At 40.0% G+C, this 288,358-nt stretch overlaps 1 protein-coding gene and 3 pseudogenes across 2 annotated transcripts; 3 read left to right on the forward strand and 1 right to left on the reverse strand.

The window, feature by feature from the left end:
- Nucleotides 1-13,629: 13,629 nt before the first annotated feature.
- Nucleotides 13,630-238,333, forward strand: EFHC2 (EF-hand domain containing 2). The gene is made up of 15 exons (XM_081567282.1): nucleotides 13,630-13,773; nucleotides 40,781-40,969; nucleotides 104,748-104,898; nucleotides 115,227-115,450; nucleotides 118,388-118,639; nucleotides 121,067-121,180; nucleotides 121,567-121,705; nucleotides 128,293-128,458; nucleotides 139,051-139,193; nucleotides 141,685-141,881; nucleotides 144,847-144,977; nucleotides 200,680-200,877; nucleotides 202,804-202,896; nucleotides 215,754-215,859; nucleotides 238,014-238,333. The coding sequence occupies exons 1-15, from the start codon at nucleotides 13,732-13,734 to the stop codon at nucleotides 238,113-238,115; spliced, it is 2,247 nt and encodes a 748-aa protein (XP_081423408.1). The 5' UTR covers nucleotides 13,630-13,731; the 3' UTR covers nucleotides 238,116-238,333.
- On the forward strand, nucleotides 70,982-72,563 carry LOC145536952 (acyl-CoA-binding domain-containing protein 5 pseudogene; annotated as a pseudogene).
- On the reverse strand, nucleotides 85,743-91,491 carry LOC145536951 (3'-5' RNA nuclease TATDN2 pseudogene; annotated as a pseudogene). The gene has a single exon (XR_014076097.1). The product of XR_014076097.1 is annotated as a 3'-5' RNA nuclease TATDN2 pseudogene (transcript).
- LOC145536490 (adenylate cyclase type 5-like) lies at nucleotides 145,844-155,345 on the forward strand (annotated as a pseudogene).
- Nucleotides 238,334-288,358: the final 50,025 nt, after the last annotated feature.

Here is a 288,358-nt window from a genome sequence, read left to right on the forward strand (position 1 = left end):
GATAGATATTGCTTTTTGATTTATTCTAAATGGTCTCTTTAAAAGTTAGCTTTCTAGCTCTTTGTTGTTGGTAGATAGAAGTGCAATTGATTTTTTTTTAAATGAAACTGCATATTTAACATCTGGAAACAGAAAAGCAACACATTTATTGTTTATGAATACTTACAGCTGTAATGAAATTTTATAAATTTGGTTGGAAAGATGGACACAACCTTCAGGAGGTGTTTTTTGGAGAGGCAGAGGGAATGAGATTGAGGAGAGGCAGAAAGAGGACATTAATGGTATCTATAACATTTTATTTCTTTATGAAGCAAATAGAACTAAATATTAAGATTTGTTAAGGCTGCATAACAGGTGCATGAGTGATTGTTTTATTATTCTTTATGCTTTCTGAAATAGGTCATAATTTTTAAAAATGAGATACACAGTATTAATTATATGTTCAAAATAAATCACTTTCATGATGGATGACCTCAGAATCCATTAATTCTATTGATTATTCTAAATTGGACCTTGTAGAGTGGGGGCTGTGAGCTGAACCCAAGCTCCATATGTGATTGTTTTTTGTGCCTTATAATTAAACAAATCAACCAACAATGAAATGCCAAAGATTTTACATAAGGATCTGGATTTCTGAATTCTCTCAGAAAGTTAGAAAATCTGACAACACTATATTTTCATGCAGTAAATAGTTAATTAGGTGTGAATAAGTAGTGGCTGCCTGGTTACTGACTGTTTATTATGAAAGATTTCAAATATTTTCAAGATAGAAAGAAGAGCATAAGAGCTCCCTGATATCCATCATCAAAATTCAACAATTATTGACTCATGGCCAATTTTGTTATATCTATTTTTGCTGATCTCCTGATCCATGGGTTATTTTGAAGCAAATCCCAGACACTGTATCATTTCATCCGTAAGTACTTTAGTTGTTATTGTTGTTTAGTCCCCCAGTCATGTCTGACTCTTTTGTGATCCCACAGATTGTGATTTTCCAGGCAAGAATACTGGAGTGGGTTGCCATTTTCATTCTCCAGGGAATCTTCCTAACCTAGGGATTGAACCTGAGTCTCCTGCATTGCAGGTGGATTTTTAGTATTTATCTCTAAAAGATAAGAACTTTCAGAAAATGTAACCATGATTTTATTGTCATACCTAAAAAATTTAGCAGTAATTCTTTAATATAATCAAATACCCAATCAATATTCAAAATTTCTCCATTTTCTCAGCTTTATTTTACTGTTTGCCCAAATAAGAATTCTAAAATCCTTACACTGCATGTGCTTGATATATTTCTGAAACCTCTGGGATCTTGTAGTGAAGCTTAGATCAACACTGTCCAATAAAATTATCTGTGATAATAAAAAATGTTCTATATCTGTGTACCCAATGTGGTAGCTACTAGCCATATATGGCCATTGAGCACTTGAAGTGTGACTAGTGCAACTGAGGAAATGAGTTTTTAATTTTGTTTAAGTGTAATTAATTAAAGATGTTTGCTTATAGTTTATTGAAAGAAAATTCACATACCACAAACTTCACCTTTTGAATTGTACAATTCAGTGACTTTTAATATAGTCACAAGTTGTACATCGATCACCACTAATTCTAGAACATTTATGTCATCTCTAAAAGAAACCCATTCACAATCACTACCCATTTCCCCTGCCCCCAACCCCCAGAAACCGTTAATCTCCAGTCTTTCTCTATGGATTTGCCTATTTGGATATTTCATATGAGGAACTTATACAATATATAGCCTTTTGTATCTTGCATTTTTTACTTCACATAATGTTTTCAAGGTTGATCAACTGATGCATTAATGCATATCAGTTAATTTATGTAATTTTATGGCCATATAATGCTCTGTTGTATGCATGTACCATAGTTTGCTTATCCTTTCACCAGCTGATGGACATTTGAGTTAGTTCCATTTTTTAACTCTTATGAGTAATGTTATGATGAACATTCATTACAAGTTTCTGTGTGGACATATGTTTTCAATTCTCCTGAGCATAATACCTAAAGATGGAATTTCTGGGTCATATGGTAACTCTGTGTTTGACTTTTATAGAAACTGCCAAATAGTTTTCCCCTTTCCACATCTGCATCAACACTTGTTATTGTCCATCTTTTAGAGTGTAACCAATCTAGTGTGTGGTTTTGATGTCCATTTCCCAAACAACTAAAGATATTGAACATTTTTTCATGTGTTTATGGCCATTTGTTTATCTTTTTTGGAGAAATGTCTATTCAAATCCTTTGTCCATTTTTAAACTGAGTCACATTTTTTGTTGAATTGTAAAAGTTCTTTATATATTCTATATATAAGTCCCTTCACATATATATTATTTTCAGATATTTTCTCCCTTGCTCTGAGGTGTCTTTTCATTTTCTTGATGATGTCTCCTGAAGCATGAAAGTTTTAAAATTTGATGAAAGCAACTTATCTGTTTTTCTTTTGTTGCTCGTGCTTTAGGTGTCATACCAAGAAAACCATTGCCTAAACCAAGTCCAAGGTTTACTCCTATATTTTCTTTCAAGAGTTTTATAGTTTTAATTCTTACATATAGTATTTGGTCCATTTCAACTTAATTTTTGTTTATGGTGTGATGACCATGTGTTGGTGTGTAACAGGGGTACAAAGTCACTCTTAGGATATGGAGACGCAGTTTTTGCAGCACTATTCATTGAAAAGATTATTCTTTCCCACATTGAATTGTCTTGGCACCCTTGTCAAAAATCAATTGGCCGTAAATGTAAGAGTTTATTTCTGGACACCCAATTTTATTTTACTGATCTGTGTATGACCTTAATACCAGTAACACACTGCCTTGATTATTATAATTCTGTAGTACGTTTTGAAATTGGAAAGTGTGAATCTTCCAATTTTGTTCTTCTTTTTCAAGATGGTTTTGACTGTCCTTTGTGTTTCCATGTGAATTTTCAGATCAGATTTTCTGCAAAAAAGCATTTTAAATTATGTTAGTGATTGCATTGAATTTTATATCAATTTGAAGAGCATTGTGATCTTCCAAATCTTAAGTCTTCCAATCCATGAAATTCATATCTTTTCATTTACTCAGGTCTCTTTTAGTTTCTTTCACTGATGTTTTGTAGTTTATATGTCCAAGTCTTGTACTTCTTTGGTTAAATTGATTTCTCAGTATTTTATTCTTTTTGATGCTATTTTAAATGTTAATTTGGCTTTCAAATAGTTCATTGTTAATGTATAGAAATACAATTGATTCCTGTGTATTGATCATGTATCCCTGAGAGCAACGTTGAATGAAGTGGCAAGAACAAACATTCTTGTTTTGTTTCTGATCTTAGGGAGTGAGCATCTTATATTGCACTGTCAGATGTGATGTAGCTCTGTGTGTGTGTGTGTGTGTGTGTGTGTGTGTGTTTGTGTGTGTGTGTGTGTGTGTGAGGCTTTTATTAGATTGAGGAAATTCCTTCCTATTCCTAGTTTTTCAAGTGTTTTTGTCAAAAAAAGGCTGTTGGATTTTGTCAAATGCTTTTTCTGTATCTATTGAGATGCTCATGAGGTTTTTGTTCTTCATTCTATTAAAATAATATGTTATATCAAATTTCAGATGCTAAACCAACTTTGCATTCTTGGAATAATCCCCACCTGGTCATGGTGTATAATCCTTTTTATACATTTACTGGATTTGGTTTGTTAGCATTTTGCTGAGGATTTCTGTATCTCTATTCTTAAGGGATATTTGTAAATTTTCTTGTGATACCTTTATCTGGTTTTGGTGTCACGGTAATACTGGCCTAATAGAATGAATTAGGAGTGTTCCCTTCTCTTCTATGTTTTGGAAGAGTTTGTGAAGGATCAGTGCTAATTCTTCCTTTAAATGCTCAGGATGAGGACATGAAATATGGATACAACCCAAGGGAGCACAAAATAGTGAAGAGCATCAAGTTTTAGGATCTCAGAGCAATGGGGCAGTGCTATTTATGAGGACATCAGGACAAGGGAGACTTGAGAGGCAAGGCTTCAGTGGAGGAGAAAAGTAAGTTCCTGCAGAAATACTGTCAAAGGTACTCCCTCCTGCTGCCAAGGGCTCTTGTATCTTGTAGAAAGGCTCTAGATTGCACAAATGACCTCACTCCTCAAAAGAAAATTTCCAACCAGGTATATCTTTCCTTTTTCATAGGCTAGTTTGGGCTTGCTCAGAAGTGTTAGCTCTGCCGGCCTCCCCTGTGCTTTCTTCATCCACGGGTGTGTGTAACACAGATTCTTTGAACATCAATAACAGTGCTTCCCCAGCACTGGTCCTGACATGCCCCAAAGTGTCTTCAGTTACTTTGGGGGGTGTCTTGCAATTCTCAGAACTAGTTTACTTTCAATTTATTTATCTGTTTAAAAAAGATGCATGTAATTTCAGATGTTTCTTTGTGGTAGATGTGTCAGAGGAGGAAGAATTGGAAGATAGGTGTCATGGAAAGAAAACAAAACTAGAAGAAAAGTTCCAAGTTACAGAAGACTGAGAATCTTTGATCTGGGGTATTTAGAAGTATTCATTCTGTCCTAATCACTGATTTATCCCAATGTTTGGAAGAAGTCCTGACATATCAGAGTGGATGCTCAGTAAATATTTGCTAAATGGAAAACTGGTCTTCCCAGGTGGCGCTAGTGGTCAAGAGCCCAACTGCTAATGCAGGAGCCCTAAGAGATGTGGGTTCGATCCCCGGGTGAGGAAGGTCCCCTAGAGAAGGGAATGGCTACCCACTCCAGTATTCTTGCTGGAGAATCCCATGGACGAAGGAGCCTGGAGGGCTACAGCCCATAGCGTTGCAAAGAGTCAGGCACAGCTGATGCAACTTAGCATGTATGCACACAAATGGAAAACCTTTGAATTAATGAACCTAAGACTATATGTGTTTATAGGAGACAGTATGTGGGAAGTATTTACAGAAGTAGAAAAGTGGAAGAATCAAAATGCTCAGAGGAGATAGCACATGTGAACAACCAGGGCAATAGATGGATGGGTGTGTCAGACTCAGGCCCTAGATTTTTTGGACAGATTTGATTTAAGATATTTTGTTCTGTTACTTCCTTAAGAGAGTCATTCTTATTAGACTTGCTTTTATGTTTGGAAAATATCCTCCCTTAGAAGGCAGAGGCCATCTGCCTGTGGACTGTGTGAGATGTGGTGTATTGAAGAGGACACTGGACTTGGAATCAGAAGGTGAGAGTTCCAGCTCTACTACTTGCCCCATAGAAACATTTATAAACACACAATGGAGCAATCATCCATGAAGAAGAGTCAGCCAACACAGGAAAAAGGGAAAATGAACATCAAAGGTATAATTGTTGGTTAAGGACCCTAAACTAAGTATTTTAAAAATAATTAAAGAGAAAATAAGTGAGAGAAATTATAAGAGATGGATCCCACTTTTAAGAACATATAGACTTAAAGAGAAGAAGGGAAACTTCTAGAAATAAAAGTATATTTATTGAAATGAAAATTTCAGTGTATTGGTTATAATCACTTTTAAAACATTTAATATTATTTGGTAAAACTGGAGATACTCAATTGTCTTAAAGAAGTTATAAGTACAAAATTAAGCACTAGAAAAAAAATCACAAGCCTTCCTGAACACTAAGAGAATTTATAAATTACAATAGCAAAGAAAACACACAGTGAAGAAAAAAAAAAACAGTTACATGGATATACCTAGAGAGTGTCATACAGAGTGATGTAAGTCAGAAAGAGAAAAATGAATACCATATTTTAATGCATATATGTGGGACCTAGAAAAATGGTATGTGCTGTGCTAAGTTGCCTTAGTTGTGTCTGACTATTTGTGAACCTGTGGACCATAGCCTGCCAAGCTCCTCTGGCCATGGGATTCTCCAGGCAAGAATACTGGAGGGGGTTGCCATGCCCTCCTCCAGGGGATCTTCTGGATGCAGGGATTGAACCCGCAGCTCCTGTGGCTCCTGCATTGCAGACAGATTCTTTACCTCTGAGCCATGGGGGAAACCCAGAAAAATGGTATAGATAATCCTATTTGCAAAGCAGAAATAGAGATACAGATGTAGAGAACAAATGTATAGATACCAAGGGGGAAAGGGGAAGGATTGGAGGAACTCGGAGATTGGGATTGACATGTATACACCATTGATACTATGTATGAAATAGACTAATGAGAACATACTGTACAGCGCAGGGAACTCTACTCAGTGCTCTGTGATGACCTGAGTGGGAAGGAAGTCCAAAAGGGAGGGGTTATATGTATATGTCTGGCTGATTCATTTTGCTGCACAGTAGAAACTAACAACTTTGTAAAGCAACTATACTCCGATGAAAACTAATTGACAAAAAGAAAAACAGTAAATATACATGGTACACATGGTGATTACAATATAAACTAGTACATCAGAGTTGAGATAAAAAAAATATGTCTTATCAATGTGTGAGTGCTTCCCTGGTGGCTCAGCTGGTAAAGAATCTGCCTGCAATGTGGAGACCTGGGTTCAATCCCTGGGTTGGGAAGATCCCCTGGAGAAGGAAAGGTGACCCACTCCAGTATCCTGGCCTAGAGAATTCCATGGACTGTATAGTCTATGGGGTTGCAAAGAGTTGGACGCGACTGAATGACTTTCATTTTCACTTCATCAATGTGTGAATAGGCTTAGACAGTACATTTGCTTAAAAAAAGGTGTGAATGGGCTTAACTCACCTACTAAAAGAAAAATATTTTCTTTAAGAAAAAATAATTGTAGTTATTTATTTTTGGTTGTGCTGAGTCTTTGTTGCTACACGGGCTTTCTCTAGTTGCAGAGAGGGCTACTCTTGGTTGCAGTGTGCAAACTTCTTATTGTGATGGCTTCTGTCATCATGGAGCATGGCCTCTAGGGTGCACGCACTTCAGTAGTTGCAGCATGTGAGCTCAGTAATTGCAGCACCCAGGCTCTGGAGCACAGGCTCAATAGTTGTGGCACACGTGCTTAGTTGCTCCGTGGCATGTGGGATCTTCCAGGACAAGGGATTGAACTGATGTCTTCTGCATTGGCATGGAGCCATCAGGGAAACCTGGAAAATATTTGCAATATGGCCTAAAAGCAAGACTCAAATGTATGGTGTATGGAGGATACATCCAAGTTGAGTCATACAGGCTAAAAATAAAGACATGGGCAAATGGAAATAAAAAATAAGTGGGGATTTTGATCCTTGATATCAAATAAAGTAGAATTCAGGCCAAAAATAATTAAATGTGACAAAACAGATAACTTATAATGCAAAAATTCAATTTCATAATGTTAAGTATAACATTTATAAATCTTTAAAAATCTTTTAAAAGCAGAAACTATACATGCAAAATGATACAGATAGAAATAGATTGCTAGTAGGAAACTTCAACAGGTCATTTCTAGTGCAGAACAGATCAAATGGCAGAAACATAAGGATACAGAAAAAGTAAACAACATAATCAATAAAATAGATCTCATTGATCTATAAGGAACTTTAGGACCTAATAATAGAGAGTATGCATGCCTTCCTTCTCAACTGCACATAGAACAGTTACAAAAAACCATCAAATATTAGGTCACAAAGAAAGCTACAGTAGGTTCTATATAATGGAAATATTACAAACAACACTTTATTATCACAGTGAAATAAAACTAGAATAAAAAAGTATGAAAACACTACATATCAGAAACTATTGGATACATTTAGAGATCAGAAGAAAGATTCATACACTTAAACACTTACATCAATAAAATAAAAGTGAATGAATCATATCAACTTAAAAAGTGAGAGAAAGAACAACAAATGCACTGAAAGAAAGCACAAGGAAGAAAAAAATAAAGGTAAGAACAGAAAATTAATGAAGATTAGGATTAGAAACCAATAGATCAGAGTAATAAATCAAAATTCTGGTTCTTTGAAAAAAGTAACAAAATATATAAACCACTGGCTACATTAATCAAATGCAAATGGGAGAAACACAACTACAAAATAAGAAAGACAAAGAAGAAATAGACAAGGATGGAGCAAAAAACTTGAGTGTGGGCTACAAATGGGAACAGAACAAAGCAGTTCAGTTCAGTTCAGCTGCTCAGTTGTGTCCAACTCTTTGCGACCCCATGGACTGCAGCATGCCAAACTTCCTTGTCCTTCACCATCTCCTGGAGTTTGCTCAAACTCATGTCCATTGAGTCGGTGATACCATCCAATCATCTCATCCTCTGTCATCTCCTTCTCCTCCTGCTTTCAATCTTTCCAGCTTCAGGATCTTTTCTAATTTGTTAGTTCTTTGCATCAGGTGGCCAAAGTACTGGAGCTTCAGCTTGAGCATTAGTCCTTCCAATGAATATTCAGGATTGATGTCCTTTACAACTGACTGGTTTGATCTCCTTGCAGTCCAAGGAACTCTCAAGAGTCTTCTCCAACACCACAGTTCAAAAGCATCAATTCTTCAGTGCTCAGCTTTCTTTATAGTTCAACTCTCACATCTGTACACGACTACTGGAAAAACCATAGCTTTGACTGGATGGGCTTTTGCTGGCAAAGGAATGTCTCTGCTTTTTAATATGCTGTCTATGTTGGTCATAGCTTTTCTTCCAAGGAGAAAGTGTCTTTTAATTTCATGGGTGCTGTCACCATCTGCAGTGATTTTGGAGTCCAAGGAAATAAAGTCTGTCTCTGTTTCCATTGTTTCCCAGTCTATTTTCCATGAAGTGATGGGACCAGACGCCATGATCTCTGTTTTTTGAATGCTGAGTTTTAAGCGAGCTTTTTCACTCTCTTCTTTCACTTTCATCAAGAGGCTCTTTTGTCCCTCTTCACTTTCTGCCATAAGGGTGGTGTCACCTGCATACTTGAGGTTATTGGCATTTGTCTTGGCAATCTTGATTCCAGCTTGTGCTTCATCCAGCCTGGCATTTCGCATGATGTACTCTGCATATAAGTTAAATAAGCAGGGTGACAATGTACAGCCTTGATGTACTCCTTTCCCAATTTGGAACCAGTCTGTTGTTCCATGTCGGGTTCTGTTGCTTCTTGACCTGCATACAGGTTTCTCAGGAGGCAGGTAAGGTGGTCTGGTATTCCTATCTCTATAAGAATTTTCCACAGTTTGTTGTGATCCACCCAGCCAAAGGCTTTGGCTAGTCAAAATGAATGAAGCTGACTGTTTTTCAAATGAGTAACAGAAGTAACATAATCACTCTAAACAGGGAGGGGAGAACTAAAGTGGGGAAACACACCCAAGTTATTTTGGTACACAGTATTTTGACTAAATACATTGACTAAAGGAAAGAAAAAACTGAACGCCTATATTGAACTTCAGTTAGTAGGCTTGTTTTCACAATGATATGAGTTAGCTATTCTGAAGCCGTTTTGGGGAGTCTTTTAGCATTGAGCAAATAAGTAACTATTTTGAAGGTAATTGGAATCAGACTTCTTACAGTTTGAGAAGGGCATTATAGATGTGGAAAGGGGGAACTCGAACATGTACTCTATTGTGTTGACTGAAACTGGACATATCAGTATAAACTGAGGGGTTTTAATATCTATCTATCTATCTATCTATCCAAAGACAGAAATTAAAAGAGATAAAGCTATCTGTGCCTATCTATAGCTCACCAGGCTCCTCTGTCCATGGGGATTCTCCAGGCATGAATACTGGAGTGGGTTGCCATGCCCTCCTCTAGGGGATCTTCCCAACCCATGGATTGAACCTAGGTCTCCTGCATTGCTGATGGATTCTCTACCATCTGAGCCACCAGGGAAGCATATCTACCTATGTCTACAGATATCTCGAATATCTTGTCGTGGCAGAGTACAAGGAAGTGCTTGAAAAATGGACAAAAGGACAGAAGAGTCAGCTTAGAGGGAGTTTCACTGACTAAATGTAGGACAATTTTTACATCAAAATAAATAATAGTAACAGATTATAATACACTGAATAAAACAAGAGTCTATAGAACATTCTGATATAAATGAATGAATAAATAAATAATTAGGACGAAAGTTATTGCTTGTATTAGAATGCCAACTAAAATATGTAGAAGGAATGGTGGAGTTACATCCTTTGGCCATCACAATAGTAATAAATGATGTGGGCAAAATAATCAATTGACACTAGTAATTTATTGAGGAACTTGGTATTTACATGGTTCCAAATGATCTCCTGACAGAATTCTTACTAATTAAAAAAGGCAAAAAAAAAAAAGACGCTACAGTGGAGAAACTTGGTATGCACTATCCTAACCAAGTGACTGAAGTTAACTTCACCATTGATGGTTAAAATACACATTACGCACCTGCTCCTTTGATGACTGAGAAGGACACAGCCTTTCTCTTGTGGTGTTCCTGCTAAAATGCCATAAACAAAAAGCTAGTAATTTGTGATATTAGACGAGATCTGGACCAGATTTTTTAAACTATTTTTTTAAACTTTTTGCTAAAAAGAACATTTTGGGGACAATTGACAAAATTTACATTAAATATTTATAGTGAGAAATAATATTTTATTAATACCAATTTTATTATTTTGATTATTATACTTATAAGAGCATGTCTTTGTTATTAGGAAATATAAACTGTAGTATTTAGGGGTAAAAGGGTATGATATCTGGTATTTACTCCAATATGAAAAACTTGTGTATACAGAGGGAATGATAAAATACATGGTAAAATATAAAACAATTGGGGAAATTTGGGTGAAGGGTAAACAGGAGTTCTTTGTACTATTCTTCCAAATTTTCTACTAGTTTTGAATTATTTCAAATTAAAAAAGTAAGAAAAAGAAACATTTAAAAATATTTTTAAGAAGATGTAGGAGAATAATTTTGTTCTATAGGAATTTTTGAATTCATGTACAAAGCAGAAACCATAATGGTAAAGAATGATCTATTTGAGTAGAGTAAAATGACATATTCATGTACAATAAAGAAATCTATAAATAGAGAAACCAAACTGCAAATGATGAGAAAATATTTGCTATGCCTAAGATTAGTATCCAGAAGATATTTTTAAAATTACAAATGATCAAATAGGAAAATCAGCAAAGGATATGAATGGACGAGTCACAGAAGAAGGTAACAAGCCTGTGAAAAGATGACTAACTGCACTAGGAATTAGGGAGAAACAAATTAAAATAACAGTGGCATACCATTTCATATTTATTCAAATGATTGTTCAAAATTACACAATTTGGTAATAACTTTTGTTGAAAGGATGTAGGTGAAAGGGGACTTTGTTAACTGGTTTAAAGATTCTGGAGATCTAGTATAGTTGAATGTGTGAACAATTCCACCTTTAGGTATGTAGCCTAGATAATCTCCAAAGAAACAGATTATAATACACTGAATAAAACAAGAGTCTATAGAACATTCTGATATAAATGAATGAATAAATAAATAATTAGGACGAAAGTTATTGCTTGTATTAGAATGCCAACTAAAATATGTAGAAGGAATGGTGGAGTTACATCCTTTGGCCATCACAATAGTAATAAATGATGTGGGCAAAATAATCAATTGACACTAGTAATTTATTGAGGAACTTGGTATTTACATGGTTCCAAATGATCTCCTGACAGAATTCTTACTAATTAAAAAAGGCAAAAAAAAAAGACGCTACAGTGGAGAAACTTGGTATGCACTATCCTAACCAAGTGACTGAAGTTAACTTCACCATTGATGGTTAAAATACACATTACGCACCTGCTCCTTTGATGACTGAGAAGGACACAGCCTTTCTCTTGTGGTGTTCCTGCTAAAATGCCATAAACAAAAAGCTAGTAATTTGTGATATTAGACGAGATCTGGACCAGATTTTTTAAACTATTTTTTTAAACTTAGGAGAGGGTTGCTCTCTCCAGCATTGATAACTAGTGAAAAATTGGAAAACAACCTCATAGTCATCAACAGATGACATCAACAGATGGATCAGTGATTTGTGGTATCATACAATTCGTTTAAAATGAATGAAACAGAGCTACATGTGTTAACATGTAGAAATCTCAAAAACAAAATCTTAGGTGAAAATAGCAGGTAGCAGAAATTCATAGGGTGAAATTTATAAAGACAGAAAATCCATAATGTATATTTTTAAGGAATAAGAAAAGAGAGAGTTCCTGCCCTGGGAGAATTGGTGGGCATTTGAAGAGGGTCAAGTAAAGGCATGATTACAATGCAGTACAACAAAAGCCACCTTTAGAACGGACAGCGAGCGGAGAAGGTGGAGGAACGCTTCCCGGAAATGGCAAAGCCTCCCACACCTCTCTCCCGCCCTGAACCAAGCCCTGAAAGACAAGAAGGGGTTACCCAGGTCAGAGATGGCAAGGAAGGGTGTTTCCAGCAGATAGTGAAATTTGCAAAATCCCAAAGGGCAGAAACTGTAGAGCTTGGTTTAGAAACTGTCAGTGATTCCTTGGAGCTGGAGTAGAGGAACGGGGCAAAGAAAGGGATGGAGGGCGTTCGTGGGCACCTACTGACATAGGGTCTGACCAGGCTAAGGAATTGGCCTGCCTCGTGACAGCTAGAAGAACAGGTAACAGGTGCACCATGAATTATATAAGACGATGGCTCTGGAGGCAAGATAAGTTGTTTTGTTTGTTTCTGTTTTAAAAGAAAGTGAAAGTGAAGTCGCTCAGTCGTGTCCGACTCTTTGCGACCCCGTGGACTGTAGCCCACCAGGCTCCTCTGTCCATGGGATTTTCCAGGCAAGAATACTGGAGTGGGCTGCCATTTCCTTCTCCAGGGGATCTTCCCAACCCAGGGATCAAACCCAGGTCTCCCGCATTGCAGGCAGACGCTTTAACCTCTGAGCCACCAGGGAAGCCAGACAAGAAATAATAGGCTCTCGACTGAGACAGAGGATGTGGTGGCTGAGAGTTACCTGGAGTGTTCAACCAGTAGAGTAGGACTCAGGGAGGGAGTAGCTGTAGGTGTGGGGAGAGGAGCCGCTGGCTTGGGTATCTTGGGTGCCTGATGGAGTGACAGAGGCCACTTTTTGTGCCACCTGACCCCGCCCCTGGCCACCATGACTGCACCAGGAACGAGCATCTTACAAAATATTTCGTTCAAATGGAAAAAAGTACAGAGGAAGGACTGAGGATGGTGGTTACCGCTGAACGGATTTTCTCGTGGTAGTGGTGGGAGAGGGGTGGGAGACGCTTGGGATTTGTGTGGCTTGGGATTCATTTGGAACGTTTTAACTACAAAGTAAAAGCTGGTGTAAATGCAACGTGCACTGGTGTTACATTTCTGTGAGCACACGGGTGTCATTTTATTTTCTGCACTCTTCTGTATGAACTAAATTTAATAACCAAATGGCAAGAAACAGAGAAATGTGCCAGAAACAGAGGAGCTTCAGTGCAGGAAGGGCTTTGAGCCCTATTAAAGGGTTAAAACAGCAAGCGGCGGGGGCGGGGAATGTTGCCATTAACAGCCTTTGTGTGCGCACAATGCGTGCGGAGAGAAAAGCCTCGGGGGAGACACGTACCCGGCTGAGTGGGTGGGGTGGGTGGGGTGGGTGGGGTGGGTGGGGGGAGGGGCGCGCGCGTATTTTCCGCCTAGCCCCGCGCCGGTCCCGCCCCGAGCCCCAAGCCCGCGGAAGCCCCTCCTCCTTCCGTGACACCGCCTCCGTCTCTAGGTAACGTGGAGTTGCGGGGTGGTCAAACAAAGCGGCCAAAAGGTGACTGCTGCCTGCTGGCCCCTTTTCTCGGACCCGTGACCCTCGGACGCTCGAAGCCATGGCCCTGCCGCTGCTGCCCGGCAACAGCTTCAACCGTAATGTGAGTAGAGAGGGCACCCGAGGTCAGAGGCCCCGGCCAAAGTTTGGGGTCCAGGTGTGGCCATTTCCCTGGCCTCCTAACGCTGCTTCGCCTTCTGTGGATTGGGTGCAGCTTGGGTCAAACTTTGAAGGCTCTTGGACTACCTCCCCTTCCCCCTCTGTCCAGCTGCATCTAGATGCTTTCCTTACATTAGATACAGAAGTAGAGTCCTTATAGATGCTAAGACCCTCGAAGGTAGCCCGTGGTAGGGTTGATGATAGTCATCGATGAGCGTTGAAAGGTGTGCCGGGGGCTGTGTTTTAATCACATTACACGGCATTAGGTGCTCCCAACAGCCCTTTGTATCAGCTATTTTTAATTCCTATTTTACAGTTGAAGAAACTGAGGCACAGAGCGATGAGTCAGTCACTCACTGGCCAGAGCTACACAGTCTCAGTGGTGAAGCTAGGTTTCCTCCAGGCAACCAGTCTCCACAGCCCAGGAACCTAATCACTCTCCTTAATACCCTTTGTGAAAGTGTTATTAAAGTGAAAAAACCTGACACTCTCAAGGCTGGTAGGGGGCGGATAAGGGTTCCACTAGAGAGCAGGATCCAAACTTGCAGTTCTTTCTTCATTTAGGATTGGGAATGGTTCATTTCAAAAACAAAATGAAAGTACCAAACAACACAACATTAAAAACCCTGAGCACGCAAGAACTTTTGCCAGTAAATAGCATCTTCTTTAATCCACAACAGAAAAATGATTCAGGTTTTTGTTTGCACTGGTCCCTATTCTTTACTGGGGTTTTCTAGATGTATCTGTAAGAAGGGAAATTGATGGGACCACTCAAGGTATTTGTGTAAACCTCTGGTAAGTTTAGAAAACAGGCTGCAGATTGAAGCATTCGACTTTATGGATGCTGAACAGTGTCTGTATCCAAGTTGTTGGCCCTAAGGTACCAGTTTTCTTGTAGCTTCAGACCAGTGCATTCTGACCCCTGCAGGTTGGCTGGTCAGTTCAGCTTATTTCTTGACCACTGGTTTGTGCTTTCTTGGCTGATGGGTAGAGGCTGGCCTTCTTTCCTAACATTGCCCTTCGGTAAGATTATTGTTGTTTAGTCATGTCCAACTCTTTGTGACCCCATGGACTGTAGCCCGCCAGGCTCCTCTGTCCCTAGGATTTCCCAGGGAAGAATACTGGAGTGGGTTGCCGTTTCCTACTTCAGGGGATCTTTCTGACCCAGGGGTCGAACCCACATCTCTTGTGTCTCCTGCATTGGCAGGTGGATTCTTTACCACTGAGCCACCTGGGAAGCCCTTGGTAAGATTAAGCCAGTCACAGATTAAGTAAAGCCCCTGAAAGGCAGGGCATGAAAAAGGATTCCAGAAATAAAGAAGCATGCTGTGTAAAAGTAATTCTAATCAAAATTGAATGTAGAGCCCACAGCTTTGGGCCTAGCAACACCTCAGATCCTCAGCTCTCACATACAGTGATTAAGAGTGGGATGAACAGTGGTTGGATGAGATATTTTAAAATCTGCAAGGCTGTACTGAGTGTACTTTGCTTTTTTTAAAGTTTTTTTTTTTTTATCGTGAAGTATAACACATATACAGAAAAATGCACAATGAATGCTTATAGAATAGATATCAAGAAGGAAACTATTACCAGGACTCCCAAAGCATCAACCTTGCCTAGGGTTGCCAGATTTAGCAAGTAAAAATACATGTCCCAAATAGTGCATGGGATCTACTTATATTAAAAGATTCTCTGTTGTTTATCTGAAACTCATATTTAACTGAGCAGCTTGTATTTTACATGGCAACCCTACCTATGACCCTTTCTGGTCATTACACCTTCTTTATTCTCTGAAGACAACTACTCTCCTGGCTGCTATCACTGTAGTTCGGTTTGGCTTGCTTTTGAAATTTGTGTCAATGGAAATGTCCGGTTTTTATTCTTTTGTGGCTGGCTTTTTTTTTTTAAGCTCAGCATTATGTTTGTGAGATTTGTTCATGTGTCTGTCTGTAGAGATAGTTTGTATGTTTTCACTGCTCTAGAGTATTCTACTGTATGGGTGTTGAAAGTAAAAGTGTTAGTCCCTCAGTCGTGTCCAACTCTTTGCAACCCCAAGGACTGTAGCCGGCCAGGCTCCTCTGTCCATGGGATTTCCCAGGCAAGAATACTGGAGTGGGTAGCTATTCCTTTCTCCAGGGGATCTTCCTAACCCAAGAATTGGACTCAGGTCCCCTGCATTGCTGCAAGATTCTTAACCATCTGAGCCACCAGGGAAGCCCTGTATATATATAGGAAAATACTGTATGGGTATGACATCATTTGTTTTTTTTAATTTAATTTTATTTATTTATTTTTTAACTTTACAATATTGTATTTGTTTTGCCATACATTTACATGAATCCACCATGGGTATACATGTGTTCCCCTTCCAGAACCCCCCCTCCCACCTCCTTCCCCATCCTATCCCTCCGGGTCATCCTGGTGCACCAGCCCCGAGCACTCTGTATCATTCATCGAACCTGGACTGGCTATTCGTTTCACAATGACATCATTTATATACACAATTTAGTCTTGACAGAGATTAGGTTTGTTTGGGGTTATTAAAAAATAGTTTGCTGTGACTGTTGTTCATGTCTCTGAGTACAATTGCCAGATCAAATGGTATTCTTTTTTTTTAAAAGTCAAGTTCTTTTTTTTAATATAATTTTAAAATTTCTCACATGGCATTCTTAGGTTCAGCTTTGATAGATGCTGTCATAGTGCTTTAGTTCAGTTCAGTCACACAGTCGTGTCCAACTGTTTGCGACCCCATGGACTGCAGCACGCCAGGCCTCCCTGTCCATCACCAACTCCCAGAGTTTACTCAAACTCATGTCCATTGAGTCGGTGATGCCATCCAACCATCTCATCCTCTGTCATCCCCTTCTCCTCCTGCCTTCAATCTTTCCCAGCTTCAGGGTCTTTTCAAATGAGTCAGCTCTTCACATCAGGTGGCCAAAGTATTGGAGTTTCAGCTTCAGCATCAGTCCTTCCAGTGAATATTCAGGACTGATTTCCTTTAGGATGGACTGGTCATAGTGCTTATATCAATTTAAATTCCCACCAACATTTTATTTTCCTGTTGGATCACAACAAAGTGTGGAAAATTCTTTAAGAGATGGAAATACCAGACCACCTTACCTGTCTCCTGAGAAACCTGTATGCAGGTCAAGAAGCAACAATTAGAACCGGACATGGAACAACAAACTGATTCCAAATTGGGAAAGGAGTACATCAAGTCTGTGTATTGTCACCCTGCTTATTTAACTTATATGCAGAATACATCATGTGAAATGCTGGGCTGGACGAAGCACAAGCTGGAATCAAGATTGCTGGGAGAAATATCAATAACCTCAGATACGCAGATGACACCACCTTTATGGCAGAAAGCAAAGAAGAATGAAAAAGTCTCTTGATGAAAGTGAAAGAAGAGAGTGAAAAGGCTGGCTTAAAACTTAACATTCAAAACGCAAAGATCATGGCATCCAGTCCCCTCACTTCATGGCAAATAGACGGGGAAACAATGGAAACAGTGACAAATTTATTTTCTTGGGCTCCATAATCACTGCAGATGGTGAGTGCAGCCATGAAATTAAAAGACGCTTGCTCCTTGGAAGAAAAGCTATGACCAACCTAGACAGCATATTAGAAAGCAGAGGCATTCCTTTGCCAACAAAGGTCCATCTAGTCAAAACTATGGTTTTTCCAGTAGTCATGTTTGGATGTGAGAGTTGAACCATAAAGAAAGCTGAGCCCTGAAGAATTGGTGCTTTTGAACTGTGGTGTTGGAGAAGACTCTTAAGAATCCCTTGGACTGCAAAGAGATCAAACCAGTCCATCCTAAAGGAAATCAATCCTGAATATTCATTGGAAGGACTGATGCTGAAGGCAAAGCTCCAGTACTTCGGCTACCTGATGCAAAAAGCCGACACGTTGGAAAAGACCCTGATGCTGGGAAGGATTGAAGGCAGGAGGAGAAAGGGACTACCGACAGAGGATGAGATGGTTGGATAGCATCACTGACTCGGTGGACATGAGTTTGAGCAAGCTCTGGGAGTTGGTGATGGACAGGGAAGCCTGGTGTGCTGTAGCCCATGGGGTCGCAAAGAATTGGACACAGCTGAGCTACTGGATAGAACCATATTCTTTTTTTTTATTTTAAATTAGTTTATTTATATATTTTTTAACTTTGCAATATTGTATTTGTTTTGCCATACATTGACATGAATCCATCATGGGTGTACATGTTTTCCCCTTCCAGAACCCCCCTCCCGCCTCCCTCCCCATCCCATCCCTCCAGGTCATACTGGTGCACCAGCCCCAAGCACACTGTATCATGCATCAAACGATGCCCATCAGCAGACGAATGGATAAGGAAGCTGTGGTACATATACACAATGGAATATTATGCAGCCATTAAAAAGAATACGTTCGAATCAGTTCTAATGGATAGAACCATATTCTAACACTCGATTCTGTTAGTTTTTTGAATTTTATTATTACTTATTTGTTTTTAAGGTAATTTTATTTATTCATTGGCTGTGCTGGGTCTTCATTTTTTTGTTGTTGTTGCACATGGGCTTTTCTGTAGTTGTAGTGAGTGGGGGCTATTCTTCAGTTGTATTGCACAGGCTTCTCATTGTGTGGCTTCTCTTGTTGCAGAGCATGGGCTCTAGCATGCGTGGGCTTCAGTAGTTGCGGGTCCCAGGCTCTGGAGCATGGGCTTAGTTGCCAGGCGGTATGTGGGATCTTCCTGGACCAGAGGTGGAATCGCTGGATGGGTAAGGTGGATTCTTACCCATCAGGGAAGCCCTAAATTTTAGTTATTTTGACCAGTGGGTGTAGTGCAGCTCTGTAATTTTAATCTGTGGTTTTCCAAATCCTAGTGAAATTGAGCACAGTTCACACATTTTTTGGTCATTTGGATAGTTTCTTTTGTGTGGTACCTATTTGTCTTTTGTCTAATTTCTATTGGGCTGCCTGTCTTTTTCTTAGTGATCTGCAGGAGTTCTGTATAGATTTTGGATATGACTCCTTTGTCAGATGTATGTGTTGTAAATATCTTTCAGTCTGTGGTTGGCCTTTTTACTTTCTTAATGGTGTTTTTGATGAAGAATTTGTCCTTAATTAAATTAGTACTTTTTGTTTCCTATTTAAGAAATAGCTTCTTACGTCAAGTTCATGATGATATTTGCCTGTGTTATCTTCTGGAAATTTGATTGTTTTTACCTTTCACATTTAGATCTATAATCTAACTGGAATACATTTGTAGGTGTGTGTGTGAAAAGAGGTAGGGATCAGGTTGTATTTTTCCCCATGTAGCTCTTCAGTTAACCCAGAACCGTTTGTTAAAGAACAAAATTCTGAGTAAAATTTAAAGAGCTTATTGGCTTTATTTAGTGATTCATGAATCAGGCAGATGGAAAGGAGCTCTGAAGAGCTATACAAGGCAAGAGATTTGGGGAAGTTTTACTAGGCAAAAAATCAGATTGGTTATTGTAAGGTTACTTTCCTTATAGGGAATGGCAGGGGTTTATCAGGCAGATTACCTAACTAATGCTGATCAGGAGATTCATGGTTGACTGGTTTAAGATTCTATTTTTGGGAGAGCTGAAACTGTAACAACATTAAATTTCAGTTTGGTGACATAGGGCTTAGCGTAAGCAACTCCATTTGGGTCCTGTTGTCTTTAACACATTTTTGGAAATGGCCAACTTTTTTCCAGTAGAGCTACATTTGTCATAAATCAAGTATCCAAAATATGTGTGGGTCTGCTTTTAGACTTGTGAATGTATTTTTAAAAAGTATTTATTTACTTTATGCTTTAGACCATTAGGAGTGTCTGTGTGTGTGTGTATGTATGTGTGTGTGTGTGTGTGTGTGTGTGTGTGTGTGTGAACTAGAAAATGATAGTATACTTACTGGATATCTTAGGCTGTCCTTCCACAAATCAGTATTTATATATTGAGTATCCTAGTATGTGCCCAAAGCAGGTGGCTACATTAAAAAATTGTTACACTAGCCTTAGGACTAAATGTGCTATGTGTTGCCAAAAAATTAATATTTTAAAAAACTTGCACTTAGTTAGAAGGTTGGATGCTGTCTGGCACAGATTGGTCACAGAGTCCTAAAGCCAAATCTGGCCTTTTTATCCCGGCCTCCTTCCTGCCTGTTACAGAGCTCTGCTTGCTGAATTAAATTGTTGAGAGAAAAACCTTGGCCTCCTGGAGATAGCATAATTATTGGCTGTTTGGGTTTAAAATTATAACACAAGCTCACTAACTTTTACTGCTTTTTCTTAGAAATTAAAAAAGGAACTTACTCCCCATCTTAATTAGTTGCTGGTAGTCGATCATGAGCAATAGGTTGATTTCTGTCTACAGCCAGGTGATGTGAAGTATTGTGCTTTCTAAGATATAGGCATTTGTATCATTATTTTAATGTGAATTAATTGCAAACCTAAGGGGAAGATCACAATTTCAGACACAAAATATCCTTTTTTTCCCCCATGCTGGATTTGTATTAAGCTAAGAGAATCTCAGGCATGTTGTCAAAAATGATAGGCTATTAAAGTTAAAAGGGACAGTTTCAGCCAGAGCTGAAAATCCCTTCTTCTGCATTTTAGACAGATGGTTGTGTAGCTGATCCTAAATGCCTCTAATGAATAACAAGGAGCACACTTTCTGTTTTTCATGAAGATACCTCGCCACCATCTTAGGAGAGTTTGTTGTAAATAGTCCATCCTCTATAAGTGTTGTAAACAGTTCATCCTCTAATTTATAATGAAGCAACTGTTTCCTTAATAAGAAAAAGGAATTATTTAAATTTACAACAGTAAAATAAAACAAGTTTATGCGTCGAACCTGGACTGGCGATTTGTTTCACATATGATAATATACATGCTTCCATGCCATTCTCCCATATCATCCTGCCCTCACCCTCTCCCGTAGAGTCCATAATACTGTTCTATTTATCTGTGTCTCTTTTGATGTCTCGCATACAGGGTCATCTTTACTGATTAACTAAATACCATATATATGTGTTAGTATACTGTATTGGTGTTTTTCTTTCTGGCTTACTTCACTCTGTATAATAGGCTCCAGTTTCATCCACCTCATTAGAACTGATTCGAATGTGATGGGGAGGGAGGTGGGAGGGGTGTTCTGGAAGGGGAAAACATGTACACCCATGGTGGATTCATGTCAGTGTATGGCAAAACAAATACAATATTGTAAAGTTAAAAAATAGAAAATAAACTAATTTAAAAAAAATCAGTTTATTATGCTTGGAAAGAGTAATTATTTCATGAACCTTTGTGTCACATGTGTATAACGGCACTAGCTTGCACTAAAATCTATTTGTTATTGTGGCTGTAGTCAGCATTTGAAAACCACTCTTATTAGAGCCATCTTCACCAATTTCTTGCCTCTGACTTAAATTCTCATGTTCAACATCCTTCAAGGCCAAATCTAGTCTCTCACCGTCCAGGAAGTCTCAACTGATCCTAGTCAGTCTTTCTTAGTGTTTTTCTTTTGTTTGTTTTTGATTAAGGTGAAACTCACATAATATAAAATGAGCCATTAACCATTTCAAAATGTACAATTCAGTGGCATTTAGTACATCCACAGTGTTTTGCAACTGTCATCTCTACCTAACTAGTTCCAAGACATTTTCATCCCCTCACAATCTTTTACCCCAGGGGAACCTTTGAAATGATTTTCAGGTCTTGGGGGAACTCCTGCGTAAAAATGATTTCTATAGCCCATGGTATGTTAGCAAGATCCATGAGTTGTAGATATAGTGATCCAATAATAATTGTCTCTTTTGAGTAAAGAATAATGGTTTTCTGTGGATTTGTTGATTTTGGCCAAGTAATTCACCTACTCTGTGATTTTCTTTTCTCACAAAGGATGTCAACTCTAATGAGAGTGCCCTAGGGGAAGCATCAGGGCTTTTTTTTTCTTACTGTAAAATTTCCTACTTGATTTTCTCCCCTTTTTTCCTTACCCAAGTAGACCTAAAAATCCTCTCACAGTTTCTACTATAGAGGGTTGCTGGTAGGGTATGAAATGTGGTATGAGCAAGAATAGTTTTCTCCCTCATTTAAAACTAAAAAAAGGACTTTTAGCCAGATTTTCTTGAGAAACAAACAGGTAGTTAAGCTTAGCTTACCTTTCTTTTCTTTTCATACTTTTAAAAAATTCATAAGGCATCATGATACATTTCTGGTAAATACTATTTTAATCAAAGGTGAGATTTACTTTTTCCAAAAAGTAGGCTTAGTTGGTTTAATTTAAATAAAGGTTGTACGTTCACTTTACTTAATGCTGTTTATAACATGAAAATATAGACGGTGTTAAATAAGCAAAACTCCTAAAATCATACTGTCAAAGCAATATGAATAAAAATACAGCCTGAGACATAATTTTATGTGAGACCTAAAAATTGTGTTTTCTTAATGGCTGATACGATCAGGCTCAAATATAAACAGTTATACAATCATTATAATCTTGATCTCCTTGTAGACCTATATATACATAAGAAAATAGTTTTTTAAAAAACCAAAAGAATGAAAATTAGATCTTCAGGGTGAAACCTAGGCTTGTATTTTGTCATATAGACATGCAATTCTGAGTCAAATTTGAGATAAGTACATACACATTTCGTTTTCAACTGAGATGAGGTTTCTCACCTTTCTCTTGATACTTGTTAAGCAAGGAAAGCTTTGCTTATATTTGTGAGAAGTTAAAAACTGCAGCAAAATGTTCCACTACTTTTGTATGAATTGCAGGATACTTGATTTTCACGTAAATTTGGAACTGGTCATATGTGTGTGTTTAATTTTATAAGAAATTGCTGAACTATCTTCCAAAGTGGCTGTACCATTTTGGATTCCCACCAGCAATGAATGAGAGTTCCTGTTATTCCAAATTCTTGAGAGCATTTGGCATTGGCAGTGTTTTGGATTCTAGCCAATCTCATAGGTGTGTAGTTCTTGATTTAAACTTTTATTTCGTCAGTGGCTTAAGAATGATGTTGAACGTCTTTTCGTGTCCTTACTTGCCATCCGTATATCCTCTTTGGTGAAATGTCTGTTCATGTCTTTTGCCCATCTTTAATTGGGTTGTTTCCTTATTGTTGAGTTTTGAGAGTTCTTTATATATTCCAAATACAAGTCCATTGTTGGATATGGGGTTTACAAATATTTTCTTCCAGTCTGTGGCTTGAATTTTCATTCTCTTAAAACAAGGCTAGAAAATATGTATACATTTTTAAAGATAAAATACCACATGAATCCACACTGATATTTGAAATGTTAATTAAGGATTACAGAAATTTTAATTTCTTTGATTCTTATATTGAAAATCTTGATTCATAAAGACATTAGCATAATTACTTGCTTTTGTGCATGCATGTGTGTCTGCTTGGTTGTTTCTGACTCTTTGCGACCCCATGGACTGTAGCCCACCAGGCTCCTCTGTCCATGGAGTATTCCAGGCAAGAATACTGGAGTGGGTTGCCATTCTACTTCAGGGGATCTTCCTGACCCAGGGATCGAACCCACATCTCCTACATCTCCTGCATTGCAGGCAGATTCTTTACCACTGAGCTACCTGGGAAGCCCAGTTATTTGCTTTATCCTACCATAAATAAGAGGCTTCCCTGGTGGCTCAGACAGTAAGGAATCTGCCCATGATTCAGGAGACCCAGCATCATTAGTCATTAGAGAAGTGTAAATTAAAACCATAATGAGATATTGCTTCATACCCACGAGGATAGCTATAACAAAAAAAAGATAATACCAAGTATTGATGAGGATATATAGTAATTGAAACCCTCTTATACAGAAAAGTCTGCAGTTGCACAGAAGTTTATACATGGAGTTACTATATGACACAGCACTCCTAGGTATATACCCAAGAGAAAAGAATTTGTTCACAAAAAAATGTGTACATGAATGTTCGTAATAGAATTATTCATAGTAGACAAAAAATATAAACAACCCCAATGTCTGTCAACTGGTAAATGGGTAAACAAAATGTGGTATATTAATACAATAGAATATTATTTAGCCATAAAAAGGAATGAAATACTGATACATGCCACAACATAGATGGACCTCAAAAGTATTATACCACATGTGCTATGTAAAAGACTACATATTATATGATTCCATTTATGTGAAATATACAGAATAGGCAAATCTATAGTGACAGAAAGATGAGTAGTTGCCTAGATGTATGTGTGGATGAAGGGAAGAAGTGGAGAGTGACTGCTAATGGGTTTTTTTTTTTGATGATGAAATTACTCTGAGATTATGATAAAGATTGCACAATTTTGTAATTATAGTGAACTCCATTGAATTGTATATTTTAAATGGGTGAACTTTATAATAGACACTTATTTTGCTTCCATAGCTTAGCTATTGTAAATAATTCTGCTATGAACATTGAAAAACTGAAAAGTGAAAATGTTAGTTACTCAGTTGTGTCTGACTCTTTGTGACCCCATGGACTGCAGCAGCCTGGCTCCTCTGTCCATGGAATTTTCCAGGCAAGAATACTGGAGTGAGTAGCTATTCCCTTTTCCAGGGGATTTTCCTGACGTGGGGATTGAACCTGGGTCTCCTGTACTGCAGCAGATTCTTTGCCATCTAAGCCACTGAACATTAGGGTGCAGGTAATATCTTTGAATTAATGTTTACATCTTCTTTGGATATATACCCAGATAAGGCATTAATGTCCAAAATATATAAAGAGCTCATATAACTCAATGTATGAAAAAAAAAAAAACAACAAATAGCCTGATTTAAAAATGGGCAGAAGCACCTCAGTAGACATTTTTCCAAAGAAGACATACAGATGGCCAATAGGCACATGAAAAACATACTCAACATTGCTAATCATCAGGGAAATGCACATCAAAACCACAATGAGATATCACCTCACATCTGCCGGAATGGCTATCATCAAAAAGACCACAAACAACAAATGTTGGCAATGATGTAGAGAAAAGGAAACCCTTGTACACTGCTGGTGGGAATGTAAATTGGTTCAGCCACTATGGAAAACAGTATATGGAGATTTCTCAAAAATGCTAAAAATAGAACTACTATATGACATATAAATTATACCTCAATGAAACTGTTAAAAAAACAGCCAAAGAAAGGAGTTGGTGGGGGTATATTGCTAGACAGTCAAACGATAGGTGTTTGCTGTGCCAGATCACAGGATTGTTTTGATTTAGTTTTCAGTTACTCATTCCTGTTAACTTTTGAAATGTCCTTGAAATCACATGATTTCAGACTGAGCCACTTCGTTTGAGACCATTTTTTTTTTTTTTTTTTTTGGCCATGCTGTATGGGTTGTGGGATCTCTGTTCCCTGACCAGGGATTGAACCTGGGGCATGGCAGTGAAAGCACCTAATCCTAACCACTGGATCACTAGGGAGCTCCAGATTGGGCTACTTCTTGCGACTGCTGTTCATACTTTGGAAATGATGTAAAACTGTTATTGCTATTCCTAAATGTTAATTTGCATTTCAGAAAGCAAAGTCTCTTTGCCTACTCAGGTATCAAACATGTGATTTTGGTTATTTTTGTATTCTGTCCTGAACTTTATAGTGACTTAATCTAAATTATCTCATATGGTAAGAACTCTAGAGATGTGGCAGTTTTAGGTTTAGACAGTGGATGATGAATGTCATAAAGGGCTCAGATTCTTTTTATCTCTCCATTTTGCCATCTTCAGAATGTTGGGTTTTCTTAGGCTTGTAACTTCATGGTTGCAATATGGTTGCCTCAGTTCCTCAGTTGCCTCAGACATCACAACTTCCTATAACCATGTTCAAGACAAACGGGAAGGAGGGATGGGGTAAGGCTCTTATATCAGAAAACAATGTGTTTCCAGGCTGCCAGTAGGTTTCTACCTTACATCTTATTGTCTAAACTTCAGTCACTTGGCTATCCTTTGCTACAAGGAACATTGGGAGCTTGATTTTTCACCGTCTATATTTGGAGCTGGGAAAGAGAAAAAGGAACAAACAATGGCTGTTGGGAGCTAGCAAATTTTGTTTGCCACACCAGCCATAGACTCAGTACCTGTGAGTCTAAATGCTCTTCTCAGCCTTAGAATCCCTTTCTTTAAACTTTTTTGTTTTTAAATTATACAGGTATTTCTCTGATAATGAGTGATGTTGAGCATCTTTTCATGTGTTTGTTAGCCATCTGTATGTCTTCTTTGGAGAAGTGTCTGTTTAGTTCTTTGGCCCACTTTTTGATTGGGTCGTTTATTTTTCTGGAATTGAGCTGCAGGTGTTGCTTGTATATTTTTGAGATTAATTGTTTGTCCGTTGCTTCGTTTGCTATTATTTTCTCCCATTCCGAAGGCTGTCTTTTCACCTTGCTTATAGTTTCCTTTGTTGTGCAAAAGCTTTTAATTTTAATTAGGTCCCATTTGTTTATTTTTGCTTTTATTTCCAATATTCTAGGAGGTGGGACATTGAGGATCCTGCTGTGGTTTATGTCGGAGAGTGTTTTGCCTATGTTTTCCTCTAGGAGTTTTATAGTTTCTGGTCTTACATTTAGATCTTTAATCCATTTTGAGTTTAGGGCTGGTGCACCGGGATGACCCGGAGGGATGGGATGGGGAGGGAGGTGGGAGGGGGGTTCTGGAAGGGGAAAACATGTACACCCATGGTGGATTCATGTCAATGTATGGCAAAACAAATACAATATGGTAGTGTTAAAAAATAGATAAATAAACTAATTTATTAAAAAAAATAAAAGAAAAAAATAAATCATACAGGTAACACGAGTATATTGGGGCTTCCCAGGTGGCTCAGTGGTAAAGAATCCACCTGCCAATGCAGGACACCCGGCCAGGTTTGATCCCTGGGTTGGGAAGATCCCCTGGAGCAGGAAATGGCAACCCACTCCAGTATTCTTGCCTGGGAAATCCCATGGACAGAGGAGCCTAGTGGGCTACAGTCCCAGGGGGTCAAGAAAGAGTCATACATGACTTAGTAACTAAACAACAGCATGAGTATATTATTAATATCATTGTAAAAATTCAAACAATACCATCTTTTCTTAACAATGTTCTTTTTCATAATGGAAAACAAACCTAACACTCCAGTTAAACCAGTGAGCTTACTATCTATCCTTTGAATATATTTTGGACTTTTCCACTCAACTGTTGGTTTACTTGCCCCCTTCCCCAACAGCATTTTTGTACGTTTCCTCCTTCCCATCCAGATGCTAGCCTTGCCTCGAAACTCGGCTCTTTTCCCCCCTCATTAAAACCTTCCCTGATCATCTCAGCAAAAGCCGTCTCTCTGGCTCCATAACTGTGAACACTCATATTGTCCCGACTACTCATTTGCCGCCTTACTGGCTGTGTTGTGCTTTGCATTCTTGATGTGTGATTGTAACATCCCTCAGCCAACTGAGAAACCCATGATTGAGGCCCTTTGGGTTGGTCTTCCTTACCCAGGGCAGGCCCTCAATAGGTGCCAGTCAATTGCCCCTGTCTACCTGTAGCAGCCATGCCTAAAAGGTAGCAGAGATAGACGCAGTTTTGGGAGAATCATCTCTGAAATGCTTCCCGCCAGTGTCTTCCACTGATGCCATGTGACAAATGCTTCTTATTTTAGCAAGAGTGAATATAAAGGAGGAAGAAGGTCATTTGCTTTTGTGACATAAATGAGCAATAAGCCTCTCAGGATGCATGGCTTATACAAAGCAGCCAGGACATCACGTATATGTCACTATGCAGGTTGTGACCCAAAGCCTCTCTACCATGCAGTGGGATGCTCCTTTTTCCTTGTTGGCACCCAGTTTGGTTTTTTTCTGGAGGCAGCAGATTTTTTCTCTGAACATTCATCAGGCAGTGCCCTGTAGGAGACCAGTCTCCCAAGAACAGGATTCCAGGTACGCAGGAGTGCAAATGTAAAGGGATTTCTTGGTTCATTTCCTGAGAAGGTTTTCCTGTTCCTACCGTTGTAGGAAGGGCAGAGTCAACTTTGTAGGGGGGATTACCCAAAGCAAAAAAGAAAGAAGAGGCAGACATTTTCACTCTCTCATTAACCAAAGCCCCCAAATGCCCAAATTTGACCTGGGAACTCCACTATGACAAAGTGACAAGTTTGGCCAGTTGAAGACCAAACAAATTCTTTGCTTTCCTGATTACATGTTTGGCATCCCAAAGAAGGGAATGGTAACGAACTGCTGGAGTTTTGGGGGCTATCAGGTCAGTTCGCACGGCTGAATGGTTAATTTAGACCACCTTCTCTTCTTCACTTGCCTTTGGTATTTGAAACAGAGATGTTTGTTTTGTCATTTATAGGGCCGTGTTTCATCTCATTTCTGTGAGATGTCAGTCATTCATTGCTCATCTCTATTCATGTTCACACTTAATACCTTATAAAAGGCACCTGAATAGAAACTCGCCTTGTTACTGAGGAAAGTAAACCCTCTCTTGCCTTTTATTGTTAATGGAAATTTTTATGGAGATGATTGTAGATTTACATGCAGCTATCAGAAACAATACAGAGAGATCCTGTGTATACTTTACCCACTTTCCCATTGGTAATTTATTGCAAAACTACTATAGTAGCACAACCAGGATATTAACATTAATATAATCTGTCGATCTTATTCAGATTTTCCCAGTTTTATTAATACTTGTACTCATTTGCATGTGTGCATTTTATCGCTACAGTTCATCACATGTGTCGGTTACTGTGGCCATCTTGACAGTGAAGGTGCAGAACAGTTTCATTATCACAAGGATCTCTCCTATTGCTCTTTTATAACGATACTTCCTTCCTTCGCATCAGCCTCCCCCACCCCTTACCTCCACTCCTGGTCCTGCTGTTCCCCACAGCTTCCCTAACCCCTGTTCTCCATTTCTGAAATTTTATTACTTTGAAATATTACATAAATGAAATCATAAAGTATGTACCCCTTGGGATTATTTTTTTCTCACTCGACATAATTCTCTGGAGCTTTATCCAGGTAGTTGCATGTATCAGTTCTTCATTTCCATTGCTGAGTAGTACTCTGTGTGTGTACCAGTTTATTTAACAGTTTACCTGTTGAAGAAGTTCTTGCCTATTTCCAGCTTTTGGTTGTTATGAATAAAGCTGTTACAAATATTCATATGCAGGTTTTTGTATGGACATGTGTTTTCATTTTTGGGGATAGATGCCTGAGAGTGCAATTGCTGGATCTTATGATAATTGCCTGTTTAGTTTTATTAAAAAAAAAAAAACCTACCAAGCTGTTTTTGAGAGCAAATGTACCATTTTACAGTCCAGCAACAGGGATCTCGTTTCTCTGCATCCTAGTTAGCATTTAGTGTTGTCACCGTTTTTCATTTCAGTTATCTTGATAGGTGTGTACAGATATCTCATTCTAGGTTGAGTTGTCATTTCTCTGATGGCTAATGAGTTGAATATCTTTTCATGTGCTTATTTACCATCTGTATATCTACGTTGGTGAAATGTCTTTTTAGGTCTTTTGCCTGTTTCTAATCGGACTGTTTTGTATAACTGTTGAGTTTTGAGAATTCTTTATACATTCTAGATACTAGCCCTTTCTCTAAGATGCGGATTGCACATTTGTTTCTCCCCATCTATAGCTTGTCTTTTTGTCCTATTAATTGTCTTTCGCAGAGCAAAAAAAAATTTCCAAATTTTAATGAATTCTAATTTATCAGATTTTTTCCCTTTATGGACCATGCTTCAATAGTAAGCCTAAGAGCTCTCTGCTTAGCCCTAGATTCTGAAGATTTTTCCTATACTTTTCCCTAAAAGTTTTGTAGTTTAACACTTTCGTGCAAGTCTGTGACCTGTTTTGGACTAATTTTTGTACAAAGTATGAAATTTAGGTCGAGATTCATTTGTTGAAAAGGCTAGCCTTCCACCATTTAATTGCTTTTACAACTTTGTGAAAAAAAAATCATTTGAGCATATTTGTGTGGGTTTCATTCTGTTCTCTATTCTGTTCCTTTGATCTATGTCTATGCTTCTGCCAATGTCACACTGTTTTTATTCCTGTAGTAATATGTGTGTGTGTGTGTGTGTGTGTGTGTGTGTGTTAGTCCCTCATTTGTGTCCAACTCTGCGACCTCATGGACTATAGCCTGCCAGTCTCCTCTGTCCATGGGATTCTCCAGGCAGGAATACTGGAGTGGGTTGCCATTTCCTCCTCCAGGGGATCTTCCTGACCCAGGGATCCAACCCACATCTCCTGCGTCTCCTGCATTGGCAGGCGGATTCTTTACTACTGAGCCATCTGGGAAACCCATATGCTTTACATAAGATCAATTAATAATCTTATTCTGTTTAAAAAGGGCATTAAAGCAAGCTTTTAAAGACTAAATGCATTAATTTGTAATACTTTATATTGCAAGTAATGGAATACCTGAACAATAGAGGCTTAAACAAGCAGGGGTTTATTTTTTTCACCAAGCAGGGAGTCTGGAGGTAGGTGGCTGCTGGCACACATTTAAAGGCTCTACTTTGAGCCAGGATCTCTGCAGTCCTACCCACCTTCCTGCCATGATCCCAAGATGGCTGCTGCAGCTCCAGACAGTATGTATACATCTCAAGGCAAGAAAAAGTGAGCTAGAGGCAGCATCACCTGCGTTTGTTCCTTGGCTTAAGAGGATGAAAGCCTTTTCCAGAATCCCAGAACAGAACTCTGAAAAGGAGGCTGAGGAAGCAAGTAGAGTGTTTAGCTTTATCTAGCTTTTAAATGGAGTCCAGCAAGGGAGAAGGAATTTGGGAATGGATATACTAATCTGCTAGGGACTTCCCAGGTAGCACTAGTAAAGAACCTGCCTGCCAATGCAGGAGACTTAAAAGATGTGGGTTTGATCCCTGGGTTGGGAAGATCCCCTTGAGCACAGCAGGACAACCAACTCCAGCATTCTTGCCTGGAGAATCCCATGGACAGAGGAGCCTGATGGGCTATAGTCCATAGGGTAGCAAAGAGTTGGACACGACTGAAGCAACTTAGCATGCACACATGTACTAATCAGCTACAATGAGCCAGTGATGTTAACTGAGTTTGGTGGAAGTCTTTAGAATTCTTTTTATTGATTGGTGCTCTGAGTTTAATTATTTAGAGGGAAATAAACAGTGTTTTCTGAGGAAGGGCTGCACAACTTTCTAGATCTTAGTGATTTAAGTTTATTTTTTACTTTACTGATTTAAATACATTATTAAATATATAATACCAACCTTATTGTTACATTGAGTTGATGGCTGAGAATCATGAGCACAACATTTTTCCAAGTTAGGTTTGGAAAGAGAAGAAAATCAGTTTAAAAATGTTTGAAGTTTTCTTTGACATGGCTTTTTAAAATTTTCACATTTGGGGTTTCTTTTTGAGTGATTTAGCTTTATTAATAAGTAATGATAGCTTTCATGCTCCTCTGGTCCTGAGCTCTACCCAAGGCAATTTTGTTATTATTTTCTCTGGGAAGTTCATAGGATTGCTCAATTACTTCTTTTTCTCTATAAAAGTACAGAAAAGAAGAAAAGAGAAAATGAATTTCTAAAATAAATATGCTCTGAAGAGAGAGGTAAAAAAAAATCTATTCATGGAACAGAAACAAACTAGTCCCAAATCTAGTCAGGCAGGACTACCTATGAATGATGTGTGTGTGTGTGTGTGTGTGTGTGTATGTGTGTTACCCCGTGGACTGTGTACCCTGCCAGACTCCTCTGTCCTTGGGACTTTTCAGGCAAGAATACTGGAGTGGGTTGCCATTTCCTCCTCCAGGGGATCTTCCTGACCCAGAGATTGAACCCACTTCTCTTGCATCTCCTGCATTGATGGGTGTATTCTTCATCACTGAGCCACCTGGGAAGTCCACTTAAGAATGATAGTTTCACATATACATTACCATATGTAAAATAGATAAGCAGTGTGTTTGATGTATAATGCAGGGCACCCAAAGCCAGTGCTCTGTGACAACCCGGAGGGATAGGGTGAGGAGAGAGGTGGGAGGAGGGTTCAGGATGGAGGGGGACACATGTATCCTATGGCCAATTCATGTTGATGTATGGCAAAAGCCATCCTAATATTGTAAAGTAATTATCCTCCAATTAAAATAAATAAATAAATGTAAAAAAGAATGATAGTTTTAGGTAATTCAGTATCAGATTTTCCACCAACCTCAAAAAGTAGTTAGAAAAGTACGTTTTGTTGACATATATTAAAATATTAAATATTAACTGGCTCTCTTCAGGCCCTGAATTTTTAGTAGCTCTGGTGGCTGTAAAAGGGTATCTGCAGTACTCTCCAATACCTATTCTGCTTTTAAGAGATTGAGTCTAGGTCCAATTACCTGATCTATTCCCTCCCTCCCACGTCATGGTGGTCATTTTTGTTATTACATTTGTCAAAAGCGAAAGTGGTAATTCAACCCTGATGACTTAAGCAAGGGGAGATCTATTCCTTTTCTCTAAGAGGGCACACACAATGCAAAGCCTAATGTTTGTGGGCTCAGGTATTGAGTTTTCATCCTGGATTCACTTTTTATATTAGTTGACTGGCATTGGGCAAATTACTTAAACTCTGTTCCTGAGTATCCCCATTTATAAAATGGGGATAATGATAAAGCATACTCAGAGATTTTTTCTGATAATTAAAATAATCTATCACTTCTAAAGTGGGCTTCCCTTGTGGCTCAGCTGGTATGGTTTTTATGGTGGTCTTGGCAACTTATAATTATTTACTAATCAATTCAATCATGTGATAAACTGCTCTTCCAATCTCTAGCTACAGAGACGGGATGGTGGTACCAGCTATTAATGTGATGTGAAACATCAAGGAGAGTCTGGCTTTGGCTGCTACCTTTCTGGTGGTGGTGCTGTGTGATGGGACCCAAGGAGTTGAGGTATCAAGGAACACTGGATCTGTGAATAGTATGTTCCTGATGTTATCATTTGCTGAGACATTTGCCTAATCTGTTTATACTGAGATTGAGCACCATTTCACAGCCACCATGGCATAGGGCAGGTTGACATCTGATCCTAAGAGATTGTAATGGCAAATCTCAAGCTTGTGTGTATGTATGTGTATGTTGGGAGGGGCAAACATTTGAAACAGGTTCCTATGTACTTTTACATCATACCAAACAAATAATCCAAGCAATTAGTTTCTGAGCTATAGAATTTTGAATTGAAATTTCAAGTTAATATTCTGATAGTGCAGAAATGGAATTTTTGCATGCTGTGCTGATGAAAATAATGATGTCAATAGAAATTGACATCATTGAACTTAAGGAGGCATAGGTATATTGTTGTTGATTGGGGTTTGGATGTGTGAATTCACAACTCACAAATCAAGAGTTTTGGAAAGGATATAGTAATAGTTCCTTTCATGTTAAAAGTATTCAAGAATCTGGTCTGGCTGATTTGATTTTGCTTAGCAAAAGAGTTAAAAATATTTGACAATATCTAGCTAATAGTCTGCATAGAGAAATTGCTCATGAATTTAGCAGGAACTTGATGAACTACGTTCTGAACTTTATGCATTGTGGTTTCTCTTCAGTTTTCATAGTACTGGTAGTTTACAGAAAAGGCCCCCTTATATGGTATACTTAGTCATTGTCACTAGCTGGACAGAAATGTACTGACAAGAGTTCATAGCACTTGTGTAGGTGTATGGTGGGGGAAGCCCTTTGCTTCTTCCAGTCTCTTCTCTTTCCCTTGCTGCTGTGATGGTGACCAGGAAAGGGAAGGCTAGCCTTGCTGAGGGTTCCTCAGGCTCAATCCAGTGGGTTAGTTTCCTTCAGAAATTTCAGGAATGAGAAACTCAGCCAATGCTGTTACATCCATATTTGGGAGCTGCAGCAATATATAGGCCAAGAAGCCAGGTGATAAAAATACTTTGTTCTCCTTATTGCTTTTTCTGCTCTCCCTCCTACCCCTTCCCAAATGGAAGTGAGGCTGGCATGAAACTTGCAAGTCACCTCCCATCACTCTTTCTTTCTTAACACACCCAATCACGCATGTTGGTTTCTTTACCCGATGTCTACTGTAGCAGTGCTTCTCCAAGTGTGGTGTGTATCTGTGACACTGAGAGTCTTTAGAAACTTCTGTAGCAAGTTGACCTTGCCATAATATCAGAGGGTGTGATCAGTGAGCTTGTAAGTTTTTATGTATTTGTTTTTATTTCAAATTTTTATAATTAATTTTATTGTATTCTATAAAAGTATCAGTCTGAACTGATTTGGGAAAAGAAGCAATCAAACTTGCCCTTCCTCAATGATAGTTTGAAGGTCCTGTCCCATTTCCTTCCCATTCCCATTGTCTTTACCCTCTTCAGGCCTTATCTCTCTCACCTTGTACCTGCTCAGCTGCACTAGCAGCTAACCGCACCTGCCTACTTCTCAATTCTCATGCGAATCCATCCTTTCTTCTTAATGTCAGGTGGAAAGAGGTGAATTAATTATATTCCTTCATTTATGATACAAAGCCATCATTGATTTGTGCAAGGTCTCTCTCTTGTTTTATGTATTTTTATTCCTTTTCATTCCCAGTCCCTAATCTCTTTCCCTTTCGACTTTATATAGGCTTCCATACAGATGTCTTTGATGCACATTTTTTTAAAAATTTAATGTTATTTTTGACTGTGCTGGGTCCTTGTTGCTATGTGCTGGCTTTGTCTAGTTGTGGCAGTCGGAGGCTACTCTTCATTGTGGTGCACAGGCTTCTCATTGCTGTGGCTTCTCTTGTTGCAAAGCATAGGCTCTAGGCGCCCAGTCTTCAGTAATTGCAGCTCGAGTGCAGGCTCTAGGGTATGTGGCCTTCAGTAGTTGTGGCACACAGGCTTAGTAGTTGTGGCTTGTGGGCTCTAGAGCACAGGCTCAGTGGTTGTGGCATACAGGCTTAGTTGCTTCGTGGCATGTGGGATCTTCCCGGATCAGGGATTGAACCTGTGTCCCCTGCAATGGCAGGTGGATTCTTATCCACTGACCACCAGGGAAGTCCTGATGCACATTCTTTAATCTCTGTGTGTTTTTGCAAAATATGTAGCATTGTTTTTAAAAAATGTGTAAATGATATGGTATGCTACAGATACCAGTTTTCACCCAACAGTATGTTTTAAGAATCTATGTTGCTATATGTACATCCAGTGCTGTGCTGCTGCTAAGTCACTTGAGTCGTGTCCAACTCTGTGCGACCCCACAGACAGCAGCCCACCAGGCTCCTCTGTCCACAGGATTCTCCAGGCAAGAACACTGGAGTGGGTTGCCATTTCCTTCTCCGTCCAGTGCTATGTGTCCTTCCCAAATCCATATGTTGAACCCTAACCCCTCAGTGTGATGGTGTTTAGAGATGAGGTCATTAGGTTTAGATGAGATCATGAGGATGGGGCCCCCATAATGAAATTCGTACCCTTATGAGAAGAGACACCAGAGAGCTTGCTGTCTCTCTCACTGCCCTGTGAAGACACAGGGAGACACTGACAGTCTTCAAGGCAAGAATAGAACCCTCACTTGGCAACTGAATTGGCCAGCACTTTTGTCTTAGACTTCCCAGGCTCCAGAACTGTGAGAAACTAGTTTCTGTTGTTTCAGCCACATCTATGGTCATTTATTACGACAGCCTACATACATCTGGTTTATTGCTTCAAAGAAGTGAAATGAAATGAAGATCCACCATAGTGTACTTATCCATGAAGCCATATTTTCTTATCCATTTCATCAACATATTTATTGAGGTTGTCTCCAACTTTCCCCAACTACAGTATGTCCCATACATACAAACCTTCAAGTTGTGGACTTTCAAAGATGAGAATGTGTGTTCTATCAACATGAGTGAAAATATAGCTTAGACGTACAAACTTACTTTGTTGGACTTACAAATTGGACTTATGAATGTGCTCTTTGAATGGAACTTGTTTGTATGTAGATGACCTACTGTACCATTACACATTCTCATATATCTCCATTTATTGGCTACTGTGAGAATTTCTCTGAGATACATATCCAGGAGTAAGATTTTTGAATCATAGGGAATACACATCCCTAGTTTTGCCAAGTAGTACCACATTGCTTTCCAGAATGATAGTTAACTGTCCCATCAGCAGAGCATTAAGGTTCCTGTTTCCCTCTTCTTCTGTCCAATTCATCCCATTTCTCCAGGCTCAAGACAGAATCCAACTACCTGAAGGACCACAACACTATTACTCCAGCCCATCAGTTTATGGCTCAGGGTAGATAGACTTACCAGAGATTAGGGCCAATGAGCTTAGATTCAGATGCAGGCTCCACTATTTACCATATAACCATGGGTGTGCTAGTCAACTTGTCTCTGCCTCTGTAAAATGGCTGTAATAATGCCAATCACATAGTTTTCTGATGGCAAAATTAGGTAATGCATATAAAGATTCCCAGGTGGCACAGTGGTAAAGAATCCTCCTGCCAATGCAGGAGACCCAAGAGATGTGGGTTGGATCCCTGGGTCAGGAATATCCCCTGGAGGAGGAAATGGCAACCCACTCCAGTATTCTTGCCTGGAAAATCCCATGGACAGAGGAGCCTGGCAGGCTATAGTCCACGGGGTCGCAAAGAGTTAGAGATGACTGAGCATGTATGCAAATGGTCTAGCTCATGGTAAGTGGTCAAAAATGGAAGTCTACTGCTTCCTAGTTGTTTTAGTTATCTAAATCTTGACTCCTCAGCCAGATGGTGGGTTTCCTCTTCAAGGCATGGCTGAGTTTTGTGCTTATTTTAAATAGTATATCTGGCACAAGGCTTCCCAGGTGGCACTAGTGGTAAAGAACCTGCCTGCCAATGCAGGAGCCACAGGAAACTGGGTTTCATCCCTAGGTCAGGAAGATTCCCTGGAAGAGGGCACAGCAACCCACTCCAGTATTCTTGCCTGGAGAATCCCATGCACAGAGGAGCCTGGTGGGCTACAGTCCATGGGGTTGCAAAGAGTTGGACATGACTAAGTGACTTTGCATGCATGCGTGCATATCTGGCACAAAGTTAGGAATATAGTAAATGTTTAACAAACATTTGTTGGTTTGACCTGAGATGAGTTTGTGATTACCCAAAACACTTGCTTTGAAAGAGGGAACATTATTATAAAATTCAATGTTATTCCACCATTCATTTTAACCAACCCAGCTTTTGCTTTGCTATGGTGATTTGGGACTGACTTATGGTAAACTGAGTGTTGTGTATGAGTGTGTGTCAGAAGGGAGTAGGGTGGTGGTGGAGGTTGTGGCAATGGATTCTCTATGGGACAGAGCCAGGCTGCCGGTCACCATCCTAACCACTGCCTCTAGCTTTCCTCCAGCAGCCTTCTACCTGGGTTGTTCATCTTCCTGGGGCATCTGTGTGGCCCCGACTCTACTGAGCAAGGCTATTCAGGCCCCTCCCTGTTCTTCCAGGCTGCCTTCACTGTAAGAAAAAACGAGGTCTCGTATTTTCCTTTTAATTTTTGGGTATTTAATTTTTATTGATATTAATTGATTTGTTGTTGTTGTTCAGTGGCTAAGTCATGTCCGATTCTTTGTGACCCCATGGACTGCAGCACACCAGACCTCCTTGTCCTTCACTATCTCCCAGAGTTTGCTCAAACTTATTTCCATTGAGTTGATGATGCCATCCAACCATTTCATCCTCTGCCACCCCCTTCTCTTCCTGCTCTCAGTCTTTCCCAGCATTAGTGTCTTTTCCAATGAGTCGGCTCTTTGCATCAGGTGGCCAAAGTATTGGAGCTTCAGTATCAATCCTTCTAATGAGTATTCAGGGTTGATTTCCTTTAGGATTGACTGGTTTGATCTCCTTGCTGTCCAAGAGACTCTCAAGAGTCTTCTCCAGTACCACAGTTCGAAAGCATCAATTCTTTGGTGCTCAGCCTTCTTTGTATAACATTATATTAGTTGCAGGTATAAAATGTAATGATTCCGTCTTTGTATATATTGCAAAATGATCACAATAAGTCTGGTTAGCATCTACTGTCACACAATAGTTACAAGTTTTTTGTTTTCTGGTGATGAGAATTTTCCAGATTTACTCTATTTGACACTCTCAAATATATACCAATAGTACAGTATTAACTATAGTCACCATGCTGTGTATTACATCCCCATGACTTATTTATTTTATAATTGAACGTTTGTACATTTTGATCACCTTCACCCATTTTGCCCACCCCCACCCTCCACCTCTGGCAACCACTAGTCGGTTCTCTGTATCTATGAGCTTGTTTATTTTTTATTCTTTTTAAAATTCCACATATAGGTGCGATCATATGATACTTGTTTTTCTCTGTCTGACATTTCACTTAGCATTATGCCCTTAGGGTTCATCCATGTTGCTGCAAGTGACAGGTTTTCATTCTTTTTTATGGCTGAATAATATAATAATATTAATTCATTTGTCAGTGGCCACTTAGATTGTTTCTGTTTTGGCTATTGTAAATAATGTTGCAGATGGACATGGTGTGTACATATCTTTTCAAGTTAGTATTTTTATTTTCTTTGAATAAATACCCAGAAGTAGAATTGCTGAGTCATGTGGTAGTTCAATTTTTAATTTTTAAAGGAACTTCCATACTATTTTCCATAGTGGCTACACCAACATATGTTCTCACCACCAATGCACAAGGGTTCCCTTCTCTCCACATCTTGCCAACACTTGTTATTTCTTACCTTTTTGACAAAATAGCCATCCTAACAGGTGTGAGGTGGTATCTCATTATGGATTTGATTTGCATTTCCTTGATGATTAGTGATGTTGCACATCTTCTTATTTACCTGTTGGCCAGTTGAATATCTTCTTTGGAAAAATATGTGTTCACATCCTCTGTCCATTTTTTAATCAGATTTTTTGTTATTGAGTTGTATGAGTTCTTTATCTATCTTGGATATTAATTCCTTTTCATGTATATTATTTGCAAATATTTTATCCCATTTCATAGGTCGCCTTGAAACAAAGTATTTTTGAACTTCCTTTCAGATTTCCTGCCAATACATCATGCTTTGCAAGAGGCTGTTGCCCTGGATCTACATAATCCTGGCAAAGTAAAGTTCAAGCAGCAAATTCAGGATACTTGTTACCTCTGGAGAGGGAAACAAGGAGCATGAACTCTGAGAGAGGGCTTATATTTATTTTTTAAATATTTTATTTTTGTTGGAGCATAATTGATTTACAAGATTGTGTTACTTTCAGGTATACAGCAAGATGATTCAGTTTTACATATGTGGTGGGCTTCCTAGGTGGCTCAGTGGTAAAGAATCTGCCTGCCAGTGTAGGAGATGCAAGAGATGCGGGTTTGATCTCTGGATTGGACAGATCCCCTGAAGGAGAAAATGACAATCCACTCCAGTATTCTTGCCTGGAAAATTCCATGGACAAAGGAGCCTGGCGGGCTACAATCCATTGGGTCACAAAGAGTTGGATATGACTGAGCAGACACACACACACACACATATAGCAAATGATTCAGTTATACATATATGATACATATGTTCATTCTTTTTTAGGTTCTTTTCTCCTATAGGTTACTGCAGAATATCGAGTAGAGTTCCCAGTGTTATACAGTAGGTCCTTGTTGGTTATCTGTCATATATATATAGTAGTGTGTTCATCCACAAATGATTGTATGATAGCACTCATCTGTGGAATCTAATTTTTAAAAAAACATACAAATGAACTCATTTACAAAACAGAAGCAGACTTACAGATATTGAAATCAGGAACTTGGGATGAGAGAGAGCTTTAATTGTATCTGAAATGTTTTATTTTTTCTACAGGGCTGTGGTGTACATGGATGTTCATAATATGATACAACAAATATATTAATATATCACATATAACTATCATGTGATATTTATTATATCATATATCATCTGTTATCATGGATATTATATTAACTTGAATTTGCTGCTTATCATTTGTATGCTTACATTATCCATAAATAACCCCGTGTTTTTGAATATTTTCAGACTTTATATAAGGTGAAGTGATCAAATTTTGTGTCCTACTACCTTTCCTTTGCTTGACATTTTTTGAAATTTGTCCATATTGATGTGTATAATTTTAGACCTGTATTTATATTCCATTTTATAAAGAAAATACAATTGAGGTGTCTTTTCTGCTACTGATAGACATTTAGATTATTTCCTGTTTTTCACTCTTACTAACGCTGCTGTAACAAATAATCTGATTTATAGCTCCCCATGCAAGGGGCAGAAGATATTTAGATGTGGACATGCTAGGCAAGCATCTGGGCAAGCATACACCTTTCACTTTGCTAGGTATTGTCATATCTTTCCTCAGATGGGTTTTTCTGCTTTACTTTTCTACTAGCAGTGCATGCACATTGGTATTGGCCCACATCTTTGCCAATCCTTGGAAGCATTATCTGGGCTTTGCCCTCTCTGCTCAGATCCTCAGAAAAGATGGGAGGGGAAGTGGGGAGGAGGGAGGGCAAGGCTCTACAATTAGGAGGAGAATGTCAGCTCTGACAAATTTGCTGTGACGCTTACTTTAATGAGCAAAAGATTTTATTCTCCATTTTGATGAAGATAATATTTAGATTTCTGTGGGAAAATGTTACATTTTTCACTCTGAAGTAGAGAAGTTTCTTTTTTTCCCCCTGTTTGCATTCTTGGCAAATAAGTGGAATAGACCAATTAGCAAGTTAATGTCCTAAATGTTCACTTGCAGTAATAGTTATTTTGAAATGTTTTAAATAGCATGGAGCATTGGGTTTGTTCTTATTGCTTTTCAAGGTTTTGAATTTGTTAAAATGAATTGAATTTAAAATAAAGCACAAGTTTATGGTGAAGATTGATCATAATTATTTGCCACTCTAATTTGCATTTTGTAATGGGAAAAATAAATGATGGGAAATGTGTTTACCTTTTAAAACAAATATGAAAAGGCAGAAAGAATAACTGGCCATTTTGGGTTGTCTCTTGTGTTCACAGGTGGGAAAAGAGAAATTCCACAAATCTCAACATTGGGGCTTTTGCAACAATGTTAGGATGCTGGTGAGTGAAGATAAACCAGGAATAGGTGGAGAACTGCTTCTTGGACAGAAGATAAAGCCAGAACATAGTGTATTTCCTAAAGGAATGGGAATTGGCGCGCCATCTTGGGTGGCTTTAGATAAACAGGTAAGTCACGTGACATTGGGAGACATGCAGTCTTAACATGTTACATGTACCTAAATATTAAGTAGATTTGAGAAAATGAGTCCTCAATGTAAATGTGCATCTGAAATGACATAAAAGTACTCTAAACAAAGAAAAGTTATCCCTGATTCTGTTTCTAACCAGGCACGTTGGTCACAGGATGCCTAATGTTCATCACCTTTCACGGTGAATGCTTATCAACCATTCGCTCATCTCCCGTCCTGGACAGGATAGTGTCCTTCTATAGACAGTAAGGGTCTAGTCAGACTGCCACTTTTGCTTAGCGATTGCCATTAACTAAAGAATTTTGTGTGATTCTGAATGTGCCATTGAATGCAACAGGAAAATGCCTTCTTGTGTTTTCTCCATACTAATTATGGTTCCCCATCCTTGAGGACCAAGGGTGACAGGGCCAGAATTGTAGAAGTGAAGGAAAGAGCTGCCATTATTAGATAACAGTCTGAAATTTTTGTGATGTATGTTTGTGTACATAACACATGCACATATACTGGCATATTTACAGTTGAAGTAGGCAGTCCATTTGAATATCTAAAAAGAGACTAAGAGCAAAGGGAGAAAACCCAAAGTGGCCAGTTGTTTCCCACAAGGCAGCTGTGTGGATATGCTCTGCTTTATCACACAGCCCTGTGTCACCATGGCCCCACGGTCTGTTTTCCGAGAATTTTTTGTTCAATTATTTAGGTCCTATAATTAAAGACTAACTCAGGACTAAAGAATTCAAACATTAGTATGCTAAACTTACCAGGTAGTTTTTAGCAGCCTTAACATGGGGATTGGTTGGCAATGCTTTGATTCCAATTAAAATGTCTTCAGATTTGGCAGAAGTGACATATCCCATGTCATCCAAGTTAGGGTTAATCAGAGCACACACTTCTTTTGAAGAATTCCAGTTCTGACACTTATGGAGATCTAACAGACCATGGGAAAGCTTCTTTCTTAGGCAACCTTCTCACTTTGAATGTGAACCAATATTTCGCCCTCTGTCTTTTTAAAATATATTTATTTGGCTATGTGGGATCTTCATTGCATCACGTGGGATCTTGCACGGACTTTCTAGAGGTGGTGCGTGAGCTCAGAAGTTGTTGCACGTGGGTTTAGTTGCTCTGTAGCATATGGGATCTTAGTTCCCCGACCAGGGATTGAACCCTTGTCTCTGGCAGTGGCAGACAGATTCTTAACCTCTGGACCCGACCACCAGTGAAGTCCTCAATATTTCTCTTTTTTGGATTATTTTTAGTATATACCTGGCTTAATGCTGGACCTAGGGTTCAGAAACACTTTCTGGGCTGACTTACTTGAGTGGCTCATGCATGGTTTCCTGTTAATATCAATCTTATAGGTGTTTGCACATCATCATTCTAGAATATTTAATTTGCAAGCATCAAAGAAAAGATTCTATTTTTACTTCTTATGTCAAAAAGAGTGTGTTGAGAATAGTTTAATTCACCAACTAATAAATAATGTAGGCCACAATATATTAAACTATTCTTTTGCATTTAAAGTTGAAAAATTCATTTTATTTCATGTTTTTCTCAATATTTGATATGTGCTTTTGAGCCTATTTTACAGTCTTTTAATTACTTATAAAATTGTGTAGAATATTTCATGAAGTTGGAATAATTTTAGCTTCAAACTACTTGAGAAAATGAAGACCATGCTCATTTCAGGCCTAACTAAATGCAACATAATTCAGTTATTTTGTTGGTCAACTTCAATTAAATATTCATTGAGCTTTAAATGAGACACTAAGTCTTTGAAATATTTACGTGCTCTGATGAGATTGTGAACTACAGATTGGATCCTGGTTAATACCCAGAGCAAATTATAAAGCACTTTTGGCATTTGTGGCTTAACAAAACAAGTCAACACCTGTTAATCATTTTTCTTGAAAATGAGACACTTTCAACACGAATCAGTTTTTCCAGCAGTTTTTAATCATAGCAATATATCTAGGGCTACATTCTCAAACAATACAAAGTAGAAATAAAGGCAGGTTTTGGAAAATGCATCAAAATTAATATCTGTAGTAAGTGCTCTTGATCCTCCCCACCCTCAACGGGCACCCCACCCCCACAGCTAGTGCAGCAAGTGCTTTGGCTAACAACTCATTCCTGTAACCCTCCATGGAGTGTTGCTCTTGGCTAGTGGACATTGCATCACCCAGAGAGTTCACCTGGGAGGTTACCCTGGCCACTTACTTCAGCATAGGATGGGGTAGCAAATGGCTGACTGATTTGTCAATGGTGAAAGATTGAGCTTCTTTAACATGGGACAGTTCTGTGTCATGCTTGATTTAGGCTCATGACCCCTTGTGCATTAAAAGAGTAAAGTGTTAGTTGCTCAGCTTTGTTCAGCTCTTTGCAATCCCATAGACTGTAGCCCACCAGGCCCGTCTGTATATGAAATTCTCCAGACAAGAATACTGGAGTGGGTTGCCATGCCCTCCTGCAGGGGATCTTCCCGACCCAGGGATCGAACCCAGCTTTCCTGCATTGCAGACAGATTCTTTACTGTCTGAGCCATGAGGGAAGCCCTCTTTGTCCATTAAGCTTCGGCAGAATTTCATATGAGAATGCATCTTCCCTTGGATCATTTCTCTTCCCTTGACTGTTCCTCTCACTCCCTTACAAGTTTCTCCCAAGAGTATGCCCTTAATAATGAATCAAACACACCTAAAACCCTGTTTCAGACTCTGCTTCTGTGGAGTCCAACCTGAGATAATATTCCAGTTTCTGTCCATAATCCTAAAAGTGACCATGAAAACATTCTGCTCAGGCAGACCATCAGAGTATAAGCAGAGAAGATGCAATTTGCAGTCACTCAAAACAGCCAGCATTTGTGATCCTGCCTGGCCCTCATGGCAGACATTTCTAGCTCTTTTATCTTTTCTTCAATCTCCCCTTTATTCTTATGGAGAGAAGGCCAGTTTTATTCAGGCTGGAGATGTGCCCACTTACACGTGTTTGTGTTCCCGGGCTCCCTATAGCTAAGGCTGGCTACTTGGCTCACTTCTAGCTAATGATATGCGAGTTAAAGCTTATTAGGGTGGTCGTGGTTGTTCAGTCACTCAGTCCTGTCTGACTCTTTGCAACCCCATGGACTGCAGCATGTCAGGCTTCACTGTCCGTCACCAACTCCTGGAGCTTGCTCAAACGCATGTCTGTGATGCCATCCAACCATCTCATCCTCTGTCATCCCCTCTTCCTTCTGCCTTCAGTCTTTCCCAGCATCAGAGTCTTTTCCAATGAGTCAGCTCTTTGCATCAGGTGGCCAAAGGGTGGGGCTCTTGGGAAAGTGATTTTTCTAATTAAAGGTGTCAGGCTCAGCTGATATGTTTTTCTTGCCTTGTTTTCCTGTCTGGAAGTAGGACGTAATTCCTCGGGGCACAGCAGCCATCTTGTGAATACAGCAGAGATAAAGGGAATCTAGGGCCCTGATGGCATCAAGTGACTACCATTTCAGGCCTGGGGTGTGTCTCTCTGGACATCTTATTGAATGAGAAAAATCAACTCCTATTTTAGAGGTTCTCAACCTAGGGAGACCTTTGGAAATGTCTGGAGGTGTTTTGAGTTGTCCCAGTGACTGGGAAGAGAACTGGACTATGATAAAGCAAGTGAGGCACCGGTCTTGAGTACAGAATTTAAGGGGTGCCCCTAAACTCAGTAATCAGCCAGATAATATTTTAATGACATAATTTTAAATTTTTTTGCTTATTTTTTTAACTTATGGAAATATGACAACACATTTACAAGAAACTTGGGAAAATACAGAACAAGTTTACATATACTTCCACTATATATTACAATTATTTTTTAAAGTAGATGAATTAAGATTTTTAGTTGGAGTTTCAATATCAAACTCTCAAAAGCCAATAGAATGAATATACAGAGAAGTAGAAGGATATAGTAGACCTGAAAAGCACTATGAACCAATTCAACATAATTAAGATTTATACATTTCACACAACAGTAGGATACAAATTCTATTCAAGTTTCCATGAAGTATCTTTAAAATTAATGCAAAAATTCAGGATGAACAAAATAGCATGTTAAATAAAGACAGGATCAGTAACTGTGTCATGCTGAGCCACATTGGAGCCTGAGGCAAAAGGGAAAATCAGTAGTGCTGATTCTGTCTTTATTTAACATGGTGATATTTTGTTCATCCCGGATTTTTGGCATTAATTTTGATGTTTTCAATTGCCTCGCCCTAGGGCCAGACCTGGCACAGAAGTGCTGCTGCTATTTGAGTAGCTAGGACCCAGCCTTGTATTTTACATCCTGCAACTTGGGGAGGGCAACCCCCCAACTGGGGAGAATATTCTACCTAAAATGCAAATACCGTGCCCATTGAGAAACACAGCCCTAACGTATTTTTAAGCTTCCCTTGTAGCTCAGTTGGTAAAGAACCTGCCTGGAATGCAGAAGACCCAGGTTTGATTCCTGGGTCGGGAAGATCCCCCAGAGAAGGAAACGGCAACACTCTCCAGTATTCTTTTCTGGAGTGTCCCATGTCCATGGGGTTGTAAGAGTAGGACACGACCTAGCGACTAAACCACCACCAACATGCTTTTAAAACCCTTGCCAGTGAGAGGATTTATGCAAGTAGCCAAACACAGTTTTGCCTGATACTGCATCCACTGCCCAAAGACTAGTTATTTTGTTGAATTCGTTTAAATGTAAGCAAGTGCATATTCACTCAACAAGTTAGTTCCAGTCAACACCCTAGGAAGAAGCAAACATGGATGACTGTTCTCATTCTTTAAATGAGGAATCATTTGCAATAAGTGGGGCAGAGATAGTGTTATGAGGCTGCATGTTGGAGGCACTGTAACTAACTAATATCTTTGTGATTGTGGCTTTGTCACCTTCCCTCTCTGAGCCTCAGTTTCCTTGATTGTGAGGCGGGACTTGGCTAACTGGTTGCTTAATACCCCCTTACCTTTAGCAGTCTGTGCCTAAGACTTGAGTCTTAGTCTGTGGCATGTAGTCTGTGACTAAAGGCAAATTGATCCTAAAACTGAGCCCAGACCCTGGATCTCCTGGCCTGGGGCTCTTTCTAATTACATCAGGTACCTACTGCTTTATTGTTGATTGAAGTTTGGCATTTAGTAGTTTATAATATGCTGCCATTGCTATTGTTAGCTGCTTTTTTAAAAAGTCAGACCAGTTAGAAATACTCAAATGACTGTTTTTTAATGACTTTTATCTAGATGTTAAGCATCTTTTACATAGACTACAATTATGCTTTCATTTCTCTTCATTTGTCAATAGCTCCTAGTTAGCCTAATTTGTTTGCTGCTTTGCAAATGACTCTATTATAGTAAGTAGCAGGATAAAGGTTGATCCTATGGGATATGCAGTATTTAAAATATTATTTCATTTTTTCCATCTACTGTAAACATAATAATTACAATCAAAACTACTGACCATAGAATTGGAATTTTAATAACTTTGAATTTGTTGATAAGGGGTTTATGGTGAGCTGATTGTTTATGTAGTACTGTGTGGCTCTTTATGCTTTGAATAATATAAAAATAACAGTTTAAAATATAACCTGATCTCTTGGGTCACCTTGATGTGTTTTTTTCATTGAACAAATTGGTTTGTTACTCATTGCAGTGAGGAAAAACATACACTCTGAGTAACTGTGGGATGTCTAAGTAAGAGAAGATCAATTGTTTCTACTAATGACTCTATACATATGCCTTCTTCCTAGAGCGTTAAAGGGCCCTCATACCCTGAAGTAGAAGAAAAAACTAATTAACATTTCTCTAGGTTATGAAATCCTTCCTTTGTGCATGGGACCAACAGAATTCCGACAAACTTGGGCTTTCGCCCTGCCTCCCAAAAAAGACTTTCAGACTTTGCTTAAATTGTAAACCATGGTTACACTACAAAAACCTTAGGGAAAGAATTCATTACCATGACAAAGGACTTCTTGAGTGACTTAACAGAAAAATCTCCCCACCTCGCCTTCAGATCAATAAACAGATTGGGCCTAAACTATGAGACACCTGGAAACCTGTTGCGAGCACCTAAAAACTTGAAACTTGGAATGGACATTTTACAAGGACATGCTGATAAGACTTTACTTTCTGTAACCTGTATTAATTGCTAACTATATACTTGTTAAAAAATGATTCCCTTTTGATTGTGATTGAGATTCTACTCAATATTGTGTTACTCCTATTCAATCTAATTATAGTACCTACAACTGGGTACAAGTCAAAATTCATTTATGAAACATACATAATAATGCCTTGCTGTATGTACAAAAAAAAACCTCCTTGTTACTTTTTTTTTTTTTTTAAATATCTGCCTTCTTCCACTTATCTAGAGACTTTAGCTGAGCAACTAGCAGTTTAATTATCTGGGTTAAACCCATGAGGTTGATTTCAAAATATTATTCACAGCATCGGGTCTGAAACTGTAACTTTGGAGTTTGTCTTGGTGACTTTATTTGTTGTTTACTGTTGCCTTTCTATAAGATTGGTTTATATGGAGGAGCCTGGTAGGCTGCAGTCCATGGGGTCACTAGAAGTCGGACACGACTGAGCGACTTTACTTTCACTTTTCACTCTCATGCATTGGAGAAGGAAATGGCAACCCACTCCAGTATTCTTGCCTGGAGAATCCCAGGGACAAGGGAGCCTGGTGGGCTTCCATCTATGGGGTCGCACAGAGTCGGACACCACTGAAGCGACTTAGCAGCAGCAGCAAACAAACTCATATGGTCAGGACCTTTTTTACAAATATAGTAAAACAGGGGGAGTTGTCAGGATACATTTAACAGGAGGCTTCCTGTGTGCTGTTTTCAGTCTTGCATGAATTCTATGTCCCTTAACAGCACCTGAATACAGGTGCCAGAGAGCTGGCAAGCCAGCTTTCAGGGATAATAGAAATTCATGTATCTCATTCCTATGAAAATTCCATAGGTGAACAGCAGACATTTACAACTCTCCTCCTTTCTGATATGTAAAGTAACTTTTACAACCCCCTCTATTGAGAATGATTCTAGCCTCTGGCTTTCTAGATGACTTGTTAGATTTTTGATCCCTGTCTCTGCTAAAAAGGGCTATCTTTGTAAGAGAGTATATATATGCCCACAATATGTTGAATAAACTCCTTTGTTCCATCAGAGCACTGGTCCCCGTGTCTTCTCTCTCTCTCTCTCTCTCTCTCTCTCTCTGTCCCCTTCATGCGGCTCAGCCTCTTTTCTTCCTTCTTTCACTTTCTTATCAGTTGACTCTGTACCCCCAAGTTCCGGTCTATTAAAGGACCACAACAGTAAGCAAGTGTTAGAAAAGACTTACTATAAGATTTGGGCTCATGTTAGGTAATTTTAGAGAGGATTTAAAGAAGTGAGGCCTTACTCTAGATTGGGTGCTGTCAGGAAGTGGGGTTACTGCTATGATTGTGTATCTTTTAAATTGAAGTATAGTTGTTGTACAGTATATAGGTTACAGGTGTACAATATAGTGATTCACAATTTTAAAGGTTATACTCCATTTATAGTTATTATAAAATATTGGATATATTCCCTGTGTTGTACAATATATCCTTATAGCTTATTTTATTGTCCATCCCCCTTTCCTCCCTTCACTGGTAACCACTGGTTTGTTCTCTGCATCTGAGTCTGCTTCTTTTTGTTATATTCACTAATTTATTGTATTTTTTAGATTTTCACATATAAGTGATATCATACACTATTTGTCTGATTTATATCATTCATCATAGTACCCTACAAGGATATTCATGTTGCTGCAAATGACAAAATTTCATTCTTTTTTATAGCTCAGTAGTAGTCGTGTGTGTGTATGTATACACACATTTTCCTGCAGGGAGATCAAGGAGCGATCAAGTAGGTTAGTACACACACACACACACACACACACCACTTCTTTATTCAGTCATCTGTTGATGGACACTTGGGTTGTTTTCACAGCTTGGCAATTGTAAATAATGCCACTGTGAACATTGAGGTGCATGCATCTTTTCGAATTAGTGTTTTTCATTTGTCTTTCAGATGTATATCCAGGAGTAGAGTGAAGTCCCTCAGTTGTGTCTGACTCTTTACGACCCCATGGACTGTAGCCTACCAGGCTCCTCCATCCATGGGATTTTCCAGGCAAGAATACTGGAGTGGGTTGCCATTTCCTTCTCCAGAGGATCTTCCCGACCCAGGGATTGAACCTGGGTCTCCTGCATTGTAGGCAGAGGCTTTATGGCCTGAGCCACCAGGAGTCCTATGGTAGTTCTGTTTATAGTTTTTTGAAAACCCTCCATACTGTTTTCCACAGTGGCTGTACTAGTTTACATTCCCACTAACAGCATACGAGGGTTCACTTTTCTCCACATCTTCACCAACACTTGTTATTTGTTGTCTTTGTGATCATAGTCATTCTAATAGGTATGAGTTGATATCTTATTGTGGTTTTCCATTTCCCTGATGATTAAGTGATGTTGAGCGTCTTTTCATGTGCCTGTTGGCCCTCTGTATTTTCTCTTTGGAAAAGTGTCTATTCAGTTCTTTTGCCCATTTTTTAAAAATGATTTTATATCTTAAGTAATCTCACTTATGAAGACAGGAGACCAGAAGTGAGGCTACATCTGTAACTGGGAGAGAAGCAGTCCTCAATCCTAGGACAGGGAGATATTTGGCGTTTTGTGGCTTGGACAACATTCATGTTCTATCTGTGTTCAGATGTAGCTATGGACTGATCTGTCTGTCTTTTTCATCTTGATCCATTGTGGTCACAGAGTGGCCTTGTCTGAGAATGGTATTCTCTGGAAGTTTTCATGTTTAGCAGACCAGCTTGTAGCAGCACCAAAGCCAGCTGATAGTGTCAGGTTGGTTCCTGGATGTCAGGGGCTATGTTTCTGTTTCTTATCCAATACCAAAATGTTTAATTTTCCTGCAGGGTGATGAAGGAGCCATCAAGTAGGTTAGAATTTCATATGATTGGCAAAGAACAATAAACTACTATAGACGCTCAAAGTTTTGCCTAAAGCCAAATCAGGAATCTTACTAAATATAATGAGTATATATAAATTAAATTCAATTAAAATATTATATGTATCAGATATTATACCTTTAAACCATGCCCAATATGTCAAATGAAAAATTTTCCATAGGTTTATGTAATTTTTAGGTTATCTGAAACCTATGGGAATCATTTCATAAAAGACACCCATATATATAATTATAACATAATGTAATCACAATAATTGCCATTTAAATCCATGTTTTAAGTCACAATTACATAGTCTTCAGCTATTTAGTTTTAAAGAAGAAATCAAAAAGCTTGCCTGAAATCAAGCACTTCATATCCCAAATTCCCAACTATATGTTCTGTATTTATCATTAAAACACAAAATTACCTTCATTAAGTTTGTTAAACTGATAAAATTTCCAGTTTCATCATACATTATGGCTTTCTCTAATCTTTTGAAATTCAAAAGGCACTTTATAAAAAATATCTGCAAATTTGAAATAAACGGTTTTGGAATAAAAAGAATGAGGTTCATAAATGAGTATTTTATTGAAGAAGAGTTTTTCCTCCCCTCTTTGCTAAAAACTAGAGTTTAGTTACTGGAAAAAATTTTAAGACCCTCCCCTCAAGGTTAAACTTTTTAGCAGTAGTAGGCCTGTGGCTTATTCTTATTAGCTCAAAGTTAAAATTGTCTTTTTGAGCTTTAACCTGAGTAGATACTATTACACACCCGTTAGAATGGCTATAACTTAAAAAGACTGACATACCAAGTGTTGGCAAGGCTGTTAAGAAGCTGAAACTTTTATATATTCCTGAAAGGAATGTAAAATTGTATTGCCATTTTGGAAGGCCAGTTGGCAGTTTCTTAAATAGTTAAATATGTGCTTAACACATGACTCAGTTAATTCTACTCCTACATATATTTCTAAGAGAAATTGAAACCTATGTAGCCCAAAACAGGGAACAACCCAAATGTCCATCAGCTGATGAATAGATAAACAAAATGTGGTACAGTGGAAACCATTCATCAAGAGGAAGAAACTACTGATGTGTAGTATTAATACAATGTGGAGAAGCCTCAAAAACTTACTAAGAAAGCAGACACAGAAGACTTCATATTGTATGATTCCATCTATCTGAAATCCTAAAAAAGGCAACTACATCAGAGAAAGCAGATCAATAGTTGCCTGGGGCTGGCAGTAGGAGAGGGAATTTTGGGGGGTGATGGAAATGTTCTAAACTAGGTTGTGGTGGTGATTACCCAACTCTATAGATTTATGAAAAGTCATGGAAGTGTATACTTACAAGAGGTAAATTTTATGAAGTATAAATTATAGTTTAATATATTAATCTTCTGGACTGCCATAGCAACATACCGTAGACTGAGTGCCTTAAGCCACAGAAATTAAATTTCTCACAGTTCTGGAGGTTAGAAGTTCAAGATTACTGTGCTATCAGGGTTGATTTCTCTTAAGGCCTCGCTCCTTGGCTTGCAGACCCTCCCTCTTGCTGCCTCTTCACATGGTTGTTCTCTGTACATACTGATTTTTTTTTGAACACAAAAACCTTTGTCATGTGTAACATTGTAGCTCACAAATTCAGAACTAATAGTTACTATTTGATTTGTTGACTTATATTTTAAAGCTCATGTATATTTTGTTCTGAATTTTTCATCTATAGAGTAGTGTTTATTTATGTACTTTCCCCCTCTGAATTCAGACCAGCTGCAGGTTTTTGGAAACATTTAAACAATTATTTACCTTCCTGAATTTTGTCCTTGCAGGATTCTGCCCTATAGTAAGCTCACCCTTTTGTAACTCTGATGGTGGGTAATGGTACAAATATGAACTATATAATCCATGTTCTTTTTAAAAAATATTTTTGAAATTATTTTTAACTTATAAAAAATCACAAAAATGGCACAAGACTCTTTTCCCAGCTTTCCCCAATCTTATCTTAGACAAATGCAGTACATTATCAAAAGCAGGATATTGACATTGGTATAGTACTAAACTTTCAGACCTTAATTGAAGGTCACCAGTTTTTACATGCACTCATATTTTCCCGTTAGTTTATAGTTCTGTGAAATTTTATCACAGACAGAGATTCATGTAACCACCACCACAATCAGGACACAGAAAACTCTACTCCTTTAGGGTTTTATTGTTTGAGTCTTTATTTTAATCAACTTTACTGAGATACAATTTATTTAGGATAAAATGTACCCACTTTCAGCATACAGTCCCATGAGTTCTACCAGTACATATAGGTAGTCACCATTCTGGACAGCATTTACAACATCTCTCCCACCACAGAAAGTTCCCTTATGCCGCCTTGCATTCAGCCCTCCATTGCTCTGACTTCCATCACTATACATTAGTTTTGCCTGTTCTTCACCTTCATATTAGTGGAATCTTACAGTGTGTCTTCTCTGGAGTCTGTTTGGGATTTAAGATTTGAGGCCAGCTTTGATACTGTGTATGTATATAAACAAAGTGCAGTCAATTCACATGTGATAATTCACCATGGCAGATTTCTGGGTATTTGTGTAATCGCTTTTTTCATTTTCTGGATTGATATCCCTTTATTTTTAAACATACTGTTTTTCTTTTTTTCAAAAAAGTTACTCTCCTAACTCCCTTCAGAGGTTTTAAAAACATTTAGCATTGCCAATTTTTAAATTTAAACATGTAGAATCGTTCCTATCCTTCTGCTTATTTTAATTATGCTCCTCTATTTAAATACCTATTCTGACTATGAAATTCATTGTGCTGTTTAGTGTGGTAATAGTTCTTTTAATAAGGAAGTTCCTTCAGGGACACATGTCATTATCATAAACCTTTTATCAGAGGTATAAATAATTGAGAGCACATGGCTGTTCATTCTAGGGCATCAGAAATGGGGAGGTGGCAGGGAGGACATGAATTCCATATTATTGAAGGTGGGGCAGAAATGCTTATCTTCATTGTTTTTTTCAATTTTGTCCCATTTCCTTCTGTTATATCCCATCTCTCAACCTCCTTAATCCTTCCCCTTCCATTCTTTTGACTTCTTTCTCTATTTTTCTCTTTTACTGGACTTTGTCTATCTCTTCAATCCCTCTTCTCTTTACTTTCATGTGTTTTTATTCATCTTCCATCATGTGTGCCCTATTTAACTTCCTTCCCTTTCTCTACTTTCTCTTTCCCTGTCCCCAGGTCTTGTAATTGCTGACTTCTCTTTTTAGGTAGAATTATGATCATCATCATTATCATGATTATTGCCAGGGTCTTTTCCTTTACCTCTAGGATTGGACCCAGGGTACATTGGACCCAAATTGCGTGTTGTTGGAAATGAACTCTGTACATTAGTTGGGGTATCCCTAAGGAACATGTCCTCCTGCATTGCCCCGTAATGGGAGGAGGTGTAGTAGAGACTGCAATGGTTTCAGTCAGACAGTTGGATCAAAACTTGGATTTACCATTTATTATCTATTTCATCTGGACTATGTTTTTTTTTTTTTTGCCATATTGTGTGGAATGTGGAACTTCTCTGACCAGGAATCAAACCCTTCCTCCAAATGGAAGCATGGAGTCTTAAACACTGGACCACCAGGGAAGTCCTGGACTGTGCTTTTAACCTCTCTTGGTCTTAATTCCTTCATCTGTCAAGTAAGAATAACAAACCTGTCTTAGAGTTACTGTGAGCATCAGATGGACAATGCACATCAAGTGCCTGGCTCATCCTACCTAGTCCTGAAGAATTAACACTCCTCCTTTGCTTAAGACTTGGCTTATTTTCTTATAAGTGTTAAGGAGGGCAGTGTTCCCAGGGGAAGTGAAGCTGGGAGTATCCCAGTTATCTCCTGTGCTGCAGGATTCTTGCATTTTTCTTTGGCACAAATTCTGCCATATTTCAGAGGAACCAGTCTGGAGATGCTGACATTGAGACCCACGAGTTCTAAAAATGTAGCCATTAAGCTATTAATGCATCGCTCTTTCCATTTGTTCCCCAGTGTTCCGTTATGCTGTGGGTATTAAGGTGGTTTAAATTTTTTTCTGTTGTTTAAATAAGAGAGTTTGTCTTGTCTTCTATTTGAGCAAATTCACTTAATGGTCTTTTAGGAGAAAGGTTTGATAACTACATTTATTATTGTTTTATTTTTCACTATTCTGAACTAACAGCAGGCAGTAATAGACTACTACAGTTGTATTTACATTCTGATTATTCTAAACTCAAAAGATTTTACATCATTATCATCTAGGTTCTAGAAACTTCATGTAGTCCTTTTAAGTTTAATCAAAATTTTAACTTCCTTTGTAGTCCACCCTGTTGTTTCTCTCCTTTTTAGCCTAAAATATGAAATCTGTCTTTGAGTGTATTTTATTCTGTCTTTGGTTCTACTTGTTGATTTTTTCATCTAGTGTTTCAGGGTACTTTTTTTTAATTTTTAAACTTTTTATTGAAATGTAGTTGATTTACAATATTATATTAATTTCAGGTATATAACAGTGATTTAATGCTTTTATAAATTATATGCCATTTCAGTTTATTAGAAAATAAATAATGGCTATATTTTCCTGTGCTGTATAATATATCCTTGTTGCTTGTTTATTTTATATGTAAGTGTTTGTATCTCTTAATTCCCTATCACTATCTTGCCCCCCCCTCCCCACTGGTGACCAATGCTTCTATCTTTGAGTCTGTCTGTGATATTCATTTATTTTTTAGATTCCACATAGAAGCAATAACATGTAATATTTGTCTTCCTCTGACTTATTTCACTAAGCCTAATTACCCTCTAGTTCTATCCACATTGTTGCAAATGGCCAAATTACATTCTTTTGTATGGCTGAGTAGTATTCCATTGTGTGTGTGTGTATATCACATCTTCTTTATCCATTCATTCATCTGTTGATAAACACTTAGATTGCTTCTATATTTTGGATATTTTAAATGATGATACTGTGAACATTGGAGTGTATATATCTTTTCAAATTAGTGTTTTCATTTTTTCAGATATATACTCAGGAGTGGAGTTTCTGGATCATGTGATAGTTCTATTTTTAGTTTTTTGGTGAACCTCCATACTGTTTTCTGTAGTAGCCGCACCAATTTACATTCCCACCAGCAGTGCACAAAGATTCTACTTTTTCTACATCCTTGCCACATTTATTATTTGTAGACTTTTTGATGATAGCCATTCTGACAGGTATTGAGATGATGTCTCATTGGTTTTGGTTTGTGTTTTTCTGATAATTATCTACCTGCATTTGTTTTTACATTTGTGTTTGAATTTCAAAAATGAAACTATTTTCAGTTCTGGTCTAGTTGGCTGTTATAGTCAGCTTTATTAATTGAAGCTTTGATTCTTACTGGTATGTAATGGAGATAATATTATTAACATGTATTCCCAGCTTTCTCCTTATCCCCACGCCCTGCCTGCTGAACAAAAATTTGTCTTTGCTCATTCCACTTTTCCCCCTCCTCCATCCTTTAAGGATTCTTCAAATTTTTCAGTCAGATTCTCAGGCTCTGGGGGATGTAGAAAGGGAGAAAGGCTGGAGAAAGTTGGGATGAGGAGGGAGAGAGGATGTCTTAGAGGCTGATGATGAGGAAATGTGAGACTGATAAGACTCAAAAAAGAGGAAAGGCATTTTTTTTGAGAAGAGGCGATATGGAGCATAAATTAGATCACCTTCAGAGGGCCTCACATACTATATACTGCCATGCTCTTATAACTCTGTACCTGCTGTTCCCTCCACAGAAAATGCCCTTACCCACTTGCCCATGAATGCAGTTCTTTCATCTCTCAGCCTTGAAGATGAGTTTCACATATCACCTCCACCGTGAGGCTTTCTTCTTTATGCTCTCAGGTGGTTCAGCACTTCCCCTTCCTACTGGAGCATTTTCAAACCCGTGTTAGAATAATCCTGTTACTCTTCTCTGTGTCCTTCACTGAGCTGAAATATGGTGGGAATCTTGTGACAGTTCAGGAGATAATGCTTAATCTGTGGCTCCTGAAGCTAGGCAGTGTGAGTTCTAATCCTAGTTGTCCTATTATTCTTTTACCTTGAGAGAGACCTTGGGTAAATTGTTTAACTTCTTCAACCTTGGCTTCTGTAAAACAAGGATAACAATGCTACCTATTTTGTAACTGTGTTGTGAGGAGTAAATGAGATAGAGTATAAAAGCACTTAACACATTGCCTGACCCAGTGTAATAATAACTCATCAGTGTTGGCTATTTCCATTTATCTTTCAATTCTCAGAGCCTAGTACAGTGCCTGACACATCAGTGCTCGGTAATCTATGCTGAATGGCTTTGTAAGAATATTATTAATATTTTGTTTTTCCTAATGGCTTTTCACTTTATCTCTGGTGCCTTATAATTGTTTGGAGGTACCATTCCCTGTTTTGCAATTATATGCATACAGTGTAATCTTTTTAGCTGGAGAGATTGTTTTACTGAATGTTGTGCCCTCCACATAGAGCTTTGAACTTAGCAGGTGCTCTGTAACTGGGTTGGTCTGGTTTGCTTTTGATACAGGAACCTTTCCATAACAAATATCCATTTTGTGATCTCACCTGTTGATGAACTTGTGGGAAGTGAATAACATACTTTGAAACCAATAGGATAATCCAGTGTACAGAGGAGTCCAGTTTATTGAGTAATTATTAGAATTATACAATAGAGTCTTTCAATTAGAGAACATAAAAGATAGTTTATCTAAGCATCTTTCTTCTAACTCATTTGGGTGGAATCCAGCAATATCTCAATGATGGCATGAAAGAGTGTTTTTGCCTCAGTTCTCATTATTATTACCTCTGAAAATATATATTATATAGTATTTGGTAAATTATGTATTTTTACAAATATTTTTCCTTTGTCTTTATATCGTGGGTACTGTTTTGTATCTTTACTACTAAATATATGAATATTCATTTATCTCTATTCATTTTATGAAACCCAATGATTGGCAATGTGATTTCTGTTGCATAGGGTGACCTGCTTAATCTCAACCTAATTATTTTTTCTTGACTTCCTACTTTTGCATTCCAGTCCCCTGTAATGAAAAGGACATCTTTTTTGGGTGTTAGTTCTAGAAGGTCTTGTAGGTCTTCATAGAACCATTCAACTTCAGCTTCTTCGGCGTTACTGGTCGGGGCATAGACTTGGATTACTGTGATATTGAATGGTTTGACTTGGAAACGAACAGAGATCATTCTATCGTTTTTGAGATTGCATCCAAGTACTGCCTTTCGGACTCTTTTGTTGACCATGATGGCTGCTCCATTTCTTCTAAGGGATTCTTGCCCACAGTAGTAGATATAATGGTCATCTGAGTTAAATTCACCCATTCCAGTCCATCTTAGTTTGCTGATTCCTAGAATGTCAACGTTCACTCTTGCCATCTCCTGTTTGACCACGTCCAATTTGCCTTGATTCATGGACCTAACATTCCAGGTTCCTATGCAATGTTGCTCTTTACAGCATTGGACGTTGCGTCTATCACCAGTCACTGCCACAGCTGGGTATCGTTTTTGCTTTGGCTCCATCCCATCCTTCTTTCTGGAGTTATTTCTCCACTGATCTCCAGTAGCATATTGGGCACCTACTGACCTGGGGAGTTCATCTTTCAGTTTCCTATCTTTTTGCCTTTTCATACTGTTCATGGGGTTCTCAAGGCAAGAATACTGAAGTGGCTTGCCATGCCCTTCTCCAGTGGACCACATTCTGTCAGACCTCTCCACCATGACCCATCCGTCTTGGGTGGCCCCACATGGCATGGCTTAGTTTCATTGAGATAGACAAGGCTGTGGTCCGTGCGATCAGATTAGCTAGTTTTCTGTAATTTTAGTTTCAGTGTGTCTGCCCTCTGACGCCCTCTTGCAACACTTACCGTCTTACTTGGGTTTCTCTTACCATGGACAAGGGGTATTTCTTCACGGCTGCTCCAGCAAAGTGCAGCTGTTGCTCCTTACCTTGGACAAGGGGTATCTACTCACGACGGCCCCTCCTGACCTTCAATGTGGAGTAACTCCTCTCAGCCCTCCTGTGCCCACGCAGCCCCTGCTCCTTGGGCCTTGGGTAACTCCTCTCGCTGCGGCCCCTGGCCCCCGACCTGGCCTAACCCCTGTCGGCCGCCGCCCCTGGCCCCCAGCCCGGCCTAGCCCTTCTTGGCCGCTGCCCCCGGCCCCTGGCCCCGCCTAGTTCCTGTCGGCCACTGCCCCCGACCCCCGGCCTGGCCTACATCCTCTCGGCCACGCTTCAGAGCCGTCGCAGCCGCCTTGGAGTACAGAATGCAGCTGGGCAAAGGCTAATAGAGTTTTGCCAAGAGAATGCACTGGTAATAGCAAACACCCTATACCAACAACACAAGAGAAGACTCTACACGTGGACATCACCAGATGGTCAACACCAAAATCAGATTGATTATATTCTTTGCAGCCAAAGATGGAGAAGCTCTATACAGTCAGCAAAAACAAGACTGGGAGCAGACTGTGGCTCAGATCATGAACTGTTTATTGCCAAATTCAGACTTAAATTGAAGAAAGTAGGGAAAACCACTAGACCATTTAGGTATGACCTAGATCAAATCCCTTATGAGTATACAGTAGAAGTGACAAATAGATTTAAGGGACTAGATCTGATAGACAGAGTGCCTGATGAACTATGGACAGAGGTTCGTGACATTGTACAGGAGACAGGGATCAAGACAATCCCCATGGAAAAGAAATGCAAAAAAGCAAAATGGCTGTCTGAGGAGGCCTTACAGATAGCTGGGGAGAGAAGAGAAGCGAAAAGCAAAGGAGAAAAGGAAAGATATTCCCATCTGAATGCAGAGTTTCAAAGAATCGCAAGGAGAGATAAGAAAGCCTTCCTCAGCGATCAGTGCAAACAAATAGAGGAAAACAACAGATTGGGAAAGACTAGAGATCTCTTCAAGAAAATTAGAGATACCAAAGGAAGATTTCATGCAAAGATAGGCTCGATAAAGGACAGAAATGGTATGGACCTAACAGAAGCAGAAGATATTAAGAAGAGGTGGCAAGAATACACAGAAGAACTGTACAAAAAAGATCTTCACAACCCAGATAATCACGATGGTGTGATCACTCACCTAGAGCCAGACATCCTGGAATGTGAAGTCAAGTGGGCCTTAGAAAGCATCACTACGACCAAAGCTAGTGGAGGTGATGGAATTCCAGTTGAGCTATTTCAAATCCTCAAAGGTGATGCTGTGAAAGTGCTGCACTCGATATGCCAGCAAATTTGGAAAACTCAGCAGTGGCCACAGGACTGGAAAAGGTCAGTTTTCGTTCCAATCCCAAAGAAAGGCAATGCAAAAGAATGCTCAAACTACAGCACAATTGCACTCATCTCACATGCTAGTAAAGTAATGCTCAAAATTCTCCAAGAGAGGCTTCAGCAATACGTGAACCATGAACTTCCAGATGTTCAAGCTGGATTTAGAAAAGGCAGAGGAACCAGAGATCAAATTGCCAATATCCAGTGGATCATCGAAAAAGCAAGAGAGTTCCAGAAAAACATCTATTTCTGCTTTATTGAGTATGCCAAAGCCTTTGACTGTGTGGATCACAATAAACTGTGGAAAATTCTTCAAGAGATGGGAATACCAGAGCATCTGACCTGTCTCTTGAGAAACCTGTATGCAGATCAGGAAGCAACAGTTAGAACTGGACAGGGAACAACAGACTGGTTCCAAATAGGAAAAGGAGTACGTCAAGGCTGTATATTGTCACCCTGCTTATTTAGCTTATATGCAGAGTACATCATGAGAAACGCTGGGCTGGAAGAAACACAAGCTGGAATCAAGATTGCTGGGAGAAATATCAATAACCTCTGATATGCAGATGACACCACCCTTATGGCAGAAAGTGAAGAAGAACTAAAGAGCCTCTTGATGAAATTGAAAGAGGAGAGTGAAAAAGTTGGCTTAAAGCTCAACGTTCAGAAAACTAAGATCATGGCATCTGGTCCCATCACTTCATGGGAAATAGATGGGGAAACAGCGGAAACAGTGTCAGACTTTATTTTTTTGGGCTCCAAAATCACTGCTGATGGTGATTGCAGCCATGAAATTAAAAGGCGCTTACTCCTTGGAAGGAAGGTTATGGCCAACCTAGATAGCATATTGAAAAGCAGAGACATTACTTTGCCAACAAAGGTCCGTCTAGTCAAGGCTCTGGTTTTTCCAGTGGTCATGTATGGATGTGAGAGTTGGACGCTGAAGAAAGCTGAGCGCCGAAGAATTGATGCTTTTGAACTGTGGTGTTGGAGAAGACTCTTGAGAGTCCCTTGGACTGCAAGGAGAGCCAATCAATCCATCCTAAAAGAGATCAATCCTGGGTGTTCATTGGAAGGACTGATGTTGAAGCTGAAACTCCAATACTTTGGCGGCCTCATGTGAAGAGTTGACTCATTGGAAAAGACCCTAATGCTGGGTAGGATTGGGGGCAGGAGGAGAAGGGGACATCAGAGGATGAGATGGTTGGATGGCATCACCAACTCGATGGACATGGGTTTGGGTAGACTCTGGGAGTTGGTGATGGACAGAGAGGCCTGGCGTGCTGCAATTCATGGGGTTGCAAAGAGTTGGACATGACTGAGCGACTGAACTGAACTGAATTCAGGAAGACTGATTTTTAAGCCGTGGGTCTGAACCCCTTCTCTTAGTAATATCAAGTGTTTTTTAAAATTAATTAATGTATTTTAATTGGAGGCTGATTCCTTTGTAATATTGTAGTGGGTTTTGCCATACATTGACATGAATCAGTCATGGGTGTACACGTGTTCCCCATCCTGAACCTCCCTCCCACCTTCCTCCCCATTCCATCACTCAGGGTCATCCCAAGCACCAGCCTTGAGCACCCTGTCTCATGAATCAAACCAGGACTGGTGATCTATTTCATATATGATAATAGACATGTTTCAGTGCTATTCTCTCAAATCATCCCACCCTCACTTTCTACCACAGAGTCCAAAAGTGTTCTTTACATCTGTGTCTCTTTTGCTGTCTCGCATATAGGGTCATCGTTGCCATCATTCTAAATTCCATATATAGGCATTAATATACTGGTGTTTATTAATTGGTGTTTTATGTATTAGTGTTTTTCTTTCTGACTTACTTCGCTCTGTATAATGGGCTCCAGTTTCATTCACCTCATTAGAACTTATTCAAATGCATTCTTTTTAATAGCTGAGTAATATTCCATTGTGTATATGTACCACAGCTTTCTTATCCATTCATCTGCCAATGGACATCTAGGTTGCTTCCATGTCCTACCTATTGTAAACAGTGCTGCAATGAACATTGGGGTACATGTGTCTCTTTCAATTCTGGTTTCCTCGGTGTGTATGCAGCAGTAGGATTACTGGGTCGTATGGCAGTTCTATTTCCAGTTTTTTAAGGGATCTCCACACTGTTCTCCATAGTGGCTATACTAGTTTGCATTCCCACCAGCAGTGTAAGAGGGTTCCCTTTTCTCCACACCCTCTCCAGCATTTATTGTTTGTAGACTTTCTGATAGTAGCCATTCTGCCTGGCGTCAAATGGTACCTCCTTGTGGTTTTGATTTGTATTTCTCTGATAATGAGTGATGTTGAGCATCTTTTCATGTGTTTGTTAGCCATCTGTATGTCTTCTTTGGAGAAATGTCTGTTTTAGTTCTTTGGCCCATTTTTTGATTGGGTCATTTATTTTTCTGGAATTCAGCTGCATGAGCTGCTTATATATTTTTGAGATAAATTCTTTGTCAGTTGCTTCATTTGCTATTAGTTTCTCCCATTCTGAAGGCTGTCTTTTCACCTTGCTTATAGTTTCCTTTGTTGTGCAAAAGCTTTTAAGTTTAATTATGTCCCATTTGTTTATTTTTGCTTTTATTTCCATTACTCTGGGAGGTGGGTCATAGAGGATCCTGCTGTGATTTATGTCAGAGGGTGTTTTGCCTATGTTTTCCTCTAGGAGTTTTATAGTTTCTGGTCTTACATTTAGATCTTTAATCCATTTTGAGTTTATTTTTGTGTATGGTGTTAGAAAGTGTTCTAGTTTCATTTTTTTACAAGTGGTTGACCTGTTTTCTCAGCACCTCTCGTTAAAGAGATTGTCTTTTTTCCGTTGTATATTCTTGCCTCCTTTGTCAAAGATAAGGTGTCCATAGGTGCGGGGATTTATCTCTGGGCTTTCTCTTTTGTTCCACTGATCTATATTTCTGTCTTTGTGCCAGTACCATACTGTCTTGATGACTGTAGCTTTGTAGTATAGCCTGAATTCAGGCAGGTGGATTCCTTCAGTTTCATTTTTCTTTCTCAAGATTGCTTTGGCTGTTTGAGGGTTTTTTTTTTTTTTTGTATTTCCATACAAATTGTGAAATTATTTGTTCTAGTTCTGTGAAGAATACCGTTGGTAGCTTGATAGGGATTGCATCGAATCTATAGGCTGCTTTGGGTAGTATACTCATTTTCACTATATTGATTCTTCTGACCCATGAACATGGTATATTTCTCCATCTATTTGTGTCATCTTTGATTTCTTTCAGCAGTGTTTTATAGTTTTCTATATATAGGTCTTTTGTTTCTTTAAGTAGATATTTTCCTAAGTATTTTATTCTTTTCATTGCAATGGTGAATAGAATTGTTTCCTTAATTTCTCTTTCTGTTTTCTCATTGTCATCTGCAAACAGGGAGACTTTTACTTCTTCTTTTCCTATCTGGATTCCTTTTACGTCTTTTTCTTCCCTGATTGCTGTGGCTAAAACTTCCAAAACTATGTTGAATAGTAGTAGTGAGAGTGGGCACCCTCGACTCGTTCCTGACTTTAGGGGAAATGCTTTCAATATTTCACCATTGAAGATAATGTTTGCTGTGGGTTTATCATATATGGCTTTTATTATGTTGAGATATGTTCCTTCTATGCCTGCTTTCTGGAGAGTTTTAATCATAAATGGACTTTGAATTTTGTCAAAGTCTTTCTCTGCATCTATTGAGATAATCATATGGCTGTTATCTTTCAATTTCTTAATGTGGTGTATTATGTTGATTAATTTGCAGATATTGAAGAATCCTTGCCTCCCTGGGATAAAGCCCACTTGGTCATGATGTATGATCTTTTTAATATATTGTTGGATTCTGTTTGCTAGAATTTTGTTAAGGATTTTTGCATGTGACATCCTTTCAAAGAGAATGGGCTGCCTTTCTGGGTGCCTGGTGTCCTCTGCCAGCGTTCAGAAGCTGTTTTGTGGAATTTGCTCAGTGTTCAATTGATCTTTAGATGAATTTGTGGAGGAGAAAGTGATCTCCCCATCCTATTCCTTTGCCATCTTAGGACCACTCCCCAGTAATATCAAGTGTTTTTAAATTGCCTTGCTCAATAGATTCCATAAGGATGTGAAAAGACAATTTTAGATGTGGTTTTGACAGTATTTTTAAGCTTATAGCTTTGCATCCTACACTGATTTATATATTATTCAGTATTTTTATACATTCATTTTCTCTCCAAGGCACTGTTATATATACATAATTTTCTTAATCCTTTAAATAGTACTGCACTGTCCTGTGGTGAGCAAGTGTTGATTTTCTAATTTTTGCTCAAAGTTTAACCAGCAAACAAAGAATTTGAGTTGTTTGCATCAGTTATTTGGTTAATTAGTAATAAAGCTACAAGAACAATATTCTAGCATTTTAGTCACATCTTCCTCGCCACTTTTTTTGAAATTTTTTAAAAAATTAATTTATTTTTTATTGAAGGATAATTGCTTTACAGAATTTTGCTGTTTTCTGTCAAACCTCAACATGAGTCAGCCATAGGTATACATATATCCCCTCCCTTTTGAGACTCCCTCCCGTCTCCCTCCACATCCCTCTAGGTTGATACAGAGCCCGTTTGAGTTTCCCAAGCCACAGAGCAAATTCTGGTCCACCACTTATTCCACACATGGCAACATAAGTCTCCATGTTCCTCCCTCCACACATCCCACCCCTCCCCTACTCTCTCCATGTCCATAAGTCTGTTCTCTATGTCTGTTTCTCCATTGTTGCCCTGTAAATAAATTCTTCAGTACCATTTTTCTAGATTCTGTGTATACGTTTTAGAATATGGTATTTATCTTTCTCTTTCTGACTCACTTCACTCTATAATAGGTTCCAGGTTCATCCACCTCATTAGAACTGACTCAAATGCATTCCTTTTTATGACTGAGTAATATTGCATTGTGAATATATACCAGAACTTCCTTATCCATTCATCTGTTGATGGACATCTAGGTTGCTTCCATGTTCTAGCTATTGTAAATAGTGCTGCAATGAACAATGGGATACATGTGTCTCTTTCAATTTTGGTTTCCTCAGGGTATATGCCTAAGAGTGGGATTGCTGGGTCATATGGCAGTTTCATTCATAGTTTTTTAAGGAATCTCCATACCATCCTCCATAGTGGCTGAATCAATTTACATTCCCACCAACAGTGCAAGAGTGTTCCCTTTTCTGCACACCCTCTCCAGCATTTATTGTTTCTAGACTTTCCATAGATACTGAGCGTATAGCTCAAAGTCCACAGTCCGGCCCAAGATGGAGTCCTGCTTTCAAGATAGAGCCTGTTCTGTTTCTTCCTTCACTACCTCCAGTCACACCTCAAATAGGTCCCTGCACTGGAAGAATCACCTGACATGACATTCTGTGCCTTAGTTAACCTGACCACCCTGGCTGAAAGTGAATGAAAGTTGTTCAGTCGTGTCCGACTCTGCCACCCCATGAATATACAGTCCATGGAATTCTTCAGGCCAGAATACTGGAGTGGGAAGCTGTTCCCTTCTCCAAAGGATCTTCCCAACCCAGGGATAGAACCCAGGTCTCCCACACTGCAGATAGATTCTTTACCAGCTGAGACACAGGGAAGCCATGACCAGTGTGATGTGATATGACATCTCATTGTAGTTTTGATTTCATTTCTCTAATAATGAGCGATGTTGAGCATCTTTTCATGTGTTTGTTAGTCATCTGTAATTCTTCTTTGGAGAAATGTCTGTTTAGGGCTTTTACCACTTTTTGATTGGGTAGTTTGTTTTTCTGGAACTGATTTGTATGAGCTGCTTGTATATTTGGAAAATTAATCCTTTGTCAGTTGTTTCATTTGCTATTATTTTCTCCCATTCTGAGGGTTGTCTTTTCACCTTGCTTATAGTTTCCTTTGCTGTGCAAACGCTTTTAAGTTTAATCAGGTCCCACTTGTTTACTTTTGTTTTTATTTCTATTACTCTCGGAGGTGGGTCATAGAGGATCTTGCTTTGATTTATGTCATCGAGTGTTCTATGTTTTCCTCTAAGAGTTTTATAGTTTCTGGTCTTATATTTAGCTCTTTAATCCATTTTGAGTTGTCTTTGTGTATGGTGTTAGGAAGCGTTCTAATTTCATTCTTTTACAAGTAGCTGTCCAGTTTTCCCACCACCATTTATTGAAGAGATTGTCTTTGCCCCATTGTATATTCTCACCTCTTGAATTGTATATTCTTGTGAAAAATAAGGTACCTATAGGTTCATGGGTTTATTTGTGGGCTTTCTATCTTGTTCCACTGGTCTATATTTCAGTTTTTGTGCCAGTACCATACTGTCTTGATGACTGTGGCTTTGTAGTATAATCTGAAGTCAGGAAGGTTGATTCCTCCAGCTCCATTCACCTTTCTCAAGGCTGCTTTGGCTATTCAGGGTCTTTTGTGTTGCCATATGAATTGTGAAATTTTTTGTTCTTGTTCTGTGAAAAATGGCATTGGTAATTTGATAGGGATTGCATTGACTCTCTAGATTGTGTTTAGTAGGATAGTCATTTTTACAATATTGATTCTTCCTACCCAGGAAGATGAAATATCTCTCCATCTGTTTATGTCATCTTTGATTTCTTTCATTAATGTCTTATAATTTTCTGTGTACAGTTCTTTTGTCTCCTTGGGTAGGTTTATTCCTAGATATTTAATTATTTTTGTTACAATGGTGAATGGGATTGATTCCTTAATTTCTCTTTCTGATTTTTCATTGTTAGTATATAGACATGCAAGTGGTTTCTATGTATTGATTTTGTATCCTGCAACTTTACTAAATTCACTGATTAGCTCTGGTAATTTTCTGACACTATCTTTAGGGTTTTCTATGTACAATATCATGTCATCTCCAAACGGTGAGAGCTTTACTTCTTCTTTTCCAATTTGGATTCATTTTATTTCTTTATCTTCTCTGATTGCTGAAGCTAGGACTTCCAGAAATATGTTGAATAATAGTGGCGAAAGTGGACACCCTTGTCTTGTTCCTGATCTTAGGGGGAATGCTTTCAGTTTTTCACTATTGAGAATAATGTTTGCTGTAGGCTTATCATATATGGCCTTTACTATGTTGAGGTAGGTTCCTTCTTTGCCCATTTTTTTTGAAGAGTTTTAATCATAAATGGGTGCTTAATTTTGTCAAATGATTTTTCTGCATCTATTGAGATGATCATATGGTTTTTACCTTTCAATTTGCTATGGTGTATCACATTGACTGATTTCCATATATTGAAGAATCCTTGCATCCTGGAATAAACCCAACTTGATCATGGTATGTGAGCTTTTCGGTGTGTTGCTGAATTGTTTGCTAAAATTTTGTTGAGGATTTTTGCATCTATGTTCATCAGTGATATTGGCCTGTAGTTTTCTTTTTTTGTGATGTCTTTGTCTGGTTTTGGTATTAGGGTCATGGTGTCCTCGTAGCATGAATTTGGAAGTGTTCCTTCCTCTGCAATTTTTTGAAAGAGTTTTAGAAAGATAGGCATTAGCTCTTCTCTAAATGTTGGATAGCTCCTGTGAATCCATCTGGTCCTGGGCTTTTGTTTTTTGGGAGATTTTTGATTATAGCTTCAATTTCAGTGCTTGTAATTGGGTTGTTCATAATTTCTGTTTCTTCCTGTTTCAGTCTTGGAAGATTGAACTTTTCTAAGAATCTGTCCATTTCTTCCAGGTTACCCATTTTATTGCCACAGAGTTGTTCATAATAGTTTCTTATAATCCTTTGTATTTCTGCATTGTCTGCTGTAACCTCTCCTTTTTCATTTCTAATTTTGTTGATTTGATTAGTCTCTCTTTGTTCTTGATGAGTCTGACTAAAGGCTTGTCAGTTTTGTTTATTTTCTCAAAGAACCAGCTTTTAGTTTTATTAATCTTTACTATTGTTTCTTTCATTTCTTTTTCACTTATTTCTGCTTGGATCTTTATGATTTCTTTCCCTCTACTAATTTTGGGGGATTTTTGTTCTTCTTTTTCCAGTTGTTTTAGGTGTAAAGTTAGGTTGTCTGTTCGATGTTTTTCTTGTCTCTTGAGGTAGGATTGTATTGCTATAAACTTCCCTTTTAGACCTGCTTTTGCTGCATCCCATAGGTTATGAGTTGTTGCGTTTTCATTGTCATTTGTTTCTAGAATTTTTTTATTTCCCTTTTGATTTCTTCAGTAACCTGTTGGTTATTTAGAAACGTGTTGTTTAGTCTTCATGTGTTTGTGTTTCTTACACTTTTTTTTCTTGTAATTGATAGCTAGTCTCATAGCATTGTGGTTGGAGAAGATGCTTGATACAATTTCAATTTTCATAAATTTGCTGAGGTTTGATTTGTGACCCAAGATGTGGTCTATCCTAGAGAATGTTCCGTATGCACTTGAGAAGATATATTCCATCTGCATTTGGATGGAATGTCCTGAAGGTATCAATGAGATCCATCTCATCTAATGTATCATTTAAGACTTGTGTTTCCTTATTAATTTTCTGTTTTGATGATCTGTCAATTGGTGTTAATGGAGTGTTAAAATCTCCTACTATTATTGTGTTACTGTCAATTTCTCCTTTTATGTCTGTGAGTGTTTGTCTTATGTATTGAGGTGCTCCTATGTTGGGTACATAGATATTTATGATTGTTATGTCTTCCTCTTGGAATGATGCCTTGATTATTATGTAGTGTCCTTCCTTATCTCTTGTAATCTTTATTTTAAGGTCTGTTTTGTCTGATATGAGGATTGCTACTCCATCTTTCTTTTGCTTCCCATTTGCATGGAATATATTTTTCCATCCTCTCCCTTTCAGTCTATGTGTGTCTTGAGGTCTGAAGTGGGTTTCTTGTAGACAGCATATATATGGGTCTTGTTTTTATATCCATTGAGCCAGTCTGTGTCTTTTGGTTGGAGCATTTAATCTATTTACATTTAAAGTAATTATTCATATATATGTTACTGTTGCCATTTTGTAATTGTTTGGGGTTGATTTTGTAGGTCTTTTTTCTTCTGTTGTATTTCTTGACTATATAAGTCCCTTTAACATTTGTTGTAAAGCTGGTTTGGTGGTACTGAATTCTCTTAACTTTTGCTTGTCTGAAAAGCTTTTTATTTCTCCATCAATTTTGAATGAGATCCTTGCTGGGTACAGTAATCTTGATTGTAGATTTTTCCCTTTCAGTACTTTAAATATATCCTGCCATTCCCTTCTGGCCTGCAGAGTTTCTGCTGAAAGATCAGCTGTTAAGCATATGGGGTGTCCTTTGTATGTTACCTGTTGCTTCTCCCTTGCTGCTTTTAATATTCTTTCCTTGTGTTTAGTCTTTGTTAGTTTGATTAGTATGTGTCTTGGTGTGTTTCTCCTTGGATTCATCCTGTATGGGACTCTTTGTGCCTCTTGGACTTGATTGACAATTTTCTTTTCCATGTTGGGGAAATTTTCAACTATAATCTCTTCAAAAATTTTCTCATACACTTTCTTTTTCTCTTCTTCTTCTGGGACCCCTATAATTCGAATGTTGGTGCATTTGATATGGTCCCAGAGGTCTCTGAGACTGTCCTCAGCTCTTTTGATTCTTTTTACTTTATTCTGCTCTTCAGAAGTTATTTCCACCATTTTATCTTCCAGCTCACTAATTCGTTCTTCTGCTTCAGATATTCTGCTATTGATTCCTTCTAGAGTACTTTTACTTTCAGTAATTGTGTTGTTTGTCTCTGTGTGTTCATTCTTTAATTCTTCTAGGTCTTTGTTAATTGATTCTTGCATTTTCTCCATTTTGTTTTCAAGGTTTTTGATCATCTTTACTATCATTATTCTGAATTCTTTTTCAGGTAAGTTGCCTACTTCCTCTTCATTTATTTGGACTTCTGTGCTTCTAGTTTGTTCCTGCATTTGTGTAGTATTTCTATGCCTTTTCATTATTTCTTTAGTTATTGTGTTTGAGGTCTCCTTTTCCCAGGCTTCAAGGAAATTTGAACTCTTTCCTTGAAGAATGTTGAATTCTTTCTTCCTTTTGGTTTCTGCCCTCCTCTGGTTGGTCCAGTGGTTTGTGTGAGCTTTGTATAGGGTGAGATTTGTGCTGAGTTTTTGTTTGTATGTGTGTTTTCCTCTGATGGGCAAGGCTGAGGAGGTGGTAATCCTGTCTGCTGATGATTGGGTTTGTATTTTTGTTTTGTTTGTTGTTTAGATGAGGTGTCCTGCACAGGGTGCTACTGGTGGTTGGGTGATGCTGGGTCTTGTATTCAACTGGTTTCCTTTGTGTGAGTTCTCACTATTTGATACTCCCTAGTGTTAGTTCTCTGGTAGTCTAGGGTCTTGGAGTCAGTACTCCCACTCCAAAGGCTCAGGGCTTGATCTCTGGTCAGGAATGAAGATTCCACAAGCGGTTTGTTATGGCATTAAGTGAGATTAAAACAAATATCCAAAAATGAGAAACCAAAGATTGACCCCAGACAAATGGCAGTTACAAAATCAGTCAAATAAGAATTAAAATAATGGAATATGCACATATACACCCCTGAGCAATGTGAAAACAGTCCAACAAAAGCACAGTAGATTGACCCAGTGAACAAAGGAAATAAAAAATTATATTTACCAGTTAAAAACAAAACTAACTTAAGCACAAACTTGAAAAGAAAACTAAAGCAAGGTACCACGTGGAGAATAAAGCAATGAAAACAAAACTAATAAATATGTTGAGAGGAAAGGAAAGAAGGAAAAGAAAGAATATATTTGCAAAGTTAAATAGAGATAGGTGAAGAAGAGTTATACATTAAAGATTAACTCTAAGGGGAAAAGAACAGTAGGAAAGGTAAACAAAGGAATAAGTGTAGAAAAAAATATAATAGGTTTAAAAAAATTAAAAGTATAAAAACGGGGGAAAAAAAGAAAAAACGGAAGAAGAAAGAAAAAAGGAAAAAAAAGAAAATTCCACAGAACTGCAGAAGCCCAATGTAGAGGCAGAGATTTATAACAATAATACTAAGTGTGACTGAATATACACATATACATATACACCCATAGGCAAAATCAAAACAGTCCAACAAATATAAAATACAATAGATTGACCCAGCAAGCAAAGGAAAGCAAAAATTATATCTACCAGAACAAAAATAATTAAAGCACAAACTGGTAAACAAAACTAAAGCAAGGTGCCAATTGGGGAATAAATAATGAAAATAAAACTAACAAATATGTTGAGAGGAAAGGAGAGAAAAGAAAGAACAGATATGCAAGTTAATTAGAGGCAGATAAAGTAGATTTATATACATTAAAGATTAACTGCAAGGGGAAAAGAACAGTAGGAAAAGCAAACAAAGGAATAAATGTAGAAAAAGTAGGTTTAAACATTAAAAACTATAATTAAAAATGAGAAAAGAAAAAGTGAGGAAAACTCCACAGAACTGCAAAAGCCTGTAGAGGCAGAGGTTTATGACAATAAAAAATGTGACTTAGAAAAAAAAAAAAAGCTCAGAGTGTAGGTCACACCCCAGAGAGGAGGAGGGAGCTGGGCCATCTTGGACGGTGAGGCCTGGAGAGGGCAGGGCCACGGGGAGCTGACCAGCTGCGCTCTGGGGTCCTCCTCCCATCGGGAATGTTGATTTGTGGCTGCACTCCATGTTCCAGTTTCATGAAGGCTCCTGGGAATGTTGGTGCTGCTGCTGCCTGATTCCAGGCGACAGACCTTGGGACCCGGGCCGGTGCTGGCAGCTGGAGATGGCGGACATGAGATCCGTGCACTAAACCTGGTTTGAGGCGGTGGTGAAGGTGATCCAGAGTTTGCCAAAAAATGGTTCATTCCAGCCAACAAATGAAATGATGCTCAAGTTCTATAGCTTCTATAAGCAGGCAACTGAAGGACCTTGTAAACTGTCAAAGCCTGGCTTCTGGGATCCTGTTGGAAGATATAAATGGGATGCGTGGAGTTCTTTGGGTGATATGACCAAAGAGGAAGCCATGATTGCTTATGTTGAACAAATGAAAAAGATTCTCAAAACTATGCAGATGACTGAAAAAGTTGAAGAATTGCTACATGTCATTGGTCCATTTTATGAAATTGTAGAAGACAAAAAAAAGTGGCAGAAGTTCTGATTTAACCTCAGTCCGTCTGGAGAAAATCTCCAAATGCTTAGAAGATCTTGGTAATGTTCTAGCTTCTACTCCAAATGCCAAAACTGTTAATGGTAAAGCTGAAAGCAGTGATAGTGGAGCTGAATCTGAGGAAGAAGAGGCCCAAGAAGACACAAAAGGACCAGAACAATGTGATAGCGATAAGAAAATGATGAAGAAATCTGCAGACCATAAGAATTTGGAAATCATTGTCACTAATGGCTATGATAAAGACAGCTTTGTGCAAGGGCATACAGAACAGCATTCATGCCAGTCCTTCCCTGAATGGCCGATACACTGAGGAAGTAAAATCTGTAGATGAAAACTTGGAGCAAACTGGAAAAACTGTTGTCTGCGTTCACCAAGATGTAAACGATGATCATGTTGAAGATATTTCAGGAATTCGGCATTTGACAAGTGATTCAGACAGTGAAGTTTACTGTGATTCCATGGAGCAATTTGGGCAAGAAGAGTCTTCAGAAGGCTTTATATCAAACAGTGGACCATTTTCCTAGTACTGGGGTGGTGATCCCCGTCAGCCGTTGGAAAGCTCTGGTTTTCCTGAGGATGTTCCCGTGCTTGCTGGGAGCGGCAGCACTGGGGATGTGCAGGCAGCGGCAGCTGAAGGCAAAGGTGAAGTAAATCGTTGGGGAGAGGATGGCGGGAGCAACAGTGGAGCCCCGCACCACGAGAAACGGGCTGGAGGAAGTGAGGAGTTCTCTAACATTAGGAGAGGGAGAGGGCACAGGATGCAGCATTTGAGCGAAGGAAGCAAGAGTCGGCAAGTGGGAAGTGGAGGTGATGGGGAACGCTGGGGTTCGCACAGAAGCTCAGGGGGCATCCTGAACGAGCAGATCGCGCTTGTGCTCATGTGCCTGCAGGAGGACATGCAGAACGTCCTCCAGAGACTCCACAAACTGGAGATGCTGGTGGCATCACAGGCAAAATCATCAGCATTACAGACCAGTAATCCCACTTCACCGAGACTATCTTGGTGGCCCTTTGAGATGTCTCCTGGTGCATTAACCTTCGCTATCATATAGCCTTTTATTGCCCAGTGATTGGTGCATTTATATTAACAAAGAAGAAGAAAACTGAACTAAAGAAAATGACATTTTGTTGAAGAAGTCTACTGGCCCTGGATAACCTTGGGATGAAACTGATTGTGGAGCTCACAGGAAAATCCTAGTTTGTGATGATTACATTTTTGTTGTCCAGTAGTTTGGTTTGTGTATATATATATATATATATATATATATATATATATATACATATATATATTTTGCACTACACAAATGGTAAACATTTTAAGGACTAATATTGCTGATACTTGAATAATCAATCTCAACTAGGTGATAAGTAGCATAGATTTCCCCTACCCTTGACTTAGAAGGACATTAAATTATTAATTACTGTTTGGTAACATGTTTATCTGATTATCTCCCATAGAGAATCGTAAGCTGCTTTTCCCAGGTATAGTTGTGATGATGAGAACAGATTTATAACTGGGTATTTTTAACTTTCTAAATTAAATATGAGAAAGTATGCAAACCAGGAGTGAATTTCATCTGATAAGAAATCAACCGTCTTTCTAAGTCACTGAACTGCCATGCAATTTAGTAGAAAAAGACTGGAAGAATCTTCCCCACATCCACTCTGTGGGCTGCTCATGATACCACTTGGGCATGCACAGCTCTGACTTCAGTGTTCAGGCATCATCATGACGGCTTTGTTGTTTTTTTTTTTTAATTTTTAATAAATTTATTTATTTTAGTTGGGGGCCAATCACTTTACAATATTGTAGTGGTTCCCGCCACGCACTGACACGAACCAGCCATGGGTCGACATGCGCCCCCCATCCTGAACCCCCCTCCCACCCACCCCCATCCCTCCGGGCCATCCCACCGCCCCAGCCCTGAGCGTCCGTCCCACGCATCGAACCTGGAACGGTGCTCTGCCCCACACACGACAATACACATATTTCAATGCTATTCTCTTAGAACGTCCCACCCTCACCTTCTCCCTCAGAGTTCGTAAGACTGTTCTATGCATCTGTGTCTCTTATTCTGTCTCGCATATAGGGTTATCGTTACCATCTTTCAAATTACATATATATGCATTAGTATACTGTATTGGTGTTTTTCTTTTCTGGCTTACTTCACTCTGTATAATGGGCTCCAGTTTCATCCATCTCAATAGAACTGATTCACATGTATTCTTTTTAATGGCTGAGTAATATTCCATTGTGTATATGTACCACAGCTTCCTTATCCATTCGTCTGCTGATGGACATCTAGGTTGCTTCCATGTCCTGGCTATTGTAAACAGTGCTGCGATGAACACTGGGGTACGTGTGTCTCTTTCAGTTCTGGTTTCCTCGGTGTGTATGCCCAGCAGTGGGATTGCTGGGTCATATGGCAGTTCTATTCCCAGTTTTTTAAGGAATCTCCACACTGTTCTCCATAGTGGCTGTACTAGTTTGCATTCCCACCAACAGTGTAAGAGGGTTCCCTTTTCTCCACACCCTCTCCAGCATTTATTGCTTGTAGACTTTTGGATAGCAGCCATTCTGACTGGCGTGAAATGGTACCTCATTGTGGTTTTGATTTGCATTTCTCTAATAATGAGTGATGTTGAGCATCTTTTCATGTGTTTGTTAGCCATCTGTATGTCTTCTTTGGAGAAATGTCTGTTTAGTTCTTGGCCCATTTTTTGATTGGGTCGTTTATTTTTCTGGACTTCAGCTGCAGGAGTTGCTTGTATATTTTTGAGATTAATTGTTTGTCTGTTGCTTCATTTGCTATTATTTTCTCCCATTCTGAAGGCTGTCTTTTCACCTTGCTTATAGTTTCCTTTGTTGTGCAAAAGCTTTTAAGTTTAATTAGGTCCCATTTGTTTATTTTTGCTTTTATTTCCAATATTCTTGGAGGTGGGTCATGGAGGATCCTGCTGTGATTTATGTCAGAGAGTGTTTTGCCTATGTTTTCCTCTAGGAGTTTTATAGTTTCTGGTCTTAGGTTTAGATCTTTAATCCATTTTGAGTTTATTTTTGTGTATGCTGTTAGAAAGTGTTCTAGTTTCATTCTTTTACAAGTGGTTGACCAGTTTTCTCAGCACCACTTGTTAAAGAGATTGTCTTTTCTCCATTGTATATTCTTGCCTCCTTTGTCAAAGATAAGGTGTCCATAGGTGCGTGGATTTATCTCTGGGCTTTCTATTTTGTTCCATTGATCTATATTTCTATCTTTGTGCCAGTACCATACTGTCTTGATGACTGTGGCTTTGTAGTAGAGCCTGAAGTCAGGCAGGTTGATTCCTCCAGTTCCATTCTTCTTTCTCAAGATTGCTTTGGCTATTCGAGGTTTCTTACATTTCAATACAAATTGTGAAATGATTTGTTCTAGTTCTGTGAAAAATACCGTTGGTAGCTTGATAGGGATTGCATTGAATCTATAGATTGCTTTGGGTAGTATACTCATTTTCACTATATTAATTCTTCTAATCCATGAACACGGTATATTTCTCCATCTGTTTGTGTCCTCTTTGATTTCTTTCATCAGTGTTTATAGTTTTCTATATATAAGTCTTTTGTTTCTTTAGGTAGATATATTCCTAAGTATTTTATTCTTTTTGTTGCAATGGTGAATGGTATTGTTTCCTTAATTTCTCTTTCTGTTTTCTCATTATTGGTGTATAGGAATGCAAGGGATTTCTGTGTGTTAATTTTATATCCTGCAACTTTACTATATTCATTGATTAGCTCTAGTAATTTTCTGGTAGAATCTTTAGGGTTTTCTATGTAGAGGATCATATCATCTGCAAACAGTGAGAGTTTTACTTCTTCTTTTCCTGTCTGTATTCCTTTTATTTCTTTTTCAGCTCTGATTGCTGTGGCCAGAACTTCCAAAACTATGTTGAATAGTAGTGGTGAAAGTGGGCACCCTTGCCTTGTTCCTGACTTTAGGGGAAATGCTTTCAAGTTTTCACCATTGAGGATAATGTTTGCTGTGTGTTTGTCATATATAGCTTTTATTATGTTAAGGTATGTTCCTTCTATTCCTGCTTTCTGGAGGGTTTTTATCATAAATGGATGTTGAATTTTGTCAAAGGCTTTTTCTGCATCTATTGAGATAATCATATGGTTTTTATCTTTCAATTTGTTAATGTGGTGTATTACATCGATTGATTTGTGGATGTTAAAGAAACCTTGCATTCCTGGGATAAAGCCCACTTGGTCATGATGTATGATCTTTTTAATATGATGTTGGATTCTGTTTGCTAGAATTTTATTAAGGATTTTTGCATCTATGTTCATCAGTGATATTAGCCTGTAGTTTTCTTATTTTGTGGCATCTTTGTCTGGTTTTGGAATAAGGGTGATGGTGGCCTCATAGAATGAGTTTGGAAGTTTGCCATCTTCTGCAATTTTCTGGAAGAGTTTGAGTAAGATAGATGTTAGCTCTTCTCTAAATTTTTGGTAGAATTCAGCTGTGAAGCCATCTGGTCTTGGGCTTTTGTTTGCTGGAAGATTTCTGATTACAGTTTTGATTTCCGTGCTTGTGATGGGTCTGTTAAGATCTTCTATTTCTTCCTGGTTCAGTTTTGGAAAGTTATACTTTTCTAAGAATTTGTCCATTCTTCCAAGTTGTCCATTTTATTGGCATATAGCTGTTGGTAGTAGTCTCTTATGATCCTTTGTATTTCTGTGTAGTCTGTTGTGATCTCTCCATTTTCATTTCTAATTTTGTTGATCTGATTCTTCTCCCTTTGTTTCTTGATGAGTCTGGCTAATGGCTTGTCAATTTTGTTTATCTTCTCAAAAAACCAGCTTTTAGTTTTGTTGATTTTTGCTATGGTCTCTTTTGTTTCTTTTGCATTTATTTCTGCCCTAATTTTTAAGATTTCTTTCCTTCTGCTAACCCTGGGGTTCTTCATTTCTTCCTTCTCTAGTTGCTTTAGGTGTAGAGTTAGGTTATTTATTTGATTTTTTTCTTGTTTCTTGAGGTACGCCTGTATTGCTCTGAACCTTCCCCTTAGCATTGCTTTTACAGTGTCCCATAGGTTTTGGGTTGTTGTGTTTCCATTTTCATTCGTTTCTGTGCATATTTTGATTTCTTTTTTGATTTCTTCTGTGATTTGTTGGTTATTCAGAAGTGTGTTGTTTAGCCTCCATATGTTGGAATTTTTAATAGTTTTTTTCCTGTAATTGAGGCTTAATCTTACTGCATTGTGGTCAGAGAAGATGACTGGGAAGATTTCAATTTTTTTGAATTTACCAAGGCTAGATTTATGGCCCAGGATGTGATCTATGCTGGAGAAAGTTCCGTGTGCACTTGAGAAAAAGGTGAAATTGATTGTTTGGGGGTGGAAAGTCCTGTAAATATCAATTAAATCTAACTTGTCTATTGTATCATTTAAAGTTTGTGTTTCCTTGTTAATTTTCTGTTTAGTTGATCTATCCATATGTGTGAGTGGAGTATTAAAGTCTCCCACTATTACTATGTTATTGTTAATTTCCCCTTTAATACTTGTTAGTATTTGCCTTACATATTGTGGTGCTCCTATGTTGGGTGCATATATATTTATAATTGTTATATCTTCTTCTTGGATTGATCCTTTGATCATTATGTAGTGTCCTTCTTTGTTTCTTTTCACAGCCTTTATTTTAAAGTCTATTTTATCTGAAATGAGTATTGCGACTCTTGCTTTCTTTTGGTCTCCGTTTGCATGAAATATGTTTTTCCATCCCTTTGCTTTCAGTCTGTATGTGTCCCTTGTTTTGAGGTGGGTCTCTTGTAGACAGCATATATAGGGGTCTTGTTTTTGTATCCATTCAGCCAGTCTTTGTCTTTTGGTTGGGGCATTCAACCCATTTACATTTAAGGTAATTATTGATAAGTATGGTCCCATTGCCATTTAATTTATTGTTTTGAGTTCGTGTTTAAACATCCTTTTTGTGTCTCCTGTTTAGAGAAGATCCTTTAGGATTTGTTGGAGAGCTGGTTTGTTGGTGCTGAATTCCCTCAGCTTTTGCTTGTCTGTAAAGCTTTTGAATTCTCCTTCATATCTGAATGAGATCCTTGCTGGGTACAGTAATCTGGGTTGTAGATTATTCTCCTTCATTACTTTAAGTATGTCCTGCCATTCCCTTCTAGTCTGAAGAGTTTCTATTGAAAGATCAGCTGTTATCCTTACGGGGACCCCCTTGTGTGTTAATTGTTGTTTTTCCCTTGCTGCTTTTAATATTTGTTCTTTGTGTTTGATCTTTGTTGATTTGATTAATATGTGTCTTCGGGTGTTTCGCCTTGGGTTTATCTTGTTTGGATCTCTCTGGGTTTCATGGACTTCTGTGACTATTTCCTTCCCCACTTTAGGGAAATTTTCAGCTATTATCTCCTCGAGTATTTTTTCATGGCCTTTCCTTTTATCTTCTTCTTCTGGGACTCCTATGATTCGAATGTTGGGGCGTTTCATATCGTCCCAGAGGTCCCTGAGGTTTTCCTCATTTCTTTGGATTCTTTTTTCTTTTTTCCTCTCTGCTTCATTTATTTCCACCATTCTATCTTCTACCTCACTTATCGTATCTTCTGCCTCCGTTATTCTACTGTTGGTTCCCTCCAGAGTGTCTTTTATCTCCTTTATTTCATTATTCATTATATATTGACTCCTTTTTATTTCTTCTAGGTCCTTGATAAACATTTCTTTCATCATCTCAATCCTTGTCTCCAGGCTATTTATCTGTAACTCCATTTTGTTTTCAACATTTTGGATCATTTTTATTATCATTATTCTAAATTCTTTTTCAGATAGATTCCCTGTCTCCTCCTCTTTTGTTTGGTTTGGTGGGCATTTATCATTTTCCTTTACTTGCTGAGTATTTCTCTGCCTTTTCATCTTGTTTAGATTGCTGTGTTTGGGTGGCCTTTCTGTATTCTGGTAGTTTGAATTTCCTCTTTATTGTGGAGGTTCCTCACTGTGGGTGGGGTTGGACAGGTGGCTTGTCAAAGTTTCCTGGTTGGGGGAGCTTGTGTTGGTGTTCTGGTGGGTGGAGCTTGAGTTCTTCTCTCTAGAGTGCAATGGAGTGTCCAGTATTGAGTTTTGAGATGTCTATGGATTTGGTGTGCCTCTGGGCAGCCTGTATATTGATGCTCAGGGCTACTATGTTCCTGCATTCCTGGAGGATTTGCGTGGTATGTCTTGCTCTGGAACTTATTGGCTCTTGGGTGGAGCTTTGTTTCAGTGTATATGTGGAGGCTTTTGGATGATCTCTTATTAATTAATGTTTCCTCTGGTTTTCAGTCTTATTCTTGCAGTAGCCTCAACACTTCTCCATCCATACAGCATCGATAATAAAACTTTTAGGTTAATGGTGAAAAGATTCTCCACAGTGAAGGATATCCAGAGAGGTTCACTGAGTTACATGGAGAGGTGAAGGGGTGGGGGTTGAGGTAACCAGGAGGAGAAGAGGGGGACTCAAATGTGGAGAGAGCAGTCTAGCCAATAAGCACTTCCCTTTGTGCTCTCACAGTCTGGAACCCTCAGAGAGGTTCACGGAGATACATAGAGAAGGGGGAGGAAGGTAATAGAGGTGAGCATGAGTAGAAAGGGAGGAATCAAGAGGGGAGAGAGATATCTGGGCAGTATTCTCTTCCCGAAGTGTTCTCTGGTACCCAGAACACCCTCAGAGATTCACAGAATTGGGTTGAGAAGAGAAGGAGTAGGAGGGGAGATAGAGGTTCCCTGGGGGAGAAGAAAGAGTGTCAATAGGGGGAGAGAGTAATCAAGCCAGTAATCACACACTCCTGAGTAAAAATGGGTACTAAAGATTGGGTTCTTAAATGTACAAAATTGATATCAAATATGTAAAACAAAGATTAAAAATCTAGAGTAGAGGTTAGACTGTTAAAAAAATCCAATATAAAAAAAGAAAAAAGAAAACAAAATCACAAAAAGTATAAGATATATGTATGCAGTTTGCTTTAAAAATAGGGTGTGTTTTTTTTTTTTTGCAAGGTAATAGTGGGTTGTAAAAATGAAAATTAAAGGTGTAATAGAGGACTTAAAGAAAAAAGAAAAAAATTAAAAAATAATGATAATAGTAAAAATATATCCAGGACTTTCTCTGGAGCTGTTGTGAGCAGTGTGGGGTCTGTTCAGTCTCAGATAGATCCTTGTTCCTGCTTATACTTTTCAAGATCTATAGGCCCCTTTCGATGTAGTCGGTGTTAACTACAGGGATTTTAATCTGTTGGCCTGTCACTTCCAAAGCGCTTCCCTCTGTTTATTTGGCTTCTGTTTGCAGGTCTCTTCAGTGTCTAATTTCCGCCCTGCCTCAAAGGGGCGGAGGTGGTCTCTTTAGGTTCGCTTGTTCAGTCGTGCTGTGGGGAGGGAGGAACACTGCAAACCAGTATCACTGGCATGTGTGTGGAGAGCTCGCAGTGTCTCGGCCGCACTGGGTTTGCCCCCGCTCACGGCGTGTGTACTTTCCCAGTCCGCCCTGCTCAGGCTTCAGGTTCCCCTGCCGGGGAGTGGGCCCTGAGATGCATGCACTTCCCAAGTCTAAGCTGCTCAGGTTCCTGAGTACTCCACAAAGGCGCAGACTCAGTTGGGTCCACGGTTTGTGCCGATCCCTGGTTGGAGCAGCTCAGGCAGCCACGAGTTTGGCGAGTGCACTCTCCCCCATTGGGGCGGTGCGGCTTATCACCTCCCTGGTCCCCGCCTCAGTTTACGGGCGCACCCGGCTCCAGTGTGCTTTGTGTCAGTTCTGGGGAGCTGGTCTCTGGCTGCAACCCTCCTGGCGGCTGTCGACCCTCCGGGGTCTCAGGGAGTCTTTGCTTAGAAACTAGAAGCCTGTTTGCAGTTTGGTAGGGGGTGCCCTCTCTGGGGCCGAGATTGCCCCTTTCCAGCTCTGGCTGGCCCCTCCTGCCCGCTGTGTCCAGTGCGGGGGATGGGGCGGTCTGCAGCCAGCTAGCTCTTCTCTGGTATTGCTCAGTCCTTTGTTCTGTGAGCGGGCTGGCAGTGCCTTAGATTTGGGCTTTTCGTGGGATAGTTCTCTCTCTCTGGCTGTCCCACAGTTTAGGCTGCTATCTCACGTTAGCTCCCTCAGATTGCCTTCAGGGCGTTCGGGCCTGGTCCTTACCCTAAGCCGTGCCGCCCGCTCCTCTCCGTTCAGCCCCCACTTGCTGGTGGCGGATGCGAGCGTCTGGGGTTCTTTGCTGGGAGTTGCCTTTAGGCACGTAATCTGTGGGTTTTATTTATTTTTCCTCCCGGTTATGTTGCCCTCTGAGATTCGGAATCTTCCCCCAAACCCGCTGGTGAGAGGGTTTCCTGGTGTTTGGAAACTTCTCCTCTTTTACAACTCCCTCCCCGGGACGGGTCTCCATCCCTAACTCTTTTCTCTCTTTTTATCTATTTTGTCCTACCTCCTTTCGAAGATAATGGGCTGTTTTTATGGATGCCTGATGTCCTCTGCCAGCGTTCAGAAGTTGTTTTGTGAAGTTTGCTCAGCGTTCAGATGTTCTTTCGATAAATTTGTGGGGGAGAGAGTGGTCTCCCCGTCCTATTCCTCCGCCATCTTAGCCTATTCTCGACGGCTTTGTTTTTACAAATGATTCACAGAATAGACCTATCCTGCTAATGGAAATGATGAAGAGTGTGCTTAAAGTAGGTTTGTCAGTGTGTTCTGAGGCTGCAGATCATTAATAAGATTTATATTCAGTTATATACATGGATTCCTTTGTAATCATTTTCCTTTAACTGAGAACATCTTGTTTCTGCTTCATAGGGTGCTTTGAAATATAAAATGAAAACTTATTTATACTGTTTTTACAAAGGTCAAAAGTAAACACATGAAAAATCACTTTTCTGCAACTGGTATAAACCACACAGACCGGACTCTTAACCTCTTAGTGCCTCAGTTTTTCTTCGGGGTATAATATTGGAGAGGTACCTATTTCTCAAGGGGTGTTCGAGGGATTTGCAAGCTAGCAGGCCATATGCTTCCATTTGAATAAGACACACCCAACTAATGTAAATTTAAGTGTCTCTCCCCCAACCCCCACCTATAGACTAAGAAGAGGACTGTAATTTAGATTCTTGAAGGTTTTCTTTGGGATTATCCTTCCTGTATACCTTCTGAAACTCCCTGCTCATGTAGATGTATCTTACTTATACTTCCAAGATTTCTCTGATTCAAAGGCTTATTATCAAGTGATTTTTAAATATTCTTGGTATGTGTGATGTTGGCTTTAGCATCATGTGTTCAGAGTATTTTTGATAAGAGAGAAGGTAATCTGTCCCTAGTATAGAGAGTTGTTCTTTGTTTACCTGAAGAAAAAAGAATATGATTTTCTTTTCTGAAGACTGTTTTTTCCCTTGTTTTTTTCTTACATGTAACTTGGTGGGTTTTTTTTTAATTTTTTAATTCCATCTTAATTAAAATATGTCTGTCTAAATGGGAAAAAAAGCTCAAAACTTAATTGGTTTTCTTCATGCCAGTAAAATCTACAGCTACAACAGAGGGGGAAGAAAAGGAAAGAAAAATCTGAAAGAATCTACAGAACAAGTCAAAAAATAATAAATGTTTTTGAGTCACTGCTGTCAGAGTCTTTTCCCTCACTGGGAGTCATAGTCCATCTTAACTCTCTAGGATGCCCTCCAAGACTCTGCTGATCTCTGGACCTGCTGTGGAGGCAGCTCAGATTCTAATCTGGTCCTACTCCTGTGTGTTCTTGCCTCCAATGTCCACAGTTATCAGAGCTAGTGCGTTTTCTTTTGTGGGAGCTCTCAATGGCCTTTTATATATTTCATAGACACAGAGTCTGCTTAGTTGCTTGTGTGGATTTAATCTGCAGCTTGTACAGCTGGTGTGAAGGTTTTGGGTCTTATTCCTTAGCCACACTGCCCCTGAGTTTCAATTTCCACCTCTGGATATGGGTTGTCCACTGGGGTTTCTCCTGGGGCTGCCCTGGAGGACTTGGGTTTGCCTCTGTGAGGGCCATATTTGGAGGTGATACAGCTGCTTGGGTTGCAGGGGTTCTGGCAGAACCAGGTACTCAGGGGGTGTTGGCGGCTAGGGCAGCAGGAAATATAGTGCTCTAGAAGGGTATGGCAACCAGTATTGGCCAATATGCTCCAGTATTCTTGTCTGGAGAACCCCTTCTCTAACAGGGAAGCCTGGCGGGCCACAGTCTGCAGGGTCATACAGAGTTGGACCCGACTGAAGTGACCCTACACACATAGACGCAAGACTTTTTTTTGCCTGTGGTAGCTCTGGCCCAGTGAGAGTTGAGCATGAAGTTGGTACAGGTGCTTGGCTTGTGGGGACCCTGGTGGCACCAAGTGTGCAGGGACATGGACTGCCTCTGCCACAGGAGTTATGGCCCTATGAGTCTTTTCTCCAGTCTCTTGTAGCTGTTGATCAGAAGGTCTCTTTGGCCAGTCTTTCTCCATAGCTCTGCCCATTCAGGCACATAGAGGGGCCCCCCTGGCTGGGGTCCTACTCTGTAGTTCACTGCATCAGGCACTTGATGGGTCAGCCTCTCTATTGTTCAGCTGCTGATGCTGGCCTGTGGGGGGAAAGAGGCTATGGTGATAGCTCTACCTCCTATGCGTGACTTAGCAGTATGGCCTTGTGTTCATGGGTGCCTGGCTTTCCTCCACAGGCATTTCCCACCACGATCTCTCCCCTCACATCCCCTCGATCCATCTCTCCACAGTCAACACCAGCCCTTGCCCTGGGATTGCTCCACAATCCCTAAACTCTAGCTCCCAGCCACTGCCCCTTCCAGGAGACCTGTGTTCCTGTCCTGGGTATGTATGTCCATGGCAAGGACTGTGATTCTCATTCCATTTAGGCTGTCACAGATCAGCTGTTTCACTCTCGCCTTAGATGTTTCTCCTCTGACTCAGACAATTGCCCCAATTTGGGGATCAGACCGCTGCTTCAGCCACAGCACCCACTGAGGGCAGGTCCCTTCCTACTAACACTCCTGTTTTTCCCCTAGTTTCTTCATCCTACCGAGTTTTGCATGGTTCTGTATATTCTTTTCCACTGGTCAGGTATTCTTGTCCGCTCTCAGCTTGTATTCTGCATGCACTTCTGTGTCTGAAGGTGTACTTCTGATGTATTTGAGGAGAGAGATGTACTCCACCTCCACCTACTCCTCCACCATCTTGTTTTCCCCCTTTTCCCCTTTTATGGACCATAAAATCAGGTCTCAAGAAGCAGACAAGTAAAAATAAGTTTGATGAAGGCTTATGCTGTCCATGTAGGTGCATTTCATCTTAAACCCACCCTATATATTTAGTCACGAAAATAGGAGCATAAATTGATTTATGATATTTGTATAATATAAAAATTTCTAGAAATTATCTTTCTCTAGTTTATATTTTTGTCATGTATTGAATTTACCTTTATTGACCATCTCTTATGTTCAGCTAAATGAGATTCAGATTTGTATAACTTGAATTTTCTAAAATAAGATATGCCTATTTGAACACAGTATCCATAGGAACATAAATTTATCAAAAAACAAATGAAGAAAAAAATGAGAATTTGGAGTGGTGTTTTAACTTGGGCATTGATATTTAGATGAACATCTCCATCTTAACAATCCCAAATAAAATGACTGCAAAATTTTTAAATATGGAGAAACCATACTTCATCTTAGCCAAAAGGCTGAGAAGCAGTGGAGAGTCCGTAATAGTGTTGGAGGCCAGGCAGAAGTTCCATCTGCATGCTGCAAATGGTGAAGGATTTCCAATGGCTACAGTGCAGGTGAAGTCATATTGAAGAATTATACCAAAACCAATGTGAAATTTCACTTCCTAAGGAAGTGACAAGAATGGAGTTGGGGGATTCTGATAATCTGTAGGGACTTCCACTGGGCTTACTTTCATAGCTATTGATGGATTAAGAGTGTTACTAGGAGGCCCACTCAGTCGGGAAAAAGCAGTCCCTGCATTAGGGTGTTTCTCTGATGTGGCAGGCAATGAACATGAAGGACTGGCTATACATGCTCTGTTCCCAGAGTGGAAGTCGGGTCAATTTATAAAATGTTTGCATGGAAAAACCTGAAGTTTTTCCTGCAGGGACTCTCCATGGCCCCTGCTTCTTTTAATAGGCTGTGTATGAATTTCTATCAACCAGCTTCCCACTGACAGGAGGAATCAGAACATTGAAATGGACAGTGAAGGAAGGAAAGAAGACCTGCCCAACCCTACTTTTAGAAAAACATCAGCCTGGATACACTGCTCTTTGTTCGAGAATGAACAAAGAAACCCAACAGGTTTCTGAAAAGGCTCTGTAGGAACATAGTATTTAAGGGGCAGAGGAAGAGAAATATTTATTTTGAAAAGATGTTTTCCATAGGAAAATGAGTATTTTTGATAATTTGCTTTGTGCTTAAGTGCAAAGAAGTATATGAAACAAAGTGGTTAAAGCTAACTGAATTGAAGGCTAGAAGGAGAAAAGAGAACAAGAGAATACTATTGCTGAATGAGACTGTAGGTGAAAAGGCAAAGGGAGTTCACTTAAGAAGGAAGAAATGTGAGGAAACTTAAAAGCACTATATATAGTAAAAAAAAAAAAGAAAGAAAGAAAGAAAGAAAGAAAAGAAACTGGAGAAAATGAGATGAAAGAGGCAAACTTGAGAAATTCTCCCAGAATGCAGAGGAAAAGGTCAGATATGAGAGCAGTGAGATAGGTAATGAAAGGCTGGACAAAAGGTGGCGCTCCTATAATATACAGTTGTTCCTAAAGAAGTAAAAGCTAGATTAAAAGCAATCAAACCAATTAAGCATGCTAGAAGAAAATAATAAAACAAAACCAACTTTCTCAACTATAAAAAGTCACAGATCTATAGACTTGAATGCTTAGTGTGTACCAGAGAAAATAATAAAAGAGAGACCAATAAGCAGATAAGTCTGGCATTTTTCATGTTAATTTCAAGGGCAAAGCAAAGCAGTTACCTAACATCCTGAGAGAAAAAGTAGTTTAACCCTCCAAAGAAAGAGAAGTTGACATCAGAATTCTATGCAAATTAAATGCCAGGAGACAGTGAAGCAGTGTCTCTAACTTTTAAAGGAAAACGTATGTGACCCACAAGTTCTAGACTCAGCCAAGGTATTATTAATGAAAGCAGTAGAAAGATTTTCTCAGACATATTATTTCTCATAAACATGCCATCCACAATCTTTTCCTGAGAAAGTTGCTTGAACTCCAGCCAATCATAAAGCAAATTAAACAGTTCAACCTTGGGGGAAGTCATAAAATAAAAGAGTTAGTGGTAAGCAATGGAAACAAACTTACAAGTAAATTACAAAATATAAATAAAGTTGAAAACAGATTGTAAACATTTTAAACATTTATTGGAAGATAAAAGCACAATAAACAGTAAAATGACAAATGCAGAATAGGGATATAAAAAAAATATATTATTTTTGTCCATTCAAGAGCATTGTTCCAATAGATGTTAATTTTTAGAATTAATACTTGAACTGACAATTCTTTACAAATTAAAAACAATGAATAGTATTGAAATCTCTCAGGCCTGTAAATATTCCTTCTTTAACTCTGCTAATAAACATACACATGAACATTGTATATAGATTGGTGGTGGGATTTTATGGCACATAAATCTTCAGTGAGTTTGGGCATGAAAACATATCCATTTTCAAAAATATATATAATTTGACATAATAAGGAAAATACAATTTTTTTTAAAGTATATGTAATTTGACATAGAGTCACAATTATGTTAAGAAAAGACAACTAATAAAACAGTGGGTTTTGGGTAGTGGAAATACCCTATACTTCTTTCTGTTCCTATTTTCATGTTTATATAATGCATATGTATTAATTTTTAGTGGGAAAATAAACGTCATTAAAATAAAAAATACTATAGATATAGCAGAGTTATAATTAAAGCAAATCTGTGGTATTGAATACTTTGTCTTTTCCCCCCAAATTGAACTTAAGGCATCAGAAAAAAGGCACCAAAAAAAGATACCCAAGAACTGAAGGAAAAAACAAACTTAAAAGCAGCATTTTATAAATCGGTAAGCAGAAAAGATTTGAACAAGAGATCAAAGAGTTGAGTTTTAAAAACATACAACAGAATTAACACACTTCTGGTTTGTTGTTCAGGAAAGCAAACCATAATACACAAAATAATGCATTTAAATCACAAATTCGGAGGAAGTAAAATGCACTGCTTATGCTAATTATGACATGAAATGAATTTTACAGTAAATACTAATTCGTAAAGCTGACTCAAGGAGTACAATGCTGGAATTGGCCAAAACTATGGAAATGTAGGGGAAACCTCTAGAGAGCTACTTCAGTTGTTAAACTGTTTCTTAGTAGTAGGATTTTGAACTTTTTTTCCCGTTTGTGCTCTTTAGTAGTGCAAAAATTCCACAATAAGCAGGTACTCCTTTTGATGTCAGATACGAATAAAGACCAGCTGAAGAAACAGAATCCTCCCATCTCCCAAGACAAACTGGGCAATTTGTTCCTTTTGTGCTTTAAAGGTAGAAATAACAGCCTTTCTCAAATTTAAGTGAAGCAAAATATTGATGTGCAGTGTGGAAGGACTGCCAAGGTTCAGGAAGCCCAGCCCATTAATGGGCATGAGAGACCTGGTGACTCTGGACTGACTGATGGCCCAGGGACCACTTAATGACAAATTGAACTTCTAGATCCCTGGCTGCCTTCATGGCTCTCTGAACTTCCAGAACGGGACAGTAGACAAACCAAGTGTCATACAAACATGAATGCTAAATAATTAATCTCTGCAATGAACTATCTATGACTTTAGTAGAAAACAACTTACAAACTGCTCAAATTTTGCACATCTGGATCATGATGTTTGTCTTTGTTTTGTGGGGGTTTTTTGTGTTTTTTTGTTTTTTTCTTGTTTTCCATATTTTTTTGTTTTTTTTCCTGTATTTTTTTCTTTTAATTTTTAACTAGTAAAGTGAAGAACTTTAGCTACAGCTTTCTTTTTCTCAAAAGACTAGATTCCCAGCAAAGACGAAATCTATGCTATACTCAGTGTTATTCATAGGAAATATGAACTGTCAAGTCCCTGGTAGGGCTTGATCATTTTTATTTATTCCTTTTATTATCGATGACATCTACTGGCAGAGTATACATGGCCTTTCAACCTTGCCTTGCCTTGTAAATTAAACAGGAGTGCTAGACTAGGATGGCTTAATTCTCTATTCTCTTACTAGTATCTGCCCCCTTGCTCAGATATTATCATTTACTGCCAGTTGTTAATAAAGTCAGTTATTCATTCACATTATTCCAAGAAATCTTTGCTGAGTGCCTGCTCTGTTCCAGGCACTTTTCTAACATCAGGTATATGTAGTGTGAAGGAGAATCACAAGCGTGTAAACTTACAACCTAATGGGGAAGATAACCAATGAACACATTATATCTATTAATAATACAATCTTAAACAGGGCTAAGTGCTAGAATGAAATCAAAATAGTAAACCAAGGATTTTTTCCCTCTTAGGTGAGGTGAACACTTAGATTGGTGGTCAGGGAAGGTTTCTCTGTGGAGGAGACTTCTGAACTGAGAACCAGATGGTGAAGAGCCAGCTAATTTTTCTGGATCCTCATAAACAGGCACAAAGGAAACTAGAGAAGTCTGGAGTATGCTAAGCCTCTTTTCATTGATTTAGTTTTCAAAAGCGATTTTCCATTTTAAAAATGGAATTTCTCATCCAGCAATGGGACGCCTAGATTTAAGTATGTGCTTTGGCTGGCAAAGTTAAATTTCCTAATTCAAATGTTTCCTTAAAATGTGGGTTCATTTTAATTTCTCAAGGAAGACTTCTGTTTGCCAAGTGGGCAGCTGAAGCACCTCTCTGTTTCTGCCCTTGTGGTATACATTTGCCCTTGTAAAGAATCAGAGCAATTTGAATGAAGAATTGCTATTACATGCTGGTTATCTGAAGAGCTTTGCAGTTATCCAAGTGTTGTGAGGAAGTTCAGTTCAGAGTCAAAACCCATCTCGGTGGTTTTAAGATTCCACCAGTTTGGCTCTTGTCATTCTAAGCTACCCGACAGTCCCCCCACCCTTAGTATGACTATTAACTCATTTTTATCTAAACTGATTTCCTCTTAAATGAAATAATACTGTTAGTTTTATCTTTAGAAAGAAATTGCAAGTTGAACAGTCACAAACTTAAGAATTTAACAACAACCCATATGGATTATAGAACTCCTATAATAACAAATACATTTTGGCAATGAACAGAACAAGTCACCTAGCTCATTTCTAAAATTCAACATTCCTTGCCCCCCCTTTTTTTAAAGACAGGAGGGTGACTTTAGTCACCAATTGCTCAAAAACACAGGCTGCAGAGAACAAGGATTTGGATTAGCAAACTTGAACCCTATGGAACTCTTTCTTCTTCATGGACTACCCTGGCACAACTGGGCTGGGAGGAAACCCCTAATAACATTAAGGATAGTCCCCCTTAGTCCTCCTCCCATCCCATTGCACCCCACCCTACCAGTCAGAAGCAGAAGTCTTAGGAAGAGGTTTTGAGGAGAACATCCTATTCTGGTTTCTTCTGTTCCAATGGGCTTGCCAAACACCTCCTTGACCTGGGACACAGGCAGAGTTCAAACCAAGTCTATGTTTATGTTGTCAGGATGCTGGTCTCTCTTATCTGGAAGACTCCTGACTGTGCCCTCTCTGCTTAAATATTGTAGAAGCGACTAGTGTTCTCTCGTAGGGTGACCAAGGTGTGAGCGATCGGCTGACCTTTGATTTTGGCAATCTCTTCAACTGTATGCAGGGCCATACCTGGATGGGAATACCGGCAAAACCTTTTAGAAACCCCATGAGGGAGGAAGTAGGGAGAATTGGTTTCCACAAGGATTCTCTCCAGCGGGATCTTTTTCAGAGCATCCTGGGCCTCGTAGGCAGAAGGGTAGGTCAGGACTGCTGTGAAGCCCACGAACATGTTGGGGAAGTAGTTCAGAAGAGGCTCGATGACTTGGTAACTACCAATGAAGCAATGCCTATGGATCTTATAGTCAGAGGGCACAAGTTTTTTCATGATGTCCAGCAGATCTTTGTCAGCTTCTCGGCAGTGGAGCACTATGGGCTTCCTTAGAGACACGGCCAGCTGTAGCTGCTTCTCAAATACCTTGTGCTGCTCTGGGATAGGTGTGGAGCACTTATAGGAATAATCCAAGCCAATTTCTCCATATGCTACAGCCTTGGGGTGCCATAAGGCTTGCACAATGCTTCTTTGTTGATGGTCACTATAGGAACTTGCAAAATGGGGGTGACAGCCAAAGGCCCCCCAAATCATATCCTCTTTCAACAGCTCCTCCCATAGACCATTCCTTAGTGTGCGAGGATCAGAGAAATCAGAGATGCAGCCTTGAAATCCCTTAGGGAAGGAGCAGCTATAAACTTTTCTGAACTTGCTAAAGGTCCCTTTGAAAGACAGCTTGGAAAACAGCATTTCCAGGTGACAATGGGTATCAATGAAACCCTCCTCTGGGCTTTGTTCCCACTGGCTCTTTGGCAGGTAACAAGATGCATATCCTCCCTGATAATGTGGTAGGGTCTCCTCTTGGAGATGCCATCTCCCCTCCTTCACTTTGGTTTCTGAACCGCTAGAGAAAAGAAATGAACGAGAACTTGGGGACTGACCTTCTGATGCCTTCAACTCTCTGGACCAGTCTGAGGCAGACACTAGAAAACTGGAGGAATAATCACTCTGGAAGCTCTGGCTGCTCTTTCCAGCCTGGAATGTGCTGCTGCTGCTGCTTATGTAGCCCATGGAAGAATAGTAAGGAGGCTTGAAACTGCTGGGCCAGTAGCTGACAGAGTCATGCCAAGGGCCACTGTACAAATTAGGCCAGTAGGTAACCTGCTCAGTTGTGAAGGATGGAGGCTTTGAAGTTTCTGCCAGAGTTGAGACTGGCTCTTCCTGAGGGAATTTGAACATAGGAAGGTTACTCACATAAGACCAGTCACTTCCTGAAGAAGGGTACTCAAATGCCACACCCGAATCTTGATATTTTGGGATTTCTGAAGGGTGGTCATGGCTGTCTGGAAATTGTAGGGCAGAAGAGCCTTTTTCAGAAAAGAATGACTCTGGGTCACCAAGTGATTTCTGATTGGGCTGTATCATCATTCTGTCATAGAAGCTTTTAATCTCTATATTCTCCTCTCCAACCTCTGAGGCTGACATTTTTCCGTGAGGACCAGAGAAGGGGATACAGCTGGCTCCTCCTTCTCCAGGGCTGGGCTGCTCTGCTCCGCTCCCTTTTGTACTAGTGGCAGCCTCTCCTGGCACTGATGGTCCTGGGACGCCCTGAATCGCCTTCACACAGACCATTGATGAGCTTTGGTCTTGCTGACTACCCTCCTTTCTCTGGCCGCTGTTTGCTTCCTCAGTCTTAGTATTTTCACCGTCAGCTCTGGCTGCAAATTCTGCATTCTCGGAGTTACATGAACCGTTTTTGGGATTAACTTTCGCATCCTTTAGGGAAGCCATTTCTTTCAGAAAGCTAGCAGGACACAATGCGGATGGCGCTAAGGCGATTCCAAGGATGAGAAGAACCTCAAGTACTCCGAATCAGGTAGTCTTCAGAGGCCTTTCTACCGACACCAGAGCGTGAGGAATGGGAGGGGGTAGGAGGAGGAATTTCCCTGGTAGGATTAGCCCCAGGAAACCTCGGCTTGAAGGCTACAAGAACGTCCTTTTGGACTTTTAGGTCCTCGGGGCCGCTAGACTCCCCGGGACATAATATAGAGTTCTAAGCTGGCCGGCTGGAGGGGGCCACGTCACTGGGACGCCAGAGGATCCACGTTTGCTGGGGGATCCTACCTTAGCGCTGACCTTGCGCCGCTTCCGCGGCTTCGGGACCACTCTGCTCTCCTTTCTTTCACTCGCCTGTCGCAGTTCTCAGTGTTCTAGAGATGTCAAGGGTCTTCCACTGAGTTCGTGATCTCAAAGGTATTTGGAAAAGTCACAAAAATCCAAGATTCACCGAAAGGCCGGTATGGCGTCCGAACCGACTGCGTGCCTCACGGATCACGAACCACTTTTTTTTTTTTTTCTACAGATCTACTTCCGGGCGTCAAAGCACTTCCGGTGACTAGAAAGCGCTTCCATTTAGTTTGGAATACGAGGCCCTTGAGAGATATCAGAGCCCTCCAAAAGACTGCAAGGTGCTTTAGGGACCCCACAGAGGTGCCCCTGAACTGGGCTGGTGGCCTAGAAGTCCATTTGGCCGACAGAGTGCAGGCAGGCCGAGCCCAGTGGGGGGGGAGGCGGGGGAAGGGCATAGATCGTCCCGCCCACCAGCCCCGGCCACCGGAAGCACTCCCCCCGAGCTGGGCCCCGCCTTTCTGCCTCTACCTCAGGTCTGTTCCCTCCGCCCAACGGCTGCCCCTCACCCCACACCCTGGGTCCCAGCCAGCCTGCCTTTGGAGCTGCCGCCATTGGGGCGTTGCTGGCTTTTTGTTCCTTTTCTAACCCCCAGGTTTTTTTTAAATGTAATTACCGTTTTTAAAAACATAGTTTAAACGTACATGGTTTTGAAAACATAGTTATAATTGTAGCATATTATCATTTCTGTCCTTTTTTTTTTCCACTTAGTGTTTTTTTTTGTAGCCTAAGCATTTCTCTTACTGCTGCATCATTTTAAAAAACATTATACTAGTGCCTTCAGTTGGAGAAGGCAATGGCACCCCACTCCAGTACTCTTGCCTGGAAAATCCCATGAACGGAGGAGCCTGGCGGGCTGCAGTCCATGGGGTCACTGAGTCGGACACGACTGAGCGACTCCACTTTCACTTTTCACTTTCATGCCCTGGAGAAGGAAATGGCAACCCACTCCAGTACTCTTGCCTGGAGAATCCCAGGGACGGGGGAGCTTGGTGGGCTGCCGTCTATGGGGTCGCACAGAGTCGGACACGACTGACGCGACTTAGCAGCAGTGCCTTCAGAGGGAGAAGGCAATGGCACCCCACTTCAGAGGGAGAAGGCAATGGCACCCCACTCCAGTACTCTTGCCTGGAAAATCCTATGGACCGAGGAGCCTGGTAGGCTGCAGTCCATGGGGTCGCTAAGATTCGGACACGACTGAGCGACTTCACTTTCACTTTTACCTTTCATGCATTGGAGAAGGAAACGGCAACCCACTCCAGTGTTCTTGCCTGGAGAATCTGGGCTGCCGTCTATGGGGTCGCACAGAGTCGGACACAATTGAAGCGACTTAGCAGCAGCAGCAGCAGCAGTGCCTTCAGAATATTCCATGGAATATGTAGATGTGCCATAATTCACCAAATCCTTCCCTTCTTTTTAGATCTTTAATTTCCCCACTCTATTTTTTTTTCTATAATTAAGAAAGATGCTGCAAATAATATCCTTGCACCATATGTTTCTCCATATTTTGGTTTGTTTCTTTGGGCTGCATGCCCAAAAATGGAGTTAGACAAAGTATAGGAATTTTAAAATGCTCCTCGTAGCATCACATTACCTCAGAATAACTTTAATAATTTAAAATCTCATAGGTGATGAATAATCCAACCAGGCTCATCTAACAGAAACAAACAAAACTAGTGCTTCACAAATAATTTGCTCTTATCTGATAATTTTTGAGTGAATGTTTTCCTTTTTTGAAAATTGACCCTGGTACATTTTAAATTGTTTTTATTTCTTTTCAGAATCTTTTAAAAATTAATTAGAAAATTTTAATGAAATAAACGTTTGTCATATTTCCTACAATTTTAAATTTGTATGTTGCTTGTTTTTAATTTGTATTTTAGCCTATTGAAGTAACTTATTTTTGTAGTTAAGTTTTAATACTTTTCTGTCATAATTTTCTCTTTTTTTCCTAACTCTGGAATGGTCATCCCCTCTTTAAGGGCTTTGACACACACACTTTTTTTTTGGAGGGTAAAAGGAACCGATTTGTTATATTTAATCTTATAATCTGTCTGGTATTTATTTTGGGTTATAATTTATTTTAGGTGGAGATATACATTGACACTTTTCTACATTAGTACTTTTTAAACTTAATAATATGACTCCTCTTTCATCATGTGCTAAATTCCTATATGTAAGCGATTTCCCTGGTGCCTCAGATGGTCAAATGTCTACCTGCAGTGTGGGAGACCCGGGTTTGTTCCCTGGGTTGGGAAGATCCCCTGGAGAAGGAAATGGCAATCCACTCCAGTACTCTTGTTTGGAAAATCCCATGGACCGAGAAGCCTGGTTGGCTACAGTCCATGGGGTCGCAAAGAGTCAGACGATGCTAAGCGAATTCACTTTCTACTTAAACTTTTCAATAGAGCCTATTTCCAGACCATCTATTCTTTTCTACACATTAGTATGTCTCTTATTACTCTGGTTTTACACTGTTTTAATAATCGAGGCATAATAGTAAGGTATAAAATCTAGGAGAGTTAGGTCTCTTACATTATGTTTAATTTTTGTAATTATCCTTAATAGGCTGACCTGTTTATATTTTTCAGATGAAATTAGAATCATTTTTTCAAGTCCTTGCAAAACACCAATGAAATATCCATTTGAAATATGTTATTTCAGTCTGTTTATCCAGAATATACTTCACCTGTCCTATTTTCTGTCATGTTCTATATATTTTAGTAAATATTTTTAGAGTTTTATCTAGGTCACAGAGTTTTCATTAAAACTATTTGTAATTTTTTATTTATTTTTATATTGTGAACCTATTTTGTCCTTCCACTGTATTTTCAGGTGATTATTGCTAGTACATAAGAATATTTTTGGTTCAGTTGTGGTTATGTTAAAATCTTATTTATCCATAGTTTTTCAGCATTTGCCTGTGCCATTATTATAGCTCTTTATAATGACACCTTTGTGTCTTTATTGCTAATATTTGTACTTCTTACCTTGTCCAGAATGCCTAAAAAATATTAAATCATGATGTTGGTAGGGGCATTTTTGTTTCTGTTCCTGATTGTGGTAGACAAATAGTTTAATTAAATATAGTACTGAAAGTTTAGGCTATTGTTTTAAAACAGATGCTTTTTAATCCTGTTAAGGAATTGCTCGAATTTTAAAATGTATATGGTAGGAAACAGTGTGAGATCATTATATATTTGCTCTTACTTCTTTATTTGGAAACATCTTTGCATCTGTGAGGAAAATGCTGCTTTTTGTGTAGTTGGCTTATAACTGTTGTGGACTCCTGAATTTTGTTTGCTTGTATTTTAGTTAGGATCTTTGTTCTATAAATCATTAAGTAGCGAACTTGCTCTGAAGCAGTAGTTTTCAAGCTTGGCTTGCACACTGTAATCATTTGGGGAGCTTTAAAATCCCTTATACCTGGGTCTGGTCTGAGGGATCCTGATTTCATTGTGTGTGGGTGTGTATAGATGTGGATGTGGCCCAAACATCATGATTTTATAAAGCTCTACAGGTGATTCTAATGTGAAGCCACAGTGAGGACTGTTGCTCCAGAGTTAACTTTTTTTTATGGATTGTCTGTTAGGCATTGGAATTCACCTTTATGGCTTTCCAGCTTTTTTGTTATCCTAGGGGAGTTATATAAAGTGGTGATCTTCTTTTCCTTGAAAGCTTGAAAGAATCCATTAGTAAATCATCCTGGTTGGAGCCTTTGTTGGGGAATTTTTTTTTTTAATTTTTAAATTTCTCACTTGGCTATTGTGTTTTGATACTTCATAATTCTTAACAGAAAATCACTTATTTAATTGTGGCTTTAAAATTTATTTTCATAAAAGCTTGAATGACTTATTATAATAAGATAACATCTATCTTATAATTTATTACATCTCTCTGTAATACACTATTTCATTTCTGATTTTATGTACTTACCTTCTTTCTTTATTATCTTTGCTAGTGCAGGGGAGCAAAATTTGCCACCTTTGGCATGAGGTTTATTTTGAGCTGAAAGCAGTCAAAGCCCAAAAGACTCAGGAAGAACCTTTGACCTCCCCCCAACTGAGTAAAAGAACTTAGAGGACCTATTCCTTGAAGGGAGACAGGGAAAAATCTAGCAAAGTGTTGGTTAAAATTCCTCTGTGTCCCATTGTTTCTGTATGGCCCAGCAAATGTTTGTTTACAGAACATTTGCTTTTTTCATCTTCTTGTGAATTACCTTCCTCCTCTTTGAAGTCCTAAACCCCTTTGCATGCATGCATACTAAGTTGCTTCCGTCATGTCCGACTCTTTGCAATGATATGGACTGTAGCCCACCAGGCTCCTCTGTCCATGGGATTCTCCAGGCAAGAATACTGGAGTGGGTTGCTCTGCCTTTCTGTGGGGGAATCTTCCCAACCAAAGTATTGAACTTGCGTCTCCTGCATCGCAGGTGGATTCTTTTACAGCTGAGGCACAGGGGAAGCCCCCTAAACCCCTACCTCTCGCTTTCTCTTAGATGGCATACAAGCTTCAATTGCCTGATGTCTTTGGGCTTTATATTCTTATGAAGGCTCTATATGTACATAATAAAATTTGGTTTTTTTCCTGTGAGTTTTTCTCATTTCAATTTAATTCTTTAGACCAGTCAGAAGAACCTAGAAGGGTAGAGGAAACTCACCCCCCCACCACACACACACACGTCCACACACTAGAATCTTACCTATTTATTAAAAAAACTCTTTTGGATTTACTTATTACAGTTGTTTTTTTCTTTTAAATATATCTATTTGTGCTTTTATCCTTTTTTGCTTTATTTTCCTAATGACAAATCTTCAAATATTTTTGTTCAATCCATTTCTCATAGTGACTGCATTTCAGAATTACTTGTAGAGCTTTAAAAAAATACTAATGACCTTTTTAATTGCCTCCAAGATTTCAATTTAATTTATTTAGGCTTGAGTATGGTGTTTGTTTTTTTCAGTTCCTAATGAGAAGCTGAGAAGGCTGAGAATTACTGAGTTAGTACATTTACCTGAGTTAGCTGTCTTTAAATTCTATTACGTTATAGTCTAAATCTAGTAATTTACCCAAGGTTACAGGTTTGCTTGTATCTTACAGATTTGTACCTCTTTAAATTTTATTAAATTCTATACTTATTTTTTGTATTTTAAAATTTCTTCACCTCATAATAATTATTAGGGGTGATAATATTTATAGTTACATGATATATTTTTAGTTGTATTGATGATTGATGGCTATGATTTCTGTATTTCAAATTTATTAGAATTTTTTGTAAATTAGCCTGTGCAGGGAAGGAAAATAATTTTCCCTTTACCCTACTAGGTTCTTGGCTGAGGTGCCTCCTGTAATGAAAGACAGCTTAACTGGAGAAAAACAAACAAGTTTAATAGCACATTTACCTCCTGTATGGGGCTTCTCAGGTGACGCTAGTGGTAAAAAACCCACTTGCTAATGCAGGAGACCTAAGAGACACGGGTTTGATCCCTGGGTTGAAAAGCTCTCCTGGAGAAGGAAATGGCAACCCACTCCAGTATTCAGTATTCTTCTAGGTTCTTGGCTGAGATGCCTCCTGTAATGAAAGACAGCTTAACTGGAGAAAACCAAACAAGTTTAATAGCATGTTTATCTCCTGTATACATGGGAGATGCTAGGAAAACTGAGTAACTCTTCCAAATAGCCCAAGCCACAACCTTAAATACTAGCTCCAGCTGAAGGCAAAAGATGTTGGGGGTGGGGCTGACCTCAGGTGGCCTCACCCTGCAACTGCTTGGAGCAGGGCCTGGGTTCCCAGCCAGAGACTGCGGTTTGGTTTGGTGATGAAAGCACCAGATCCCAGCCACTAGACCAGTGGTGAGTGACAAGGGCCCTGGCCCTTTGCCTTTGCAGAATTTCTACAAAGAATTTCCACAGAAACAGAAAATAGTGAAGTAAGTGAAGTATTTATTAGGAGGAAAAAGAGTATAGTACATGTGGGTAGACATGGGCAGATTCAGAGGGAGATTCCCTGAGTTGCACCATCATAGCAGTTTAAATCACTTTTATGGGGCATTTCTTTCAGGTTTTCTTTGGCCAATCATTTTGATTTGCCTGGTTCACAGTCCATATTTGGTATATCTCAGGATCCTTCCATATGTGCGCACGCATGTCTTAGCCAGGATGGATTTTACCAAAAAGATGAATGGGTAGCCTGGCATTAGTTAGCATCATTCCTCTATGACATTTAATGAACTTTTCTGCACATGTGTGGTCAGGGAGGTCTCTTGACTTCAGGAATGAGAGATGTGTGGTCTGGGCATGGCCCAGCCTCCTCCCTTAATTATCCTGCTATTCTTGTCTTGGAGTCAGTAGAGAATGAATCACCAATTGCTTTACCCTGGGCAGGGCCCATGTGTCTCCTGCCTCAGGGTGAGCCAGTTATGGGAGGTTATCAGGCAAAGCACAGTAAAGGACAATGCAGTTGTTATGCAGACTTAAGTTCATGCTTTCTCCATTGTTAAGTTTGCAGAGATTTGCTTTTTAGATATAGTCTTTCTTTTCCTGGCACAGAGAGGGAGACACCCTTACCAATGGAGATTTCTCTTATCATTGTAAATGTCCCTTGTCAACAACAACAACAACAAACTATACATGCTTAGTGGTGTCCAACTCTTTGTGATCCTTTGGATCATAGCCCACCAGGGTCCTTTGTCCCTGGGATTTTTCAGGCAAGAATACTGGAGTGAGTTGCCATTTCCTTCTCCAGGAGATCTTCCTGACCCAGGGATCCAATCCTTATCTCATCCCGCATCTCCTGTGTCTCTTGCATTACAGGTGAATTCTTTACCCAGTGAGCCATCTGGAAAGCCCCAAATGTCCCTTACAAGAGTGACTTTTACTCAGCTTTCAGGACTTCTCCTTTCTCTTGCTGTTTCTTAAAAATAATAAGCTCAAGATAATTCTTATTCCAAAGAGGCATATTTTAGGGTGATTTATTCTGTTTCCCTTCACATGTGATAAACTTCTTTAAATATACTGTTGTCCTATATAAAGGAGCCATCTAATATACACAATGCAAAATTCATTATAATTTATTTCCTTAATTCTATGATTCCATAATCACAAGAGAAACCATTGATTTGGCTTCCCTGGTGGCTCAGACGGTAAAGCGTCTGCCTGCAATGCGGGAGACCCGGGTTCGATCCCTGGGTTGGGAAGATCCCCTAGAGAAGGAAATGGCAACCCACTCCAGTACTCTTGCCTGGAAAATCCCATGGACAGAGGAGCCTGGTAGGCTACAGTCCATGGAGTCGCTAAGAGTTGGCCACGACTGAGCGACTTCACTTTCACTTTTCCCTTTCGTGCACTGGAGAAGGAAATGGCAACCCACTCCAGTATTCTTGCCTAGAGAATCCCGGGGACGGCGGAGCCTGGTGGGCTGCCGTTTATGGGGTCGCACAGAGTCGGACACGACTGAAGCGACTTAGCAGCAGCAGCAGCAGTAGTAGATAAAAATTAGGAATCCAAATTGATGTTAACATCCAGCTATCTGGGATATGCAATGCCAAGCAAAGAACAAAATTGACATTAAGATAGAATTAGCTCCTTCCCCACAAGGTTAAATTTATGCCTTACTTCAAGTTGCATCTAGGTTCCTTATTAAATCCTTATCAAAATGCATTCTTGACTGCTTTTAAGTTTCTTTTAGCTTTAATTTAAGAAGACTCTGATTTCAGAAATATTAACGTTAAAATTTTTTCCTTTATAAGGGGGAAATATCATGTATCTGTTCTCTAAAGCCAATTGATTTCAAATTTTATATCCTCTTGACTAGCATCAAAAATCTGAATGCCTCGGGGATCAGGCACATAACCTTATATAATACAGGGCTTGTGAAGGCCTGTGGGGAATGGAAGGTCACACACCCTGCCAAATGACATTTACATTTGGTTTTCAAGAATGTTATAGCCAATTACATCCTCTAGGACCTTATTTATCTAGTCTCTGCTTGATATCATAAATTATGATAAAACTTTGCATCATAATTATGTTTCTATAATTTTTCATTTTTTGCAATTTTTATTTTAGAGCTTTCTCTCTGGATTCTCTGGTATATCAAGTTCCATTGCAATTAGTTCTTTCACCTTTGTGAGATCACTTTTAATCTATTTGGCATCTATTTTGCTATAGTATTTTACCATTTTCTCTCCCTCTTCCTTTTCTATCCTTCCATCTCTACTGCTCTGACTTGCTCTCTACATTTCATGCTGGAGTTCGTCAGTCCTGTATTCTCAAGGGGCCAGAACATGAATTGTCAGTCTATCCCTCTTATAGAAATATTGAAGTAAAACCTAAAACGATATCTTTCTTTCTCTTTGTTTCTGTTGAGCGTCTTTATTCTCTTTCAATGCATCATTTGTTTGATAAATAATGATAATATATATGACAGTGTTGTCAGCTGATCTCTGGCAGTTTGGTCATGCACAAATTTATACCAGTAATATTCAATACATAGAGGTAGGTGGGATATGAATATGCTCTCTACACTTTCCTATACTTCCTACATTTTCCTCTACACTTTACAAAGAAAAGAAAGTTTCAAAGTGAATACTACTGTGGGAGTAGATAAATTTTCCTTTCTTCCCTTTTAGATTCTTTCACTGGTTGTTGCTCAGTGTTGTCCGACTCTTTGCAACCCCATGGACTGCAGCATGCCAGGCTTCCCTGTCCTTCACTATCTCCCGGAGTTTGCTCAAACTCATGTCCATTGAATCAGTGATGCCATCCAATGGTCTCATCCTCTGTCATCCCTTTCTCCTGCCTTCAATCTTTCCCAGCATCAGGGTCTTTTCCAGTGAGTCAGCTCTTTGTATCAGGTAGCCAAAGTATTGGAGGTTCAGCTTCAGCATCAGTCCTTCCAGTGAATATTCAGGGTTGATTTCCTTTAGGATTGACTGATTTGATCTCCTTGCTGTCCAGAGGACTCTCAAGAGTCTTCTCCAGCACCACATTGGACTGATAATTAAATTGACATGAGAAAGATTAATGGAAGAAGAAGAAATTTTGTACATATGGGAGCCCCATAAAAATATGAGACATGTCAGCAGTCGGGTTCTTGTTGCTTATATACCATTCTGAGCTAAGGAGACTGGGGCAGGGGTCTGGGGCTTCAAAGAGAAGGAAAATCATTCACAGGAAAATTTGAAGAGCAAGTGTTTGGTAAACAAATGTTTGCCATGCCATGCTGATAAGGCTTTCTGATAGAAAACGTTTTCTCTGGTAGTAACTCTCTTCCTGGTGCAGGTTTCATATCTAAATTCTTTTAGACAGTTATTGTCATTTAGTCACTAAGTCGTGTCCGACTCTTTGTCAACTCCATGGACTGTAGCCCACCAGGCTCCTCTGTCCATGGCATTTTCCAGGCAAGAATTCTGGAGAGGGTTGCCATTTCCTTCTCCAGGGAATCTTCCTGACCCAGGGATTGAACCCGCATCTCCTGCTTTGGCATTTGGATTCCTTACCACTGAGTCACCTGGGAAGCTTTACGTAGTTAAAGGGGCGGTAAAACGTTCTTCCTGTGTCTGCTGGGCTCTGCTTATCTTTAGTTCAAAATAATCCATGTGCTAAAGTGGCACATTCTAGGGTAGTAGGCATATCTCTCTCCTCACTATCTGTACTGAAAGCTTGATGGAGCCCCAGCTCTTTTGTCCTTTTAGGTGTTCCAGTAACATCTTCCTCCCCATACCTTTAAAAATTGAGATATAACTTGTATAACATTTACTATTTTAGTGTTCAATATAATTCAGCATCTCACATCTTTTTCTAAAAATTGAGGTAAAATTTATATGACATAAAATGAATCATTGGCCATTTTAAAGCGTGCAGTTCAGTGGCATCTAGTAGATTCAAATGGCACCCCACTCCAGTACTCTTGCCTGGAAAATCCCATGGATGGAGGAGCCTGGTAGGCTGCAGTCCATGGGGTCGCTAAGAGTCGGACACGACTGAGCGACTTTGCTTTCACTTTTCACTTTCATGCACTGGAGAAGGAAATGGCAACCCACTCCAGTATTCTTGCCTGGAGAATTCCAGGGACGGCGGAGCCTGGTGGGCTGCCGTCTGTGGGGTCGCGCAGAGTCGGACACGACTGAAGCGGCTTCGCAGCAGTAGCAGCAGCAGTTGTACAACCATCACCTCTATTTAATTCCAAGACATTTCCATCATCCCAAAAGGAAACCCTGTACCCACCCAACAACACCTGGAAACGTTCACTCAACACAAATATGACAACCTTTTAGTAGTGGGTTTGGCTAACTTTCTAACTGAAATCAGGCCAGATAAAGTCCCTAAGAAAGCAACTGAATGTAGGACCATTTTATAATGAAGCCAAAGGTACCATTTTGAAAGGTATAGATGGCTGGGCTCACTAGATTCCTAGAACCTTATTTGGTAAAGATAGTGCCTGATGAGTATTTGTAACTGATGCATTCGTTTTGAATATGATTATTTCACTAACTAAAACTCATTTCTAATATTCTTTATTGTAGTTAGCAAAGCCTTTTCTGTTGATCAGAGATAAATTACTGAGGCATTTTGTCAGCTACTTCTGAAGTATGGGCTTCTGATAGAAATTTGCTAAACAGTCCTGGAGCATGTATTCCTAATTAGGGTCACTGACCACCCCTAGAGGTTAGATTGTGCCTAACAGACTCACTCCTCTCGGCCGCCGCCCCTGGCCCCCGGCCCCCGGTCCAGCCTAGCTCCTCTCGGCCGCCGCCCCGGCCCCCGGCCCCCGGTCCAGCCTAGCTCCTCTCAGCTGCCGCCCCCGGCCCTCGGCCCGGCCTAGCTCCTCCTGGCCGCGGCCCCCGGCCCCCGGGCCCCGGCCCCTGGCTCCCGGCCCCCGGTCCAGCCTAGCTCCTCTCGGCCGCAGCCCCTGACCCCTGGCCTCCGGCCTGGCCTAGCTCCTCCCCGCCGCCACCCCCAGCCCCCAGCCCCCGGCCCGTCCTAGCTCCTCCCGGCTGCCGCCGCCGGCCTCCGGCCTGGCCTAGCTCCTCTCGGCCGCCGCCCCCAGGTGATGGTATTCCAGTTGAACTATTTCAAATCTTGAAAGATGATGCTGTGAAAGCGCTGCACTCAATATGCCAGCAAATTTGGGAAACTCAGCAGTGGCCACAGGACTGGAAAAGGTCAGTTTTCATTCTAATCCCAAAGAAAGGCAATGCCAAAGAATGCTCAAACTACCGCACAATTGCACTCATCTCACACGCTAGTAAAGTAATGCTCAAAATTCTCCAAGAGAGGCTTCAGCAATACGTGAACCGTGAACTTCCAGATGTTCAAGCTGGTTTTAGAACAGGCAGAGGAACCAGAGATCAAATTGCCAATATCCTCTGGATCATCGAAAAAGCAAGCAGGTTCCAGAAAAACATCTATTTCTGCTTTATTGAGTATGCCAAAGCCTTTGACTGTGTGGATCACAATAAACTGTGGAAAATTCTGAAAGAGATGGGAATACCAGACCACCTTACCTGCCTCCTGAGAAACCTGTATGCAGGTCAGGAAGCAACAGTTAGCACTGGACATGGAACAGCAGACTGGTTCCAAATAGGAAAAGGAGTATGTCAAGGCTGTATATTGTCACCCTGCTTATTTAGCTTATATGCAGAGTACATCATGAGAAACTCTGGGGTGGAAGAAGCACAAGCTGGAATCAAGATTGCTGGGAGAAATATCAATAACCTCAGATATGCAGATGACACCACCCTTATGGCAGAAAGTGAAGAAGAACTAAAGAGCCTCTTGATGAAAGTGAAAGAGGAGAGTGAAAAAGTTGGCTTAAAGCTCAACATTCAGAAAACTAAGATCATGGCATCTGGTCCCATCACTTCATGGGAAATAGATGGGGAAACAGTGGAAACAGTGTCAGACTTTATTTTTGGGGGCTCCAAAATCACTGCTGATGGTGATTGCAGCCATGCAATTAAAAGACGCTTACTCCTTGGAAGGAAGGTTATGGCCAACCTAGATAGCATATTGAAAAGCAGAGACATTACTTTGCCAACAAAAGTCCATCTAGTCAAGGCTCTGGTTTTTCCAGTGGTCATGTATGGATGTGAGAGTTGGACGGTGAAGAAAGCTGAGCACTGAAGAATTAATGCTTTTGAACTGAGGTGTTGGAGAAGACTCTTGAGAGTCCCTTGGACTGCAAGAAGATCCAACCAGTACATGCTAAAGGAGATCAGTCCTGGGTGTTCATTGGAAGGACTGATGTTGAAGCTGAAACTCCAATACTTTGGCCACCTCATGCGAAGAGTTGACTCATTGGAAAAGACCCTAATGCTGGGTAGGATTGGGGGCAGGAGGAGAAGGGGACAACAGAGGATGAGATGGTTGGATGGCATCACTGACTCGATGGACATGGGTTTGGGTAAACTCCGGGAGTTGGTGATGGACAGGGAGGCCTGGCATGCTGCAATTCATGGGGTCACAAAGAGTCGGACACGACTGAGCGACTGAACTGAACTGAACTGAACAGACTCACTCACATGTATTGTCTGTATTGAATTAACTTGGTATACAACATATGCACAATTAACTTTTACTACTTCAATTATAAAAATTGGACAAAAATGAGAGCAAGGGAAGTATTAAAATGGAACTCTGAAGGAGCCTGTGCCCTAGGCCAAGCTTGAAATTGTCTCGCATTGAGCTAGGCTTTTTGAGATTCCTGAAGACAAGTATAGGGTGGAGTCTCCAGTGCATTGGAAGAATTTCTGCCAGTTTGAATTGCCTCAAGGCAAGCCATCAGCAGGACCAGAAGTCAGAATAATTTTATCCTTAGAAGCAAGATGTGTGTGTGTGAAGTTGCCCGGTTGTGTCCGACTCTTGTGTCCTCATGGACTGTAGTCCACCAGTCTCTTCTGTCCATGGAATTCTACAGGCAGAATACTGGAGTGGGTAGCCATTTCCTTCTCCAGGGGATCTTCCCAACCCAGGGATCAAACCAGGTCTCCTGCATTGCAGATGAATTCTTTACCCTCTGAGCCACCAGGGAAACCAAGATAGCTTTTTATTATTTTTAATGAGAAAAAAATGACAAAACTTATACTCATCTTGTGGAAAAGAACATTATTTTGTCTGTAACACATACATACAGAATCACACTGTGAAGTTCCAAAGACACATTCTAGTTCAATTTATGGTAGAGTTGAATGATGGATTTATTGTTTGAATATCATTTCCTCTTTCTAACCAGATGGTAATGAAACAGCAACAAACCTAGATTGTATACCCATTCTCATAGCTGATGTGTAGAATGTCTTTCTGCAAAAATTTCCTCAACTGTTTTCTTTACATTAAAAAGTATATAGGAAGTGGCTTTGTTGATTTTAAGTTTGCTGAATTTTTTTTTTTCATTTCTTAGTTTCTAATTATGATTCCAACAGGTATTATCATTTGATGCCTATTTAGAAGAGGAAGTGCCTGATAAAAGTCAAGAAAACTATAGAATAAGACGCTATAAAATCTACTTCTACCTTGAAGATGACACTGTTGAAGTAAATGAACCAGTGTTGAAAAATAGTGGACTGCCTCAAGGTATCTTTTTAAAGCAGAATTATGGTTCTTTCACTTCTAACTACTGCCTTTATGTACTACTTTCTCTAGCTTTTTTAAAGACCCCATGCTACTGCTTGGGTATCTAGCTTGTTGACAATGGTAAATATAAACGTGCTGTTACCTTGTAGTTATTGATGGTAACTTACCAGCTTTCTATGCCTCATACCTCAACACTGGCCACGTCACTCACTTGTCTGTTGTCATCATTGTATCCTTTCATGTGTTGCTCTAGTATGAGCAAACACTCCTCTGTCTTTGACTCTTCTTCAAACTCTTTTTTGTCTTTTTGCTATGACCACATTACTTCCTTCACAACACTCTCGGGAAACAGAGAAGACTGGTCTCCACTGCCACTTCCAGATTGAGGTTCTCTCTCCTTTCTTGAATTCACTGCCATTTGCTTCAACCACTGTCTCCTCATCTTCATCCCTGTTAACTACAGGCTTTCATAGTGCTTCAAGAGAAGGTTATTGCTCCTTTGCCCCACATATGCCAGTCATCTTTATCCATACTCCACTTCAGCCAGACAAGAGTTAGCTCTCTGATGAAGAGAAGCTAACTGTTGGTTGCATTAGTAGAATCATGGCAGAGGTCAAGGGAGGTGACTGATTTCTTCTGTGTGTATAAGTCCTTGACTTGGGATGATGCCAGGTTTGGGTGCCTTGAAGGGAGAGCAATGCCTTCAACGGTGATAATGAAAGGACTGAAGATTTGTCATGTGTAAGAGATAATAGTGAAAAGGGATGTTTACCCATAAACAGAAGACTCAGGTATGCCTGATGAATGTCTTAAGGAATGTAAAGGGCTGTCCTGTGGGGGAGGGGTGATCTAGTTTTCTGTATCCTCAGGGACAGGATGTAGGGGGTCAGAAGAGGAATAATTTCCTCTTCTGGTCAGTAAGAGAAATAATTTTCTGGCAGAGAGGTTCACACACTTAGGACAGGGTACAAGTGGGTCAGAGGACTACCTTGCCTAGGGTAGGCAATGATCCTCTCCCTCTTTCTGTTGTGTTATTTATTTGGAGTATTTATGGCTTAATGAGGAATCTTTTAGAAAACAATGGAAATGCTTTGATATTTAAGAAAAGATTTTCACAAACTTTTAAGGTTGAAGTGTGACATTTTATTTTGTAAAAGGACAAGAGATCTTTATACTTTAAAAAAATTGTGTTGAAGTATAATTGATTTACAATGTTATGCTAGTTTCAGGTATACAGCAAAGCAAATCAGTTACACATATACATATATCTACTCTTTTTTAAAGAATTTTTTTCCCATACAGGTCATTGCAGAATATTGAGTAGAACTCCCTGTGCTATATAGTAGGTTCTTATTAGTTATCTATTTTATGTATAGTTTATATATATATATCTCAATCCCAGTTTCTCTCTCTCTCCCCCATCTAGTAACTGTAAGATTGTTTTCTACATCTGTGACTCTACGTCTGTTTTGTAAATAAGTTCATTTGTGTTATTTTTTTAGATTCCATATATAAACACTATCACATATTTATAGATCTATTTATGGACATTTAAAACATATATAAAGTGAAGGTGAAGTCACTCAGTCATGTCCAACTCTTTGCGATCCCATGGACTGTAGACCCGCAGGCTCCTCGGTCCATGGGATTTTCCTGGCATGAATTCTGGAGTGGGTTGCTATTTCCTTCTCCAGGGGCTCTTCCCGACCCAGGGGTCGAACCCGTGTCTCCCGCATTGTAGGCAGACACTTTACCATCTGAGCTACCGGGGAAGCTTTTTTTTATAAATGCATATATAATGCAGTTCTTAAATACTGACTATAATGTATTAGAAAACATTTAAAGAATTATTTCAAAATATTAAGAAAATTTACAGCTTTTAATTTCCATGAACATCTGTTTTGCCTAAGTTCATTTGTTTAAGTAAGTGATGTTATTGTTTTAGCAAAAAAAGTATTTTCTTGTAAATTTTCACTTAAATGCTTTATTCTGATGTTCCCTAACTAAGCTTTGCTTAATTTTTTATTGCCTCCTCACATGATAGAAGATTTACACAGGTGATGGACTGGAGGTCATAGGACATCCTGAACCTGCATTCGTGACTTGCATTATGTTTTTATTATTACTTTAAGGCAAAAGTTCATATTATCTCTAGCTCACTGGCCCCTGTCCAGTGAATCTTAGTTTTATTAATCTTCAAGAAGAAAAATGAAATGTAACCTCTATTAGGATCTTGGAAAGGCTTTTATTAAGACTTTTTGATTCTCCCAGCCTCTTGATTTTAAATCTCACATAGGTAGATTCCAAAGGCAAATTGAAGGTAGTTATAGTGATTGATTTGAAAATAATTTTATGTAATAGGAGGGAATGTTATTCATAAAGACTCGTGGGGAGGAACCTTAGGAAAAGACAACTTTAAAGTCTCTTTCAGAATTTCTGATTGGCTCACTCTGATCAAGACATTTCCCTAAGTGAGACATATCAAGTGGTATGAACAGAATACATAGTAATCACGATATGTAATGAGGCTGAATTTGTCAGCAAAGTGGAGATACCTAGCAGGCTATCACAAGTCCTGTGGAAAACAAACAGAAATAACTGCTCTATCATCAAGCTTTGTTCAGAGAGAAAGCAGTCTCTCTTGAAATATTTAATATGATGATTCTTGTTAAGGAGGGTCTGTTAGGACAGAGGATACTTTGCAAATTCATTGTATGTCTTCTTCAAGCTTTCCTAAATTAAACAGTTGGGGGGGAAATGAGTATACTAAGCCAGGGGCTCAAGCTCGGTCGGATGGGTAGGCAGTGTTTCTTTCATCTGCCCCTTGAGATGCCTGGGACTGCTTTTTTGCACATGTGGGACCTTAGAAGAGGTTAAGGGTCACATTTAGGTGCTGGGCACTGACAGTGCTCCTGTTGCTTCCATAGGGTTTTGATATTTTCTGAATGAACTGGGAGGTTAGAAGCACCAGTTTTTTTAGTAGAGCTGATCATTCAGAAGTGAGTGCACCTGGATGAATTATAGCCTCCCTTTCTAGCTGCCTCTCTTATCATGTAATTTTTTTTAAGGAGAGGGGAGTTTGAAATAAACCAGAAATAAAAGAGGCATCCCTTAGCACAGTGCCAAAGTAGGCATTCAATTTTATGAAGCTCCTCATCAGAACAACATATTCGCAAATCCTTGTTGGCAGAGAGGTGTGTGTGAAAAGTCAAGTCACTGAGGCACGTCAAGACTTGCTTTTAATAATGAGTTTTGATTAGAGAAATGCAAATCAAAACCACAATGAGGTATCATTTCACACCAGTCAGAATGGCTGCTATCCAAAAGTCTACAAGCAATAAATGCTGGAGAGGGTGTGGAGAAAAGGGAACCCTCTTACACTGTTGGTGGGAATGCAAACTAGTACAGCCACTATGGAGAACAGTGTGGAGATTCCTTCAAAAACTGGGAATAGAACTGCCATATGACCCAGCAATCCCACTGCTGGGCATATACACCGAGGAAACCAGAATTGAAAGAGACGTGTGTACCCCAATGTTCATCGCAGCACTGTTTACAATAGCCAGGACATGGAAGCAACCTAGATGTCCATCAGCAGACGAATGGATAAGGAAGCTGTGGTACATATACACAATGGAATATTACTCAGCCATTAAAAAAAAATACATTTGAATCGGTTCTACTGAGATGGATGAAACTGGAGCCCATTATACAGAGTGAAGTAAGCCAGAAAGAAAAACACCAATACAGTATACTAATGCATATATATGGAATTTGAAAGATGGTAACGATAACCCTATATGCGAGACAGAATAAGAGACACAGATGCATAGAACAATTTTATGGACTCTGAGGGAGAAGGTGAGGGTGGGACGTTCTGGGAGAATAGCATTGAAACATGTATATTATCATATGTGAAACAGAACACCATTCCATGTTCTATGCATGAGACAAGGACTCGGGGCCGGGGCAATGGGATGACCCAGAGGGATGGGATGGGGAGGGAGGTGGGTGGGGGGTCCAGGAAGGGGAACACATGTAAACCCATGGCTGATTCATGTCAATGTATGGCAAAAACTATTACAATATTGTAAAGTAATTAGCCCCCAACTAAAATAAATAAATTTATATAAAAAAAAAAAAGACTTGCTTTTATTCCTTGCCAGGGCATCATTCTCTTTTGGGTAGATGCATTATATTTACAGAATTTGTTGCTGTTCTGCTGGAGTATAGTTAAAACAATGTGACACCAAGCCAAGAATGTCAGAGGTTAATCCCAATAGTTTTACCTCTGATTGTCTAACAGGACAATTATTTGTCAGATGCTGCCAAGTCCAAACTAATCTAGTATAAGGAAAGGATAACCATTAGGAATAAGCCATGAGTTTCTGGTAGGGTCTGTACCCAGTTCTCAATGGAGTGCCATCATCAGAATCTCCTGATCCACCCCCAGAATTTCTGATTTGGTAGGCCTGGGGTCGAGGAATAACTTCTACTTGATTCTCAGTGCATCCTTGATTAAGAATACTGATCTCCACTAGTGATCTGTTTTGGTTCCTCAATGGGGTAGTATTTCATACGTATATATCTATATATAAAGTATAGATGTACTATAATGTATACTATATATATTTACATTTTATACTTTAAGATGATCTACCTGAATCAGGCAAATGTGATCACAAAATAGAAGGCATTTATTTATACTGGGCATATGCTGTATCTAAATGTACATCCCATAAGGTAGAATGGTGGGGTGATAGTAAGGTTGCCAGATAAAATACAGGATACCTGGTTAAATTTGAAGTTCTTAGTATAACTATGCTCCACCCCCCCCAATATTGTATGGGACATACCTATACTAAAAATTATTCATTATTTATCTGAAATTGAAGTTTAACCAGGCATCTCATTTTTTTCAATTTGCTAAATCTGGCAGCACCAGAGGGTAGACCTTGGGGAGGAAATTGTCACTGAATGGAGCTGAGTAAAATTTAGAGTGGAGGTAAGTGATTGGTCTGTGAAGATACGTGCTTGGTGCATGGTGGCTGTTCAGTAAGTTTGATGAAGAAAGGAAGAAAGAAAAGGAGGGAGTGAAAAAGGAAAGGAAAAGTGATAGACAATGATAACAGAATGCAGGCATCATGAATTATATGAGGTACTTTGAGGAGTCAGAGGTGGAAACACCAGTATTCATTAGAGGATAAGGCATTTGAGTAGTACCACAAAAGTTTCTCCAGATAAAGATAGAAGAGGAAGGCATGTTAGTCAGAAGGAACGGCGTGAGGTGAAGAGGTAGGAGAGTGCTGAGGAGAGTGTTGGTCACTCAGTTGTGGCCACTCTTTGTGATCCCGTAGACTGTAGCCTGCCAGGCTTCTCTGTCCATGGAGTTCTCCAGGAAAGAATACTGGAATGGGTAGCCATTGCCTTCTCCAGGGGATATTCCTGACCTAGGGATCGAACCCATGTCCCCTACATTGCAGGCAAATTCTTTTACCATCTGAGCCACCAGGGAAGCCCCAGTGAGAAGAGGAGTTGGGAGGTATTTGGGAGCAGATATAGAATGTGTGAGGAAAACTAGGCAAGAAGGTGGTAATGCAAGAGGACAGAACACCCAACATGCCATCATTTGAGGCTCATTCAGTGGCTAAGGGGAGATGCATAGGATTATGATCAGAGATACAGAATTCAAAAATTTTTATTCTTTTGCTGTAAGACTAAGTATCAGGCCAACTATATTTAAAAAGTTATTCTCATGAAATCAAATTCCACAAAGATGATGTTTTATAAAATTAAAAATGGAATGCTAATTTTAGTGAAGGAGTGAACAAAAGAGGAAAAGGTACTCTGTCATTTCTGATCACAATGAGTGGTCTTAGTATTTTTAGGATATAAACTTTAGTAGACATGAAAAGTGAAAGTGAAAGTCGCTCAGTCGTGTCTGACTCTTTGCCATCCCATGGACTGTGCAGTCCATGGAATTCTCCGGGCCAGAATACTGGAGTGGGTAACCTTTCCCTTCTCCAGGGGATCTTCCCAACCCAGGAATTGAACTCAGATCTCCCGCATTGTGGGCAGATTCTTTACCAGCTGAGCTGCACATGACAAGTGGCAATTCCACTTATATATGCATTAACATAAGAAATACCTGCCTCTAGACTTGGATGTGCCTTAAGTCTGCAGTGTTACTAAAATGAAATAAACACACTTAAGTTAGAGGTAAGAGATTGGAGTCTTAATTCTTGAAGGTGAATTCGTAAAAACTAAATTTAGTAGTATGAGCAAAGATCTAAAGCAATTCCCAACTGAACGAAATGAAAACACATTCAACATAAATGAATATATCATCATTTTGATCTAAACCACAGGGAAATGTTAGAAAGTTAAAGCTTGTAGAATATAATCAGAGAGCAGGACCTTTAAAAAGAAAGAGATATAAAATATGAAGATAAGGAAGAGCTGAAAAGCAGACACCTGATGCCTGGATATCTGCCCAAATTGTCTTTATGGGCCGATTAAGAAAAATAAACATCTGAAAATTTCAAGGGCAGATACAGTACTTTTGTTGTTGTTTTTCCATGGGGTCCCAAAGAGTCAGACACGACTGAGTAACTAACACTTTTCACTTTCCATTTTGTCATGTTATATATCTTGATGATCTCAGGTGCTCTTCAATGTGTGCTGAAGACATGGCATCCTGCATATTTCTTTGATATTAAGAAAAACCACCTACTGGTGGTTTCTGCCATTCATCATGAAAGACTATAACCATACAAATACCAATAAATAGAAATTTCAGTCCCCAAAGGACACAGTTGAGAGATCCCACTAATATTTGTGAAAGCTCTCATGTGTGACTACCTTTCAAATGCCCCACGTTAGTTTTTGATTAACATGAAACTGTGACCTTGGATTTCTTATTATTAAAATTTTCTTGTTTAGTTTTAGATCTGCCTTCTCTTTTCAACCTGTGAATGGTCCGGATTCTCTCTTGTTACCACAAGGTACTCCCCTGGCTTCTTGTAAGAACCATCTAGGGAGAAGAGTGTGGGGCCTAACATAAGAAAGCGTGTGGAGGTTGCAGATACACAGGCTCTGCAAGGAGGGACAGCTGATGCGGTGGGGTTGACTCTGGAGGGGGGAATTGTTGCCACTGACAAATGGGCCCTCTCCAGAAACAAACTCTTAGAGAAGAGAGAGGTTGTTCTTTTGGAAGAGCGGCTCCATCATCTCTTTCACAGTGGCTGGCTGCTCTTCTCCACATTTCTAGCCTGTTTTGACTAAGACATTCCCTCTTCTCCTCCACTTAGGTAACTTGTGGCTGTAGTACAGTGAGATACAGTTAAGTACAGACTGTGGAGCAATGGTACTTACTTAGGGCTTAAAAAACCCAGGTTCAAGACACTTTTCTGCCATTTGTGAGTGCATAACCTTGGGCACATCACTTAACCATCTTGAGTTTTCTCATCCATAAACTGAGTATTTGTATTTCATGCATTATCTGCATCGTGCAATTATTGAAGATTAAATGAGAAGAATATATGAAAGCATATCCTAGGGCTATGATGATGATTATAATGATTATTATTTAAAAGTTTAGTGGGTGGGCCAGTTCTTCCCACTTAGAAAAATATAGGATTCCTATTTGAAGTCTTACTAAAGAGAAATCAGCACTAATTTGCTTATTCGAATTTCTATAATGAAGTACATATGCAAGATAGATGGAATTCCTGAAGAAACTCTTGGCTGTTGAATAAATCTTATATATTTTAAAAGCTGTCAGCTATACTTACAAATATAAGTATTTTTAAAGAAATATATAATGGTTCGTGAAAGTACCTGGAATGCCCATGCTTTTATAAGGGTGTTCAAGTATGCAATTTGTTCTAAATGTCTAATCTTGAATGATTAAATAATTTGCATACTGTTTTCAGTGGCATGAATTAAGGGCTAATTGAAGTATAATTTTTTGCAGTAAAATTATATCATCTTTTATGTAGTACATTTAAAAATATTCTAGGCCAGTTCTAATTTTACAGTTTTATTATTTTAATTTAATGTAGCAAGTAATTAAAAATTGCTACAAAGAAAAGAAGATGAAAATGATTTTAGTTAATTTCTCCTCAACAGAATGAAAAGATGATTAGTAGAATAATGGAACAGAGCTCAACACAGTTCCTGGCACATAAAGATATTCATTAAATGTTCTTTAATGAATAAGGAATGAATAATTTCTAAGTATTTCTAGACTTTGGGAAAAGGCACTATTCTCAGTGCTATAGAAAATATGAAGAAGATTGCTTGACATCTTTATAATAAAATGCCTCCATTATGGTGCAGGTTATACAAGCCAATTTTTCTTGAACCATTAGACCCTCAGTTTGCTCTGCTTGCCTTTTCTTCTTTTGTTTTTGCTCCTGGAGTAGATTCCCAGGCTTAAGTCAGCTTATAGATGTTGAGAGACATTTCTTCATGGTTATCTTACATTTCTATGAATCTTGCAAGCAGAAACACTGACTGCTCTTTGTTCTGGATTATCTTTTCAAGGATGGTGATATAGCACACAGCTTTGGAAGACAAAGGTAGTCTCTCCTTCTGGAGAAAAAGGCAAGTTTGCTCACAGCCTTGGAAAATAGAGGTGATGTCTCCCTCCAGAACAAAGGGCAGACATGTTTACTGTACAGTCTAGTAAAGGTAGGGGACTTCTCCAGTGGCTCAGATGGTAAAGAATCTGCCTGCAATGCAGGAGACACAGGAGACCCGGGTTTGCTCCTTGGGTTGGTAGAATCCCCTAGAGAAGGAAATGGCAACCCATTCCAGTATTCTTGCCTGGAGAATCCCATGGACAGAGGAGCCTGGTGGGCTACAGTCCATGGGGTCACAAAGAATTGAACACGACTGAGTCATTGAGCATGCACACATTAATAAAGATAATCTCTCCCTTTGAGACAAAAGGCAAGGATGCTTATTGTCCATTACAAAAGATTCAGTTTCTCTCAGCTCAGGGTTCCCGTCCTATAGTGTAACGCACTGTGTGTGCAGAAGTTACCTGGCCCTTGTTGTGTCACTCTTTGGGAATCAGGGCTCAGAAAACTGGTACCAAAATGTTGATGTTCTGGGTACTGTTATTACTGTGAGTAATAAACTGCCCTTTGTCTGTCACCAAAGCATCTCATGTCATCTACCAGCATCCTTGAAATTGTGGCAGGCTACCTTGTCAGCTAGCAAGCAGGATAAAATCTCAATCCCTAAATAATTCTTAACAACAGATTTCAGCAGTGTTAGGGTAAGTTGGCTGGTTATGGTGTGGTATAGTTGATAAATTCATCTAGTTAGGGAGCCTTTTTTACCTCCAGTGGCTAGTTACCATTTATTTGAGTGTACTCGGGGACCCTGGGTCCATATTCTCAAGAAGAAAAGTGAATGGGCATCATAGGGTTGAAAGTAGAAGGTACTGTGAAGCCTGTGCTAACTATCACTTTGTGGGAGTGGTTGGGTGGAGGTGAACAGAGGCTATAGAGAAAGGAGGAGGGAGAAGAGGTTGGTAGAAGGAACAAGATTCCAGGAAGCTTCAGAGTAACATAAAGTCATCTGTGCTTATGGAAGCTGTAAATCAAGGTGTTGGCATCTACCATAGTGAATCTTAGTAGTTTTCTTTTTTCAGTCAAGAGTGTATTTTTGCGAGTATTCTGGTTTGGGGTCTTAGTTCCTTGTTTAGCATGCTCACACTGAGTGCTTGTGAGTGAAGGTGAGCATGCTTGTTCTGGGGAAAACATGATGGCAGTGTGTGGCACATTGGGTCACCCTGCTTATACTCCCTTCTCCTTCCCTCCTACCATAGTCTTTGTGTGCACACACTAAGTCTCTTCAGTCATGTCCGACTCTGTGCAACCCTATGAACTGTATGTGGCCAGGTTCTCTGTCCATGGGATTCCCCAGGCAAGAAGATTGGAGTGAACTGCCATGCCCTCCTCCAGGGGATCTTCCCGACCCAGGGATCAAGGCCACGTCTCTTAAGCCTCCTGCACTGGCAGGCAGATTCTTTACTACTAGCGTCACCTGGGATTACTTTATAATAGAGTAAGCCCTAGTACCACTTAGGCAACTCTAACAACATACAAGGCTGGTCAAATTACTCTGGATCTCAGGAGCCTCAGCTCCCTCTGGAACCCTCAGAGTTTGAACATTCTGATGCTACTTCTCCAAGAGCCAATCCTTTGCCCACTTCACCATGGTGAGAAAACATTCAGGGTTGTTATAAAGATGTGCTCTGATCTCTTGCTGGTGAGCCACATGATGAAACAATTGTGTTTTATTTCACACTGTAGGAATTTTTATCCGGCGTCATCGGATTCCTCTCCCACCTCCTGATGAGGATAAGTTTTATACCGTGTATCATTTTAATGTCAACATCAACATTGTCTTTTATGGTCGAACATTCAAGATTTATGACTGTGATGCATTCACAAAAAACTTCTTGAGAAAAATAGGAGTCAAAGTAAATTCCCCGGGACAATGTCCGGAAGATCCTTACATGAAAACACGGAGAGAGGTAAGTTGACTTATCCATGAGCTCTAGTCTTCAACATGAGAATCTTTTCAGATTCAGTGAATGGTATCAGTACTCCTGATGCCCAGGTGAAAGGACTTGGGGGGGCATGGTCACTGGAGTTGTCCTCTTTTCCTTTGGGCTGGACGGAGGCTGGGGGTTGGCTTCAGTGCAGGAAAGACTTACTCTCTGCCCTCACTCCCACTTCTTTTTAAAGAGAGTGGCCCTTCCAGGAAGGGGGAGTCTTCATGAGCTGCCCATATGGGATGGTTTCTAAGAGCCTGGGATTGGCTTTGTGGTCACTGACATCGAAACAGTTGGGCCCACTTTTACCTGGCTTTTCTTTTCCCATTTTAGTTGCCTAACTCTGGGGAAAATCTTTGCTCCTGTGCTGCTGATACACTGAACCAAGCTTTGGGTACACCTTTTTCTTTCTTAAGACTCCCAGCTTCCTTTAAGGTGACGTCAGATGCAGAGAGGTTCAAGAATGAGGAGGGCCATGATTTCTATGTGCTCCCATGATAACAGGATGCTTATTGGCAAAGTCTGATCCCAGCCAGTGTAGGGAGGAAAGAATCAGTGTTAGTAGTATTATTGTAGTCTTTCCAGAAGTTTTTTTTTTTTTCTTTTAAATGAGCCCTTGGCCCAAATTTTATGTTTTACAGAAAAATCTGAATACCCAAAAGGGCAGGTGTTATGTGGAAGGTCACCTACCTCACCAGTCTTCTTGCTAGGACTTGAACTCAAATCTCTTGCTTCTTATCATGATTTTCATTATTCTCATTTGTTTCTCTTTTTATTGACATATGATCATGCACAGTAAAATACACAGAAATTAAATATACAGTTTGATGGGCCTTAACAAATGCATACACCCATGTAATCCACACCCAAAATCACAGTCTAGAACATTTCCACCCCCCTAGAAAGTTCCTGCATGCCTTTTTCCAATCTGTCCTTCCCCCCACCCAGGGATAAGCACTGTTCTCGTTTCTGTCCCTATAGATTAGTTTGGTCTCATTTTTATTGTTTCTAAAACTTGTAATTAACTTCTTTGCAGAAAGATAACATAAAATTTAGAATAAAAATCTTTGATTCTTCTTTGATCTCTTGTTAAAAGCTGCATGTAGGATCATTCATCTATTCCTGCCTCTTAGCCCCACCAGAATTATCCTTACCCTTCCTGAGAAATATAGATTGTTGATCCTGAAATATCTAAGGTGAAATCCTTGTGGCAATATTCATGTGTGTATTGGCATGCAAGGAGATTTATGGTTTGGGTTCATTTCTGTTTTTTTCCAAATGCCCTGGAAGTAAGAGTCTGGATAAATACAAAAGTCTTTAGAACCAGCAGAGAGAAACCAAAAGAAATGGACCTATATGATTTATCACCCTTTGCATCTGGCCACACTCATTCACTAACAGCTGGTATTATATGATAGTGATTGTGAGTGATGATGCATAATATGAAATACATAGGAACACTGTATGATTTCATAGGTTTATAAGGAAAAAAAATCTTCTGTTCCAGGAATCAAGAATAAATACCAAGAACAGACAATAAATGTTTTAAATAATTTCCTTTCAGAATGAGAGAATCATTTTAGGATTTATTCCCTCAGGGAGAAAGCTCTTCAATAAATATAGAAGTCTGTAGAAAATGAGGAGTTTAATAAGAGGCTTTTATATTGACTTTAATGCATTTACTTCTCCAGTGTTTGCTGCCTTGAAATGTAAAGTTAAAATTAAACAATTTAACTTGAACTGAAAAGATCTCCCATGGTATGTAATCAATAATGGATTTCTTAGAGGCCTTATCATGCCAAAGAAAGTTTTCTCTATCAGTGAAAATAGAGATCTTATAATTTCATTTAAATATTAAAGATAATCAATGAAAGTAGAGATCTCATAATTTTGTTTAAATATCAATGATAAGACTGAAGAGCTTCTGGAGGGCCATCGTGTCTCCTGTGTCTTGGGATGAGTCTGCCCCTAGACTGCCCTGGACAGACACAAAATTTTGAGGATTTACAAATAAGATTACATGACCCAATGTGGGACTATATCTCACTTGCTAGTGAGCCCTTCCTTATACAACCACCCTATTAGGCTACATTAGATAGAATGGGGGGCAGTTTCACTCCACGACAAGACTGAGACTGTGCAGATAGAGAAGAATTGGGCCAAGAAAACTGCAGAGCTAGTGGTTCCTGGGTTGGGAGCCAGAGCCTGCACAGTAGTCCTGTACAGATTGAGAAGTTCTCCATTTGCTCCGTTCCTGTTTCCGTGACCTTTCATATCTTTGCTACCTAAATCTTTTGAGCAAAATAAAACTGTGAAGATATTTCTTCTCTTTTTACTTTCACAAAAGTCTGTGGATGAGTAAGAAGCATAAACAGCTATGCATTTTCAGTGAAAAGAACTTTTTGGTTGAGAAATAATTAACATAGACTTGGGTGTACAAATCTTAAGCATACCTGTTGACAATTTTGAAAAATGTATATACAGTTTAATAACCAGCACAAAAATCAAGATAGAGAATATTTCCATCACCCCAGAGATTTCCCTTGCCCCCCTTTCCAATCAGTCATCTACCCAGAGGTAATAACTCTTCTGATTTCTGTCACCATATATTAGTTTTGTCTGTTCTTAAACAAGAATTTTAAGTCTCTGAGAAGAGTCAGTTTCCAAAAACATTATAGAAGTATACTTTAGTGTGTTAAAATAATGTTTAATGAAAAGCTTCCTAATACTTGATTGTCTGTATTTCTAAGGTTGAAACTAGTTATATATGCATATCATATATGTTGTTAGTTGAAATTTTTAAAAATGTCACAGAATAGTCTATGGAAAAGATACCTCTATGTTCTTTGACTGCTTGCATCCCAGAAGCGATCATGAAAAGACTTTCACTATCATTAACCTTTTCTCCACTGACAGAAGCTAGACTGCATGGAGCCCTTACGTCCCTATGAGGCCTTTGATACTCTGAAACAGTTCCTCGAGTATGATAGGAAGGTCTTGCGTTTCTTCTGCGTGTGGGATGACTCAGGCTCAGTGTTTGGGGATCGTAGAGAGCTCATCCTGCATTACTTTCTGTCTGATGATACCATCGAGATCAAAGAAGTCTTGCCACATAACTCAGGAAGAGATGCTACGTCATTGTTTCTCCAGAGGAGAAAGCTACCTAAGGTGAGCAGTGGACCCAGGACTGCTTTCCGAGTTTGCTTGTGGGCTGAAGACTCTAGTCACTGTCTGGAATGTTGCGTGTTATGACTGTTGGTGACAAGTCACTATGTATTAGTGCTGGTGTTTAGAAAGCTTGCACTTTGTGCCCTCTATTAATATACATCTATGAAAGTAATACAGAGGATATGACAAATTGGAATTGGACGATTCAGGGCTTAAGGCATGTAAAGGGAAAAAGTCAAATGCAAGAGAACTACCTATGTCATTGAGTTTACCGTGAGTCTTATGAAGGTAAATGACTCTTGAGTAAAAGAATTGCTCATGGCGTTGGGAAGAGCAATAGCCTCTGGCCTCTGTAGCCTACTGGGGAGATCCCATTGTATTGGTCTGGGCTGTGAACACACACACACACACACACACACACACACACACACACACACAGAGGAGTGACTCTTCTGCGAGTAGCCACTTGCAGAAGTAGCCACCAACTAGCCACTGGCTAGCAACAGTAATAGCTTTAGCATTTTTACTGTTAAAAAAGAGTTGTCCAAATGATTTTTACACATGTTCATGGCCATTTGAGAGCTAATGTAACCTGGGTGCAGCAGAAACAGCACATAGACAGAAGACCTGGGTTAGAATTGTAGATCAGCCGCTTAATAGCTGTGTGACCTTAGGCCAGTCATTAACCTATCTGAGCATATTTCCCTATCTCTAAAATGCTTTTAATTAGGCTTCCCTCCTGAGGTAACTGTAAAGACTGAATGAGATAATATAGTAAAAGGCACTATCTAAGGATCTATAAGAGTTTCGCAGGTGGTACTATTGGTAAAGAACCCGCCTGCCAACACCAGAGATGATAGCAGACCCGGATTCAATCCCTGGGTCATAAAGATCCCCTGGAGGAGGGCATGGCAACCCACTCCAGTATTCTTGCCTGGAGAATCCCCATGGACAGAGGAGCCTGGGGGGCTATAGTCCATGGGATCACAAAGAGTCGGACACAACTGAAGCAACTAAGCACGAATGCATGCAAAGACCTGTGAACACCTATAAGGCACATGAAAACATCACGGCTTACTCACAGCTCTATGTTATGTTTTATTTCTTTATTTGGATAATGTATTTTTAAATTTACTTCTTAGTGCTACTGAAAAGATTACTGTAACACTCATTTCTGATGCATACAACCACTGGTTATTTGCTTATCACAAGAGACTCTTCCAGATTCTCAAGAGTCTCCCACTAGAAGTCCTCCTATGTAGCTTCTTGGGGCCAGGACTGGGTTTGTCCCAGAGCAAACTCCAGGCACATGCATAGCAGGTGGCCAGGAGGAGCCAGGGAAGCCTGTTTTTAGAATGGCTTTGAAAAATAGGCCAAATATAAAATAATAACGACATACCTGACATTTGCAGTGTTCCTTGACATCAATTGCTTCATTTATTCATTCATTCAACAAATATTAATAAGTGTCAGCTGTGTGCCAGCTCTGGGGTTACCATGAGATAGAAAATGGGTGAATTCCTGTTGCATGGTGCTTCCATTCTCATGGGGGAGAGATCCAAGAGCAGTGGGTATTCCCTTGACGCCACATCCTTTGAGAAAGCAAGGAGTAAATACTGTTGCTACTGAAGTTCTGAGAAGATGAATGTCTGGCCCCATGTCCTATAACTAAGAAGTGGCAATGAGAGAGTTTGCATCTAAAAATGTATTGTTTTTTCCTCTGTAACGTGCCTTACTTACACGCCACACCTCATAAATTCGCACGTTTTAACTTATAGTTTATGTCACACATATAAGGGATGATTCTGATTTCTCAGCTGAGATAAACTAATCAGTATCAATTTCCATAAGTTCAGATATTTCCTGCCTGACCACCTCCAGCACGGGTGAAACTGAACAGTGTCCTCCCTGGCTTGCTCCCGGCCACAGTTTCTATGAGAGGCTGACCGCACTTCACCGTTCATACTACCTCACCACACTGCCTCTCTCAGCCAGCAAAATGCCTCCTTGCTCAGGGTCAGGCAGGGTGCTGAGCCAGTCAAGAAAGCAAGGCAGGGTTTCTCCATCAGGGCATCTTTTTGTTTAGTGAAAAGACGACTGCTGATGAAGCAGTTAGAGAGCAATGACAAGTGGTTTAACCCTGAGGTAGGTGCTACAGAAGTTTGGATTGGGGATTGGCCAGCAGGATGGGAGAGGTCAGAAGGAAAAGACGGGGCTTCATCAGGTCCTTGAAGGATGAGGGGAATGTAGACCAACCCGCAGGGTATGGGGAAGCATGGGGGAAAGGTGGCCGGAGTCTGTGTCCTGTCTTCCTTGGGATGATAGAGGAGAACCAGATGGTATCACTTGCCACTTGAGCCCCTCACCAGGAGCATGTTTGTGTTGAGAGCCCACCCACCACATCTTGATTTGATTTATATCTTCTAGTATGGCCCCCGTGGAGTCTATCAACCAGGCCAATTAACAGACCAGATAGTTCTCAATGTGTATGGTGGCTACTCAGAGAACCGAGTGTATGGCTACCTGTTGGATAAATACAAGGTAAGTCATGTTTTATTACTGTTGCCAGTATGGCTTCTCTGAAACCTGGAATGTGGGCTGAGTTGCATATTCTTCTGGGAGACTGGTTGTGAATGACATTGATGACTATATAAATGCATGTGTTGCACTGTTGCATTTATCAATAATAAACATGCTTAAGTGTATATATAGATATATGCATTGCATTGCCGTTTGGTAGCACTACCTTGCTAAAAGAGTGTTTTAAAATGTTGATTTTGAGAGGTTGTCTTTTGATTTGATTTAAAAAATTTGGTTATAAGTGATGTAATGGATTTTTTTAAATTTCCTTTTTCCTTTGAGAGGGGGGATGCCAAGGTCTTTGGTGGGTCTGTGGTGCCAATGTCATGTTCCTTTGTTTTTATTAGCTAGGAAAATTAGACCAAGAGTTTTACAAAGATACTGACCTGTCCATAGGAACCACCATCAACGTGTGGGGAAGGAAAGTGATCCTTTGTGACTGTGATGATTTCACGAAGATTTATTATAGGACTAAATATGGAATTGGTAAGTGATACATCTGTCAATTAGAAAATAATATTTAAACTTGGAGTCTTTGTTCCCTAGTTAAGATTGAGCTGACTTTTGAGTTTCAAATTCTAAGCTTCTAATAGCTGCTACTGTTTATTGAGCATTTGCTAACTGCCAGGCATTTGTTGTCTTATTTATTCCCGTAACATCATCCTCATTTTAGAGGTGAAGAGACTGCGGCTTGCAAGGGGCTTCCTGGACGAAGGTCATACATGCAGCAAGTAAAGAGTGAGCCAAAAACTTAAACTTGTCTGCCTGATGCGAAAGGCTGCCATTTGCCCGTGTAGTCCCCTGCCTCACTGCTGTGGTCAAGCAGTTGAAATGGAAATGCAAAGACTTCTTTCCGCTGAATCCTTGCTTACCACAGAGGCAATACTGATTTTAGTTCTCTAGCAAATTGTGTCCATCTTCTCTACTTTTCCTGGTGAGGCGCAGACAGTCTGCCAGCTTCTCTCTTCTTAGCTCTCCATTCCATTCAGATCAGGTTAGTTCAGTTCATAATGGCAGCCAGTGACTTATTAAGCACCTACTAGATGTAGGTCATTGCAGTGGACGCAGGAGCTGCAGAGTTGTGTAAGGAGTTTCTAGTCTGGAAGGGGAGCAGAGATCTACCGCATGTTACATTGTGTTATAACTGTCACAAAAGCAGGGGGAGGATCTGAGATGAAACCTGAAAAAAACAAGCCCCTCTGTTTGTTAAACCTGCAGGCCAGCCCTGCCCCCTTCTTGGGCCCTCTTCCCCAGGGTTCAGGTACCTGCCGGTGCTTGGCTAAGTGGGGGTGATAGGAGTTGCCAACCTCCCAGATTGGGGCTGGAGCTTGGTTGGGGGTTGCTTACTCCTCTCTGAACCTTGGAGTATTCATATGAGCTCACTTCCCTGAGCCATGAGATGGAAGCCAGAAACAACCACAGCTTTTCCTAAAAGACAAGGTGCTTTGTCTCTAGGATGACACGAGGCCCACCTTACGTGTCTCGGTGTCCCCACTGTGTAGTATTCCTGGCCTCATGGGAATCATTATATTATATAAGAAGACACACAGCACACAAAGGGGTTGGAATATAAGACTTTCAATTTCTCTCTTTGGTTCACTAAGGGAATTTGTTCCACTGCATCTGCATGCCAGATTAGTCAAAATGGGGCCAAATTGGTGGCTTCTTCTTATATTATTTTCTAAAATTAGTCCTGTTGGTAGACACAGTTGGGCATATTTGTTTTCGGTACTGAGGACAAGAAGGAGCCAGGAATGTGCAGGTAGTGGCTGCCATAGAGAAGCTGCTAGTGACCCTTAGATAGTTGGGAAGGATAATTTGATTTTTAATAAATGTAAGTACCTGTTCAGAGTTGACAAGTCTTCAGTGTAGAGTTGAAAAATTGATAAAAAAGAATGAGTCACTGAAGACATTTACCTATGTCCTACTGAAAGATTGTGTGCGTGGCTGCTCAGTCATGTCCGATCCTTTGTAGAGTCGGAATCCATGGACTGTAGCCCACCAGGCTCCTCTGTCCATGGGATTTCCCAGGCGAGAATACCAGAGGGGGTTGCCATTTGCTACTCCAGGGGATCTTCCTGACCCAGGGATCAAACCCGTGTCTCTTGCGTCTCCTGCATGGCAGGTGGATTCTTTACCTCTGTTCCACCTGGGAAGCCCACTGAAAGATTACCTTAATACAAAGGATGTGGTGAGGTCATACGAGCACTTAAATATTAATTCCAACATTTAGTTGATGTTTGTTAGCTTGATTTTGAGAATATAAAGTTTGTATTTGGGTAAATGAACAGAGTGCTGGAAAGACCCAGTGCATTGTTAGTCTCTTGATGGGTTTACAGGGAACTTTCAGAGGCAGAGGAAATCTACCAGTGTGCTCCGGATCTAGCCATCCTCAGCAGATGCATCAACTTCAAATGCCCTGTGGTCAGTTTCACTTGAGCCCTAGTGCCTAATTTCTTCCTGCTCACTTCGTTTGCTCTCTCTAGAGACTTACTGTATTATATTAAAAAAAAAGTCATTTGTGCCTTTAAAGCTCATATAACATGAGCGTTATGTCTTTAAAGAGAAAATTATGCAAATCCAAAATTATGATGCATTTTATAGTCATGCTGACTTTTTATATTTCTCATAAGATATGTTAAAATATCCCATTTAATAGACACCATTATTACACAACATTTCTTGAGTAACAACAGTATACTTAATGTAACTAATAACTAGAAATTATATCCATGATTCAGGGAGGAGGGGGGTGAATCAGTATTCTCTGATGATCTTTGCATTTGCTTTTCCTGACGTTTTGGTAACATTAAATTAATAGACTTAATGTTACTTAGATGCAGTTTCTTTGGACATTAATTTTTTTTTAATAACTCATCTGGCTCTAAAAATTCATAAGACTAACCACATTTTATACATTATATTTTGGTATTCTTGAAGCCTAAACCAGGACAGAGTCCTGGCAATAATTGTGGTCACATTTCCTTCCTTGCCAATAACTGTGGTCAGTAGAAACCTGGTGTCACCACTCTGCAGCGCCACAGGAAGAAGCTGACAACTGCCAATGACACAGCTAGGGACCTCCCTAAGAGGAAGCCAGGGGGAGATTTCTAATGCAGTATACAGCCTGGGTGTCTCAGTACCTTCTCTTACCTATTGCCACCCCCAGCATATTTGGGGGAGAAAAAATGGCAGACGGACCAAGAGGTGAAGTTGGCCACAGTCCCAAGAAAAGCACATGAGAAAGCTTTCTATTATATAGAAGCAGAGGGCTTGACAGAATCCCAAGAGATATATATGTAAAACCCCTGTGTTAAACCCCATCTGGACTCCTAAAAAGATGAGATTCTTTTGTGCGTTTCAGGATTCTAAAGAGAAGGCAACTTCCTCCACGAAACAGTCCAGTGTGACTCTCCCCCTAGGCTGCTTGGCCATCCCGCTGGCCCTGGCTAGCCTGCCGGGCAGGAGCATGTCACTCCCTCCTTACTTCATGTGCATGAACACGGACTGGCAGATGGAGGCCTGTCGGACTTTCCTGTAGCATGAAGGTTGGAAGAGGCTCCAGGGGCTCTAGCAGGTGTTTCTTTCACTGAAGGGACATGGATTTGAATGTAAACTGTTCTTACCTAGAATTTCTGCCTTGGGTTATTATTTTTTTGTCTATAAAAGGACTTTGTTACAATCGATTCTTAGTGGTTGGGACAACCAAACTAGTGTGTGTGTGTGTGTGTGTGTGTGTGTGTGTGTGTGTGTGTGTGTGTGCACGTGCTTAGTAGCTCAGTCGTGTCCGACTCTTGTGACTCCATAGACTGTAGCCTGCCAGACTCCTCTGTCCATGGGAGTCTCCAGGCAAGAACACTGGAGTGGGTAGCCATTCACTTTTCCAGGGGATCTTCCTGACCCAGGGATCACACTTGGGTCTCCTGCATTGCAGGCAGATTCTTTACCATCTGAGCCACCAGGGAAGCCATTAAGGATAAGCAAAAAAACTTAAAGCATATTTAATTTTGTGGAGTCATTTATAGCCATCTCTGAACTCTTGGTGTTAGAAACAGCAGAGCATCTAAGATGAGAGTCTAACGATCATTTGAACAAATGAGCCATCCCAAGATGCAGCAGCAGAGGTAGAATTTGCTTCTAGTCTTACCACATGGCTTTGATGGACCTAAAAACTTTGCTTTTTTTTTTTTTTTTTAAAAACCTCTTCTGTGCAGTGAAGAGGGTTGAGAATTAGATGATTCTAAGGGTTTTCTAGCTAGAGCTAGAAAATTATGTGATTATTTGACCCCAAAGTGACCATCCCACTGAAATCATTTTACCTGCATATGGGGTACAAGCAGAGGTGGATTCAACCTTAAAAATAATGAAGCTTAAGCTTTAGGGTTCTTTTCTTTGCAGGGGCCCCATTCCAAGGCCCTGGGCCTAATTTTGTCTTAATTATTTGACATTTTTTGTCTTACAGAGGTTCTCCCAAATAATAAGCTTCAGGCCTCCCAAAACCTGGGTCCAAATCTGGGTTACTAGCAAATCAGAGATGAATGTCGAGGTAATTGAAGGCTTTTCTCAGAAACATTTCCAATGAGATGATGAATAGTAAACCACTGTAAAGGAGCATTAAGATACGTTCTTTAAAAAAGAGTCTGTCCCCTCTGTGTAAATTTGTTGGAATCTGGTCAATTGTGAATGGACAGTCAATATACATGTTTTTACAAGTCTCTCAGAATTAGAGGCATCAGACTATTTGAAAGGCAGATGTGTTTTAGGATCTATTAGAATGTCAGTTTAAGAAGATATTTGGGACCTGTGGCTGATTCATGCTGATGTATGGCAGAAACCAGCACAATATTGTAAAGCAATTATCTTCCAATAAAAAATTTTAAAAAAGAAGATAATTGGGAAGATGCTTTGTAAAAAAAATGTATACTTTTTCATCAAATATTTTTTAACACCTGAAACATGCAGGATGGTGGAACAATGGAAAACCAAAGACAGAAACTTATCCAGGCACAATTCCAAACCTTTGTGAATATACACAATTAACCCATAAAAAATGGAATCTTGAGTCACAGTATCCAGAAAGACTGTATTGTTGAAAAAGTCAGACATGGTGGAGTGGAACAGTTCTCAGCATTTATACACTAGATGGCACTGTGGGTGCAGAGGAAAGCTCTAATTGATTCTTTTGTTACTTAAATCTGTTGCAAAAATTATGTAGTTGAGAAAACAACAGTGTGTTATAAAACCTGTAATTTTGGGGGGAGGTGTAGAATGCATTCTTAATTTGAGATTCAATGTATGTCCTCTTTTGGTTAGGCTGTTTAGATTATTATATAGAGTTGGAGGCATATGTCCCCTGTTGGAAGAAACCAATCATGCCTGAATTTTCTAATAATCACGTACAGTTCTTCCTGCCATCCCTATGGTCCTTTTTCTAAAAATGAAGGTACCAGTTAGTGGTGTGTTTCATGTTACAATTAGGAATGATAGGGTCTGCTGTAATTCTGACGAATTCCAATATTTAAACTTGCCTCTTTATTACCAAGGCTTCTCTTTAATTGCCACAAAAATAGCAATAGGAGAGGCTTACCAGTCACTTCCACACCCGCAGTCTGGCCGCCTCCTTTCACTAAGTCAGTGAGAAATATCTGATAGCATTCTCTTTGCTAGTATGTCTTCTGTGAGCAGTTTCTGTCAGGGTGGAACAATACTCTTTTGGGGATTATGCTTGAGGAGGTTTCACACAAAGGCTGTTAGGAAGTCTAAGGAAATGTGAAAGTTGAAAATGTTTTCAAATCAGAGTTAGAAACAGTCCCTTAGCCTTTTGATCAATCAGTACAGAAAAAGAACTATCCCTCCATGTTAAGAGGTAGGCTGCCTTGGATGACACATTGGTGCACATTTTCGATTAGAGAGGTATGTACTAAATCTGTTCTCTTCCTTCTGTTAGAACTTTGGCAATGGAAAAGGAAATCTTTGCTTATGCGAGACTTCTTTCAGGCTCTAATGGAAACCCCTATGAGATGGTCAACTTTGGGGAAGAGGTAGAAATGAGATTCCATGGGTTGTTTGGTTGCTTTGTTTTCTTTTGCTTTAAGAAAGATCCGGACATCTTCTTTGCCATTTGTAGTGTGTCAAACACTGGTGATTGGGATCTATTGAGTCAATGTGTCATCTACTTCGGAGGGCACACTTGCTTCTCAGAGGTGGTACAGCCTCACAAATGAGTACCTAACGGCTCCCAGGCTATTACAAATTATGTCTCCACCTGTCTCTCCATCTCTCCTTGCTCACAGAAGCTAAATGAATTAAGAAGGTCAACCGTATTTACCACTTACCACTCCCTTTGGCAGTGGTGGTTTTAAAAGTTGTGTTAGTTTGATTTGGGTTTTTATTTATTTTTTATTTATTTATTTTTGCAGTATCACATTTCAGTACGATTGCAGTCTTTTCTTGGGCAGTAATAGAGGCAACCTGGAGGGGTTGTTGGTGAGAAGAAATGTTGTTTTTGATTTTGATCTAGGTAGTGAAGTATCATGGCCTGGAGCTGAGTTAGAGGAAAGGGAGAGGGCTTAAAATATGGGCTCAGGAGGAGGAGACATCAGATGGGGAAGGTAAAGGCAAAACAGCTGGGAGTCAGTCCTATTTGGAAAGGAATTTAATTAGTGAGTGTTGACTAAAGATAGGAGAGGGCTACGTTACAGGTTAAAATATGGAATGGGTAGCATAAAGTTTCAAGCTTGAATTTTCATATCATTGGAAAAATCAAGGAAGAACAAAAAATATTCTGAAATGGGGATGTGATGACAAAAGATAAATGTTTACTTATTCGACACACTCAGTCTCTTTTTTTTTCTTTCTTTTGAACCAATGGCGATTATTGAGTGAGTTCTGTGGTTTTTGTAAACATGATTGAAACCTACCCTCCCAGGATTTTGCTGTGTTTTGTTTGAAAGAGTTTAAAATAGTCTACAAAGATCTCCATGTTCATCTTGAAAACATAACAAAGCTTTCAAAACAGCCATAATCAGGGCAAAAATAATATTGATGTTTCATCTGCTTTTGTTTTGTTATAGAGAACTTTACCTCAATTCCATGCAAGGCCCCATCTCCTCCAAAAATAGGAAGGAAATTTCCACCTTACACCGGCTTTGGTTCTGAAGAGGATTCTCTTTGCTCCTGCATAGGCCTTGTGCCCACACCTCATCAGAGGAACTTTAAGAAGTTCATGGAATTTGACAGGTGCTTGAGGGAACCGTTATTTTAATCTGATCTTTCCCAAATGTATTTGGGGTTTGTAATATTGTCCTCATGACAAAACAGATGACACTTAATTTATCTGATTTCAAGTCCAAGGACATGTTGTTATAACTTTAATGAAGATGATTAATATGTAAGTATTAACAGATTCTTACATCAATAACTATTTTATTTACTTTTTTCCCAGGTTTTTTGAGAAATAATTGACATAAAACATTGTATAAGTTTAAGGTATGCAACATGATTGGCTATATGTATATACTGAAAAATGATCACCACGATAAGATTAGTTCACATCTATCACCTCACAGTTCGAATTTTTTTTCTTGTGATGAGAACTTTTAAGGTCTACTCTCTTAGAAACTTTCAAATATATGTTATTGTTTACTGTCATCATCACACTATATGTTATGTTCCCAGAACTTATTTATCGTATAGCAGAAATTTAGTTCCTTTTGATCACCTTCACCCAATTATCCCACTCACTCCCCACCCCCCTGCCTCTGGCAGTCACCAGTCTGATCCCTGTTTCTATGAGTTTGTTTTTTTAGATTCTATGTATAAGTGAGATCATGTAGTATTTGTCTTTCTCTGTCTGACTTATTTTACTTAGCATAATGCCCTCAAGGTCCATCCATGCTATTGCAAATGACAGGATTTCCTTCTTTTTGATGATTGAATAATATTGCACTCTGTGTGTGTGTGTGTGTGTGTGTGTGTGTGTGTGTGCCCGACTCTTTGCAACCCCATTCACTGTAGCACTCTAATCTCCTCTGTCCATGGGATTTCCCAGGCAAGAACTGGAGTGGGTTGCCATTTCCGACTCCAGGGGATTTTCCTGACCCAGGGATCGAACTCGCGTCTCTTGCATCTCCTATATTGGCAGGCAGATTCTTTGCCACTGTGCCACCTGGGAAGCCTCATGTATGTGTGATATATATATATGTATTTTTTTTTTTACACTTGATCCATACACTTGTTAGTGGACACTTGTGTTGTTTCCCTGTGTTAGCTATTGCAAATAATACTGCATTGAACATGGGGGTGCAGATATCTTTTGGGGACAGCGATTTTGTTTCCTTTGTGTGTGTGTGTATGTATATATATACATATATATACACACACACACACACACACATATATATATATATCCAAAAGTAGAATTACTGGGTCATATGGTAGTTCTGTTTTTAATTTTTTGAGGTGCCTCCGTGCTGCTGTTTTCCACAGAGGCTATACCAATTTACATTCCCATCAACAGTGCACAAGGGTTCTCTGTTCTCCACATCTTCACGTTGAGTGGTTATTTTAATGTGTCATCTGGAAGCACCTAAAGCTGTATTATCCCCAATCTATATTGCCTTTCCATGTATATGTGTGTGTATATATATGCTTTTCCATATGTATGTATCTTCTCAAGATGATCCCTAGGAAATGGTGTAGAGTAGGGGTCATCAGACTTTTTCTTAAAAGGTCAGATACAAATATTTTCTGCTTTGCGGACCATACGGCCTCTGTCACAACCGCTTAGCTCTGTCATTGTAGCATGAAAACAGCCATAGACAATCCATAAACAAATGTGTAACTACATTCCAATAAAACTGTTTATGGACACTGACATTTGAATATCATATAGTTTTTACATATCACAAAGTATTATTCTTTTGAGTGTTTTCAACCATTTAAAAACGTAAAAACCATTCTTAGCTCACAGGCCGTATAGTAACGGGTGACTGGCTGTATTTGGCCCATAGGCTGTAGTGGCTTCCATGATTTATAACTGTTTTGTAGAATGTTAATTGATTTTAATTTAAGAGACTTGGTTGAGTTCAGTAACCACAGATTGCTCATGTGGTGAAATATGATTTCCAAAGATGGACTTTCAGAAGTGTTCCTAATATATGTGAGGAAAAATCTGCCCCTGAGTCATGTGTATAGATGTGGTACTGCTCATGGCTACTTTTTGCTTCTGTAGGAAATGGAGCCCTGGAGAAAGAAGTTGTGGTAGGGAGAGGAAGAGGGGTGGGAAAATGTTGCAGAGGCTTGAATAGGATGCAGACTAAACACTGAAGTCCTACGTGAGGGGAATAATGGATCAGGAGAAACTGTGGAGAAAAAAAGATAAAGAGAACATGGAGTAAGAGCAGGAGAAGGAAAACAACAAGACATCACTCTGAATTTGATCAAATTCAGTGGCATAAGATGCCATTGTAGAATATTTTGAGGTGGAGAGAACAGTTTTGGTATCATTGTAAACATGGTAAAAATGCGTTAAGAATTGTGTAGAATGTCTGAAAGGCTGCCTTTGCCTTGACATGATGTCCTTTGTCTTTTAAGAAGTAATCTTTTATTTGTAAGGACTTGGGAGTTTTGTTTTTAAGTTTCAGAGTTGATACTGCTCAAAGTGTGGTCCCCACACTGGTTAGAAATACAAATTCCTGTGTCTCACCCCAGACCTACTGAGGCCCAGTCTCTGAGGGTGGGGCCTGGCTCTTTGTTTTAACAAGACATCCAGGGGTTTCTGGTGATGGGCACCAGGGTTTGAGAACCACTAATTTTGGATCACATAAGAGGGACACCAACTCATACTCCATCCTCCCTTATAGATAGCAGTGTTTATGGCGAAGTTCCAGGGCAGGACTTTTGATGGATCGTTGTTGTTTACTCGCTAAGTCATGTCTGACTCTTTGTGATCCCATGGACTGCAGCATGCCAGGCTCCCCTGTTGTTCACTGTCTCCTGGAGTTTGTTCAAATTCATGTCCATTGAGTTGGTGATGCTGTCTAACCATCTCATCCTCTGTTGTTCCCTTCTCTTGCCCTCAATCTTTCCCAGCATCAGGGTCTTTTCCAATGAGTCAGCTCTTTGCATCAGGTGGCCAAAGTATTGGAGCTTCAGCTTCAGCATCAGTCTTTCCAATGAATATTCAGGTTTGATTTCCTTTAGGATTGACTGGTTTGATCTCCTTGCAGTCCAAGGGACTCTCAAGAATCTTCTCCAGCACCACAATTTGAAAGCATCAGTTCTTCATTGCTCAGCCTTCTTTATGGTCCCAACTCTCATATTTGTACATGACTATTGGAAAAACCATAGCTTTGATGGATACTTTTCACTAACTGCTATTTTTAAGGGCACCCACCAGAAGGAGGTGGGCAGGAAGAATGTCCCTATTGTAAAAGGAGAGGGAATTTTTCTTATAAGTAAACAGGATGAAACACGATCCAGGGTGTTGCTTCTGGAATCCAGTGGGAACAGTGTTCATTGTGAGTAGTTGCCTTAGTCTCTCTTTCTGTCTGCACCGTGTCAACTTGTCCACAGAGCACTGACTATAGACAGCATTCCATGTTCTTGTCCTGCTGTTGTGGCTGGAGAACGGTGGTCCAGGCATGAATAGCTCTAATTTCTTTTCTTTCTGTCCATTGCTCATTCTGTGCCAGGGATACGCTTCTTCCCTCAAGCTCCTCCCACACAGTGACCTTGTTACCATAGAAACTGGCACATTCAGCTGGAGACTTACACATGAGTTTGAATAACCCAAGGTTTTCAAACCGTGAGAACCTGAGGAAGATGATCTCACAAAGCATACAAAGAAAAGTTTCCTAATGCAAATAAATAAACTGAATTGAGACGTGCAACAGACATGACATATATTAATGATATATATTGCTGTTAAAATTGTACTTGTGTTCATTGTTGTGTGAGGTTAACAGTCATCTACGGTGAGTCACTGGAGAGAGATAGTTTCAGATCAAAGCATATGAGGGTTTTTTTGATGGAATGAAGACTTTTATTGTCTGGGTAAAAATTCACTGTGGTACCTGCTGGATAGATTGTCTAGTCTGACTTGGGAGAACCAGAAAAATACCTTTCTCATTGTACCTGGCTGAATTAGTTATTTTGTTCTCTGTGTGCTCACAATACTCTGCTGATCATACTTCTAATAATAATAATATTACTAGTAAAAAGTAGTTTGTGGTTACGATGTGCTAACTACAATACTTGATCTCATTTAATCCTCAAAACAACCTCATAAAGTAGATAATAGTATTGTACCCATTCTTCACATGAAGAAACTGAGGCTCAGAGAGTCTATTCAATTTACCCAATCTCACACAGCTAATTTTTAATTGAGCTAGGATTTGAACCCAGGGAAATCAACTCCTAGAGTTCACCTTTCTTGCCCCAGAATCTGTACATATCATAGTGTGTGGCAGTTATTTGTTTATGTATAGACCCAAAGCTCCTTGAGGGCAGGGACTGGCTTTATTGCTTCTTTTAGAGTTAGAACAGTGCTGGCTGTGTACTTGGGATTCAATAAATATTTTGTCCGTAAGAGAAGAGGAATGATAAATAAGTGAGTAAATAGAATGAACATTCACCCTTTTAGTTCTTAGTGATGGGTAGAAGAGATGGATGGCTTCCTACCAGAAAGGCAATTATCCCAGACTTTTGCTATTCATAATCATATAGCATCTAAAGATTCACAATTTAACCTTAATCTCTGACTTGTTTCAGATATTGTCCATCTGTTGTCTCCGTCAGTCATTTATTTTCCTCTTTAAAAAAGTTTTTCCCATCAGTAATAATAAGCCTTCATGTCTCTTCTAACTATAAGACTATAGCTATAGCTATCCTTAAGGTTTTTATTATGTATGTAGCCCTGGGTGAGCCAGTCATTTACCCTCAGTGTGCCAGACACTGATATTAGGGCTTGGGATCAAAACAGACACAGAGCCCTGCCCTCATAGAATTTGCATTTTAGCTAGAGGAGGTAGATAATAAACAATAAAGATAATACATAAGTATATTCTCTAGTATATGGAAGGTATTAAAGTGCCATAAAAAATTAAGAAGGTAGCTATGAAGAGAATAAATGGGAACTTGGAATGTGGGGCTGAGGCACACCCCGGGTTTCAATTTTTAAAATAGTTTAAATTGGAGGTTAATTGCTTTACAATATTGTGTTGGCTTCTGCCACACAACAAAGTGAATCAGCCACAAATACACATATGTCCTGTTCCTCCAGAACCCCACCACCACCACCCTCTAGGTTGTCACAAAGCACCAGGTGTTTTGTGACAACTTGTTAGTTATACAGCAGCTTCCCGCTGGCTATCTGTTTTACACACAGTAGTGTGCATGTATGTCAGTGCTACTCTCTGAATTCGTCCCACCTTCTCCTTCCACTATGTCCAAAGTCTGTTCTCTGTGTCTGTGTCTCTGTTCCTGCTCTGAAAATAGGTTCATCAGTACCATTTTTCTAGATTCCGTATATATGCATTAATATATAAAATTTTCTTTCTGACTTTACTCTGTATAACAGGCTGTAGGTTTATTCACCTCATTAGAACCGACTCAAATGTGTTCATTTTTATGGCTGAGTAATATTCCATTGTATTAATATATATGTACCACAACTTCTTTACCCATTCATCTGCCAGTGGACATCTACCAGAAAAACAAACAACCCAATCAAAAAGTGGGAAGAAGATTTAAGCAGACATTTCTCCAAAAAAGACATGCAGATGGCCAACAAACACATGAAAAAATGCTCAACATCACTCATTATTAGAGAAATGCAAATGAAAATTATAGTAAGGTATCACCTCACACCAGTCAGGATGGCCATCATCAAAAAATCTACAAACAGTAAATGCTGGTTTCAATTTTAAACAGTGTGGTTTGGATAGACCTTACTGAGAAGAGGAAAAATGTATTAGGCAGAAGGAATAGTCAGTGTAAAGATGCTGGGCAAGGAGCAGGCTTGGGATGTACAAAGAATAGGCAGGAGGCTGACAAGGATAGAAAAGATGAGTAACAGGCAGGGTAGACAGATTAAGAGAAGTAATGGGCAATCAGATCACATAGGGTGTTGCAGACCTTTGTAAGGATTCTTTTAACTTCAGGTGATAAGGGGACTCATTGGGAGATTTGAGCAGAGAAGTGACTTGATCTGATTTATATATTAAAAGAATGACTCCAGATGCAGTGTTGAGTGTAGACTGTTAGAAGGGCAATGGTGGAAGTAAAGACCAGTTAAAACACGACCATAGCAGTCCCAAGAGAAAAGTTATGATGGCTCCATCAGGGTGAGTGCCATGAAAATGATGAGAAATAGCAGATTCTGGAAATATTTTTGAAGGTTGAACCAGTAGGATTTCCTGGCAGATTGGATACAACAGGAGATAAAAATGACTCCCAAGATTTCTCCAACTGGGAAGATGGAGTTGCTATCTACTGAGGTGAGAAAGACTGTAGTTAGAGTAGGTTTGGGTCAAGAAGTTCAGTTTGGAGCAAGTTAAGTTTGAGATGTCAGATATCAAGTAGAGATGTTGAGGTGGCAGTTGGATATATGAGTCTGGGGTTTGGGAGAGAGGTCTGAGCTAGAGACAGAACTTTGGAAATCATCAGCATTTAGATAGTATTTAAAACATGAGACTAGAAGGGATCACTGAAGGAGTGAATATACACAGAGAAGTGGATGACTAAGTTATTCCTTGTTATCCTTGGGACACCCCAAATTAAGAGATTGAGGAAAAGAAGAGGAACTATAGAAGGATACTGAAAAGAAGCAAGCAGTGAGGTAGGAGCAAAACCAAGAAAATATAGGATCCTGGAAGCCAAGTGAAGCAAGAGTGTCATGGAAGAAGAAATGATCATTTATACCAACTGCTGCTGATTGGTCAAGTTAGACACAAAAATGGACCATTGGAATTGGCATTGTGGAGATCACTGTTGACTTTGACAAGGGTTGTTTAGGTAGAACAAACCTAATGGAAGTGGATTTAAGAGAATGGGAGAAGAATTCAAGACAATGATTATAGATAACTCTGGGCTGTGTGGAAAAAAGGTTAAGACATGGCTGCTGGACTTAGGGGCACCCCACTCCAGTACTCTTGCCTGGAAAATCCCATGGACAGAGGAGCCTGGTAGGCTACAGTCCATGGGGTCGCTAAGAGTCGGACACAACTGAGCGACTTCACTTCCACTTTTCCCTTTCATGCACTGGAGAAGGAAATGGCGACCCACTCCAGTATTCTTGCCTGGAGAATCCCAGGGACAGCAGAGCCTGGTGGGCTGCCATCTATGGGGTCGCAGAGAGTCGGACACGACTGAAGCGACTTAGCAGCAGCAGCAGCAGCTGGACTTAGGAATTTATCATTTGTCTTAAGACAGCGGGAACCAACACATTAAAAAAAAAAACAGTCAAGGATACAAGTCTATACGATGCTAAATTGGGTGTCACAGATAATATTTGGTATAGGAGGCATGAGTAGGTGATCAGCTGGGTAGGCAGCCATGGTCACGGAGAGCTCTACTGATTGAGGCCCAAATGGATGAGCAGGATTCTGGACAGGCATAAGAAAGGATGAGAGTGTACCCTGGGGGAGGGGATGACACAAAGCGAAGGGCTGGACGTAGAAACAAGCTCAGTGTGGAGCGCTAAGTGAAGTGACTGTATGATTTGAGTAGAGAGTAGATTATAGGCAGTCATGACAAATAAGTGTGTCTGTGTGTCTGTGTGTGTGTGTGTGTCTGAACCAGACCATTAATGGCCCAGAAAGCCAGATTGAGCAGTCTAGGTGGTATGATCGGAAGCAGGGAAAATGCTTAATTTTTTCTGAGTGCTGGGTGTATTGTGATAAAAAAAAAAAGTGTTTAGAGAACTTTGACAATTAGCTTATTAGTCAAATAAATATGAGGATAACCTGCAAGTGTTTTTCAAAGCATGCTCTGGGGATGATTTCATCAGAATCTCCTGGGGAGCTTATTAAAAATGTAGGTTTCTGAAGCTGCAAGTGAACTACTGAATCCATATCTCTAGGAGTGGGACTCTGGATTCTGTATATTTAACAAGCCCCCGTGTGACTTTCACACATGACAATGTTTGTGAATGATCTTGCTTGAGTAGACTGTAGTGTTCAGTTCAGTTCAGTTGCTCAGTCATGTCCGACTCTTTGCAACCCCATGGACTGCAGCATGCCTACAGATTGTAGTGTAGATAAAGATTTTGCTTGAGTAGATTGTATTCCTGGTTGATAAGCTGTCTAAAACACTAGAATTACGTTTAAAAGGGCATATTAAACATGAAAAATCCATACTTAACATCCACACTTGTAAATTTACATAAGTTCTAAGAAGCTAAATTTGCAATTGTGTTCATTTGGCCTGACTTTAGACCTCATTCAGTTGTTTCGAGGATATTTCAGGCATCTGTAAAAGTATGGATCTTTCATGAGAGGGGAGTTACCAAATCTGTTTGTTACTTTTAAATCCAATTATGTATCAGAGAAGATGGTTGAGAAGGTATAGCTGTCCCTTCCCTGCACTGTATGAGGTCTGTCTGAAACCTGGGAAACTAGGGACCAAGAAAACAGCTGTGGAGATCTGGCTGTTTTGCCAGGGCTGCCCTGGGGCTAGCCTCCAAATTGCTACTTTCCATCTCACTTGAGGCCTCAAGCTGGGAATCATGGAGCCATGCTTTTTCAACCCTGCCTCCTTGGACAGAGAAAAACACCTTCTGCCTCTGCAAATCAGAAATAAGTTTTTTTTATTTTTTGGTCTGTTTCTTTATAAATCACTGTGACTGCAAGGAAAGAATGACTTTCGGCATTGGAGACTGAAAGTGAGGACCTCTCTTGTGACAGGGAAGGGATGAAGTACATGGTTTATTTTACTCTGTTCCTCCTTGGGGTATTGATTTTGATTATCAGAGCCTTCCCAAAGAGTTTAGTGTTTGTCATGAAGTCCACCTTTAGGCTTCCCGAATGGCTCAGCAGGTAAAGAATCTGCCTGCAATGCAGGAGATACAGGAGATGTGAGTTTGATCCCTGGGTCGGGAAGATTCCCCTGGAGGAGAAAATGGCAACCCACTCCAGTATTCTTGTCTGAAAAATCCCATGGACAGAGGAGCCTGGAGGGCTACAGTCCGTGGGGTTGCAAAGAGTTGGAGACAACTGAGTGGCTAAGCACAGCACGGCACCACCTTTCACTAGCTAATATCCACAGACGTATTTCTGCTGACAGACCATAAATTAATTTATTCCGTAACCAGGCAGTCAATTTGGGGAACTTTAGGTTCTAGAATTTGGTCTCATCATCAGTCTTCAAGACTATTCTATTCATGCATAGAATTCTAAGTGCAAATTCCAATCTACATGGATCTTATAACAACTTTCTGCAAACATTTATTAAGTACTTAGAATGCAAAAAAATGTTGTATTAGACAACGATTAATAAGATGCAGTCCTTGCCCTCAGAAAACAGACTTGGAATGGCAACTTATGATATGGGTGATAAGTGTTATGAAAGGTCTGTCATATTTAATATAGCATTTGAAAGGGAAAAGGGAAATTTTCCCTTGAAGAGAGTTAGGGGGCTTCTGGGAAACTGGGAGAGTGACTTAGCAAGGAGATGATGTGGGGTTGGAAGAAAAATAAGGAATGGGCTTGAGAAAGTGGGCAGTGAAATGGGGAGGTTGCTTCAGGTACTGGTAGAGCATAGCCTCTTGCCTCCTGGGGCAGTAAGGCCCAGGCACAGTGCTTCTAGCTGACATGGTTGCTGTGATTATTGTCCAACCTTGTGAGTAGAGATGCTATGCTATGCTGATGCTAAGTTGCTTCAGTCATGTCCGACTCTGTGCGACCCCATGGACGGCAGCCCACCAGGCTCCCCCGTCCATGGGATTTTCTAGGCAAGAGTACTGGAGTGGGGTGCCATTGTGTGAGTAGAGAACAGCCATTTAATGCAGATGGTTTGAGAAAGGTGTTTATGACATTTGTTTTGGGTACGTTTACCCCAGTGTGTTACCCTGGACAAATAGGTGTGTGTGTGTGTGTGTGTGTGTGTGTGTGTGTGTGTGTTTGTTTGAACCAGACTTAATGGCCCAGACAAATAGGTGTGTGTGTGTGTGTGTGTGTTTGAACCAGACTTAATGGCCCAGAAAGCCAGATTGAGCAGTCTAGGTGGTATGATCGGAAGCAGGGAAAATGCTTAATTTTTTCTGAGTGCTGGGTGTATTGTGATAAAAAGAGTGTTTAGAACTCTTTGAAAGAGAACTTTGAAAGAATAAGAGATATTTTAATAAACTGGGAACATGTCTCTGCATATAGATTTAGAGCCCTAATAAGAAAATGATTGAATTTTTTCAGCCTCTGAGAGTTGATGCCACTGTCTTAAAACCATAGTGCACTTGGATGGGAGGTGGGTGAAAGGAGTCAAGAGTACACACTTCCAGTTATAAAATAAATAAGTCATAGGGATGTGATATATAGCATGGTGACTGTAGTTAATAATACTATAGTACATATTTCAAAGTTGTTGAGAGAATAGATCTTAAAAGCTATCATCACAAGAAAAAAATTTTTGTAGCTAAGTGTGATGATGAATGTTAACCAGACCTAACTGTGGTGGTCATCTCACAATATATACAAATATCAGATCGTTGTGTCATACACCTGAAACTAATATTATATGTCAATAAAAATGGCATATATTTTGCAGGATTTTTTACATATGTAATGTGCAAAAGATTACTTATATAATGCTATAACCTTGATTTTTCTTCCATTTAGCTATGGCAACATAAGCAATACACTCCGGTTTTTTGCAAAACTAATCACACACAAATGTGCTGATGTGGAAAGGATGTTTGTTATTTCATATTTTCTCAGTGATGACACAATTTCAGTGTTTGAACCCATAGAGAGGAATTCAGGTAAGAGACATACTACCCATAGCAATTTCTTCAGAACAGTGAACTGTCTCTTCATGTTGAAAATTATGGAATATAATCTCATTTTTATAGCCTAGATGATCTAAGAGAGTGGCTTTCTTTCTTTTTTTTTAACCACTAAAAGTTCGTTTTACAAAGGCCTCTTAAGTGGGAATCCAGACATATAAAGTGGTAAAAAAGGAATAGTTTTGGTTGGCTCAGGACTGGGGGACTCAGGACACCTCCTTTTTGACACTGTCCCCACTTCCTCTGTGGTCTCTGAGGCACCTCTGTGGAATCCAGTGGCTTCAAAATCATGGTCTGGCTGCCACCAATTCTGTGTACAGCTAGCAAGACAAGAATAAAATCTGTATTTGTGATAATATCACTTACAAAATAAGACAAGAATCCCCGATTAACAAATTTAATCTTCAGAGTCTGTTTCCCTCTGTCTGTTGAGGCTGGTGCCAAGGTTCCAGCACCAAGGCCCATGGGATGGCCTTGCTGCAGTGCACTGATAGGGTGGCCATTGCTGAGGAAAGCTATTGATTTTGACTTACCAAATTATGGAACTGTAGGGCTCTGTCCTTTGTCCCAACATGTTTAAAATTTTTATCAGTGCTGAAGATACACATTTGGGAAGGATAGTCAGTGGTGTACTGGTTAACCGGCTCGCTGAAAAAATTTTAAAAGCTCTATTTTGTACCATTTGTCAATTTCCATGATGTAAATACCCAAACCATGGCCAATTTCAAGCAACCAACAGTTTAACAGCTGGCTTTCCAAATCTCTGAACATTAAACGATCAGTCCTTATGAGCTGGTAGGAGCCGCTCAGTACACCAATGAATTGTGAATAATTTGTATAAGTAAGTCAGGCTCCACTTATACAGATTTGAATAATGGACCAGATCTTAAAATATGAAGTCAAATAGGGATGAATATAAAGTCATGCTCCTGAAGGTCAAAAAATCACCTCTGTACATCTAGACTAGGGATGATATGGCTAAACAAATTGCAGCATTCATAAAACAGGGTGATAGCAGTCAACTAGAAGCTTGCTGGTAATAACAGCAGCCCTGGCTGAGTACCTCCTGTTATCCTTATAAGACCTTTATGAGGTTAAATTTTGCATTAATCTAGGTCCTCCAAGAGGCAAAGCCCAAGATGAGGTTAAATGTACAAGAGATTTATTAGGGCGATGGTGGGTGAGGGAAAACATGGCAGGAGCCAGAAGAGGCCAGGAGCGCCGTCAGACTGCAGTGTATGTGTGACTCCTGTGAAGGACAGAGGAAAGAGGAAAAGGGAAAGGTCTTAGACCACAGTGAAAGTCTTAAGAAAATTTTGGCAAGGCTGACTGGGCATTCTAGAGCCAGAGTCACCAGTGCGAGGAGCTCCAATCTCTCCTGCCTTAGTCTGCCTACCTTGCTCAATCATGCATTGGCAGCAGCCTGTGGGAAGCATGACCTCGGCACAAATCTGGGGATAGATTTCAGAACATGGCAGTTGGAGCCTTCTGTCAACTATGTTCCCCACAGCCAGCAATCTGAGAAGTACATTTTCATACCCCCCCCCACAAATATTATTCCCATTCACCAGCGAGAATTTGGAGGGGCTCAGAGAGATTAAATGAATCCTAAAGATCATCCAGCAAGCAAGCGACAGAGCCAGGATGAACTCCAGCTCTCTCTGGCTACAAAGCCTATGTCTTTCTGCCACCTCTGGTTTCTGAATGTGGTAAAAGCATGAGGAAGCTGCTCCCCAGAGCTCACCTGGTCCCAGGATGTATCCACAGGGTTGGAGATTTCAGTTCAGTATCATTTAGAAGATAGTGGAGTCCCACGTTCAACTCTGCTCACTGGTTGCCAAAACCCAAACAATGCCCAGAAAAGAGCAGAGGAAATGATGAGAATTCTGAGAAGTAAAAAAAGAAAAGAAAGAATGGAGCATTATTTAAATATTTTGCCTGTAGAAACAAAGAGTTAAGGGCACTCCTATCGTTATCTTCAATTAAGTAATGCCTTTCCAGAAATGGGGCATCTTTACATTTCATCTGTATGTAAGAAGATGTGTAAGACATCATCTGGGACAAATAGGTGGAAATAAACTCAGGTGAGAAATTTTCTACCTGATACAGTTCAGGCAGGCTCAGAAGATGTTCCTGTTGTCTCAGTTTCCAGGATGCTTCTGGACATAGACCAAGTCCTCGCTAAGTGTTTACTTAAGTGATTGGATTGGGAAGGGAGAGGATGGAGGACAGAAAAAGCTGGAATGCCATGCCACTTTTCTTTTTTACACACTCACCTAGAAGTTTCACTTCTTCACCCACTGCCTCATTCTTCTTCCCTTAAAGACTGACTATATGCAGTATGAGTTCACAAGTTCACAGCTAAGTTCTGTGGTCTGTGTTTGAGCATGAAGTATCTCTGAAGGCCAGTTGTCTGGTTCTTTGAGGAACAAAACCTACTCAATAACTTTTTTCTCCTTTTCTACAGGTTATGCTGGAGGGATGTTCTTAAAAAGAGTTCGTGTTAAGAAGCCTGGACAAAAAGTCTTTAAAAGTGAATTCTCAGAATATATCAAGGCTGAGGAGCTGTATGTTGGAGCCAAAGTGAACGTGAATGGCTACCTCTTTCTTTTGGTCAATGCTGATGAGTATACCTTGAACTACATGGAGAGGAATTCAGATAAGGTGAACTCACTTGGTATAATTCTTGACTTCACCTCTCAGAACTCTGCAGTCTGTGTTTTCCTTACTCCAGGCCTTTACTTCTTCGTCTTACAACCAATTTTACATTGTGCATTCACACATGTGGGCATGAATAATGGATCTGCATGATTTGGCCTCAGGTCCCATCACAGAGGCCAGGGCCCGGTCTCCTCTGTTTATGTGCTGGGTTTGCTGCTGCCCAGCATCGCGGATGCCAGGCACAGGCAGGAGGCAGGCCCAGGGTTGAATCAAGTTTCCTGGGTTTTCTGCTGATGCTGACAATGTTTTCAGAAAGAAATTCAGCAACGATCCGAAAGGAAGAAAACCTGGTGCCACACACTGTGCTGTCTCAGTTAATTGGCACAGGCCTGCAGAGAAGGCCAAGACCTGAACAAACAGAAACCCCAAGGGAACCCGATAGTTGCTGGGCTTGCAACTTCCCATAACAGGAGCCACCTGAGGCCCAAATGAGACTCCAAGGACAAATTGGCAACAGTGAGCTCCACAAGTTTTTCCATTTGAAATGAGATGGCACGTGGGTACTATTACGACAGTGCTTTTCACTGAAAACATGTTGGCAAAACCTTGATTTTAAGTGTGGATGAGCTCCATGTGCCAACATGTATATTTCAGAACCATGGCCTACTATTGAAGAATCTATCTAGAAACTATTTTCAGAGTCTGCCTGTAAATAATAATACTTCTGTGCCAATTATATAGATACAGTGCCAATTCCATTTCATTTCATGTGAAATGCTCAGGGAGATGTTGCTAAGATCAGTCTCTGTGTACAACACGTTACCTGAATCAGTTTGGGTCCTCTGAGAAGCAGATCCCAAGACAAAATGATATGTGCAAGAGATGTATTGGGGGAAATGTGTATGAAGGATAAAGGAGGGAGCAGGAGTAGGTAGAGAGACTGAGATGTAGGTCTGACCTCTGAGAAAGGAGAGGGAAGGAAGAAGGACGGGGGTGAGAGGAACCTCAGACACATTGCAGCTCTGAGAAAGTCAGCCAGGCTCACGGGGAGCCCCAGAGCACACACTGTGCGTCAGAGAAATCCCATGTCAGGCAGGAATGGCCCAACTCTGGTGCCTCCTTCCTGCTCAGTCACTGGATGGGAAGAGTCTGGGGAGGCTGTGGCCTCTGGGGGAATCTCTGAAAGCTGCAGTGCTCCAGTGACCTGAAGGTGCAGCAGCAGGGGGGCTGTCCGCTAACAGAACTCCTCTCTGTGTGGTCTCTCTTGAGAGCAGGCCAGGGCAGCACCCTCGGGGGCTGCCACACCACCTCTCCATTTGCAGTGTTAGGAACTTGGGCTAGCACAACACCAGGAATGGGTAGCTCCTCAAAAGCACTGAATTCAGGTGAGAGGCTCAGTAATAGGGCAGTTAAATTTCTGGAGACCAGCAGGCTTGGCCAAGAAACTTGACTCCTTAAAAGCTGAGGGGCTTTAGACATGTGTCTTCCCTTTCCTCATCTTTAAAATGGGAGTACCAACAGTGCCTATTTCAGAGAGTTGCTGTGAAGATTAGATGCGGTAATCTGTTTTAAGTGCTTAGCTCTATGTGGCCTATAGGATAAGGCAATGGCACCCCACTCCAGTACTCTTGCCTGGAAACTCCCATGGACGGAGGAGCCTGGTAGGCTACAGTCCATGGGGTCGCTAAGAGTCGGACACGACTGAGTGACTTCACTTTCACTTTTCCCTTTCACGCACTGGAGAAGGAAATGGCAACCCACTCCAGTGTTCTTGCCTGGAGAATTCCAGGGACAGCGGAGCCTGGTGGGCTGCCGTCTATGGGGTCACACAGAGTCAGACACGACTGAAGCGACTTAGCAGCAGCAGCAGCTATGTGGCCCATAGGAGATGCGGTCAGTGTACAGTTTACAATACCTATTGTAATTAGGGCTCCATTTTCAAACACAGTGCAAACCTGTACTTTAATATAAAATATATATAGCATGAATATGTATGCATGTATATATATAAGTATGTATATATGAGACATTAAGGGCTTTTCTCCTTTCCAAAAGAGAAAGCAAGGTAGGACATTATCTGGCATCAGCATCCCAGGTAAAAACTGCATTTTCTTAAAGCTACCTTTAACAAGGACATTCTAAGCAGAGAAGGATTAATATCAGTCTGAGGGGTCTTTTTGTAAGAGCTAATAGATCCTATCATGGAAATAGATGAAAGGAAATGCAAAAAAGGGAGGGAATGCCACTGACCTGCTCCCCTGCCCCCCTACAAACCCCCTGGTGGCAGAGGGGGAACTTTATGTTAACTTACCATCAACGTTTTTATTTCCACAATGAGTCTTCTCCTTTTCTAGCTCTTTGCTATAATATAATTACTTATAATGTCAATATAATTACTTATAGCCTTGTGCTTTACTCAATTAAATAAGAAGTATTCTTACAGAGTCAAAAACCAAATCACAGTATGGGAGACAGGAACTGGGGGTCTCCTGGAGGGTGAATGTAGGGGACCGCAGTGCCTATAGACCTTTGGCACCCATCCTCTCTCTGCCCAGGGTATTGCCTGGTGTCTGATGGTTCCAGGAGTCCCACTCTAAAGATCTGGAGAAAATGGGGATCCACTTATGCAGCTTTGAATCCCCATTCTCTCCATTAGGCTCTCCCAACATGGTGGGCCAGTGTCCAAGGGTCAAAGGGAGGAGGCTGAGGTGGAAGTAGAGGTTCTTTTCTGATTCCTGTGACCTGCTGTCCCATAAGCTCATTTCTCTCAGATCTGGGCCTGTGCTAATGTTACTCGTTGTCCCAGAGCCTTAGCTGAAGAAATACAAATCTGGTCATGTCTTCTTTGTGTTGGTTTCTGTGGAAAGACATAGCCAGCTAAGCCCAGGTTCACAGCGTGAAGTCTCTTTGCTGGCCACTGGGAAGATTGGGCTCCCTATCTTACATGTCTGTCTTTTCCTCCTCCTAGTTTCCTGGGAGCAACATTGAACTTGTCCTACAAAAGTTAGAAGAAGAAGAATCCAAATCCAGAGAGCTCAAGCAGGTGTTTACAGCTGCTGATTGTATGCACAAAAAGATGGTGGATTTTAATACATTCAGGTAAGCCATAGGCTGCTAGCAGTCATCTGTTTTCTCCTCCTCATTGTCCAAAGAACAGAAAGGATGTTTTCTTCCCGAGTGTTTCTTCATTAATTTACTACATACTGTTTTTAAAAATTAAGAATTGGTATTTCTTTACATTTGTATTACTTCGTGATCAAGTTTTGCCCATTTCTAGTAAATTTTATATATTTGCATATAAAAGAAATTCCTAGGGGAGAACAGAGAGACAAAAGCAGTGTAAGTCAGTTGGACACAGTGTCTTATGAATCATGCAGGGCATTGAAGGATCAGGGGAGTGCCAGGAAGGCTGCATCTGAATGAGAAAGGCTGAAAGCAGTGCAGCTAAGAGCACCCTTACCCTTTGAAGTGTGAGGAATGAAGAAGGGACGTCTCCCTAAGAATGCCATCCAGTTGGAAAAGATAGTGGAGACTTCACTGATTATCAGAGAAAAGGTGCTGTGTATTTATCTGTGTGTATGTATGCTCACATACATGTTAAGTACTTAGAAAGACACGAAAATGTAGACACTGAAGGGCAAATATAGGACAGAAATTAGAAGTACTGTAAGAAATCATGAACAATAGAGATTTTTCTCTAAGGTTAAGCTGAATTTCTAGGACTGTCCAGTGACTGACGTAGGCAAATTTCCAAACAGCAGAAACACAGGGAAATTCAAATTCAGGGCTTGGTACAATTGTGAGATTTCTTAGCCTGAAAACAAAGTGAATGGAGTGTTTAGGAGAATGTAAATTAAATCATGGATGGAGGACAAAGGGGACTTTCTCTTTAGGCTGAGAATTCTGGCTCCTAAAAACAATAGTGGCTAAAAGCTATATAGGAAACTCGGCTTGATGTAGTCAAGATGCGGCTGAGAAATGAAGGTGTGAGCCCAGGGGAGAGTGGTAGGGAGGTCTTTCTGATTTTGTGTCTGGAGTTGCCTGTTGCATCAATACCTGGTGACCCAAGCCCTCCATGAGGCCCACAGTGTCCCCAGAGCTCGTTTGTTCTTTCAACAAAGCTCTTTTGTATCTCCAAAACGTTCTTTTGAGTGCAGCAGTCAGAGGACATATTTTTATTGTTTAGAATTCCCAAGCTTATGGATCAATAAGAATTTATAGTTCTTTGTTATTGTTCATGGCAGTACACATGTTCCTGGCCTTTTGGCAAATAAATGAAGGATGGGGTGAAGAGCACAGACAATTGCTCAGGCTGAGGACTAATGGATAGCAGTGGAGGGGAAAACAAATTTCCATCAGAAATGAGGGAGTGGTTTCATTTTATTATTTTGTGTTCTTTACAAAAGCATCCATTCTCCTTGTACTCTAGCAGTGTCTATTGGAAACACTTCAGTGAGTTTATGGGGCTTTGGGGGAAGCACGTAGGCCAGGCAGGAGATCCAAGGAAGGTAAGTTGCTCCGTGGATGGAGGCCTGACCCTAATTGTGGGTGGAATAAAGGACGGCCATGCCATGTGATTGGAGGGTGACCTCAAGGCACTGGATACTTGGAAAGAACAACTGTGAATATTTAGGGCATCTCCTGGCCAAAAATTTCTTAAGATGGAAATCAGATCAGGCCATACCTGGCTTGAAAAACCCTTCAGTGGCTTGCACTCGTCCTTACAATAAGATCCAGACGTTTTATTGCAGCCAGCAGGGCCTTGAGTGATGCCACTCTGTATTTCTGGTGTCATCACTTCTTTTCTTCCCACCCTGTCCTTTGGCCCTGCTGACTGTCACTCACTTTCTCAAACACATTAAGCTCTTCCTGTTCTCCATGCCTCTGCACATGCAGTTCTCTCTGCTGGGAATGTCCACACGCCATCCTTTTCATAGCAAACCCTGGGACTCATTGTAAATGCTGCTTCCTCAGAGGGGCTTTCTTTTTCTACCTAAAGTGGAGTTTTTTCTTAGCCCTGTGTTTATACTGGGTTGGCCAAAAAGTTTGTTTTTCACTACCCCTGGCACACCTCGTAGTAACTTTACTTAGATAACTGTACTTGGTGTGTGTGCTTAAGTGTGTCATCTCCTCCTAGAATGTGAGCTTTCTTGAGGGACAGGGTCCTCGACATCCCTGTTCACTGTCCTAAAACCAGCACCTTGCACTGGGCTAACTACATATCATAGTTCCTGAATGGAAGAGTGAGATTCTAGGATTATTTGGGGGGAGGGGTGTTCTAGTTTGGAGGTCAGCCCTCTTGGTTGCCCCTCACACTCTTTCTGGGCAAAGGCAAAGGACTTACATAGTCCGTTGCTATCACACCACTTCCTAATTTAATTCTGTGCTTGGAGCTTTAACTAGAAAATATTTTTCTTTTATTTCCGTGTGTATGTATACGGATATACTCTGGCTCTTCTCACCAGAACATAACCTCTTTGAGGGCAAGGAACTTCTCTTTCTTGTTTTTTGCTTTAGGCTCATCGCTTTTCACCATACCTTGTTGAGTGGCTCTATTTTATCCAGTCTGCCCTGCTTTGCCTGTTAGCTGAAGGTTGAGTTCTTCATTTAGCTCCTCAGGCTCAGACCTTTTTCCTGAATTATAGATCTGGAAATATGAAGGCTTTCAGGACATCTCCCCTTGGGATCCCCCTTAGGCCTTCCAAAATAACTTTCCCTAACTTGACCTCATTTTCTTCCCCCATACAGTTGCAGTTGGGGACCCTATCTTGGTAAAGGCCACCAGACTTGTCCCCAGGGCCTGAGCCAGGGTATACCTTGTCTTTGCCCTCTCCCCTACCTTGACCTCTCCCACCCTCTTGAATCATATTTCTTAAACTCCTTCTCTTCATCCCCAGCTTCACTGTTGCAGTTTGGCTTTTCATCTTTTCACTACTCTCTTGAAAGCTGCAAAACTGATCTTCTTTTCTTAATGCTCACCCTCCAAAGCTTTGCCAGAATGACTTCCCTAAAGTCTGATCATATCATTCCTTGGCTCTAGGGCAAATCCCCAACCTGTTAGTGTTTCCTGTGAGTTTGGTCATGAGATGACCCTTGCCAACATCTCTTCCCTTATTTCCATGTCACTCGAAGAATTATTCTTTTGTAGAAGTCACCATTTATCGAGCACTTACCACGGGCCATGCATCATGTTAAATGCTTTTCCTGTACCATCCACTGGTAGCCCCTCTTGAGTTATTTGTTTACTTCCCTGCCTCCACAATTGGCTCCTGCCAAGTACAATAGATGTTTGTTGAATAATTTAATGAAAGGTCCTATTTCTCAAGGAACATTCTGTCTAAAGCTTGCAGCAAACAAGTAAATAATTGATTACCTTGCACTGGGAAAGGGAACTCTGTCTCTGACTGTAGGGGTGTCAGGGAGAGCTAGTCCCAACCCTCACAATTCAAGTGACTTAGGCAACTTGCTTCACCTACTTGCATCTCACTCTTTTGTCCATATAATGATCTCTAAGGCCTCTTTCGGATGCTGACATTCTGAAACTCTTCAAATGTAGGTTTTATTTTTATTTTTTTTTAATTTTTAATTGGAGGATAATTGCTTTACAATGTTGTGTTGGTTTCTGCTATGCAACAGTGTAAATCAGTCATTATTATATATATATCCCCTCCCTCTTGTGCCTCCTTCCCTGGTCCCATCCCACCCCTCTAGGTCATCACAGAGTACCAGGCTGGGCTCCCTGTGTCATACAGCAGCTTCCCACTAGCTATCTCTTTTACACATGGTAGTGTATATATGTCAGTGCTACTCTCTCAATTCATCTCACCCTCTCCTTTCCCCGCTGTGCCCACAGATTTGTTCTCTACTTCTGTGTCTCCATTTCTTCCCTGTAAATAGGTTCATCAGTACTACTTTTCTAGATTCCATATGTGTGCGTTAATACATGATATTTGTTTTTCTCTTTCTGACTTACTTTACTCTGTATAACAGGCTCTAGATTCATCCACCTCACTACAACTGACTCAAATTCATTCCTTTTTATGGCTAAATAATATTCCATTTGTATATATGCACCACATCTTCTTTATTCCTCTGTTGATGGACATCAAGGTTGCTTCCATGTCCTGGCTATTGTAAATAGTGCTGCAATGAACACTGAGAAATGTGTGTCTTTTTGAATTGTGGTTTTCTCAGGGTGTATACCAAGTTGTGGGATTGTTAGGTCATATGGTAGTTTTATTCCTAGTTTTTAAAGAAGTCTACATACTGTTCTGCATAGTGGCTGTATCAATTTACATTCCCACCAACAGTGCAATAGGGTTTCCTTTTCTCCACATCCTCAAGGAAACTATAAACAGATGAAAAGACAACCCTCAGAATGGGAGAAGATAATTATAAATGAAGCAACTTGACAAAGGATTAATCTCTAAAATATATGAGCAGCTCATAAACCTCAATATCAGAAAAACAAATAACCCAATCAAAAAGTGGGTGGAAGACCTTAACAGACATTTCTCCAAAGAAGACATACAGATGGCCAGTAAACACATGAAAAGATGACCAACATCGCTGATTATTAGAGAAATGCAAATCAAAACTACAATGAGGTATCACCTGACACCAATCAGAATGGCCATCATTAAAAAACTCTATATAAACAATAAATGCTGGAGAGGATATGGAAAATGTAGGTTTATAAATACACTTGTAAAACGTTCCCTTTTCATATCTGTGTTGAAATGGCAGAGGCAGGATTGCAGTGTAGGCCTCTGGGCTTCACATCTGTGGCCCTGCTTCTCTCCCCTGCTTACATACCTGGCCCTCTCAGTATGTACCTGGGCCTCAGGGCCCAGACTTGATGCTCTGGACAATGCTCCAAGCCTTGGGCATTTCCTTTATTCTCAAGGAAACCATCCAGGCAGGAACTAATATCCTATCTCTGCATAAGGTACCATGGTTAATAATGGATTAGTGGATTAACCTGTGGGCCTTCCTGAGATATTTGTCTCAAAATGGACCTGAAGATTGCAGGGACAGGTGGAAACAGAAGGCAGTTTGGGGAGGGAATGTTTCTTTTCTCCTCGTGGGATTCACTGGTTCTGCCTCTAGGCTGGAACTATTTCTCTGGGACCCTTTTTTCATGGTCTGCCAGATGGGCCTGTGAGCACTGTCAGTTGTTATTGAAGGAGTGCAGAGAGCTGTTCTCAGAGCCTTGATTCCTGATGGGCAGATTTTAGCAGGGAGCCAGACAGGCATGAAGCTTAGCAGGGCTAATGTTTTGTGTCATTGGAAACATGGGCAGAATGAGGCTTCTTGATGTGGGCCCTGGACTCTGAACCCCAGGCAACAGCAGCAAGGAGGGCCCTGTGCCAGGGAAGACGTGGCCAGTCCCTCCCTCCAGCCACCTCCCCGAGCCTTGATCTCCCCATCAGAGATGACACCTGCCCCATGTAGCCTGCATGTATTTTGGATTTCTGTGAGCTCAGTGCTCACTTCCTTTCCCCACCTGGGCTCCAGCCTTAGAGGGCAGGACACATGCCCAGTTCACCCTGGTGTCTTTCCCAAATACTTCCAGCACCCAGTGTCTCAGGCTGCAGTGAATGTAATGAATTATTACACCATTCTTTCTCAGACTCCTGTTGTTAGTTGAAGGTTCAAGAGATTTCCTGTGAGTTTCCATGTGATAAATTTCTTCTAAGATTTAGAGCCTCAAGGAAATTTTTGTTCTTGTAAATGTAAAATTCTTCCTGAAAGAGGTTATATAATGTAGTGAATAGTTCCGATTTTTGACTTGTTTAGTCGCTAAGTTGTGTCTGACTCTTTTGCAACCCCATAGAGTGTAGCCCACCAGGCTCCTCTGTCCATGGTATTTCCCAGAAAATAATACTTGAATGGGTTGCCATTATCTTCTCCAGGGGATCTTCCTAACCCAGGAATCAAACTCACGTCTCCTGCTTAGCAGGCAGCTTCTTCACCCTAGTGGCTCAGTGGTAAAGAATCAGCCTGCCAAGCAGGAGACCAGGGTTGAATCCCTGGGTTGGAAAGATCCCTTGGAGAAGGGAATGGCAACCCATTCCAGTATTCTTGCTTGGAAAATCCCATGGATGGAGGAGGCTGGCAGGCTATAGTCCATGGGGTCTCAAGAGCCAGACACGTGCATCCAAATCTCAGCTCTGCCATCTTTCATCCTGATGTCTTTGCGTAAGCAGTTGAAGAACATTTTCACCTACAAAATGGGGATGGTTATAATATCTACAACATAGAGCTGTTGTGATAAATAAAGCTGATAACGTATGTAAAATTCTTACTGTAGCACACTGTAGTGCACTAGAAAGTGCACTGTAGTGGACACTAGAAAATGAAAACCCTTTATCTCAAGAGGTGGAATAGTTCAAAATAGTCACTGAAAATAGTAGTAGAAATCTATGTCCTGTTTGCAGTATTTCCGTAAATTGTGTATTTACTCTTGATGGAGTCATTGAAAACATTCTTTAATAAATGAGGTTGGAAGAAGCCCTTTAAAAACTTGGAGGCCATGAAGGTGGAAAATAAAAATTGTTGGTGGACCAAGGTTGGGAAACATTAATCCACTCCATTACTGTCCTTTAACTTCAAGGAAGAAGATTATAAATTTAGTGCTTAGAGCATTGTGATGATCTCATCCTGATTTATCTCATACAATTATCTCTCCTTTTATGTGGTTTTGATCTTTTTTTTAACAGTGCTGTGTACATTGTTATTGGTGTTTTTATTGTAAGTCTAACATCTTTTAAAGAAGCCACTGGTCTATGAATCTATATGAACAGAAGGAAAAGGCAAATTCCAAAAGCTTTGAAACATGTACTCTTATCTTGAACCAAATAGACTCTTTGACAGCATCCATACCATATATTTGAGATGCCAGCTTCAGCATACATTTTGAACCTTCCTAAAAGCATTAAACATAAACGATGTGATGTCATAGGAAAAAATGCTGGCCTGAGATTCAAAAATACTGAGATCTTTAATTTGTTTCTGTCACTGCCTGATGGTATTGTTTGTATTGGTGAAGGCAGGCTTAGTTTTTTAAAAAGCAGAATCCTCCCTGGCTAGTTAAGCAGGAAAGGAATTAACTAAAAGGATCCTGGGTGGTTCACAGTATCTTTGGAAGGGCTGAAGAAATAAGCTCGAGGCTCAGTTCTAGGAACAGTGCCCAGAAGTGGGTTGTAGAACCTGTCTGATGGGAAAATGGCCTCTGTTCCTACTGCACCACCCACACATTTGCACTGCTACATTTGCACTGCTGCCAAGAACTCAATTTTATCACAGCCATCACTACCACTACTTTTGGCAACCTTGTGTCCGATGCTGCCCTTGAAAGTTGGACCCCTGTGACACCAAACATGGCCCATAGTTAGCTGTTACTCTTCCAAGTCAAAGTCTCATGTAAGCTTCCCTGATTGGCAGATCCTGGGTCACTGGCATGTTTCTAACTGCAAGGAAGGCTGGGAAATTAAGCTCTGACTTCCACGTTGGGTTGATGGATAATAGAATGTGGTAATTTCCCCAAATAGAGATGGGGGATTTAAAAGGTACCCTTTTCATTTACCATGATGGCAAATTCAAGCCAAGATGAGCCAAACAGGGGGCATAAAATGTCATTAATTAGAAACTGAACTCCTTGTTTGTGAACAAACCAAACAAAACACTTGCCTGGTTTTAGCACTTTGCAAATAGTGTTCTGATCCACCCAAGTAGCTAAATGAAATAGAAATTTCTTCCCTATATCCCACTACTTTTGCAATCTCTGACACACCTTTCTGAGTTTAAATTGCCTTGAAGGCATTGGATTACTTTCAAGTTCATAGATTTTGATAGCTGGCAGTTGTATTTTGTTTGGCCTGTGTTTGTTTTTTTAAATTAAGAGTTTAAAGATAAAAACCTATATTTCTGTCTCCTCTTGAAAAATAGAAAGTGGGCCTACATTTCCCCATGTCAATAATCAGTTAGGGTAAATGGCAGCTGTGCCTCTCAGACTCTGCCTGTTCTTTGCATTTTTTCCCCCAATCCCTACAATTCTTTCTTATCTAATGTGTGTGATGTGTGTGCTCATTTGTGTCCAACTCTTTGCGACCCCATGGACCCACCAGGGGTGGGTAGCCCACCAGGCTCCTCTGCCCATGGGATTTCCCAGGCAAGAATACTGGACTGGCTTGCCATTTCCTCCTCCCTGGGATCTTCCCAACCCAGGGATTGAACCCACCATCTCCTGAATTGACAGGAGAATTCTTTACCAGTGCACCACCTGGGAAACCCTGTTTTCTTATGCCTTCTCCCATTTATCTTATTTTCATATCCCAGAAGGTACTTAACTAGGTAATCTTTGGATTGGATAATTTTAAGGTCCCTTAGTGCCCTAGGTATAGTGGAAATAGGTAATTAGGGATGATTGTGTAAATAGCTCAAAGTAGAACTGAAGACTGATTTTTAAATTAGAACCCAAATGTGATTATGTATCTAAAAGTCTAAAAGACTCAATTTAAAAATGGTTAGAACTATTCATAATATTCAGGAAAGTAGCTAAATACAAGAAAACTACATAGAAAGCAGTAATTTTACTTTATACTAATAATAAACGAGATTTTATGCAATGGGTGATACTATTTGCTATACCAACAAATATTATGAAATACCTGGGTGCAATAAAATTGAACGAGAAATGTGTAAGACTAAAATGAATATAGTTTCAAAACTTTATTACCTCTCTGAATAGGAAGACACTGTTTAAAAAATTCTACCCTTGGGGTTCGGCTTGTGGCTCCACCAAGAGACAGGAGTGGGTGGCGGGGGTCTGCTTGACTGGAGGCGTCGGCTTCTGTTCCAAGTTGGCCAGCGGCGGCAGCACCAGGGAGCCCCCTGCAGGCAGCGGTGGCCACAGCCGCGGGCGGAACAGAAGTGCCCCCGGGTTCGGTGGAGCTAGGCCTGGAGGAGCAGCGCGGCAAGGGGCGCGGCCGACAAGGAAGACGAGGGGTCCAGGGATGGCGGCAGCTTCGCAGGCTCGGGCGCAGGGCCTGGTGCGGTGCTGTCACTGGGCGTCTGCTGCCTAGCACTGCTGCAGATATTCCACTCACAGAAGTTCCCCTGGGACAAGCTGAAGCGGCTGTACCAGCGCTGCTTCTTCCGTCTGAACCGGAACAGCCTCACGATGCTCATGGCTGTGCTGGTGCTCATGTGCGTGGCACAGCTTTCGCTGCAGCTGCCCTACCTAGCCATCCTAGTGGCCACCGTGGGTGTGAGCCTCGTCATGGCCGTGCTCTGCAACCGCGCCGCCTTCCACCAGGATCACATGGGCCTGGCCTTCTAAGCGCTCATCTCCGTGGTGCTGGCCGCCCAGGTGGTGGGCCTGCTGCTGCTCCAGCCGCGCAGCATCTCCAACGGCATCTGGTGGACTGTGTTCTTCATCAATACCATCTATACGCTCCCGCCCGTGTGGATGTGGGCTGCGATACTCAGCGGGGTGCTCCTGTATGTCCTCCATCTGACCGTCGCCCTGCACACCAACACCCAGAATCAATTCCTGCTCAAGCAGGTAGGGGCCCATCTGGGCACAGGGACTGGATAGTGGGGTATGCAGGCCTTGGCCTGACTCCAAAGAGAGGCAACCCACCTTCATCCTTTAAACTAGCAAGAAGATCCAGACAGACATGGATCTGTCAGCTGTGTGGTGTCTTCTAGCCTCTGACTCCCCTCTGAGCCCCAGCATCTTCCTTCCTTCACAAAAAGAGTGCTCTTCTATGTAATGTTCCCGCTGGTAGAAGACAGACCAAACCGTGTCCATTATTGTAGGGATGCTAATGAGGAAGGCGGGTTTGGAGAGGTCCCCTTCTCTTCCTGTGCTTCTGTTCCTATATATAAGGCCCCTGACAGAAGTGGCTGGACCCTCCAGTCCCTCTCTCAGCCTCTCCCTCAGGAGAGCCACTAACAGTTTGTAGTGAACTCAGTTGAGTCCTGGATGGAGGGTTGATGAGGGAAACCCTAGGCACTCTGTGCCCAGTCTTAGGGAGGAGAAATGGTAACCCTGCCAGTTGTCTGAGGCTGGGGGTTTGAGAGCTGGAAATATACCTGAAATTGAGGGAGGACTGACAAGTGTGTTTCATTTGCAAAGTGCCTGCAAGCCAAAAAGCTGCCTTCAGCAAAAGTGGGAAGCAACTTTTGTGTGTGGTGACATTCCCCTCCTGGCCTGAGCAGAAAGCTAGGGTTTTATGTCGGGACCCCTTCACATGGGTGCTCCTGGTTATTGCTTGTGGTGGAGGCTTTTTATCACTCCTGGGATGAGTTAGGTGAGCCTTGAATGATGGGATCAGGAGGAAATAAAACTTCTGCCTGGTTAAAAAAAATTCTAATCTGTCCAAATTAATCTAGATTTGAATCAATTCTAATCAGAATTAGAATTCTGTTCTTAGATTTGGTTTTGTTTTGCAGGGTTGAGGGAGAGAAATTGGCTCATTGATTTTTGAGGTTCCTCAAGAAAAATCAGGGATTGAAAAAATTATTGAAAAGGAAGAATGTTAAAGTCCAGATACTAGAATTTATATAATTTATAGATATTTGAAAACACTGTAATGTACTGATAGCAGATTAAACTATCAATGAAATAGAGTATAAAGCCCATAAAAGATTCATTATTGTGGATTTTATCATAAGGTACAGAGAAATTCTCAAATCAGTGGCCAAAGAATAGATTAATAGTAAAGGTTCTAGTGACAGTTGATAAGGAAACATTTAATACATTTTAATTTTGTGGCAGGTAGGGCACAGTTGCCAAAAAACAAAGGAAAATGGACTGTATTCACTACAGGAAAATTTTCTATTTATCTATAGCAAAAAAGTACTATCAACAAACTGAAAAGATAAGGGATAGACTGAGAGAAAATAGTTACAACCAATGTAAAAACCAGGGGATTGACATTAAGGATTTATGAAAACGCCTGTAAAATCAACAGAAACAAAATGGCTTAAGGACAGGAATAAACAGTTCTCAGAAGCAATACAAATAGCCTTTAAACCTATGAAAAGAAGCCAAATAATCACACAAGCTGAAACAATAATGAAATAGAGTTTCCACATATTATATTAGTGACATTTAAAAAGGATAATGTAACTGGCTTCAGATGAGCATGTGGGATAACAGGTACTTTCATTTTCTACTGATAGGAGTTTAAATAGGTTCAGCATTTTGGAGGGTAATTGGCAATATCTAATGTTGAGACTCTTTTACCTAGTAATTGCATTTTTAGAAACTTTTTACTCAGAAAATTTTGACAAGTAAGTTGTAATAGATGTTTGTGTGTGCACTCAAACAATATTTATTGCAGCAAAATTTGTAATAGCAAAAATTTGGAAAAAATCAAATGTCCAACAGTAGGGGAATAGTTGGATAAATTCTTTTGCTTTGGTTTAAGACTATACTATTTAGCCATTAGGTCTTACCTAGTGGCTCAGTCAGTAAAGTTTTTACCTCTAAGGCGAGAGACCTGGGTTCAATGCCTGGGTGGGGAAGATCCCCTGGAAAAGGAAATGGCAACCCACTCCAGTATTTTTGCCTGGAGAATTCCATGGACAGAGAAGCCTGGTGGGCTACAGTCCATGGGGTCACAAAGAATTGGACGCGACTAAGTGACTAACACTATTTAGCCTTTAGAAAGGATGAGATATGCCAAATATGCATACTTGAAAAAATCTTCAGTGCGTTAGTCAGGATTGGTTAAGTAATGCTGCAGTAACTAACCCCCAGATCTCAAGGAGTTAAATCAGTAAGGGTTATTTCTTGTTTACTCTGTGTGTGTCCATTGTTGTCAGAGGGAGCTTTGTTCATAATAGTCACTCAGGACTGAAGTTGACAGAACAGCCACTACCTGGAATGTACCAGAGAGAGAAGAGAACTTTGGAGGGTCAGGACCAATAAATCTGAGCTGGGAAGAAAAACATATCATTTACACTCTCAATCCATTGGCTAGTATGAGTCATATGGCTCCACCCATATATTCAGAAGAAAGAGGGAAACCAGATGCTAGATAAACAGCACTAATGGCTACCATATATATGTCATGCTGTTTTGTAGATAGAGCAAAATTCAGAAGTCTGTATAATATGATCCTATTTATGCCAAAAATCTAAAGGTTACATGTACATGTATATTTATATAAATATTTCAAGGATTGTGTATCCTTTGAAGAAATCTTAGCAGGCTGCACACCAGCCTGCCTCATTCTTTGATATATTTTTTAAACAATGAGCGGTTGTAAAAAAAAAAAATTAAAAAGATAAAAACAAATAAGGCTCAAGCAAATACGACCAAAAAGCTTGGGCAAAGAACAATGAGCATTTTCTGTTTCTTGCTTCAGTTTCCAGAAAGAGCTAATGGCTGCTGCTGCTGCTGCTAAGTCGCTTCAGTCGTGTCCGACTCTGTGCGACCCCATAGATGGAAGCCCACCAGGCTCCCCCGTCCCTGGGATTCTCCAGGCAAGAATACTGGAGTGGGTTGCCATTTCCTTCTCCAATGCATGAAAGGGAAAAGTGAAAGTGAAGTCGCTCAGTCGTGTCCGACTCCTAGCGACCCCATGGACTGCAGCCTACCAGGCTCCTCCGTCCATGGGATTTTCCAGGCAAGAGTACTGGAGTGGGGTGCCATTGCCTTCTCCGGAGCTAATGGCAAATGCTGGCAAAATGTTTTGAGCAAAAGTCGAGTCTCAGAATCATAAAGCAGGATATGAGTTGTTCCACTTGATGCTCTACTCTGATTATTGGTTTAATTTTAATGTGCTTACTTAAAATTCTTGCATTATATATTTTTTATTTATGTTTTAAAATCCTAGAGCTTTGAAAGTAAATTTGGGATGGAATAGTTTTTATAACTTTCAAATTCTTATCAAATTAACAACAAAGTCTTACCCCTTTATTTTCCCCACTTAGACTGTATCACTAATATTTTACTGTATTTGCTTTATCTTGCATCTCTTCATTTGCACACCCCTCTATCCATCCATTAATCTATCTTAACTTCAGTGTATTTCTTTATTTTTTTTATGCTGCAAAAAGCTTTATTGTTTCCATTTGGTCCAAGGCTTGAGAGAGGGCTCCAGGGTGTTAAAAAGCTGCCTAGTGGCTGCAGAGAGGGGCTTCAGGCAGCCCTGATGTTAGGTGGGTTCTTCAAAGGCCACTGGTCTCCAGAAGCTCCTAGTCGTGCTTGAGGGTGAGCCTTTCGAAGAGATATTCGCCCAGCCCAGCCTGGGGACCAGCCAGCCTGCAGAGGTTGGTCAGGTGGTCACCCATCTTCTTGATGAGTTTCACTTCCTCATCTAGGAAGTGGTTCTCTAGGAAGTCACAGATGTGGGGGTCTCTGCGGGCAGAAGCCAGGCCATGCAGATCCAACAGGGCTTGATTCAGGTTCTTCTCTACGAGAAGAGCAGCTTCCATCGCGTCCTGGGTTTTACCCCACTCATGTTGAGATGGCTTCTGCACGTCCAGGAAGAGGGCGCAGCCGCCACGCTGGTTTTGCAGTTTCAAGAGACGCTCTGCGCCCTCGCGCTTCTCCTTGGCCATTTTGCGAAAAAAGTGACCCACACCCTCCAGGGCCACATTGTTGCGGTCGAAATAGAAGCCCAGGGAGAGGTAGGTGTAGGAGGCCCGCAGTTGCATGTTAATCAGGCGGTTGATGGTGGCTTCACTTCGGTAGAATAATTCTGACGAATCTGGGAGCTCATGATTGGTCGGTAATAAGGAGTTAAAAAATGGTGGCTGGTCCCAGTGATTGCGGACAGCTGAGTGGCTGACTCCGGAGGTTGCGACTGGAAAAAAAGTCGGAGGGTGGTCGGAGGCTGGAGCAAGGGGCATCCCTGGGTCTGTTCTGTCCAAGCACTGTTGAAGCAAGAGACAGATCCGCAGGGCCGCTGAGCGCACTTCCCAATGCATTTCAAAGAAAATTCACAGACATCAGTTATTTCCTTCTAAATATATCAGCATGCTTACCATCTATTTACATTTTTTACCTTTTGATATAAAATTTATTGTCAATAAAATAGATAAACCTAAAGTATGCATTTGCTTAATTTTGACAAATACACCTATGCAACCCAAATCCCTGTTAAAACATACAATATTACCATCATCTAGAAAGTTCCCTCATACCCGATCCTAGTCAATCCCTGCCCACACCTCCATCCAAGGAGCAATCACTTTTCTGATTTTTTTTTCACAGTAAATATATTTTTCCTGTTCTAGAATTTCATATAAATGGAATTACACAGCATGTATTCTTTTGTGGATTCTCTTATTAAGTATGATTTTGAGATTTATCCATATTGTTGAGTGTATCAGTAATTCATTCCTTTTTACTGCTCAGTAGTGAATACTATAATTTGTTTATTCTTTCCCCTGCTGATGAATATCTGGGCTATTTCCAATATTGGGCTAATATGAATAAACCTGCTCTTGACATTCTTATGCAAATATTTTTGTGAACATAATTTTTTTCTCTTAGTTATGTAGCTGTGAATGAAATTGCTGGGACATAGGTATGTGTTTAGTTTTTAAAGAAGCTGCCAGGCTTATTACCAAAGAGGTTATACCAGTTTACATTTCCCCTAACAATGTACAGAGGGTCTAATTGCTTCACAACCTTATCAACAATTTGGTATTATTAGGCTTTTTAATGTAAACCATCTGGTAGATATGTAGTAGTGTCCCTTGTAGTTTAATTTGCATTTTTCTGATAACCTTTGATGTTTTTTTCATGTGTTTATTGGCTCTTTGAGAGATATTTACTGTGAGAGATGGTGAGGGACAGGGAGGCCTGGCTGCGCTGCAGTCCATGGGGTTACAGAGTTGGACACAACTTGACATCTGAACAACACTGACTCTTTGTATATTTTGTGAAGTCTCTTTTCAGATCCTTTGCCAAATTTTATTGATTGCTTGTTCTATTATTATTGAGGTGTGTTGTGCTGTTATATTTCTCTGATAGCTTTATGATTTTAGCTTTTACTTTTGAGTCTGTGATTCATTTCAAATTATATTTTATATATGCTGTTGGATAAGCATGAAGGTTTATTATACTTAAATTCTTAAAATGCTTATTTGAAAATTTTCTATTATATGCCAGGATTATTTTATATTAAAGTAAAAAATTCCAGAGCTTTAAAATAAAATTTTGAAATGTTTTCAAATTCTTATTAAATTAGTGACTATCTTACCCTTTCATTTTCTTCTTCTGTGACTTAGTTTTTATTTTATTTTATTTATTTATTTATTTTAATTAGTTTATTTTCTATTTTTTAACTTTACAATATTGTATTTGTTTTGCCCTACATTGACATGAATCCACCATGGGTGTACAAGTTTTCCCCCTCCAGAACCCCCCTTCCACCTCCCTCCCCATCCCATCCCTCAAGGTCATCCCGGTGCACCAGCCCTGAGCACCCTGTATCATGCATTGAACTTGGACTGGCGATTCGTTTCACATATGATAATTCACATGCTTCCATGCCATTCTCCCATATCATCCCACCCTCGCCCTCTCCCATAGAGTCCATAATACTTTCTATTTATCTGTGTCTCTTGATGTCTCGCATGCAGGGTTATCTTTACTGATTGACTAAATACCATATATATGTGCTAGTATACTGTATTGGTGTTTTTCTTTCTGGCTTACTTCACTCTGTATAATAGGCTCCAGTTTCATCCACCTCATTAGAACTGATTCGAATGTATTCTTTTTAATGGCTGAGTAATATTCCATTGTGTATATGTACCACAGCTTCCTTATCCATTCATCTGCTGATGGGCATCTAGGTTGCTTCCATGTCCTGGCTATTACAAACAGTGCTGCGATGAACATTGGGGTACACGTGTCTCTTTCAAGTCTGGTTTCCTCAGTGTGTATGCCCAGCAGTGGGATTGCTGGGTCATATGGCATTTCTATTCCCAGTTTTTTAAGGAATCTCCACACTGTTCTCCATAGTGGCTGTACTAGTTCGCATTCCCACCAACAGTGTAAGAGGGTTCCCTTTTCTCCACACCCTCTCCAGCATTTATTGCTTGTAGTCTTTTGGATAGCAGCCATTCTGATGGGCGTGAAATGGTACCTCAGTGTGGTGTTGATTTGCATTTCTCTAATAATGAGTGATGTTGAGCATCTTTTCATGTGTTTGCTAGCCATCCGTATGTCTTCTTTGGAGAAGTGTCTGTTTAGTTCTTTGGCCCACTCTTTGATTGGATCGTTTAGTTTTCTGGTATTCAGCTGCAGGAGTTGCCTGTATATTTTTGAGATTAATTGTTTGTCTGTTGCTTCGTTTGCTATTATTTTCTCCCATTCTGAAGGCTGTCTTTTCACCTTGCTTATAGTTTCCTTTGTTGTGCAAAAGCTTTTAAGTTTAATTAGGTCCCATTTGTTTATTTTTGCTTTTATTTCCAATATTCTGGGAGGTGGGTCATAGAGGATCCTGCTGTGGTTTATGTCGGAGAGTGTTTTGCCTATGTTTCCTTCTAGGAGTTTTATAGTTTCTGGTCTTACATTTAGATCTTTAATCCATTTTGAGTTTATTTTTGCATACAGTGTTAGAAAGTGTTCTAGTTTTATTCTTTTTCGAGTGGTTGACCAGTTTTCCCAGCACCACTTGTTAAAGAGATTTCTTTTCTCCGTTGTATATTCTTGCCTCCTTTGTCAAAGATAAGGTGTCCATAGGTGCGTGGATTTATCTCTGGGCTTTCTATTTTGTTCCATTGATCTATATTTCTGTCCTTGTGCCAGTACCATACTGTCTTGATGACTGTGGCTTTGTAGTATAGCCTGAAGTCAGGCAGGTTGATACCTTCAGTTCCATTCTTCTTTCTCAAGATTGCTTTGGCTATTCAAGATTTTTTTGTATTTCCATACAAATTGTAAAATTATTTGTTCTAGTTCTCTGAAGAATACTGTTGGTAGCTTGATAGGGATTGCATTGAATCTATAGATTGCTTTGGGTAGTATACTCATTTTCACTATATTGATTCTTCCGATCCATGAACACGGTATATTTCTCCATCTATTTGTTTCCTCTTTGATTTCTCTCACCAGTGTTTTGTAGTTTTCTATATATAGGTCTTTTGTTTCTTTAGGTAGATATATTCCTAAGTATTGTATTCTTTTCATTGTGATGGTGAATGGAATTGTTTCCTTAATTTCTCTGTTTTCTCATTGTTAGTGTATAGGAATGCAAGGGATTTCTGTGTGTTAATTTTATATCCTGCGACTTTATTCATTGATTAGCTCTAGTAATTTTCTGGTGGAGTCTTTAGGGTTTTCTATGTAGAGGATCATGTCATCTGCAAACAGTGAGAGTTTTACTTCTTCTTTTCCAATCTGGATTCCTTTTATTTCTTTTTCTGCTCTGATTGCTGTGGCCAAAACTTCCAAAACTATGTTGAATAGTAGTGGTGAGAGTGGGCACCCTTGTCTTGTTCCTGACTTTAGGGGAAATGCTTTCAGTTTTTCACCATTTAGGATAATGTTTGCTGTGGGTTTGTCATATATAGCTTTTGTTATGTTGAGATATGTTCCTTCTATTCCTGTTTTCTGGAGGGTTTTCATCATAAATTGATGTCGAATTTTGTCAAAGGCTTTCTCTGCATCTATTGAAATAATCATATGGTTTTCATCTTTCAATTTGTTAATGTGGTGTATTACATTGATTGATTTGCAGATATTGAAGAATCCTTGCATCCCTGGGATAAAGCCCACTTGGTCATGATGTATGATCTTTTTAATATGTTGTTGGATTCTGTTTGCTAGGATTTTGTTAAGGATTTTTGCATCTATGTTCACTAGTGATATTGGCCTGTAGTTTTCTTTTTTTGTAGCATCTTTGTCAGGTTTTGGTATTAGGGTGATGGTGGCATCATAGAATGAGTTTGGAAGTTTACCTTCCTCTGCAATTTTCCGGAAGAGTTTGAATAGGATAGGTGTTAGCTCTTCTCTAAATTTTTGGTAGAATTCAGCTGTGAATCCATTTGGTCCTGGGCTTTTGTGTGCTGGAAGATTTCTCATTACAGTTTCAATTTCCGTGCTTGTGATGGGTCTGTTGAGATTTTCTATTTCTTCCTGGTTCAGTTTTGGGAAGTCGTACTTTTCTATGAATTTATCCATTTCTTCCAAGTTGTCCAATTTATTTGCATATAGTTGCTGATAATAGTCTCTTATGATCCTTTGTATTTCTGTGTTGTCTGTTGTGATCTCTCCTATTTCATTTCTAATTTTGTTGATGTGATTCTTCTCCCTTCGTTTCTTGATGAGTCTGGCTAATGGCTTGTCAATTTTATTTATCTTCTCAAAGAACCAGCTTTTGGCTTTGTTGATTTTTGCTATGGTCTCTTTTGTTTCTTTTGCATTTGTTTCTGCCCTAATTTTTAACATTTCTTTCCTTCTACTAACCCTGGGGTTCTTCATTTTTTCCTTTTCTAGTTGCTTTAGGTGTAGAGTTAGGTTATTTATTTGACTTTTTCTTGTTTCTTTAGGTGAGCCTGTATTGCTATGAATCTTCCCCTTAGCACTGCTTTTACTGTGTCCCATAGGTTTTGGGTTGTTATGTTTTCATTTTCATTTGTTTCTATGCATATTTTGATTTCTTTTTTGATTTCTTCTGTGATTTGTTGGTCATTCAGCAGTGTGTTGTTCTGCCTCCATATGTTGGAGTTTTTAATTGTTTTTCTTCCGTAATTGACATCTAATCTTACTGCATTGTGGTCAGAAAAGATTCTTGGAATGATTTCAATTTTTTTGAATTTACCAAGACTAGATTTATGGCCCAGGATGTGATCTATTCTGGAGAAGGTCCTGTGTGCGCTTGAGAAAAAGGTGAAATTCATTGTTTTGCGGTGAAATGACCTATAGATATCAATTAGGTCTAACTGGTATATTGTATCATTTAAAGTTTGTGTTTCCTTGTTAATTTTCTGTTCAGTTGATCTGTCCATAGGTGTGAGTGGGGTATTAAAGTCTCCCACTATTATTGTGTTAGTGTTAATTTCCCCTTTCATACTTGTTAGCGTTTGCCTTACATACTGTGGTGCTCCTATGTTGGGTGCATATATATTTATAATTGTTATATATTCTTCTTGGATTGATCCTTTGATCATTATGTAGTGTCCATCTTTGTCTCTTTTTGTGACTTAGTTTTTAAAAAAATTTTTTGTTTGTGGAAAATTGCTTTACAGTATTGGTTTTTGCCATACAACAATGTAAATCAGTCCTATTTATATACATACATCCCCTCCCTTTTGAGCTTCCACCAACCCCCACCCCACCCCCCGCATCCCACCCCTCTAGGTCATCACAGAGTGCCAGACTGAGCTCCTTGTGTTATATAGCAACTTCCCACTAGCTATCTGTTTTAATCTGATAGTGTATATATATTAATGCTACTTTATCAATTCATCCCACACTCACCTTCGTCCACTCTGTGTGACTTAGTTTTGACTATTAAAATGAGAAATTCTCCTTTGGAAAAGAAACTGAAGTGCTGAATTTTTATACTTCCAATAATTTCCTTACATAGTACATTTCCACTTCTTAAGGATTGATGTATCCTCGCTATATTAATATCCCAATTAACTGAGGAATGCCAGGTACCAGTGGTCTTGTTAACTGAAGGAAGCTGTCTATTACACATGTGACAAATTGTATTTTCCAAAGATGGCTATAACAGTGTCCCATCCAAAATGTTCATCTACAATGTGAACTTGACGTTCTTTCATTGACAGACGGGGTCCATGTCATTTCCCCTTGAATGCTGAGTGGCTTAGTGATTCACTCCTAACCAATAGAATGCAACAGAAGTGATGCTGTGTAACGTCTGAGGCCGGGTCAGAAAAAATGATGCAACTTCTAAATTGTCTGATGTGACACTTGCTTTTGGAGCCCTGTACTACCATGTAAGGAATTCTACCACCTTGAGGCTGCCATGCTATGTAGTCCAAGCTACATGGGGAAACCATGAGTAGATGGTAATTCACGTGACAGCCCAAACTGAAATCTCAGCTGATGGCTCTTGCTATGCACTTGATTTATGAGCATAGATACCTTCATATAGGGCTTCCCTGGTGGCTCAGTGTGTAAAGATTACGACTGCAGTGCAGGGGACACAGGTTCAATCCCTGGATCAAGAAGATTCCCTGGAGAAGAAGTGGCAACCCACTCCAGTATTCTTGCCTGGCAAATCCCATGCACAGAAGAGCCTGGTGGGCTACAGTCCATGGGGTTGCAAAAGAGTCAGACATGACCTAGCAACTAAACAGACAGACCTTCACATAATTCAAGCCTTCAGTTACAGAATCTTCCAGTTTGAAACTCCAGACCTTCTTTTGTGCCTTGTCTGAATTCCTGATCCACAGAATCCATGAGCATAACAAAATAGTTGTTTTAAGCTGTTGATTTTTAGGACAATTTGTTAAACAGCCATATTTACTGAAGTGGCATGCAGCAACACATTTTGAAGAATTAGAATACTGATAATATGCAGCCCTTAAATTAACTATTTGATGTTTAATTTTTTGAGAGACAGTCTGATATCTTTTAGTGCCCCAGAGTCATGACTTCCCAGTTCTTTAATTGCAGAAATGGAGAAATCCTGTGCCATGTCTTGGCAGTTACTCTTGTGAAAAGATCTCCACACCAGTTAGAACACAAAATATGCTGGGTAGGGAAAAAAATCAAAATTATCCTTTGTATGTGTACCTTCCATCTGGAAGAATAGTAGTAAAATTTCCTTGTACCTGAACTGAGCAAGGTGAGGTGGGGGTGGGTGCTTTTGTGAAGTTAGGTACGTTTTCCATCCAAAGAAGAAGATGTGGTCTCATTTTCCAAGAACAAATTTAATTTTTAAACACTAATTTTTTTTTAAATTTACATACACTGAGATCCACTCTTTTTTGGTGCCCAGGGTTCTATGATGGTGATAAATTCCAAGAGTTGTGCCACCGCCACCATCACAATAAAGATACATATCAATCCTACCACAGCTGCCTCCTCACCACCACCACCCCCCCAAAAAAATTAGAGAAAATGCTTTCTCTTGAGTAAATGCCTAGGAATGAAATGTCTGGATCATATGGTAGGCATATGTTTTACTTTCTGAGAAACTACAAAGCTTTTTGTCGTTGTTGTTTACATCTTTTATTGCACTAATTTCTGTTAGTGTTTTTGAGCTCTACCATTTACTCTTGATTATTTCTTAGAATTTCCATCTCTCTGTTACCCATCTATTCTCACATATTGTCTAATTTTTGAATTAGAGCCTTTACCATGTTACTTGTTTTAAATTCACAGTCTGATAATTACAATATCCTGCCATATCTGAGTCTAGTTCTGATGTTTGCTCTGTCTCTCCAACCTCGGTTTTTGGTCTTCTAGTATGCCTTTTAATTTTTTGCTGAAAGCCAGACTATGATATACTAGATAAAAGAAACTCTGGTAAGTAAGCCTTTGGTGATATGATGGAAGGGTGTGGAGGGGGAAGCGTTCTTCATTGCTATGATTAGGCCTCAGCCTTTTTAGTGTGCCCGTGTCCCTCAGCTGTGAATTTCTTAAGTACATTTTAGTTTCCTCTCCCACTCCTCTAGGTGGGATAGGGTGGCTGGGTGGGGTGGCGGTGGGGGTGCTAGATATGGGTATTTATCCGCCCTTATGTAGAAAGCTCCATGGGACTGGAGTTGAGTATTTCCCTTCTCCCAGGTTGGTTAGTCTCTGATAAACCCTAGTAGGTTAGGCTCTGGTAAAATAGTTTCCCTTGTTAAAAAGAACAGAAGTCAGAGAGGACTTTTCTTTGATATTCATTATGAGAACCTGATTAAGCTCCTGCAGATAAAACTCACAGAAATGTAAGGCTCCCTTGATGACTGGCTTCCCTGGAAATTTTTATCTCTTAGATTTGTCCACATGGAGTCTCCAGAAATTCATCAATTACATCAAATTCATCCAAGTCCAGATTTGCCTATCCTGCTACTGGTTCCCACAGAGGTTTCTGCTGGTTTCTGCTTGTGGGTTTCTGCTAAGTCATGATACTCTGTATCTGTGTGTCTATTTGTCTTTTCAATTTGAGGGACAGTGGTTTGCCCAGTGACCTCCCTTCTCAGATGGATCTAAGAACAGTTGTTGATTTTTCAGTTTCTTCAGCTTTTTTACTTCTCAAGTTGTTTTTTAAAGTGATTGTATCATTTTTATTTTTACCAAGAGTCTTTGAGAGTTCCAGTTCTTCTACAGGCTTCCCACACGTGGTATGGTCTGTATGTTTAATTTTAGCCATCCTAACAGAGGACTAGTAGTATTTCTTTGTAGTTTTTACTTGAATTTTCCTAATGATTAATGATGTTAAACATGTTTTCGTGAACTTCTTTGCCATCCATAAATCTTCTTTGGTGAAGCCAGAGGAGATTTCAGGTCTTTTTCCCAAAGATTTTTTGAGTTTCTTGTTTTCTTGTTCCTATTTTGTGAGTTCTTTATTTATTCTGGATACAAGTCCTTTATCAGATATATGATTTCCAAATATATTTGTCTGTGGCTTGTGATTTATTTCTTTAAAAAACTGTCTTTTGAAGAGAAAAAGTTTTAAATTCTGATTAAGTCCTATTTATCAGTTTTTGCTTTTGTGGATCATGATTTTGGTAATACATCTAAGAAATTTTTGACTAATCCAAAGTCACAAGCGTTTTCTATGTTTTCTTCTAGAGATGTTACAGTTTTAAATGAGATCTATGATACACTTTAAGTTAATTTTTTGTTTGTGGTGTGAAATAAGGATTGAAGTTTCATTTGTTTATATGTAGATATGCATTTTTTCAGCACCATTTGTTGAGAAAAAAACTATCATTTCTCCACCAGATTGCCTTTGAATTGTTTTTGTAAATCAATGTCCATATATGATGGGCCTTTTCCTGTTATGTTCTGTCAATCTGTCTACCTTGTCACTGATACCACACTTTCTTGATTACTATATCTTTATAATAAATATTGAAGTCAGGTAGTGTTCATTCTCCAACTTTGTTCTTCTCTTTCAAAGTTATTTAGGCTATATTAGGTCATTGTATTTCCTTTGAAACTTTAATCAGCCTGTCAATTTTTTAATTTTATTTTTAATTAATTAATTTATTTTAATTGGAGGCTAATTACTTTACAATATTGTGGTGTTTTTTGCCATACCTCAACATGAATCAGCCATGGGTGTACATGTGTCCCACCATCCTGAACCCCCCTCCCGCCTCCCTCCTCTCCCCATCCCTATCCCTCTGGATTGTCCCAGAGCACCAGCTTTGGGTGCCCTGCTTCATGAGTCGAATTTGTAGCCTGTCAGTTTATACAACAAACCCTGTTGGGATTTTGACTGCAGTTGCATTAAGTCTTTAGATAAATTTGTGGACAACATTGAGTCTTCTGACTCATGAACATAGTGTATCGCTTCATTTATTTGTGATTTAATTTATTTCAGACATACTTTATAATAGTGTTCAGGGTACAGGTCTTCTTCCACATCTCTTGTCAGATTTATCCATGAACATTTCATATTTGGAAATTGTATTGTTTTTCATTTTAATTTCCAATTGTATATTGCTAATATGTATAAATATTGTTATTTGTATATTGATCTTATATCCTGATACATTGCTGAACTCACCTATTGTCCTAATTGCTTTCTTTTTTATTCCATTGGGTTTTTTGGCAGTCATGTCATCTGTGAATAAAGGCAGTTTTACTTCTTTATTTCCAAGTTGCATTCATTTGATTTCTTTTTCTTTTTCTTTTTTTACTTTTTTGCACTAGCTAGAAGTTCCAGTACTATCAATATATTGAATAGAAGAGGTGAAAGAGAACATCATTCTCTTGTTCCTAAAATTAAGGGGTAGGCATTTATTCTTTTAACATTAATTGTAGTGTCACTTTAGAGTTTTTGGTATATCAGGTTGTGTAAGTTCCTTGTTATTCCTTTGTTGTTGGGTGTTAGATTTTGTCAAGTCATTTATTGAAATGATCGGATTTTGTTAATATAATGACTTATGTTGATTGATTTTCAAACGTGAAAACTTGCATTCTAGGATAAACTTTATTTGGCCATGATGTTGTTTTCCCTTTTCTTTTGTTGTTGACTTGCTCAGTTGTGTTTAACTCTGCGACCACATGGACTGCAGCACGCAAAGCTTCCCTGTCCTTCATTATCTCCCAGAGTTTGCTCACACTCACGTCCATTTAGTTGATGATGCCATCCAACCATCTCATCCTCTGTTGCCCCCTTCTCTTCCTGCCCTCAGTCTTTCCCAGCATGAAGGTCTTTTCCAATGAATCAGCTCTTTGCATCAGGTGGCCAAAGTATTGGAGCTTCAGCCTCATTCCTTCCAATGAATGTTCAGGATTAATTTCCTTTAGGATTGACTGGCTTGATCTCCTCAGTGTCCAAGGGACTCTCAAAACTCTTCTCCAACACCACAGTTTGAAAGCATCAATTCTTCGGCACTCAGCCTTCTTTATGGTCCAGCTCTCATATCCATACATGACTACTGGGAAAACCATAGCTTAGACCTTTGTTGGCAAGGTGATGTCTCTGCTTTTTAATACACTGTGTAGGTTTGCCATAGCTTTTCTTCCAAGGAACAAGCGTCTTTTAACTTCATGGTTGCAGTCTCTGTCCACCATGATTTTGGAACCCAGGAAAATGAAGTCTATCTCTGTTTCCATTTTTTTCTCCATCTATTTGCCATGAAGTGATGGGACCAAATGCCATGATTTTAGTTTTTTTTAATTAAGTAATTTATTTTAAATGAAACAAGGATGAATGTTTTTAATGATAAAAGGTACAATTTACAAAGAAGATAGACATCGTAAACCATTAGACCCCTTAACAACAAAGAAACAAAGGTACATAAAGTAAAAATCAGAAGAAATATAAATATACAATCATATTGAGACATATTAACATTTCTCTGAGAATATTTTATGGAGTACAGAAAAATAAGAACAGAAGCATCTTGAATGATGCCATTAATAATTTAGATATAATAGATTTATATTTAGTTTATATTATTCATATCCTACATATATCCTATATTTAAAACTTTGTATCTCATATGTTGTTATTAGATGTCCATAGGGCATTTAGTAAAACTGGCAAAAAAGATAAACATTACTAAATTTCAAAAAGTAGAATTCTTTTGTGTGTGTGATTCAATTTTAGATATACACATATATTATTTTTGAAATTATTTTCCATTATAGGTTATTGCAGCATATTGACTGTAGTTTCCTGTGCTATAGAGTAAACCTTTGTTGTTGGTGCATATCTGTTTTTTAAAATTAGAAGTTTAGCATTCTATTCATACTAAGTCAAACAAGTATAATCAAAGTGTCATAAATTTTTTAGCTAGGCAAAAATTCATAAGTTTTCTAAAATATATATATTAAACATATTATATATGTGTGTGTACAAAAGCTTTTCTATTATGCTTGATAAAGGCTTGAGAAAGAGCATCAAAAAAAAAAAGAGATGGAGAAATTGGAAAACATAAACTAAATGAAATGGGAGCACTGAATATGAAATAGAAAAAGTGAAACAATCTAGATAAAACATTCTCTGTAGTCTTTTAAACATGACCGCTCATTAGAAACATATCTGGAACTCTGACAAAGCAATTCCTGGGCATTTGTATTTTTCAAAAAAATCCAAGGTAATTCTGATACGCAATTGAATTTTAAAAAGTGATTACATGTTTTTCTATTAAATGGTAGTTTTTGTGATAAAGAATTCTATAATTTTTCTGTTGACCAATCATGATACAGTGGTATTTAGTGAGTAATAGTTATAAAATCACAATAGTAAAAGATGTTTATTAATTTTCACAGTCAATAGCCAGACAAAAAGTAAAAGATAATTACTATTGCAAACCATAATGGGAACATGATTAACCTAACAATATAAAATAATTGCATACAATTTGGGGTTTCAAGCAGAGTGAAGTGGTAAGTAGAAGTGTGTACATACACATGGTTTCATCTGCTCAGCCCGTCTATGTCTTTTGGTTGGTGTATTTAATCCATTTGCATTTAAGGTAATTATTGATGTGTATGATCTTATTAGAAAGTGAAAGTGAAAGTCACTCAGTCGTGTCCTACTCTTTGGGACCCCATGGACTTCTTCAGGCCATGGAATTCTCCAGGCCAGAATACCGAGTGGGTAGCCTTTCCCTTCTCCAGGGGATCTTCCCAATCCAGGGATTGAATCCAGGTCTCCCACATTGCAGGCAGATTCTTTACCAGCTGAGCCACAAGGGAAGCCCAAGAACACTGGAGTGGATAGCCTATCCTTTCTCCAGCTGATCTTCCTGACCCAGGAATCTAACTGGGGTCTCCTGCATTGCAGGTGGATTCTTTACCAACTGAGCTATGAGGGAAGCCCTTATGATCCTATTACCATTTTCTTCATTGTTTTAGGTGTATTTTCTGTAGGTCTTTTCCTTCTCTTGTTTCCTGCCTAGAGAAGTTCCTTTAGCATTTGTTGTAAAGCTGGTTTGGTGGTGCTGAATTCTCTTAACTTTTGCTTGTCTGGAAAGCTTTTGATTTCTCCATCAAATCTGAAGGAGACTCTTGCTGGGTAGAGTATTCTTGGTTGTAGGTTATTCCCTTTCATCACTTTAAATGTATCATGCCATTCCCTTCTGGCTTGTAGAGTTTCTGTTGAGAAATCAGCTGATAGCCTAATAGGAGTTCCCTTGTATGTTATTTGTTGTTGTTCCCTTGTTGCTTTTAATATTTTATCTCTGTCTTTAATTTTTGTCAGTTTGATTACTGTGTGTCTTGGTATGTTCCTCCTTGAGTTTATCCTCCCTGGGACTCTCTGTGCTTCCTGGACTTGGTTGCTTATTTCTTTTCCCATGTTAGGGAATTTTTCAGCTATTATCTTTTCAAATATTTTCTCAAGTCCTTTCTCTCTCTCTTCTCCTTCTGGAACCCCTATAATGCGAATGTTGGTGCATTTAATGTTATCCCAGAGATCTCTTAGGCTGTCTTCATTTCTTTTCATTCTTTTTTCTATATTCTGTTCTTCAGCCGTAATTTCTGCCATTCTGTCCTCCAGGTTATTTATCCATGCTTCTGCCTCAGTTATTCTACTGTGGATTCCTTGTAGCATGTTATTCTTCTCTGTTTGTTCTTTAGTTCTTGTAGGTCATTGGTAAACATTTCTTGCATCTTCTCGATCTTTGCCTCCACTCTTTTTCTGAGATCCTGAGTCATATTCGCTATCATTATTCTGATTTCTTTTTCTGGAAGGTTTCCTGTCTCCAAATCATTTAGTTGTTTTTCTGGGATTTTATCTTGTCCCTTCATCTAAGATGTAACTGTCTGCTTTTTCATGCTGATTAACTTTCTGTAATGTGGTTTTGTTTTAGTCCCTGTGTGATTGTGGTTCTTCTTGCTTCTTCTGTCTGCCTTCTGATGAAGGAGGCCAAGAAGCTTGTGTAAGCTTCCTGATGGGAAGGACTAGATTACAGTATTAGTCTTCAGTCATGTCCCACTCTGTGACCTGATGGATGGGGAGGGACTGGTGGTGGGAAAATCTGGCTTTTGCTCTGGTGGGCAGGGCCTTGCTCAGTAAAGTTTTAATTCAATTATCTGCTGATGGATGGGGCTATGCTCCCTCCATGGTAGTTCTTCGGCCTGAGGCGACCCAGCCCTCGGGTCTGTGCGCTCTATGGTTAGGTTAATGGCAACCTCCAAGAGGGTTAACACCAAAAGGGACTGTCCAAGACAGCTGCTGCCAGTCCCCCCCCCATCCCTGTGGTGAGCCTCTGCTGACTCACCTCCACAGGAGACCCTCTAACACTAGCAGGTAGTTTTGGTTCAGTTTCCTGTAGAGTCACACTGCTCCTTTCCTCCGAGTCTTGGTATGCACAAGGTTTTGTCTGTGCCCTCCAAGACTGGAGTCTCCCTTTCCCCCGATCTTTTGGAATTCTCATAAACAAATCCCGCTGTCCTTCAAGGTCAGATTCCGTAGGGATTCCCAGTCCTTTTGTCACGTCCCCAGGCTGGGAAGTCTGATGTGGGGTTCTGAACCTTCACAACAGTGGGAGAATTTCTTTGGTATTCTTCAGTTTGTGGGTCACCCACCCCACAGATATGGGATTTGATTTTTTCTTGGTTGTACCCTCCTACCATCTTGCTGCAGGTTCTTCTTTGTCTTTGGACATGGGGTACCTTTTTTTGGTAGGTTCCAGCGTCCTCCTGTTGATGGTTGTTCAACAGCTAGCTGTGATTTTGGTCCTCTCACAGGAAGAGATGAGCAGATGAGAAGAAGAATCCTACTCCACCATCTTGAACTGGATGTTCATGACCTTAGTCTTTGAATGTTGAGTTTGAAGCCAGCTTTTTCACTCTCCTCTTTCACCCTCATTAAGAGGCTCTTTGGTTCCTCTTTGCTTTCTGCCATTAGAGTGGTGTCATCTGCATATCTGAGGTTATTGATATTTATCCCACCAATCTAGATTCCAGCTTGTTCTTCATCCAGCCCGGCATTTCACATGATGTACTCCACATGTAATTTAATCTGTGAAAGTTTTGTTTTGAATTTTTGCCTCTATTTTCATGAAGCCTCTTAGAATGAGTTGTCTGCCTATAATGGTGACCTGATCACTTTACCTGTTGGAATTTCATTTCCTTACTTGTAAAAGGAAGAGGCTGGATTGATGATCTATCTATTATTTTCCATTGTAATGGTCTTTTCTATTATTATTTATTTTCCTGTGATTTACATTTATCTTCATTTAATCCCTTAAATTATTTTACATTTTACATTTTATTATATATAAAAGTACAATAGCTTAAGCATATTATTACTATATGGTAAATATATTGAGGGTGACTACTCAAAAATTTTTTAACGAAGTGGTGTTCTTGATTAAGCAGTTTTGGAAACAATGCTGTACATAATTCTCTTGGGCATCAGGACTAGGCTTTCTCATAGGCCTCAGTCTTTTCCCACCTGGGACACTTTGCTCTTAGTCTTTGAGGTTGTGTTAGACAATTATATAAAACTCATCTCATTCTTAAAATAACCCTGAAAGGCAGAGTCATTATCAGCTCAAGGTCACAGGGCAGAACTGGGGTTCAGACCTAAGTCTGTATGATTCCAAATGTTCTATTTCAAAACTTAAATGAAAGTGTCATTATTAAAATTTTAAATATACCAAAATGTGCTGAAAGACACTATATACCTACTACCCAGAACTAACAAAAGAACATTTTTCTGCATTTTCTTTTTATCTCTTTTTAAAAATTAAGAAGTGATTATAGGACTAATGCCTGCTCCCTCAACATCTCTTTCCCTTACCAGTTTCAAGATGGGTATGTAATCCCCATGCTTAATTTTTTCCACATATATATGTATCCATAAACAATTTATAATATCGTTTGTACATTTAAAAATGTAAATAATGGTAAACACTCTTTATATCCTTTTGTGACTTGCCATTTTCAGTCCACATATGATTTTGAGTTATTTCCATGTTGAAACATGTAGCCCTAGTTCATTTATTCTCATTGTTTTATGTGTGTGTGAGTCACTCAGTCATGTCCGACTCTTTGCGACCCCATGGACTGTAGCCCACCGGGCTCCTCTGTCCATGGGATTCTCCAGGCAAGAATACTGGAGTGGGTTGCCATTTCCTTCTCCAGGGGATCCTCCCAACCCAGGGATCGAACCCGGGTCTCCTGCATTGTGGGTTGATTCTTTACCATTTGAACTACCTCCATTGTCTTATAGTATGTCATTTTATGAATAAATTGCAGTTTACCAGTTTCTTACTTATTATGTTAGTTTTATGTGGCTACAGAAATAAAAAACAAAAAAAATTGTTTTTGTAATAAAAAACAAACTAGGTGACTTGAAACGACAGAAATTTATTCTCTCACAGTTCTAGGGGCCAGAAGTCCCAGAGTATCTCTGGGAAATCAAGGAGCTGGCAGGATGATGCTCCCTCTGGGAGAATCTGATTATTGCTTCTTCAGTTTCTGTGCTGGCAGTCCTAGGCTTGTGGTATTACTCCAGTCTCTGCCTTTAACTTCATATTGCTTCCTCATTGTGTGTGTGTGTGTGTGTGTGTGGGTGTGGGTGTGAGTGAGGGGGAGAGAGAGAGAGATTGAGATCTCTTTCTGTCTCTTGTGAGGATACATGTGATGGCAGTTTGGGCCCATCTGGATAATCCAGGATAATCTGTTAATCTATTTCAAGATCTTAAATTAATCACATTGGCACTTTTTCCAAATAAAGCCACCTCCACAGGTACCAGAGACTAGAACCTGATATCTTTGGGGATCATTCTTCAGTCTCCTGTACTTTTTGTTGTTACAAACAGCTGCAAGAGAACATCCTTATACATGTCTATGGATATGTGCTAATTTCTCTAGAATAGGAACCTAGAAGTAGAATTGCTAGGCTATAGACTGTATCTTCAACTTCACTAAAGATTGTTAATTTTTTCTTAGAAAGTGGAGCCATCAATTTATATTTTCATCTTTTGCATATTGCTCACTTTTCTGTTGAGATTTAAGTCTTTCTTAAAGTTTTTGTTCTTGATACATTTTGTATGCGAGTCCTCTGTTGGTTATGTGGATCACAGATGTATTCTGTGACTGGCTTCTCTTTTCACTTCCTGTATTGTGTCTTTTGACATGTGGAAGTTTAAATTTTAATTGTAGATGAGTTTAGGGATTTTTTCATTTATGGTTTGTGAATTTTACATCCTCTTTAAGAAATTATGACTACCACATGAATTCCCAATTGTTCCGGCACCATGCATTAAGTCTATCTTTTTTTCCCCAGAGGTTTGTATTGAAACATCTGACATATTTCATGGTCCAATATCCATATGAATCTGTTTCTAAGCTCTCTATTTTGTTAAATTTGTTGACTTGTCTATTTAAATTTGTTACTATAGAATCATGATAAGTTGTGATATATATATAGCAGGGTTCTAATTTTTCTTCTTTTGACTATTCTTAGGCTTTAATTTTCCTTATCAATTTTATGACCACTTTCTAGTTCTTTAAAAAGCCTGACTGGATTTTGACTGAAATTGTATTGAATTTATAGATTAATTAGTGGCAGAATTGCTGTCACTATGAAATAGAGATCTCGCATCTGTGAATATAATGTATCTTGTTTTATAATATTTGTTGTCATTGCAGATACTGCCTTTTAATTTTAAAACTGCATTTTCTAGTTGGTTATTGCTGGTGTATATGAATGCTGTTGATTTTAGTATTTTACTTTTTGTAGGCAGATATCATTTTCTTTTTTGAGTTCTCAGAGTATGTAGAGTCTTTTAGATTTTATTTTGGACCACATCATATAAACTCTAAATTATGACATCCCTGCTTCTTCCCTTCTAATCTATATGATGTCTTTCTATTTTTTTATTATGTTGGCTAAGAGCTGCAATGTACTATGTGTGGTAAGTAGTAAAAGCACATATCCTTATATTTTCCTGATTTTGAAAGAAATATTTCTAATATTTTACCATTAAGGTCATTGGCTTTTGGCAGATGCAGAAATTTTATTTACAATTTTCACATCTTTGTTCTTATAGGAAATAGGCCTATAGTTTTTCTTTCTCATACTGTCTTTGTCCAGTTGAGATATCAATATTTTATAATAGTCTCATAAAATAAGTTTCAGAGCATTCATTCTCTGTAAAAGTTAGGTATTATTAGTTTTCTGAAGGTTTTGTAGAAGTTTCATGTAAAACCATATAGCTATTCCATTTTTTTCCTGTGAGTAGATTTTAAACTAATGATTCACTTCTTCTAAGGAGTACATGTTATTCTAGATTTGTTTTTTCTTGAGTTGATTTTGAAAATTATACATATTTTCTAGAAAGTTTTCCATTTTGTCTAATTTTTAAAATTTGTCACCTTTAAACCCTATTACTTTGTGCCTTTTCTGGTTTTTTTAAATCAGTTTTACTAGTTATTTGATTAATTTGAAAAAGAACCAGATTTCAATTTGTTAATCTTTTTTTTTACCTTTAGCTTCTATTTTATAAATTCCTACTGTTATTTTTATTACGTCCTTCTTTCTATTTTTTTTGTTTATTTTCTAATTTCTTGAGGTGGACATTTGTTTCACTTTGGACATTTATTTCACTGATTATCAGTCTTTGTTTTCTGAGAAATGCACTTGAGGCTTTAACTTGCCTTGTAAGTACTACTTTGGCTTTAGTGTTTTTAGTTTAGTGTTATCGTCCTTCATGTGCAAATATTTCCTAAAATCAGCCAATTAATTCTTTGCTTTTAAATTTCCAAATGTGTGTGATGTTAGCTTTATAGTTCATTTTGCTCTTTTTGTTACATTTACTTGGAGAATATGGTTTGCATGATACCAATTCTTTGATGTTTATTGAGACTTGCTTAGTAACTCTAGGAACACATAAACTTAGTTTCTGAAATGTATCTATTTTTTCTCTTACTTTTGAAGTTTAACTTGGTAAATAATTCTAGATTTAAAGTTATTTTCCCTTGACCTTTTAAAGATATTATTCCATTGTCTTCTGCCCTCCATTGTGGTTGTTGGTAAGTCTCCTATTAATATAATTGTTCCTTTGTAGTATATGCCTTTTTCCCCTCTGATTGCCTTCCTCTTTGTTTTTGGTGTTCTCCGGTTTCATTACACTGTACTTTGGGACTATTTGTAATTCTTCAATTTAAGAATTATTCTCAGCCATTATCTCTTCAAATGTCATCTCTTGTCCAGTCTCTGTTTTTCTTCTCAAACTCTCAAGCTCTTTTCTGTTTTCCTCTTAACTACTTATCAAACTTCTCTTTTCCGTGTATTTTAACCTCTTATTCATCCTTTTCGTTGATTTTTTTTTTATTCTGTGCTGCATTCTTGGAATTTTCCTTATATCTGTCATTATGTTCATTGATACAGTGACTTTACCTTCCAGATCTTAAGTGCTGTTTAGTTGTGTGTATGTCTGTGTATGTGTGCATGCACTCATATGTGTTTTAAATATTTCTATTCTTTCCCATGGTATCTTGTTCCTTTCTTATGGCTTCTCTATTTTTTAATCTGTTTTGTACTTTTAAACGCAATAGTTTCATAGTCCATTGCTGATTTTTGTTCTGTTGTCCCAAATTTATGGGAATACTAGTCTTTCTGTTGCATCTGCTGACTCTTACTCATGGTGGATTGTTTTATTTTGCTCATCTTAAACTGAACTTTCCTCCCCTACCACAGTGTTCCTTTGGTAAATGAGTTGGCCTTTCAGAGTAGTTTTTGTTTTGTTTTGCTTCAAACCCTTTCATTTTGAACTCATTGTAGACTTCTAGAACAGTTCCAAAATAGTATGAAGAGCTGTCATGTACACCTCACCCAGTTGCTCCTAGTGTTGGCGTCTTGTCATAGTGCTATTATCAAAACTAGGAAACTAACATTGGGACAATACCACAAACATGTCTTTTTTTTCCCCCCAAGATCTGTCTTACATGGAATTAGTTGTTGTTTCTTCTTAGTTTTCTGTGATCTATAATAGTTCTTTAGTCTTTATTTTTGAGTACATTTTTTGAATCCATTATTTTGTAGAATGTCCCTCAATTTGTATTTTTCTGATGTTTTCTCATAGTTGGACTATTTGGGCAAGAATTCTACAGAAATAAATCAACCTTCTTAGTGCATCACATCAAGGAGCTCTTGATATCAATATGTCATTATAGTGATATTGACGTTATTCTCTATTAAGATGGTGTTTGTCAGATTTCAACATTGTAAAGTTACTATCCTTCCTTTTGTAGTGAATGAATATCTTGAGAGAGTTACTTTGAGACTATGCAAATCCTGCTTTTCCTCAAGCTTTCACCACTAATTTTATCATCCAGAAGTAGAACCTTCAGAGTATTGATTTTACCTCTCCAGGCGGGCTTATAAACTGAACTCAATCTTAATTTTGATGTAATTTTTTGACTTGAAAGTTTCTATAGTTAGTGGGTAAAATAAATCTGTACTACAAATTCTTATTAGGCAGAATATTGGCTTTAAGTTCTATCATGTAATCTGTCTATCTATGTTTCTTTGTCCCCCCACCCGCCATGTATACAGAGACTCAGAGGAAAGGTCCATTGCTGTCTAAGACAATGGTTAGAGTTTATCAATCCTCCTTTCACTTCAATTGCAGCCTTTTACAGTTCTAGCTTTATGCATAGATTTCATATGTAGGAGTTTCAAATTACCACTTCCCTTTGGCCAGAGACCTTGTTTCTTGGGCCTGAGTGAGCATTAAAATCCATGCTCTTACTTGTTAACAGTGTTTGATTCCCATCTTCCCCAGGTGCCACCCTCTTAACTTGTACACCTTCCTCTCTGGCTGTACCAGATACCTCTTTGCTTTGGTACCTAGGACATTTCCTCTCCTTTTTTCACAAGCTCAGCCAGAAGTTTGAGTTTTAATTGCTGTCTCATCTACCATTTTGTCACACATAATCTCTTTACCATGCTATATGGACTCTCTAAAATTACACTGGAGAAAATACAGATTAGACACATTATTGGGGATATGACATCATTATTAATACCTAAGCTGAAGTGGGTTTGGCTTCACTCATGTAGACCTACTTAAAATCAGCTCCACTATTTAAAAATCTTAATAACTCTCAGGCTTTTCTCTTTCTATTTTTGAAGCATATCCATTCTTATAGCCTTGAGTTTTATGGGATGCTAGAAAAAATTCTTGGCATTTTAGAATAAATAAACCATATAATGCTGTGCCAAAACAGATAGACTATTTCTTATGTTTCTAAAGAGTGGAAAAAGGACCAACTCTTTTTCTGAGGTTTTATATATACGTATATATTTATACTGTGTTTCTTTTATTTCTTTTTCCATGATTATATTCTTGTGGGAGTGGGTAAGTCATTAACAGTGAAACTACTATTTCATCCAAAATACAATGTTCTAATGGTTTCTATTCTAAATGAAGTTTCTATGAATAAAAGCAAGGCAACTGTGTGGCCATTAGTTGCTAACAAATGACCAAGTTAGTGCCACCCAGGCTGTCTTCTTTAATTAGAGTCCCAATTTTGTTTTAAAAAATAAGAACAGTAGCTATATGCTAATTTTTAGTTCCTAAGAGGGAGAATTATGCTGTAAAATGAGAGAATACTACAGAGCAGGAGGGCAATGACGCTTGAGCCACTATAGCGCAAGCCCTACCTGGCTGTTTTTCATTCGAGTAAATTTTGCAACCCAAAGTACTGGATATGGAGAGTGTGCCTCTCAGTGTGGTGTTTAACCATGTTCATTTATCATTCAGTCAATAAATATATGCTAGGTACCTACTCTGTGTCAGGTCCCATGGTGGGTGATGGAGGTTCAGAGGTGAATAAGGTGCCCTTGGAAAATGCCAGCCTCATCTCTTAACCTTGATCAGCCACCATAGGACCAGGCATTGCTGTTTCTGGGGCACCCAGTCTATGTCATTCTTTTTTCATACCATTTTGGAAGGGATCTCTCCTTTACCGTCGAGCTTTCTCTTATTTGTGAAGATATTCCAGTTTACATTTCTTAAGATGTTCCTGACCACCCCAGCTCACAGTGATCCCTGCCTTTTTGATCTCATTGTATTTATGGCTGGTGTCACTCTCAGCACATCTTTTTATTCCCTCATGCGTGTGTGTTGAAGAATAAGTGAATGAATACATGCATGAACAAAGGAAATGGCCTTTGTTTGGATTCAACTTTCATTCACATAGTAGTTAGGATTCTATAGAAAGGGAATTCTTAACTGATTTTGACATTTCTTGAAGGACAATTCATTCTACCACCTACTAATAATTTTAATAATGGCTAATACTTAAGTTTGGAGACTGAATCAAGATGGCAGAGTAGGAGGACGTGGAACTCACCTCCCTGCACAAACAAAAAAATACACGTACATGTGGAACAGTTCTCACTGAAAACTAGCAGAAAGACTTCTGTACAATCATGGCTTTAAGTAAGATCTGCACAGAATTGGGTAGGAAGGGAACAGAAGCAATCAGGTTGGGGCCTGAGTTCCTGGAAGGGGACTCAGAGGAAAAGGGAGATTACATGGGTGGAGACCCTCCTTAGGAAAGGAGCAGTTTGAGCCACATATTGGGCACCTCAGCCCTGGGGCCTGACAAAGAGAAGATAAGCCCTCTTGGCTAGGTAGAGGGCCAGTGGGACTAATAGGAACGCTGTAAGAGGCATGGATTCTACCCATGAGGAGTTCAATAATGCTTGCTGGCTCCTGAAGCACAAGGTGGAATGGGTGATTGAAACCACACAAGTGGCTGATTGCTTTCCTGTGACTACCCCAGCAAACCCCCAGCCTGAGCTGAGAGAACATTTCAGCATGGCTTGCCTTGCATTGCAGCTCCATGCTGGAGTGAGGGCTGCTATGACTGAGGAAAAAGTCTGGCTAAGAGATACTGAGGGGCTCAAATCCTAAGCAGAGTCTGAGCAAGGAAGGAATAGCCACATGTGGTGATCACACAGGTGGTTAGGTAGTTAGGTAGTCTGGATCTCTGGCAGTAGCCAGACTGCCACAGCCCATGCCCTGATCTTAACTGAATACCCACACCAGCCCTTCTTGCTCCAGCACTGCTCCCCTCTTGGGTAAGGGTAGTGGTGCTGGGAGGCGGAACAGCACACACTGAAAGGGAACTGAGCCCCGACCCTCAGGGCTTCTGCTTCAATAATTAGGGACCTGACTCTACCGCTGATGGCCACTGAGCAGAGGGGAATACCCCCTCACACCTTGCTCGGCTCTAGCCCCTCCTTCTCCAGTCCCATATCCTACTAAGGTGATACCTGTCAGCACACCCTGAGGAAAGACATGAACTGTGTTCATGTCAAATCCAGCCCTCTCACCAAAGCCACTGGACACATAGAGACTGTATAAGGATGCTCCTACATAAAGATGCCTCTTCAAGACCACCATAGGTAACTGTTTCACCTAATTTCATTGAGACAGAGAAAGAGAAGCTAAATGAGAAGACAAGAATTTGTCTCAATTGGAAATAAGAGAAAACTTCTGAAAAAAAAACAACTCTTGAAACAGAAATAAACAATTTACCAGATAAAGAATTCAAAGAATTAGTAATAAGACTGCTAAATGAGTTAGGGGAAAAATAGATGAACACAATGAGAATTTTAACTAGAAAGTAGAAAGTATAGTCAAAAAGAACACAAATAACAAATGTTGCTGAGGATGTGGGGAAAAGGGACCCGTCATACATTGTTGGTGGGAATGGAAATTGGTGTAGCTGCTATGGAGAACAGTACAGATGTTCCTCAAAAAACTAAAAATAGGACTACCGTGTGACCCAGCAATTCCACTCCTGGTATATATCTGAAAAACAAAGCAAAACACTGATTTGAAAAGCCACACGCACCCCAGTATTCATAGCAGCATTATTTACAATTGCCAAGATATGGAAGCAACCTAAGTGTCCATCAAGAGATAAGTAGATAAAGAAGATGTGGTGTATATATATTTATATACACACACACACAAATAGATATATACATTAACATACATGAATCCCATGGTAACCAAAAATCTAAAGCCTACAGTAGATATACAAAAACAAGGAAGAAAGGAATATAAGCATACCACTAAAGATAATAATCAAGTTACAAAGGAAGAAAAGAAAGAATAGAACAGGGAAGAACTACAAAAACAACCAGAAAACATTTAGTCACATATTGATGTGAGAGTTGGACCATCAAGAAGGCTGAGCACTGAAGAATTGATGCTTTTGAATTGTGGTGTTAGAAAAGACTTTTGAGAGTCCCTTGGACTGCAAGGAAATTAAACCAGTCAATCCTAAAGGAAATCAACCCTGAATATTCATTGGAAAGACTGATGCTGAAACTGAAGCTGAAGCTCCAATACTTTGGCCACCTGATGCGAAGAGCCGACTCATTATAAAAGATCCTGATGCTGGGAAAGATTGAAGGCAAAAGGAGAAGGGGATGACAGAGGATGAAATGGTTGGATGGCATCACTGACTCAGTGGACATAAGGGATGTCCATTTGAGCAAGCTCCGGGAGATAGTGTTGGACAGGGAAGCCTGGAGTGCTGCAGTCCATGGGGTTGCAAAGAGTCGGACATGACTGAGAGACTAAACAACAACAAATATGTTTGATACAGTTCCCTTGTGAAGCTTTCAGGTCCTGAACTTTTATTTCCTGAAGATTTTATTATGGAAAATTCAATTTCACTACTAGTGTTTGGCCTGTTCAGATTGTCTATTTGTTCTTGATTCAGTCTTGGAATGAATGTTGTGTGTTTCTAGAAATTTGTCCATTTCTTCTAGCTTCTCTTCTTTTCTCAGCTATTTGTAAGGCCTCCTCAGACAACCATTTTGCCTTTTTGCATTTCTTTTTCTTGAGGTTGGTTTTGATCACTGTCTCCTGTACTGTGTTACGAACCTCCATCCGCAGTACTTCAGGCACTCTATCAGATCTAATCCCTTGAATCTATTTGTCACTTCCACTGTATAATCATAAGGTATTTGATTTAGATCATACCTGAATGACCTAGTGATTTCCCCTACTTTCTTCAAGAGCTGATACCTATCCTTCTCAAACTATTACAGAAAACTAAAGAGGATGGAACACTCCCAAGTTCATTTTAGGAGGCCACTGTTACCCTGATACCAAAACCAGACAAAGACACTACAAAAAAAAGTTACATGCCAACATTTCTAATGAATATAGATGGAAAAATCCTCAACAAAATATTAGCAATGGAATTAAGCAATGTATAAAATTATCATACACCATGGGCCTGTCTGGGACAGCTCTGTTCCATGTTTCTCATTCCCCTCCAGGAAGCAGTGTGTGCACTTGAGCTTGTAATTTTTAGGGTGATGGCAGAAGTACCATCAGGAAATAAGAAACATGGAAGACCTCTTCAGGCTTCGACTCAGAACTGGCACACCTTGTTTTCCACATTATCGTACTGGCCAGAGCACATCCTGTGGTCGTCAAGGAGCAGGAAAGAAATTGTTCCCTTTTGGAAGGTGGAATAACAGAGGCACATGGGAAGGGGTACAGATACAGGGAGAAATGGAGAATTGAGGGTAGTGATACAGTATCCCACAGAGGAGATGGAAATGACTGTGGGAACAGCTCATACCCCTTTGAGGCATGGGGGTCCTTCCCTGTTATTTTTTTCTTTAAGTTGCAGTATAGTTGATTTACAGTGTTGTGTTAATTTCAGGTGTATATCACAGTGATTTAGTGATTTATATATATTTATATGTGCCAATGTGCTATGTGCTCAGTCATGCCATCTCCTTCTCCAGATAATCTTCCTGACCCAGGGAAGCCCTATATATACATATATGTGTGTGTGTATACATATATATTAATATATGTGTGTGTGCATATGTATTTAAATATATGTATATAGATTATTACAAAATATTGAGTATAATTCCCTGTGCTATATATGTAGTAGGTCCTTGTTTGTTATCTATTTTTTTATATACTAGTGTGTTAATTTTAATCCCAAGCTCCTAATTTATGCCTCCTCTCCCCTTTCCCCTTTGGTAAGCATAGTTTGTTTTCAATGTTTGTGGGTCTTTTTCTGTTTTGTAAATAAGTTCATTTGTTTTTTTTTTTAGATTCCACATATAAATGATATCATATAATATTTGTCTTTCTCTTTCTGGCTTACTTCATTTAGTATGACAATGTCTAGGTCCATCCATGTTGCTGCAAGTTGCCTTGTTTCATTCTTTTTTATGACTGAGTAATATTCTGGTGTGTGTGGTGTGTGTGTGTGTGTGTGTGTGTGTGTGTGTGTGTGTGTGTGCGCGCGCATATATATGTATGTATGCACACACACACAGACCACATCTTCTTTATCCATTCATCTGTCAATGGGCATTTAGATTGCTTCCATGTCCAAATTCACTTGGGGAAACTCGGGAAATGGTGAGGGATAGGGAGGCCTGGCATGCTGCATTCCATGGGATCACAAAGAGTTGCACACGACTTAGTGACTGAACAACAAACAACATGTCTTGTCTATTGTAAATACTGCTGCTATGAACATTAGGGTGTGTGTATCTCTTCGATTTAGAGTTTTCTGTGGCTGCAAGGCCCTTCCATGTTCTGGTTGCACCTGCTGCCACCATGTGGGTTAATTCATCCTTCAGGAGACTTAGGCATGAAGTCACTGTGACGCGGGCTTGTCACTTTTGCTGCACATTATCTCTGGGGGAACTTGACCCTGGGAGGGACCACTGTGTGTCTTCACAGGGACTATGCTCTGGCACCTGCTGGAGATGCTTCCTCCTGCCCATAGTGGAGAACATGGCTTCTGAAGTGGCAGGGAAGTTAGGTTTATGACTGACAACTAGCTTCCCTATATTGTTTTATCTTAAATGATTCCCGCTCATTTTTATTTTTTATAGAAATGCCAAACTCTTAATAGATGAACATATTTGTTTTTTATTTAGAGTCATTTATGCTTTATAGATAAGGCTATCAGCATAAGGGTTTCTTACAGGGCAGCAATGGAGAAACAGACATAGGAGTAGACTTGTGGACATGGGGAGAGGGGAGGAGAGGGTGAGGTGTATGGATTTCTTATATTACTTTTAAAACTGCTATTTTTAGACCTGATGTTCTGTGGTTACACATTAAGATTCATTACATAATTTAAGCACAGGGTGTTTAAAATGAGGAATCAGAAACAAGTCCTTATTAATATTATCTGGACGGAAAATGATTTCTTACTGACACTGCAAAGTTTAACAGTTCCAGCCACTGTCAAAATAGTCCAGTCAATTGCCTAGGTTGTGTCTATGACTTCTGATTCAGATCAGTGATTTAATTCTCATTTCAGTGCTGCCCTCTCCCAAGCTCAGAATTCTTCATAGAAGACCAGAACAAATTTTAAAAAAATAGGCCACGACAATAAGATGTAAGAAATTTTCCTACTTCAGATTCTGATAAGAAAGTAAATCACTGTATTCTTTGATGGACTTAGATATTTCTTCCTTTTCTGATCTGTTTCCTGGTATAGGAGACCCAGTTGCCTTAATGACAATCTGTCAGTTGAGCATAAGCCAAAGAGTCTTTCCTGGGGCTTCAATGTCATTAGGTTGTCCTAGGGAAGGGCCACTGTAAGGGTTGTACAGATGGTGAACTGCACAGCTCTGGAAACACCAAGCATGGAGAGGCTCTTTAAAGTCCCTCTATCAGCCATTGGGATATTGAGACAAGCTCCCAGCCTTTTCTCTGCTACTTAGTCTTTCTTTCCCTACCAATTCCCCACCCTTAATTTGGCTTCTTGGTCTCCAAATCAAAAGCTTGTCTTCCTCCCTCTTTCATGTTGACTTGAGCACATTTACTGAGGATGGACATGACTAGATCCTTCCTTTCCTGAATTCCTCTCCCCATCACAGAGACACATATGCCCCATCTGTGACAGAGCCTGTGGAATTTGGTTAAAGGCAGCCCCCCACCAATGCCCAGGCTGCTCTAGAAACCTCTTTGTAAGGTTGTACACAGAGAATCTAAATGGTGCAGTGTAGGAGAATCCATGCAGATTCTAAAAGTGATTTATTATACGAGAAATTAGTTTCTGTTTATTTGTTTCTAGAACTTAGTTATGGTCACAACCAGATGTTTGATGGTCTTAGCAAGAGCAGACCATTTTGAGAAGCACACAGACCAAAATAGGGAAAGAGTTGTATTAAAATGGACAAAACACATATTTTCTGAATTAAACATTAAACAGGAGGTACTAAAAGGAGACTGGATACTGCAGAAGACTCAGAGAACTATCTTTAGAAACAACCCTCCAACAGAGCAAAACAAGAAGATTAAAATGGTGAGAAAGAGAGCAGTAACGGAGGTAGAAAGGGAACTGAACAACTGGAAATACAGTAATAATCAATGACAGTTCTTAAAGGAAAATCCTTTTCTAAGTGAAAAAAAAATATGTCTGGAAATTGAGAGATTTCACTCTGTTCCAAACAAAATATATGAAAAAGGGATCACAAAATATATGAAAAAGGGATACCTTGGTAAAAAGTTAAAAGTCATATATGAAGAAACAATCTTATAAGGAGCATCAAAGCAAAGCATACACAAAATAAAGCTTGAAAATACCACCCAGCAGCAGCAGAACCAATGACCTAAATGGCTTTAGGTAATGCAAGGAGAAAACGGATCAAGTCTTCAGTGCTTTGAGAGTAAACAAATTGGAGATAAGTTGTTTTTTGTACATAGAGACAATAGAAATGTTTTCAAATCTTCAAGAAAACAGACTATGATATAGTTTCTTTAATACATTACTCAAAGAACTATATTACTTTAATATACTTAAACAGCTCCAAAACATGAACAGAAAATAAAAATTAAGAACTCAAGGAGGACATCTTAAAAGATTGAAACAGCATTGAACACTAAACAGGTTTCATACACACACACACACACACACACACGGTTACTCAGCTAAATTCAAGGATAAAACATTGTTTCAAGAAGTGAATATTGTTAGGAAAAATTAAAATGGAAGATGACATGGTTTATACCACAGATAAAAATAGCCAAATAGAGCTGGGAAAAAACTAAGGGCTAAATTCCTCATATTTCATCTTGAGAGTAAAATCATATTTCAAGCTTATCTTTGAAAATCAGGTAGTTATAAATTTAAAATATTTTAGGGCAACTTCAACTTAACCAAGATTAAATTCCAAATAGACTTGTGGAATCTAATAATAATCTCACAGTGTACTTATGTATATCAAATCATTACATTATGCACTTTAAATATATATAATTTTCTCATTTATATGTCGAATAAAGCTGAGTGAAGAAAGAATTCTGAGGAGTGGGATTGGAGCTTGAGGTGGTGAGGAGATTCATTATATAACTTTTTATATTTTTTGAATTTGGTATATCATTTTATTTTAAAATCTATCACTAAGAAACAAAGTCAAGCATAGGACATAGTGTTCCTTTTTAGGAAAAAAATTGCAGAACCTAAGAGCAAACCTAGTATAGTCTTTATGGCAAAGACAAGTAGCAATAGAAGGTAATGGCAATAATACATAAAAACTGAAAATATATAACAAGAAGATGCGCGGGGTGGTGGGGAGTCCTGGGAGAAGTCTTGACCATGAATGTGAACTCCCTTATCACCCCTGGAGCCATTGACACATTCCATCTTCTTGAGGTTGGCATATGATCACCTCTCTTTTATTTTCCCATTTAATTCCTTGAGCTCCCATGGGCCATATTATCAGGAATGATCAATATAATCTTTTTGAGGCCTCTTCCCTTTCACTTCCCCTTTAGTTGTCCAGGAACCCCAGGAGGGTGACTTGTCCAAGGGGGATGGTCAGATCACTACCCAACACCACTGCTGTGGCTCCTTGCTGTCCTGAGGCTGCTGTGGGAACCTGGTTCTGCCTGGCTGGTGGATGCCACTGGGATGGCTTACCTGGCTAGAAAACTAATGACTAGATTTTGCCATTTGTTTTAAAGATGCAGGAGACATGAACATGTCTATAAGCCAAAGAGAAAAGATCAATCGGGACCAAGAAATCGAAGACACAGATGACAAACTGGACAGTTGATGAATCACTGGGCAATTACAGATGATGAAGCAGTTAAGGATGGATCAAGGCGTAGCTATGCCTTTTCCCATTCTCCACAGTGGATGGTTCAAACTGTCTCACTCTTAAGTTCCTGATCTCACTGTTTCCCTCCCACTCACCACAGAAAACCTCATCTCCAGGTTTACAGAAAGTGTAGAGGTCCTGAGATACAAACCTTCCCCACATCCCTGCATCCAGAACTCTGCATTCCTCCTTTCTCACCTTAGTAGAAAAGGTGTCCCATCTGCTGTCCAAGGGGATAGGATGTCCCTGTTTCTCAGACATTGAACAAAAAGAGTGACCTAGGTCCCATCCTCAGCCAAGTACACCCAACCCTAGTTGATACTTCTCAGCTCATCCGCTAGCCCTGTTTCCTCTGGCCAGCAGCCCTTGCTGGCATGCCTGCACTCTCATTGCTTCCTGAGTGCTCTGACATGCAACTCTGTTCATAGTGTTCTTTTGCTTACAAACACTTCAAGAGATTCCTTTCACCTGTGGAGGAAAACCCAGACACCCCATGTGTACCTTTCATGATTGGGCCCCAGCTGCCATTTCTCTAATTTATCTCTTGTTCCATTTCCCAATGTTCCAGTCATCCTAAGAATCCTGACCATCCTGGGTTCAAATCTTGGCTTTACCACATACTAGCTACATGCCCTTCAGCAGTTTGCTCGAGCTCTCTGGACTTTAGTTCTTCATCTGTAAAATGGGGATAACCAATGTTCCTACTTCAAGGGCTGTTATAGAGTTAAATGAGTTCACACCTGTGAAGCAGTTAGATCAATGTCTGGCATACACTAAGCATGTGATAAATGATAGCTCCTATTCTTAATACTTTATACAGCTCCTAAAATGTACCATCCTCTTGCTCTCCTTGAGTTGGGTTGGCCAAAAATTTCATTCAGGTTCTTCTATAAAAATTGTATGGAAATATCCAAACTAACTTTTTGGCCAACCCAATATCTTGAGGGTATGTTTTTTTTCTCCCATTCCTCCCAACCTCATTCCCCTCCCCACCCTACTTTTCTGACTAGCAAATTGTCTTTCATCTGCAGAAAGGTGGCTCTGTTGCCACCTCTGCTATGGAACCTTCCTAGATTTCCCCCTTGAAGTGTATACATGCCAGACTGAATGAGGGGTACTTTTTCTGATTTGGACATATCTTTATTAGAGCCCCTTTTCTACTTTCTGATTTGGCTTTGCTTTTGGTCCGTGATTTACTCTAGGGTGCAGGCCTTGAGGGTTGGGGGTCAAATCTAGTCCATTCTTCTGTTATTCTCTATTTGTTGATATGGCCTGACATGGAGTAAGGACTTACTGAGTGTTGAATGAATGAGTGAATACATAGGTAAGGGACACGTGCTGACAGAATGCTATAGAAGAAATATAATTTACAAGCAAATAAGACATATTCAAGTTTATTAGTACTTAAATCATTGTTGATTAAAATAAGACATCATTTTTACCTGATGAATTAGGAAACACCTTTAAAAAGGGTAATATCTATTGCTATGGCCCCTCTCTTGTGTCTGGTGGAATGATAAAAGTAATTTAACACCATGTGTCAAGATCTTTTAAATGTGTTTTTCTTTTGTCCACCTAATTTTACTTCAGGGATACTAACAAATAATTTTAAATACAGACAAATGTTTCTGCATAAATATGTACATTATGACATTATTTATGTAAAATTTTGAGAAAAGCCCATGAAATACCCAATAATAGAAGAATGGATTAGCATTTTGGTTTCAGAAAAACATGTGATAATAAGAAATGTATTAGTTAATGGGAAAAAAGCAGACTACAAAATATGTTCACAACTGTTAAGAAAGACAGATACCCATGCATAGAAAGGAGGAAATATACCAGAATGAGGAAATATACCAGAATGATTACTTGGTTATATTCATATGGTGTGAGTGTATATGATTTTTCTTTATTCCTTTTATATGTTATTCAAATTCTCTATATTTAGAAATGTGTTCCTTTTATAATGGAGTAAAGCCAAGAAATTTTATATTTTAAAGTGCATGCCCAGAAAGAATTAAGAATCTGATTATATTTTGTTTGCTATGTTTTAATATGAGTAAGTCTTGAATTGGGAAGTGAAGTACTGGAGGGCACAGATCTGGTCTTGTGTTCAGCTGATCATGTAACCAGTAAATAGCTGTGGGCTTATATGAGGCTGCCCTCCATTAAGGCCCCCTAATTGTCACAGGGATTAGCATGGCCTCTAAAGCATCTCATCTGGCAACCAATGAGAAAGAGTTTAAAAAAAAAAAAAAAGGCCAAACAAGGTTTGGTGGTGGTGGTGGTTTACTCACTAAGTCGTGTTCAACTCTCATGACCCCGTGGACTGTAGCCCTTCAGGCTCCTCTGTCCACGGGGTTTCCCAGGCAAGAATACTGGAGTGGGTTGCCATTTCCTTCTCCAGGGGAGCAAACCCAGGTCTCCTGCACTGCAGGCGGATTCTTTACTGACTGAGCCACCAGGGAAGCTTCAAGTGAGGTTTGCTTGGAGACAAATAATCCCTGAACACAGGATGGGTGTTAATGAAGAGGAAGTGGTAGAAAACAAATCACTTTGCTTGTAAATGAAATGCATATTCATTCTTATCTACCCAAATCTCAAGTGAACCACCATCATCCATTTTCTGCTACCAAAAAATCTTGACCTGATTTAAAAAACAAAAAACCCACTGTGTCTTTTAACAGTAGTTAAAAGTTTTATCACTTCAGGCCTAAATCCTGAAATGCAATTAAGCATTTGCTTAAATGCATATTGTACCAAATTGTAGCAGAATGCTAGATGAGCTTTTCTAAAATTGTACCTCTTTGAAGAATATTTTTAATAATATATAGCAATTACTGTTAACTGCGTGAGAAGATTTCGTTTTGTTTGGCTACACTTAAACAGCCCCAAAGTCGAGTGCACCAAGACATACTGGATTTCAAACTAAATAAATCAAAATTATCATGTACATTCCACTGCATGTCAAAACAGGAAAAGCCATAGAATTTGATGTGAAATAAAGATTAGAGCAGTAATAGAGAGAAAGCTAAAAGCTGCTTACATTTATTTGGAATGAGAAAACAAGGTCAATGATTTTCAATGCAGATGTACTTCTCTTTGAGAAACTACATCAAAAAATCAGTTTACAAAGTAGAGAAATTTGGCAGTAATTATTATACTGTCAAAAGGTTCTTTAGTTTCCAAAGAACTTATTTCAGAGTTCAGTGTGCTTGCTTGTCGTTAACAACTTGACAGAAATTAGAGGAACTTGAAGCTAAGGTGTTTGGTGCCATTGCCAATTAAAAATAACCAAGATGAAGATACAGCATCTTTAAATGTAATAGAGAGTGGAAGGGGATGTGTAATTTGAATTCTAAGAATTAAGCATTTGTGCAGCTTCTCAAATATATTCAATTATATAAAGGGAGGCACACCTGGAGCTTATTGCTTTATCACTTCAGACTTAAATCCTGAATTCGACTATTTAAAACAAGTGTACCATCTTCCTTTTATATTCTGCGATAAATTCTAAGATTTCACCCATCAAAGACATTTCACATTTATTGAACATTCATATAGTTCTATAGTAGAGAAGGAAATGGCAACGCACTCCAGTATTCTTGCCTGGAAAATCCCATGGGCAGAGAAGCCCAGCGAGCTACAATCCATGAGATTGCAAAAGAGTCGGACATGACTTAGCAACTAAAACAACATAGTTCTGTAGAAAGCTAAATGCTTTTCATACTTTGCTACCTTAACCCTCATTTTTCATTTGTTTAGAGAACTATTTAGTATTAAGTGCTTACTAGGTGCCAGGGGCTGTTGAAGGTATTGAGGATTCAGCAATGAGCAAAATAAAGACAAATAGTCCGGCCCTTTGTGGAACTTATGTTCTAGCTGGGGGATAAAGATGATATAGAGAATAAGAAAATAAATTATATACTAGGTTGGTGTATGATGAATGCCACCAACGATAAGAAAGCAGAGAAGGGGTTTGGGAATGCCAGGCTTCTAGGGGGAGGGGTCACACTTTTGAAAAGGATGGTCAGAGAAGGCCTTATGGAGAAGATGACACCAGAGCAAATGAAGATGCTCTTCAGGAAGTGAAGGACTGAACTGTGTAACTATCTTGGGGAAGAGCATTCCAGGTAGAGGGAATGGCAGGTACAAAGGCCCTGAATTTGGAATGTGCCTGCCTTGTTTGAGGAAGAGCAAGGAGTGTGGTCTGGTGATGCAGAGAGACAGAGAGGGGATGAGGTCTGAGAGAGAGTAGTAGAGGGGACATATCATGTCAGGCCTGCTAGGCCATCATGAGGCTTTTGGCCTTGACTTCAGGAGAGAGGGCAAGCCCTCAGAGGGTTCTGAACAGAGGCATAATGTGATCTGACTTACATTTTCACAGGATCATCCTGGTTCCTGTGGTAAAATAAAATTCTGTGAAACAAGCGGTCTTGTCCAATTTCATGGATAAGGAACAGAGCCTCAGAAAAGTTAGCAATTTACCAAAGTTTCCATTTTCTAGCAAATTCACAGGGCTGAAATTTTATTAATCCAGGTCTGTGTAATTTGAAAGCTCACATTTTTCCCGCTGAACCACACTACCTCCCACTTGTGGTGACCTCTTTTTTTCCCCCTTTTGTCTAGAGTTCTTTGGCTTCACTGGTGAGGCCACCATGTCATACAACTCCAGGGGCCACTATTTATACCATAAGTGTATAAAGGTTCTCCCTGGAGGTGGGCAGTACCCAGCCAACATGGCCGAATATAATGGCTTTGTTCCCCTGTGAGACTGAAGAGCTCTGTAATGCTTTTGAGCTATAGTTAGGCTGGTAACAAAATTTGGTCAGACATTTGTACTGGCCCCATTTGATCTATCTTTCCATTTCTTCTTCCACTGACACATATTCTACCAGCTGTCTCTACTACTCTCTGCTGTCTGGCAGCACACTAGTCCAACCTTGTGCCCGGCTGAAACATAAGTTATGGGAAGGCAGAGTTTTCTGCTCAGTATAGGCAGCTTAGGCCCATAAGTAACAGAATACCTGAAGCAATGTAGGATGTGAGCAGCTGTGCCTGGCTTCTGATTAGAGAAACTGAAGCACATTTTATTTGTTGAATATCAAATTGAAGGAGATGATGCTGCTGCTGCCGCTGCTAAGTCGCTTCAGTCGTGTCCGACTCTGTGCGACCCCATAGACGGCAGCCCACCAGGCTCCGCCATCCCTGGGATTCTCCAGGCAAGAATACTGGAGTGGGTTGCCATTTCCTTCTCCAGTGCATGAAACGGAAAAATGAAAGTGAAGTCGCTCAGTCGTGTCCGACTCTCAGCGACCCCCTGGACTGTAGCCTACCAGGCTCCTCCGTCCATGGGATTTTCCAGGCAAGAGTACTGGAGTGGGGTGAAGGAGATGATAAAGGGTGCTAAATAATTGTCATTAAAATTGCTTCTTGGTTTAATTTAGGCTCAACTAAATTTTCTTGTAAGCCTTAGCACACAAAACTTCATCTCTTGAGCCCTTGTTTACATTGAAACTGATTTTTTTTTGTTTGAAAGACATTGCTTAGACTTTAACAACTCAATAAGTAACAAAATACCCTGAGATTCAGAGCTTTAAAATGAAGTTTTGATTCACCATTATGACTAGATGACTTTAATGTCTTGTAAAACTGTTTAGCATTTCATGTTTCAGAATTCTCCCTAGTTACATCAATACCCTAGAGCAGTTGGGCTTTTTTTTTGTTTTTTTTTAGTCTTACGGCTTTAATTACAAAAATGGAGAGAAAATCATGGCAGCATCCCTTATAAAATTAACTAAATACTGTGATAATCTGTATAAAATATTAGTGCCAGGAGCATAGTGCAATGTTGAGTAAAGGCAAAGGTGATTGCCACTTGAGTCTGTAAGATGAACAACAGTGATCACAGAATACCAGATCAAAAAAATTACAGCTTCTTTTTAAAGTGCATTTTTATTTTTCTTAAATGATGGGCCAGGAAGTACCAAGATGAGGCTTTGCTCTCAGATGATATTTGAGATTCACTTTGAAGGTTTTAGAGAAGGAAATGGCAACCCACTCCAGTATTCTTGCCTGGGAAATCCCATGGACAGAGGAGCCTGGTGGGCTGCAGTCCATGGGGTCACAAAGAGTTGGACATGACTGAGCGACTAGCACAGCTTGAAGGTTTAAGTGAGAAAGGGCTGTGTCTGATGGAAGTTGGACCTTCATTTTTATGACTGTGGCTCGAAAAAGTGGAGTATGCAGAAAGCAGTTTGATGGGTCCTCAATAATTTAAACATAAAATTACTATATGACCCAGTGATTCTACTCATAGGTAAAAATACCTAAAGAATTGAAAACAGATGTTCAAACTAAAACTTGTAGCAGCGCTATTTACAATAACCAAAAGGGAGAAACAACCTAGATATCCACTGATGCATGAATAGATAAGCAAAATGTGGTACATCCATACAATGGGCTAGTATTCAGCCATAAAAAGGAGTGAAGTACTGATACCTGCTGCAACATGTATGAACATGAAAACACTATGATAAATGAGCAAAAGCAGATACAAGAAACCATACTGCATGATTCCATTTATATGAAATATCCAGATTGGTAGTCTGCAGAGAAAGAAAGCAGATTAGTGATGATCAGGCAGAGAGAGACTGGGGCTGAGAGGAGGAAGAAACTGGAATGATAGCTTCTTTGTGGTGATGAAAATATTTTGAAACAAATAGACATGGTGGTTGCATGACATTATGAATGCAGTAAATGCCACAAATGGTAAATTTTGTGTTATATCTATTTCACCATAGTAAAAAGAAATGGAATGTGTAAGTTTTGAAAAGATTCCTCATTCTTGCTGAAGCCCATTAACGTTTGACAGGGTGGGGTGGGTTCTAAAGAGGGACATGTGATAAACGGGGCAAAAACTTAGCATGACAAGGCTTGCATTGCCTGGTTGGGATCCCTTATGGCAGGACCTGGCTCATGTGGGTGCAGTGGCCACTGGGGCAGCTACTCAGGGGCCCCTGGTGTCCTGCATGACTGAAAGCAGTTTTAAGTCGGGGGCAGCTTGTTTGGAATCCTCACATGGAGACAAGAAAAGCAATGGAGTACCAAGCTGTTTATAATCCAGGGAGACAGAAACCCAGCAAATATAAAGTTTCACTGCAGTGAGGCCAGGATAATTTCAGTTTATCCAATGAAAAGGAAAATAAACTTTTATGACCTGGTCAGGCTAGAGTAGTTTTAGTTAAAGGTGCGTGGGAAGTTTCTAGTTATTGCTGCACATGCTCTGTTCCCTCATTCTTGGGAGCATGCCACTTCTTCATGTCATTTTCTACCCACGAAAGGAAAAAGATTTCAAACAGTTTTTTTTTTTACAATGAAAGTAATATTTGATTATTATAAAAATTCAAAAAGGAGACATTTTATGTATAGGTATTTGTTATTGCTCAGTAGCTAAGTTGTGTCTGACTCTGTGACCCCATGGACTGTAGCACACCTGGTTACAGTCCTGTACGTGCCTTTCCTTCACTATCTCCCTGAGTTTACTCACGCTTCATCTGCATTGAGTCCGTGATGCCATCCAGCCATCTCATCCCCTGTTAACCCCTTCTGTCCCTGCCCTCAATCTTCCCCAGCATCAGGATCTTTTCAAATGAGTCAGCTCTTTGCATCGGGTGGCCAGACTGTTGGAACTTCAGCTTCAGCATCAGTCCCTCCAATGAATATTCAGGGTTGATTTCCCTTAGGATTGACTGGCTTGATCTTGCAGTCCAAGGGACTCTCAAGAGTCTTCTCCAATATCACAATTCGAAAGCATCAGTTCTTCAGCACTCAGCCTTCTTTATGGTCCAACTCTCACATCTGTACATGACTACTGAAAAAACCATAGCTTTGACTATATGGACCTGTGTTGGCAAAGAGATGTATCTGCTTTTTAATATGCTGTCTAGGTTGGTCATAGCTTTCCTTCCAAGGAGCATGCATCTTTTAATTTCATGGCTGCAGTCATCGTCTGCAGTGATTTTGGAGCCCAAGAAAATAAAATCTGTCACTGCTTCCTTTTTTTCCCCTTCTATTTACCATGAAGTGGTGGGACTGGATGGCATGATCTTAGTTTTTTGAATGTTGAGTTTTAAGCCAGCGTTTTCACTGTTGTCTTTCACCCTCATCAAGGGGCTTTTTAGTTCCTCTTTGCTTTCTGCCATAAGGGTGGTATCATCTGCATATGTGAGGCTGTTGATATTTCTCCCAGAGATCTTGATTCCAGTTTGTGAGTCATCCAGCCAGGCATTTCGCATGATGTACTCTGCGTATAAGTTAAATAAGCAGGGTGACAGTATACAGCCTTGACATACTCCTTTCCCTGTTTGGAACCAGTCCGTTGTTCCATGTCCAGTTCTAACTGTTGCTTATTGACCTGCATACAGATTTCTCAGGAGGTAGGTAAGGCAGTCTGGTATTCCCATCTCTTTAAGAATTTTCCACAGTTTGTTGTGATCGACACAGTCAAAGACTTTAACATAGTCAATGAAGCAGAAGTAGATGTTTTTCTAGAATTCCGTTGCTTTCTCTGTGATCCAGCAAATTTGGCAATTTGATCTCTGATTCGTCTGTCTTTTCTAAACCCAGCTTGTACATCTGGAAGTTCTTAGTTCACATACTGCTAAAGCCTAGCTTGAAGGAATTTGAGCATAGCCTTACTAGCATGTGAAGTGAGGGCAATTGTATGATAGTTTTAACATTCTTTGGCATTGCCATTCTTTGGGATTAGAATAAAAACCGACCTTTTCCAGTCCTGTGGCCACTGCTGAGTTTTCCAAATTTCCTGCCATATTGAGTGCAACACTTTAACAACATCATCTTTTAGGATTTGAAATAGCTCAGCTGCAATTCCATAACCTCCACTGGCTTTGTCCATAGTGATGCTTCCTAAGGCCCACTTGACTTCACGCTCCAGGATGTCTGGCTCTAGGTGAGTTACCATGCCATCATGGTTATCCAGGTCATTAAGACCTTTTTTGTACAGTTCTTCCATGTATTCTTGCCATCTGTTCTTAATTTCTTCTGCTTCTGTTAAGTGAAGTGAAGTCACTCAGTCGTGTTTGACTCTTTGCGACCCTATGGACTGTAGCCTACAAGGCTCCTCTCTCCATGGAATTTTCCAGACAAGAGTCCTGGAGTGGGTTGCCATTTCTGCTTCTGTTAGGTCCTTATAATTTCTATCCCTTTTTATGCCTATCTTTGCATGAAATGTTCCCTTGCTTTCTCCAATTTTCTTGAAGATATCTCTAGTCTTTCCCATTCTATTGTTAAGAGATACTGAGGTGGAACCACTCCAAGGAAAGCCCCTCACTCATTTACAACACTGGTCATGGAATGACCAGTTGTGACACATGAACAAAATGGAACACCTTGCAACTGTGGAAAGTAGGCTGTTGATTGGCATTTATGGGTATGAAAGATGTCCATGCTATGTTGATAAATGTTGTATGATCCCAATGAAACTAAGGATACCAGTACACTTATATTGACAGAAAAATGACTGGAAGGATACATGCCAAAACATCTATAATGTTATTCCTGATTGCTGAGCCCCTGGCCAATGTTACTGATTGATGATCTAACCCAAACTGACTTGCTACAATTGTGGGTTCCTCTTGGTTGAATTTGGTCTTCATTTCCCATTAAAAAGACACAAGCAAAGCAAAATAAAAAAAAACCCAGAGATCCTAATAAGTGGATGTAGGTGAAATATAGTTCCTTTAGGTAGGTTAACATCATAGCTATGGAATTTCCTACAGCCTATCTTAGGAAATTCCTGAGCAGAAGAACCTGTAGATTTGTTAAATGATAATGAAAATGACAAGAAATATATAAAAGAACTAAAAGCCATTATTACAGAAGACCAGTCTATAGCAGAATAAATAAAGTCTTGTATTCCATCATTTATTTGGCCTTCTTGGGAACTGAATTATTGGGTTGGCCAAAAAGTTTTTTCAGGTTTTCCAAGAAGATGTTACTGAAAACCCAAATGAACTTTTTGGCCAAGCCAATATTTCCAGTAAGTGGATTTTCTAGATGGTGGAAGTTTATTTGGTTAAGTGCCATAACAGTTTGCATTTTAACCATTTCAATGAAATTCTTTCTAATGCTTGGTGCATGGTTTATGGCTTTCCTATAGAGAATGTATTGAAAATATGTCAGCCAATTTGTTAGGCTCTGAGGTCTCATGTCAATATGTTGTCATTTGTTTTGTTTTTGCTCTGCCAAAACATCTATTTCTGTTTTGTTGACTATGCCAACGCCTTTCACTGTGTGGATCACCACAAACTGTGGGAAATTCTTAAAAGAGATGGGAATACCAGACCCCCTGACCCTGCCTCTTGAGAAATCTGTATGCAGGTCAGGAAGCCACAGTTAGAACTGGACACGGAACAACAGACTGGTTCCAAATCAGGAAAGGAGTATGTCAAGGCTGTATGTTGTCACCCTGCTTATTTAACTTACATGCAGAGTACATCATGAGAAATGCTGGGCTGGATGAAGCACAAGCTGGAATCAAGATTTCTGAGAGAAATATCAATAACCTCAGATATGCAGATGACACCACCCTTATGGCAGAAAGCGAAGAAGAACTAAAGAGGCTCTTGATGAAAGTGAAAGAGGAGAATGAAAAAGTTGGCTTAAAGCTCAACATTCAGAAAACTAAGATCATGGCATCTAATCCCATCACTTCATGGGAAATAGATGGGGAAACTGTGGAAACAGTGACAGACTATTTTTTTGGGCTCCAAAATCCCTGCAGATGGTGACTGCAGTCATGAAATTAAAAGACATTTGCTCCTTGGAAGAAAAGTTATGACCAACCTAGACAGCATATTAAAAAGCAGAGACATTACTCTGCCAACAAAAGTTCGTCGAGTCAAAGCTATGGTTTTTTCAGTAGTCATGTATGAATGTGAAAGTTGGACTATAAAGAAAGCTGAGCACCGAAGAATTGATGCTTTTGAAGTGTGGTGTTGGAGAAGACTCTTGAGAGTCCCTTGGACTGCAAGGAGATCCAACCAGTCCATCCTAAAGGAAATCAGTCCTGAATTCTCATTGGAAGGACTGATGTTGAGGCTGAAACTCCAATACTTTGGCCACTTGATGTGAAGAACTGACTCATTTGAAAAGACCCTGATGCTGGGAAAGATTGAAGGTGGGAGGAGAAGGGGACAAAAGAGGATAAGATAGTTGGATGGCATCACCGACTCAATGAACATGAGTTTGAGTAAACTCTGGGAGTTGGTGATGGACAGGGAGGCTTGGTGTGCTGCAATCCATGGGGTAGCAAATAGTCGACTGAGCAACTGAACTGAACTGCTCTGCCAAATGATATCATTGCCATTTGCCTTCTAAAGACTCGGACAACTGTACCTTTATACAGCTGTTTTTACTTTTTTCTCTCATGGGTAGGAGGTGATGGTGATGGTTTAGTTACTCAGTCGTGTCTGACTCTTGTGACTCCCTGGACTGTAGCCCGCTAGGCTCCTCTGTCCATGGGATTTCCCAGGCAAGAATACTGGAGTGGGTTGCCATTTCTTTCTCCATTCATGGGTAGGATGTGTCAGTTTTTACTTTTTACCACAGAAATATGCTTTATCACTTTGCCCATCTCCAAAACATCTTTCTAACTTACTGATTTATAAGTTTCATACCCTGGGAAATCAGAACCCCAAGTCTGTTACTGTTTTGTGTAAAGTAAGATTAATAGGCATTGAATGAGCTCATGTATTTAGTCCCAGGATTTTTGACCATTCAAGGACTTTAAGAATTTACTTCCTGGTTATAGGCTATTATCTGATAGAAATTTGACTCTGGGCAAAGTGCCATTTTATTTATAAGCTGCTGTGCTTATGGTTTTCCATTCTAGCACAAGTACCTTCCTGGTTGCTCATAGTAGAGAAGTTAAATTAAAAAGAAATAATAACCTGTCTCTAGGCCATTGGTAAAGTTTTGTAAAACAGAATTTAGGTGTGTTTTTAATAGAAAGGTAAAATAATCTTAGATATAATTTCTTGAGTATTTTCCCATTTTTTTAACAGAGAAATAATGATGAATCTAACTGTCGGGAAACTCACAGAGCAAGAAGTTATAACCATTGCACGTCATTACCGGGTGCCTGAGGACCCGTATCCACCTATGAATGTCCTAGTTGCACAGGCCCAGGAACAACTCAAGAAAAATGCTTTTGAGAAGTTTGAAAGACTCATTGCTATGTGTGTATACCAAGATCGGGAAAAGTAAGCTTTTATTTTATTGATTCTAGGAAATCATTTATGTTTCTGTGAAGCTGAGTAGTGAAGGAATTTGTATTTTATCAAAAAGGGCAAAAAGAAAATTGGCATGTCTCCTCATACTCCACTAGGTAGAAAAGCCACCTTAAATCATTTTTGGAGATTATCTGGGGACACATATTTCATAGTGATTGATGGTGAGCTTTGCTTGTTGATGGAATAGGGGAAGTTCTGTGTCTTCCAAAGAATAGGATTCCCCTTTGCCTTTTCTAATTGGTTTCTAGAAGCTTTCAATTGAAACAGTAAATCAGTGTTAGAAGATTTAATTCTGAGATGGCATCTCTTTACACTATTTTATTAATAAGTGGGATTTATAAATATGAGTTTTATAATATACCGGACAGGGGATTTACAAGTAAACTTTCTATAAAATCTCTTTGAAATTATTTCTTCTCAAAAATAATGAAGCTCCGAATAATGTATTTATAATACATTTATCATGTTTGCCTTTGGACTTTATTCAGTCATTGTTACAAACAACTGGAGCCCCATCTTAGTATATTTTGCATCTTAGTATATTTTGGTGTTCATCTTGCCCACAGATCTGATATAGTGGTGGGGGAGCATATTCATCTGGAATTAGAAAATCTTAGGTCTAACTCTAGCCACTGGTTTTGTTACTTCAGACCACTATCATCTCTTTACCCCATGACTACTTCCTTTATCCCCATACCTAAAGTCTGTACACTGAATATCTTTGAAGGGCCCATGGTTTTTCTTAATTTGTTGTTGTTGTAGTCACTAAGTCATGTCCAGCTCTTTGCCACCCCCATGGACTGTAGCCTGCCAGGCTCCTCTGTCTGTGGGAGTCTCCAGGCAAGAATACTGGAGTTGGGTTGCCATTTCCTTCTGCAGGGGATCTTCCCAACTCAGGGATCCAACCTACATCTCCTGCATTCACAGACGAGTTCTTTACCACTAGTGCTACCGGGGATGCCCCCAGTTTATCTTACTAGGGAACATTTATTTTTCCTAATCCGTAATACACCCTTGTTGAGTTGTTATAAAAACAGTATTCTTCCTTGAATCTTTAAGCTTCTCTGAGCCTCCTGGAAGATGTGTTACCTGGCCTTGTCTTCCAGCCTGGTGGTACCCCTCTCCAGGGTGAGAAGTGTGACCCTCTTTCATTAAAGGAATACCTGTTGGGAAAAAAGGGGCTAGTTGATGAGACAATTCTGAGGTTCTTCCTGATCCAACAAGTTCCAATTCTAGACATAAAGATTCTCTTATTTTATAGCTATTGCTAAGAAAGAAGCCTACTTTCTTTCCTGTTAGTTCTAATTTTGCCTGATGCCTGGAAGAACACTGGTGGGGTGAGAACATTAGACGAGCATTTCTGTGCCCCAGCAGGCTGGGGAAAATGACTGTTGGGCTGCTCTGGAGAAAAAAAATTAGGTGAATGTTAAGGTCCCAATTGGGGCTTCTAGGTTATAGGATTTGGGTCCAAGGAAAAGACTAGAAAAACACCCTCTGGTCATATAATACTTGTGATGGAGGCTCTAGATGCCTGTCAAATTAAGAGATGTTTTCAAATATCAGAACCATTTTTGACTAGTGGTCAAGAATGCAGATCGATTACTTAGAGCAACACTCGTGGCTGCAGCCTTTACAGGCTATACTATCACCAACCAAGAATCTGAATCTTGATGGAACGGCCTTTGTAAGGGCAGAATCTAGTGACTTCTGAAATGGAAACAAGCTAGTGAAATGCAATATGACTGTTTTTCCTTATCGCGATTCCAGTACCAGCTTTCATATTTATTTCCATATGCACGCTTTTAGGACACATCTATGTTTTCTTTCCTATAGCATGTAATTATTACTCAAGAGGCGTGAAGTATAGAAAAGCTCACTGACTGTGTTTTGATGCAGGAAAAAAGTGTTACCCAGCAAAGACATCAAAAGGCTGTGCAAGTCCTTCAGATTACCTTTGAATAAAGATCTTCTAGGATCCTTACTGTCCAGGTAGGTGAGATCTCCACCCTCATGGACCATGTCCTGCATATTTTTGTTTTGGAGACAGTTCCTGGTTTTACATCTGCCTTTAACTGCCCTTTGATTTACCCTTTAACTCAGTATTGTTTCACTGATGATACATCTCCATTTAATTGTTACAGAAGGAAAAGTTAGTCATGATTGTGAATGTCAGAGAGCCTCTGATGAATTATCGTTTGATCTTTTTAACATGAAGATGCACTTAAGTGCACACAGATTCATGGGACAAATGAAAATGAACCACCTCTTTGATTGTGAGAGTCTTAGATCTAAAATTTAGGACAGGTTTTTCAGAGCAGTAGTTTCTAACAGCTAAAGACATGCAATTAGAGGACCTCATGTTATTAGCACAGAGCAAGAGTGCTAGATGTCAAGTACAGAGGTTAGGATGTTGCCAAAGGAAAGCACAGTGAACTGCTTTCTAAAACACTTCTCTTCTTGTACCGAACCTGACTTTTTGACTGCCTGGCACCACCCTCCTAGCCATCCAGACTCTGGTCATCTTTTATGCTTCCCATGGCATGACGCCAGCCCCTCCTCTGACTGACTTATCTTGATAATGCTGACATTTGGGGCTGTGTTCTAGGCATTGTTATCATTGCTTTGAGTACATTACCTCATTGACTTTGTGAGAACAGCTTGGTGAGGTCAGAGCTATTATCCTCCTATCTTACATGAGGATGCTGAGGTCTAGAGAGATAAGATTTTGCCCAAAGTCACACAGTCTAGAAGAAGAACTGTGACTTAACCCTCTGAACCTTTAAAATGCACATCTTCTGCTTCTAACCGTTTTGAATTATTATCTACAAATAGCCAGTAGATTAGAATGTCCTGCCTGTTCTGCCTCCTACTTCTACTGCTTGCATCTTCTCTCTCCCCTCTATTCCCACTACCTCCACTCTTGTTCTGACCTACTTTTCTTCTTGACTGTTGCAGGGCACCCACATTGGCCTTTCTTCCACCAGCCTCTAAATTTTTAAATCCATCTTTACATCTAGCATCTAAGTACCTTCTAAGAGCAAGAATATCCTAGTGTCACTCTTCTCCTCACAAGCCATTTGTTTGTTCTCTAAGGAATGACCAACTTCCTCAGCTTTGAGCTCCTCTTCCGCCTTCTCCATTGTGGGGCATAGGGTTGTCATTAGAGCATTATTCTCAAGCAGGGGCTGGAGTAGGCAGTCGTCATCTGAAACAGAAAAAGAAGAAGCAGACAAAAACTAAATTCCACATGGGAGAGCTAGGGTCCTTCTGCTCCTAGTATCAGGAGCAGAATCAAGAAGAGGCCAATCCAGGTGGCTGTGTGTGTGTGCATTGGATAACCTGGAGTTGTCTTCTAGACTTTCAGCTCTATTTGCTTTTATTTTCTAGCAGCAGTATGAAGGATAAATAGGCCATCCCAGTGTAAAGGACCTGAGATGAAGTAGGCAGGCTTAGGAGTCTGATTTCTCCACAGTTACCACATTCTCAAAGCTCCTCTTCCCATTCCCAGTAGTCCAGCCAAATGGCCCATTTAGCTTTTCGCTTGTATACCTCCTACCTTCCCACTTTTTGGCCTTTTCTCCTGCTGTTTCTTCAGTAGGAACTAGCTTTGAGTTTTCCTCACCTGCTGAAAGCTTGTTCTTCATTTGAGACCTGTTTTGCATAGCACTGTATCCATGAAGCCCTCTTGGATTTGGTTGACTGGTGTGATTATCTCCTGCTAAGGATTCTCACAGCACTATTTATGTTTCTTTTTCTTTTCTTTGTCTCTTACCTTGTAATGAAGATTTATGAGTAGACATCTGATCTACTCAGATACCGAGACCTACTTCTAACCTGTTTGATTTACTGCCTAAAAATAAGCAGCGGGTTGTCACAGCTTGACAGTTTTACCCCTTACCTTGTCTCCTATATTCTTTGAATCTACTTGCTAGCTGTGTAATCTTGTGTAAGTTTTTTTACCTGCCTGAACCTCAGATTCCGTACCTCTAGAATGAGATAACAATACCTGCTTCCTTGTGGCTCTTGGGGTGAATTGAGATAACATACATAAGTTCCCCAGTGCCATAGCACCTGGTACTAAGTCCTGATTGGAGACTAGGAGAGAAGTGTTCATCAGACACCATAGACCACACACTCTGACTTAGAAATGAACTGGAAGAGACCTGTGTCCTTCTACATAGAGTAAGCCTTGTTTTTAAACAGTTGGATCTGAATGCCTTTCACACATTAAGCTGTCTTCTAGTCAGGAAGCTGCGGATGTTTATTAGATTATCTCTTGATGGCCTCGGGATGAGTTGTCCTGGAAAGTCCAGTAATGTGGGAGCCTGGCCTCTGGGGGACCTAGATGTTTCTTATCCAGCACTGAGGCCACCAAGTCATCATCCTCTCATCCTCTCAACAGACTGTTTTGTCTTTGCCTTGACAATTTGACATGAAAGGCAGAAAGACGATTCCCCAACTTGCCGTGAAGCTGGCTCAGTCTCAGATCACATCCGCCTCCGAGCCCCAGCTTAGCTCCAAGGAGGTCATCCCTCTGAGCCACTAAGCAGACCATGTTCAGTCTAACTTTGCCTCTAATTGTGCATTGACCCTTCTCCACACTCAGGGGAAACTTCAGACTAATCAGATTAGAAAATGTCTCATTCCCATTCCCCTCTCCCTCCAATATGCCCTGCCACGATTTGGGTCACATGCTTGATGTTTTGCATCATCTCCGCAGATTCCTTTCAAAGACGGCCCTAATTCCTAACGGGCCCATCAGCCTGCAGCTTACATTTATATTCTGCATTCTTATTGTTCCCCACAGACTCCACAGGGCTTTCCAGAGCCTTGACCAGACTCTCTTTCTGCACAGCCCTCCTGTGGCATGCTAAACCAGAGCCCCTCTGACGTCTACAGTCTCCCGTGGGAGACAGGCCCAGAGTTTGTTGACTTGGTTCAGCACACACTCTGCCTAGGGCAGTTTTACCTGCCTTGGGATGGAGCTGGGCAGCTGGTGAGCAGGTATAGAGCCCCGCCGCTATGTGAATTCAGATCAGGAGATGAAAAACTATATGGCTAAAGATTCAGATGATTTCTTTCACCCGGGGATTGTTACTTGTATATTTCTCCTGACCTGCATTTGGGTATTAAGATTTCCCTTCTACTCCATTTCCATTTTTCTTCTGATTCAGTTAGGTCTCTTCCTTATTAGCACAACTCATGCTGGAATCAGGACTTCAGAATCTTTTCACATCTGGTTACCCCAGCCCCCGTCAGTTTGTGCTGTGAAAACTGGTATGACGGTCAAGAGTCCGCCTGCAATGCAGGAGACCTGTGTTCAATCCCTGGGTCAGGAAGATCCCCTGGAGAAGGGAATGGCTACCCACTCCAGTATTCTTGCGGGGAGAATCCCATGGACAGAAGAGCCTGGTGGGCTACAGTCCATGGAGTTGCAAAGAGTCTGATGTACCTGAGTGACTAACACATACACAGCCGTTTATGAGGTCACCTTCCTTACCAAACAGTCATTTCACTAATGCACAGAGCATCAGATGTAAATGTTTGATGTAGTGATAGCTATTACCCATAATAGGAGTGACACTCTGTATTGAAACAGTGCCTAGGACCCTGGAATATTTTGGGACCCTGGAATATTTTGTAAATCCTTGAGCGCATTAAAAGGTACATTTTTGTTGATGGTAGGCATGATACCTCTTTTCTTGAGGAGGCTGTCTCACTGAATAAATGTACTTCAGCCCCAGATGGAATTAGAATAACAACCCCCTAAGATACCCTCAACCTTTGTTTCTATCTCAGGCCCAAGGGGTAGGGACGATATCTAATTCAACCCTGCAGTCCCAGAGATGTGTCCCATGCTATTACACTGGGCTGGGGGGAGAAACACGTGGGCTTTATACCTATCAGAGCTGCCTCTGAAGTCTGGCCCTACTGTCTTCTGCCCAAGTGATCCCTGTAAATGGACTAAACCCCACTGAGCCTTCATTTGGGTCTTAAGGTTTCCTCAGAACTAATAAGCAAGAAATTCTGGTTCTCAAACCATAAGAAGTGGGGAGAATTCTGAGGTCATTCCATTCTCTGTTCCTGGTGGGCTTGGGGAGTGAAGAGGCACCCTCCTCCCCTGACTGTGGCCTTCTGAAGTTGGACTTGGAAGTCACACTCTTTCCCCATCAGCTCTGCCCCAAGCTAGTCTTTTACAGTTGGCTGTGGGTTCCACAGAATGCCTTAGGACTGGCCTCCCAGGAGAGCTGGTGCCTCATCCAGAAATATTAGTTAAAATGGAAAAAGTTACCAGGGCTTTCAAATCATCTTATTATGCTCTACCCAGCCTCTCCCCCTGTTCCCCTCGCAGAGGCATGGTTGGGGCTCAAGTAATTTCACCAACAGTACCTGGCCAGGAAGCTGAGGGTCAGGGGGTGAACCATGTGCTTGCTCACGTTGCAAAGTGTTTGGTGCCCTGGGAAGTTTTGAGAGGGAAACCCCTTTCTCTCCCTGTTCATCTCTTCTCCCTCTCTTCTCTCTCACCCCCAACCCTGACACAGATGATTTCTACTTTTTCAAATATAAGGCAATTTGGTCCCTAAGTAGATCTGTGCTAGGATCACAATTGGAATTTAGAAGCCTGGTGATTTGAGATCACAGAACTTAACTCATCGGCACCCTGGGCAGTGCCACCTTGCCAGCTCCTAAGTTGTGACCAACTGGCAACAGCGGCCCGGAGCTCCACTTTTTTCCCCCTCAAGTGTCTGGTCTTTAAGACTCCTACCAGGTGTTTCAGTGTGCACCCTGGGGCTTGTTGGGTAATGAACTGAAACCAAACCCAAGCAAGTGAGTCAAACGTGTCTTCACTACCCTCGCTCCTTTTCAGCCCTGGTCATGCTGCCAGCCCGCTCCCCTAAGTTATGAGATGGTCTTTGCGGCAGAGGGGAACCTAAGTTGCTCTGTTGCAGAATACAGCTGCTGCTGCGCCTATTACCTCCACAGATGGGGGAAATAAAGCATATCAGTATTATTCCCCACGGCAAGGAGATGGATGACTGCTGCGGTTTGCAAGCCATTCATCATTTTTCAGAGGAGGGAACAAGAGCACCCGTCAAATGACACATTAGACTCGCTTCTGAGAACTCCCACCTAGCAAGGCATCAGGAAGCCTACTTGGAGGTCATTATGATTGAGAAGGGAACCAGAGAAACGGCTTTCCCTCCCTGTTCTTCCACAAACATGTCCTTTAGTTTGTGTAGGGAAGGAAATGGTGGCTTGCCTGAGTATCAAAGGGAAAGAAGAATTTATGGAGGCTTTAGGAAAACACTTCAGCACTGTGAGCTAGGACTTTAAAGTAAGCAGGCTGACTTTTTAACAAGCTTAGGCACACTTAAAAGCCAAAATTAGCATTGCCCTTTAGGGCAGTCACCCTGGAAGGCTGTGCACTCATTCCAACAATATCGCCATACAAAGCTCTTCTTTGGAATTGCCCTCATAGCCTTTTCAAAGGAATTTCCTCCAGAGTGGCAAATCTTCATCCTTTGACTGTGAATCAGAGTCTTAGCAAGAGTCAAATATTGTTTGGCAAGGAGAGAAGTAGTGGAATCAGGTAGAGAAAGAGGATGCTCACATTTTTTTATCAGAAGCACAGCGTGACCCTGAAGTAAGCGAGATCCATCTTCTATATGACTCATAGCCTTTCCCAAAATATTTTGAAAGGATGCATAGGATTTGGTGAATGATGACCTGCAGTGGTCAGGAGACAGGGAGGACCCTGGGTAGATAATATTCAGGGGAAATTGACCTACTTGTCCTCTCTCTCCTAAGAGTTGAGCCTGTCTCCATCTCTAAACTGCTCCTCCTCATCTCCTTCTCCTCCAACCTGGAGGGCTCCTTTGTATCCTGTTCTTGTCTTTCTGACAACCTCATCTGACAGTAGCATATAGTAGATATAGGGTATAGTAGCAAATGGAGGCATGAAAAATCTCATGCTCTCAGCGGTCCAGGCGAGGAAGCTCTGTGCTGAGTTTTGGAGCTGGGAGAAAGACCGGAGATGATTCCCTTATCAGTGTGCTCCAAACGAGGGTGCTCCTGCCTTTCTAAGTCTGATGCATGAATTGATCACCTGGTAAAGCACTCTGCACTGTCTCATCTGCTTTTCACACTTCTTACATTTTCATTTATGCCAAATGGATACATGCTTATAGTAAAGAAAATAAATCATTCTAAAAAAACTTACTCTGACAAGAGCAGTTTCCAGCCACATCTCTCTCCACCTCCCAGACCCATTCTCAAGAAACAGCCTTTCGGTCTTTCTAGTTGTTTCTACAGAACTTAAAATAGCATGTACATTCTGCTATTTCTGGATTTCTCATTTTTAGATACTAGTACTAATTTCCTGTTATGATGCTTGAGAATTTAGTATAATATTGATTCCCATTACTGGTGTTCTTTCTGGATGCTCTTAGAATCATGTCTTTATTCCTGATGTTCTGGAAATTCACGATAGGGCTTTGTCGAGTGTGTGTCTCTGTGTGTGTGTGTGCGTGTGCGCGCGCACCTATATATAGATTGTGCTTAACAGTTTATGGGCCCTTCTAGTCTGGAGACTCTGTCCTTTGTCTCGGAGAAATTTTCCATTAATTTTTAAATTATTTCCTCCCATCTTTTTTCATGTTTGTCTTGTGAGAACTCCTATCATTAAGATTTTGGCTCTCTTGAATCTGGATTAAGTTTTTCTTTGTCATTAGGATGTCCTTACCAAGGGGTTTCCTCAGCTTTACATTCCACCCTTTCTACTGCATCTTTTTACTACTATCATATTTTTTATTCCAAGAGCACACTTTTGGTTCCTTTTTTGTAGTCTTCTGTTCTTTTTTCATGGGTGTAATATATCCTCTTATGTCACATCTTTCCCTCTGCTACCTGAATTTTCTTTGTCCCCTGATAGCTTTTTTCCCCTGTTGCTGCTTTGACTTCTGCCCTTAATGTTGGAAGCTTTTGGGGGTGGGTCTTCTTGATTAGTGGGTTTCACTGAGTGTGTCATCTCCTAGCCTGCACTTTCATTAGGGAATCCCCAGAAGCCACAATCTGGAGATCTCTCAGGGCCACTCAGAGCATCGAGAGAAGAATCCTATTTTCTCCTGCAGGGTTAGGAGGGAAGTGGGTTAGGGAAAAGGCAGAGAAATTAAGCACAGCCACTGATGTTCTGAAAACAGGAAAGGGGAAGGAAGGGGTCTGAGAGACCCAAGTTCAGTGGGTAGTGTTCTTATCCAACCTCCATTGTGCTTCATCTATCCAAGACTAGAGCTTCTTTAGTTTAATTTCTCTGAAGAACAAAACCCCAATCCCCTACAGTGAAGAGTCCAGTGTACAAGGACAGATTCTTGAGGTCCAGCTGCTCTTGCTGTTTTCAGGCTTTCAAACAGCCCTTGTTTTCAGTACCCCATCTTATCCCTGGGGCTTCCCTCATAGCTCAATCAGTAAAGAGTCTGCCTGCAATACAGGAGACCTGGGTTTGATTCCTGGGTCAGGAAGATCCCCTGGAGAAGGAAATGGCAGAGGAGACTGGCAGGCTACATTCCATGGGGTCACAAGAGTCAGACACAACTTAATGACTAAACCACCACCACCTTATCCCTGGGCTTCCCTGGTGGCTCAGTCAGTGAAGAATCTACCTGCAATGCGGGAGACCTGGGTTTGATCCCTGGATTGGAAAGATCCCCTGGAGGAGGACATGGCAACCCACTCCAGTATTCTTGCCTGGAGAATCCCCATGGATAGAGGAGCCTGGCGGGCTGCAGTCCATGGGGTTGCAAGGAGTTGGACACGACTGAGCAACTAAGCACAGCACCTTATCCCTGCCTTTATTGCAACCTGGAGTCTACAATTGCTCAGCCTCTCAGCAGTTTTGTGGGCCACATTGCCTAATCTCTTAAGTGTCCTCCCTGTCTCTGCCACGGACATTTGGAGTTCAGCTTCCCTTCCTCAGCTGTGCCAAGTCAGTTATCCCAGTCTGATTTCCATCTTGCAAAAGATTTTGAAAATTTCTTATCCACTGTTGCCTTTTTTCCACCAGCTATCTTTGTCATTGCAGGATACTACCTACTTTTATTTCTCTATTGTCACTGGGTGAGATTTTGGTGGGAAAAGGAGATAATTATTTGTGAGTGACTCATTGTGATTTACTGCCATCCTACCCACTTCCCAAGAGCAAAGGATTCTCCCAGGAAGCATTGCATAATTTTATCTCTTTTCATTGAAAGATTCTTTGTTCTTTTTCTCTCTTGCTCCTTTTGGGGGGATTCTCACCTCCAATGAAATCATCACAGACAAAACTGAAAAGAGAAACTTGGAGTATTTTACCACATTGTGCTTAGTCACTCAATTGTGTCTGACTATAGCCCACCAGGCCCCTCTGTCCATGAGGATTCTCCAGGCAAGAATACTGAAGTGGGTTGCCATGCCCTCCTCCAGTGGATATTCCCAACCCAGAGATGGAGTCCAGGTTTCCCACATTGCAGGCGGATTCTTTACCATCTGGGCTGCCAGGAAAGCCCAAGAATACTAGAGTAGGTAGCCTATCCCTTCTCCAGGGGATCTTCCTGACCCAGGAATAAAAGTGGGGTCACCTGCATTACAGGCAAATTCTTTACCAGCTGAGCTGTTTTATCACATTGAAGTGAAGTGAAGGAAAAGTTGCTCAGTTGTGTCTGACTCTTTGCAACCCCATGGACTATATAGTCCATGGAATTCTCCAGGCCAGAATACTGGATTGGGTCACCGTTTCCTTCTCCAGGGGATCCTTCCCGACCTAGGGATCAAACCCAGGGTCTCCCACATTGCAGGTGGATTCTTTACCAGCTGAGCCACCAGGGAAGCCCAAGAATACTGGAGTGGATAGCCTATCCCCTTTCCAGCGGATCTTCCTGACTGAGGAATCAAACTGGGGTTTCCTGCATTGCAGGGAAATTCTTTACCAGCTGAGCCACCAGGAAAGCCCAAGAATACTGGAGTGGATAGCCTATCCCCTTTCCAGCGGATCTTCCTGACTGAGGAATCAAACTGGGGTTTCCTGCATTGCAGGGAAATTCTTTACCAGCTGAGCCACCAGGAAAGCCCAAGAATACTGGAGTGGATAGCCTATCCCCTTTCCAGCGGATCTTCCTGACTGAGGAATCAAACTGGGGTTTCCTGCATTGCAGGGAGATTCTTTACCAACTGAGCTATCAGGGAAGCCCATTTTATCACGTTAGCTCAGCTCTTTCCTGAGGCCTGGCTTTGGGACTTTGGAAAGATTAAATCTTTCAAACATTTTTCCTCAAAAAGGTTTCAGACATCATTACTAAGCTGTGTTTGTACTCTTTGGTTAACACCATTTGATCCTTCCCAAATATTATTTGAGTCAAAAATAGCTTCCCAAATATCTTTTGAGATGGGTGAATGGTTAGATTGTGTTGAGTCAGACATTATCATGAGTTGGGCAGGGAAATGTGCTAGGGGCCCAGGGTTGACAGGTGATCGTAAGCAAATATCAGACAGATTGGTAAGGAAGTCTGATAATAGGACTTCAGTGGTGACTTCCAGAAGTTTTCCTGTACCATCTAGTGCCATCATATGGAGCAAATATAGACTTACTTAGGCATGGGGACTCAGTTAAATAAGTGGAAGCAGGAAGGCCTTTCTGAGGAAGTAACATTTGAATGGAGACTTTCCAGACAAAGGGCCCAGAACGTGCAAACGCCTTGCATTGCTGGAAACAGTCTTGGTATGCTCAGAGAGCATGAAGAAAGCAAGTGGACCTGGAAGATGGTGAAGAGGGAGAGAGATTTCAGATGAGATCAGAGAAGTCAGTGGGGGACCAGATTATATGTGGTTTTATAAACCCTGGTAAGGAGTTCAGCTTGTGTTCTAAGTGGATTGGAAAGTCACTGGAGAGTTCTCAGGGAGGAAGTAACTGATCCAATCTTTGGTTTAGAAAGACCATTCTGGTGGAGGATGGTCTGCAGTCAGGTAAGAGTAGAAGCAGCAAGACCACGATATAAAAGCTATTCCTGTAACCCAGGTCAGAGATGATGGTGGCTTATTAGAATAGAAAAGATGGAGAAACATAGACTTGTGATATGCTTAGGTGTTAGAGCCTACAGAACTGGTTAGTGGACTGTATATGAGGGGTGAAGTCAGATGTGATTCTAAACCTGTTTCATAGTCTTTTGACTGGTTTCCAAATCACTGGGATATTATACTTCTGAAACCTCTAGGATTCAATACGTGCCTCCTGTCATGATGTGATGGGAGTTTAGCAACAATTAGACTCTGTATTGTAGGAACAGACAGAGAAACTTCTTTCATTGGTGATCTCATTAAATCTTCCAGGCTGGTGGCTTTAAATACAATCTGTATGCTAATGACTTCTACATTTCTATCTCTAACTCAAACCTATTCCCTGAACTTCAGACTCATATACCCAACTGCTCACTTCCCATCAAAATGTAACACATCCAAAACCAAACTCCAGTTGCTCAAGCAAAACCCTGGGAGTTGTCCTGAATCCATTTCTATTCATTTTCCTCCTCACCTCCCCTATACACTATAAAATCTTTCAGGAATCCTATGCTCAAAATATATTCAGGCTTTACTGTTCCTCACTGCTCTCCAATGCCACCACTGTCATCAAAGCTGCCATTACCTCTTGCCCAGATTACTGCAGAAGACTGCTAAGCACCCTTGCCACTGTGGCCTTGCCCCTACATGGTACCTGCAATGTATCAACTAGAGTGATCTTCAGAAAATATAACACAGATCTCATAACTGTTCTCCACAATGTACTCCAATGGCTCTTAGCTGTCCATAGTATGAAAGTCAAAGGCCCTCCATGATCTCATTCTCTGATCTCAGCTCCTATTCAGAGTTTTAGGGAATACTTTTCTTCAAGGTACCATGCTAAAGGAAAGCTTCTTACAAAACATCTTTCATTGATTGAGTTTTAGTTCATCTCCCCCAAAACAGACAAATAAAAGACATAATGGTCCTGCATTTTGTCTACAAACTATTCCATCAACAGATCATGTCCTTTCAAGGAGTTCAAATGACGAGTGAGCCAGAATTCACAGGATAAACAGTGGTAGGGGGCAGCATGTTGGAGCTGTCTCCCAGAAGCCTTGGCCAAAGAAAATGTATACAAAAAAATGACTGAATTCCCTTTCCCCTCTTCTGATCTCTCTGTTTATTCTACTTTGTTTAGGCTGATGAGTCTATGTAACTTCATCATGTAACATTTCACTTATTGCTGCTAATTTTTATTAGTTTATAAATGTGAGCTATTCTTTTCTTAATGCCTGGGAAAAAAAAGCCTTTTGACTGATTATGAGTTATTTTTTTTCCTGCTTCTGTTATCACTGAGTTTTCTTATAATTAATTATCCTCTGTTCTTCCTTGCAATAGTAACTTGCACGCCTCACTTGCTGGTTGGGGGCCGGAGTGGGGGGGGAGCACGTTGAGTTAGAGGTGCTGAGAGAAGGGCAGGAACCTGGAGCAGGGTGCTTGGAACAATGCCTTCGTGACCACCTTTGTTTTTTTTTTCCTTCCAAAAATCATGTTACATAACCAGTATATATTTAGCCTTAGAAATTGGCAGAACGTGGTCAAATTCAGAATAGATAGCATTGAGGTATTACAATAAGAAGTACTTTGTGTTTGGGATATTATAGCAATTGCCTTGAAAATTTGAGGTCTAATGGCCAAAACTCTATTATGGTTAAGAATAAACTTATGACAATGTCTATAATTAGGAAATAGTAGTCAACTAGATTAGTTATTTTTGACCTATAGCTTTATGATGCAGGTTAATCATTTGTGGTTTTTTTTGTTTTCAAAATGAAAATGGACTTAAATTTTTCTGATTATAAATTTAAAAGAATTCAAATTATACAAAAAAGTCTAAAGAAAAAGCAACAATTATAATCTCTCTGCCAAAGATAGCTATTCTTAATACTTCTGTGTATTGTTACTGGACTTTTTAAATGCTGTTTTGTACAAATATAAACCTAAAGTGAGATCATAACTCTGCATTCTATTTTATAACCTCTTTTCCACTCAACAATATATTATTAACATATTTCCATGATAACATATATGGATCTATTGTTGTTCAGTCGCTCAGTCATGTCCGACTCTTTGCAACCCCATGGACTGCAGCACACCAGGCTTTCCTGTCCTTCACCATCTCCCGGAATTTGCTCAAACCTATGTCCATTGAGTTGGTGATGCCATCCAACCATCTCATCCTCTATCGCCCCCTTCTCCTCCCTTCAGTCTTTCCCAGGATCAGGGTCTTTTCCCATGAGTCAACCCTTCGCATCAGGTGGTCAAAGTACTGGAGCTTGTGCATCAGCCCTTCCAATGAATATTTCAGGGTTGATTTCCTTTAGGATTGACTGGTTTTATCTCCTTTCAGTACAGGGGACTCTCAAGAGTCTTCTCCAATACCACAATTTGAAAGCATCAGTTTTTCAGCTCTCAGCCTTCCTTATGTTCCAACTCTTACATCCATACATGACTACTGGAAAAACCATAGCTTTGACTTGATGGACCTTTGTTGGCAAAGAATGTCTCTGCTTTTTAATATGCTGTCTAGATTGGTCATAGGTCCTGGGGATACTTTGGTGAATTAGATGTGTGAGGTCTCTGCTCTCAAAGAGTTTACATACAGCCTGGAGGCTTAGAAACAGAATATAAAGTAATAAGAAATAAGAAAAATATCAGTATTGAAGCACTTCTAATTTTATGTTTTCATGGTGGATTTAAGCTGGCATTTTGGTCCTGAATTCTACAGATTGACTCAAATCATATAATTATATTTTTAGGTTTGAAGACAGTGAAAAACAAATAAATTATGAGTCATTTTTCTGTGCCCTGAACTGGAGAGTGAATCCAATGCCTGCATTGGAAGCAGTATCGTACATTAAAGAGGTAAAATTAACAATAATACCTGTTTTAAAAACCAGCCATAGCTACCTCCCTTGCATTTTTAACATTCTTTATCTTAAAATTATTTTTCAATGTAGAATATTAACATCAGTGCTTTTGGAAAGAGCACTGTGTATTTCTGAGTATTTGTGTTAAAGGCTAATTCACTTTCCATGCTGAGCGAACATCTGCTGTGTAAGAGTGTGATTTTTCTTATGCAACTGAATGTTTTTTAACCTAAGTCGCACCCCATTATATGGAAAATAGGATAATAGATTACAGTTATAAATAGATATAAACACTATTATCAGGGGATTCTGGTAATATCATCATAAGCCACAAGAGCAAACCTCAAATGCTGCATATGTCAAGAATCCCCAGTGTGTCTGAGGCGGTGCACACAGGTTTGCCTTGGGTGAAGCAATATTGTATGGAGATGCATATTTCCTAGTGGGGCCAAATTCAAAATAGAAATTCAGTAGAAAAATGCTTGGTTAGGGAAAACAAAGTTCTTGTGATCAGATGATGCTCTCAACATTGTGGAATTGTCTGAATTCTCTAAGATCTCTTTGGACCAATTGTCTTTAAGGAGTGGGTGGGTGGGTGGCGGTTTGTTTATGTTTTAACATGCTCCAGAAATTGATTTTCTTGGGAAAGTCCCTTGATAAAGCAAATGTCATGTGGTCTATACTCTCAGAAAGGAGGCATTTATTCCTCCCGGTCTCTGCTGACCAGCTCATTCTGGCCTGAACTGGTCTAGTGCCCTTGGGGAGTTCCCTCAGGCATGCAGCTCTTCTGGAGTGTCAGGCAGCCTTAGAACTTCCAGATGATGGGGAAACACTGGTGGCCTTTGGAGTTAAACAGAGCTGGGCTTGAATTCTGGCCCTGCTGCTTCCTTAGCTCAGTGACTTCAGGGATAGTTACTTAACTCATTAGTTTATGAATTTAATTTTCAGACAAATCACGTTTAAGTATCCACTCTCAGCAGGTTTGGTGCTCTGCCCTGGAGTCTAGAGACAGCCATTTTTGCTACCTTAAGGAGGGTCAGGGGGACAGGAAGTCTTAGAGGAGGTGACACTGGAAATTTTGATGATGAATAGTAAGAGTTAGATAGGAAGAGTGGCATAGTATGCCCAGTGGCCTTCCCAGCAGAGGCTCCGGGGCAAGGGGCAGCATAGCTCTTGGTCAGAACAGGGAAGAATTGGTGTGGCTGGGATGAAGGCACAAAGAGGGAGGAGAGGAGAGGGATGAGGCTGGAGATAACCTCATGGGTGAGGTTTGCATATCATCCTGCAAAGTCTGGAGACCAGGAACACATGTCCAGGAAGAGAGTGACATGATTAGGTATGCCCTTTAAAGGGCCCTTGCTCTGGTTGGGCAGTGGGTAGATTGGAGAGAGGACAAGGAGACAAAAAGACCCCTTAAGAGGCTCTTTGATGATCCATCGTCTCCATAGCAACAGTTCAGTCGCTCAGTCGTGTCCGACTCTCTGCGACCCCGTGAATTGCAGCACGCCAGGCCTCTCTGTCCATCACCAACTCCCGGAGTCTACCCAAACCCATGTTCATCGAGTCGGTGATGCCATCCAACCATCTCATCCTCTGTCGTCCCCTTCTCCTCCCGCCCCCAATCCTACCCAGCATTAGGGTCTTTTCCAATGAGTCAACCCTTCGCATGAGGTGGCCAAAGTATTGGAGTTTCAGCTTCAACATCAGACCTTCCAATGAACACCCAGGATTGACCTCTTTTAGGATGGATTGATTGGATCTCCTTGCAGTCCAAGAAACTCTCAAGAGTCTTCTCCAACACCACAGTTCAAAAGCATCAATTCTGCGGCGCTCAGCTTTCTTCACTGTCCAACTCTCACATCCATACATGACCACTGGAAAAACCATAGTCTTGACTAGACGGACTTTTGTTGGCAAAGTAATGTCTCTGCTTTTAAACATGCTATCTAGGTTGGCCATAACCTTCCTTCCAAGGAGTAAGCGTCTTTTAATTTCATGGCTGCAGTCACCATCAGCAGTGATTCTGGAGCCCAAAAAAGTAAAGTCTGACACTGTTTCCACTGTTTCCCCATCTATTTCCCATGGAGTGATGGGACCAGATGCCATGATCTTAGTTTTCTGAACGTTGAGCTTTAAGCCAACTTTTTCACTCTCCTCCTTCACCTTCATCAAGAGGCTCTTTAGTTCTTCTTCACTTTCTGCCATAAGGGTGATGTCATCCCCATATCTGAGGTTATTGATATTTCTCCCGGCAATCTTGATTCCAGCCTGTGTTTCTTCCAGACCAGCGTTTCTCATGATGTACTCTGCATATAAGTTAAATAAGCAGGGTGACAATATACAGCCTTGACATACTCCTTTTCAGACTCCATAGCAACAGCACACACTTAAAACATTTACTGTGTGTCAAGCTCTCTTCTAAGACCTCAAAATCTATTTGCTCATTTAATCCTCAGAGAAACTTTCTGAGGGTAGATACTTTTATCATTCCCATTTTAGAGATGAGGAAGTTAGAAGAACAGCCACATCTGTTTTACCACAAAGAATGAAAAAGGAAAATATCATTTAAATATAATTATTATTGAAGATACTGGATTTAATTCACTACAGTTACTGTCACAAAAACAAGTTAATACTGTCATTTGGTAACCTTTTAAGTGTTAACCGCTCAGTTGTGTCTGATTCTTTGCGACCTCATGGACTATAGCCTGCCAGGCTCCTCTGTCCCTGGAATTTTCCAGACAAGAAAACTGGAGTGGGTTGCCATTTCCTCCTCCAGGGGATCTTCCACCCAGGGATCGAACCCACATCTCCTGCATTGCAGGCAGATTCTTTATCATCTGAGCCACCAGGGAAGTCTCTTTTAATTTCTTAGCCACACAAATATGTAATTTTTACATGTAAAAGGAATAATGATGGATAGAGTTTATGTTCTACCTTTTCATTTAATGTTACAGTATTCTGTGTTGGATAGCATCCATTTGTCCCACTGGGACTTTGCTCTAGCCCTGTCTACCCTGCTCTGAGTCCTAGGCAGCTGATCTTTGTGAGCTTCATCAGTGGGTCCCCTAGCCCTCTGGCCTCCAGTTGGGGGAGCCATTGGGATGCACCAGCAGGAGAATGGAGGGTGGGAGGAGAAAAAAGTCATCTCCCTCCCTGACTGCTTCCTCCTCCAAGGTCCACAACACCTGTCTGGAGTTTCTCTCCATGTAGCTGCAACTACCCTCATGTGCCCCTTGGCCCTCAAGTGGTGGTAATGGCTCCTTGAGGGTCTGGAGGATCCCTTGTTCGTTTTCCTGAACACTTCCCACAACATTGTCAATAGTCATTTTATTAAGCTCTTCTCAATTTACACAGTCTGCATATATCCTCTATTTCTTTTGTGATCCTGAGTGATACACATACTTATTTTTGCTAGCCAGCAACTACCTTTGTTGTTTTTCTCCTCACTTTCTCCTTCTCTCCTTTTCTATTCCACCCAATCCATCACCCAAATGTTTGCCTATGCATTGGTGTTTCATCATTTTAATGCACAGAAATATAATTGTACCACGTGCATTTTATCTGCTGTGTGTTTTTCTTAATTGTAAACCACGGGACATTTCTCTAGTTTAATATGTGTAGACCTAAGCCATTCTTTAATACTGTAGTATGAGTATGGAATAATTTATTCATCCATTTCTCTATCACTAGGCATTCACGTTATTTTTACATTTTTGCCTCTGAAAATATGTGGTATCTTATTGCTTTAATTTTTATTTTCCCGATGACTGTTGAGTTTGAATGAAATTTAATTACCTTTTGGTACTGCAGCCTACAGTAAGAAAGACATTTTTCCATAGCAACCCAGCATGCACATATACAATAGAACAAACGTTTCATGAAAAAATATTATTCTAACTACATGCAGTGATGTATGATCTTTCTTTTCTTTGCTTTCTATTCCTTTCTTTCTCCCCACCTTCTTTCTTTCTTTTGAATATAGTCCATTACCCATTAAATTGATTTAAGGACCTGAAAAAGGATCACCACCTACATTGGAAGGAGAGTCACTGTGTGGAAAAGCCAAAAATCTACTTTCACTTTAGCCACCCCTCCCCCATTTCATCTTTTACCTACTCTGTCTTCTGGGATAGTTATTGAGCAGTGGGCCTCAGGTTCTTTAGAGAGAGCATGTGAAACAGAAGGTCTGGAATCACAGGAAGCTGAACTCAAATCCTTAGCTCTATGATTGACTAACTGGGTCACTTCATGTAACTGAGTCAACCTTTCAAGTTTCCCCATCTCAAAAATGGAGGCAAGAGTAGTGCTTATGTCAGTACATATGAGACAGTTATCACAATACCTACCCCACAGTAACAGCTTACATGGTGGCTGTTACTATTGTTTGTAAAATGGTGATCTCTTAAGTCCTGAAGTCAGGGGGCTGGGCCCTGAGCTGTCAAGTTCCAAAGCTAAGATCAGTGATTCTATCCTTAAAGGTAAGAGTTAGAACAGCTACAGAATAGGCATGTAGCATCAGAAAGGGCCTGTGCTTCAGCAGTAAGTAGACTCTTCCAGTTGTTAACTCATTTATGGTGAAAACTTTACTATTAAGGTCTCTTACCATCCCAGAGGACTAAGCCTGAAAACTGTTCAGTCTTCAGGAGACATTTGGAAGGGGCCGTTCTTTTTCAGCCAGTTTAGAAATAAAAGGAAGAACATAGATATAAAATGGCACCTGACCGATTTAACCTTTAGTGAGAATTTAACTAAACTGCAGAGTCTGAAGCACTCTGATACTCCTAAGCTTGTTATCATTTCATTAAAGAAGATACTAGATAGCCTGGGAATGTTACCAGTGAGTCTGTAATCTATGTGAAAAGATGTACTGTGAATGGGTTGACCATAATATTGCATAGTTCAGACAGCAGAACGAGCCATGAAAAGTGTAGTATCTCCTGAGCCATACAAGTGTACATAAATGTTAATATCTAATAATGTCAAGGCTATGGTTTTTCCAGTAGTCATGTATGGATGTAAGAGTTGGACTATAAAGAAAGCTGAGCACCAAAGAATTGATGCTTTTGAACTGTGGTGTTGGAGAAGACTCTTGAGAGTCCCTTGGACTTCAAGGAGATCCAGCCAGTCCATCCTAAAGGAGACCAGCCCTGGGTGTTCATTGGAAGGACTGATGTTGAAGCTGAAACTCCAATACTTTGGCCACCTGATGCGAAGAGCTGACTCATTTGAAAAGACCCTAATGCTGGGAAGGATTGAGGGCAGGAGGAGAAGGGGACGATAGAGGATGAGATGGTTGGATGGCATCACTGACTCAATGGGCATGGGCTTGGGTAGACTCCGGGAGTTGGTGATGGACAGGGAGGCCTGGCGTGCTGCAATTCATGGAGTCACAAAGAGTCGGACACGACTGAGTGACTGAACTGAACTGAACTGAATAATGCCCTGAGGCACAATGGGTCAGAGCTATGTCACAGGTTGGCTTCTCCAGGAAGCAGATGGACTTTAATGTGCAGGATGTTTATTTGGAAATGTCCTTGGTATCAATACCTGTGGGAGGGAGAGGGGGACATAGGAGTGGACAGAGGAAGAATTGAGCTTTGATGCAGGTCCAAAGGCAGCCTTTGCTGGTTCACAGGGAACTCTGGAGCTAGAATGGCTTCTCAGAGCCATCCTGAGTTAGTTAGGCCAAAATGACCTGGACTTTATTCTTATGTGTTGGTTTAGAAAGGTTAAGTGAAGTTCAGTCACTCAGTCATGTCCGACTCTTTGCAACCCCATGGACTGCAGCACACCAGGCTTCCCTGTCCATCACCAACTCCCAGAGCTTGCTCAAACTCATGTCCATCGAGTAAGTGATGCCATCCTCTGTCATCCCCTTCTCCTGCCTTCAATCTTTGCAGCGTCAGGGTCTTTTCCAATGAGTCAGAAATTGAATTAGAAATGAGTTAGAAAGGGTAGCGTGGCTCTTTGCAGTCAAGACAGCTCTGTAGCTGGAGTCCCTGAAGGGTCTTCTAGAGGCTAGACCACCAAGTCCTTACTCAGGAGCATTCTAGATGGATCATGTCTTGGCAGCCAACCACTCTTGATTGTTCTTGGTATAAACTGGGGGCCTGGCCTGTGGCACAGCCTTCTCCATGCACCTGCTCCTCTGTTACTCTCTGAGCTTTCACCTGTGGCAGGGAACTGATGTGCTAGAAGATGCCATGGTTATGGAAGAGGAAGTGGTTATGCTCGAGGAGTTGGACCAGATGCGTAGGTCTGTGGGGCCCACTCAGGCAAAGAAAACCTTTCACTTAGAGCTTTGGGGATTGCCAATACTTAGAGAGTCTGCTGTAGCCAAAACATTGAATGTGGGACTTTAGGACAAGATCCACCAGGTTGTGAAAGTGACCCAGCCTTGATTGTGACGTGACAGATTAAAGTTCTGTTGAGAACAAGGAATGGCAGGCTGAGCTCCTGTGTGGAAGCGTGGCCCTGGTGGAGGCCAGCAGTGGGACAGCTGCATGCTTCCCCCAGTGTATGAGCTGGACAAGTCAGCTCTGGCTGAAGTTCCAGAGGTATCATGAACACCTCTCTAGAAGTTACTGGCACCAGCCACCACTCAGAATCTGGGTGGGTAACTATACTCTTGGGCTGATCATTGTCCACTTAACAAGGTGTCTTCACTGAAATGAGGATCTTACTGAGAAATGAAAAGAGACTGCAAAGCTGATGAAAGCTAGGCAGGTCCCAGTACTAGATTCAGCACCAGTTCTGTTTGCATCAGCATGAATGGATAGGGTGAATGGTAGGGGTGGGGATTTGGGACACCTTCCCAAGCTTGATTAACTGCAGTGAATGGGTGCAGTGAGGAACCAAAAAAAGAGGAACAGGGGCATGAGCTTTAGCCAACCAGAAGCAGAGTAGGGGAGTGGTCTGCTACACAAGACTAGGGATTGGAAGGGCAGCATATCAGGGAGCTCTAGCAGGGAGGCTACCCAGAACAGGGAGCACAGTGCTGGGTAATCCTGGGGTTAGGACTGTTGAGCAACCAGAGAGGGCCCATCAGCAGGCTTGAACTAAAACCTTCAGCCCTGGCCAGGGGAAAGAGCAGGCTGAGTCCCTATACCACTGAGGTTCTAGCTCGAGACTCACAGCTCTTATAGAGGAGTCGGAATATGGATTTAATACAGAGGCTATTGACAGAGGAGTGTGTAGGGTCAACGGAACCAATTTGGGCAGTGAAGAGCTCAGGGCCTAGCTGGAGTGGGAAGCCTTTACCCTCCCTAGGTCTGGAGAAGCAAGAAGGGACTGGTCTTATTGGAGCCCAGTAGAAGTGCTGGAGCAGTGGAAGCAGGTAGGGAGAGAGCAGGGAGAGAGGAAGAGGAATCCATACCCCTATCTCTCGCTGCTTCCCATTGGCTGGACCCACCCGGAAGGCAGAGAATGAAGAAGCTCAAGAAGTGGTGCAATCTACAGAGGTCAGCCTTCCAGGGCAGAGAGCTTGGTGTGAAGGGCAGAAAATGGGTCTTGGGGGACAAATGGAGAAAGAGCCAGCATGGTCTGTTACCAGAGTAAAGACTTGGGCTCTGGTGAGCAAGCTTCACAGCCAATGTTTAAGGCCAAGTCTAGACTAACAGCTCCTGAAGTTTTGTCTGCTGGATGTCAGGACTGGTCCCTCTGACTCCGATAGGACTCACCTATGTGTGATCCTCACATACCATCAGCTGATAGAACTGGGGACTAACAACAAAGAAGCAGAATCCTCAGAGAGGACCATGGTCGTAGCTAGCCCAGCTTTGATTTGGTGAGAACTTACCCTGTGTGGATGGGTAGAAACTGACTGTCACCCACCAGAACTGCTGACTGTGGCCTGTAGCCTGGATTCTCAGGAGCTGCCTTGGCCGGGCCTCTGCCTAGCCCCCACCTCAGCCATTGGAGCCCTAATTTAATTCTCACTCCATTGTGTGTCTATCTATGGTCTCAGCATGTTGCCTGGAGCTGTCACGGCCTAGAGACCCCAATTCGATTCTATTGTGCTTGCTCACAGATGGTAGCTGTAAAACTGGCAAAAGAGGTCCCACTGTTTAGAGCCTGCCTGGTTAATCTCAGAGGTCACTTTTTAAAAAATAATGCTAAATCGGATCTCATATAAACTTTATAATTCACACTGTGTGACTGGCGTCTTATCTTTGGACGTTTCTGAGAAAAATTGAATATGGCTTCTTTTTATGATCACTGGCACTACAGAAGCATTAGCAATTGGCTCTGAAGTTTTCTCTCGTCACGACAGGATGATATATAGCCTTGGTATTGTAGAATAGGGAACAGTAGGGTACACCTTGGTGTCTGTCTTTGGATACCCCACTTCTTGAAGATCTTTTGGTATTTAGAGGGTGGAATACCCTGTGGCATTTTATTTTCCCAACCGTATTGTGGCAATAAATATCATTACCAATTTATAGATAGTAAGCTAAGACTCAAAGGCATTCCTAAAGGTCTAGATTATATAGTCAAGCGCTAGTTCCAACTCTTTAAGCAAAGTTATGTCTAATATTTCAGGTTGAATTTAACAGTTCAAATAAAAGATTATTAACCATTCTCATTGATCTTCCCTGGTGTTGCAGATGGTAAAGAATCCTCCTGCAATGCAGGAGACCCAGGTTTAATTCCTGGGTCGGGAAGATCCTCTGGAGAAGGGAACGTATACCCACTCCAGTATTCTTGCCCAGAGAATCCTCATGGACAGAAGAGAAGAGCCTGGTGGGTACAGTTCATAGGGTTGCAAAGAGTCAGACATGATTGAGCAACTAACACTTTCAGTCATTCTCATTAGATTTATAAAATAACTGGTAAACACATACTGATTATGTAACACAAAGCATTGACCTAGTAGGGAACAATACTGCCAGAATCCACTGTCATTTAAAAGGTTTGATGATGTCTACTTGAATGGTATAAATAAGCTTATCACTAAAACTAAAAAAATTCGTGTCTCCTTTAAAACTTTACTTGCCCTGTAATGCAATTTCAAGGAAAGATTTTCTTGTTTAAAAGTAACAACTTTTAGCTACACTCACACAGTTGACAACTGTACTGGAGCTTGGTGTAGGGCAAAGAAATGCAGTTGTGAAATATTGGCATTATAGTAAAGACAGAAATGGATAGAAACATAAACAAGTCTCCTGGTTTTATATATGAGATTTTCCTTGTCATTAGAATGCTCTTGATTATCTTAGCAAGTATTTGCAAAATTTCTTTCTCAAATTAATTTCAATTTGATTTACTGAAATTTAATTGTTTTTATGATTTCTGTCAACTTAATTTGATTATTTCTGAGGTCATGTCAACCTAGCAGAAGAAAGAAACTCAAGAAAGCAGCTATTTCAGTTCCATACAGCACTGGATTTTTCTACAAACTCATAGATAAAAAACATCCTTTTTTTTTTTTTTTTATCGAGCAAAGAGGGAGTAATAGAGTGAAATCACTAACATGACTCTAGCAGCCTTACATTTGGGAGGAATAAAAATAACCTTGTTTCAGTGAAGCATGGAATTTAATTGGCTCCCGATCTTTTTCCCGCATGCATCTGGTGGCTAGTACTACAGTAGAAAATTTTAAGCTAGAAGGAGACATAATCCAATTAAATTTCCTTTTAAAAATGTCAAAGCAAATAAATCCAAGGCCTATGAGCTCACACACAGCTTTGCTGTTCTCACTGGGCAGCTGCTGTTTACTGGGTTTCTATCCAGTGCCATCTTTGCTTCCCATTTCAAGGATATGTGGTTTTACAGATTGGCAGCTACGTGTTTTTTTTTTTTTTTTCACCATTGATGAACAAGTAATTTATTGCCAACTTCTCTGACATCTTAAGTAGCTCCGGTGACAGCCAGATTGAAAGATGTCATGGGGCCCTCTTGCAGACAATGATTTCCAGCCATTTTAGAGTCATGATTTTGTATTACTGTTGAATTTCACTCTGCATCTCGTAGCTCTTCCTTCTTCCAGAAAATGTTATGTGGCACATACTGTTTACGCTCCAGATTACATTGAATTTTGCTTTGAGATTTGGGTACTGTCTCTAGCGTTATCTGGCAGTCACACTGGAGACTCTGGATCCATCCACAGTTTGTCAAGAAGTTGCTTTGTTCCAAGCTGTACCGGGACTTTCATAGACATTCTGTTAATTTTAATAAATGCAAAATTGCATACTATCTTTGTTTGACTTCCTCTGGAAGCTGACTCAGAGACAACAGATTTGCGTGTAAATAGTTTTTTGGACAAAGTGAAGGGAATGCTAGCAAGGGAGCAGGGAAGTGAGAAATGGAAGAGCAGAAATATAAGGCATATTATCAAACCAGTAAAAACGGGAATGACTGGGACTTAATGTCTACGGGAAACACAGGGATCTAGTAACCTGATATGTACATCAGAGTTATCCCCTCTATCAACTCCTGTCAGTCATCGTTTGACAGCTGCTGCTGAAGTGGGGGGAAATAATGAATACCTAGGCACTTGTGGCACATCACATGTGCGTGCTAAGTCACTGCAATCTTGTCCAACTCTTTGTGACCCCATGGACTGTAGCCCACCAGGCTCCTCTGTCCATGGGATTCTTTAGGCAAGAATACTGGAGTGGGTTGCTGTACCCTCCCTCCAGGGGATCTTCCCAACCCAGGGATCAAACCCGCATCTCTTGTGTCTCCTGCGTTGATGAGAGGGTTCTTTACCACTAGTGCCACCTGGGAAGCCCCTGTGGCATGTCCCAAGGACAGCCAAAGCAGGCCTCAGAGGCCAAAGGGGAGCTCTCTGGCAGAGGAAAGCAGGTGCTGATGGTTGGAGGTTATGTTGGTGTGCGCCAAAGTGGAAAGGGGGAGAGGATCAGAGGGGCGATGGCAGAACATCTGATACACACAGGTATTTAAGAGTCTGATCCTGCACCTTTAGGCAGGCTGTTTTACAGAAACACAAGCAGACTTATCCTCATCCAGAATAGGAGGGATTGACTGCTGCAGATGAACTGTCCTGTTGTAAAATCACCATGCAGTTATTTCCACTTAAAACTTATGTGTGGTGCTGGGAAACAATATAATCTGAAGTTTTCTTCGAATTTTGTAGCGTGGGATGAATAAAAGGTCAGTGAGGACAAAGAATATTTTTAACTCACTGCCCAGTCATAAATATTATGTAACGATTGGAACATTTGCAGATTTATTAGAACAATTAGGCAATGGTAGCGAGGGGATTTCTCATGTTACCAAGTGAAAGAAAATGAAGTCACTCAGTTGTGTCTGACTCTTTGCGACCCCATGGACTATATAGCCTACCAGGCTCCTCCATCCATGGGATTTTCCAAGCAAGAGTACTGGAGTGGGTTACCTTGTTACCAAAGACCTCTTCAAAAGAGACTGGCCATGTGATTCCTTTCAGTTCAGTTCAGTTGCTCAGTCGTGTCCAACTCTTTGCGACCCCATGGACTGCAGCATGCCAGGCTTCCCTGTCCATCACCAACTCCCAGAGCTTACTCAAACTCATGTCCCTAGAGTTGGTGATGCCATCCAACCATCTCATCCTCTGTCATCCTCTTCTCCTCCTGCCTTCAATCTTTCCCAGCATCAGGGTCTTTTCCAATGAGTCAGTTCTTCTCATCAGGTGGCCAAAGTACTGGAGCTTTAGCTTGAGCATTAGTTCTTCCAATGAATATTCAGGACTGATTTCCTTTAGGATGGACTGGTTGGATCTCCTTGCAGTCCAAGGGACTCTCAAGAGTCTTCTCCAACACCACAGTTCAAAAGCATCAATTCTCCAGTGCTCAGCTTACTTTATAGTCCAACTCTCACATCCATACATGACTACTGGAAAAACGACAGCGTTGACTAGACAGAATTTTGTTGGCAAAATAATGTCTTTGCTTTTTAATATACTGTCTAGATTTGTCATAGCTTGTCTTCCAAGGAGCAAGAGTCTTTTAATTTCATGGCTGCAGTCACCATCTGCAGTGATTTTGGAGCCCCCAAAAATAAAGTCTGTCACTATTTCCACTGTTTCTCCATCTATTTGCCATAAGGTGATGGAACCAGATGCCATGATCTTAGTTTTCTGAATGTTGAGTTTTAAGCCAACTTTTTTACTCTCCTCTTTCACTTTGATCAAGAGGCTCTTTGGTTCTTCTACGCTTTTTGCCATAAGGGTGGCGTCATCTGCATATCTGAGGTTATTGATATTTCTTCCGGCAGTATTGATTCCAGCTTGTGCTTCATTCAGCCTGGCACTTGGAATGATGTGCTCTGCATGTGCAGATCAAGAAGCAGCAGTTAAAACTGGACATGGAACAGCAGACTGGTTCCAAATCGGGAAAAGAGTATGTCAAGGCTGTATATTGTCACCCTGCTTATTTAACTTATATGCAGACTGATTCTTTTAGGTGGACCCAATTACAGACAAAATTATGAGGAAGATACCTTTGCCCTCTACTTTATTAACACCCCATTCCCCTGAGTTTCTTAAATCTTATGTCCTGCTTCCTTCCTCCTTTGGATCCCAACTTGATTACTGTTAGTCCATTTAAACTAGTACTGTGAACATCTGCCTGAAATTGGGGGTTAGTTGCAATTCTGGTACCAATTCCAATGTGTGTTTTCCCCCATACCAAGCAGTTCTCAGCACCAGCTGAGTCTCCTACAGGTCAGCTCAATTCTAATACTGTCTACCTGGAGATAGTATCAGATCCCACAGGCTAAGGGCTCAGTCCCACAGGACCACCTCCACTCCTTCAGATGTCATTCACAAGTCCTAGTTGTCACCTGTGCTTCTGACCAAAGGGCTGTGGATTGGAGGTTCCCATGTCGTCCTCAATAAGTGAAGTCGCTCAGTCGTGTCCGACTCTGCGATTCCATGGACGTAGCCTACCAGGCTTCTCCGTCCATGGGATTTCTCAGGCAAGAATACTGAAGTGGGTTGCCATTTCTTTTTCCAGGGGATCCTCCCAACCCAGGGATCGAACCCAGGTCTCCCACATTGTAGACAGATGCTTTACCATCTGAGCCATACGTGGGTCATCGTCCTCCTCCTTGGGTTTGAGTAATTTGCTTGAGCTGCTTACATAACTCAGAAGAACAACTTACTTACTAGATAACCTGTTTATTATGAAAGGATATAAGTCAGGTACAGCTTCCTGGGTAGCTCAGTGGTAAAGAATATGCCTGCAATGCAGGAGACTCAGGTTCAATCCCTGGATTGGGAAGATCCCCTGGAGAAGTAAATGGCAACACACTCCAGTGTTCTTGCCTGGGAAATCCCATGGACAGAGGAGCCTGGTGGGCTACAGTCCACAGGGTCTCAAACAGTTGGACCCAACTGAAGCAACTAAACATCCTAAGTCAGGAACAGGCAGATGGAGGAGAGAGGCATGAAGCACAATGTGGGGTAAGGGCGCAGAGTTTCTATTCCCACTCTGGGCTCAACTACTCTCCCCACACCTCCACGTGTTCACCAACCTGGAAACTCTGCAAACACTGTACCTTTGGGGTTTTATGGAGGTTTCATTAAAAAGGCATGATAGACTAAATTGTTGGCTGTTGGTGAGTGAAGCCACTCTTCAGCCCCTTGCCCCCGCCCTGGAGGTATGGGGGGGGGAGTGGAGGTGGGGCACTGAAAGTTCCAACCCTCCAATCATGTGGTTGGCTCCTTTGGCAACCAGCCCCACCATTAAGGTGGTTTTCAAAAATGTCACATAAACATAAGAAAAGAGACCCTATCACTGTCATCACTTAGGACATTCCAAGAGTTTTAAGCTAGTGGAGGTGATGGAATTGCAGTTGAGCTATTTCAAATCCTAAAAAATGATGCTGTTAAAGTGCTGCACTCAATATACCAGCAAATTTGGAAAACTCAGCAGTGGCTACAGGACTGGAAAAGGTCAGTTTTCCTTCCAGTCCCAAAGAAAGGCAGTGCCAAAGAATGTCCAAACTACTACACAGTTGCACTCATCTCACCCACTTGCAAAGTAATGCTCAAAATCCTTCAAGCCAGGCTTCAATAGTGTGTGAACCGTGAACTTCCAGATGTTCAAGCTGAGTTTAGAAAAGGCAGAGAAACCAGAGATCAAATTGCCAACATCTGTTGGATCATTGAAAAAGCAAAAGAGTTCCAGAAAAACATCTACTTCTGCTTTATTGACTACACCAAAGCCTTTGACTGTGTGGATCACAACAAACTGTGGGAAATTCTTAAAGAGATGGGAACACCAGACCACATCAGCTGCCTCCTGAGAAATCTGTATCCAGGTCAAGAAGCAACAGTTAGAACTGGACATGGAACAACTGACTGGTTCCAAATTGGCAAAGGAGTACGTCAAGGCTGTATATCGTCACCCTGCTTATTTAACTTGTATTCAGAGTACAAAATGAGAAATGCTGGGCTGGATGAAGCACAAGCTGGAATCAAGATTGCCAGGAGAAATATCAATAACCTCAGATATGCAGATGATGTCATCCTTATGGCAGAAAGCTAAGAAAAACTAAAGAGCCTCTTGATGAAAGTGAAAGAGAGAGTGAAAAAGTTGGCTTAAAACTCAACATTCAGAAAACTAAGATCTTGGCATCTGGTCCCATCACTTCATGGCAAATAGATGGGGAAACAGTGGAAACAGTGACAGACTTTATTTTGGGGGGCTCCAAAATCCCTGAAGATGGTGACTGCAGCCATGAAATTAAAAGACTCTTCCTCCTTGCGAGAAAAGTTATGACCAACCTAGACAGCATATTAAAAAGCAGAGACATTACTTTGCCAACAAAGGTCCATCTAGTCAAAGCTATGGTTTTTCCAGTAGTGATGTATGGATGTGAGAGTTGGAATATAAATAAAGCTGAATGCTGAAGAATTGATGCTTTTGAACTGTGGTGTTGGGGAAGACTCTTGAGAGTCCCTTGGACTGCAAGGAGATCCAACCAGTCCATCCTAAAGGAAATCAGTCCTGAATATTCATTGGAAGGACTGATGCTGAAGCTGAAACGCCAATACTTTGGCCACTTGATGCACAGAACTGACTCATTTAAAAAGACCCTGATGCTGGGAATGATTGAAGGCGGGAGGAGAAGGGGATGACAGAGGATGAGATGGTTGGATGGCATCACTGACTCAATGGACGTGAGTCTGAATAAACTCCAGGAGTTGGTGATGGACAGGAAAGCATGGCGTGCTGCAGTTCATGGTGTTGCAAAGAGTTGGACACGACTGAGTGACTGAACTGAACTAAACAACAGCAGAAAACCCTAAGAGGTAGGTATTATTATGATACTCATCTACAGAAAAGGAAACTGAGGCAAGAGAAGGGTTAAGTAGTTTGTCTAAAGTCAAACTGCCAGTAAGTGGAGAAGTCTGGACCATAACCCCAGTATGAGGGCTCCAGAGCCCTGCTTATCTGCTGGGCTACCCTCCAAATCCCAGGGAAGGAGCAGGCCTATTCAGAAGCAGCTGGCTCTCATCCTACATGGCTACATTTAGTCCCATCATTTTCAACAAGAATAGTTAAGTAGAAAAAACTGTGATTCTTGAAGGGACACTATACTTCTCTTTCAAGAATGCCTCCTGTTGGATGCTGAAGGTTGAGCCCAGACTACCCAACCAGCTGTGTAAAGAAGGAAATGACTATTCAGATGGATGATGGCTAAACCAACTCCTAGGTTGTATTCTATGTAATTCATACTACATGGAACTTCAAGAAATGTCTTTCCTGTGCCCTAAAGTAGTAAATCACTGTGTGTCTGAATGTGCATATATAAAATGTGTGTGTGTGTGTGTGTGTGTGTGTATCTTTTTTAATCAATGAAGGCTAAGATCAAGTCATTCAATTCAACTATTCAACATGTTCTCAAAAATTTCATTATAAGACTTTAAGCAATTTTCACTCTTAAGTGATAGAGTAGTTCCTCAGTATCTTGGTTCTAGGATCTCCTGCAGATACTAACATCTGAGGATGCTCAAGTCTCTTACATAAAATGTAATCTATGCATATCCTCCTGTATATTTTAAATCATCTCTAGATTACTTAAAATACCTAATACTATGTAAATGCATGTAAATAGTTGTAAATACAATGTAAACACTATGTAAATAGTTGGTGTGTGGCAGATTCAAGGTTTGCTATTTGGAATTCTCCAGATCCTTTTTTTCCAAATACTGTTGACCCATGGTTGGGTGAATCTGTGGATATGGAGCGCTGACTGTATTTCTTAATTTTACCATGTTATAGAAGAACATTGTACAAATATGTACATTCAAAATCACTATTTCCTGATAGGCTTTTTTTAAACAAATTTTTCAGTACAAAAAAGAAACACATTGAGCAACATATAACATTACAATGAAATTATCTTCTCTCATGAAACAGGTCAGTATTAGAAGATCTTCTTTCTTTATTTGGCAGCAAAATTTTTGAACTGTTTGGTTTAATTTTTGTTTGATTTTTGAGCAAGAAATCATGATTTAAATCTTAACAACAAGAGAAAAGAAAGAGAAGAACTTATATTGGAATAATGATAACTCAAGAGTTTAGAGATGAGAAATTTATTAGCAACAAGCCAAACCTGGGTAAATGAAACTCAAGGAAAATGCCCTGAGATTTGAAGTTAAGGACAATTTAAGATGAAAAAATAATGTATGGGAGCAAAATCTGCCACCCCAAAATGTGCTTCTCTGGCAGGAGGATTATTTTAAGTTGATTATTTTTAAGAAACAAAAGACTCAGGAAGAGCTTTTACCTCCCCCTTAACTGCCTAAAAGAATTTAGATAAAGGACTTGTTCCAAGAAGAGAGCAGATGTGAGGTAGACAGGAAGGAACTGAGCAAATCTGCTTGTTCAAATTTGTTTCTGTGTTCCATTGTTTCTGCATGGACCAGCAAACATTTCTTTACCAAACATTTGCTGTTCTCATCTTCCTGGGAATTGCTTTCCTTCCCTTTCCTTTTGCAGTCCCAGACCCCTAACCCCTTCTCCTCAGTTCTTTAGTCAAGAATGACATCTATACCTCATTTTACCTGTCTTTGGAATCTCTCACGTTTATATGGATTCCCCATATATAAGCATTTTTTTTTTCTCCTGTTAATCCATCTTAACCTCATTTTAACTATTCAGCCAGCCAAAAGAACCTAGAAGGGTGGGAGGAAATTATCTCCCACCCCCAACAACAACAATAGTCCATTTCTTTTAATTCTGACCACTTTAAATCCTGTGGCTCACACAATGCTTTCCTGACAGCTCCAGCTCTGCTATGCCCTTTCTCTAAAATCAATATCACTTCCCTCAAGTTTATTTCCCTTTGTCCCTTTTCTCCAGGTTCTAGATGGAAGTGACACTTCTGCCAAAATATCTGAGTTTGTAGTGCTAGAGGAACCGAATATTCACACATGGGCAGTATGATCTGGTGATTTATAGTAAGAAATGTATATTTGGTTTTGTCCCCATTTCTGGCACAGAGCTCTTAAAACTCTTCAGTTCAGTTCAGTTCAGTTCAGTTCAGTTCAGTCACTCAGTTGTGTCCAACTTTTTGCAACACCATGGACTGCAGCACGCCAAGCTTCCCTGTCCATCACCAACTCCTGGAGTTTATTCAGACTCATGTCCATTGAGTCAGTGATGCCATCCAACCATCTCACCCTCTGTCATCCCCTTCTCCTCCCGCCTTCAATCATTCCCAGCATCAGGGTCTTTTTAAATGAGTCAGTTCTTTGCATCAAGTGGCCAAAGTATTGGCGTTTCAGCTTCAGCATCAGTCCTTCCAATGAATATTCAGGACTGATTTCCTTTAGGATGGACTGGTTGGATCTCCTTGCAGTCCAAGGGACTCTCAAGAGTCTTCCCCAACACCACAGTTCAAAAGCATCAATTCTTCAGCATTCAGCTTTATTTATAGTCCAACTCTCACATCCATACATCACTACTGGAAAAACCATAGCTTTGACTAGATGGACCTTTGTTGGCAAAGTAATGTCTCTGCTTTTTAATATGCTGTCTAAGTTGTTCATAACTTTTCTTCCAAGGAGGAAGAGTCTTTTAATTTCATGGCTGCAGTCACCATTGGAGAAGGAAATGGCAACCCACTCCAGTATTCTTGCCTAGAGAATCCCAGGGATGGCAGAGCCTGGTAGGCTGCCATCTATGGGGTCGCACAGAGTCAGACACGACTGAAGCGACCTAGCAGCAGCAGTCACCATCTGCAGGGATTTTGGAGCCCCCAAAAATAAAGTCTGTCACTGTTTCCCCATCTATTTGCCATGAAGTGATGGGACCGGATGCCATGATCTTAGTTTTCTGAATGTTGAGTTTTAAGCCAAATTTTTCACTCTCCTCTTTCACTTTCATCAAGAGGCCCTTTAGTTCTTCTTAGCTTTCTGCCATAAGGATGGCATCATCTGCATATCTGAGGTTATTGATATTTCTCCCGGCAATCTTGATTCCAGCTTGTGCTTCATCCAGCCCAGCATTTCTCATTTTGTACTCTGAATATAAGTTAAATAAGCAGGGTGACGATATACAGCCTTGACGTACTCCTTTGCCGATTTGGAACCAGTCAGTTGTTCCATGTCCAGTTCTAACTGTTGCTTCTTGACCTGGATACAGATTTCTCAGGAGGCAGCTGATGTGGTCTGGTGTTCCCATCTCTTTAAGAATTTCCCACAGTTTGTTGTGATCCACACAGTCAAAGGCTTTGGTGTAGTCAATAAAGCAGAAGTAGATGTTTTTCTGGAACTCTTTTGCTTTTTCAATGATCCAACAGATGTTGGCAATTTGATCTCTGGTGCCTTTTCTAAATCCAGGTGTTGACTTAAAATCAAATAGATTTCCAGATACTTCTCCAGCGAAGATGAATTTATTTGCAATCATCAGAGAATTGCCATGGGGTCCCAAAGAGTCAGACACGACTTAGCGATTAAACAACAACAACAAGAGAAGTGCATTTGGGGGTCTGCAGCCATGGTAAGCCATGTGCAAGTTCCTCCTTGGCAAGGGAAGGAGAACACTTGAGAGGAAAAGGAAATTGGAAAAGCGATAGTAGACAAAGGGCCCATGTCTTTTCATTGGCTGTGTCCTTGCCAGGGAAGAAGAGGAGTCGCTCTTCTTCTCTTGTGTTCTACTTATAATGAAGGGCATGAAGGCTTCCCCTTCTGGTCTCCTGACTCTATTTAACTGAAGTTTCTGTTTATTAACTTTTTAAACTGCAGCAATTAAATAGCTCGGTATAACACTTAAAAGAATACCTGTCGTATAGTAAATAACCAGTAAATTCATAATCATTGTCATCATCAAGCATCTCTTAAACTAAGGCTTTATGCTTCAGTTAGAGATGCCAGTTCTTGGTGCTCTTCTGATTCTGATTCTGCATCATCGTTATTAATTATCACAGTTTTACATATAACCCATGTTTCAGTGACTTCCACCTCTTTGCCCAGTTCTGGAGTTTAGGTCTGTGCTATACAGAACCCTGTTTCCAGATATTTCCCAGAATCTTTACCTTGCTGTCTAATGGGTACCTCAAATTAAAATGCCCCAAACTGAGCTTAGTTTCTCCCTATGACCATCATTTCCCAGTTAAAAATGTTTAAAACTTCTCTTCTTTGTGCTTTTTTATTTTCTTTATAATGTCGCCCCCCCCCACCTCACTCAATTCATGTCTACCCAGAACCTCAGAATGTGAACTTATTTGGAAATGGAATCTTTGCAGATACAATTAAAACACCTACTAAAAGTTAAAATGAGCTCATACTGGATTAGAGTGGCCCCTAAATCCAATAATTATTGTCATAAGAAGGCTATGTGATGACAGAGACACACACAGACACACAGAGAACAAGATAGAGGCAGACTGGACTGATGTATCTACAAGCCAAGGAACTCAAAGGATAGCCATCAACTCCCAGAAGCTGGGAGAGGGGCATGGGACAGTCTCCCTTAGAGTGTCCAGGAAGAACCAGCCCTGCCAGCACCTTGATTTTGGACATCTGGTGTCTTCACAGTGACAGAATGCATTTTGTGCCTTTAAGCCTCTCAGTTTGTGGTAGTTTGTTATGGGAGCCCTAGGAAACTAATACAGACATCATCAGCTGTTACCAAATTTAGAAGTCTTAGAACCATCCTTATCTGTATTAGTTTATAAGGTCACCGAGCATATTGAATTAGGGGGCCTAACCTACTCCAGGATGACCACATCGAGCTAATTACATCTGCAATGACCTTATTTCCAAATAAGGTCACATTCTGAGATATCAGAGGGTTAGGACTCCAACATGTCTTTTTTGAGGGGATACAATACAATTCAACTTATAACTTGACCCCTTTCTTTTATCACCACTTCACATCAATCACCTTCCAGGTGATGTATGTTCTACTGCAGCAGAGTCTTTCAGATTTAGCTCTTATTCACCCCAGGCTCAGCTGCACTGGTTATTGGCATAGTCATCTCTCCCTAGGATTATTGTAGTAACCTCCAAAGTGATTGTCCTCCTTCCTTTCATTCTTCATACATCCAATGAGTTACCCAATAAACTTCTAATCCAGTTTCACTGAGATTCACCGTTGACTTTCCTTAGCCACAGCATAAAGCATAAACTAGCACAGAAGGCCTCAAGTTTGGCCCCGCCTTTTCCTTCCAACTGCCTCTCTTCTCGCTTTGTACTGTGTATCCCAGACCAACCAGGACACTCACCCTTTCTTGAAAATAGGATTTTTAGGTCTCCAAGCCTTTGCTTATACTATTCTCTATGCCTAGAACAGCCTTCGTCAATTTAATCCCCTGCTGAACTGCTTGCTGCTCAAGACTTCCTTGGTGGCTCAGTGGTAAAGAATCCACCTGCAATGCAGAAGATGCCAGTTCAATCCTTTGATTGGGAAGATCCCCTGGAGATGAAAATGGCAACTCACTCCAGTATTCTTGCCTTGGAAATCCTATGGACAGAGGAGCCTGAAGGGCTACAGTCCATGGGGTCACAAAGAGCTGGACATGACTTAGTAGCTAAACAACACATCAACAAACTGTTCCTCATCCCGTAAAGCCCAAATGAAATATCACTTTCTCAGGTTGCTTCCACATCACATAGAATTATGGAACCCTTACCTGTATTTCTGTGGCACCACATGACTCTAGATACTAATTTTGCACTAAGAAAGATCTAACGGCTCTTATATACGACAATTAAGCTTGACAATAGAAATATAGGTAGCCGTAGTTATGGGACTCACCTCCCCTGCCATTGATAATAATATTAATTAGCCATTGCAGCATAAATAAAAGTATGTGTATGCCTATGTATATGTAGATTTATATATACAAGATTTTTTAAATCTTCTTGACATGTTTATTATTACATAATTGCATTTTATTACAAGCCACCTTAGCCAAATAATTCTTAAACCTCTTTAGAGTGAAGGTGTTTAGCAAATATATATACACATATATGTGTGTGTGTGCACATGTGCATGCAGTCATGTCCAACTCTTTGCGAGTCCATGCACGGTAGCCCAGTGGGCTCCTCTGTCCTTGGAATTTTCCAGGCAAGAATACTGGAGTTGGTTGCCATTTCCTTCTCCAGGAGATCTTCCCCACCCACAGATGGAAGCCAGGTCTTCTGCACTGGCAAATGGATTCTTTACCACTGAACCACCTGGGAAGCCCATGATATATCATGCATATGTGGGGGCTTTCTCCACCTGTGTCGTTCTGGGACCAGCAGCATCTTGGTCCATGTTCTTCTTATGGTGATGGCAGAGGTACAAAGGCCAAGCCAAACCATTCCAGCACATTAGGACCTCTGTCTGTGGTATATCTGCTAAGATGACATAGGCCAAAGCCAGCCATGTGGCCAAATTCATGTCAAAGGAAAAAAGGACTCCTTAGGAAACAGGATTCCATAGGAGATTCGGCAAATTCACATGGCAAAGAGCACACTATATATAATTCTAATACAGGGAAGGAGAAAGGATCGAGTATAAGAATCCAATCTACTGCAGAGTCCTGATGATCTGAAAGTCAATGAAGTTTCTCCTTGGAAAATAAACTACTTAGCCAAGAGCTTATATAAATGACAAGGAACAAACAATTCGATGTTGCATTTACAAAACTGCACTTTCAAATGTAGTTCTAATTATATCCTTCTTTGTGTTTTTTTCCCAGAGATGTGAAGATGAGTGGCTTGGGATGCCATCACCTATTCCTGTGAAATACATTTACTATTTAAACCTTTTAAAGGATGTGTTTGGCTTAGAGGAGGAGTAACCATGCAGTTTTGGTTAACTTCCTTTGATTTCCTGGTTTCCTGCTTTAATTTTTGCCAAGTTTATTTCAGTAGATATAATTCCATTAAAAACAAAAGAGACAAGGTTCATATTGAATTAAAATCCATATTCCAAAATTAATCTCCTTTTGTCATCTCAGGTTTTCAGAACCTCATATTGCTGATATACCTGCACTATTAAAAATGCCATTTGAAGAAACATTGAGCATTTTTATTATATGTATGATTTATTAATACCAAGAATCTTACAGTAATTTTCTTTTTTTTTCTTTTTTTTTCTTTTTTTTTCTTACAGTAATTTTCTATCTAATGTAATTTGATTCATTACAGCACAAAAAGAAAGTGACTTTTGACAGCTATATAAGACAATATAAAATCAAATTATCTCAGAACAATAAGTTGTGATTCTATTAAACATTTTTTGAAATCTTTTTGACAGACAGTTATTACTTACATAATTAAACTTTGTAGCAACTCACCTTTTCAAAATAATCCTTAAATCTCTATAGAGTGAAGGTATTTATTTTTTATGAAATTAACAAAGCTACAAGAAGAAAAAAGACCCCTCCCCTACAACATACAGACACACACACAAAAAAAAAAATTTGAGAAAGTAAAATATATGCAGTTATTTTTTTTTTAACTTACACAATTTAGGACTATATTGTTGTTGTTGTTGTTTAGTCACTAAGTTGTGTCTGACTCTTTAGCAACCCCACAGACTATAGCCCACCAGGCTCTTCTGTCCATGGGATTACCCAGGCAAGAATACTGGAGTGGGTTGATGCATGTGTATATAATTATGGTATGACCAAAACTGTATTATGTCTGAAATATTTAAGGGTGTGAATGTTGAGGATCCTGAGAGGTTCTTTTTGGTTCATTATGTACACATACATAACCACTGAGAGGTTTTAATATTCTAAGACTGTAGCATGTTTCCCTTTTGCTTTTCTCTAGTTCTCTTTTTCTTCTAGGGCTATACATTATGAGTCTCAGCAGAACTTTTGTCATGTAGTGCACATTTGATTACACCTCATAATCATGGACCTCTGGGAATTCACTGTGAGAAGTTTGTCTCAGTCTACCCCGTTCTTCAGTGTTGGGTGCTGAGTATCATAAACCCAGTTGCCTGGTGTTTTTAGAGACGATGGAAGCCTGTAGAGAAGTGTCTTTGACAATGACTCAGGGACTGCTCTGAGAGGAGGAAGAGGAACTGACAGCATCTCAAGGGCCCCTTCTATCTTCTTATTCTTTCACTCTACGTTTGCAGTGTTTTGCCTAGAAATGAGCTGGCTTCTTGACACTCAGATGTACCACTTTGCTCGACAACAATGACTGCTTCATTTTTAAAATTTGAAGTTCATCAGTAAACCATTTCTATATATAAACCTAGGATAGTTCTCCATGTGCCATTGTTAAAGTAGATCCCATAGGATTTTCCAATAAACTAGAATACTCAATTTATGTACTAGAACCATTACCCATAAAGTCTAATTTTGACTTCTTGATTTTTGTCCCAGGTTTTTTCTTTTTTTTTAAAGACAGCTGACAGTGCCAAGCTATTTTGTCACTTTGAGATTTTCCATTCCCCAGAGAGCAAGCTTTTAGAAAGATGACACTTTCCTGGAACTTTTCGGGCTGACACATTCATCACTTACCTATTCAACTCTTCAGTCAGTTGTCTTTCCCTCAAGATTTTAAATATGTAGATAATTTAGCCCTGGTACAGGTTTGTAATAAAGTTCATTTGAGAAGTGGGAGTAGAAAAGGGAAGGAAGCAAGCCAGTGATATGCTCCTGAGTTTGTAGGATGACAGTTGCTTGTTCTGATACATACATGTGTGTGTGTCACTGCCCTGGTTATTCATAGACCAAGTCCACAATTAGCAATTAAATGGCCATTATAGGAATCATGTGGATAAACATGATACATTGTAGTCATACAGACACTTTAAATAATTATTCTTTTTATAACAGCCATATACTGAAGGAGATTTATAATTTAGAGATAATATGCCACCCATTAGTAAAGTTTATGACCCAATAAACAGCCCCCATTAGTTAATAAATGCCAAAGCCATAAAAACAAAGACTATTAATAGAATTTTTGTACCTCCCTCTTTTGCTGGTGGTCTCAAGACACTGAAGGGAAATGCTATCTTAGGAAAAACATTTATTCTCGTTATGTAAATATCAGTGAATTGTCTTACAATCCATCTGGAAATCTCCCAGCCCCCACCTCCTTGGTCCCAGGTGGTCCTGAAATGCTGACGCAGTCTGCTTAGGTTTCAAGCTGTTGATAACTCTGGTTTTCAACACAAATAAACCCTGTGACTCAAATCTTTTGGAGGTGTGGGAAAGATGGCTGTAATTTTGGTCTTTACCCTCTGAAAAAGGGAAATCCCAACTATTGCCATTATTCCAGAGTGTGTGGGTTCATCACTAAGTCATGTGTGACTCTGCGACCTTATGGACTGCAGCACACCAGGCTTCCCGTCCTTCACTATCTCCCAGAGTTTGCTCATTTCATGTACACTGAGTCAGTGATGCTGTCTAACCATCTCATCCTTTGCCACCCTCTTCTCCATTTGCCTTCAGTCTTTACCAGCATCCCATGGTCTTTTCCAGTGAGTTGATTCTTTGCATCAGGTGGCCAGAGTATTTGAGCTTCAGCATCAGTCCTTCTAATGAATATTTGGGGTTGATCTCCTTTAGGATTGTCTGGTTTGATCTCCTTGCTGTCCAAGGGACTTGCAAGAGTCTTCTCCAGCACCACAATTCAAAAGCATCAATATTCCAGAGTAATACCTTTTAAAAGTTTCACACCTTTGCACACGCTTAGATTATTAGCTGCCTCTTTTCTTTCCTCTGAAGAAGAGAAATCACAACTATTGTCATTGTTCGTGGGTAATAATATTTTAAAGAAGTTTCGCTGCCTTTGCATATACTTATATTTTTAGCTGCTAATATTTCTCATTTTGATGGAAAAGCTGGTGCTGCCTCTTGATGTCTGGGTGAGTTGAAGGTTAATATAGGCAAACCTTTTGTACTAAGAACTAATCTTTTTTTAGTATTCCTGGAACTGTGGGAATGATTGATAAAGTCATTTGAAAGCCCAAATTGAATCATGTCTTTTCATAAGAAACTGATTAAAAGCTGTTGCAGTTCACTTTAAATGGTTTGCTGAGTCATTGTTGTAAAGTATGGATGTTGTCAGCAGATGATTAATTTTCAGTGTTTATTTGCCCCCCCCCCTTTTAACCTAACTAAACCATTTGGACCCAACTGAAGAGCCATGTGGCTATGTCTATTGGTTGATTTATTTATTTATTGAAGTATAGTTGATTTACAATGTGTTAGTTTCTGGTGTATAGCACAGTGATTCAGTTATATACATATATATTTTTTTATATTATTTTCTATTATGGTTTACCACAGGATATTGTATATAGTTCCCTGTGCTGTACAGTAGGACCTTGTTGTTTATCCATTCTGCATATAATGGTTTGCATCTGCTAACTTCCAAACTCCCAATCCATCCCTCCCCTACCATGCCTCCCCCTTGGCAACCACAAATCTATTCTCTATGTCTGTGATTCTATTTCTGCTTTGTAGATAAGTTCATTTGTGTCATATTTTAGATTCCACATATAAGTGATCTTATATGGTATTTGTCTTTCTCTTTCTGACTTACTTCACTTAGTATAATAAGCTCTAGGCTCATCCATGTTGCTGCAAATGACCTTATGTTATTCTTTTTTTATGGCTGAGTAGTATTTCACTCAGAGAAGGCAATGGCAACCCACTCCAGTACTCTTGCCTGGAAAATCCCATGGACGGAGGAGCCTGGTAGGCGGCAGTCCATGGGGTTGCTAAGAGTCGGACATGACTGAGCGGCTTCACTTTCACTTTTCACTTTCATGCACTGGAGAAGGAAATGGCAGCCCACTCCAGTGTTCTTGCCTGGAGAATCCCAGGGACGGCGGAGCCTGGTGGGCTGCCGTCTATGGGGTCGCACAGAGTCGGACACGATTGAAGCGACTTAGCAGCAGCAGCAGTATTCCATTGTGTATATATTGAATATATCACATATTCTTTCTCCACTCATCTGTTGGTGGACATCTAGGTTGTTTCCATGTCTTGGCTATTGTGAATAGTGCTGCTATGAACATGGGGGCACATTTATCTTTTTGAATTACAGTTTTGTCCTGATATGTGCCTAGGAGTGGGATTGCTGGATCATATGGTAACTCTAGTTTTTTGAGGAATCTCCATGTTATTTTCCATAGTGGCTGCATCTATTGGTTGACTGATGCTTACTAAAATAAACAATAGAGAGAAGATGAAGAGCATTGTAACTTTTAAATATTACAATAGTTTAAACATTTTGCCTACTTTAGTGTGTGCATTGCCTCTGATCCAATTAATGTCAAACACACCATTCTCAGTCTTATTTTGGAGTTGGTTTTGGGGGAGGTTATATTGCTTCCAGGCTTTAAGGATACCTCAGTCGTGAGTTTAGGATATTTACACTGCCCTTCCTTCTTTCAAATAGAAGGGAATTATTGAACAAGATGATATCTAAATCTAAAAAAAAAAACAACCCTGCCTTTCCAACTTCAGTTTATTTATCTTAATTTGAGTGAGGATTGCTTCATCATAGCCTTTTCCACTTGTTCCTCATTTTGTCCACCCCTTCTTCCATATATTATGATTTTGCTCTAAGTCTGGCAGTTGGCATCTTCACTAGTAGCTTAATGAAATAGTAGGGTTTTCCACAAAATATTTATGATGCTGAATAGTGCAGAATCCATGGAATAATGAATAGTCATGTTCCCAATTATCCGTATATTGCTTTTGGTTAAGAATATAGATTCCTGAATTTTGAATACCCTGCAGAATTGGTCTGTAAATGATCTTTCAGACAAACAGCTTCCAAATGATAGTGTTAAACATATACTCAAGTGATGAGTCTCTGCCCTGATATTTGTGTGGGCCACATTTGTGTTGCTTCCAGTTGAAAGCAGGTTAAGACTTTTTCAAAAATAAGTCTCTTCAAGTAGACAGCATCTGGAAACACGGTGCTTTTTAATTCCCAAGAGAATGTGATGTATAAAAATGGAAAACCTACTGAGGCAAGATCAATGAAGCTATTTAACAAATAAACCTGGAGTGATAATGGAGCAAACATTATTACAAAGGGTAGTGCTGACTGTGCAACTAGTTTAAAAGAAATTGTAATTCACGCCCACTCACATTCTTCTACCAGGTTATATATTGATTTAAATAAACATCTTCATTTAAAGTTCAATTAAGTTCCCCCAAACTCAGAGTTCTAATGTGAGGATGTACATCATCTTTGCGTTTGTTCCTGGCCCCCAGTAAAATTCCTTCCAAGGGAACTTTCGAGCCCATTGTGTGTCTGGTACATGGCACAGGAAGCCAAGGGTCAGCACTGCTGCTCAGAAGCAACTGGAAACGGCTGAAAAATGTGGCTGATGAAAAACTCCACAGTGGCTCTGCAAGTGGAGAATTAATGACTGGCTAGAATCAGTAGGAGCCTTTACTTCTAAATACTCATTAGTTTAAGCAGTGAGGCCTGATGTTATGCAAGTTATAGAGGGAAAAGGGGACTGCCACTCCCCATTGTCTATTTTGAACAGAATATGCACATTTAACTCAAAGTGGTGAATGGTTCAAACACATCAAACCAGCTATTCATCAATCTCCCAGCTTCCTGAGCACCGCTTTGCTTCTGTGTAAACCCAACAATAGAGGAAATGCTTGTTATGACCCCACTATAATATTAAAATCCAGAGGGGCTGATGGCTTGGTGAAAAACAGAAAATACATTCTCCTTTAGAAAGACTTCCACCAAAGTCATCTTTGTGTTTCCTTTTTCCTACTTTGCCTGTCCAAGAACAGCTGACTGAAATAGGAACTTGATTAAATTACTTTTGCCTGCCTTTTTTCTCCCTTACTGTGAAGCCACTCACTGAATACAGAACCGGAGCTGACAAGCCATTTCAGACTGCTGCAGATAGCCCCAGTTTCAACCATGACCAGAGTGGAGAGAAAGAAGGGAAATGGCAAGACATACAACCATTGCAGAGAGGAGCCAAATGAGAATAGGGACAACCTTGTGTGTGTAACTCACATTAAAGAGTTGGAACTTCATCCTAAGGGCACGAGAAGTTGCTGAAAAGATTTGAAATCTGGAGAATGAAAAGATCACGTCTGTATTTAAAAATCCCTGGCTGCTTTCTGTGTGTGAACTACGAGAGTGAGTTTGGCAGTGAGAAGGCCGACTAGGAGGCTGTTGCCAGAGCAGTGATGGCTGGTTTGAGATTGCTAAGAAGTGAATAGATTCTGGACACATTCAGGATGTTGAAGATGAGGGAGAAGCTGAAATCAAAATCAGGGTTGAGTCATTTTGGCAGCTGGGTAGGTGGAGTTGCCAATCATTGTGCTGGGATATACCGGGAAAAATGAGGTTTGAGGGGGAGTCAAGAATTCTGCCTTGGGCATAGGAAATCAGAGTGCCTGTGGAACAGAGAAGTGGAGATGTTGATAAGGTAACTGGATGAACAGGGCTGCAGAATGACCAGGGCTGGAGTTGGCACATTTGAGGGTCATTGTGAACATAGGTAAGATTGGCTAGAGGGGTACTTGTTGTCTGAGAATCACAGTGTCTGGTGTATTACTTACTGATTTTTTTAAAGAGCTTTTATTGTCATACAATGAACTGTACATATTAAAGTGTACAATTTGATAAACTCACACATCTGTATACCAGTGAAACGTCATCCCAATCAAGATAATGAACTTCTTCCCTCCAAATTTCCTCACACTCCTTTGAAATCCCTCCTCTTGTAGGGGAGGAAAAATAATTTTCCCTCCACCATTCTGAGCTCTCGGGTGAGACCCAATATAATAAGAGACAGGGGAAAAACCCCAGAAAGTAGACATGGGAGATATCCAGAAAATATTAATAACTCTACAGGGTGGTCTAGGTGCATCCCAGGTGGTGCTAGTGGTAAAGAATGCACCTGCCAATACAAGAGACACAGTTTGATCTCTAGGTCGGGAAGATCCCCTGGAGGAGGAAATGGCAACCCACTCCAGTATTCTTGCCTGGGAAATCCCATTGACAGAGGAGCCTGGCGATGGGGACGCAAAAGGTCGAATACGACTGAGAACACACACACACACACACACACACACACACACACGGTGACCTAAGCTACCACTTTAAATACCACCTTCAGCTAAAGATAGAATAAATGTGTGTGTTGAGGGGAGAAGAGCCCTTATGAAAGATTACCAGGGAAAGCAAGGTAAACAAGGGTAAGATTTGTTTTACCGATAGAAGTCAATGGCTTCTTCATTATTAGGAGTTTTTTGTGATTTTGAGCCATCCTCGCTTCCTGGTACAGAGAGGAAGACATCCTTACAAATGGAGATTTCCATTATAGATATAAATGTCTCTACAGAAGGATAGCTCGTTTTCAGAGCTTCTCCTGTGTCTGCTGTGATTATTTCTCAAAATAGTCAGCTCAAAATAATTCTTATGCCAAAGAGGAATATTTAGGGGTGATATATTCTGCTAGTCTTCACCCTCCTCCATACCACTTAGCTGCTTTCTGTCACTATAGAAAAGTTAGCATTCTCTAGAATTTTATATAGATGGAATTATACAGTATGTACTTTTTCAGGGTCTGGTTTCTTTCACTCAGCATAATTATTTTGAGATTCATCCACATTTTTGCATATACCAGTATTTCATTTCATTTTATTGCTGAGTAGTATTCCATTGTACAGATATGCCAAAGTTTAATTCATTCACATGTCGATGGAAATTTGGGTTATTTCAGTTAACTACCTATTACAAATAAAACTGCTGTGAACATTGGTGTACAGGTTTATGTGTGAATATATGCTTTCATCTCTCTTAGATAAATACCTAAGAGTAGAATGTGTGCTTAGTCGCTGAGTCATGTCTGACTCTTTGTGACCCCATGGACTGTAGCCCATCAGGCTCCTCTGTCCGTGGGGCTTCTCCAGGCAAAAATAGTGGAGTGGGTTGCCGTGCCCTCCTCCAGGGGATCTTCCCAACGCAAGGATCAAACCCAGGTCTCCTGCCTTGCGGGCAGATTCTTTACCAACCGAGTCACTAAGGAAGCCCAAGAGTAGAATGGCTGGATCCAATAGTTGATATATATTGTTAAATAATAAAAACTTGACAAAAATGAGTATATTTAAAGACCCAATTGACTTTATTAAATGACTCGTGAATGGAGCAGCATCTCATCTAGCACATAGGAGCTCTGCTGAGTTATAGAAAAGGTAAAGTTTTTAAAGGTGGAAAGGGGGCAGAGAAAATAAATTATTAGCAAAGAGTGCGCTGTTTCAGGGAAGGTCACCCTCCTAAGGGGACCAGAAGGGGCCTATTCCAGGGGTGAGGAGAGATTACCTCACCAGGGCTGACTAGATAATTCCAGGTTGACTGGCTAAATGTTAACATTCCTGGGGGGGTCGAGACTGCAATTAGGTTAGGTATTAAGTCTTGGTTTGTCTGACATAGGGTTTAGCACATTATTTTGTTCCTGCTTTCTCCTTTTTAACAATGTTTAACTTTTTCAGTAACTGACAAACTATTTTCCAAAGTGATCATACAATTTTGCTTTGCTTTCCTTTCCAGCATTGTAGGAAGTCCTAGTTCCTCCATGTTTCTGCAAATACTTGGTATGGCCAATCCTTTTAATTTTAACCATTCTAATAGATATGTAGTAGTAGCTTGTTATGAGTGCCTATTTTCTTATTATTGAATTTTGAGAGTACTTTATATGTTCTAGATACAAGTCCTTCATTGGATATGTGATTTCTAAATATTTTCTTCCAAACTGTGGTGATCTTTTCAGTCTCTTGACAGGGTGTTTAGGAGGGCAAAAGTTTTAAATTCTGATTAAACCTATTTTATCAATTCATTTTTTATGGGTTGTGCTATTGGTGTTATACCTAATGACTCTTTGCTAGACCAAGGTCCCAAGGGTTTTCTTTTATGTTTCTTCTAGAAATTTTATAGTTTTAGGTTTTTCACTTAGTTTTGTAATCCATTTCTAGTTAATTTTTGTTATGATGTGAAATATGGCTCCAAGGTTTTTTTTTTGGCATATGGATATACAATTGTTACAGTACCATTTGCTGAAAAGAGTATCATTTCTCCATTGAATTGCCTTTGTACCTTTGCTGAAAGTTGGTTTTTGATATATATGAAGATCTATGTCTGGACTTCTATTCTGTTCCATTAATTTACATGTCTATCTTTATACTAATATCACACTGTGCTGATTACTGTAGCTTTATAATAAGTCTTGAAATTAATAGTTTTCGTTCTCCAGTTTTGTTCTTCGCTCAATTTAATGTGTACAGAATATTAACTTGATACATTTATATATTGCAGAATGATTACCATTGTAATGTTAGGTAACACCTCCATCATATCACATAATTACCATTCCTTTGTTGCAGAGAAAACATTTAAGATCTACTCTTAGAAACTTTCAAGTATATATAATACAGTGTTTTTAACTGTAATTACCATGCTGTACATTAGATTCCTTAGAACTTATTCATCTGATAACTAGAAGTTTGTACCCTTTGACAAATATCTCACCATTTTCCCATCCCAAGCCCCTGGTAACCATTTCTCCACTATCTGTTTTTCTGAGTTTGACCTTTTTAGATTCCACATATAAATGAGATTATACAGTATTTGCTTTCTCTGTCTGACTTATTTCATTTAGCATCTGTGTCAGTCTGGATCAGTTTCTATTGATTTCTTTTTTCCTCATTGTGAATTGAACTTTCCTTTTCTGGTATGCCTGGTAATCTTTTATTGGAGGCAAGACCTTGTGAATTTTACCTTTCTTGGCTGCTGACTATTTATATATTTCTATCAACACTCTTCAAGGTTCATCCATGTTGTTGCAAAATGGCAGGCTTTATAGCCTCAGATTATTGCCTTGAAAAAGTTTCTGGCCTATGGCACAAGAAGAGGGAAACCAAATAGAATATGGTGTCCTCTCTGACTAGAAGAGATGGAGCCAAGAGTCTAGAAATACCAAGTTTGCTAGAGTTCAGAAGGAATATCACTTGAGAGAAGAAACTGCACAGAAACGGAACTTCAGAGATCTTCAGACGGTTCCTTGAGTATTCAGCTGAGTACTGAGCAACACGTGTGTCTGAGGAAACTACCCAAGACTAGGGAGCCACCTGAAAAGATTAGAGAGAATGGTACTTAGTGTTCACACAAAGCTGATAATAGTGCCTCTTCTCAAAAACCTGACTGTAAAGTCTCAACATTCATGGAGAATTGTACTCCGAAGGTTCTTTCCCCAATAATGAGGAATAATGAACTTTAGATTAAAATTAACACATTTTAAAAGCAATACCTAAAAGGGTCAAACAATTTCCAAGTAATTTAACTATGCCTCAGAAAAAAAAAGCTTGACTATTGATGTGTGTGCTTAGTCACTTAGCTGACTCTTTGAAGCCCCAAAGGCTGTATAGCCTGCTAGGCTCCTCTGTCCATGGAATTTTCCAGGCAAGAATACTGGAATGAGGTGCCATTTCCTACTCCAGGGTAAGAGTGTTGATAGAAATATATAAATAGTCAGCACCCAAGAAAGGTAAAATTCACAAGGTCTTGCCTCCAATAAAAGATTACCAGGCATACCAGAAAAGGAAAGTTCAATTCACAATGAGGAAAAAAGAAATCAATAGAAACTGATCCAGATTGACACAGATGTTATAGTTAGCAGAAATGGAGAATCAAACAACTATTAAGCTGTTTCCATGTAATTAAAAAGTTAAGGAAAGACATGGAAGATTAAAAAAAGACCCACCTCAAACTTCTATTGATAAAAGGTACAGTGGATGAGGTGAGATGAAAAATATAATGAATGGGTTAAAGACGGATTAGACTTTGCAGGAAAAATAGATTCATGAACTTGAAGACATTCTAATAGAAATTATCCAAAATGAAACAAAAAGAGTAAAAGGATTGGGGAAAAAATGAACAGTTCATTGGTGAGTTGCAGGACAACTTAAAGCACTCTAATATGCAATTATAATAGTGGTGCGAGAAGAAAAATGGCCTAAAAATTTCTGAATTTTTTGAAAATAAGTAACATATAGATATAAGGATCTCAGATAACCCAAGTGCAAGAAATATGAAGAAAACTACACCAAACAACATCATAAACAGCAGCTAGATATAGAGTGAAAATCTTAAAACCACCCACAGAATAATGATATGTTCTGCACAGAGGGACAAAAATAAGAATTTCAGCAGATTTTTTTTCACCAGGAAAAGTGTAAGGAAGAAGATAGTGGACCAGCATCTTTAAAGTACTGAAATAGTAAACTGATAATGTAGAATTCTATGCCCAGTGAATATATCTTTCAAAAATGAAGGCAGAACATGTACTCAAACAAATATTTATACACACTATTCATAGTAGCATTATTCACAATAGCTAAAAAATGAAAACAACTCAAATGTTTATCAACAGATGAATGGATAAACAAATTGTGGTATTAACATGCAGTGGAATATTATTAATATTTAGCCGTTAAAAGAAATGAGGTACTGATGTATGCTACACCATTGATGAACCTCAAAACCATTATGCTACATGAAAGAAGGCAGATAGAAAAAGTCATGTATGATTTCATTTGTATGAAATATCCAGAATAGGTAGATATATAGAGACAGAAAGCAGAGTGCACTTGAAGGAGAGAGGATTGGGGAGCAATTGCTTAATGGATAGAGTTTTATTTTGGGTCAATGGAAATGTTTTAGAACTAGAGAGAGGTGATGGTTGTATAAAATTGTGAATGTACTGAATGCCACTGAAATTACACTTCTAAATAATGTTCTGTGAGTTTCACCTCAATAAAAATATATCAGTTGAGCATGGACTGGAAAACTCAAAATACTAAAGGTGTGAATTCTCCCAAATTGGTATACAGATTTAATGCAATTCCTATCAAAATTTCAGCATGAATTTTTGGAGCTATAGACATTATTCTAAAATTTATATGGAAAAAGAAAATAACTAGAATAGCTATAGCAATTTTGAAAAAGGACAAAGTAGGAAGAATCAGTCTATCTGATTTAAACATTTATTATATATCTATAATCATCTGTACTGTCATTGGTGGAATGATAGACACATCAATCAATGGAAGGGAGGACAGAACCCAATAATAGACCCAAACAAATGGTACCAAACTGATCTCTGACAAATGAACAAAACTAAGTCAGTGAAGGAAGGACAGCCTTTCAACAAATGATGCTGAAGTAACTGAGCAGCTGTAAGCCAAAAAAAAAAAAGAATAAAAACTTTGAATTCAACTTCACGCTTTATACAAATATCACCTCAAGATAGATCATGGACTTAAATCTAACATGTTAAGCTATAAAACTTCCAAAAAAAAATACCCAGGAGAAAATATTCAGGATTAGGGACAAGTGATGAGTTCTTAGACTTGATATCAAAAGCATGCTACATAAAAGAAAAAGTAAGATAAATTGAAATTCATCAAATTAAAATATTTGCTTTGAAAAAGACCCTGTTAAGAGGATGAGAAGACAAGGTACAGACCAAGAAGAAAATCTTTGCAAAATGTATATCCAACAAAAGATATATGTAAAGAAATCTCAAACACTCAGTTACAAAAGAAACAAAAGACATGAACAGAGATTTCACCAAAAAGAACATACAGATGAAAACTAAGCACGCAAAAAGACGCTCAATATGATTTATCCATTGAGGAAAGGCAAACCAGTCACAGTGCAATATTAATACACATCTCTCAGAGTCCCTAGAAAAATAGTGATAATAACAATTACTGGATGTGGCAAAGCTGAATCTCTTGCACTTGGCTGATGGGGATATGAAATGGTAGAGCCACTCTAAAACAAATTGGCAGTTTCTTAAAAACTGTATCTTTCATATGGCCCAGCAATTTAACCCATTGGCATTTAATCCAGAGAAATGGAAACATATGTTCCTACAAAAACCTATATACGGATATTTGTGCTGTGCTGTGCTTAGTTGCTCAGTCGTGGCTGACTCTTTGCGACCCCATGGACTGTAGCCCACCAGGTTCCTCTATCCATGGGGATTCTCCAGGCAAGAATAGTAGAGTGGGTTGCCATTCTGTCCTCCAGGGGATCTTCCTGACCCAGGGATCAAACCCAGGTCTCCCACATTGCAGGCAGATTCTTTACTGTTTGAGCCACCAGGGAAGCCCAAGAGTACTGGAGTGGGTAGCCTGTCCCTTCTCCATGGGATTTTTCTGACCCAGGAATTGAACTGGGGTCTCCCACATTGCAGGCGGATTCTTTACCAGCTGTGCTACCAGAGAAGTCCATATGGATATTTATAGCATCTTTATTCATAATAGTCCCAAAGTGGAAATAACCCAGCTAAACTTCAATGGGTTAATAGTGAGCAATGATTTGTTTGTAACTACAGTCTCAGTGCTGTAGAATACCACTCAGCAATAAAAATTGAAATGAACTATCAATTCAATGCAACAAGTTGCATAAGTCTACAGAGAATTTTGTTGCCTGAAAAAAAGCCAATCCCAAAAGGTTACATAGTGTATTATTCCATTTACATAATGCTTTTGAAATGAAAAATTATGTCAATAGAAATGAAGAACAGGTCAATGGTTGTCAGGGGTTAGAGGGGTAGTGTGGAGGGTGAGAGGAAGAGAAATGGATTGTGGCTGTGAAAGGGCAACATAAGAAATCCTTGTGATGATGAAAATGTTTTGTATCTTGATTTTATTAATGTCAATATCCTGGTTGTGATACAGCACTATTGTTTTTCAAGATGTTACTATTAGTGGAACTGGGTATAAGATATGTGGGATTTCTCTGTGTTGTTCCTTACAATTACATTTGGATCTACTACTATGTAAAAATAAAAGGTTTAATTGAAAACTTTTGTAAAGGGAGACAAAATACTTTGTCAGATATAAAAAAAAGTTGACGATGCTCATCACAAGCAGTTCTCTCCAAATTGATGTATAGTTTCAGCACAATCCTAATCACAATGAAAGCAAACATTTTTGAAGAAACTGACAAACTGATTCTACAATTCATATGAAATGCAAAGGTAGTCCTGGCAAAAAGGAAAATGGCATCACTGGGAAGTTGTACCAAACATTTAATGAAGAAATAATACTGGTTCTACATAAGCTATTCCAGAAAGTTGAAGAGAAAGAAATACTTCCCAACTCATTCTAAGAGTTGAGCATTACTCCAGATTTAAAAAAAGAAAGAAAGAAAAAGAGACTCAAAGGAAAAGAAACTACAAATCAATATCCTTCATGAATATCAATGCAAAGTTTCTTAACAAAATTTTAGAAAAATAAATCCAGTAATTATAAAAATGACAATACATCATGACCAAGTAGAATTTACCTCAGGATTATAAAGTTGGTTTTCAATGCCATTAATGTAAAAGATTAAAAAGGAAATATCAGATGATCATTTAAATAGATTTAGGAAAAGAATTTGAGAAGATCCAACATCTAGTCCTGATATAAAACTCCCACCAAAGTAAGAGTAGAAGGAGATTTCTTCAATACCTATGATAAAATAATTCTTATTTTCAGATGATAAGATAGTCTACCTAGAAAATCCAAGAGAATAATTTTTAAAGATCATCTTAGAATTAATGAGACAATTCATAAAAGTATTGGATATAGGATAAATATATAGAAATCAGCAGCTTTCTGGTAAACAAGCAATACCCACTTAGAAAACACAATGAAAAATATCACTTTTATAATAATGATAAAATCCTCTAAAAGACCCAGGAAGAATAACCTTAATTTGAAACATGTAGTAACCATTTGAAACACACTGAAAATTAGCAATAAAAAAATGAGGACATGTGGATAAAAAGGAAATTTGAATATGGTTAAGATGTCAGATATAGGCTTAACATAATTAAAAATCCCAATGCGGTTTAAGGAAAGAACTTAATAAAATGATTATGATGTATTTGGAATATAAAAATAGTTTCAAGACATTGGAAAAGTTAATGAGCAGAAGCTCTTCCTAAATTTTAAAGTTATAATAATTGAAGTAGTATGATAGTAACATAAGAATAAATTGCAGATCTCTGAAATATTAATAACAGACGTGTGTATGTGTGTATGTGTGTGTCTATAAAGGAAACATTAACAATTAGGAAAGAGACTTCAGTTTCCCTGGTGATGATGGACTAAAAGTCCAAATTTACCCTTTTACCTTAAACAACTAAAAATCTAGAAAACCCAATGATGAAGCAATGGTTTTCAGATATCAGTCAATAAAGAGGGCAGGACTGTGATTCCTAAGGCTAAGGAATTGAGAGAGGTGAGAACTATGATTGTCCCTCATTACTATCTTGAGGCAGTTTTCATACCACAGTAAAGGGAGGAAGAATCTACAGAGAGCCTGGTGGTCCCATTAAGTTGAGAAGACAAGGGTTGAAGCTCAGGAAAACCAAGGCATCTAGAGTGTGTGGGGAGAGTACTAGAGATGAGGGAGCTGCAAGAGAGAGCTGTTCATCTGTAGAGGGATCAACTCTAGTCTTTGGCTTTGGCTGAGTACTGATCTTCTAATGGATGACAAAAAGTTACCCAAGTCTGGGGAAAGAATCACTGGACAGCAGTAGGCCAAAGAATTCCCAGAGATCCTCAAAGGCAAGAAATAATTTGTATTTCCTCTATCCAGAGTAGAAAGACCTTGTCACAGGTGGAGGACTTGGTTAGAGTCCTCAGAGATACTGCTGTATTAGTAAGGCTAAATTAACTCTAGACTGATTCTGAACCAAAGACTGTTGTAGATCTGTCCTAATGAAGTCTAAAAGTAAGACACCAAATTATACAGCTGACTCCAAGTAACTTAATGGTACACCAGAACAAAGTTCAATACTACTTAAAGGAATTTTAAAAAGCATAGCACTCAACAAAGTAAAATTCAAAATGTCTAGCATCCAATTAAAACTTAGGCATGCAAGGAGGCAAGAAAATATGATCCATAACCAGGGAAATTTTAACCAATAGAAATGAAGCCAGATATAATAGTGATGGTGGAACTAGGAAAGAAGATTATTAAGATAGCTAGTAAAATTATATCTATTATATTCAAGAAGACAGGAAAACATGAACATGATGGAGAGATAGAAAGATATTACAAAGGCTAGCATGGGATTTCTAGAGGTGAAAAACAAACTGGATGGGATTAAAAGCAAGTTAGACACTGTAGAAGAAAAAGATTAGTGAATTTGAAACACAGAGGAAAAGTGATTAATTTAATTCGATCAAACTGTAAAACTTCTGTTCTTCAAAGGCTATAATTAAGAAAATTAAAAGGAAAGCCACAGACAAGGAGAAAAATATTTGTAAACTGCATATCCAGCAAAAGACTTGTATCCAGGTATATAAAGAACTTTCAAAACTCAAGATTAGGAAAACAAACAACCCAATTTAAAAAAATGGGCCAAAGACTTGAAGAGACACTTCACCAAAGAAAGTATTCAAATGGCAAATAAACACACAAAAAGATGTTCAACATTATTTGCTGTTAAGGGAATGCAAATTAAAGCCACAGTGTGTCACGATTACATACCCATTAGAATAGCTAATATTTTACAAAAGAATATTAATAATACCACCAACTGCTGGCTAGGGTATAAAGCAGTTGGTGAAAATGCAAAATGGTCCAATCACTTTGCAAAATAGTTTGAGAGTCACTTATAAAGTTAAACGTACTTACCACATGAACCATTGATCCCATGCCTAAGTATATACCCCAGAGAAATGAAAATATATGTCCACACAAAGGCTTGTATTCAAATATCCATAGCAGTTTTGCATGCTATGAATAATAGCCCCAAACTGAAAAGACTCCAGGGAAGTCCAGTGGTTAGGAGTCTGTGCTTCCATTGTAGGGCGCACAGGTTTGATCCCTGATCAGGAAACTAAGATCCCACAAGCCGTGCAGTGCATCCAAAAAAAGAATGAAAGAGAAACAGGAAAAGAAAAAAGACTCCAAATGTCAGTCAACTGGTAAATTAATAAACAAACTATGTTCCACCCATACAACTGAGTACTACTCATCAATGGAAAGGTACAAACTTGATACATGCAACAGCATGCATGAATCCCAAAACATTATGTTAAGGGAGAGAAGACGGACAAGAAAATTCTGTATGATATATTCATATGACATTGTAGAAAAGTCAAAACGATAGTAACAGAGAGCAGATCAATGGATGCCAGGAGTGTGGGCAGGAGACTGATTGCAAAGAGCCACAGGGGAGTCTTTTGGGATGTTGCAGGTGCTGTAAATCATGATTGAAGTGGTGGTTACATGACTACATGTTTGTCAATATCCATTCAATTGTACCCTTACAATTGGCTAATTTTAGTGCATGTACATTATATGTTGATTAAGTTGATTTTAAAAAATCAATAGGAGTCTACTAATGTGATGCTCTGAGAAGGACACAATACCACCTATGAAGTTTTTCTAACAAAAATATTTAACTAGGATCTACTTGTGAATAAACTCTCAGGCCAGCCAGACTGTAAGACATTCTGTAAGACAACTGGCCTGAGATCTTGAAAAACTGTCAGTATCATGAGAGACAAGAAAATGAGGTGAAAAGACCACAATAACTAAATACAATGCATAATCCTTGATTGAATTCTATATTAGGAAAAATAAAACTATAAAGAATGTAATTGGGGAAATTTAAATATGGACAATTTATTCGATAATAGTAGTGTGTGAATGTTGTTTCCTAAGTGTTTTGTTTATGTAATAAGATGCTCTTGTTTTTAGAGATACATAGTGAAGATTTGGGGGTGAAGTTCAAGTGTCAAAATGATAGCATCTATCAAGTGGTTCAGGAAAACAAAACAAAAGAGAGGGAGGAGAGGATGGGAGGGGAGAGAGAACAGATAGAGTTAAAGGAAATATTAACAATTGGTAACAAAATAAATAGTGAATATACGTGAAGAGTATATGGGTGTTCATTGTATTATTATTTTAATTTTTCTTTAATTTTGAAATTTTTCAAAATGAAAAGTTGAGAAGTAAACGTGTTTTAAGACTTTGAGATTGCAAATTTTAAATCAAGATTTTTTTTAAAATGATGCATACTTAGTCATATGCTCTCGCTAGAAATATTAATAAACTGACAAAACATTGTTTTTGTACCTTTAACAAACAAAAGTTTTCAATGTAAAAAAATTCAGTGGGAGAACCCAGGCGTTATTTAATAAATCAGTTAGAAAAACAGCTCTTGGGAAAAGAAACCTATATAGCCCTCCTGTGCTGTGCTCAGTCATGTCCAACTCTTTGAGACCCCATGGACTGTAGCCCGCCAGGCTCCTTTGTCCCTGGGATTCCCTAGGTAAGAATACTGAAGTGGGTTGCCATTCACTTCTCCAGGGGATCTTCCTGACCCAGGGATCGAACCTGCATCTCTTGTATTGGCAGGCTGATTCTGTATTGCTGAGCCACCAGGGAAGCCTACCTGAACATTAATTATAAGTGGACTAAAGTTCACTGTGAAAATTCAAACCATAAAAGTTGAACATTTACCAAGTATACTCTGAATGGAGAAGACTTTCCAAGTATAAAAGAAACTGAAGGCAGAAGAAAATAATTAATAGATTTGATAATGCAGTTAAAACTTTGGAACATCAAAAATGTAACATTAGATAATAAATCTTTTTAACAGATACAAGAAATTATGGCTTATCAAATTTACCTCCTGTAAAAAGAACATTATACACATTTGGTAAGGAATATTCTAGGACTAATGAAAAATAAGCAGAGAACTCAGTCACAAAAAATAAATAAAAATGGTTAATAAAACTAAAATTGTATTTCACCTTGAGTGGAATCAAAGAAATATAAATGAACTACTATAATAAGATTCGGAGAAGGCAATGGCACCCCACTCCAGTACTTTGCCTGGAAAATCCCATGGACGGAGGAGCCTGATAGGCTACAGTCCATGGGGTCGCTAAGAGTCGGACTGAGCGACTTCTCTTTCACTCTTCCCTTTCATGCACTGGAGAAAGAAATGGCAACCCACTCCAGTATTCTTGCCTGGAGAATCCTAGGGACGGCAGAGCCTGGTGAGCTGCCGTCTATGAGGTCGCACAGAGTCGGACACGACTGAAGCGACTTAGCATAGCATAGCATAATAAGATTCTATTAATATTTCTATGAAACCAAATGTTATAAAATTTTTAAAGTGGCAGTTTCCCTATTGCTGAGGACAATGGGTAATCCATACTTACTCTCATTTCTGGTGGTACAATTTTTCTAAAAAGCAGCTGGAGAATATCTATTAATATTTAGAGCCTTAAAATATTCATGCTCTAGTAAGGCATCCTAAGGAAATAATCAGATATGCAGACCAAGATTTTTGCACTGAGTTAATCTTTGCAATATTATGTAAAATAGTGAGGATATGGAAATAGCAGAGATAGCCTGTGATTAGGGGTTGATTAAATCCATTTTGGTACATACAAGAAAACAATATGATGCAGCCATTAAGAAGCATTATGAAACATTTTTAATAACATGAGGAATTACTTAAGATATAAATACTAAGAGAAAAAAAACAGAGTTCAAAATTTGCATCAAAGATTTTCAACCATTTAAAAATATATGCTTAGAAGAGTTTGAAGAAAATAGTCTATAATGTTCACAGCAGATATTTCTGGGTAATAGGAATTAATTTATTTTTCACTTTTCCTTTGCATTTTTATAAATTGATATTTTCTTCAGAATGTATGTTTGACCTATATTAGAAACATTGACAACCTTATAGATGTGGTCTTTTCTCTCAATTGTGGAAGGAAAAACCATACTTAAATCTTGCTGGACTGGCGGCCCTGGGGCCATCTTGTCCAACTTGTCCCACTCAGGATTTCCTTCTGTGATGCCCCTGCTCCTTCATCTGCCATGCAACACTTCTAGGGCTGGGGATGGTGGGGCAGGCAGTGATATTTTCAGGCAACCCACTTACTGCATAGACAATTCTGATTGTTTGGAAGTTCCTCTCTATTGAGCTAAAATTGGAATCTTCTAAATGTATAGTGTCCCCTCACTGCCCTTGGGCCAGCTAAGGGTAAGTGGACTTCTCTTCACCCCCAAATATCCAAATCCAACCACAGAGGTCTCCACCACAACTATTTTTCCTGTGTCTCAGTTTTCAGATCCTTCATGATCATGGACACCGTAACCACACTACTCAAAGCAGGATCTGTGTGCCAACAGTATGGACATCACTTGGGAGCTTGTAGGAAGTTATACTCCTGAATGAAATCTGCATCTTAACAAGATCCTCAGGTGGTTTGTGGGCACATTAGACTTTAAGAAGCACTGGCCTCAGGGAAGACACATTCTCATTTCTCAGCATTTCATTTAGTAGGTGCTCTCCAGACTGAAGAATATTCCAATATTATTGAGGTATACAAGGTGGTCATTAGTGCTTCTTTTTTTTTCCCCAAGGATAGTAACTATTAAAATTTTAATGCATTTATTTCCAGGATTTTATATGCATAGTATTCATCATGGTTGAGAGAATACAACACATCTAATTTCATATTCTGTTCCTTTTTAATTATTATTTTTTAACACCAAAAACATTTTGTATTGGAGTATAGTCAATGAACAATGTTGTGGTAGTTTCAGGTGAACAGTGAAGGGACTCAGCCATACATATACATGTATCCATTCTTCTGATATATCCATTCATCATGGAAACCAGTATTTATGGAACTTGTAGCTATATGCAAGCCACTGTTGTCAAGCACTGTTAAGTGGAAGACAGATGTGAAAAATGAAATCACCACAGAAGTCTGAGAGTTTCAGGCCTCAGTGGAAGAGTTGTCATGAGATATAAGTGATAAATGGATGATAAGATTATATGGAGAATGATGGCTATTGAGACTAAGAAGAGATCATCTGAGAACAGGGAGGTTACAGAAAAGTCAGCTTGTAACTGGGCTTGTCACAATGAAATGCCCCTAGTAGGGGCCATGCTGTATTCATCTCTGGATATAGGCATGTAGATTTGTACTCTAGGACAGGGTTTATCCAATTTTGAGGAGTATCAGCCTCACTTGGAGGGCTTGTTAAGACACAAATTGCTGAGCTTTTGACATTGAGTTCTCATCCAGTGGAGCTGGAGCAAAGCCTGAGAATGTGCTGCTGGTCCAGGGAGTCACACATTTGAGAATGACTAATTGAACTGTGGTGTTGGAGAAAACTCTTGAGAAGCCCTTGGACTGCAAGGAGATCAAAGGAAATGAGTCCTGAATATTCATTAGAAGGACTGATGCTGAAGATGAAACTCCAATACTCTGGCCACCTGATGCAAAGAACTGACTCACTGGAAAAGACCCTATGCTGGGAAAGATTGAAGGCAGGAGAAGAACAGGACAACAGAGGATAAGATGGATGGATGGCATCACCGACTCGATGGACATGAGTTTGAGCAAGCTCCAGGAGTTGGTGATGGACAGGGAAGCCTGGTGTTCTGCAGTCCATGGGGTCGCCAATAGTCAGACACGACTGAGTGACTGAACTGAACTGAACTGAATTTGGAGAAAATAGCACGGGTCTTGGAGCCAGTTTTGGTTCTGCTATTTAATTTGGCGAGTCACTTTTTCTTTTTGAGGTTTCTCTTTGAGGACTAGAGAATTATAATGACAACTTTACAAGTGTTTGGAACTAGTAGACGAAATAAAGGTCGATGAACGCACCTTAGTACACTGCCTGGTATACTGTAGGTATTAATACTACTAGTGTGATGTAGTTTCCATTCCCTTCTCCAAAGTAATCTTAATTGACAGTGTGAATTGCAACATCTTTGGGAGTGAAGGAATAGTGTTTTGGGTGTGAAGGGCACCTGGGAGTGGGCATAGGCCCTTTTTAGAGAACCTAAGGAGTGAGCCTTCATACCATTGGCACAAATCAGTTAGTGTCCTTTGTGTGGCTGTTTTGGTCATTTATTTTTCTGATGACATTCATATTGCCTGTCAGTGGGTCAAAAGAAAGATACCTCAAGGCTTAGAGAGATTGGTGCCATTCCAGGTATACTGCCTAAAGGAATGATTTGAGAAATTGGAAACTGGAACTTAAATTTCACCAGAGAAAGATAAAAAATTATTTCCAATTTACTAGAACTGAAAAATTCTAAGATAACTTCCTTAGACTTATATTTAAAGAAATTCAAGCAAGCCTATATAGTTGGAAGAATGTGAATGTAGACCTTTCTCCTTTCTCTAATAGGGATTTTCAAATGTCAACACCATGAACAAAATAATTTGACAACTGAATTTATTCATCCCCACAACTTCTTTGGGAAGTATGAGAATCGTTAAAACACTGAGGTGTTTTTATTTGAGTGTATTTATTCACTTCAATTTTAGTTTTCATAGTAACAGGATGCATTAAGAAAAAGAAGACCTCCATATGGTATCCCCAAATTGACATGAGAAATTGATGGAGTCTCCTCATGCCACCATTAGTCCTTGACTCTTTATGGGGACTTTGTGTATTAGATTATAGATGATAGCTAATTAAGCACAAAGCAAACTTTTGACGATTAAGACATAGAACAGGTGCATTTTGGTGGATGTGGAGGAAAGAGAGAATCGTTCTAAAGCAGAAGTCATCACCCAGTTGAGTTTGGAACACTTTGGGGTTATCTTCAGGACATCTGAAGGAAAGACATCAGGCAAAAGGATGAGATAGGAAAGGGGGCAAAGTTTTTCCGCTCTGGTCTCACTTGAGACTTGACTGCAGCCTGTTCTTATTTCTTTACCCTTTCAATAGCTGAACTTTAACAGAGAAAACATGTCACCTCCCAGATAATGTGTCTTTATTGGCTCCACTGTTTGCCTTCTGGATCAAATTTAAACTGCCTATTTCTAGAGCATCCAGGATCTGTTCACTCCAGTGGTGCACTGTATAAATAGCCATCATGGGCAATTAATGTCTCTGATTTTCTTCTTTCTAAATAATGTGGTTAAATGATGTTTAATATATTTCAGTTTTTCTCTCCCCGAATCATGTCAAGTAAATTATGTTTTCTTATGCCTTGCAGAATTCGTGCATATATCACTTCAACTGTGATTAAAAAGGATAAAGGGATTAAAAAATAGGATATGAACCAGTCACTCACTAACATTTCATGAGCTTGAGACTGTTTTGGTCAGAAGATTTCCTTAGGAAAAAAATTTCTGTGTTTTTTATTTTTCTTTTTAGAGGAGATTTTTTTTTATATAGTAAATATTAAGTATCTAAGTAATCGTAAATGGGAATTTTTGATTGTTTATTATCCTTGTCTTTCTTGCCCACCCCCACACATCAATGTTACACACCCTTGTTGCCCCAAATCACTTTAAGCCATCATAACTCTGTACTCCTAGAACCCTGCCAGCAGATCAAGAAGTCTGTCTGAAAATCAAGGGAGAGAATATTCTCGATTTGTTGAGCTCTCACGAAATTAACAATTTCTGAGGCTCAGTACCTGAGGCAAAGACTGACTGAGAAGGAGGGGGTTCTAATAGCACTTGGGGCGGTGGGGCAGCACGTCACCTAAGTGCCAGGGTACGAGGTCAGAGTAATCACATTCATGAGTGCTGTGCAAGCTCTTCTCTAAGACTTACCATTTGGGCAATAGGATCATGTAGTTCTGCTACTTCCTCTTACATTTCATAGTATTTCACACTCACTGCACAGCAGGTGGCCACCACTGACCTAAAGTCAAAGGGCTCAAAATTTGTCCCAAAGGATGACTTCAAAAGACTGCCTGTGTAGGGAGCCCAGTCTGATGCTCTGTGATGACCTAGAGGGGTGGGTTTGGGGGGAAGGGAGGGAGGCTCAAGAAGTAGGTGATAGAGGTATAATTATGGCTGATTTGTGTTGTTGTAGGACAGAAACCAACACAGCACTGTAAAACAATATTCCTCCAATTAAAAAAAAATAGACTGCCTGCAAACACATCCTCAACTGCTTTGTCAGCACCCCATGCCACCACCCCACCCTGCAGAGTCTTTCCCTAGTCTTTGTGGCCCTCTTGGTTCTCCTGTTTCTGTTCATCACTTGCCCTGGGCTCTTTAACTTCATCTGGTCACACAGACTTGAGTGCACTGAGCCAAGGATCACGCAGCCGGCTGCCCACCCAAGCCCTAAAAAATCAGTTCAGCCCCATCCAAAACTATGTCTGTCAGAGAGCCAGAGCAGAAGAAGGCAGACATGGATGTTTCTGCACAGGAGAGGTGTGAAAGAGCTGGATGTGAAGAGGACTTGGAGAGTAGACGCTGATAGTGGCTCATAAGAGAACCCTCAGAACTCAACATTTGTATGTACTTTGACCTGATCGCTTCCTACTTCAAGTGCCTAGAGCTCTGCCTGAGTTCTTTCTCTGGCCTCCACAGAGAGCTAGACTTGTACAGGGGCACACCGGAAGTGATGGTTAGTTAATGTGGGCACACTGAAAGTGACGGTCAGTTAATGGGTCTAGAGGTAGCTCTTGACCAAAGACTGGCAGAAATTGGTGGATAATTCCCCAAGTCCTTCAGCTCTTGGGCAGGGTAACTCTGAGGTGTTCTCTATGCTGTCCTCCAGAGGCTCTCAGTGAGACTGGGCCCCAGTTATCTATAGCAGTAATCTTCTTTTTAACTAACTCTGTATTAGTTTGCTTTTTTCTCATCTTAATTAATGTCTCCTATACTATTGCTTCCTGGCATTACCCTTCAAATCCTTATCTCTAGGTTTGCTTCTGAACCCAAGCCAAAAGCTAAAACATAGTATGTGTGAGGTTGTGACTGCACCCATCAGCTGGGACCATGTTGAAAGTGAGAGTGTTAGTCACTCATTTGTGTCCAACTCTTTGCAACCATATGGACTGGGGCCTGCCAGGTTCATCTGCCCATGGAATTCTCCAGGCAAGAATACTGAAGTGGGTTGCCATTCATTTCTCCAGGGGATCTTCCCAACCCAGGAATCAAACCTGAATCTCCCGTACTACAGGCAGATGCTTTACTGTGTGAGCCACCAGGGAAGCCCAGGACCATGTTGGGGAGGTCCTCAATGTCATGTTGAGGTGAGACTTTACTCCATGGTGACTGAATGGTGAGTACTTGATTAGACTCCTATGTTAGAGGATCATTCTGGAAACAGGGAGAAGACTGCATTAGAGCACTGCTCCTCAAAGTCTGGTCCTTGGACGATGAATATAAGAATCATCTGGAAACTTTTAATAAAGCAAATTCCTGCCTCCACCTCAGACCTGCTGAATCAGACAATCTGAGGGTGACACCCCAAAACCTGTGCTTTAATAATCATCTCCCCCCAGGTAAATCTGATGCCCCTAAAATTTGAGAACCACTGGATTAGAGAATGCAGGAGAAGCTAGCAGCATGAAGATCATTTATTAGGCTGTAGGCCTGAACTATAAGTTTTGATTCCCTTCTCCCCATTCTTTTTGCCTTGGACTTTGTTCTGCATTCAGAATGTGCTTAATAAATATTTTGGCCTGAGGTCTCCAATCCCATTATCAAATAAGTGGGAGTGGCAATGAGAGGGGCAGGGATGGAGAGAGGTGATGTAATTCATATGAGGTTTAGCAACCGCTGACCACATGGCATTTCCAGCATTATGTCTTTCTTGGTTCCAGCAGCTACTCCCTCCTCAGAAATCAAGATCCCATGACTTCTGTGTATGGAATCTGAGAAGTATTGTAAATCCAAGTAAGAGATTCCCATAAACTGGGCAATAAAAGCTTTTTAACAGAAATTACTTCCTGAAAAAGGGAACATTGTGTGTGGACAACGGGGAGGGATAGAGTCTGGGAAGATGAATGGGAGGTTTCCTGAATAAGTGGCCCTGAAATTCCAAATTAGTTTGTGTTAGTTTGAGTCATAATCCATATTATTATTATCATCTGTTATTGCTTGAAAACATTTTCTTTTTTATTTTCCGAGTCAGCTTGACCAGGGTCTTTATAAGTCATGAGTTTCAAAACCCCATAATTATGCCCTGCAACCTTGTCTGATGGCATCCTAGACCTTCAGTGCCTGCTTATGAAGCTGTGGGAACTCAAAGTCCCCCAATAGTCCCCAGGGCTGGGGTGGGTGAGGGAGACGTGGTTGGCAACAGCCCATCCTGCTGGGGTACCAGCTCCCAGAACAACAAGGCCTTTGACTGAAGCCTTCACTGGAAATTGGATGACATTCTTTGGGCCAAAAGGAGCAATTGGAAAGGTAGTTTTGTGGGTTGGATTCTAAGCCAGAGTTGAAACAAGGCTGTAGCAAGGCTGAAAGAAACCTGGCAGAGGAGGAAAAGGCCCTCCCTGTGCCAGGAACTGCATAAACCCAAGACCAATCAAACAGAATCAGTGTGTGGGGAAATATTTCTGACTGGCAAAGATGGCTCCACTGTCTAGTGATTTACTGTAAGTGGTGACGGCCAACGTCCTGCTTGGTGGAGTGTGGCCTGTTGAAGGAGAGCCTGGCTGGAAGGATTGCTGTGTTATTTCTCCTTGACCTGGAAAAAAGTATGCCTTTTCAAGAGGAACTAAACAGGGGGAATCTTTTGTGATTATAAAACCTTAAAAGGGCATTGTATGTCCTTTGTAACCAGACAGATTGAGTTATTGCTTGAGCTATGTTGCATAAAATTAATGAAAATAAAGATGTACATGGACAAGAATTTACTAGGCATATGCATATTTTTTTGTAAACAATGAAAAATAATTAGCTCAAAGAGCAGGCTATGGTTCGCTCCACCAAGGGATTTTTCAGAGTTGCCTTGTAGATTAAATACAAAGCTGTTGTAGAATGAGTAAATACAAAGTCTCATATCAGATAGAAAGACTAATGGGCCCACTGTTGGCCTTGGGCTGAAAAGAACGAATCCACAGGGCCAGCTTGGCCCTTTTAAAGCTCCCATAGCAGAGGGGCCACTGGTCGTGACCATTTCTCTCCAGAGCCCTTGGCTTTTGCAGCGTTGTTTCTGTTTTTTATAACAACCAGCTGTGGAATGATCTATCTGGATACTGAGTGGCTTACTCAATTCAGTCATTAAAAACTAACTCATATTTTAACTATTTGAGTGAGTTTCATGATGGGTATGGCCGCCATTGACTTGACTGCTTAGTTATCAACAGGACGGGGTGGTCAAAGAACCAAGGAAGGACCCCAGAGATTGGCTAATTCAACTTCTTTTTTTCCAGAACCAAGGCCCAGAAGTGGGGAAGTAACACTCAAATCACCTGGCTAGTATAAGGTAGAAACAGAATGAAACTCCCAAGCCAGAGTTCCCCACCTCTTTCTACCATCTGGTCACAGAAATAAAACAAAGCTATTTTTTTTTTAATCTTTTTTTTTTTTTCCCAAAAGAAGTTAATTGCCCAAAAACATATATTAATTAAGGTAACATAAGAAAAATTGCAGCAGTAACTATAAAAATTATGGAAGATAAATATTGGCATTCTTTGCAGCTTAATTTATTATGACTTTAAAAGAGTTGCAAGAGCTCACATTGCTTCTTTGAAACATGGTGCATTTTTGCAATACCCCTCAGTTATAAATTAATATAGGCCATTAGGGATGAGACTAATGGTGGATGAAGACTATCTCATGGGGAATATACAACACCTGAGAAAATGAATAGCTGTGGTGTATGGACCCCCAACCAGTCCTACAAATGACACAACTTGTCACAAAGCTAGTCCCCATAGAGGCATATTAGTTTCTAATAAATAAACCCAGCCACTTAAAAATTTTGCTTTCCTCTATAAGCACGTTCCCATGTTGCTTTATCCAGAGGAGTTTTGGTATAGGTATCAAGGAACTATATACGCCCATCTTTAGCCAACCTGGGTGAATGCTCTGTGCTGACACTTGGCTCCTCCCTCTTGGAAAGTCTGAATTCCTAGCTGAGATTATGTGCTGATGAGAAGGAAAGCTAACATATTTGCAGGCTTGTTACCCATGATGAACATACTGCAAAATTTCCCTTTCAGAAATAAAAGGAGGCCTCAGAATCCTTCTAATTCTCAGTGCAACAAAGTAAAATCTAGGGAGCTTTCCAGGAAATAAGGATTAGTTGAAACAATATTATCAGTTCTTTGCCTCTTCCTACAGTCATACAAGATTGCTGAGAGAGGCTTGAGGGAGCTTCAGTTCAGTTCAGTTCAATTGCTCAGTCTTGTCCGACTCTTTGAGACCCCATGGACTGTAGCACGCCAGGCCTCCCTGTCCATCACCAACTCCTGGAGTTTACTCAAACTCATGTACATTGAGTCGGTGATGCCATCCAACCATCTCATCCTCTGTCGTCCCCTTCTCCTCCTGCCTTCAATCTTTCCCAGCATCAAGGTCTTTTCAAATGAGTCAGCTCTTTGCATCAGGTGGCCAAAATATTGGAGGTTCAGCTTCAACATCAGTCCTTCCAATGAACACCCAGGGCTGGTCTCCTTTAGGATGGACTGGTTGGATCTCCTTGCAGTCCAAAGGACTCTCAAGAGTCTTCTCCAACACCACAGTTCAAAAGCATCAGTTCTTTGGTGCTCAGCTTCCTTTACAGTCCAACTCTCACACCCATACATCACTACTGGAAAAACCGTAGATTTGACTAGATGGTCATTTGTTGGCAAAGTAATGTCTCTGCTTTTTAATATGCTGTCTAGGTTGGTGATAGTTTTTCTTCCAAGGAGTAAGTGTCTTAATTTCATGGCTGCAGTCACCATCTGCAGTGATTTTGGAGCCCAGAAAAATCAAGTCTGACACTGTTTCCACTGTTTCCCCATCTATTTCCCATGAAGTGATGGGACTGGGTGCCATGATCTTAGTTTTCTGAATGTTGAGCTTTAAGCCAACTTTTTCACTCTGCTCTTTCACTTTCATCAAGAGGCTCTTTAGTTCTTCTTCGCTTTCTGCCACAAGGGTGGTGTCATCTGCATATCTGAGGTTATTGATATTTCTCCCGGCACTCTTGATTCCAGCTTGTACTTCGTCCAGCCCAGCATTTCTCATGATGTACTCTGCATACAAGTTAAATAAGCAGGGTGACAATATACAGCCTTGACGTACTCCTTTTCCTATGTGGAACCACTCTGTTGTTCCATGTCCAGTTCTAACTTTTGCTTCCTGACCTGCATACAGATTTCCTAGCAATTGAGATAAAAGACACACCTTACGCCCCTACAGATTTCAAGTCAGAAATGTAGTCACTTTGAAATTGAAGCATCAAGGCCAAATCTTAGTCTTAAAATGGCTTTATGGACTCAGAAAAGTAAGCCTACCCCATGTCTGAGGACTGAATATTCATACTGTTTTCCTGCGGACTGAGTCAGTCTCTGGGCAAGCCATATTTGGGTGAGATGCTGACTTCAAAGCCTCCATCCCCACTCCCATCTCCACCGCCAGTGTGGCTTCACTCTTTTTTAGTACTTTTGTTAAAGAGATTTAAATGTCCATTCCTGCCTTTCTGTACCCAGGAAAATAAATGTAACCTCCCTTTATTTGAATAACAATAATAATCATAGTATTCCACAATAACTTAACACAGAAGGATAAACATGCGCCTGATGTTAGGGATTTTGATTTATTGTGGCAACCTTGGGCTCCCAAGTAATGTGTGTGCGTACATGGCCAAAGAGAAGCACTAAACGATTGTAGGTGAATGTGTCCTTGGATAACGCTGTTGTGCCAGCTAGGCAGCTGTGCTGATCATACTAGGTGATCAGCTGAGCTGCCTGAGGTCTCTTGCGTGTGAAGGGAACTGTCATTTGTAATACCTTCCATTGAATGGAAGGTTAATTTCATTTTTCTCACTTTATTTCCCTAAGGGAACAATTGAGCAGATAATCAGCTAATGATAAATCATAGTAATGACCAATGTACCCAAGCTTGGTTCCAATCTAGAGATGAGGCTGATGGAGGATAGAAACAAAGCATACAACTGATTTGCTTGACTCCTCCAGTTCCATTCTTCTTTCTCAAGATTGTTTTAGTTATTTGGGGTCTTTTGTGTTTCCATATAAATTTTAAAGTTATTTGCTCTACTTCTATGAAAACTGGCCTTAGTGTTTTGAAAAGAATTGTTCTGATTTTGTTCTACCTAGCATCTCACTTAATTCCACCCACAACTACTGGAATCCAAAGGCAAATTCTCAGTCTTTCTATTACTTATTGGCAGTAATTGACCCAATGGACCACCTCCTCCTCCTTGAAACACTGTTATTAGCATCCAGGACACTTGGTTCTCTGAGTTTGCCTTTTATCTCTGGTCTTCTCCTTCTTCCTCATTTACCTGACTTCTAATTATTGTAGTGCCCCAGGCCTCAGTTCTTGCACCCTTTCTCTCTTTTGTATCTAAACCCACTGCTTTGGTGATCTCATTTAATCTGAATAATTATTTCAATATCATAGCTATCCAATCTAAATGGTTGAAATATCATAAATATCATGCATGCACACATTCATAAAATTCCCAGAACTTCTAGGGCCAACCAAGATAGAGTAAGCTTGAGATTCCATTTTTTTTTCCCTCTTGTGTCTCTAGACTTGATATAAGGGTGGCCTGGAGATCTGAGTCACAGAATTTTAAAGCAGGGATGGACTCCCAAAGCTCCAATAAAAATCCCACTCTTTCTGGCCAGAGGATGAGAGCCAAGAGTACAGGTGGGTGGGGAGAGGATCCTAATTTTTTTCTTTTTGTCTCTCTTGGCTTTGTCTTTGAGGCAGCCCCAGTTGCAGAGCTGCACTGCTATGGGGACGATGTTGGTGGTAGTGCAGACACTTGAACTTTGTCTCTCTAACTAGTGGAACTGGAAAAAGGAATCCCTGCATGTGAAGAGTGTTGGAGGAAGCCCCATTATATTTTTTTCTTGCTGTTTCACCCTCAAGGTGGCTCCAATGACCCAGAACTGTAGGACAGCGTAGTAGGGGAAGCGAGGGCTAAAAGTCTGAGAAAAGTCCATTTTTCTGACCAAAAGAATTGAAAAAGGGGATCTCGAGAGTCAGAGAATGTGGAGAAAATTCCAGAGAACAAAGCATTGGAAAAGGGACTCCCTCCAATACTGTGTATGAACTAACACAAGTTCTGAGCTTACCCCCAAGCTGTGCATGAGCAGGACAGACTAAAAAGAAGCAGAATAAAATCTCTGAGAACTGAGCTATGATACAAACCACTCCTAAGTCCCAAGCATAGTCCTGAGTGTCACCTGCATGCGTGTTAAGTTGCTTCAGTCATGTCCGACTCTGTGCAACCCCATGGGCTGTAGACCGCCAGGCTCCTCTGTCCAAGGGCTTTTCCAGGGAAGAATAGTGGAGTGAGTTGCCAAGCCATCCTCCAGGGAATCTTCGCAACACAGGGACTGAACCCCGAGTCTGGTATGTCTCCTGCATTGGCAGGCAGATTCTTTACCACTAGTGCCACCTGGGAAGCCACAAGTGTTGCCTGTATTGGGGCAATAAAAACAATGACATTGAATCCTGAAATGATATTTGAACCACTGCCCACGAAAGTAGGACAAAACTTATGGTCTTAACCTGCGTTTATTTCCTTCTAAAACAGCAATAAAATCTATTGACATTCCATTCTCAAGAGAATTTTAACAGGACCCAGTCTCAAAACATAATAGTCAACATGTCCAGGAAGAGATATAAAATTATTTAACATACAAAGAACCAGAAAAATCTAACCAATTCTCAAGAGAAAGAACAATAAACAGAGGCCAACATGATGATTCAGATGTTTGAATTAGCAAAGACTTTCAAGCAGCTATCATAACATGTTCCATGAAGTAAGGGTGAACATTCTTGAAATGAATGGAAAGATACAAACTTTCAAGATGAAAATAGAAACTATTAAGAAAAAAACCAAATTGAAATGTTAAGATTGAAAAATATGGCATCTTAAAATTGTAAAAAAATTGCTGGATAACTTCAATAGCAGAATGGAGATGATAGAGAAAAAAGCAAGTGAACTTAAAAATAGGTAATTAGAAATGATCCTATCTGGAGATGTTAAAGAAGATTAAAATTAATAAGGAAAGTAGAGATTCAACAAATGGTACTGGAACAATTGGACACCCAATATGCAAAAAAAAAAATGTACCTTGACTATATCTCAAGACTTACAAAAATAAAAATGTTTCATAGACCTAAATAAAAAACATAAATCTGTAAGACTTTCAAAAGAAGATAAAGGAGAATATCTTTGTGATTTAGGCAATGAGTTTTTGAGTATGAAACCAAAATCATGATCTGTAAAAGAAAAAAAAATGATAAACTGGGCTTCACCAAAATTTAAAACTTTTGCTCTGCCAAAAACACTTTTAAAAGAATAAAAAGACAAACTACAGACTTAGAAAATATATTTACAAATCACACATATGACAAAAAACATGTAAGCAGACTATATAAAGAATTGTCCATACTAGACAGTATATAAACAAATAACCCAATTAAAAATTGGGCACAGATTTTAATGGACACCTTACTAAAGAAGAAATTTGTGTGGAAAATAAGCACATGAAAAAGCCCTCAACTTCATTATTCATTTAGGGAAAGGCAAATGAAAGCCACAATGGGATACTATTATACATCTATTAGAGTTGTTAAGTACATTAAAAAATAATTTAAAATCTGATATTCCTGCAAGAAACACGAAATGGTACAACCACTTTGGAAAACAGTAGGCAGTTTAGAAAACATATACTCACTGGATGACCCAGCGATCCTACTCCTCACTGTATATTCTAGAAATCTGAAAACTTTTGTTTATACAAATTCCATGAATATTTATACCAGCTTCATTATACTTGCTAGTAAGGGGAGACAACCCAGATGTCCTGCTGTCAATGGGTGAACAAACAATGGTACATCCATATAATGGAATACTACTCAGCAATAAAAAGCAAAGGACTATTGATAAACCCAACATGGATACATCTCAAATAAATTGTGCTGAACAAAAGAAATCAGATTCAAAATGCTATATACCTTTTGATTTCATTTATATAGCATTCTGGAAAATGTAACACTTAGGGATGGGGAATAGATCAGTGGTCACTAAGGGCTGAGGATGAAGGGTGAATTTGAGAACAAAGGGGTTACTTGAGGGATTTTTTTAGGATGATGGAACAGTTCTGTATTTTAACTGTTATAAAATAACAGTCATATAACTACCAGTTATATGACTGTGCAGTTTTCAAAGCTCATAAAACTGTACAAACAGGAAGAAGGAATTTTTCTGTAAGTTAAAAATTCTTCCATATGTATATCTCCAGATCAGAAATGTCCCCTTCAGTTATATATCTATCTGATATCTGCACTTGGATGTTTAACAAACATCTTAAATCTAACATACCCTAAAGCAAACTCTTGATCTTTTCCCCGAAACCTCTTCCATCTACAGCCTTCCCTGACTTAGCTGCTGGCAATTCCATTCTTCTAGTTTCTCAGGCCAAAATGCTCAGAGCCATTCTTGACCCCACTCTTTATCTTATATCCCATATTCAATCTACCATAAATCCACTTGTCTCTATGCCTCAAAAATATATTCAGAATTTTATTTCTTCCACTCCTATCAACCTGGTCCAAGCCATATGGTTTTGCAGTGACATTATCACCAGACTCGCTGTTTGTGTTGAACACAGGGTTGCCTTTTCCAGAAGAGACTTGCTGTCCCTCTGTGGGGAGAGCTGTTAGCAGAGAACCTTCAGTTGTTAACTCTTTCAGAGTCCACTTCAGCTGCAGAGTCCCATCACTCCTTCCACTCCAAAGACACAAGCCTCCTTGCTCTTTCCTGAGCAGACAGGCAGAAGATCTGCCTCGGAGCCTTTGCATCTGCTGTTCTCTTGCTTAACCACTTCTTAGATATCCTCTTTATTAATCTCCTAAGGGTGCTCCTAAAGAGAAAGGGGCAGCAGAGGATACAATGATTAGATAGCATCACTGACTCACTGGACATGAATCTGAGCCAACTCTGGGAGGCAGTGAAGGACAGAGGAACCTGGTGTGCTACAGTGCATAGGGTCACAAAGAGTTGAACATGACTTAGTGACTGAACAACAACAAAGGGTGCCATGAAAAACACAAGCTTGATGGCTTAAAATGAAAGACATTGATTCTCTCACAGTTCTGGAGGCCATAGTCCCTCTAAAGGCTCTAGGAGAGAATCTTTCCTTGTCTCTTCCAGCTTCTGGTGGCACCAGGTGTTTCTTAACTTGTGACTACATCACTCTCTGCCTCCATCTTCGCATGGCTTCTCTGTGTCTGTCTTCTCCTCTTCTCTCTTATAAGGATGCTTGCCATTAGGGCCCACCCAGATAATCCAGGATTATCTCATCTCAAGAACTTTAACTTAATTACATCTGCAAAGACCGTTTTTCCAAACAAAGTCACATTCATGGGTTCTTGGATCACAACATGGACATGACCTTTTGGGGGCCACCATTCAACCCACCACACCTTCTTAGCTCACTCCTTCACTTTCTTCAAATATTTCACTGGAAGCTGCCATCTCAGGGTGCAATCCTCCTCCATCCTACTTAAAGTGGAAACTTCCCTACCTCTATCCACTTCCCTCCTTAATTTAACTCCATAGCATTTATCACCATCTGGTGTGCTGTATATTTTACTTTTTTATTCTTTATTATTATAATAAAGCTGACTCTCCCATTAGAATTGGCAGGGATTTTTTTAATCTATTGTATTTACTGCTGTATCCTCATCCCCTAGAACAGAGGTCCCCAGCCTTTTTTTTTTTTTTTGGCACTAAAGACTTCCACCAAAATTGTGGAAGACAATTTTCCCACGGTCAGGGACAGGGAAGATTTTGGGATGATTCTCATAAGGAACGCACAACCTAGGTCCGTCACATGTGCAGTTCACAGTAGGCTTCACTCCTATGAGAATCTAATGCCACCATTGATCTGACAGGAGGTGGAGCTCAGGCGGTAATGAGAGTGATGAGGAGCAGCTATAAATACAGATGAAGACTTGCTCACCTGCCACTCACCTCCTGCTGTGTGGCCTGGTTCCTGACAGGCCATGGACTGGTACCAGTTCATGGCCCTTAGGATGGGGACCCCTACCGTAGAACAATGCCTGGTGCAGTAATAGTGTTGAATGAATAATTATCCCTATTTTACAAACGCTTAAGCAGGCAGAGAGAGGTCAAGTAATTTGCTCCAGTGTGGTGTTTCAAAGCAGGTTTCTCATACCAAACCCTCTGCCTCTAATGTGATGACAAATCATCAGGACCAGGACAATTTCCTAGTGTGGCAATGACCTCCAGGGACATCTGTTGTCTCAGGGTTGAGGAAATATTGAATTGACTCCTTACCCTTAGAGTATCTGGGACACATGCGGTACTTCCCACATCTGAAGTTCTCCTCTGCTCTCATTTTCTCTCAGTAGCATTCCCCGTTAAAGACATTTCCTTTCTATCTAACCTAACTCTTTCATGCTGCAGTGGAGGTTCATTTCTTCTTCAGCCCTGAGTCACAAGAGAGAGCGGCCACTCTTTCCAGTCCCCTTGCATTTGGAGATTATTATCAAGTTGCCCTGTGGGCATTGCTTGTCCAGACAAAACACGCCAGACAAGTTCCTTTAGCTTTTTCCAGAAATCTCATTTTATTGTTTCCCACCGTCTCCCTTCTCCCCTTCCCTGCAATGGGTTTCTGATAAAATGCAGGATGAGATTTTTGGCTTGTAGCATGCACTGCCCTTAGGTGATGTTCTATAAATAATGAATGGAACAGAACAACATTTTCAAAAATGCATGTTTTGGCACAAATTCAATTAGTGGTGTTGGCACTTGCTAACTTAGCAAGTAAATGCATTTTCCCTGGCAACCAAAGCCAGACTCCAGCTCTTAATGCTTATTTTCTGGGAGTCCTATTTACAGAGTATATTTTCATAAACAGCAGAGAATGCTCAGAGGAAGAGGGGACAAGCAAGTAATTGTTGCACTCAATTCCCAGGTAGGGAGAGACTGAGGTGGGAATGACCCTGTCCCTCCAGGATGGACAGACAACCTAGGGCTTTCCATACTGGGTCATACTGATTCGTAAAGCTCCAGAGGCCAAAGGCATTTGCTCATTCCATCATGCAAGCTGCTCTGGAAATCAAGGCCAGATAAAATTCAAGCCGATGTTTAGATGGACATTATTCTGTGCTCCGTCAGCCAGATTCTCAGCCTATGAAGCTTTGTGACCATGTGCGTGGAGCCTCATCTCAGGCTAGTTGATGGGAATTACTACAATAAGTGAAGCTGAAGCCAAATTCTCAACCAATATAACTCTGTGAATTCCCATAGAATTACATCAGTTGAGAATCTGGCCTATGTGTACATGTATGTATGTAACTCACATTACTTTATGAGGTCAATCATAAAGATGACCATAAAAGTAGAGATGACCATAAAGGTCTCTTCATTACATTACTATTTTTTTGGAGGGGTCATGATCTTAGACTGAGATTCCATAGTGGAATAAAAGGGAAATTATATGAGTGTCAGTGTATATATATGTGTCTGTATGTATATATGTGTGTGTATACATATATATATACACACATTTATATGTACTCTGTATATTTATATACATATATACATGCATATATATGTGTATATATATGTGTATATATACTAGATTCTGTACAAGAACAAGAAAACTCCATGTTATTCAAATCCACTGGGGACAGTTGTGACTTCGTTGTATTTTATTTCCTTTTATTTATGTCTTTCCAGGGAGTTTTATTTTCCTCCACTTTTTGTTTGATTGAGGTACAATGAGCCTGGTTTGGGACAGTTCTAATCAACCCTGGACGGATGAGTTCTTTAAATTGTTCAGAAAGCACTTAATATTTTCATTCAGGAAGTTCCAAACACTAGAGCAATTAGAGTTGGCTGTTGGTGCCTCCCCCAATGCAGGTGGCTTTTATCTTTATTATGGATTGTTCAGTAAAACATTCTGGTCACTAGAGTTTATTTTCAATGTAAGATTTAAACCTGTAAAAAATAAATCCCATATGTGTAAGGGGAATAACAGCAGAAAAGGAGACATGGAAACTTTCACCTTCTCCCTCCAGCCATTGGTTCAGGGCCAGCCCAGGTCTGCATTGGCAAAACATATCAGCCTTTCAATGAATGCCATGTCTTGTGATGTGTGAAAAAAGGTTGGTGGTCTTGGTATGGTGGGTCTATGTGGGTAACTGCCTATATCACTGGCCAGAGCCCAACAGAGCTGACTCAAGGGCACAGAAATTGAAGAGTGGCTGGACTCAGTGGAAAGTGGCTCCCATGTTCCTGGGTCGAGGCTGATGTGAAGCACTCTTAGACAGTCTTTGATGGCTTTTCTCTCACTGCCTCTTCTCTTCTGACTGTATAGCTGGGTCTTCTTCCCAGGGATGTGGGTGGTGTGTCTTCTCTATGGCTTCAGGCTTCTCTCACATTTCAAAGGCAATCAGTTCAGCCAATTACTGAGTAGATTTTACATTCTCTGGACCCTGGGTTGGGCTCTAATCTGAAATTAAGAGTCCAAGCCAAGGAGCTCAAAGCCTGGCAGGAAGCAGGGAGGCCAAGACCATGCCCAGCTCTTGGCATCCTGGAGCTGGGCAGCAATAAAATGCAGTGAACTATGGCTTGCGGGGCAGAGAATGATGCCGAAAACTTGGTCTTTGTGCACCAGTACCAAATTGAATATCAGAGACAGAGTTTTGGGTAAATAGAGTAACTCTATTGCTTTACCTGGCAAAAGGGGCCACAGTAGGCTCATGCCCTTCAAAACTGTGTGTCCCTGGGACTTCCTGGTGGTCCAATGTTTAGAACTCCACACTTCCACTGCAGGAGGCCTGGGTTCGATCCCTGTTCTGGGAAGTAAGATCTGGCAAGCTACACTTGTGTCTTTCTCTAAACCTGTGTGTCCTTTCCTGGGGGCATTTGGTGAGGAATTTTATAGCAATGGTTCAAGGGCAGAGTTGCTGATAAGGAGCAGGGTGTATTCAGGGCTCCTACTCCTTTAATCAGGTCTTTGGTAATCTACTGATCAGTAGAATGGAATGAAGAATGCTTCATCAAGTAGTTAACATCTTCCATTTGTTGGGTGTTTCAGTTCTGCAGAAATGCTTAAAGATGTTGTTATGTGTATCACTTGAGGCATAACCAAGACCGTGCCCCAAGGCTGCTCTATTGTTTCTTGACTGCTCCTCCCTTGTCTCCACATCCCCTCTCTTCCCTAATTAGCAACTGTTTGAACCTGTCCCATTGGAACTCAGGGAAGGTCATGGAGACTGAACCAAAAGTCTCCTGTACCCAGGAGCCCCAACAGGTCCTGCTAGGTTTCAAGAGGGATCCAGCAGAGAGGGGATAGCCAAAGACTAAGACCTTAAAGATCCCCTGGAGAAGGAAATGGCAACCCATGCCAGTATTCCTGCCTAGAGAATCTCATGGACAGAGGAGCCTGGCAGGCTACAGTCCATGGAGTCATGAAGAGTCAGATACAACGGAGCAACTGAGCATGTACACACACACATACAGACACACACACACACACACACACACACACACACACACACACACACACACACACACACACACACACACACACACACCAGACCTTAAAAGATGAGTAGAATTTGTCAGGAGGTGGGGGTGAGGGAGAATGTTCCAGGCTGAGGAAACCCCAGGTACAAAACACAATATAGTCAAATTTTTCTACAGTTTGGGGAATCCCTTCAGTGACTCCCTTAGCTGTTATGCTAAAGGGCAAATGTGGCAGCATGCCTACAAAACCCTTCACTTGGCTGGTCTCTCCACTTCTGAAGTTTTCCTTTCATTCTTTCCCTTCTTTTACCTTCTCCCTAAACATTCTTAACTCTATGGGCTAAGCCTTCTCACAATGCTGCATATTTGCACTTGCTACCTTAATCAACTTTTCCCTGCTCCTTTTTCTAGCTAACTCTTTTACTGTTTAGAATTCCTTCTAAGTTTTTTCAACATTCCCTCTTTGACTCCTTCTCTCCTCCCCAGAGATGACATTTGATGTCTCTCGATACTTTCATGGCTCCACAATATCATCAGTACTCAGCCCCTTGTGGAAAAGATTGAGTCTTTCAGACCTATGTCCAAAGCACCTAATACATTGCCTACTGTTGAGAAGGAAAAACTTTTCCTCTATCGTCTTAGGTTCAGTAATTGGAGGTTTTCGAATTAAACTGACAAAAGACAGATTAGCAAGAGGGGGGGAACAGATTTCATTAAATACCTATGCTCAGGAGTTCACAAACAAATGTGACTTGAGAAGGTGGTTAGAATTTTTACATATCACCTTTATGGGATGGGAGGAGGGCAGAGGAAAACTTCTGGGAGAACACATGACTTTTAGTAAAAACAAATGGGCACTTAAGAGAATAGATGGGAGATATGATAGTTCTGTGACAGTATCTGTTTAAGTGACATCTTATCCAGATGTTGACCTGTGTTTACTTTCCCTCTTCAGTGATAAGAGTCAATTGTCCCTGGTTGTGAAACTCTTGGAAGGAAATTTATGAGAGTTGAATTAATTGAGGAGGCTTTGCTTTTAGAAAGATAAGGGGGAGGCTAGAAAAAGTCTCTTCCTGCAGCTGTTGAATCTCAAATATCTTCAGTTCAAAATAATCCTTATGTCATGGTGACATATTCTGAACCCCTTCACTGGCACATAGTAGATGCTCCCAAAACATTTGGTGAGCAAATTTAGTATTACAAACCTGCTCCTTTCCAGTGTTCTCCTTCTTAGTAAAAGGCACCATCATTGGCTAGTTGCCTAAGCCCTCAACCTAGAAATCAGCCTTGATTTCTCTTCTGTGCCACATCCAATTAAGTAGCTGTTCTTATCAACTCTGCCTCCAAGATATACCATGAGTCTATCTACTGAACCAGAGATCAAACTTTTAACATTTGTTGGATTATAGACAAAACAAGGGGATTCCAGAAAAATATCTACTTCTATTTCATTGACTAGACTACATGAAAGCCTTTGACTGTGTGGATCACAATAAACCCTGGAAAATTCTTAAAGAGATGGGAATATCAGACCATCCTACCTGTGTTCTGAGAAACCTGTATGCAGGTCAAGAAGCAACAGTTAGAACCTTACATGAAACAGCTGACTGGTTCAAAACTGGAGAAGGAGTACGACAAGGCTATATATTGTCACCCTGCTTATGCATCATGGGAAATGCTGGGCTGGATGAATCACAAACTGGAGTCAAGATTGCTGGGAGAAATATCAACAACCTCAGGTATGCAGATGATACCATTCTAATGGAAGAAAGTGAAGAGGAACTGAAGAGTCTCTTGATGAGGGTGAAAGAGGAGAGTGAGAAAGCTAGCTTAAAACTCAACATTCAAAAAACTAAGATCACTGAATCTGGTCCCATCATTTTATGGCAAAGACGTGAAAGTTGCTCAATCATGTCCAACTCTTTGTGACCCCATGGACTGTAGCCCACCAGGCTCCTCTGGCCATGGAATTCTCCAGGCAAGAATACTGGAGTGGGTTGTCATGCCCTGCTCCAGGAGATATTTCCTAATCCAGGGATTGAACCCACATCTCTTAAGTCTCCTGCATTGGCAGGCTGGTCCTTTACCACTAGCGCCACCTGGGAAGCCCAGCAGGTCCTCATCAGGAACCAAATCTACTGGCACTTAGATCTTGAACTTCCAGCTTCTAGAACTGTGGGAAAGAAATTGCTGTTGTTTAAGCCTCCCAATGTATGTTATTTGTTAGGACAGCCTGGACTGACTAAGACAGTCACCCTGATTGTTCTTATATTGAAGCCCTAAGTTTTGGGGTGGCTTCTTATGTAGCAGGCAATAACCAAGGCAACCTGATGATGAACTACTTGAGGGGAGAGGGGTCACATTTTTCATTATTACGTTCCCAGCACTTCACTTTATGCATAAATATTGTTTAAAAAAATTTTTTTTTCAAATGTCAGAAGGACTGGCTGAACAACTGAATACATTGAGACAGGGGACAGTAACTGTCCCAAATGGGCAGCATCTTAGGTGAATTATATAACTGTGTTTGAGAATGTCTGAGTACATAAAGCTATGTGACAAATCCATTGCCTTTAACAGATCAACCCCATCCTTTTCCTTCAGACAAGCATAGGCAATATGATTGCTTCTATCTCTGAAATTGCTCAGTGGCCCAAACGTAGTTACCAATCAGACTTTTTGTGTACCTCATCTCCCACCCGGCAGGGGCTATCAGAACATATAAAAATCACCCTGGCTTACATCTGCTTCCCCAATCATCACTGGCTGGGATTTTGGACCATTATCTGTCTGTAATGATGTTTCTCTTCTCTCAATAGTATCCAGATTTATTAAATTGGAAAGTCTCGGATCCTTCTTGCTAAGGAGGAACCTCCTGGGTTTACAACTCCTCACCCAGGTCTCAATGCAGAGTCATCACTATTTAGGATGTCATCATACACTATTTATGATGCAGGTGTACTTCACTAGCAAAATAAATGCCCGATTCACTTACGCATGCCATCCAGAATATTACCCAGATGTCGGGACAAATACGATGGTATCATCTGTGGGAAAAACACGTTAGCTGCCACGACGGGCAGAGGCCTTGGACAGAGTTGATGTGCAGTCTGGAGTGTGACGTGCTGGGGTGGTGCATGCCAAAAGGCCACACCAGTGGATCCCACCCTGGAGCTGCAGCTTGATTCTGTCATTGCTGCAAGATTGTTGATTTAGGGATAAACAATCCAGATTAAAAGAAAAAAATTGCATAGCTCTCTGTCCAATTTGGAGCTGGACACTGTGGTCTTGGGAGTTGATCATCAGTAGAATTGTTTTGGTTCCAGCAGTCAGGCCATGGGACACCGAATCTCCTCACTTCTTTGCTATCTGCTTCCAGCCTATGCATGACACCTGAGTGGAGGACAACAGTGTGGGGGTGGGACAATGACAAGGACAAATGGGGCTTTCTGGGACTTGTGCAGTTCCTCATTCATCAGTGTCATGTCAAAGCCCCCAATCTCCCTGTTTGGGAGTGAGGAAGCAGCAGCTAAGAAAGAAAAGGTAATTTTTCTAAATATTTTATTGAAGTGAAGACAAACAGACAAGTGCATGAATTGTAAATGTACACATTGATGCATTCTCTCAAACTGAACACACTCACCTAGCCAATACCCGGGTCCAGAAAGGAACTGTGACTTGAAACATCACAGAAGTCCCCTCATGCTCTTCACTCACTATCCCTAACCCTGAGGGAGACCCCTATCCTGACATCTAACAGTATCAATAAGTTTTGTCTCTTTGAGGGAGGGATCTTATATAAAGTCAATATATCCCACTTATATATATCAATATATATAAGTCAATATATCCATCTTATATATCCCACTTTTAGGGTCTAGTTTCTATGGCTTAACATTTTACCTGTGAAATTCATCAATGTACTATATGAAGTTATTGCTCATTCGTTCTCATGGCTGTGTAGTATTCCTTTGTGTGACTACACCACAATTTACTTTTCCATCCTGCTATTGATGGGCATCTGGGTAATTCCTAGTTATGACTATTATGGAGAGTGCTGCTATGAACATTCTAACATTTATCTTTTGGTAATATAAATACACATTTCTGTTGGATGGAGAACTAGGAGTAGAGTTCCTAGATCAGAAGATATGGGGCAGTAGGTTGTATTTACTAGCTGTTCTAAATCATTCAGGAGTCATTTGGTTAAAAGATGTAGAAGCACAGATGCTCATTATTCTGGTGTGTTGCCATACCAGGGCTAGTCCAGAAAAATCCAAGAGGAGAAATTGTGATCTTTCCCACTTTGCTTCACTTCTTGTGCTTTCTCCTGTGCACATACTCAGGCATGTGCATGTGGCCTTTGCTATCACAAGATGGGTTAGAAAGAGAAACCTTCTTCTTGGGGTGTTTTGTAGGACTGTCACAAAGACCTCTTGCCCCCCAAATGTCCCCCTGTTGGTCTGCTGTTGATTCTGAATTTCCTTAGTAAGACATGATAAATTAATGACAAACAGTTGTGGAAAAGACAATGTTCTAACCTGAAAGACCAAAGCCAACATTGTGCCAATAAGGCAGGAGGATGCAAGCTTGAGTAATCACCAGGTTAACATGGCACTGGACGTCCAATCTGGGAGGAGGTCCCTGTCAGAGTCAGAATTTGTAGATGAATCTGAGATTAACTCTGGTCCACACCAAATTCCTTGGGAAGTGTTTAAAAACTCTGCAGTGCAGGCCACCCCCAGACAAATCAAATCAGACATTCTTGGGGAGAGTCCCAGGCACCAGTACTTTCTAAAGCTCCCCTGGTGGCTCCACTGTGCAGCCCAGATGTGATTTTTTTTCCCCAGAGTAACTGTTTACCCCCAGAGAACATTTTTCAATATCTGGAGATATTTTGGGGTTGTCACAACTGGGGGTGGCTACTACTGATATTTAGTGGGTAGAAACCAGGAATGCTGCTAAACATCCTCCAGTACACAGGACAGCCCCCTGCAACAAAGATTTATCCAGCCCCAAATGATAATCATGCCTAAATTGAGAAACCCTGTTCTGGGCAAATTCTCATGGCGAGTGGAATCCTGCACGATCTCTGTAAAAAGTCAGAGGCTTTGTCTCAGCAGACTCTCTTAATCAGGATAACTGAATGATGAATGATAATTTTGAGCAGGGAAATTCTCCTCTCTCCTGCCTTCTGGAGACTGAAGATGAAATCTCCTTCACCTCTTCACCTCCCCCAAAGCAGTAACCTGCATGAAAGGAATCAGAAGAAATGAGATGTGAAAATTTACTTCCTTGAAACTAACATGATATTTGTAAACCAACTATGGCTGATTCATGTTGATGTGTGGCAGAAACCAACACAAATTGTACAGTAATTATCCTCAAATTAAAAATAAGTAGATTTTTAAAAAGCTTCCATAGCCTCAAAAAAAAAAAAAAACCTGAATACAAATCAACCTCCTAAAACAGTAATATTATGTAAATATGATGAATATTATGCATGCGTGAATGCTAAGTTGCTTCAGTCATGTCTGACTCTTTGCGACCCCATGGACTGTAGCCCACCAGGCTCGTCTGTCCATGGGATTCTCCAGGCAATAATTCTGGAGTAGGTTGCCATGCCCTCCTCCAGGGGATCTTTCCGACCCAGGGATCAAACCTACATCTATGTCCCTTGCATTGTCAGGCAGGTTGTTTACCACTAGCACCATCTGGGAAGCCCCAGTATTATGCATAAACAATATTAAAAATAAATAAATATTACTTCAATCAAAAAAATTTTACTTTGCTACCTATGTCAATGTCAAATCTGTATTAGAACCTTGGAATAGACACTGGGGCACATGCTGTTGTCCTCATCCTTGAATTGGGGTCAAGTCTCCCACAGCGTGGAAAATTAAACATAATCCCCTTGAATCAAAACCTCCTTCCATATAAAATTAGAAAAACATTTTCACTGTATCATAGAGCTCATTTATGACCTGCTGTTGGACTTTTATGTGATTGTTTCCAAGATGGAGAGATAATTAAGAAAGTCTACCCACAGCATAATGAAATGCCTTGAAAGTGATCTGGATTGTCCCGGACAGTCTGACATTTCTGCCCCCGAATTTTATAGCACATGTTCTCTGCATCACTCACCTAATTGAGATGCTGGCTTATAATAACATTTAAATGTGTCATATGTTTACATTTTAACCCCAAGGAGAATGTTCCTTAATAGTGGGGATTCTGCCATTTATTTTTTGGATAGCATCACCCCACTCCCCCATACATTCATTACACCCAAGTCTAACAGAGTGCTGTGTGCATTTTAGGAGCTCAGGAAATGATTGTAGAAGGAAAGAGAGAGACATGGAGGAAAGGAGGCAGAAAGGAAGGAAAGGAGAGAAAGAGGGAGGGAAGGGAGGAGGAAAGGAAGGGAGGGAGGGAGGCTTGATATAGGCCCTGATATATCAGAATCATGTAACTGTAATGATGTATTAACATTCTACAAGGTGTCTGAACATCCAGGAAACACAGGAGACATTTATTATCAAGCGGTATGTTAGCTACATTTTCAAATGTTTCTAGACTTTCTGGACATTCTAGAGTGTATTTATTTATTAACTGATCAATCTATATTATAAATACACTCTTTTCTCTGTGTTTCCAGATATTTTAGGCTTTCTGTAATGTTGTTGTTGTTCAGTTGCTCAATCTTGTCTGATTCTTTGCAAACCCATGGACTGCAGCTTGCCATACTTCCCTGTCCTTCACTATCTCCTGGAGTTTGTTCAAACTCATGTCCATTGAATCAGTGATGCCATCCAACAATCTCATCCTCTGTCGTCCCCTTCTTGTCCTGCCTCCAATCTTTCCCAGCATCAGGATCTTTTCTAATGAGTCAGCTCTTTGAATCAGGTGGCCAAAGGTTTGGAGCTTCAGCTTCAGCCTCAGTCCTTTCAGTGAATATTCAGGGTTAATTTCCTTTAGGATTGACTGGTTTGATCTCCTTGCATTCCAAGGGACTCTCAAGAGTTTTCTCCAACACCACAGTTTGAAAGTTCTCAGACTTCTTTATGGTCCATATATTTAATATGTTATATATAACTTTTTTTCAGATTAACTATCGGACCTATTGCTTTATATTTAGGGGTGTTTCACCTTAGAAGATTTCTGAAGTTTGCAAAAAATGTACAGAGCATATATTTGAAATAGAAACTAACATATTGTTTAAATATACATTTATCTTGGAGGTTCTTGATTTTTTGGATACTCTGTGTTAAAAAATTAGAAAAGCTCCAATCCAGTTATTTGAGGAATCATCAGTGGTAATGTCAAGGTTTGGGTGATGTTTGTCTTAAGGAGACCATCTGCTGAAACAGATCTTCCAGGAACCCCTGCGTTAGAGCTACCTGGGGAGGTTTATTAAAAGAGCATGTTTCTGGGCCCTACTCCAGACTGGCTAAAACAGAGCCTTAGAATCTTCATTTTTAGCAAGCTTCCATGGTGATTCTTGCACACCCAAGAGTCACTGTGTAAAAAGCAACAGATTTTACAAGCCCCCAATGCCACACATGATATGTGCAGATGCATGCTGAGTAGCAAACTCAATAAGACCCGTTAGAACTAAGGCCAGCACATAAAAACAGCCCAGTGGAGAGAATTGCCATGGGCACTGGCAACAGCTGGTTCTGAGCCAGGAGCATCCTTTTGGAGATGCTTTTATGAGAAGGGGGAATTTGCAGTTTGATTCCCAGAAGAATTGCCTTGTAATAATACTAACAATAACAATAATATTCAAATAACTAGCAGCCTAGCAAGAGTGTGGAGCAGCAGGAACTCTCATTCATTGTGGGTGGGAATGCAAAATGGTAGCGCCACTTTGGAATACAGTTTGGTAATTGCAAAACTAAGCATACTTTCGACATATGACCTAGCAGTCACATTCCTTGGTATTTACCGAACTGAGTTGAAAACTTAATGTCCACAAAAAGCCCTGCACACAAATGTTCTATAGCAGCTTTATTTATAATTGCCAAAAACTTGGAAGCAACCAAGAAATCCCACAGTAGGTGAACAGATATATAAAATATGGTACATCTATACAATGAAATATTATTTAGAAATTTAAAGAAAAAAAAAGAGCTATCAAGCCACAAAAAGACATGGAGGAACCTTCAGTGCATATGGCTAAGCAAAAGAAGCAAATATAATTATGTACGTATGATTCCAACTATATGACATTCTGGGAAAGGCAAAAACTACAGAGACAGTAAAGAAAGCAGGGGTTGGAGGAAAAGAAGGCTGGGATGAATAAGGAGGAGCACAGAGGATTTTTAGGGTTGTGAAATGAAAACTATTATTCTGAGTGATAATGAAATGGTTACATTCACTGTAACCAATGAATAGATGCAATCATTATACATTTCTCAAAACTCATGTGATATACAACACAAAGAGTGAACCCTAATGTAAACTACAGACTTGAATTAAAAATAATGGACTTCCCTGGTGGCTCAGATGGTAAAGAATCTGCCTGCAATGCAGGAGACTCTGGTTCAATCCCTGGGTTGGGAAAATCCCCTGGAGAAGGGAATGTCTACCCACTCCATGGTTCCATGGACAGAGGAGCCTGGTGGGCTACAGTCCATGGGGTTGCAAAGAGTTAGACACGACCAAGCAACTAACACCCACTTAATGAATCAATATTAGTTTACCAACTTTAGCAAATGTACCATATTACTGCAAGATATTAATAACAGAGGAAATTCAGAGTTAGGGGAGGTGAGGAGACATATGGGAATTCTATTTTTCGCACTAGTTTTGTAAACCTAAAACTGCTTCCTCATGCACATAAAGTCTATTAATTAAAAAAAAAAAACAGCTAGCAGCCATTGAATATCTATTAAATGTTAAATGGCTTACTAAGCATATTACATATACATGTATCTAATCCTTTCAATGCCTCTAAAAGGTAGGTACAATTATTGTCTCCATTTTACAGAGAAAAATGGGGCTCAGAAAGGCATTTAGCTCAGCTAAGGTCACACAGCCAGAAAGAAGCAGAGCTGGGGCTTCACATTCAAGCAGACTAACCTCAAAGCCCAGCTGTGTGACCACTGAGCCTTGCACCAGACAATACTGGTTCTTCTGAGCTAAGTGAAGAGCAGAATTTGGACCTATTAAGACAGTGATTGAGAGGCTTTGCTTAGAGTGCTCCATTTATAAATAAAGAAGGGGAAATAGTTGAGCTTCTACATATACCAGGTGCTATTTTAAGAAATGAACAAAGCAGTGTGTCTCTGACCTCACAGTCCTTAAGGAGAAAGACTCATCACCATGTGTGTCCATGTGAACCTGCAGTCCCGTTCATGCTACTCTGAGCAGGTGTGAAGCAAAGAGTCTTCCCTGGACAGGAAGACTGGAGGTTTGGACAAGACATGGTGGGAATGGCTTGTCTCTGCTCCCTGATATCTGTGGCTTCACCTGGGATGACTTGAAGGCTAGGGCTGCAGTCACCTGGAGGTGACTCACCCAGTGGGAGCCTGGGCTGGGAGGCCTTGAAGGCTGGGCTCGGCAAGGTTTGTTAACTGAGGCCCCTACATGTGGTCTTTCCATGTGGCTCGAGCTCATCAGATCAGGGCAGCTCAGTTTCAAGAGGGAGTGAAACCAGAGGACCATCAAAGACTGAATGTTCAGAAGAACTAAACACAAGCTGCTTCACCTTTTTGACCCACAGTGGGAAATTACCCAGTCTTATATTCACCTAGTCCATTGGTCCAAACAGTCATCAGCCTGTCCAAACTCAAGAGAAGGGGTCGTAGATGTCACTCTTCAATGAGGCGGATTCCATGAATGGTCATAGTTTAAAAGGAGAGTTTGTTAATCAAGAGGAAAGACACTTTAACCTTTACGTTTATTTGCTGTCGATGGTGGAAGAGAGGATGCTTTTCTGTTTTTGTTTTTATAGTCTTGTGGCATACCCATCAGCTACTTTCAACTATCCAATGAATTTGACTGGTGGAGGAAAACATCTCAGGGCTGTGTCAGTTCCTCAGGTGAATCAGAATTCCAGAAGTGAGATCCAGCAATGTGTATTTTAGCAAGCCTTTCTGGTTATCTTTATGTGATCTAAAGTTTGTTGTAGAGCACATTATGCTCTACAGCATAGAACTCCAGAAAGGCTGAAGAACTGAAGATCCTGTGCTCAACTGTGAGACCCCCGCCTCTTTTCTCTCTCTATCCCACTCTAAGAGTGCCGGCCTCCAGGCTTATGTTTCTCCACTCTTCTTCCCACACTTTACTATTAATACCTTTGCCATAAGAGTAGAAAATTAAAAGATTCTTTCTCAGGAAACAGTGATTCTAGTGCAAACTTAAAAAAATATTGGTGTATTATTTATTTATTGGCTGCACTGGGTCTTCATTGTGGTGCACGGGCTCTTTGTTGTTGTATGTGGCTTTGCAAGATAAAGTTGAAAATAATTTTCCCAGAAAATATAACAAAAATACTAAGAAATGAAACACGGGGAAAAAATTAGAAAATCAGATGAAAGGCACATTTCACCAGCCTTGCCACTTCCCCCCAAGGCAGGCCTGGTATTCAATAAACATTAAGGTGAGAGCGACTTTTGTCCAGTACTTAACATGTGCCATGCATCAAGCTTGCACTGTGTGTGTTTGACAGATGTTGGGCTCTAATACAGTGATCTGAACCACTCAGGCAGAAATCCCTGTGAATGAGGAACTGTGCCTCCCTAGAAGAGCACATTGAAGAGTCAGTGAGATGTCAAGACTCAGGATCAAGGTGGGCTCCCAAAAGTAAGATCAGTGCCAGTTGAGAGCTAAACTGATATGAATAAGGGGAGGCAAGATATTTTGGGTTTTGTCTTATTGCCTCTTCCCCACTGACCCAGGAGAGAGAAGAGAAAGAAGAGACAGAGAGAAGGCCAGAAAAGGTCTAAGTCAGGTGTTTGACAACTGGAGTTAACAAAAATGGCAATGGAGGTTGGTAAATGCAAAGTGGCAAATATTTGATATTAAGTATGGGATTGCTGCAAGGTAAACCTCCTCTTTATCCCCAGACCATCAGTAATAAAATCTGCTACACACACACATGACCTTGCATGAGTGGCTTGATTTGTGGATGGTTGCTAACACACTGGGCAGTGCAGGGGTGACCTGTGTAGACCATATGGTGAGGAATCTGGAAGAGGACTAATTTGGGAGGTAGAAGAGCTTGTGGTCATCCATGGTTGGGACACATTCACCACCTCCACTCCTTTATTCTCAATCCCTCCTCAAGTCCCCAGAGAGACTGGGAGAGATTGGGGATCCTCAGCACGCACTGGCTGTTGTTTGAAACTCAAGGGCAGGGTTACCTTAGCTGACATCATTGTTACATTAATGATAAAACTGCAAGTTAGTCATTATTGTCAGGCTTCCCTAGTGGCTAAGTGGTAAAGAATCGGCCTACAAATGCAGAACCATAAGAGATGAGGTTTCAATCCCTGGTTCAGGAAGATCCCCTGGAGGGGGAAATAGCAATTCACTCCAGTAT

This window comes from Giraffa tippelskirchi, chromosome X (genome assembly GCF_054371585.1).
Source record: "Giraffa tippelskirchi isolate mGirTip1 chromosome X, T2T-mGirTip1v1.2.pri, whole genome shotgun sequence".
NCBI classification, from domain to species: Eukaryota; Metazoa; Chordata; class Mammalia; order Artiodactyla; family Giraffidae; genus Giraffa; species Giraffa tippelskirchi.

Bases quoted from the DNA above. Each gene is read 5' to 3' on its own strand.
- EFHC2 (XM_081567282.1), top strand. From the start codon at position 13,732: ATGGCCCTGCCGCTGCTGCCCGGCAACAGCTTCAACCGTAAT. The intron at 118,640-121,066 runs GTGAGCAGTGGA...TATATCTTCTAG, and splicing joins AGAGGAGAAAGCTACCTAAG to TATGGCCCCCGTGGAGTCTA. The intron at 215,860-238,013 runs GTAAAATTAACA...TTTTTTTCCCAG, and splicing joins CAGTATCGTACATTAAAGAG to AGATGTGAAGATGAGTGGCT.